The sequence below is a fragment of the Ranitomeya variabilis genome, chromosome 2, assembly GCF_051348905.1.
Source record: "Ranitomeya variabilis isolate aRanVar5 chromosome 2, aRanVar5.hap1, whole genome shotgun sequence".
In the NCBI taxonomy this organism is placed as follows: domain Eukaryota; kingdom Metazoa; phylum Chordata; class Amphibia; order Anura; family Dendrobatidae; genus Ranitomeya; species Ranitomeya variabilis.
Window position 1 is genome coordinate 683386179 of NC_135233.1, and position 288358 is coordinate 683674536.

A 288358-nucleotide genomic window follows, 5' to 3' on the forward strand; every position below is an offset into this window, starting at 1 on the left:
AGCAGCTTCTTTAAAGGGAACCTGTCACCCCCAAAATCGATGGTGAGGTAAGCTCACCGTCATCAGGGGCTTATCTACAGGATTCTGTAATGCTGTAGATAAGCCACCGATGTTACCTGAAAGAGGAGAAAAAGACGTTAGATTATACTCACCCAGGGGCGGTCCTGCTCCGTTGGGCGTCTCAGGTCCGGTACAGCGCCTCCCATCTTCATTCCATGACGTCCTCTTGTGGTCTTCACGCCGCGGCTCCGGCGCAGGCGTACTGTGTCTGCCCTGTTGAGGGAAGAGCAAAGTACTGCAGTGCGCAGACGCCGGAAAGGTCAGAGAGGCCCGATGCCTGCGCACTGCAGTACTTTGCTCTGCCCTCAACAGGGCAGACAAAGTACGCCTGCGCCGGAGCCGCGGCGTGAAGACCAGAAGAGGACATCATGGAATGAAGATAGGAGGCGCCGGAGCGGACCTGAGACGCCCAACGGACCGGACCTCAGCAGGACCGCCCCTGGGTGAGTATAATCTAACCTCTTTTTCTCCTCTTTCAGGTAACATCGGGGGCTTATCTACAGCATTACAGAATGCTGTAGATAAGCCCCTGATGACGGTGAGCTTACCTCACCATCAATTTTGGGGGTGACAGGTTCCCTTTAAAGCTAAGTTCACACTAGGTATTTTTGCTGCGTTTTTTATGCTAATTTTCAGCTGCTTTTTACAGTACCAGCAAAGCCTATGAGATTTCAGAAATTTCATGCACACGCATTGTTTTTTTGGTCATCAGTATTTTGTGCTTTTCATGGATTTTTTGGACATAGAGCATGTCACTTCTTTCAGCATTTTTTCACCCATTGAAAGCAATGGGTGATGAACAAAATGCTGACAAAATGAAAAAGCAAGTACAACAGTATATGAAACTCATTTATTTTTATGATTTCCCAAGTTTACCATCTTGTCTTGGTCACCTGAGATGGCAGTTTGGACTAGTACAGTTTCAATAAATTAGTAATGCGTACAAATTAAACATTGGCCTACAAAGGTGTGAGATTGAACAATGCCTGCGGCTGAACAAAGTGTGAGGGCAGAAGCATATCTGGGGAGGGCACCCAAGGCATGTGCCCTGGGCGCAGCCGGCAAGGGGGTGCAGTCGGGCCGCCTAATGCGGCGGTCCAAAGTGTCTTTCCCAGCAGCTGCATTCTGCATCCCCCCGGACTGCGAGTCGGCAGCTCTCTGAGCCGGCTCCCAGTGTTCAATAGTACTCACATTTAACAGACGTAAGTACAATTGAAGCTCTGACCGCCGGGTCAGAGCAACACCAGCAATGTGATCAGGTCATGTGATCATGCTGCTGACGTCACTCGCTGCCGCTGCAGAGGTGCAGATGGGTGGGAAGTGCTCCATGTTAGTGGAGATGAAGACACCGAAGATGGGGGGTAGTTACTGGGTGGTGTTTCCAGGGGGGTGGTGTATTTAGTGTGTGTGTGGCTGCCGTCACACTAGCAGTATTTGGTCAGTATTTTACATCAGTATTTGTGCAAAAACCAGGAGTGGAGCAATTAGAGGAAAAGTATCATAGAAACATATGCACCACTTCTGCATTTATCACCCACTCCTGGTTTTGGTTTACAAATACTGATGTAAAATACTGACCGAATACTGCTAGTGTGACGGCAGCCTGTGTGTGGTGGGGGGAGTATTTACTCTGTGTGTGTGTCTGTGTGGAGGGGGTATTTACTGTGCATTGTGATGCAGTGACCCCTGTAACAGGTAGGGGGCGCTGCATGGTCTCCCCGGTATGTGCACGGAGTTGTATTGAGGCCGTGAGAATAGACCTGCAGTGATGTCAGGATCATGTGACCAGCCATGTGATCTATTACTGTGGGTGTGGTTACAGGTACATAACGTGACCAGGGTGTGGGTCACATGGTCCCTGGGTGCCTGTGTGGTTCCAGTGAGTGGACCTGAGTGGTGAGGTTACAGGGGGTTCCTGAGCACTGTGTGTGGGCTGTGTATGCCCCTGTGCTGGAAGACCTGGTAGGAGGCTTCCTGGAGAGCACATGCTGGCGTGAGAGGTCCTGGGAGGTGTACCAGGACCCCTGAGCAACACACAGTGGAACTTGGGGAAGCTACAGTCCTTCGGTGGCTCTGGACTGACTGATGTGTGCCGGCCAGGCAAGTTGGTGAACCCCGTTAGGCAGTTTCCCCAGGAGAGCGGACTGACAAGGAGTCAGCAGACGGAGCTGGAGCTCCCATAAGGTAGCTCCACAAGCTGTTGGTGCTTGTAACCTGGACTGTGTGGTAACCCACAGCAACTGGTCAGTGAGGACCAGCATGTTTAGTGTCCCTGAGTCAAACCTGTAGTTAAAGTGTTTGAAGATACAAGTTAATATCACCAGTTGGTGCCTGTGATGTTCTATGAACTGTGCATAACCCGGTTTATGAGGCTTAATAAACCATATGGACTGCTTTGTTTTAAAAACCCGTGCCCGTGTGCTTGAAATATCGCAGCCAAGCGAGTTTCCCCCAATACACTCAGTAAGAAAAGTCTTACATTTGGTGCTCGATGCGGGCAACGATCCAGCAGGCACACGTGGAGTTAATTGCTGTGGCTCGGCGGGGCCACGAAGATTGCGTCTGGCTGTAACTCGGCGGGGTTACGAAGCTGACAAGCGTCTGGCTGTAACTCGGCGGGGTTACGAAGCTGACAAGCGTCTGGCTGTAACTCGGCGGGGTTACGAAGGGGACAAGCGGCGTCCTGTGGATTGGCAGGTCCACGAAGCCGGCAGTAGAGCCTGGTGGAGCGTAGCTGCAGTGGCAGCAAGAGGTTCCCCAGCAGTGGCAGCAGCAGTGGCTTGTGGTTTGCAGCCGGAGGTGCCGGTTGTGTGTGACTGCAGCGGGAGCTGTGGCGGTACCAGCAGGAGCTGGTGAAGTGACATATAGAGAAAATAAAAATATATATTTTTTTCTTTTTGTGCAGACTCTTAAAGGGCCAGTACAAGCCCAGAGACAAAGGGGTGTACTGTGCGAACTGGGGCCTGAGTGCCGTGGGGGAGTCCACGGGGTGTATCCCTAATATTGAGCGGTGGCCCAAACGGGGATGGTTGCCCAAAAGGGGGCGGGGACCCAAAAAGGGGCGGTAACCCGAACAGGGGTAATGGCCCAAAAAGGGGTGGAATCCCGAAGGGGGGCTGAATCCCGAACCGGGGTGGTATCAAAAAGCGGAGCACTTGCCCAGAAAGGGGGCGGAGCCAAAAAGGGGCGGCAATCAGTGAGGTGTCACGACTGTGTCCTTTTTGGCTGGATGGAAAGTGTGTGCGGGGATTGATAGACCCTGGGAGAGAAGCGTCTGTGCTGAGAACCCTTCCAGGAAATTCTGTGTCACCTAGCGACACTGAATATCTCCAGGTAGCCACTATCTACATTGTCGCAGCGGAGGTTTCCACATACCATGAGGTGGCTGTAGACCCGATCTTGCCGTATCCTATGGTAATAGGACAAGATTTGGTAGCACTGTGGGAAAAGGCTGAAGTGTTTGTGGACATAATGTGGATGTCAGTTAGTAATATTGAGAAGGCGCCCCCTAGAGTTGACAGTCCTAAGGTAGGCCTGAACAAGGGAAAAGGTGCGACTGTCCAACTAACTGACCTGACGTCACCTGAAGTGTGCCACAATACGACTGGTAGTGGTCTGCTGGATAAAACACGTGGAGCTGACACCCAGACAGTGAGTGACTCGTGGCGTCATCAGACTGTGGGGTGTGACACAGATTCTGGGGGTGACTGTGACAAGTCATGGCCAGTAACAAGCGCATGTGCGGTGGTGACAGGTGGAGAACGGGGTCCAGGACCTGTGCTGACGGGTGGAGGACGGGGTCCAGGACCTGTGGTGACGGGTGGAGGACGGGGTCCAGGACCTGTGGTGACGGGTGGAGGACGGGGTCCAGGACCTGTGGTGACGGGTGGAGGACGGGGTCCAGGACCTGTGGTGACGGGTGGAGGACGGGGTCCAGGACCTGTGGTAACGGTGGAGGACGGGGTCCAGGACCTGTGGTGACGGGTGAAGGACGGGGTCCAGGACCTGTGGTAACGGGTGGAGGACGGGGTCCAGGACCTGTGGTAACGGGTGGAGGACGGGGTCCAGGATCTGTGGTACCGGGTGGAGGACGGGGTCCAGGACCTGTGGTGACGGATGGTGGTGACTCCCATTCAGACGGTGATACCAGTGGAAAAGAGTGTAAAAAGGTTGACTCAGGCAATTCTTCCTCCCGTCGCCGGAGACGTAAAAGAGCCAAAGGGGCTGAGCCGGTTGTTCTGTGTGAGGAATTGACGGAAGATGCTGAGGACCTGGGGTGTATGAAGTACTCTGAAGTCCCAGGGAAAAGGGACGAACCTAATGATGTCACCGCTGAGACCCAAGAGAGGGCCGACTCTGACAGTGCAGAGTCTGAGGGTGCAGAAGTGGAGGATGCCACCAAGGAGGTGGTGCCTGAAGTAAATACCTCCTCAAGTAATGGATGTTCCACCAGTCCAAAGGATGGGAGGAGCGAGATAGAACTGGTTAAAGAGACGGTGAACGACCATCTCGAACGAGAAAGGGTCCTGAGACAAGCGGCTGAGGGCAGAGTGGATGAGCTGGAGAAGGAAGTCTCTGAGCTCAGAGGTCACCTGTTCAGATGGCAAAATGTGTATCAGACCCTAAAGGAAGACATTGACGTGCTCAGAGAAGCACTGAAAGGCCCTCTATAAGGAAAAGAGGTGGTGGTCGCAGACTTCTCGTGTCAGTACCAGAGTGGTAACGAGGTGAAGCTGCTAATGCCCATCTTGACCCGGGGTCTGGAAGAGGGTAAAGCTGAAGAGGAGTTGGCGCTAAAAGCAGAACAAGATGGTCACCCGGTTGTGACAGGTGTCTTGATGGAAAGGTCCATGGCAAGGCAGGAGCCATCTGTTCTTGAAGGAAGTGAGACTCCGCTCTTCAAGTGCGTGATAGATGTACCCGTAGAGGCGCAAGATGCATGTACCCGTGAGGGTGTGCATGAGGCCTTTAAAAAGGCAGTAGAAGCGTGTAGTGTGCACTGGGCACTGGAGACGAAACAGTTGGTGATACTGTCTTCTAATGAAGTCACAGTGAAGAGGGTGGCTGTCCTGAGGGACATGCACCTACAGTGCCTCCGCACGAAGCAGAGGATCCTGTTGAGGAATGGTGAGGCCACTTGATGTTTGGAGCAAGCCAGGAAAGCTCAAAGTCGTCTGGGCTTGGTAGAGGACACAGTCCAAGTGCCCAGAGCTCTGGTAGCGAAGCTCATTGGCCGATTTGGGAAAGTGATGCAGGAGATGGTGGATGTGTCCGGTGTGAAGAGACTGAGGATTCCGGCTGAAGACGAGGCCCAGGTGGGTGAAGATGGGATGGTGTCATTCCTGATCGTCGGGTCCAAGGAGAGTCTAGGAAATATCCGCATGCTCCTGAGGTATCGCGTGGCATACCTGAGAGAAGTAGAGCAGCTAAGACTGTACAGACGGCAGGTCAACAAACAGCTGCAGAACATGAGGTGGCGGCCGCCTTCTTCCCAAGGAAAAGGGAACAGAAGAGACCCTCCAAATGATGAAATAGCAGGTTGCCGGAGACTTTCAGCAAGGCAAGAACGTCGAGAATCTGCAAGTAGTAGTTCTACTCCCAGTATGAGACTGAGAGACCTGGACAGTAGTTCCTGTCATATACTAAGTGGGTCCGACTCAGACCAGACAGTCGGTTTGACCGTCAGTAGGACTCATGACCGCGCCAACCGTGGGTGCCGGCCGTGGAGAGGAAAGTCGGGTGATGGGGCGTACAGAAAAAATGTGGTGACCAGGGGTCTGTTGACACGAGTAGATGGTGGCTTGAGAGCTAAAACTCAAAATATACACATTGACCGCTGGGGGCGGGAAGACCTTACCAAAGGTATGATTGTATGTGATGCCCAAAACCGACTGAGACGGTTCCCTCGACTGATACGGCAAGGTAACGTGCGTGACATGTCTCGTGACCCCACGTGTATGACAGGTGTTCAACCCCACAAGTTTGAACAGAGGGGGGGGATATGTGATGCAGTGACCCCTGTAACAGGTAGGGGGCGCTGCATGGTCTCCCCGGTATGTGCACGGAGTTGTATTGAGGCCGTGAGAATAGACCTGCAGTGATGTCAGGATCACGTGACCAGCCATGTGATCCATTACTGTGGGTGTGGTTACAGGTACATAACGTGACCAGGGTGTGGGTCACATGGTCCCTGGGTTCCTGTGTGGTTCCAGTGAGTGGACCTGAGTGGTGAGGTTACAGGGGGTTCCTGAGCGCTGTGTGTGGGCTGTGTATGCCCCTGCGCTGGAAGACCTGGTAGGAGGCTTCCTGGAGAGCACATGCTGGCGTGAGAGGTCCTGGGAGGTGTACCAGGACCCCTGAGCAACACACAGTGGAACTTGGGGAAGCTACAGTCCTTCGGTGGCTCTGGACTGACTGATGTGTGCCGGCCAGGCAAGTTGGTGAACCCCGTTAGGCAGTTTCCCCAGGAGAGCGGACTGACAAGGAGTCAGCAGACGGAGCAGGAGCTCCCATAAGGTACCTCCACAAGCTGTTGGTGCTTGTAACCTGGACTGTGTGGTAACCCACGGCAACTGGTCAGTGAGGACCAGCATGTTTAGTGTCCCTGAGTCAAACCTGTAGTTAAAGTGTTTGAAGATGCAAGTTAATATCACCAGTTGGTGCCTGTGATGTTCTATGAACTGTGCATAACCCGGTTTATGAGGCTTAATAAACCATATGGACTGCTTTGTTTTAAAATCCCGTGCCCGTGTGCTTGAAATATCGCAGCCAAGCGAGTTTCCCCCAATACACTCAGTAAGAAAAGTCTTACAGCATGTAGGGGGTATTTCCTGTGTGTGTGAGGGAGGTATTTACTGTGGGAGAGAGGGGTATTTACTGTGTGTGTGTTTATGAGATGGGTATTCATTGCATATATGTGAGAGGGGTATTCAGTGTGTGAGTGTGTGTGTGTGTGTGTGTGTGTGTAGGTATTTACTGTGTGGGGAGATTTACTGTGATCGGGTTTTTTAGTGTAACAGGGCTGGGTGAGATTTCGTGTAACGGTGTATAATTTGAGGATACAAATTTGGGGAGCGGGAGAAAATTGAAGACACAAAAAAGGAGGAAGGTATCAGATGGGGGCATGTATGGGGGAATGGTGCAAACACAGTATGGTGAGTGGTGGTATGGCTGCGGACGCAGTATGAGGAGCAAGGGGAAAATGTATGGGGGGGTGATTGGATGGGTGCGAACACAGTATGGGGAGTCTGAGGCATATATGAGGAGGCAGTATGGAAAGTGACGGTAAATGTATGAGGTGGGAGGGGGAAACATTCAAGGAGACAGTATAGGGGGAAAAGTGTGAGTGGGAACAGAATAGAGACTGAGTAGTTTGGGGGGGGGGGGGTGTAGCATGGGGCAATAATGTAAGGGCACAGCCAGGAGGTGACGGTATATCAACGGGGGTTGTGGGAGGAGGGGGCACAGTTTAGAAACTAGGCCCTATAAGGGGGTCTCAGTGTGAGAGAACAGTGTGAAGAGGGGGCCCAGTATGGAAAGGAGGGAGCAGTGTAGAGAGCATGTACCATAAGAGGGACAGTGTGGGGGTCATATTTAGTGCGGGGAATATAGTGAGGGCCAATTATTTATTCAGGGGCTCAGTGTAGGGCAAACATTTTTATTTAGGAGCATTATAATGGCACTGCTATTTTTAAGGCCGTCATGTGGGGATGTGCTGCACAAGACAGGTGAAGATGGAAGTCTGCAGAAACGGCTGTGGATGAGAAAACGCATCATGGAGTCTGGACAAGATGAAGAAAAGAAATAGAACGACTCCAGAAATGACGTCATCAGGTACCTGAATGTAAATGTTATTTGTGATACTGACTAATTCTCATAGTTTTATTTGTTAGGAGCATTAAAGGGGTTGTCCAAGTTTGTGATGAGTCTGCAGTCATTATATGTGACTGCAGACTTCAATTGCAGACTTCTGAATTCTCGCAGTGCGCACTGTATGCTGTCAGGATTCTCTGGTGCCAGCGATTTACATACATGCGGTCACGTGCTGACTAGACATGTGTTGCCTCACTCAATGAAAATGAATTAAGTGAGGCCGGACACGTCTAGTCGGAATGTGGCCAGAAGTAAACAAATCGCATACTTGTGAAAGAGAGCATTCTAAGGCTATGTGCACACGTAGGAAAAGTGGTGCAGAATTTTCTGCACAAAATCTGCATCTCCTGGCAGAATCTGCAGCCGCGGAGTTGATGCGGATTTTCTGCGGTTTTTGTCACTGCGTATTTCTATCATGGAGGGGTGCAGAAACACTGCAGATCTGCACAAAAGAAGTGACATGCACTTCTTTTAAATCCGCAGCAATTCCGCACTGATTTTTCTGCACAACTTTTTTTTTTTTACATTGATTTACATGGTACTGTAAATCACAGTGCGGGTCTGCAGCGTTTCTGTGCGGAAAAATCCGCTGCGGATCCGCAGCAAATCTGCATCGTGTGCACATAGCCTAAATGTGTGCATTGCATTCAGAAGACACCTACAACCAGGAGCCATATCTGATCCTGATGTCAGAGAGACACAGACATTCCCATAAGCCTCCTGAAGAACTCTATCATGGGAGGGAAACGCGTCGAGGCGAAGCCCGAGTACAGATAAGTTAGACTGACATGAATTGGCATTTTCATTGTGTCGGCTATTGATTTTTCTGGGGCCAGTGCAATAGGTGTTTTTTCTTGTATATACATCTGTTAAAAACCTGAAGGTGAAACATGCATATAGATAAGGTGGACCAACAATGATTGGCATAAATTGTCTTGCTGGTTTTTGAGTAACTGTTTGGGGCACAGTGCAATAGGTGCGGACTTTGTGTCCAGGGCACGATGCAATAGGTGCTTGTACTGCATATACACATATTAAACCCTGAACCACTAACAGTAATAGATATGTTGTAGTTGTTGGGGCATTGAAGACGCTTTATGACATCCGAGATAAAACTTTTTGTATACAAAAACTAATAACAGATGAGTTATGATGCCTTTGGAGAAGGAATATAGAGGATAAACGGTATTATTACTAAATATATTAAAGTACCCCATACTTATACTGAAATGGAATACAAAAAGCATGCTTAGATAACACTGGAAATAAGCCAGCCTTAAATATCCTTTTTCACTGTGTTTCCATACTTTTGAGCTGGAGATCCCTGAGAGTTGTCTCTAACTTTGAATGCAGAAGATTGATGGCTTAATGAGTGCCCAGTTTCTGGTGTATATGTTTTAGTATCTATAACCCAGGAGACTTTTAGGGACACGAGGGAGAGCCGCCGAGGAGCGGGGGCGCCATTTTGCTTCCAAGAGGGTGCCAACCTCCGCTGACAGGCAGGGATTACTCTAGGGACCTGGTAGGCAAGATATCCTTATATCTATATTTATGCTCCCAGAATATCAGATTGGTTTTATTCACTGCACTTTTTTTGGTTGGTTTTGTATATTGCTGTCCTACTCCCCTTATTTTTGGTTATAATCAAGAAAAGTCATTGTGTGCTGTATCCCTGTGTAGTGGCATTTTTCGTGAATCCCCTATTGGTGTATATACAAGGGATTTGCTAGGGAGATAAGGGCAAGCCGCCGAGGAGCGGGGGTGCCACATTGCGTCCAAGAGGGTGCCAACCTCCGCAGACAGGTAGGGTACAAATAGGGATTATTAGGGTGTAACAGGGATACCCATCCCCCATGCCCACCTGCGAGTGTTGTCTAGTATAGTTGATTAATTATTGCTTGGTGTGGTTTGTTTTTAGGTCATTGGTTATATTTTTTTTTAAAAAGCAGTTTAATAAAAATTATTTTTATGGTATTAGTTTTTTTGGTGAGACGTTGTTCACACTAATCCAGCAATATAGGTAATATACTTTTTTTTGCATTGCATTCAGAAGCCTGCAGCCACCTATAGTGACTGCAGATTTTCATCTCAAACCTGGACGAGTCCTTTAATTATAAAATGAAGCTCTGTAGCCAATCCTAACAGCATGTAGTATCCTCACTGTCAGGATTCAGCCCTGCTTGCTGGTCCCAGTAGTCGTCACATCGCCACTTCACTCATATGTGATTTTCATACTTACGCTGTTGCCTGATAACGAGCTCCTCTTCCTGCTTCTCTCAGGTTTTCACTGAACATTGAATTAGGAAAAGCAGCTGGTCAGCACATGACTAAGTGTATGTGTCCACGGTCAGTTAACTCTGCATGTTTGACGCTGCGCAGAGCTGCAGCGTCAAACACGCAGCGTCCAGATGTTCCAGCATAGTGGAGGGGATTTTTTGAAATCCCATGTCCACTATGCGTGGAAACCCGCACGCGGCGGCCCTGCGACTCCGGACATGCTGCGCGTCTGTTCAGATCGCAGCATGTCCGTGTTCCCTGCGGCGACGCTGCGTCGCCGCAAGTAATATCACAGGGCCCTATGCGAGGGTGCGATGATCCCGGATGTGTACAGTTAACACATCCGTCATCATAGCGTCCCAGAAGGGGGCGGGGCTTAGCGCCGAGCGGCTTCGCCGCTCCAACGATACCGCCGGCCATCCTGAACGTGAACACGCACCCTAAGGCCGGAATCACACACAGCGAGATACAGTCGAGTCTCGCAGGTTAAAAAGAAGCTCTGGCACTGGCACTCCGGAGCGGAGCGTGCGGCTGCATAGCTCCGGAGTACCGGTGCCAGAGCTTCTTTTTAACCTGCGAGACTCGGCCGTATCCCGCTGCAGTGTGACTCCGGCCTAAGTGTGCAAATCGCATATGTGCTTGGTGGGGAGGGGGTACCCAGGCTCGGACTGGCCCACAGGGTAACAGGGGAATCCCCCAGTGGGCCCCTGTGCAGATCTGGGCCCCCAACCCCACTGTATGGGCATTATTTGGCATAATTAAAATTGATTCACTCTGTAGATGAAAAAGCAGCATCTCAACATTCATTAACCAAACTACGCAGTTTATTAATATATAGAGATATAGGTACATTTGTGAACGAGGGTAGTATAATATTTTTATGCAGGTGAAAAGTGGGCCACCACAGTCAGTTACTGGTGGGCCCTTAGCACCCCAGTCCGACACTGGGGGCACCAAACTGAATTCTTGCCCTGGGTGCCACAAAACCTAGACACACCTCTGTGCGAGGGTACACTGTGGGTGAGCAAAAACCCGCACCAAAACCTGCGTTTGTGACACTGCTTTTTTCTGCCTAGAGTGCAGGTTTTGCTGCAGAATAAAACGCCTAGTGTGAACATAGCCTAAAGGGAACCTGTCACACTATTCATGATGCCCAAACCCCCGGGAGCAAGAATCAGAGCCCATCTGCATGATTACACCCAGGTATGTCTTTCTCTGAAACCCTCTGGCATTTAAGAGAAGACATACACATCTCAACATTGAATCTGGAACACCAAGAAGGAAAAGCTGCGGATTTATGCAAATCAAAGGAGCAATACATATGTTAATGATATGCTAATAGAAATAAAATTAAAAACAAATCTATTTATAATAGCGAGTATGAGCGCCATCAGTAATGTTAATAATGATTACTTTCTGTGGAATGAGCAAGAAATTAGCATTTAGTTGTAGTTCAAAAACTGGCCAGCAGGAGGCGACAGCAGATAGGTTCCAATATGAGATTGATGCGAATCCAACAAGATGATAACAGAAAACAATAGCTCACACCAGATCCAAAACAAGCGGCAATTTAAGCGTTTCTGCTGTCGAAAAGTGTTCATGTAGCCAATACAAAAATCAGGCATGTACGAGGACACATTAATTTAGTCTGGCAGTATTCCTACAATGCTCTTATGTAACACGGCTGACCCTGTATAACCTGTGAGAAGGTCTAACCTTCAGCTAACACCTGAGAGAAGAACACTGGGTGCTGCCCGGCAGCTGGTGAGTCATGGCTGCCTCCTGAGGCGCAGTCGTGCTCCTACAGCAGCCAGCTCCATGTGACCGGACAGGGGCCGCCCGTCACACGGGAGCTTCTGTCAGGAGCGGCTCCCATGACAGCCTGAGCCTGGAGGAAGAGCCGGCACCGTGCATGGACGAGTACGTGAGGAGGGGACATGGGGGTCTCGGTGCGGCGGGGACACTAGCCTGGCGACAGACAGCACAAGCTCCTGGGGTCTTCTCAGCCCACACAATGAGGGAGATGGGCAGAGGAAAGGAGAATCCCTCACCTGCCTGCAGCCATACATTGTTCTATCATGGCTGTAATGTACAGTGTCCTGGCCCCCAGGAGCCATGGTGGCCCCCAGTGACTGCCTCTCTGGGGGCCACTCTGCAGCTATAGATATTACGTCCCCCTCATTCCCTCTGCTTCTATAGAAGAATAATACACTGGGCAGATCATTAACCCCTTCACCACCTTGGGGGTTTTCCAATTTTGTTTCCGTTTTTCGCTCCCCTTCTTCGCAGAGCGATAACTTTTTAATTTTTCCGTCAATATGGCCAAGCGAGGGCTTGTTTATTGCGGGACGAGTTGTACTTTTGAACGACACCATTGGTCTTACCATATCGTGTACTGGAAAACAAGAAAAAAATTCTAAGCGCGGTGAAATTGCCCAAAAAGTGCAATCCCACAATTGTTTTATTTTATTTTTTTTATATCATATTCACTAAATGCTAAAACTGACCTGCCGATATGATTCTCCAGGCAATTCCGATTTTGTAGATACAAAACATGTATAGGTTCTTATTTGGGTGGTGAAAAAAAATCCATAGTTAATTTAAAAAAAAAAAAAAAAGGTTGCCACTTTGCGGGGCCTGTAGCCTCTCCGTCTTTCTTTATCTGGGGCTGCGTTAGGGCTTATTTTTTGCGTATTGAACTGACTATTTTATTGACATCATTTGGGGTAGATACGACTTTATTGCATTTTAATATGCAATGTTGCAGCGACCACAAAAGTAATTCTGACGTTTTTATTTTTATTCTCGTTACGCCGTTTACTGATCTGATTAATTATATTTATATAGTGATAGATCGGGAGATTCTGAACTTTGTGATACCAAATATGTGGATTTTTTTAAAATTTTATTTTGAATGGGGCGTGATTTAAACTTTTATATTTTTAAAAACTTTTTTTTACCTTTCGCACATGCTTCAATAGTCTCCTTGGGAGACTAGAAGCTGCGATCATTTGATCACTTGTGTTACACATAGCAGGGCTGCAGCTAGCATGGTCATCTGCTGTGAGCGCTGTCCACTGGGCGGCTCATGGCAGATCGACGATGACAACCACAGGGGTCTACAGACGCCGGGTTGTCATGCCAACCCATTGGCAACCTGCAGTCATGTGACATGGGCAGCGCGATAATGCTAAATGCCAGAGACTGACAGCAGCATTTAACCTGTTAACAGCCACGGGTGGATCACGATTCCACCTGGGGCTGTTACTGGCACATATCAGCTAATGAATTCAGCTGACATGTGACGGAAAAGTTACTGGCTCATGGCCAGAGCCCACATCAAACAAGGGGCGGCTATCTTGGACGTTCCTATAAGTCCAGGGCCGTAAAGGGGTTAATGAATGATGGGATGCTGTATTTGTCTGTATATAGTGAATCAAGTGTATAGTGCCAACTACTGCTCATATGGCAAGGTGAGGGGCCACACCTGCATGGGGGTCCACTGGTTTTAGCCCTCTGACTCATTGGCCATATTCACATGTTGCAATTTTTATGTGTTTTTTTTTTTTTTTTTTTCGCAGGCAAAACCTGCTCTCTAGGCCGTAAAGAAGCAACCTAAAAAAGCAGGCTTTGCTTTGCCTCTTTTTTGGTGCTTTTTTCCTGCTTTTTGTCAGGGTACATTTGTCTCTTTTGCATGATGATAACGTTTAGTGCATAAAAAAAAATAATCTGATTCACTTCATCAGGTTTTGTCACTAAAAACGCAGCAAAACCTAATACTTGTGTTTTTGCAGTGCTTTTGCACTACCCATTGCGAAGAGACATTCTGCCTTTTGAAAAAATGCAGCACTTTGACAAAAGTCAGGAAAAACCCCAAGTTGTGTGCATGCGAATTCTAAAATCTCAGACTTTGCTGGTACTGTGAAACGCAGCACAAAATTTGCATTAAAAAAACTCAGCAAAAACGCAACTTGTGAACAAGGTTATGCGAGTTTATGAAAAATGCACAATTGCAAATGTCAAAAAAGTAGGGGCAGTTGAATTGGTTTGGCATGGTTTACTTTACCATGGCCAAAATTGGCCAAAATTTTACTTGGCCAAAATTGCGGATGCACTTCAAATTGTTCTCATTTTTTTTTAAAGTTTTTAGCATACAATCATATAAAGTGTTTATAACAATAATGCCACAAGTAGTCTAAGGTAGATTTGAACACCTCTACATAGAAAAAAGGTTTACGTAATACAAAATATCTCATTACTTCTATAAGAACAGTGGAATGGCCGAATGACAATATCACATTCTAATATGTTAATTTCATGCTGTCCCTATGTGTTTTTACTTTAGTAGCGTGTAGGGTATCCTTTACCATCGATAACAGCTTTGCGTCTACTTGTCATTCAACGAGACTTCTCAGGTTCTCTGTGGTTATAACATGGTACCAGGAACTGATAACAGCTGCATTCAATGCCTGTTTGTTGCTTAGTCGCTTACTGGAAACCAATCGCTTTAATCTTGACCACAGATTTTCGATAGGGTTCAGATCAGGACTGTTTCCTGGCCATGAAAGCACTGAAATGTGTTTGCTTTCAAACCATTTTAGACTTTGCCTTGCAGTGTGACATGGTGCTCCATCCTGTTGAAAAATAATTTCGGTCTGTTCCTTGCCAAGGTCACAAATTGATGGGATGAGCTTTGGTTCAAGGACATCATGAATATATTTCAAAGCATTTAAAGTTCCCTCAAGGAGCTGTATTCTCCCAATTCCATGCCAGGACATACAGCCCCATATCATAAGACTCTCAGGATGTTTCATTGTAGCTGTCATACTCTCTGGAAGACAGTCTTCCTTTGGCCATCTCTGAACATGACGCACTCCGTCACTACCAAAAATTGATATTGTCGTTTCATCGTTCCAGATTACTTTCTTCCAATCTTCAGTTATCCAGCTAAGATGTTCTTTGGCCCAGGAAATTCTCTTCTCTGTTTTAAGATTTAGGAATGGCTTTTTCCTTGGTGTACGCGCTTTCAGACCGGCATCAAGTAATCGTCGACGTACTGTTCTATCTGACAACAAAACTCCATCGTCCAAGAACTGGTTCAGTTCCTTGGCTGATGCTCTTCTGTTTTGCAAGGCTAGCCTAACAGTTCTTCTGTCTTTTTCTGGAGTTGCCTTTTTTCCTTCCACTTCCACTCTTAGTTATGACGCTGCAACTATCAGCAAAATGTGAACACAGCTTTTTCACTCCAGAAGCAGTGACTCCACCACCCATCTTCCTATCAATTTCCCTGAAACTGTATCCCTCCTTCCTCAAAACAAGTCGTCATTCTCTTTTTTGGAAACCAATCAGACCTCTTTGTTGCTGGCATGATTAAAATATAAAAAAAAAATCCAATCATTCAGGAGTTTGTGAGCTCAAAATAGACATTTAGAATTATGCAGTTAAAAAATTAAATTTAAATATTAATAAAATACAAGAAATAAAAATTCTCAATAGTTTGTAAAGAAATTAAAGCCTGTAGGACCTATACTGAAAGGATCAAGTGACGACTGTAGCTTTAACCCCTTTACCCCCAAGGGTGGTTTGCACGTTAATGACCAGGCCAATTTTTACAATTCTGACCACTGTCCATGAGGTTATAACTCTGGAACGCTTCAACGGATCCCGGTGATTCTGACATTGTTTTATCATGACATATTGTACTTCATGATAGTGGTAAAATTTATTTGATATTACCTGCGTTTATTTGTGACAAAAATGGAATTTTGCGAAAATTTGGAAAATTTCACAATTTTCCAACTTTGAATTTTTATGCCCATAAATCACAGAGATATGTCACACAAAATAGTTAATAAGTAACATTCCCCACATGTCTACTGTACATCAGCACAATTTTGGAACCAACATTTTTTTTTGTTAGGGCGTTATAAGGGTTAAAAGTTGACCAGCAATTTCTCATTTTTACAACACTACTTTTTTTTAGGGACCACATCACATTTGAAGTAATTTTTGAGGGGTCTATTTGATAGAAAATAACCAGGTGTGACACCATTCTAAAAACTGCACTCCTCAAGGTGCTCAAAACCACATTCAAGAAGTTTATTAACCCTTCAGGTGTTTCACAGGAATTTTTGAATGTTTAAAATAAAATGAACATTTTACTTTTTTTCACAAAAAATTTACTTCAGCTCCAATTTGTTTTATTTTACCGAGGGTAACCGGAGAAATTGGACCCCAAAAGTCGTTGTACAACTTGACCTGAGTACACCGATACCCCACATGTGGGGTTAAACCACTGTTTGGGTGCATGGCACAGCTCGGAAGGGAAGGAGCGCCATTTGACTTTTCCAGTGCAAAATTGACTGGAATTGAGATGGGACGCCATGCTCCATTTGGAGAGCCCCTGATGTGCCTAAACATTGAAACCCCCCACAAGTGACACCATTTTGGAAACTAGACCCCCTAAGGAACTTATCTAGATGTGTGGTGAACACTTTGACCCACCAAGTGCTTCACAGAAGTTTATAAGGCAGAGCCGTAAAAATAAAAAATCATATTTTTTCACAATAATGATCTTTTTGCCCCCAATTTTTTATTTTCCCAAGGGTAACAGAAGAAATTGGACCCCAAACGTTGTGCAATTTGTCCTGAGTACGCTGATACCCCATATGTGGGGGTAAATCGCTGTTTGGGCGCATGGCAGAGCTCGGAAGGGAAGGAGCGCCATTTGACTTTTCAATGCAAAATTGACTGGAATTGAGATGGGACGCCATGTTGCGTTTGGAGAGCCCTGATGTGCCCAAACAGTGGAAACCCCCAATTCTAACTGAAACCCTAATCCCAACCCTAACCATACCCCTAACTCCAACACACCCCTAACCCTAATCCCAACCATAACCCTAACCACACCCCTAACCCTGACACACCCCTAATCCCAACCGTAAATGTAACCCAAACCCTAACCCTAGCCTCAACCCTAACCCTAATGGGAAAATGGAAATAAATAAATTTCTTTAATTTTTTTTATTTTTCCCTAACTAAGGGGGTGATGAAGTGGGGTTTGATTTACTATTTATAGCGGGTTTTTTAGCGGATTTTTATGATTGGCAGCCGTCACACACTAAAAGACGCTTTTTATTGCAAAAAATATTTTTTGCGTTACCACATTTTGAGAGCTATAATTTTTCCATATTTTGGTCCTCAGAGTCATGTGAGGTCTTGTTTTTTGCGGGACGAGTTGACGTTTTTATTGGTACCATTTTCGGGCACGTGACATTTTTTGATCGCTTTTTATTCCGATTTTTGTGAGGCAGAATGACCAAAAAACAGCTATTCATGAATTTCTTTTGGGGGATGCGTTTATACCGTTCCCTGTTTGGTAAAATGGATAAAGCAGTTTTATTCTTCGGGTCAGTACGATTACAGCGATATCTCATATCATTTTTTTTATGTTTTGGCGCTTTTATACGATAAAATAGATTTTATATAAAAAATAATTATTTTTGCATCGCTTTATTCTGAGGACTATAACTAACTATATTTTTGCTGATGATGCTGTATGGCGGCTCGTTTTTTGTGGGACAAGATGTCGTTTTCAGCGGTATCATGGTTATTTATATCCATCTTTTTGATCGCGTGTTATTCCACTTTTTGTTTGGCGGTACGATAATAAAGCGTTGTTTTTGCCTCGTTGTTTTTTTTTTTTACGTTGTTCACTGAAGGGGTTAACTTGTGGGACCGTTTTATAGGTCGGGCCGTTACGGACGCGGCGATACTAAATATGTGTACTTTTATTGTTTATTTTTTTTCTATTTAGATAAAGAAATGTATTTATGGGAACTAAAATATATATATATATATATATATATATATATATATATATATATATAATATATTTTACAGATCTGAATATATATATATTTTTTTTTACACTATAACATTGGGGGGGTGGGGGGGGTGCATCATGTTATAGTGTAAGATCGCTGATCCGACACTTTGCAGAGCGCTGTGTCAGATCGACGATCTGACGTGCACTGCTCCTGGCTTACCAGCACCTGCTCTGAGCAGGCGCTGGTAAGCCACCTCCCTGCAGGACCCGGATGCAGCCCCGCGGCCATTTTGGATCCGGAGCCTGCAGGGAGGAGACGCTCGGTACAACGCGAGCACATCGCGTTGTATCGAGGGTCTCAGGGAAGCCCGCAGGGAGCCCCCTCTCTGCGTGATGCTTCCCTATGCCCCCGAAACACTGCGATCATATTTGATCGCAGTGTTTCGGGGGTTAATGTGCCGGGGGCGGTCCGTGACCGCTCCTGGCACATACTGCCGGATGTCAGGTGCGATAGTCAGCTGACACTCGGCCGCGCTCCCCCCGTGAGTGCGGCTGATCGCTATGATGTACTATCCCGTCGGTGGGCATACGGGCCCACCCCACCTCGACGGGATAGTACATCACATGTCAGAAAGGGGTTAAAAGCACTATTTTTCATTTAATACGGACATAAAGAAAAGTTAACATATATATAAAAATGTATGAATTTTACTCAGAGAACAAAGTCCAGTATTTCTTGTCAAAATGATCAAAACTACTGACAAAATATCAGAAACAAGTCTCCCGATATCTTTAGTAACAGATTGCGTGCCTGGGCTATAAATATAATTGCGTAATCAAGCAAGTAAGATCGCCGAAAGCTCCAGAAGCCTCGAAAATGATTAAAAACTTCAAGTGCATCCACAATTTTGGCCACTAGTGTATACTTTACTATATCACTAATTTAATTAAACGGCACTAATCCTAACTGCGAGGTTCATGTGAGGACATTATGGTTTATAATCACAAAAACAATTGGGTATCACATCCTGCTGTTCCAGAGATTTGCAGATACTGTAAAAAGCTTTTAGTTTTCCTAAAAAAGCAGCAAAAAAACCTGAACGTGTAAATGCAGCTCAAAGCTTTGTGTCCCCATCATTCCACCTTCTTATGGCATCGTATTATGTAGATACTTCTTCCAGGGCACGAGTCTTTCTCACGGCTGATTGGGTTCATGATGTCTTAAGTGCACAATAATGAAGCACTGAACACCCAGATGATGCCTAAAAGTCATAGGAATATAACCAGATCAAATGTAAATACTATATAAAAATCCTTCATTGAAATGAAGGTTATCCCCCCAACATTAAGAACATGGAAACACCCTAACAACAAAGGCATGGAGAAGTGCTGGTGCAAACACAAAATGTGGACCATATGTCACATAACAGTAATTTAAAGGGAACCTGTCACCTAGAAAAACGCTATTAACCTTCACATATGGGGTTATTATTGTTTCTAACCAGCCTACACTTAAGGTACCTTCACACATAACGATTTCGTTAACGATAACGTTGCAACGTCACGCTTTTGGTGACGTAGCAACGATCCCGCTTAACGATCTCGTTATGTGTGACAGCGACCAACGATCAGGCCCCTGCTGGGAGATCGTTGGTCGTAGGGAATGATCAGGACCTTTTTTTGGTCGCTGATCACCCGCTGTCATCGCTGGATCGGCGTGTGTGATGCCGATCCAGCGATGTGTTCACTTGTAACCAGGGTAAATATCGGGTTACTAAGTGCAGGGCCGCGCTTAGTAACCCGATATTTACCCTGGTTACCATTGTAAAAGTTAAAAAAAAAACAGTACATCCTCACATTCCGATGTCTGTCACGTCCCCCGCAGTCAGCTTCCCTGCACTGACTGTCAGCGCCGGCCGTAAAGCAGAGCACAGCGGTGACGTCACCGCTGTGCTCTGCGTGCTTTACGGCCGGCGATGACAGTCAGTGCAGGGAAGCTGACTGCGGGGGACGTGACAGACATCGGAATGTGAGGATGTGCTGTTTGTTTTTTTTTAACTTTTACAATGGTAACCAGGGTAAATATCGGGTTACTAAGCGCGACCCTGCACTTAGTAACCCGATGTTTACCCTGGTTACCTGGGGACTTCGGCATCGTTGAAGACAGTTTCAACGATGCCGAAGTCGTTCCCCTGATCGTTGGTCGCTGGAGAGAGCTGTCTGTGTGACAGCTCCCCAGCGATCACACAACGACTTACCAACGATCACGGCCAGGTTGTATCGCTGATCGTGATCGTTGGTAAATCGTTTAGTGTAACGGTACCTTTAGCCAAAAGCCGTGGAGAGAAAATTAACTGTATTTCCCCCAGCAGCGTTCTGATTACAATCTTAGGTTCAGGCGCCGCTCTGTATACTTAGAGCAGTGACTGAACCAGCACCTCCGGGGGGAATAAAATTACTTTTCTCCCTGCAGAGTTCAGCTACGTGCAAGCACCAGGAAGGTTAGTATTGCTATTAACCTGCAGACTAAACCCATTTCTGCAGGTGAATAGTGTTTATTCTGGTGACAGGTTCCCTTTAATGCTGCAGTAGTAATGTCAGAGATGTGCATATAAATAATAGATTAAACCTGCAGTAATCAGCTCAGAGATGAGTATATAAATAGAAATGCCACTAGCCAATGAGCAGTGTATACAGTGTTGGACTGGGTAGCCAAGGGCCAACTAGTAAACAACACTACGGGCCCACTTTTCAACTACATGGAAAAGTGTACTCAATGACAAATTTATATAACAACTAGATGGGGGCCCGATGCTATCGCATCAGGAGGGCGGTACTGTCACGATGGGGGCAGGCATGCGGCGCTGTTGTTGCCTAATGGCATCCTGTGATAATCTAATAACTTTTGCATCAGGGTCCTCATGTGCTTGACATACAATACACTTATATGCATTGTTTTTGTTCCAGCGATGATGCTGCTCTTCAAGAGTCTTTGTTGTCTTCGACGTTATGCCTTTGCTGCTTTCCATTCATTGGTGTACTTTTTATGAGGAGCCATGTTGGCGTTGATATTTGCTTTTTAAAGGGGTTTTCCCACCAACAAAAGTTCATTTTAAAAATTGTCTGTGTCTGACTGTGTACAGAGCATACCACAGCTCCTGGGCAGGGGAGGGAGCAAAAGACAATAGTGACATTACAGCAGGGGATAGCAAAGGATACATTTTGTGAGATAACATTGTTTTTAACCCCTTTCTGACATTAGACGTACTATCCCACCGAGGTGGTATGGGCCCGTATGACCACCAACGACATAGTACGTCTAACGCGATCAGCCGCGCTCAGGGGGGGGGGAGCGCGGCCGATCGCGGCTAGGTGTCAGCTGACTATCACAGCTGACATCTGGCACATTAACCCCTGGAACACTGCAATCAAACATGATCGCAGCATAGGGAAGCATCTCGCAGGGAGGGGGCTCCCTGCGTGCTTCCCTGAGACCCTCGGAGCAACGCGATGTGATCGCGTTGCTCCGAGCGTCTCCTCCGTCCTCCTCCCTGCAGGCCCCGGATTCAAGATGGCCGTGGGGCTCCTTCCGGGTCCTGCAGGGAGGTGGCTTGCAAGCGCCTGCTCAGAGCAAGCGCCGGCAAGCCTCCCTGCAGTGCCTGTCAGATCGCTGATCTGACACAGTGCATTGCAAAGTGTCAGATCAGCGATCTGGCACTTTACCATGATGTCCCATACTGGGACAATGTAAAAAAAAAATATATTTACATGTGTAAAAAAAAATAAATAAATAATAAAAAAAATTGTTCCAATAAATACATTTCTTTATGTAAATAATAAAAAAGTACACATATTTAGTATCGCTGCGTCCGTAATGACCTGACCTATAAAACTGTCCCACTAGTTAACCTCTTCAGTGAACACCGTAAAAAAAAAAAAAAATAGGCAAAAAACAATGCTTTATTATCATACCGCCAAACAAAAAGTGGAATAACACGCAATCAAAAAGACGGATATAAATAAACATTGTACCGCCGAAAATGTCATCTTGTCAAAAAACAAGCTGCCATAGATCATCAGCGAAAAAATAAAAAAGTTATAGTCCTCAGAATAAAGCGATGCAAAATTATTTTTTTTTTTCTATAAAATAGTTATTGTATAAAAGCGCCAAAACATAAAAAAAGATTATTCAGTTATCGCTGAAAGAAATTCACAAATTGCTGGCTTTTGTTCATTCTGACTAACAAAAATCAGAATAAAAAACGATCAAACAATGTCATGTGCCCGAAAATGATACCAATAAAAACGTCAACTCGTCCCGCAAAAAACAAGACCTCACATGACTGTGGACCAAAATATGGAAAAATTATAGCTCTCGGAATGTGGTAACGTGAAAAATATTTTTTGCAATAAAAAGCGTCTTTTAATGTGTGACAGCTGCCAATCATAAAAACCGGACATAAAAACCCGCTATAAATAGTAAATCAAACCCCCTATTATCACCGCCTTAGTTAGGGAAAAATAATACATTTTTTTATTTTTTATTTTATTTCCATTTTCCCATTAGGGTTAGGGTTGAGGCTAAAGTTAGGGTTGGGGTTAGGGATTGGATTACGTTTACGGTTGGGTTAGGGGTATGGTTAGGGTTGGGATTACCCCCACATATGGGGTATCAGTGTACTCAGGACAAATTGAACAATAATTTTGGGGGTCCAATTTATCCTGTTACCCATAAGAAAATACAAAACTGGGGGCTAAAAAAAACATTTTTGTGGAAAAAAAAAAAAGATTTTTTATTTTCATGGCTCTGCATTAAAAACTTTAGTGAAACACTTGGGGGTTCAAAGTGATCACCACAATCTAGATAAGTTCCTTGGGGGGGTCTATTTTCCAAAATGGGGTCCCTTGTGGGGGGTTTCAACTGTTTAGGTACATCAGGGGCTCTGCAAACGCAACGTGACGCCCGCAGACCATTCCATCTAAGTCTGCATTCCAAAACGCCACTTCTTCCCTTCTGAGCTCTGCCATGGCGTCCCATCTCAATTCCAGTCAATTTTGCATTGAAAAGTCAAATGGCGCTCCTTCCCTTCCGAGCTCTGCCATGCGCCCAAACATATGGGGTATCGGCGTACTCAGGACAAATTGTACAACATCTTTTGGGGTCCATTTTCTCCTGTTACCCTTGGTAAAATAAAACAAATTGGAGCTGAAGTAAATTTTGTGTGAAAAAAAGTTAAATGTTCATTTTTATTTAAACATTCCAAAAATTCCTGTGAAGCACCTGAAGGGTTAATAAACTTCTTGAATGTGGTTTTGAGCACCTTGAGGGGTGCAGTTTTTAGAATGGTGTCACACTTGGGTATTTTCTATCATATAGACCCCTCAAAATGACTTCAAATGAGATGTGGTCCCTAAAAAAAAAATGGTGTTGTAAAAATTAGAAATTGCTGGTCAAATTTTAACCCTTATAACTCCCTAACAAAAAAAAATTTTGGTTCCAAAATTGTGCTGATATAAAGTAGACATGTGGGAAATGTTACTTATTAAAGGGAACCTGTCACCTGAATTTGGCGGGACCAGTTTTGGTGACAGGTGACAGGTTCCCTTTAAGTATTTTGTGTGACATATCTCTGTGATTTTATTGCATAAAAATTCAAAGTTGGAAAACTGCAAAATTTTCAAAATTTTCGCAAAATTTCCGTTTTTTTCACAAATAAACGCAGGTAATATCAAAGAAATTTTATCACTATCATGAAGTAAATATGTCACGAGAAAACAATGTCAGAATCACCAGGATCCGTTGAAGCGTTCCAGAGTTATAACCTCATAAAGGGACAGTGGTCAGAATTGTAAAAATTGGCCCGGTCATTAACGTGCAAACCACCCTTGGGGGTGAAGGGGTTAATATATATTTATTTGTTATGCAGTTTAAGCTTGTAACTTGAATAAAATTTACTATTTCTTATAACCCTATGCTCCGTTGGTACTCCTTTTCTAACGTTTCTATGTGCATTGTCTCCGCCCCCGACGAACAGCGATTTTACTATGGATCCAGCGCACGACGGATGATATGGAAGGCCATCTGTCACAATCCGTTGCTAATACAAGTCTATGAGGAAAAAACTGATCCAGCAGAAACATTTGCTGGATCCGTTTTTTTTCACAAAACGACGGATTTTGACGAAAGCAAAAAGACAGAAGTGTGAAAGAGACCTTAGGCCCCTTTCACACATCCGTTGTTTAGAATCAATCACAATCCGTCATTTTTAGAAAAAAACGGATCCAGCAAATGTTGCTGCTGGATCCGTTTTTTTCCCATAGACTTGTATTAGCGACTGATTGTGACTGATGGCCTTCCGTTTCATCCGTCAAACGACGGATCCATCGTAAAGTCGTTATCTGTCGGACGGAGACAACGAACATACTAACGTTTTTTGTGTACGTCGAAAAGACGCAGAGCGACGGATCCTGCGTCATCCATCGTTGGCTATAATGGAAGCCTATGGACGCGGGATCTGTCGCTGACCGTCAGAAGACGGATTCCAGTGACGGTTTCCGTTTTTTGCAACCGAGCATGCCCGGAACCCAATTTTCCATTCAGGAAAACTTTCTTCCTTTCTTTCCTTCTTGGCTGCAACAACGTCAACGGATCTGTCCAAAAAAAAACGGATCGAGTGCATAATTTTTTTTTTTTTTTTTTACAATCAGCACAGGACACCATTGGTTTTACCGTGTTGTGTATTAGAAAACAGGAAAAAAATTCCAAGTGTGATGAAATTGCAAAAAAAGTGCAATCCCACACTTGTTTGTTTGTTTTATTTTTTGTTGTTGTTTGTGTTTTGTTTGGCTTTTTTGCCAGGTTTACTAAATGCTAAAACTGACCTGCCACTATGATTCATTTGATTAATATCTATCCTCATTCCTGTATTTTCTTATCCCAAGCTTGTGATCCCATCTTAATTCTTTGTATTTTATTTCTAGATCACAACATGTCTGAGAGCACTGACGTCATGCCGGAAAATAACACCAACAGTAGCCGCAAACTGTCTAGGAATCAAGTCCTAACGATGATTTCTACTGCCTCACTTAACTTTAGCTCCATGATATGTTACTCCATTTTGGGACCCTTCTTTCCTCAGGAGGTACTGTATAAATGTTTGTTTTCTAGTTGGTGGGAGGCAAGGAACACTTGTCCCATGTAGTCTAGGAATGAAAAAAAAATGTTGGTTTGTTTTTTTTAGAAAACTTGAATGGATTCTTTATAAACTGCTGATTAAAATACAATTTAGTCTTTGTTCACTTCTGTTTGGAAGCCCACAGGGTAATGGGTTAAGATTCATTGCATCAGTTATGTAAATGGTAGAGGGAATCCATTGATTGGGCTGGTTTTAAGAAGGAAAAAAAACTGCTTTGAGTGCAGTTTTTTTTTAAAGCAGTCAAACTGCTTATCCAAATAAATGTGAATCTTCTGGAGTATATCCACAAATCATCAAAGCCAAGTGCTGTGGCTGTAAGTTAGCTGGTTAATATTATGCCACAACATGCAGAGTGTGGGAGATATATCAGTAGTCAAAATGGCACAAATTGTGGCAAATTATCAATCTACGTTCCCTACCCTTAGTCTTATACTTACCAGCTGCCGTCTTCATCTTTTATCAGCGCCACTTCGGTCGGTCTTCTGCAGGTTGGAACCTTCCAGATCACGCCGGGTGTCACTACTCAATGTAAGTCTGTGAGAACGAGGTTCTCGTAGGCTTACATTAAGAGCTTGTGACTGTTACCTCTGATTTCCGGTCAGTCGGAAACTGCGCACATAAGAAACTAGTGGTGCCAGGAACTACTGAAGACGAAGACTAGTAATTATAAGACTAGGGTCAGGGAGCTTAGATTAGTGACACAACTCCAGTTCTGAAATAAAAAAACAGGCTGGAGTGGTGCTCTAAGCAGGAATCCCTTTGCTTTTACCAGTACTGAGCTCATGTACGTGTACATCAGTATTTAGGGTACATTTGACATATGTATGACTTTGCCATGCCCGTTTTATTTAAACATCTTTTTCTTGCACGAAAGTTTGTAAAGCACATAATGGCATGCTCCATGTCCTCCATTTTTTGCTACATTTGACTTCAAAGTTTCTCCTATGCTGATTCTATGTATCCAAATCTTATCATGTCCACTTATATACTAAAATATGACCTTATGTGACGGGCTAGATGCTACAGACTTTCTAATCTTAAGTCTACCTTGACTTTTGCAAAAGGCTGGGGCTGCATGGCGATTTTAGCCGTGACACAGGTTGTACAGCTAAAGATCACTATTTGCCGCTGCTTCATCGCAGCATGATGTAGATGAATCACAATGTGACCCCCTAAGGAACCACAACAAGCAAGTCACAAAAAAAAACAAATGGGTTCAACTTTTTAAATAAACAATAGTCCAGAGGGCGCTGCACAAATAACTGAAACCAATTGCAGCAAATATAATGATGAAAACCACTCAGTTCATCCGTAGAATAAACAATATAGAAATAAATATAAAAATATTTGCGCTAAAAATTCCAGTAAAATAAAATGAATAGGGACATAACACCGTATAGAACTTAAAAAAATCCTGCCATAGGTGCATAAAAAGTATGACCTCCGTCTTTAGTGCTGTATATGGGTGATATCTCCTGAATCCTAGAAGGTCCTCCAAAGGGCGTTGGTTTGATCTCACATCACAGTTCAAATGAGTGTCCCAAGGAGGGATGAATAATAAGGTGCTGGGCAACTAGAAAAACTAAAATGGGGGCGCTGTCCCGACCGGTGACAGGCGTACCTCCCCAGCAAAGAGAAAAATCTGCTGTGCACAGGCAATACAGGCTCTGTCCTCAGAGCCGGCAAGGCGCAACCTTTCTAGTTGCCCAGCACCTTATTATTCATCCCTCTTTGGGACACTCATTTGAACTGTGATGTGGGTTCAACTTTTTGTAACTTGCTTGTCACCATACCCTACAGATCGCGATGTGACTCCATTCACCTCCATTACGCTGCTATGTGGTAGCGGCACATAGTGATCTTTGACCGCGTGACGTATATCGCAGACAGAGGATTTCATCCACTGCAAAGAAAAGGGTCAAATCCACCATAAAATCAGCATGTAACATATTTACAGGCTAGTTTCACAGTTCAAAGAATTGTTTGCACTCTTAGGAACTTGGTTATCGTCATCTTTTTGGTTCCTGTCATTTTTACTAAAAACTTAGCAAGATAGTTGCAGAGAGAGGCCACATAATTAGTGTTGAGCATTCCGATACTGCAAATATCGGGTATCGGCCGATATTTGCTGTATCGGAATTTCGATACCGAGTTGCGATATCGGAATCGGAAGTGTGCGGTGCGTATGGTTCCCAGGGTCTGGAGGAGAGGAGACTCTCCTTCAGGCCCTGGGATCCATATTCATGTAAAAAATAAATAATAAAAATAAAAAATATTGATATACTCACCCCTCCGGCGGACCCTGGCTCTTAGCAGTGCCTCCGTTCCTAAGAATGCAGGGAGTGAAGGACCTTCGATGACGTCGCGGCTTGTGACTGGTCACGCGACCAATCACAAGCCGCGACGTCATCGAAGGTCCTTCACTCTGCATTCTTAGGAACGGAGGCAGACGCTTGGACCGGTGAGAACCAGGGCCGTCGGAGGGGTGAGTATATCAATATTTTTTATTCTTTATTTTATACATGAATATGGATCCCAGGGCCTGAAGGAGTTTCTTCTCTTTCAGACCCTGGGAACCATTCCGATATTTTGTGTCCCATTGATATGCATTGGTATCGGGTATCGGCGATATCCGATATTTTTTGGATATCAGCTGATCCAATCCGATACCGATACCTTTGCATATCGGAAGGTATCGCTCAACACTACACATAATGCATTAGTTGTGGATCACATGTATGTGGTCAAAATATTCCTCGCTAAACACATATATAGTAAAGGAAGCATCATTGTGCGATGAGGGGGAAGATGTGACCGGCTGTTTACTTCCCCTTCAGCAACAATAAGATCTAAGGATCATAGTGACCAGTGTCATTAATTATAGTATTTTGGTGTGGCGTCTGGTAAGTCATAACATTGCCAGACTAGTGTAGATATTGTCAGAGTTTGTGCTTGTTCATGTGCTGCGTTTTTGCCACCAAGACAAAATGCAACATTTTACAGCACTAGGAAAGTGAATAAGATTTCTGAAATATCATGCGCACATTGCTTACTTACTACTTGCAGATTTGAACCATAAAAGCATATTTATATAAATTTTTATTATTTTCAAATCTTCAGCATGTCAATTCTTCCTTTGTTTTTGCAGTGTTTTTCTCCTGTTCAAATGGTTAAGGAAAAAAGCAAGTAAAAACAAAATGCTAAAAAAAACATGTCAGTGTTTTTATTGCCAAAGCCAACACCTGGCTTTTTATTGCAAATACTCACCATGTGTGCATACTCTTAGATACGAAATGGGCAGTTGGAATTAAATCCTTTTCTTTTTTCAGTCTAAGCGTTCACACTACGTTTTAAAAGTCCGTTAGACGGACTGCGTTACACTGCGGTGTAACACAATCCATTAACGCTGCCATTAAGCTCTATTTCGGGCACATTGCTAGCGATGTACCGTCATTGAGTGACGGACCCTGGGACGCGGGCTGCAGCGTTTCCGGGTCCGTCACCGCTAGCGCAGATAGAGCATCTGTTAGCTCTATCTGCACTAGCGATATGACATGTCGGCACTTGCGTTTACGCAGCCTGTTTAACCTATGTGTTGAACGGGCTGCTTTAACGCAATGTGAACCTACCTACCTACCCTAAGGGGTAACTTCTCTCCTTATGGAAAGTGACATGCCTGACATTCCAAGGAGACTTATAAGCCGTGTAATGCTCCTTAGGTAAATAAAATATACAAATAGCTTGTTCAGCGATGTAGAGGACTTAACCCCTTCATGACCTTGACGTTTTTTGCAATTCTGACCAGTGTCCCTTTATGAGCTAATAACTCAGGAACGCTTCAACGGATCCTAGCGATTCTGAGATTGTTTTTTCGTGACATATTGGGCTTTGTAACAACTCTGCTGGCATCACGTCATGGCCTCGCATCTCTCACACTATCTTACCCACTGCTCCAGGTCATGATGTGGTTTCTGTTTCTTGCCAGCTCCATGTTCTGTGTCTCTGCTCTCTGCATGCTTCATGGTTCTGTGTATAGAGGGGCGGCGCCTGAACTCTCTGGTTCTTATAGCAATCAGGTGCATCTGTCCAATCTGTTCCTGACCAATAACCAAGAGGCCTCCAGTATATAGTGCAGCTTCACCCAGTGTTCTGGGCCTGTGCAATGTGTTAGCTCAGTTAGTGTCTTGCTTCTGAGTTTGCCTGGCCTTTCTCTGAGTTACTCCCTCTCTGGAGGATTCTCTGTGTTATTTCCTTGGTCTTGTTGTCCGCCCACCAGGAGGCAGTATATCCTGGTCCCAGTGTCTTTGTCCTTGTGTCTTGTTCCATTGCCTTGTTTGTACTTAGTCTTATCTCTGTCTCCTAGTCTTTGGCTTCCTTCCCTGTTGTCTTTCCTTGTATTCTCAGTCTGCTTACACTCCGCACTCTTGCAGCTCTGCCTGCTCTGAACCTTTGTTACTTTACCTCTGCTCCTCACTTCTGCATTTCTGCTCCTTTCTACTCAGCTTTTCTTCTGCTGTTGCAGTTATCCCTTGCTGCAGCTTCTCTCCACATTCCTTGTGGCTCTGCTCAGCTTTGCTGCAGAGACCCCTCCCGCAGCTCCTCTCCGCTCCTTGCGGTTCTACCTGGCTCCGCTCCTTGCGGTTCTACCTGGCTCCGCTCCTTGCGGTTCTACCTGGCTCCGCTCCTTGCGGTTCTACCTGGCTCCGCTCCTTGCGGTTCTACCTGGCTCCGCTCCTTGCGGTTCTACCTGGCTCCGCTCCTTGCGGTTCTACCTGGCTCCGCTCCTTGCGGTTCTACCTGGCTCCGCTCCTTGCGGTTCTACCTGGCTCCGCTCCTTGCGGTTCTACCTGGCTCCGCTCCTTGCGGTTCTACCTGGCTCCGCTCCTTGCGGTTCTACCTGGCTCCGCTCCTTGCGGTTCTACTTCTCCTGCACTTGGCTCCGCCGCCAGCTCTTGGCTCCGCCTCCTGCCTGTCTGCACTTGGCTCCGCCTCCAGCTCTTGGCTCCACCTCCTGCGGTTTTGCACTTGGTTCTGCCTCCAGCTCTTGGCTCCACCTCCTGCGGTTTTGCACTTGGCTCCGCCTCCTGCTCTTGGCTCCGCCTCCTGCATTTCTGTTCTTGGCTCTAGCTCCTGTGCTTTCGCTCTGCATCCGCTCTTGCGGTCTTTATCTACTTATTCCTAGGTCCTCGTGTCTGAACAGGTTCTTACCCGTTCTACATACCTGCCTGCAGACCGGTTCTTCCAGTGTACCAGTCTTGTCCACCAGTCCTGCCAGAGAGCCAGCCGTGCCCACCTGCCTTTCCAGAGAGCCAGCCGTGCCCGCCTGCCTACCAGAGAGCCAGCCGTGCCCGCCTGCCTGACAGTGTTCCTGTTGTACCCGTCTGCCTGCCTATGTGCCAGCCGTGCCCGCTTGCTTGTCTATGTTCCGTTCCCCGGTGGGATCAGCAGCCACAACCAGACTCCACCCTGGAGTGGTACCTGGTAGCTTCCTATTGCACAAGTCTGACCTCACCATCAGAGGCTCCAGCGAACACCTAGGAAGCTACTTAGTTACGCCCCTTCCAGGGAGGTTTGGTCTGTGGTCCAGTGGGGCCACTTCCCCGCACGCCCGCGCCAACCAGTCTGGGCGCGAGCATGACAGTTTGCACAGGCCATGGCCTCCGCTGTATCCCATGTCCTACCGCTCGCAGAGCATGATGAACTTTTTTCCTGCCCGTATGAGCAACCTGAAAAATTTGTTCCACCAAGGGTGGTTCAGATTGAAGAGACCTCTGACCCAATTATTGTCTCTAATGCTCTCTTCAAGCAACTTCAGGCCTATGAGGAGGAGCACTACCCAGCTGACCCACCTAGGTTCTATGGGAATCCTGAAGAATGCCAGGGGTTCCTGAAGAAGTGCTTACGCTACATCCTGCAGAATGCAGCTTGTTTCCCCTCTGACTGGGTCAAGGTGGGTTACATCATGTCCTACCTGGCCGAAGATGCTCTAATATGGATAACTCCCCTCTGGGAAGCAGGGGATCCTATTGTCATGAACCTAGGGGCCTTCCTAGTGGCCTTCCGTAAAGTCTTTGACAAGCCTTGTCCTGCTGCTCCTGTTAAGTCTTCCCCATCTAGATCCGAGAGGCGCTCCAGACGGGCGAAACCCGTGAAGAAACCCCCACGTCAAGCCATGACCGTCTGTGACCCTCCTGTTCCTCTACCCGTTAAAGCTGCAACCTGTGTGAAGCCTAAGAAGGTTGATGAGAGTGGGCTGGCAAAGCAGCAGCCTGAAATCAGCCATAAGAAGGGCATACAATGTCGCTGCTGTTGTGAGGAACACCTGGATGGCCTCTGTCCAGGGGATCTTAAGCTCCAAAACCTCGGGCCAGTTGGAGAGGCTGCCCCTGGCGAGAGTACTTCCTCTCCATCTAAGTTAATGACTGTTTCTCTGCCTTCTGGGAGCTTTGGTGTGTCTAAGCCGCCTGTCATACGGAGTCGGTGTATGGTCTCCGTTCTTCAGCTCCAGAACCCAGTGTGGGCGTTACCTGATAATGGCCGAACCCTGCTAAAGAGCAGTCTAGTCCTGCAAGGACAACTACAGCTCCAAGTTGGAGCCTTATACACGAAGAAGTTTGTTTTCCATATGCTGTCTGTTATGCCCATGGGTCATTCTAAGCCAAGGACTCTACCACCCGCTCTGGTCAAGAGTTGCAGTAAGGTGCTTCGTTTGAACTTACCCAGTCTTGAGAAGTGTCTGGTTCCCATGCGTCAAAGACACTCAGCAGTGACATCTTCTTCTGCTGGTCTGCTAGTCGTCGAGTCAAGCTGTGCTGACGTCACCGAAGATGGGGAAACGGTGACTGTCTCCACACATCTCCAACGACTTTACCTGTATTCCATTCCTAGGAACATCCCCGCCGCTTGGACGATTTCTTCTGGATAACAGGCAGAAGATGGTTCCTATGTTTATACCTTCTGCGTCCTTGTGGCCGGCTGGTGAAGATTTCAAAACAGAAGTTTGTTCACCTCAATTCTTCTCTGACCCGGTGGAGCTGATGCTCTCCACATTCATCTCTAGTGACTTTTCCTGTGTTCAGTACTCTAGAACATCTCTGCTATCTGAAAGTTTGTCTCTGGATATCGGGCAGAAGGTGTATCCTGTCAGTATTCCTTCAGCTTCCATGTGGCCGGCTGGTGAAGATAACAAATCGGTATCTTCCAAGTCCCTGCTTCTTGTCTACCCTGAGGAAATGGTCCAGTCCTTTGAGAAAGCTAACCCTATTGGGTACAATGAGACTTTCCTATCCGAGATTTCTGATGAAGCTAACCCTGCAGAGCACAAAGAGACTTTGTTTTCTGAGATACCTGGTGACTCTCCTGCCGCCTTCTACCCTGAAGATGTCATGTTGGCCTGGACTATGTGTGCTCCCATCCTTCTTCTACAAGTTATTCTGGCGGGCTTGAAGAAGAGAGGCCGTAAAGGGGGGGGTACTGTAACAACTCTGCTGGCATCACGTCATGGCCTCGCATCTCTCACACTATCTTACCCACTGCTCCAGGTCATGATGTGGTTTCTGTTTCTTGCCAGCTCCATGTTCTGTGTCTCTGCTCTCTGCATGCTTCATGGTTCTGTGTATAGAGGGGCGGCGCCTGAACTCTCTGGTTCTTATAGCAATCAGGTGCATCTGTCCAATCTGTTCCTGACCAATAACCAAGAGGCCTCCAGTATATAGTGCAGCTTCACCCAGTGTTCTGGGCCTGTGCAATGTGTTAGCTCAGTTAGTGTCTTGCTTCTGAGTTTGCCTGGCCTTTCTCTGAGTTACTCCCTCTCTGGAGGATTCTCTGTGTTATTTCCTTGGTCTTGTTGTCCGCCCACCAGGAGGCAGTATATCCTGGTCCCAGTGTCTTTGTCCTTGTGTCTTGTTCCATTGCCTTGTTTGTACTTAGTCTTATCTCTGTCTCCTAGTCTTTGGCTTCCTTCCCTGTTGTCTTTCCTTGTATTCTCAGTCTGCTTACACTCCGCACTCTTGCAGCTCTGCCTGCTCTGAACCTTTGTTACTTTACCTCTGCTCCTCACTTCTGCGTTTCTGCTCCTTTCTACTCAGCTTTTCTTCTGCTGTTGCAGTTATCCCTTGCTGCAGCTTCTCTCCACATTCCTTGTGGCTCTGCTCAGCTTTGCTGCAGAGACCCCTCCCGCAGCTCCTCTCCGCTCCTTGCGGTTCTACCTGGCTCCGCTCCTTGCGGTTCTACCTGGCTCCGCTCCTTGCGGTTCTACCTGGCTCCGCTCCTTGCGGTTCTACCTGGCTCCGCTCCTTGCGGTTCTACCTGGCTCCGCTCCTTGCGGTTCTACCTGGCTCCGCTCCTTGCGGTTCTACCTGGCTCCGCTCCTTGCGGTTCTACCTGGCTCCGCTCCTTGCGGTTCTACCTGGCTCCGCTCCTTGCGGTTCTACCTGGCTCCGCTCCTTGCGGTTCTACTTCTCCTGCACTTGGCTCCGCCGCCAGCTCTTGGCTCCGCCTCCTGCCTGTCTGCACTTGGCTCCGCCTCCAGCTCTTGGCTCCACCTCCTGCGGTTTTGCACTTGGTTCTGCCTCCAGCTCTTGGCTCCACCTCCTGCGGTTTTGCACTTGGCTCCGCCTCCTGCTCTTGGCTCCGCCTCCTGCATTTCTGTTCTTGGCTCTAGCTCCTGTGCTTTCGCTCTGCATCCGCTCTTGCGGTCTTTATCTACTTATTCCTAGGTCCTCGTGTCTGAACAGGTTCTTACCCGTTCTACATACCTGCCTGCAGACCGGTTCTTCCAGTGTACCAGTCTTGTCCACCAGTCCTGCCAGAGAGCCAGCCGTGCCCACCTGCCTTTCCAGAGAGCCAGCCGTGCCCGCCTGCCTACCAGAGAGCCAGCCGTGCCCGCCTGCCTGACAGTGTTCCTGTTGTACCCGTCTGCCTGCCTATGTGCCAGCCGTGCCCGCTTGCTTGTCTATGTTCCGTTCCCCGGTGGGATCAGCAGCCACAACCAGACTCCACCCTGGAGTGGTACCTGGTAGCTTCCTATTGCACAAGTCTGACCTCACCATCAGAGGCTCCAGCGAACACCTAGGAAGCTACTTAGTTACGCCCCTTCCAGGGAGGTTTGGTCTGTGGTCCAGTGGGGCCACTTCCCCGCACGCCCGCGCCAACCAGTCTGGGCGCGAGCATGACAGGCTTCATGTTAGTGGTAAATTTAGGTCGATAATTTCTGAGTTTATTTGTGAAAAAAACGGAAATTTGGCAAAAATTTTGAAAATTTCGCAATTTTCACATTTTTAATTTTTATTCTGTTAAACCAGAGAGTTATGTGACACAAAATAGTTAATAAATAACATTTCCCACATGTCTACTTTACATCAGCACAATTTTGGAAACAATTTTTTTTTTTGCTAGGAAGTTATAAGGGTTAAAATTTGACCAGTGATTTCTCATTTTTACAACAAAATTTACAAAACCATTTTTTTTAGGGACCACCTCACATTTGAAGTCAGTTTGAGGGTTCTATATGGCTGAAAATACCCAAAAGTGACACCATTCTAAAAACTGCACCCCTCAAGGTGCTCAAAACCACATTCAAGAAGTTTATTAACCCTTCAGGTGTTTCACAGCAGCAGAAGCAACATGGAAGTAAAAAATGAACATTTAACTTTTTAGTCACAAAAATGATATTTTAACGAAATTTTTTTTATTTTCCCAAGGGTAAAAGGAGAAACTGGACCACGGACGTTGTTGTCCAATTTGTCCTGAGTACGCTGATACCTCATATGTGGGGGTAAACCACTGTTTGGGCGCACGGCAGGGCTCGGAAGGGAAGGAGCGCCATTTGACTTTTTCAATGAAAAATTGGCTCCAATCTTTAGCGGACACCATGTCGCGTTTGGAGAGCCCCCGTGTGCCTAAACATTGGAGCTCCCCCACAAGTGACCCCATTTTGGAAACTAGACCCCCCAAGGAACTTATCTAGAAGCATAATGAGCACTTTAAACCCCCAGGTGCTTCACAAATTGATCCGTAAAAATGAAAAAGTACTTTTTTTTTCACAAAAAAATTATTTTAGCCTCAATTTTTTCATTTTCACATGGGCAACAGGATAAAATGGATCCTAAAATTTGTTGGGCAATTTCTCCTGAGTATGCCGATACCTCATATGTGGGGGTAAACCACTGTTTGGGTGCATGGCAAGGCTCAGAAGGGGAGGCGTGCCATTTGACTTTTTGAATGAAAAATTAGCTCCAATCGTTAGCGGACACCATGTCGCGTTTGGAGAGCCCCTGTGTGCCTAAACATTGGAGCTCCCCTACAAGTGACCCCATTTTGGAAACTAGACCCCCCAAGGAACTTATCTAGATGCATAGTGAGCACTTATAACCCCCAGGTGCTTCACAGAAGTTTATAACGCAGAGCCGTGAAAATAAAAAAATAATTTTTCTTTCCTCAAAAATTATTTTTAGCCCAGAATTTTTTATTTTCCCAAGGGTAATAGGAGAAATTGGACCCCAAATGTTGTTGTCCAGTTTGTCCTGAGTACGATGATACCCCATATGTGGGGGTAAACCACTGTTTGGGCGCACGGCAGGGCTCGGAAGGGAAGGCACGCCATTTGGCTTTTTGAATGGAAAATTAGCTCCAATCATTAGCGGACACCATGTCGCGTTTGGAGAGCCCCTGTGTGCCTAAACATTGGAGCTCCTGCACAAGTGACCCCATTTTGGAAACTAGACCTCCCAAGGAACTAATCTAGATGTGTGGTGAGCACTTTGAACCCCCAAGTGCTTCACAGAAGTTTATAACGCAGAGCCATGAAAATAAAAAATAATTTTTCTTTTCTCAAAAATGATTTTTTAGCCCACAATTTTTTATTTTCCCAAGGGTAATAGGAGAAATTGGACCCCAAAAGTTGTTGTCCAGTTTCTCCTGAGTACGCTGATACCCCATATGTGGGGGTAAACCACTGTTTTGGCACACGTCGGGGTTCGGAAGGGAAGTAGTGACGTTTTGAAATGCAGACTTTGATGGAATGCTCTGCGGGCATCAGGTTGCGTTTGCAGAGCCCCTGATGTGCCTAAACAGTAGGAACTCCCCACAAGTGACTCCATTTTGGAAACTAGACCCCCAAGGGAACTTATCTAGATGTGTGGTGAGCACTTTGAACCCCCAAGTGCTTCACAGAAGTTTATAACGCAGAGCCGTGAAAATAATAAATGTGTTTCCTTTCCTCAAAAATATTTTTTTAGCCCAGAATTTTTTATTTTTGCAAGAGTAACAGGAGAAATTGGACCCCAAAAGTTGTTGTCCAGTTTCTCCTGAGTACGCTGATACCCCATATGTGGGGGTAAACCACTGTTTGGGTACATGCCGGGGCTCGGAAGGGAAGTAGTGACGTTTTGGAATGCAGACTTTGATGGAATGGTCTGCGGGCATCATGTTACGTTTGCAGAGCCCCTGATATGCCTAAACAGTAGAAACCCCCCACAAGTGACCCCATTTTGGAAACTAGACCCCCCAAGGAACTTATCTAGATGTGTGGTGAGCACGTTCAACCCCCAAGTGCTTCACAGAAGTTTACAACGCAGAGCCGTGAAAATAAAAAATCATTTTTCTTTCCTCAAAAAAGATGTTTTAGCAAGCAATTTTTTATTTTTGCAAGGGTAACAGGAGAAATTGGACCCCAACAGTTGTTGCCCAGTTTGTCTTGAGTACGCTGGTACCCCAAATGTGGGGGTAAACCACTGTTTGGGCGCACGTCGGGGCTTGGAAGGGCGGGAGCACCATTTGACTTTTTGAACGCAAGATTGGCTGGAATCAATGGTGGCGCCATGTTGCGTTTGGAGACCCCTGATGTGCCTAAACAGTGGAAACCCCTCAATTCTAACTTCAACACTAACCCCAACACACCCCTAATCCTATTCCCAACTGTAGCCATAAACCTAATCACAACCCTAACCCCAACACACCCCTAACCACAACCCTAACCGCAACACAACCGTAACCCTAATTCCAACCCTAATCCTAACCCTAATCCCAACCGTAACCCTAATCCCAACCCTAACCACAACTGTAACCCCAACACACCCCTAACCCTATCCGTAACCCTAACCACAAGCCTAATCTTAACCCTATTTCAAACCCTAGCCCTAATTCCAACCCTAACTCTAATTCCAACCCTAACCCTAAGGCTATGTGCCCACGTTGCGGATTCTTGTGAGATTTTTCCGCACGATTTTTGAAAAATCTGCAGGTAAAAGGCACTGCGTTTTGCCTGCGGATTTACAGCAGATTTCCAGTGTTTTTTTTGTGCGGATTTCACCTGCGGATTCCTATTGAGGAACAGGTGTAAAACGCTGCGGAATCCGCACAAAGAATTGACATGCTGCGGAAAATACAATGCAGCGTTTCTGCACGGAATTTTCCGCACCATGGGCACAGCGGATTTGGTTTTCCTTAGGTGTACATGGTACTGTAAACCTGATGGAAAACTGCTTCGAATTCGCAGCGGCCAATCCGCTGCGGATCCGCGGCCAATCCGCTGCCAATCCGCTGCGGATCCGCGGCCAATCCGCTGCAGATCCGCGGCCAATCCGCTGCGGATCCGCTGCCGATCCGCGGCCAATCCGCTGCCGATCCGCGGCCAATCCGCTGCGGATCCGCTGCCGATCCGCGGCCAATCCGCTGCAGATCCGCGGCCAATCCGCTGCCGATCCGCGGCCAATCCGCTGCGGATCCGCTGCCGATCCGCTGCGGATCCGCTGCCGATCCGCTGCGGATCCGCGGCCGATCCGCTCTGTGTGCACATGCCATAACCCTACCCCTAACCCTAACCCTACCCGTAACCCTAACCCTACCCCTAACCCTACCCCTAGTTCTAACCCTAGTTCTAACCCTAACCCTAGTGGAAAAAGAAAAAAAAATATTTTCTTTATTTTATTATTGTCCCTACCTATGGGGGTGATAAAGGGGGGGGGTTTATTTATTATTTTTTTATTTTGATCGCTGTGGTAGAACCTACCACAGCGATCAAAATGTACTTGTAACGAATCTGCCAGCCTGCAGATTCGGCGGGCGTACTGAGCATGCGCCCGCCATCTTGGAAGATGGCGGCGCCCAGGGAGAAGACGGACCGACTTCGGGAGGATCGGTAAGTATGAGGGGGTGGTGGGGGGGTGGATCGGAGCACAGGGGGGGGGGATCGGAGGACGGGGGAAGCGGACAGGAGCACGGGGGAGCGGACAGGAGCACGGGGGAGCGAACAGGGGGACGGAGGGGGGTACCGGACAGAACGGAGGACTGGGGAGGAGATCGGGGGCGGTGGGGGGGGCCAGAACATGATTTCCAGCCATGGCAGATGCTATTGCAGCATCGGCCATGGCTGGATTGCAATATTTCACCATTTTCATAGGTGAAATATTGCAAATTGCTCTGATTGGCTGTTGCACTTTCAACAGCCAATCAGAGCGATCGTAGCCACGTGGGGGCAAAGCCACCCCCCCAGGCTGAAGTACAACTCCCCCTCTCCCTGCAGATCGGGTAAAATAGGAATTAACCCTTTCACCCGATCTGCAGGGATGCGATCATTCCATGACGCCGCATAGGCGTCATGGGTCGGGAAGGGGTTAAACTGTATTGCCACTTATTGGAAGTAGCGGCAAAATCGGATAATTTGCTTTGCACTGAGGAGGGGCAACACCCTGAAACGTGTCTGCAAATAGAAATTCTGGTTTGACTTTCATCCTAAGTCATGTGGCAAAGCTCATTAAAGAATCGATATTAGGATTTGATTGCTACTCCCAATAGGTGACACTGGAGTTCTTTTGTAGAGTCAATTTGCATATTTAATTTCCTAGAGGGGCTTTGCATGTTCTAGAAGTCTCCTTACACTGTCATGTCACTCCCTACAAGGAGAGCTGTTACCCCTTAGACACCCAGTGATAGGCCTCTCAGACAGCCAAATCAGATATCTTGCTTTGCACTGATGAGGGGCAACACATTAAAACACATGTTTGCAAATAAACATTCTGGTTTGGCTTCTATCCTAAGTCATGTGGCAAGGCTCGTTAAAGAGTCGCTCATGACTGTTAAGATTGCTACTTCCAATAGGTGACACTAGAGTTTTAGTACCCTTCCTCTACCTAAGAGGCAATTTCCATATTTCTCCTTCGAGGACATTGGTTATGTCCAGGTGTTTTGGACAGTGTCTCAGTCTTTCAATAGAAAGCACATGAACACTCTGCCAAACCATGAATTTACGTACATGTGAAGATCAGGAGATCCAGCTGTCAATCGAATACTGTCTGTCTCCTTTTTGTATAATGTGCACAATGTGTGAGAAACCACTGTCCACAGGAATAGACAACTTGAAAATCGTTGCAGACCAGTCGAGTGAGGGTTTTTTTTTTTTTTTTTATGTAATTGCTTAGATTTCTGAATTTTCATAGTGATTTATATCTAGCCATAAATTGCTTCAACCCTAAAGGGTTCTTTTAATATTAAAATGTGAGACCGTTTCAATACTATGATTTATTCCGTAGTTATGATGTTTCATTTTAGGGTTGTCATGTTATTATTTTGCTTCCTTTATAGTGGACTTTCTGGTCTGCTCTCCACCCAGAGTGCGTCTCCCAACCTGAACTAAGGGCCTAATAAACCTGTATGAAACTGTTTGTGCCGGGAGACCAGCGGTCATGCTAGAAATTGCAACTGTAAAACGGACCACAAAATATGGCAACTATACGGTTATTTAAATAAGCCGTCTCTGTTGGAGGACAGAGCGAAACTAATGTATTAACACACTTTTTCTTTTACAATACTCCTATTTTGTTTCTCCTTTTTCTAGGCGACGAAGAAAGGTGTTAGTAACACAGTGATTGGATTGATATTCGGGTGCTTTGCATTGTTCAATTTTTTAAGCTCATTGATACTAGGGAAGTATGTGAGTATGTCTTTCTTGTCCTTACCTAATGTGTAATTTATTTTTATTTTTTTTGTCAGAGTAACCATAACATAAAGGGGTTTTCTAAACCCAAATAGTTGAGATTATTTCTCTCTCGCTCTCTTTCCCACTCACTCTCTCATTCTGTCGCTTGCTCTTTCTCGCTCTCTCGCTCTCTCATTCTCTCGCTTGCTCTCTCATTCTCTCGCTCTCTCATTCTCTCGCTCGCTCTCTCTCGCTCCTTCTCACTCGCTCTCTCATTCTCTCGCTCTTTCTCATTCTCTCGCTCTTTCTCATTCTCTCGCTCGCTCTCTCATTCTCTCGCTCGCTCTCTCATTCTCTCGCTCGCTCTCTCATTCTCTCGCTCGCTCTCTCATTCTCTCGCTCGCTCTCATTCTCTCGCTCGCTCTCATTCTCTCGCTCGCTCTCATTCTCTCGCTCGCTCTCATTCTCTCGCTCGCTCTCTCATTCTCTCGCTCGCTCTCTCATTCTCTCGCTCGCTCTCTCATTCTCTCGCTCGCTCTCTCATTCTCTCGCTCGCTCTCTCATTCTCTCGCTCGCTCTTTCTCATTCTCTCGCTCGCTCTCTCATTCTCTCGCTCGCTCTCTCATTCGCTCGCTCTCTCATTCTCTCGCTCGCTCTCTCATTCTCTCGCTCGCTCTCTCATTCTCTCGCTCGCTCTCTCATTCTCTCGCTCGCTCTCTCATTCGCTCGCTCTCTCATTCTCTCGCTCTCTCATTCTCTCGCTCTCTCATTCTCTCGCCCTCTCATTCTCTCGCTCGCTCTCTCATTCTCTCGCTCGCTCTCTCATTCTCTCGCTCGCTCTCTCATTCTCTCGCTCGCTCTTTCTCATTCTCTCGCTCGCTCTCTCATTCTCTCGCTCGCTCTCTCATTCTCTCGCTCGCTCTCTCATTCTCTCGCTCGCTCTTTCTCATTCTCTCGCTCGCTCTCTCATTCTCTCGCTCGCTCTTTCTCATTCTCTCGCTCGCTCTTTCTCATTCTCTCGCTCGCTCTTTCTCATTCTCTCGCTCGCTCTCTCATTCTCTCGCTCGCTCTTTCTCATTCTCTCGCTCGCTCTTTCTCATTCTCTCGCTCGCTCTTTCTCATTCTCTCGCTCGCTCTCTCATTCGCTCGCTCTCTCATTCGCTCGCTCTCTCATTCGCTCGCTCTCTCATTCGCTCGCTCTCTCATTCTCTCGCTCTCTCATTCTCTCGCTCTCTCATTCTCTCGCTCGCTCTCTCATTCTCTCGCTCGCTCTCTCATTCTCTCGCTCGCTCTCTCATTCTCTCGCTCGCTCTCTCATTCTCTCGCTCGCTCTCTCATTCTCTCGCTCGCTCTCTCATTCTCTCGCTCGCTCTCTCATTCTCTCGCTCGCTCTCTCATTCTCTCGCTCGCTCTCTCATTCTCTCGCTCGCTCTTTCTCATTCTCTCGCTCGCTCTCTCATTCTCTCGCTCGCTCTTTCTCATTCTCTCGCTCGCTCTCTCATTCTCTCGCTCGCTCTCTCATTCTCTCGCTCGCTCTTTCTCATTCTCTCGCTCGCTCTCTCATTCTCTCGCTCGCTCTTTCTCATTCTCTCGCTCGCTCTCTCATTCTCTCGCTCGCTCTCTCATTCTCTCGCTCGCTCTTTCTCATTCTCTCGCTCGCTCTTTCTCATTCTCTCGCTCGCTCTTTCTCATTCTCTCGCTCGCTCTTTCTCATTCTCTCGCTCGCTCTTTCTCATTCTCTCGCTCGCTCTTTCTCATTCTCTCGCTCGCTCTTTCTCATTCTCTCGCTCGCTCTTTCTCATTCTCTCGCTCGCTCTCTCATTCTCTCGCTCTCTCTCTTTGTTCCCATGAACATTTACATTTTTAAAATTGATTTCACATAATTACCAGTAGGAGTTTTGTTTTTCAATGTGTCCAGATGAAGTGATTCCAATAATTAGCCATGTATGATCAGGTCTGTGCCTGCAGTTATAGCATTTGCACAATAAAAGATAATTTCTAGCTAGCCTACGTCAAGCAATCAAGTAACTGAGATAACAGCATGAAAGACCAGAAATATAAAACAGTAGCTTTGATCTGTTTGTAGACTCAGTTATTTTTGGACCCTAGACACCCCAGTCCAACAATGAACAAATATGTTAATATGTTGATTTGTTAACCAATTAGTTTGTGACGAGAACGCATAGACATCAAAGCGCCTACTATCTTTCTCCAGCAGGCCACTGCCGTGGGAACAGGACTATGTAACAATTTTAAAGTTTTATTATTTTGCCACAAAGGGTTGACACGCTGCATGGATGTCACTATTACTATTGTGGGCTCTTTGGGGAACATGTGTGGGTACTAATAATTTAGAAATTTCTGCCTTGGCACCAATATTTTGGGGCCGATAGGAGCACTTTCCTTAACTCAGTTATTTTTGGGGACTAATACTAGTCACTTGGCACTTTAGTGATGCTCTAGTTAATTACTTTAGGGGACACCATGTGAGAACTTATTAGTAGAGCAAGCTTATAGGCACTACAGAGGCATTCTGATTTGTACAACTAATTCCATTACTTAGTGTTACTACATAAATATAAGCGGAGTCCACTTATTTTTTTACTTTCTACAGTGAGGTGCGCGAGATAAACACAGCTATTTCTGTGGCGAGCTGCATGTGGAAGCCATAACAGTGGTGGACACTGTGCTTACAATTATTTCAGCAGCACCATCAGTGTAGATGTCACTATTATTTCGGCAATAGTGCCTCTGGGGGTACTAAGCGCCACGGTAATAGCTGTAGCAGTAGTTTGTCGGACTTATAGAATAGAGGAACCAGGACAACTTAAGACTAGTGATGAGCAAGTACATTCGTTGCTCGGGTTTTCCCCGAGCATGCTCGGGTGGTCTTTGAGTATTTGTGAGTGCTCGGAGATTTCGTTTTTGTCAATGCAGCTTGAATACATGTGGCATTTCCCGAACAACCAGGCAACCCCCACATGTACTCAAGCTGTCTAGTAGCTGTAAATCATGCAGCTGCATTGACAAAAACTAAATCTCCGAGCACTCACAAATACTCGAAGACCACCCGAGCGTGCTCGGGGAAAACCCGAGCAACGAATGTACTTGCTCATCACTAGTCTTAAGTTGTCCTGGTTCCTCTATTCTATAAGTCCGACAAACTCCCCATCCTGATGCCCTGCTGGTGTAATGCTACTGCTACAGCTATTACCGTGGCGCTTAGTACCCCCAGAGGCACTATTGCCGAAATAATAGTGACATCTACACTGATGGTGCTGCTGAAATAATTGTAAACACAGTGTCCACCACTGTTATGGCTTCCACATGCAGCTCGCCACAGAAATAGCTGTGTTTATCTTGCGCACCTCACTGTAGAAAGTAAAAAAATAAGTAGACTCCGCTTATATTTATGTAGTAACACTAAGGGTACCGTCACACAGTGAAATTTCCATCGCTGCGACGGCACGATTCGTGACGTCGCAGCGTCGTATGAATATCGCTCCAGCGTCGTAGACTGCGGTCACACTTTGCAATCACGGCGCTGGAGCGATGCCGAAGTCCCCGGGTAACCAGGGTAAACATCGGGTTACTAAGCGCAGGGCCGCGCTTAGTAACCCGATGTTTACCCTGGTTACCAGCGTTAACGTAAAAAAAACAAACAGTACATACTTACATTCCGGTGTCTGTCCCCCGGCGTTCTGCTTCTCTCCACTGTGTAAGCGCCATAGCCGGAAAGCACAGCGGTGACGTCAGACGTCACCGCTGTGCTCGCTTTCCGGCCGGCAGGCGCTCACACAGTGGAGAGAAGCTGAGACGCCGGAGGACTGACACCGGAATGTAAGTATGTACTGTTTGTTTTTTTTACGTTTACGCTTGTAACCAGGGTAAACATCGGGTTACTAAGCGCGGCCCTGCGCTTAGTTACCCGATGTTTACCCTGGTTACAAGCGAACACATCGCTGGATCGCTGTCACACACAACGATCCAGCGATGTCAGCGGGTGATCAAGCGATGAAAGAAAGTTCCAAACGATGTGCTACGACATACGATTCTCAGCAGGGTCCCTGATCGCTGCTGCGTGTCAGACACTGCGATATCGTAACGATATCGCTAGAACGTCACGAATCGTACCGTCGTAGCGATGGAAATTTCACACCCTAAGTAATGGAATTAGTTGTACAAATCAGAATGCCTTTGTAGTGCCTATAAGCTTGCCCTACTGATAAGTTCTCACATGGTGTCCCCTAAAGTAATTAACTAGAGCATCACTAAAGTGCCAAGTGACTAGTATTAGTCCCCAAAAATAACTGAGTTAAGGAAAGTGCTGGAGAAAGAAAGTAGGCGCTTTGATGTCTATGCGTTACTAATTAGTTAACAAATCAACATATTAACATGTTTGTTCATTGCTGGACTGGGGTGTCTAGGGCCCAAAAATAACTGAGTCTTGAGGCCTACTGTTCAGCTACATGCAAATATTACATTACCTTTTTCACAAGTTTATCTGTGCTTCTATATAATAATAAACTGGGTAGATTAAGTGAATGATGAGATGCTTCTTTTGTCTGTATTTAGAAAATCACATTTATTGGGCCAAAAGCTGCTCATGTTGGAGAGGAGGGGGGCTAAAATAGCTTGCTTCTGCACAAGGAGCCCACCAGGGGATTGCCCTGTTCTCCTGTGGTCCAGTCCAAGCCTGCACCTATGTAGACTGACATTATTTGCATTATATATACTGTAAATTTTGGTGCTACTAATCCTAGAAATAATATATATTTTTAACTATTCCAGATAGTTCAAATTGGAGCCAAATTTATGTTTGTGGCCGGTTTGTCTCTGTCAGCAGTTGCCACAATTCTTTTCGGGTATGTCACAATGAACTCTGTTTTAATCTTAAATTAATATGCAGGTGCAGAAATACGCTGTGGCTAATATACATACACTGTGCATTAGCACACTGCGATTAATCATTACATGAATTGCAATATTGCTACATATTTAAAAAAATGTAAAGTACTTGGCTAACTTTTTTTAATCAACCACGTCAAGGTGACCTTAGTATGGATGGTCTCTAGCTGTAATGGCTCATGTTCTTATGCGAAAGAGATGGGAACCCATATTATCTCGTAATGAAACCTTCTTGGGAAAGTTTAATGGATAAGACTACACAGCCAGGAAAGGCTTTTCCAAGCACTATAGAATACAGCTTTTAAACACTGTACTCCTTGCCTTGGAAATTTTAGTGAAATCTGCATAATTCCTAATTCTAACATGTAATAAATACTTTAGATCGTTTGCAGTGCAGCTGAGGGGCTAAAGAGAACTTGATCGTGAAAGCCCCGGACAATTGTACTTTTTGACCTCTCTAGGATCCAGTCATCATTTGATTGTTGGCAGCACATATTGTGTATTGTTATGTTATTTGTATTTTATTAGGTTTTACATATGGTTCTTTGTTAATACATCAGTCCCTTATGAATGAGCTACTATAAAAATGTCATGTCCTCCAGGGCATGCATACATTTCTCAAATACCAGTCTTTAATGGTTGTAATGGTTTCTTATTCCAGGTTGCTTGACAAAGCTTCAGAAGGAACAGTATTCATAGCTTTGTGCTTTTTGGTGAGATCTGTGGATGCTGTGGGCTTTGGAGCTTCAATTACATCATCATTTGCCATTCTGGCAAAGGCATTTCCTAACAATATAGCCACTGCAATGGTAAGAGAATTATGTAGAACTGAAATACAAAATGGTAAATGACGATACCACTTGTACTACTTCTTCCTTTTATATATTAATGATGTTTTCAATCATAGTGGTGGATAACAAAATATCTCAAAGAAAAGTAACTAGATAACTTGCACCTTTTCTGATTTACTCAGTACATTCTATAGACCTTAAAGTGCAGCATCCTATCTTACCATTTTTTTGTGTGTTCCTGACTTCTGTAAAATGATTTTTGCTATGTTTATCTCTCTCAATATTACATTAATTTCTTCCCTTTAATGCACAGGGTTCTCTTGAAGTTTTCTCTGGCCTGGGCCTTGTCCTGGGTCCACCCATAGGAGGAGTTCTCTATCAATCGTTTGGATATGAAGTCCCATTTATTGCACTTGGCTGTCTTGTCTTGCTAATGGTACCACTAAATATGTTTCTCTTGCCAAAATACGGTATGTCTTATAACTTTACATATATGTTAAGAGGAATCTGCATATCTATTTTATTGAGTGGGGCTCAGGTCAGAGCCAATAAACTGAAAATGGAGTGAATGCCAATACCATATGGACTTTAGCTGCTAAACTGATAGCATGAGTTTTATATTGTTGGAATAAATGGCTTGGTGCAATAACGTGTATAATGGCTCCATTTTCAGAGCCACGTGACTGCTTGATCAGCAGCTTATCTACTTGATTACTATACTGGTGGTTAGATTTCTGTACTCGGCGTGTGAGCTACATTAGGAATCAATAACTATTTATATACTTATACTTTTAAGCTTCAATTTGACACCCTAGACAACTAGCCTGATAAAATTGAAAACTGAGAATAATATACTATATGCACAATGGCAACACTACATTTCTTCATGTCACAGAAGTTGTCAAAGTCTACCATCTAGTAATATATGCAGCATACACTCTCGTTCACCAACTTATGCATTCTGAAGACATGGATGCAAATAAAAGGGAGCAGTGACATTGAACCTTAAGTGCTTGTAAGATGTTAGAAGCAAATGATAATGTTAAGACAGCTTATACTGATATGATTAACTAGATGGTGGCCCGATTCTAACGCATCGGGTATTCTAGAATATGTATAGTAGTATATAGCACAGCCCACGCAGTATGTAACACAGCCCACGTAGTATATAACACAGCCCACGTAGTATATACCACAGCCCACGTAGTATATACCACAGCCCACGTAGTATATACCACAGCCCACGTAGTATATAACACAGCCCACGTAGTATATTACCCAGCCACGTAGTATATAGCACAGCCACGCAGTATATAGCACAGCCCACGTAGTATATAGCACAGCCCACGTAGTATATAGCACAGCCCACGCAGTATATAGCAATGTGGCCACCATATCCCTGTTAAAAAAAAGAATTAAAATAAAAAATAGTTATATACTCACCTTCCGGCGGCCCCCTTTCCCGCTCCTCGCGACGCTCCGGTCCCAAGAGTGCATTGTTGCAATAACATGTGATGATGTAGTGGTCTCTCGAGACCGCTACGTCATCTCCAGTCATTGCCGCAATGCATTTTTGGGACCAGAGCGTCGCGAGGAGCGGGAAAGGCGCCGGAAGGTGAGAATATAATGATTTTTTATTTTTTTAAATTATTTTTAACATTAGATCTTTTTACTATTGATGCTGCATAGGCAGCATCAATAGTAAAAAGTTGGTCACGCAGTGTTAATAGCAGCTTTAACAGACTGCGTTACACCACGTTATGCCGCGGTGTAACGTAGTCCGTTTAACGGACTGCTAAACCGCTATGGGGGCACTGACTGGGGAGTAGGGAAGGGCAAATTCGCGGCCGGACTGTGGTCACGGGCAGCGGGATTTCCGTTACAGACAGACAAACAGATGGAAGTACCCCTTAGACAATTATATAGATTGATAGCCAATCAACTTGGTAACCATGGAATGTGATTAATTTAGTCAAAAATATATACTGTAAAATTTGGGGCACATTTATCAACAGTAATTCTTAAAATTAGACTGTCTTAGGGTATGTTTCCACCGTCAGTAAACGCTGCAGGTTTGACACGGTGTACATTCGCAGCCACAAACCCGCAGCGTGCAGATGTTACAGCATAGTGGAGGGGATTTCATGAAATCCCATCTCCACTATGCGTTCAGAGACGCAAGCGGCAGGCCTGCGTATCCGGACATGCGGCGCGTCTTTATAGACCACAGCATGTCTATTTACGATGCGGTGACGCTCCGTCCCCGCAGCATAAATTTCCCGTAGACTATCATTCGATGCGGTAAAACCACATCTAATGATTAGTCACATGCGTAATAACTGCGTAGGCGCAGCTTACTACGTATGTCTACTAATTTAAATAAGGTCTTGCCTGTCCCACCGCCTGAAGTCCGCGTCCATTGCAGTTCTCTCGATAGCATAGCTTACCGCGAGAACTGCCGTACACGTGACCGGGGGTTATCTCAGGTCACCCTAGGCTAGTTCTCATGGTCAGTGCTAGAGTGTAGGTGATCGCCAGAGAGTTAACTCCGGTGGTCCTCTACAAGCTCTGCTATGTCTGGATGTCAAGCATCCAGATGTAGCAGAGCTGGACTCGTCATGGGACACTCGTTATTAACCCCTTTCTGACATGGGACATACTATCCCGTCGAGGTGGTATGGGCCCGTATGACCACCGACGGGATTGTACGTCATCACCGATCAGCCGCGCTCACAGGGGGAGCTCGGCCGATCGGGGCCGGGTGTCAGCTGACTATCGCAGCTGACATCCGGCACTATGTGCCAGGAGCAGTCACGGACCGCTCCTGGCACATTAACCCCCGGCACACTGTGAACAAACATGATCGCAGCATTCCGGCGGCATAGGGAAGCATCGCGCAGGGAGGGGGCTCCCTGCGTGCTTCCCTGAGACCCTCAGAGCAACGCTGATCACGATGTGATCGTGTTGCTCCGAGGGTCTCTTACCTCCTCCCTGCAGGCCCGGATCCAAAATGGCCACGGGGGGCCATTTTTAGTATCGCCGCGTCCATAACGACCCGACCTATAAAACTGTCCCCCTAGTTAACCCCTTCAGTGATCATAACGACTCGACCTATAAAACTGTCCCCCTAGTTAACTGTTATGACCCCAGTGGACAGGGTCTCAGAGGAACGTGTAAGTCTGCAAGATACAAAAATCCAGCTCATAGGGCTGTGGTAACTGGGTTGACCAAATAGCTACTCCTAACGCCAACACTAGAAGTAGCCGGGGATCATGCCTACGGTGATCGCTAGATGACTCGCGCCAGCCGGAGAATCTAACTACCCCTAGGAGAAGAAAACAAAGACCTCTCTTGCCTCCAGAGAAAGGGACCCCAAAGCAAGATACAAGCCCCCCACAAATAATAACAACGGTGAGGTAAGAGGAAATGACAAACACAGAAATGAACCAGGTTCAGCAAAGAGAGGCCAGCTTACTAATAGCAGAATATAGCAAGATAACTTATCTGGTCAACAAAAACCCTATAAAAATCCACGCTGGAGATTCAAGAACCCCCGAACCGTCTAACGGTCCGGGGGGAGAACACCAGCCCCCTAGAGCTTCCAGCAAAGGTCAGGATACAGATAGGAACAAGCTGGACAAAAATACCAAACAAAACAAAAGCAAAAAGCAAAGAAGCAGACTTAGCTTGAAAAACAGGAACCAGGATCAGAGGACAAGAGCAAAACAGATTAGCTCTGATTTCAACGATGCCAGGCATTGAACTGAAGGTCCAAGGAGCTTATATAGCAACGCCCCTGAACTAACGGCCCAGGTGAGGATATAGGAAAAGACAGACGCTCCAGAGTCAAATCACTAATGACCACTAGAGGGAGCAAAAAGCAAAATCACAACAGTACCCCCCCCTTAGTGAGGGGTCACCGAACCCTCACCACGACCACCAGGGCGATCAGGATGAGCGGCGTGAAAGGCACGAACTAAATCGGCCGCATGAACATCAGAGGCGACCACCCAGGAATTATCTTCCTGACCATAGCCCTTCCACTTGACCAGGTACTGAAGCCTCCGCCTGGAGAGACGAGAATCCAAGATCTTCTCCACCACGTACTCCAACTCGCCCTCAACCAACACCGGAGCAGGAGGCTCAGCAGAAGGAACCACAGGCACAACGTACCGCCGCAACAAGGACCTATGAAACACGTTGTGGATAGCAAACGACACAGGTAGATCCAGGCGAAAAGATACAGGATTAAGAATTTCCAATATCTTGTAAGGACCAATAAAACGAGGTTTAAATTTGGGAGAGGAAACCTTCATAGGAACAAAGCGGGAAGAAAGCCACACCAAATCCCCAACACGTAGTCGGGGACCCACACCGCGGCGGCGGTTGGCAAAGCGCTGAGCCCTCTCCTGTGACAACTTCAAGTTGTCCACCACAAGATTCCAGATCCGCTGCAACCTATCCACCACAGAATCCACCCCAGGGCAGTCAGAAGGTTCCACATGACCCGAAGAAAAACGAGGGTGGAAACCAGAGTTGCAGAAAAACGGCGAAACCAAGGTGGCGGAACTAGCCCGATTATTAAGGGCAAACTCAGCTAACGGCAAGAAGGTCACCCAATCGTCCTGATCAGCAGAGACAAAACACCTCAAATAAGCCTCCAAAGTCTGATTAGTTCGCTCCGTCTGTCCATTAGTCTGAGGATGGAAAGCAGACGAAAACGACAAGTCAATGCCCATCCTACTACAAAAGGATCGCCAGAATCTGGAAACGAACTGGGATCCTCTGTCTGACACAATATTCTCAGGGATGCCGTGCAAACGAACCACGTTCTGGAAAAACACAGGAACCAGATCGGAAGAGGAAGGCAGTTTAGGCAAAGGAACCAAATGGACCATCTTGGAGAAGCGATCACATATCACCCTGATAACAGACATGCCCTGAGACACCGGAAGATCAGAAATGAAATCCATGGAGATATGTGTCCAAGGTCTCTTAGGGACAGGCAAGGGCAAGAGCAACCCGCTGGCACGAGAACAGCAAGGCTTAGCTCGAGCACAAGTCCCACAGGACTGTACAAATGACCGCACATCCCTAGACAAGGAAGGCCACCAAAAGGATCTGGCCACCAGATCTCTGGTGCCAAAAATTCCTGGGTGACCTGCCAACACCGAGGAATGAACCTCGGAAATGACTCTGCTGGTCCACTTATCAGGCACAAACAGTCTGTCAGGTGGACAAGAATCAGGCCTATCAGCCTGAAATCTCTGCAACACACGTCGCAGATCAGGAGAAATAGCTGACAAGATAATACCATCCTTAAGAATACCAACAGGTTCAGCGACTCCAGGAGCATCAGGCACAAAGCTCCTGGAAAGAGCATCGGCCTTCACATTCTTTGAACCTGGTAAATACGAGACAACAAAGTCAAAATGGGAGAAAAACAATGACCAGCGGGCCTGTCTAGGATTCAGGCGTTTAGCAGACTCGAGATACATCAGATTTTTGTGATCAGTCAAGACCACCACACGATGCTTAGCACCCTCGAGCCAATGACGCCACTCCTCAAATGCCCATTTCATGGCCAACAACTCCCAATTGCCCACATCATAATTTCGCTCCGCAGGCGAAAACTTCCTAGAGAAAAAGGCGCAAGGTCTCATAACAGAGCAACCAGGGCCTCTCTGCGACAAAACGGCCCCTGCTCCAATCTCTGAAGCATCCACCTCAACTTGAAAGGGAAGCGAGACATCAGGCTGGCACAAAACAGGCGCCGAAGTAAACCGACGTTTCAACTCCTGGAAAGCCTCCACGGCAGCAGGAGCCCAATTAACCACATCGGAGCCCTTCTTGGTCATATCCGTCAAAGGTTTCACAATGCTAGAAAAGTTAGCGATAAAACGACGGTAGAAGTTAGCGAAACCCAAGAACTTCTGAAGACTCTTAACTGACGAGGGCTGAGTCCAATCAAGAATAGCTCGGACCTTGACTGGGTCCATCTCCACAACAGAAGGGGAAAAAATGAACCCCAAAAAGGGAACCTTCTGTACACCAAAAAGACACTTTGAGCCCTTGACAAACAAAGAATTTTCACGCAAAATTTTAAAGACCATCCTGACCTGCTCCACATGCGAGTCCCAATTATCAGAAAAAACCAGAATATCATCCAGATAAACGATCAGAAATTTATCCAGATAGTTCCGGAAAATGTCATGCATAAAGGACTGAAAAACTGAAGGGGCATTAGAGAGCCCAAAAGGCATCACCAAGTACTCAAAATGACCTTCGGGCGTATTGAATGCGGTTTTCCATTCATCCCCTTGCTTAATGCGCACAAGGTTGTACGCACCACGAAGGTCTATCTTGGTAAACCACTTGGCACCTTTAATCCAGGCAAACAAGTCAGACAACAGCGGCAAAGGATACTGAAATTTGACAGTGATCTTATTTAAAAGCCGATAGTCAATACAAGGCCTCAAAGATCCGTCCTTTTTAGCCACAAAAAAGAATCCCGCACCAAGAGGGGAAGAAGACGGACGGATGTGTCCTTTCTCCAGAGACTCCTTGATATATGAACATACCGCTATGCGTTCATATATCGACAGATTAAACAGTCTTCCCTTAGGAAATTTACTGCCTGGAATCAAATCTATTGCACAGTCACATTCCCTATGAGGAGGCAATGCACTGGACCTGGACTCGCTAAAGACATCCTGATAATCAGACAAGTACTCCGGAACTTCCGAAGGCGTAGAAGAAGCAATAGACACAGGCAGGGAATCCTCATGAATACCACGACAGCCCCAACTAGACACTGACATAGCCTTCCAGTCAAGGACTGGATTATGGGTCTGTAACCATGGCAGCCCCAAAACAACCAAATCATGCATTTTATGTAGAACGAGAAAACGTATCACCTCGCGGTGTTCAGGAGTCATGCACATGGTAACCTGTGTCCAATACTGCGGTTTATTTTCTGCCAATGGCGTAGCATCAATACCCCTAAGAGGGATAGGATTTTCTAATGGTTCAAGAATAAAACCACAGCGCTTAGCAAATGAGAGATCCATAAGACTCAGGGCAGCACCTGAATCTACAAACGCCATGACAGGATAAGATGACAGTGAGCAAATCAAAGTTACAGACAGAATAAACTTAGGATGCAAATTACCAACGGTGACAGGACTAACAACCTTAGATATACCTTTAGAGCATGCTGAGATAACATGTGTAGAATCACCACAGTAGTAGCACAAGCCATTCCGGCGTCTATGAATTTTCCTCTCATTTCTAGTCAGGATTCTATCACATTGCATCAAATCAGGTGTTCGTTCAGACAACACCATGAGGGAATTTGCGGTTTTGCGCTCCCGCAACCGCCGGTCAATTTGAATAGCCAGGGACATGGAATCATTCAGACCTGTGGGAATGGGAAAACCCACCATAACATTCTTAATGGCCTCAGAAAGGCCATTTCTAAAATTAGCGGCCAGTGCACACTCGTTCCAATGTGTCAGCACGGACCATTTCCGAAATTTTTGGCAATACACCTCAGCCTCGTCCTGGCCCTGAGACATAGCCAGCAAGGCTTTCTCTGCCTGAATCTCAAGATTGGGTTCCTCATAAAGTAAACCGAGCGCCAGAAAAAACGCATCAATATCAGCCAATGCCGGATCTCCTGGCGCCAACGAAAAAGCCCAATCCTGAGGGTCACCCCGTAAGAATGAAATAACAATTTTTACTTGTTGAGCAGAGTCTCCAGACGAACAAGGTTTCAGGGACAAAAATAATTTACAATTATTCCTGAAATTCCTAAACTTAAATCGGTCTCCTGAAAACAGTTCAGGAATCGGAATCTTGGGTTCAGACCTAGGATTTCTGGTAACATAATCTTGTATACCCTGCACACGAGCGGCAAGCTGGTCCACACTTGTAATCAAGGTCTGGACATTCATGTCTGCAGCAAGCTTAAGCCACTCTGAGGTAAAGGGGAAAAGAAAAAAAAAAATGAGAGAGGGAAAAAAAAAACTCAAAATTTTCTTTCTTATAATCCCACTTCTGCAATGCATTAAACATTTAATACGGGCCTGGCATACTGCTATGACCCCAGTGGACAGGGTCTCAGAGGAACGTGTAAGTCTGCAAGATACAAAAATCCAGCTCATAGGGCTGTGGTAACTGGGTTGACCAAATAGCTACTCCTAACGCCAACACTAGAAGTAGCCGGGGATCATGCCTACGGTGATCGCTAGATGACTCGCGCCAGCCGGAGAATCTAACTACCCCTAGGAGAAGAAAACAAAGACCTCTCTTGCCTCCAGAGAAAGGGACCCCAAAGCAAGATACAAGCCCCCCACAAATAATAACAACGGTGAGGTAAGAGGAAATGACAAACACAGAAATGAACCAGGTTCAGCAAAGAGAGGCCAGCTTACTAATAGCAGAATATAGCAAGATAACTTATCTGGTCAACAAAAACCCTATAAAAATCCACGCTGGAGATTCAAGAACCCCCGAACCGTCTAACGGTCCGGGGGGAGAACACCAGCCCCCTAGAGCTTCCAGCAAAGGTCAGGATACAGATAGGAACAAGCTGGACAAAAATACCAAACAAAACAAAAGCAAAAAGCAAAGAAGCAGACTTAGCTTGAAAAACAGGAACCAGGATCAGAGGACAAGAGCAAAACAGATTAGCTCTGATTTCAACGATGCCAGGCATTGAACTGAAGGTCCAGGGAGCTTATATAGCAACGCCCCTGAACTAACGGCCCAGGTGAGGATATAGGAAAAGACAGACGCTCCAGAGTCAAATCACTAATGACCACTAGAGGGAGCAAAAAGCAAAATCACAACAGTTAACCCCTTCAGTGATCACTGTAAAAAAAATGCAAAAAACGACGCTTTATTATCATACCGCCAAGCAAAAAACGGCAAAATAACATGATCAAAAAGGCGGATATAAATAACCATGGTACCGCTGAAAATGCCATCTTGTCCCCCAAAAACGAGCCGCCATACAGCATCATCAATGAAAAAATAAATAAGTGATAGTCCTCAGAATAAAGCGATACAAAAATAATTATTTTATGTATAAAATAGTTCTTATCGTATAAAAGCGCCAAAACATTAAAAAATTATATAAATGAGGTATCGCTGTAATCGTACTGATACGAAGAATAAAACTACTTTATCAATTTTACCAAACGTGGAACGGTATAAGCTCCCCCCCCCAAAAGAAATTCATGAATAGCTGGTTTTTGTTCATTCTACCTCACAAAAATCAGAATAAAAAGCAATCAAAAAATGTCATGTGCCCGAAAATGGTAACAATAAAAACGTCAACTCGTCCCGCAAAAAACAAGACCTCACATAACTCTGTGAACCAAAATATGGAAAAATTATAGCTCTCAAAATGTGGACGCAAAAACTATTTTTTGCAATAAAAAGCGTCTTTTAGTGTGTGACGGCTGCCAATCATAAAAATCCTTAAAAAAAAAAAAACGCTATAAAAGTAAATCAAATCCCCCTTCATCACCCCCTTAGTTAGGGAAAAATAATAAAATTTAAAAAAATGTATTTATTTATTTCCATTTTCCCGTTGGGGCTAAAGTTAGGGTTGGGGCTAAAGTTAGGGTTAAAGTTAGGGTTGGGGCTGGGGCTAAAGTTAGGGTTTGGATTACATTTACGGTTGGGATTAGGGTTAGGGGTGTGGTTAGGGTTATGGTTGGGATTAGGGTTAGGGGTGTGTTTGGGTTAGGGTTTCAGTTAGAATTGGGGGGTTTCCACTATTTAGGCACATCAGGTGTTCTCCAAACGCGACATGGCGTCCGATCTCAATTCCAGCCAATTCTGCGTTGAAAAAGTAAAACAGTGCTCCTTTCCTTCCGAGCTCTCCCGTGCGCCCAAACAGGGGTTTACCCCAACATATGGGGTATCGCCGTACTCAGGACAAATTGGAAAACAACTTTTGGGGTCCAATTTCTCCTGTTACCCTTGGAAAAATACAAAACTGGGGGCTAAAAAATAATTTTTGTGGAAAAAAAAGGATTTTTTATTTTCATGGCTCTGCGTTATAAACTGTAGTGAAACACTTGGGGGTTCAAAATTCTCACAACACATCTAGATAAGTTCCTTGGGGGGTCTAGTATCCAATATGGGGTCACTTGTGCGGGGTTTCTACTGTTTAGGTACATCATGGGCTCTGCAAATGCAACGTGACGCCTGCAGACCAATCCATCTAAGTCTGCATTCCAAACGGCGCGCCTTCCCTTCTGAGCTCTGCCGTGCGCCCAAATGGTGGTTCCCCCCCACATATGGGGTATCATCGTACTCAGGACAAATTGGAAAACAACTTTACGGGTCCAATTTCTCCTGTTACCCTTGGGAAAATACAAAACTGGGGGCTAAAAAAATAATTTTTGTGCAAAAAAAATAATTTTTATTTTCACGGCTCTGCGTCATAAACTGTAGTGAAACACTTGGAGGATCAAAGTTTTCACAATACATCTATATGAGTTCCTTAGGGGGTCTTCTTTCCAAAATGGTGTCACTTGTAGGGTTTCAATGTTTAGGCACATCAGGGGCTCTTCAAAAGCGACATGGCGTCCCATCTCAATTCCAGTCAATTTTGCATTGAAAAGTCAAATGGCGCTCCTTCCCTTCCGAGCTCTGCCATGCTTCCAAACAATGGTTTACCCCCACATATAGGGTATCGGCATACTCAGGACAAATTGTACAAAACTTTTGGGGTCCAATTTCTCCTGTTACCCTTGGTAAAATAAAACAAATTGGAGCTGAAGTAAGTTTTTTGTGAAAAAAAGTTAAATGTTCATTTTTTTTTTTTTTAAACATTCCAAAAATTCCTGTGAAACACCTGAAGGGTTAACAAACTTCTTGAATGTGGTTTTGAGTACCTTGAGATGTGCAGTTTTTAGAATGGTGTCACACTTGGGTATTTTCTATCATATATACCCCTCAAAGTGACTTCAAATGTGATGTGGTCCCTAAAAAAAAAAATGGTGTTGTAAAAATGAGAAATTGCTGGTCAACTTTTAACCCTTATAACTCCCTAACTAAAAAAAATTTTGGTTCCAAAATTGTGCTGATGTAAAGTAGACATGTGGGAAATGTTACTTATAAGTATTTTGTGTGACATATCTCTGTGATTTAAGGGCATAAAAATTCAAAGTTGGAAAATTGCGAAATTTTAAAAATTTTCGCCAAATTTCCGTTTTTTTCACAAGTAAACGCAGGTAACATCAAATAAATTTTACCACTATCATGAGGTACAATATGTCATGAGAAAACTTTGTCACAATCTTTAGGATCCGTTGAAGCGTTCCAGAGTTATAACCTCATAAAGGGACAGTGGTCAGAATTGTAAAAATTTGCCCGCTCATTAACGGGCAAACCACCCTTGGGGGTAAAGGGGTTAAGGACTGCGTCGGAACAGGGAGTATTTGTGTTTGTTATTTTTCTTTATTTTCAGGAGATCGATGGCTTCGCTTGGATTACCAGTGTAATAAAGATGGCAAAAGTGTGTGGTGTTTTATTTAATTAAAATACTTTATTTTGCATGTGTGTGTGTGTGTGTGTGTGTGTGTGTGTGTGTGTGTGTGTGTGTGTGTGTGTGTGTTAATTTAACCGTTTACAAATATTAGGATTAGTAATGGATAGGTGTCTTATTGACGCCTCTCCATTACTAAGAGAGCTTAATGTCACCTTACAACGGTGACATTAACTACTTATTACCCCATATGCCACCACTACAGGGCAGTGGGAAGAGAGAGGCTAAGAGCGGGAATTGGCACACCTTACAGATTTCTGGGGCGGCTGTGAGCTGGTATTTGTAGCCGGGGATGGCCAATATCAATGGCTCCTTCCTAAGCTATGAATATCAGCCCGCAGCTGTCTGCATAGCCTTTCTGGCTATAAATTTTATAGGGGGATCCCACGTCATTTTTCTGTGGGTGGTCCCCCTATTTTAATAGCCAGTAAAGGCTAAGTATACAGCTGCGGGCTGATATTCATAGCCTGGGAAGATCCATGGGTATTACCCGCTTCCCAGGCTATAAACATTGGCCCCAAGTCGCTGCCTTTTCCTGTCTAGTGCAGAAAATTGCGAGGGAGCCCACGCCATTTTTAAAAAAAAAATTAAACAGATACGCATTTAAGGCCGGGATCACACTTGCAAGAAACTCGCACGAGTCTTGCACCTCGGTACCCGGCACTGCCGCCGGCACTCGGAATGGAGCGTTCAGCTTCATAGAAATAGATGCAGCCGCACACTCCGATCCCGAGTGCCGGCGGCAGTGCCGGGTATTGAGGTGTGAGACTCGTGCGAGTTTCTTGCAAGTGTGATCCTGGCCTAAAGCAAATTTTGTGTGTGTCTCTTTATTTAAGGACGGCATCACACAGGTGAAAAACTTGGACGCAGGGCCGGACTGGCCATAGGGCACTTCTGGCAAATGCCAGAAGGGCCGGTGCCAGTGGTGGGCCGCTCAATCCGCCGCCCCCGCCGTCGCATTCAACTATACCGGCGTATAGACGCCGGTACAGTTGAATGCAATGATGGAGGAGAGCGTCTACAGACGCTCCTCTCCCATCATTCCCCGCTCTGCCTCTGACACTGCGGGTGCGCGATGACGTCATATCATCGCGCACCTGCTGTGTCCCGGGCAGACTGCAGCTGCTGAGACAGGAGCAGGAACCAGGAAGCAACGCTGGGCACGAGGAGAGGTGAGGAGAGTTTTTTTTTTTTCTGGACTGTGGGGCCATTCTCGGAGGAGGTGAGGGGAGGAAGAGAAGAGATGTGGGCTGTATATAGTTCTCTGTGGGCTGTGCTCTGTGCTGTATACTGCTGTGGGCTGTATATAGTTCTCTGGGCTGTGCTGTATATAGTTCTCTGTGGGCTGTGCTCTGTGCTGTATACTGCTGTGGGCTGTATATAGTTCTCTGTGGGCTGTGCTCTGTGCTGTATACTGCTGTGGGCTGTATATAGTTCTCTGTGGGCTGTGCTCTGCTGTATACTGCTGTGGGCTGTATATAGTTCTCTGTGGGCTGTGCTCTGTGCTGTATACTGCTGTGGGCTGTATATAGTTCTCTGTGGGCTGTGCTCTGTGCTGTATACTACTGTGGGCTGTATATAGTTCTCTGTGGGCTGTGCTCTGTGCTGTATACTACTGTGGGCTGTATATAGTTATCTGTGGGCTGTGCTCTGTGCTGTATACTGCTGTGGGCTGTGCTCTGTGCTGTATACTGCTGTGGGCTGTATATAGTTATCTGTGGGCTGTGCTCTGTGCTGTATACTGCTGTGGGCTGTATATAGTTCTCTGTGGGCTGTGCTCTGTGCTGTATACTACTGTGGGCTGTATATAGTTCTCTGTGGGCTGTGCTGTATACTACTGTGGGCTGTATATAGTTATCTGTGGGCTGTGCTCTGTGCTGTATACTGCTGTGGGCTGTGCTCTGTGCTGTATACTGCTGTGGGCTGTATATAGTTATCTGTGGGCTGTGCTCTGTGCTGTATGCTACTGTGGGCTGTATATAGTTCTCTGTGGGCTGTGCTCTGTGCTGTATATAGTTCTCTGTGGGCTATGCTCTGTGCTGTATACTACTGTGGGCTGTATATAGTTCTCTGTGGGCTGTGCTCTGTGCTGTATACTACTGTGTGCTGTATATAGTTCTCTGTGGGCTGTGCTGTATATAGTACTCTGTGGGCTGTGCTGTATATAGTACTCTGTGGGCTGTGCTGTATATAGTGCTCTGTGCTGTATATAGTGCTCTGTGGGCTGTGCTGTATATATTGCTCTGTGGGCTGTGCTGTATATAGTACTCTGTGGGCTGTGCTGTGTATAGTACTCTGTGGGCTGTGCTGTATATAGTACTCTGTGGGCTGTGCTGTGTATAGTACTCTGTGGGCTGTGCTGTATATAGTACTCTGTGGGCTGTGCTGTGTATAGTACTCTGTGGGCTGTGCTGTATATAGTACTCTGTGGGCTGTGCTGTGTATAGTACTCTGTGGGCTGTGCTGTATATAGTACTCTGTGGGCTGTGCTGTATATAGTACTCTCTGGGCTGTGCTGTATATAGTACTCTCTGGGCTGTGCTGTATATAGTACTCTCTGGGCTGTGCTTTATATAGTACTCTGGGCTGTGCTGTATATAGTACTCTGGGCTGTGCTTTATATAGTTCTCTGTGGGCTGTGCTGTATATAGTTCTCTGTGGGCTGTGCTGTATATAGTTCTCTGTGGGCTGTGCTGTATATATTACTTTGTGGGCTGTGCTGTATATATTACTTTGTGGGCTGTGCTGTATATATTACTCTGTGGGCTGTGCTGTATACTACTGTGTGGACTGTGCTGTATACTTCTACGTGGGCTGTGCTGTATACTACTGTGTGGTCTGTGCTGTATACTACTGTGTGGTCTGTGCTGAATACTGCTGTGTGGGCTGTGTTATCTACTACGCGAGCTGTGCTATAGTATGCAGGCTGTGCTGTATACTATGCGGTTTGTGCTATATAATATGCGGGCTTTGCTATATACTATGGGGAGTATATTATATTCTATGGGGGAGGCCATGTTATGTACTATGTGGCTTTGTTATATACTATTGTGGGGGTATATTATATTCTATGGGGGAGGCTGCGTTATATACTATGGGGGGCTGCATTATATTCTATGGGGGGGCTACATTATATATTATGGGGAGGTGGGCTGTATTATATTCTATGGGGGTTACATACTCTGGGGTGGCTGCATTATACTCTGTGGGGTGGCTGCATTATACTCTGGGGTGGCTGCATTATACTCTGGGGTGGCTGCATTATACTCTGGGGTGGCTGCATTATACTATATGTGGGCTGCATTATACTGTATCGAGGACTATGGGGAATACGTTATACTATATGAAGAACTATGGGGTGCATTATACTATGGGAAGTGAATTGTACTACATGGATGACTGTGGCGGTGCATTATACTATATGGAGCACTATGAGGATTGTATTATGCTATATGGAGGACTATGAGGATTGTATTATGCTATATGGAGGACTATGAGGAGTGTATTATACTATGTGGAGGACTGAGCAGTGTATTTTAATATATGGAGGACTATAGGGAGTGTATTATACTATATGGAGGACTATGGAGCACATTATAATATATGGAGGACTATGGGGTGTATTTTACTAAACAAGTAAAATGCTGCATATTCGGATTGTTTTTGCTGGAACAAAAAGCCTTGTTGTCAGCAGCACATTGCCAGTGTAAACTGTAGATGTGCTGCTGAAAACATGATACTGTATGGTGATCTATTAGTGATCGTTCTGTCTCATCATTATTCCTCAGCTGGTGGAAAGAGGCCGGGAAACAAGCGTTGAACAACTTCAGTATTGTCGATCAAACTCGTTTAGCGGCCTGAACTCAGCGCACGTAAATACAACAGAAAGGCTTCTGTGTGATGTGCAATATGTTAGCATTTGGGGCCCCATTTTAAACTTTGCCTAGGGCCCCACTTTGCCTAAAACCGGCCCTGCCTACAAGTGTACAAAGATATTATACAGTCACCATGTGACAAGTGGGCCTGTGTAACTTCAAATGCCAGGGCTGAATTTTAGTCCCAGTCCGGCCCTGCTTGGACGAGTCTCACATCTTAATACTCGGCACTGCCGCCGACACTCGGGAGCAGAGCGTGAAACAAAAAAAAGATTAACCTGATCGTTAAACGGCGTAGCGAGAAAAAAAATCAAAACTCCAGAATTGTTTTTTTGGTTGCCGCGACATTGCATTTAAATGCAATAACGCGTGATCAAAAGATTGTATCTGCACAAAAATGATATAATTAAAAACATCAGCTCAGCACGGAAAAAATAAGCCCTCACCCGACCCCAGATCACGAAAAATGGAGACGCTATTTGTCTCTGAAAATGCCCTCACATGGCCATATTGACGGAAAAATAAACAAGTTATGGCTCTGGGAAGAAAGGGAGCAAAAAACGAAAACGCAAAAGCAAAAAAAGCTCCAGTCATGAATGGGTTAAAGTTCTGTCATATGACCCTGTAATCATCTCATTCATAAGCCCCAAAAGTCTTACCTATGGTGACAAAATCACAATGGGCCGATTCATTAGTACTTTAGTACTGATATTGCCAATTTTGATAAAGGGGTCGCTGGTATACTATGTGTTGAATTCATTAAGAGGTGCACGCCCCAAATATTTTTGCACTTGGGTTTCAATAGAAAATGTACAGCATTTGCCTTCTATGGCCCCTGTGTTGCATTATCTATTGTAATACGGGTTTACGGACAAACTCTCAGATTATTTTGCTGGAGTCCTGGATTCAAATCCCACCAAGGACAACATCTGCAAGGAGTTTGTATGTTCTCCCTGTGTTTGCGTTGGTTTCCTCCGGGTTCTCCGGTTTCCTCCCACATTCCAAAGACATACTGATAGGGAATTTAGATTGTGAGTCCCATCAGGGACAGCGATAATAATGTCTGTAAAGCGCTGCAGAATATGTTAGTGGCTTTATAGAAATAAAGGTTGTTATTTGTTATTATTATTATTATTATTACTATTATTATTATTATTATTATTATTATTAGAAAATGCAACACAGACTGTAGAAAGCAAGTAGTGCAAATCTGTAAATGAAACCCAAGTGCAAAATATTTTTTTTAGTCAAAAAATGCATGCTTTAAATAACCCTTTTATTACTTTAGTGTCCTAATATCCAAGAAAAAAAATGATATACTTTAATTCACAATGTTTGTATTTGTTGCAGATTCTTCACCTGGTAAAGACTCCTTTTGGAGTTTGGTCAAGCTACCAAAGGTTATGCTGATGTGTTTTATTATATTTTCATTGAGTTCGTGTTTAGGATTTTTGGATGCAACCATGTCACTTTTTGTTACAGAAACTGTAAGCATTTAGCACTTATTTCTTTCATAAATGTTTGTAAAGTAATAGGAATTCATTAAAGTCAACTAGGTTCTATCTGTGGCTCCCTTCCCTTCTTATTTAAGAATAACATTGGTAAGCCACAGACTATAACTTATTAGCAAGAATTCCCAAAAGACTAAAGGACTTACCGTATATACTCGAGTATAAGGCCTCTTTCACACTTCCGTCTTTTTCCTCCCGTCGAAATCCGTTGATTTTTGAAAAAACAGGATCCTGCAAATTTTTTTGCAGGATCCTGTTTTTTCCCATAGACTTGTATTAGCGACGGATTGTGACGGATGGCCATCCGTTTCATCCGTCGTGCACTGGATCCGTCGGAAAATAGCGGTCCGTCGTGCGGAGAAAATGTTCAGAGGAACGTTTTTTTCTGCACGTCGAAAAATCGGTCAGCGACGGGTCCTGCACTGTCCGTCGTTGGCTATAATGGAAGCCTATGGAGGCAGGATCCTTCGCTGACCGTCAAACAAACTTAATGACTCGAGTATGAGCCTAGAGTGGAAAATGCAGCAGCTACCAGTAAATGTCAAAAATAAAAATAGGTACCAATAAAAGTAAAATTGAGACATCAGTAGGTTGTGTTTTTGAATATCCATATTGAATGAGGAGCCCCATATAATGCTCCATACAGTTCATGATGGGCCCCATAAGATGCTCCATATTAAAATATGCCCATATAATGCTGCACAAATGTTGATTATGGCCCCATAAGATTCTCCATACAGACGTTTGCCCCATATAATGCTGCACAAATGCTGATTATGACCCCATAAGATGCTCCATAGACACATTTGCCCCGTATAATGCTGCACAAATGCTGATTATGGCCCCATAAGATGCTCCATAGAGACATTTGCCCTATATAATGCTGCACAAATGCTGATTATGGCCCCACTAGATGGTGGCCCGATTCTAACGCATCGGGTATTCTAGAATGCACAGCCACGTAGTATATAATACAGCCCACGTAGTATATAGCATAGCCACGTAGTATATTGCACAGGCACGTAGTATATAGCACAGCCTACGTAGTATATAACACAGGCCACGTAGTATATAACACAGGCCACGTAGTTTTAACACAGGCCACGTAGTATATAACAGCCCACGTAGTATGTAGCATAGCCACGTAGTATATAGCACAGGCCACACAGTATATAACGCAGCCCACGCAGTATATAACGCAGCCCACGCAGTATATAACGCAGCCCACGCAGTATATAACGCAGCTCACGCAGTATATAACGCAGCCCACGCAGTATATAACGCAGCCCACGCAGTATATAACGCAGCCCACGCAGTATATAACGCAGCCCACGCAGTATATAACACAGCCCACGCAGTATATAACACAGCCCACGCAGTATATAGCAATGTGGGCACCATATCCCTGTTAACAAAAACAACTAAAATAAAAAATAGTTATATACTCGTCTTCCGTCGGCCCCCAGATCCAGCCGAGGCCTTTACCGATGCTCCTCCGGTCCTAAGAATGCATTGCCGGCCGCGACCAATCAGCGACCCAGGATTTCCGTTACAGAGGTTGCAGACAGACAGACAAACAGACGGAAGTACCCCTTAGGCAACTATATATATATATAGATAAGATGCTCCATGGACACATTTGCCCCATATAATGCTGCACAAATGCTGATTATGGTCCCATAAGATGCTCCATAGAGATATTTGCCCCCATATAATGCTGCACATGGCCCCATAAGATGCTCCATAGAAATATTTGCCCCATGTAACTCTGCACATGGCCCCATAAGATGCTCCATAGAGATATTTGCCCCATATGCTGTTGCTGCGATAAAAAAAAAAAATCACATACTCACCTCTCGTCACTCAGGCCCCCGGCACTTGCTATACTCGCCTTTCCCGTTCCACTGCTGAGCGGTGCTGTGTCTTCCCCATCATCTGCACTGACGTTCAGGCAGAGGGAAGCTCGAACACTAATCGTGTCATTGCGCCCTCTGACCTGAGCGTCACTGTAGAGGACGCGGAAGACACAGCGGCACCGACGGTGGAACGTGGGACAGGTGAATATAGCGCAATGCTCCCGTTATACTCACCTGCTCCCGGCGCGGTCTCTGGATGTCCCTGGTTCTCCGGGCGCTGACAGCTTCTTCCTGTATTGAGCGGTCACCTGTACCGCTCATTACAGTAATGAATAGGCGGCTCCACCCCTATGGGATTGGAGTCGCATCCATATTCATTACTGTAATTAGCGGTACCATGTGACCGCTCAGTACAGGAAGAAGCTGTCAGCGCCCGGAGAACCAGGGACGTGCAGGGACCGCGCCAGGTGCAGGTGAGTATTATTAGACAGCTGCCGCTCCCCCTTCCCCGCTGACCCCTGGGAATGACTCGAGTATAAGCCGAAAGGGGAAATTTCAGCCTAAAAAAATGGGCCAAAATTCTCGGCTTATACTCGAGTATATACGGTAACTTTCTAACAAAAGTCCAAACCAGTCTGATCTTCCAGGATGCAGGATCCTGGCATGCAGAAGGGGATCCCATGGTCTGCCTCACTGTGAAAATGCCAGATCTTGTGAGTTATAGACAAGTGTCGCCATCTGAACTAAATTACCTAATTAGCTGTGCTACATCATTTACAAAGCAGTTACCATTTCCAATGATGATACCGATGGAGAACTGCTTAGGAAATGAGGCTACAGTGTTTTAGTTCAAAGCATGAGATCTGGCGCTTTCACAGTGAGGGGCGGGGAGGGATGTGGGAGCCGCTTCTGCAGGCTGTCATTTCACAGCCCGGAAGGTAGGACTTGACTTTTGTTAGAAAGTCTGGTCTTTTAACTTTACTTTATGGAAACTTCTACAATTTTTGTCTTGTCTATTGTAAAATTGTCTATATGTGGCTGCCCCCACTTTTCTTGAATAAATGAACAGCAACAGACTGGTGATGGGTATTTTTTCAAAGGAGTCTGACAGCACAGAACGTCTGTTCAAACCAAGTACAGGCGCTCCAGGCAACCTTGGTGTGCCCAAATAATTTTGTGCAAATTCCCACCTACTTATTTTCCATCCATCTCTGTCAACCCCCTCTATTCTGATTTGTCAGCTTTGGATTTAAAAATCCATAGAATGGCAGAGATGCATGGAAAACAAGTTGTTTGGCCACACCAAGGGTGCACCGAGCGCCTGTATTTGGTTTAAACAGTCATTCTCTGCTGACGGACTTCCTTTAAATTTTAATGGGAATTTATTAGGAAATTTAGGATCACAAAACTAATTACATTTTTGGCCACAAATAAATATTCCATTACTAAGAAAGTCAAGTGTATTTTGGGCAGGCCAAATTAAGGGTATGTGCATACGATTTCTTTTAGAAGCTGGCAAACCTGTTGAGGAAAATACTGGTGGTGTTTTTTAGCTGAAACGTCGTCTTGGCCATAATTTTGGTCCAACGAAAGCTGCTGGAGAGATCAGCGCAAATAGGGTCTTATCCGATGTACAATAAATCAATTTGATCAGATTATACGCACCAAATGGAGCTATTATTATAGCTTGTAGATATCCACTGCAGCAGATCCACGGGTCAGCAAATGACCATGTTATAAATAAATGAACGGGTTAATGTGGGTATCATCCGCGCTGCTGAATAATTGAAGGTCCAGACGTTTTTCACTTAGAAAATGGTGGTTTATATGGCCTTCACCTTTCAGAGCTTTTATACAGCATTCTATAATGCTGTATATAAGCCCCCAACCCGACCTGGAAGAACTGAAAAATAACTTTTATTATACTCACCTGAAGGGTGTCCCTGGTCTTGGTCCGGCGCCTCCCATCTTCTTATGATCGCCACCCTCCTGCTTGCTTCTTGTGAATGATGCGACCCTGCATCATCCACACCGGCTCCCCAGCATTGTGCTCCTGTGCAGGCGTACTTCTCTGCCCTGTTGAGGGCAGAGCAAAGTACTGCAGTGCGCAGGCGCCAGGGCTCTCTGACCTTTTCCAGCACCTGAAAGCAGCATAATATAGGACTGGAGAGCCTGATTCTAATGGTGTATTACTTATTGGGTTGCTTGGTGTAGTTTAGATAGAATCCCTATTTTATCTGTTGTGGATGTAACAGTGGTCACAATACTCAGCTGTGTATTACAACACCCACACTACTGATTGGCAGTTTTCTGTGTATATTGTCAGTTAGATGCCTATCAGTGGTGGGGGTGGGGTTCAACAGATTATCATGACTGCTATGCACGTGAGACCTGATTGTACAGTATTTAAACTATAACACATAGCCTAACAAGTGACACATCCTTGGAATCGGGCTCCCTTACCCCATATTATGTTCTCAGATTAATAGGAAATACCTGCTGACAGATCACCTTTTAAAACATCACAGTCAGAGGAAACTGCACGTACTTACTGGACTAATATTCCTGCTTATTGGCAGTAATGGCACAGTGCAATATTTGTGGAGCACAATCTTAGAAGAGCAATCTATGTGTACTGCATTTTTATTGGATTGCATTAAATCAAACACTTGTTGTAATCAATCAAGATTTCAGGATGTATAAAAAGATAGATGAAATCCTGTGATCCCAACCTATTGTTACCACTTTATAAATCACTGGTGAGGCCACATTTAGAATATGAGATCCAGTTTAGGGGTCCTCATTTTAAAAAGGATATTCAGAAATTATAGTCAGTTCAAAGGCGGGCAACTAGATTATTACAAGGGATGGAAGGCCTCTCATATGATGAAAGGTTGGAAAAGTTGGGCTTGTTTAGCTTAGAAAAAAGATGGCTTATATCAGTACAGGGGACTCGCACATGACTTATTCCTTCCAAGGACCATACTTAGGACTAGAGGGCACTCATTACAGGTAGAAGAAAGGCAATTTTGTCAGCTAAATAGGAAAGGGTTCTTTACAGTTAGAGCAGTCAGACTGTGGAATGCCCGACCACAAGAGTTAGTAATGGCAGACACTATAACAGCTTCTAAAAAAGAGCTGGATGATTTCCTCAGTGCAAACAATATTGTGGGTTATAGTTAATTTAGTGACAAAATGCACAATTGTTGGAGAAGGTTGAACTTGATGGACCTAGGTCTTTTTTCAACCTATGTAACTATATAATCATACTTTTCTGTGAAATCACAATGCAATATTAATCTATTTCCCATGAAAAAGAAGACTTCAAGGATACTAAAAAAATTCTGAAAATTAAACGCAAACAATAATCTTCAGTGTAGTAGATCCTTTATTTATGTATGCCTTGGTAATGAAATCTCTTAACCTTCTAAATAGTGACTATCGTTCTCTATTTGTGCTTCTAGTTTCATTTGAAAGTCGGTTATGTTGGATTAGTTTTTCTTGGCCTCGGTATATGTTATGCAATAAGTTCACCACTTCTTGGAGTGATAAGTGACAGGTTACCGGTAAGTTATATCAGAATTATACTGGAAAACCTTTAGGCAATATAAGTTATGTAATATGATTAGTAATCTTAACTTTTTTTTATAAATGCAGAAATTGAGAAAGTGGCTTCTTATTGTTGGCAACCTTTGTACCGCAATCTGTTTCTTTATGTTAGGACCTGCACCTATATTCCACATTGACAGGTATGTTAACATCTTGAAAAATATGTATAATGTCCTAGATGTCACTAGGATGAAAACTTGCTCTTCATAGCTGTCTGCTAGACCTAACGCTAATGTACAAAGCTGACAGTTGGGAGCCACACATTAGGGGTCGACAAGCCAAAGGTCTTTAGGTGGGGTTTATTTACTGAATCTTTTTGCTGAGTTTTGTAGCAGAAACAGTGTGCCTTGTCCAAAACCTCCTCAACATGCTCAGTGTGAACATGCTCTAAGGATTCAAAAATAAAGCTTCATCTGCAACTTAAAGCTTAAGTTGCATGTTAATGAAGCATGTACTGTATAACTAGAGCTGCGTGGATTGACCACCTGCAAATTGGCCTTGAGTCAAATTTCCTGAAATCCACCAGTCCCAGTAAATGCAAACAATTTGCAATTTGTTTTGCATGGATTGAAGAAAAAAATGCCCAGTGCCATTTCTCATATTGCTTGAGAGAGAGGGTTCACATGACATTAGGCACAGATGCTCACTGGCTTCCCCATAATGCCTTACAGCTATCACATCACATAGGTTGGCAAAGTCAATATGATGGCAATCAGAGCAGCCAGTCGAAGCATTTCTCAGTGTTAAAGGCACAAAACACTGAAACACTGATGTCCCAGCCTATGATTGGTGCTCCAAGAGCACCGATCATAGGCTGCTGCCTGGCAACGCCAGGCATGGCCTGGACCCACTCTAGGCTGCGGAAGGGATAACATTATCTTAAAGTTCCAGACCGTTGTCACACAGGCGGATGTCAAGGGAGGGTGGATTACTGCGATCGAGGGGGGCTGGTGATAAGACAAACTGTTAGTGAAAGTGCAAGATCTGAGGAACAAATGGAGGAGGAAGAGGTGATGGGCAAGCAACTGTCAGTAGATAAAGAGGATAATCCTCCCCTCTCTGTTGTTTGTGGTTGGCGGGAGGGGACGGAGGAAACAAGCATCAGTGTTACCCAGCCAACAACACACCATGGGGTTAGACCTCATGGAAGAGCCCAACATATGAGTGCCTTCTTGCCGCACTCTATGCAACATGATGCACGTATAGTTATGATTTGAAATAGTGTTGACTACTTGTTTGCCACTCTGTTAGATTCACGTTATAACACAAAATTTTGCCCTATGCTTCCCTCCCTGGAAAGAAACCCGCGAATGCTGGAGTATGGAAATATGCTTTTACGTAACCTTAAGAGAGGTTTTCCCCAAGAGCAGTGTGATACAGTGTGCATCGCAGCTCTAGACTTCCAACCCCCGACACGTCAATTTGTCAACATCAAAACATTAGCCGCAGCAGTAGTGTAAATCAAAGAAGCAATTTCTGTGAGTCCTTTTGACACTTTTTTTTTTTTTAGACCAGCTTGTGCACCAGTACAACAGATTCCAAGTCTCACACGTGGTGAACGAATGGAGAGGATGGTGCGGGAGTATCTAGAACTGAATATCAATACCATCCGGGATGGTTTTGATCCTTTCACATTTTGGTCTTCAAAAGTGTATGAGTAGCCTGAGCTCGTCTCTCACGTCTTGGAGGTTTTATTATGCCCAGCAACCAGCGTTGTCTCAGAACGTGTCTTCAGCTCTGCTGGTGGTGCCCTGACTGATCAGCCCAGCTGGCTGTCCCCTGAAAGTGTAGACCGCTTAACTTTCATCAAGATGAAGAAGTCATGGATCTCCATGGACTTTTGCACCCCAATCGCTGACTGTACAGACTAGATGATATTGATGTTTCGGTGTTCTGAATTGATCTCCCGTAATTGCAGTCTGTGATATCTTTAGTGTGTCTTCTGTACCTGCTGATGAAGATGTTAACACAAATGTGTGGAGATGTGACCAGTCATGGTTGGGTCTCCATCTGCTGGCTTGGCTGTAGTGGAAGACGTGTCGGTCCCTATTATACTATTTCTACTCTCATGAAATTGATGCCACTTTGGTGGTGTCTGCTAACAATTTTTGGAAATGTGTAGACTCCTGGTTCAGTCTCCTTCATGTGTGTTGCCTATAGCAATAGTAGTCTATGAAATTAATATTTGTGTCACCTGAGTGTATTTGAGCATGAAAACAAGTTAAGCTGTTGCATGTGGTGTCAGGTCTCTCAGCACAGACCTATCCCTAATGCACTTTATCTTAATTTGAAGTTCTGTTCAAAGCTGTAAATGCTGGCCCAGACACTGATACCTCATGCATGGCTGATTTGCTGCCGTGCCATTTTAAAGTTGTATTGTGGGTGAATTGAGGCCACTTTCCTGGTGCCTGCCCCTAATTTGATGTTTTGGCAGCTTGGGCACATTTGAAGGTGTTGTGTATGTGTTTGTTTTTGCCTCCCATTCACTTCACTGGAGTTCAGTTATGTTCGGTGAATATTGCAAATTTGGCGATCGTAAACCGAACATTGAAATATTCCCTCAACTCTAGTTAAGTCAAGCACGGAGGTCTTCATCAGACCCCTGGCTTTCATGGTAACCCTTTGGCGCCCTGCAATCCTGTTATGCTGATATGCTCTGGGAATGACACGCACCCCTGCCATCCTGTGTTGAATGCCGCTGTCAGAGATTGACAGCATCATTTAACAGACTTGCCAAAAAAGCAAAAACTCCATGGGAAATAAATAATGATCTTTATTTAGTACAAATACACAGACAATAAAACACATTTAAAAAGGTTAACTGCAGAGACTGATGAAAGTTGTAACTATACAGCTTATTTGTGTGCCCTTCAAATAATGCGCTCAACAGCATATGTAAATATAAAAGAAAAATATGCAGCATTAAGGCCATGTTCACACAATGCGTTTTTTACTGCGGAACCGCCGCGATTTTGCCGCTGCGGGTCCGCAGCTGTTTTCCATGCAGGGTACAGTACAATGTAACCCTATAGAAAACAGGAAACGCTGTGCACATGATGCTGATATTCACTAAAAAAGCCGCGCTGAATAGCTGCGGTAAAAAAGAAGGACCATGTCACTTCTTTGTGCGGAACTGCAGCGGTTCTGCACCCATAGACCTCCATTGTGAGGTCAAACCCGCAGTAAAACCCGCAGATCAAAAATATATCTGCGGATTTTATTGCGGTTATGGGTGGAGAAACCGCTGCAGCAGGAAGTGCGGGGAAGCGGGAGGAAGTGCGTGGGCGGAGTGTGTTCCTGTATCCCGAAGAGACATGGAGGCATACCGTCGCATGGGGATTGATGTCGGCCGTTTGATAGATTTGGTGTGTGTGTGTGTGTGTGTGTGTGTGTGTGTGTGTGTGTGTGTGTGTGTGCGTGTATGTGTATGTGTGTGTGTCCCCATGCGACGCTAGTGCCACCATTGTGCTAAGTCGCCGTATGGGACTACTACTCCCATCCGGTATTAGGATGGGAGAGTTGTCCCTGTGTCCGGCGACTTGGCACAGTTGTAAAGTTACACAAAACACACACAATACACATACATGACACACAGTACATACAACATATAACACAGAGTATATACTCACCAACAGCACACTGGTAGGCGAAGCCCTCGATCCCCTAGAAAAAATCCCAAAATAAAAAATCAAATCCATACTCCCTGTCCGCAGAATCCATAAAACGAGTGTCCCACGCCGATCGGCTGCTCTCCGGCGATACACTGCCAGGAGCGAAGCTCCTAGCAGTGTATCGCGTACTGTTCCGGAGTTCAATGGCGCCGGTGTCTCGGTTAACGGCAGTACAGCTGCGTTGAACTTTCCCACGTAGCACTGCCGTTAAGCGAGAGTGCCGGGGTCAATGACCGCCGGTAAACTCGCTCGCGCATGCGCAGTGACACACCGACAGGAACTATGGCTCCTGTCAGTGTGTTGCTGCAGTTGTGGAGAGCAGACATATCTCTGGATGTGTCTGTTCTCCATGGAAGATCTTCGTGGGACCCTCGATGGATTTCTGCGGACAGGGCCAGGGAGTATGAATTTGTTTTTTTATTTTGCGTCTTTTTCAGGTCGAGGGTCTTCAGGACGGATTGAGCGTACAATAAAATATGGTCAAAAAGTGGGTGTCTTTATTTCATTAAAATATTTTTTTTCTAGTGTTTGTGGGGTTTTTTTTAACCCTTTCATTGGATTAATAATGGATAGGCGTCTTATTGACGCCTCTCCATTATTAACCAGGCTTAATGCCACCTTACAATAGCAAGGTGGCATTAACCCCTCATCACCCCATATCCCACCGCTACAGGGAGTGGGAAGAGAGGGGCTAAGTGCCGGAATTGGCACATCATTTTGATGCGCCTTTTCTGGGGCGGCTGCGGGCTTATATTTGTAGCCAGGGGGGGGCAAATATCCATGGCCCCTTTCCTAGGCTATGAATATAAGCCCACGGCTGTCTGCGTAGCCTTTCTGGCCTAAAAATATAGGGGGACCCCAACACTTTTTTTGGGGGGGCTCTCCCTTTATTTCTGAGCCAGAAAGGCTACGCAGACAGCTGTGGGCTTCATATTCATGGCCTGGGAACAGCCATGGGTATTTTAACCCCTTCCCAGGCCACAAATATTGGCATTGTCATTTTTTTTTTTTTGGGGGGGGTCCCCTTATATTTTTTTTTATCATTTTAATAGCATTAATAATGGATAGGCGTCTTATTGACGCCTCTCCATTATTAACCGGGATTAATGCCACCTTACAATAGCAAAAATACGTGCAACTGAAATACGTGGCACTGAAATACGTGATACGTGGCACTGAAATACGTGATACGTGGCACTGAAATACGTGATACGTGGCACTTAAATACGTGATACGTGGCACTGAAATAAGTGGCACTGAAATACGTGATATGTGGCACTTAAATACGTGGCACTTAAATACGTGATACGTGGCACTGAAATACGTGGCACTGAAATACGTGGCACTGAAATACGTGGCACTGAAATACGTGGCACTGAAATACGTGATACGTGGCACTTAAATACATGGCACTTAAATAAGTGATACGTGGCACTGAAATGCGTGGCACTGAAATGCGTGGCACTGAAATGCGTGGCACTGAAATGCGTGGCACTGAAATACGTGACACTGAAATACGTGACACTGAAATACGTGATACGTGGCACTGAAATACGTGGCACTGAACTACGTGATACGTGGCACTGAAATACGTGGCACTGAAATACGTGACACTTAAATACGTGATACGTGGCACTTAAATACGTGGCACTTAAATAGCTGGATAGAGCTGGATCCGCGGGCTGTGATCTGGCCTACGCTCAGCACTCTGCGGAGCGCTGTCATTCAAAACACGTCCACTCATTTTGGTGTTTAGTCCCAAAATGGAGGATGGAAGAAGAAAAGGGTTGGACAAGGAAATGACATCATTTCTTTTTTTTTTTTTCCCCACTGCAGTTAAAGCTTTATTTGTGTCAAACACAGACAATCTGCAGAGAAAACTGCATAAAAAACCGCACTAAAAACCTCATCAAAAAACGCACCAAAACGCACCAAAAACCACACCTGCGTTTTCTGCCAAGAGCTGCGGTTTTTAGTGCAGAAAAAACAGCAGGGAAATCAGGAACGTGTGAACATGGCCTAAGAGAGATATGGCCCACATGAAGAAATGTATACCAGGTTGCCACCTGGCATAAAAAAATAGCACGAGCTCTGAACCTCTCAGTGAACACTGTTTGAGTCAACATCCAAAAACAATAGTAGTATAACACTGGCCGTCTAGCTGAACTGACATCCGAAGCAAGGAGAACACTAATTAGAGAAGCAGCCAAGAAGCCCATGGTCACTCTGGAGGAGATGCAGAAATCCACAGCTTATGTGGGGGAATCTGTCCACAGGACAACGATTAGTCGTCTACTCCACAAATCTGGCATTAAGAAAGACATTTTTGAAAGCAAGCTATAAGAAGTCCCTTTTTGCAGTTTGCAAAATGCCATTTAGAGGGCACAGCTAGCATGTGGAAGAAGGTGCTCTGGTCAGATAAGACCAATGTAGAATTTTTAGGTTACAGGCAAAACGCTGCCTGTGGTGGAAAACTAATACTGCACATCACCATGATAATACAGTCCCTACTGTCAAACGTAGTGGCAGCATCATGCTGAGGGGATGCTTTTCTTCAGCAAGGGCAGGGAAGCTGGTCAGAATTAATGGAAAGATGGGTGGAGCTGAATATAAGACAATCCTGGAAAAGACTTTAGACTGGGCTGTAGTTTCACCTATCAGCAGGACAACGACCCTAAACATACTGCCAGAGTTACAATGCAATGGTTTATATCAAAGTATATTCATATTTGTGAATGGTCCAGTCACAGTCCAGACCCAAACTCAATTGAGAATTTGTGGAATTGTGGGAAGATTTGAAAAATGCACTTCAGACGCTCTCCATCCAATGTCACTGAGCTAGTATGCAAAGAATGGGTAACAATTTCTGCCTCTAGATGTGCAAAGCTGGTAGAAACATGCCACAAAACACTTGCAGCAATAATTGCAGCAAAAGGTGGTCCTGCAAAGGATTGACTCTGGGAGGCTGTATACAAATGGATGTCACAATATTTTAAAATATTTAGAAAACCATGTCTCATTTCCTTTACACTTCACAAAAGCTGCTCAGTTATGGGAGTCTATGGAATATAGCGAAGGGGGGGCTAGTGGAGCAGAGTGAGAGGCAGAGAAGCAGATTGTGCAGATTCTAGCTAGTTTATCCCAGAGCTAGATTTACATCTACACAGCTCAGTACTGCTGTATATTTTTTTCCATGCTACTGCTGCTTCTGTGTTCAATCAAAAGAAGAAAATACATCAGAAACCCCTCTTTCCGTGTGTTTAGTCTGTGGGAGACATACCGTATATACTCGAGTATAAGCCGACCCCCCTAATTTTGCCACAAAGAACTGGGAAAACTTAATGACTCGAGTATAAGCCTAGGGTGGAAAATGCAGCAGCTACCGGTGAATTTCAAAAATAAAAATAGATGCTCCATACCGTTCATTATGGCCCCATAGATGCTCCATATAAAGCTGTGCCACATATAATGCTCTGCACCGTTCATTATGGCCCGATATATGCTCCACATAAAGCTGTGCCATAAACAATGCTCTGCACCGTTCAGTATGGTCCCATAGATGCTCCACATAAAGCTGTGCCATATAGAATGCTCTGCACCGTTCATTATGGCCCCATAGATGCTCCACATAAAGCTGTGCCATATATAATGCTCTGCACCGTTCAGTATGGCCCCATAGATGCTCCACATAAAGCTGTGCCATATATAATGCTCTGCACCGTTCAGTATGGCCCCATAGATGCTCCACATAAAGCTGTGCCATATGTAATGCTCTGCATCGGTCATTATTGCCCCATAAGATGCTCCATATAAATCTGTGCAATATATAATGCTGCTGCAATAAAAAAAAAGATTACATACTCACCTCTCTTGCTGCCTGCTGCTCCTCAGCGTCCCGTCTCGGCGTCTCTCCGCACTGACTGTTCAGGCAGAGGGCGGCGCGCACACTAGTACGTCATCGCGCCCTCTGACCTGAACAGTCAGAGCAAGAGGATGGGAAGACGGAGTGGCGCCCGGCGTGTGGAACGCGGACAGGTAACTATGACATACTTTGCTCCCGGCGTCCCTGGCTCCTTATCCCGGACAGATGGTCTCCGGGTGCCGCAGCCTCTTCCTCTGTCAGCGGTCACCGTTACCGCTCATTAGAGAAATTAATATGCGGCTCCAAACCTATGGGAGTGGAGTCCATATTCATAACTTTAATGAGCGGTCCCACGTGACCGCTGAAGAGGGGAAGAGCTGCGGCACCGAAGACCGTGGGACGGGCAGGGGGAGCTCCAGGAGCGCCGGGACTAGGTGAGTATGCGACAGTCCTCTCTCCCCCTCACCCGCCGACCCCACCGCCGATCATGACTCGAGTATAAGCCGAGAGGGGCAATTTCAGCCCAAAAATTTGGGCTGAAAATCTCGGGTTATACTCGAGTATATACGGTAATAGTTGCTTGCCTCCTCCCATCTGCTCTGAGTCCATTCTAATTGAGATAAAGGCTTCAGAGGGGAAAACTTTTAAATGTAGGATACTGGTCAGAAAGTGTTATTCTTCATCTACAGAGAGGATGGATTAGTCTTGTGTGGCAAATGCTGTTTTGTTTTGGTTGTGGAAAATTAATTGCATGAGTTAAGTAAGGTGATAATGAATTTTTTTTTCACAGATGTATTCATAAGCAAGAGCTTTGGATGTGGGCTTTATAAGACCTGGAACACTGGGAAAATATATATAAGTGCTTCTCACTAAATTAGAGTATCATCAAAAAGTTAATTTATTTCAGTTCTTCAATACAAAAAGTGAAACTCATATATTTTATATAGAGTCATTACAGAGTGATCTATTTCATGTGTTTATTTCTGTTAATGTTGATGATTATGGCTTACAGCCAATGAAACCCAAGTCATTATCTCCGTAAATTAGAATAATTAAATTAGAATAAAAAACAACCTCAAAGGCTTCCTAAGCGTTTAAAAAGGTCCCTTAGTCTGTTTCAGTAGGCTCCACAATCATGGGGAAGACTGCTGACTTGACAGATGTCCAGAAGGCAGTCATTGACACACTCCACAAGGAGGGTAAGCCACAAAAGGTCATTGCTAAAGAAGCTGGCTGTTCACAGAGTGCTGTATCCAAGCATATTAATGGAATGTTGTGTGGAAGGAAAAAGTGTGGTAGAAAAAGGTGCACAAGCGACCAGGATAACTGCAGCCTTGAAAGGATTGTTAAGAAAAGGCCATTCAAAATTTTTTGGGAGATTCACAAGGACTGAACTGCTGCTGGAGTCATTGCTTCAAGAGCCACCACACACAGACATATCCAGGACATACTGGGCTACAAGTGTCGCATTCCTTGCGTCAAGCCACTCATGACCAATAGACAACGCCAGAAGAGTCTTACCTGGGCCAAGGAGAAAAAGAACTGGACTGTTGCTCAGTGGTCCAAGGTGTTGTTTTGAGATGAAAGTAAATTTTGCATTTAATTTGGAAATCAAGGTCCCAGAGTCTGGAGGAAGAGTGGATAGGCAAACAATCCAAGCTGCTTGAGGTCTAGTGTGAAGTTTCCACAATAAGTGATGGTTTGGGGAGCCATGTCATCTGCTGGTGTAGGTCCACTGTGTTTTATCAAGACCAAAGTCAGCGCAGCTATCTACCAGGAAATTTTAGAGCACTTCTTGCCTCCCTCTGCCGAGAAGCTTTATGGAGATGGAAATTTCATTCTCCAGCAGGACTTGGCACCTGTCCACACTGCCAAAAGTACCAATACCTGGTTTAATAACAACAGTATCACTGTGCTTGATTGGCCAGCAAACTCGCCTGACATTAACCCCATAGAGAATCTATGGGGCATTATCAAGAGGAAGATGAGACACCAGACCCCACAATGCAGACAAGCTGAAGGCTGCTATCAAAGCAACCTGGGCTTCCATAACATCTCAGCAGTGCCACAGGCTGATCACCTCCATGCCACACCGCATTGATGCAGTAATTGATGCAAAAGAAACCCCGACCAAGTATTGAGTGCATTTACTGAACATACATTTCAGTAGGCCAACATTTTGGATTTTAAAATTTATATTATTATTATTATTATTATTATTAATATTCTAATTTACTGAGATGTATATACTGAGCCATAATCCTCAACATAAACAGAAATAAACACTTGAAATAGATCACTCTGTTTGTAATGACTCTATATAATATGAGTTTTACTTTTTGTATTGAAGAACTGATATAAATTTACTTTTTGGTGATATTCTAATTTAGTGAGAAGCACTTGTATATTGTAATATACATTGCAATACAAATTGTTTAGACAGTGAATAATTGCTAATTAAGTTTTACTTTTGACGTTGTTTTCTTCCTGAAGAAAGTTTGCATTTTGGTAAAATATACTACTAGTTTACCATTCTCAACCAGACAATATAGCTAGAACCAGGTAGAATTAAAGGGGATGTCCGCGTCAAGAACATCTTGCTCCCTGTGTGTAGTTTGTTATAAAAAAATAAAAAAAGCTAAAACAAACTACTTTTTTCACCCTCCTTAGGTTCATTGCTGAGTCTCTGGCGCTACTCCTGGTGTCCCGTATTGGCTGCAGAGCTGGCGTGACGTCAACAGTGCGGCAGCCAATTAGTGAACTGAGCTCTGCCTGTGTAGATAGAATGCCCACTTAGAGGTGCTGCACAAACTGATTGGCTTTCAATATGTCATTGGTGCTGCAGCCAATACCAGACACCAGGAGCAGCGCCAAAGACTCAGAGTTGAACCCGGGGATGATGATTATTTCTTTTTATAAATTACAAACTCCACCTAGGAAGCAACATTTTCTGAAAGTGATAATTGCACCCTAGTAATGGTTACATTTCTTGGTGAATTATCTGCATTTCTGCACTGCTGGCACTAGGTGGTGCTGTATCATTTGTAACTAAGGATGGATTCGCCTAACAAGCTATTCTATGACCTTGTGTTTCAAGATATATCGTAATATGTTGTGTAGTGTAATGCTATAAATACTATGGTGTTTTTTTCCTGTCTTTCTCAGTAAACTTTGGCTGTTTATCTTTATACTGGTTTTGGATGGATTTTTCATAGGTCTTTCTGGCATACCAGTTTATCCAGAAATGCTCAGTGCAGCATAGTAAGTAGAACATTTTACTATAATATTCAGTTTGAACCAATGGTGCAGTTTGAAATTGGAAAGTTTCATCTTTTTTTTTTTTTTTTAAGAAATAAATAAAAAAAAAATTTAAGTGTGTTGTCCAGGACTAAGATATTGATGACTACTCATTAATAGAAATAATCAATATGAGATTTTTAGGAGTCCAGCACCCTCACTGATCAGCAGGTTTCATGGCCACTGGAAGTGCATAGTGTATGGAGTACAGAGCTCAGAATACCATGTAGTGTATGACCTTGGGTAATGCACAACAGTAGAAGCTGTATTACGGTGTAGCTGTGGTGTGCAGTTCTGTACACTGTGTCCTGCCAATAACTTCAGGTCCTGATATAATAGCTATTTGGTCGGCTCTCTGGCTGTCAAACCTCCAATGATCCGATATTGACCTATGTGAAGAATTGGTCATCAATATCTCAGTATATCCAAGTTATCTGCTGTTTATGCTGACTTTGGCTGTGCTACACATTTGTGGGTTTGTATTGTGACCCCAAGGCTACTGCTACAGCAACAAGTAATTGGACAAAAAGTCCAACCGTGTTGTCTATTTTGTAACTTGCTTGCCACAATACGCTTGGGGGGCAAAATGTGGCCCCATTCACTAGTATCACAGTGCGATGTAGCAGCGACACATAGCAAACTTGTGTCGCTCTTAAAGTTAGTACATACCCCCAGCATAAAGGTGCACATTATTATTATTATTATTATTTATTTATATAGCACCATTGATTCCATGGTGCTGTACATGAGAAGTGGTTACATACAAATTAAGGATATCACTTACAGTAAACAAACTAACAATGACAGACTGGCAGACTGGTACAAAGGGGAGAGGACCCTGCCCTTGCGGGCTTACATAATACATTAGATGTGTAAGAAATTAGTTTTGAAGCCTTTGCTTACTCCCTTATGTCTTTCATTTCTGGTTTTGACTTTTTTGCTACAAATGGACCATTATGTGATTTTGCGATGTAACTGATTTGAACTATTAACATCTTATTTGCTTCCAGTGAGAATGGCTTTGAAGAAGGCCTCAGCACTTTGGGCTTGATATCTGGACTATTCAACGCAATGTGGTCTACAGGGTATGGGCTTCTTTATCATTAGTCGTTGTATTGATACCACCACTTTTCGTTAATGTGATTATATGATCCTGTTTATCAGTCAAAAGAAAAGCTGTACAACAAACATTTAGTGATCCAACGGCCACATTGTCAGATCCTACAACTCCTAAAATCCACAATAAAACATAAAAAGTTTACAGATTTTAAATCTGAGACACTTTTGGTATACCTAACAAGGAAAGTTATATATTTCTTAAAATATAGACATAGTTTGTTCAGATGCTTTGTTATAAATTTTATATAATAAATGTGCTTACTTACTTAAAAAAATTTTGTGGCTAGTAATCGGGGCCTTCATCCCTTGCAAGTCCTAGAGTCATATCATTTAACCTACCCATGTATTTGCTATTTATTGCTCCATAGGCTGGTGAACTCAGAGGTCAGGTCTCTGAAATCCTGCCCATGCTCTGTTGCTGAACACAGTCAAAATACCTCCAGGCGTTTATTGCGGATGGCGGAGGTATTGCTCGGTCCCAATAGCTGCTGCCAGTTCTGAACTGAAGGCTCTGCTGGACATTTTCCAATTTTAATAGAAAGTAACCTTCATTAGTGATGGGCGAACCCGAACGGTATGTTACAGTTCGGGTTTAGCAACCCGAATAAAATGTGTTGAATGCCAATCGATAAGCTTTTCCGGTTTGGGCACTTCTGGCTCCGTCACTGTGTTTGGCCTGCACAATATGTAAAAAAAATAAAGATGTGGGGTTCCTCTTTATTTTTGATAATAAGCGCTGGCAGCCCTCAGCTGTCTAGTTTATCTTGGCTGGTTATCAAAAATAGACCCCCATGCTGTTTTATTTTTTATTTAATTTTAAAAAAATGGCATGGTGGTCCCTGGAGCGCCCCCACACCGCCGCAGGGCCGAGGGGTACCCGGAGCCGGGCCTCGGGGATCTCAGTCCTGGGGTTGTCACGGTGGCTAGACCCGGTCCGTGGCCCTGTCTGTCAGTGGGGGACGTCCGTTGCAAATAGGTACTGTTAACGGTGGTATAGCGGTGCAGTTGTGGGGTGCAGGTCGCGGTAAATAACGAGGACACCAGGTTGCAGTCTCTTTACCTCTTTACTGGAGATCTCTCGGTCCTCAGTCCAGAATCCGGTCCACCAGGCTGCGCAAGTCCGGCCGGTCCAATGGCACTTCCAGAGTTCTCCTCACAAGTGGAAATCAGTGCCTTCCTTCTTAGCGCTTTGTGTTGTAGTCCTTCCCTGCTGTGCTTACGGAAAGTACCCCACAACTGTTGTGTCTGTTTCTTAAGTTCCCTCACAACTCGATTAACTGATCTTCTGCTAATCTTCCGTACCTTCCTGATGTTACAGTAAGAACGGCACCCGTTTGTCAGGTAGGCCTGGAGTTCTTCCGGGACCCTAGAGACGCCCCTCTCCCGCAATTGCCCCCCAAGACTTCATAGGTGATATGTGGTAGACAGCCCGCCTGAGACTGACTGTCCTGCCGCTGTTTGGAGTATGGCTTAAAGCTGTATCTTATTCCACTCCCTCGGCGTTCCGGCCACCGGTAATGCGCCTCAGCAAGGTGCTGCCTCTTTCAACAAAACCCCTGCTGGTATTCTCCTTCTGCTTGATTTCGTTTCTCACTCAGCACAATCTATCTCGCTTCTAATCCTTTCTTAGGGCACCGCCGCTATTCTGAGCAGGCACGGTCCCGTTACGTTCTTTCAATGCCAAGCCTCTGCCAGGATCCCACCCCTGGCAGAGACCCTACTGTCTCTTCCTCCACAACACCCTCTCTCACTAGGTGTTGCTTCGTTCGATCCAGTCAGCTTTCTCTACTAACTTCCTGCCTGACCCCCAGTTTACCCACTATGGTGGGGAGTGGCCTAATGAATAGCACCCTTAGCTCCCCCCGGAGGCCCAGCTGTGAAACATATTGGTGTCTGTGATACCTGATTGGAGGAACTCCTTCAGTGCCATCGAACGCACCATGGCTCCCCTTAGTGGCGGAGCCACAGTACTGCAACGACCAGGACTCTGGGGCGCTGCACTCCCCCCTGGTTAAACACAGTACTCCGGGACTGGGAAGAAAACAACAATACAGGTTAGCAAAAAGACATACAAATTTGTTGAGTGCAAAACAATAAGCATACTTGAACAGGCTTCCCTTTATGGGAGGTGAGGACACTTGAACGTTACAAAACATAATCAAATATCATAGCAACAGGCTACAATTAACTCTCATTACCCAACCGGGTATTCTACTAAGTGCAAATGCTGGAACAATAAATTAACATTGCCTTTAAGAAACATACACTCTTAGTTTATCAAAGGCCTTCCTATAATCACATTACAGGGCAAGGTAACTTCACATTCTCCTACTTTGAACCTGCAGGACCGCCTGTCCCTATGGCACCAGACCTACTGCCTCTCCTTTCTTTTACAGGACCGCCCCGTTCAGCCAGGGCCTACTGCCTTTCTCTACTATACATAGTATAGACATAACATTCCTTTCCATTTGAGAGCATGGAGCCCACTCTGCTTGGCTCCTATAAGGACTCACTAACCCCTACGGGTCTACTTTCTGTCCTTAGTAACGAACTAACTTTCTATGGGGACGCAGGGTTTACCTTCTATCCTCACCTTCGTTATTACTTCTTTACTTTCAGTTAAACGGAACTCTACATCTACCCCTACGGGCTTTCTACATCTTTCTCTTCAAAGAACATTATCTAGGTTTCACATTTTAAACAAATTATACACACATAACTTTTCCATGAAAAACAGTTACATTTCCTTCAAAGCATTATCTTGACATTACTGTTCTAAAACAGTATCACTTTCAAGTTCAATTCTAACCTCCCCTTTAAGAGGAGATCAAGTCTTTCTGAGGTAGCTCTTCTTCTCAGCCTACCAGTCCATGCAAAGGCTCCGGAATGGTATCTTCGCAAAATGTCTTTAAACAAAACCAGTAGGAAGCACCTTTAAGAAGGTGCAAACTATTTACAAGAAAGTTCAAATCATGCACAGTCCATGATTTCGCAGTTTGTGTAACTTTGTGCAAAAACTTCAAGAAAACAACAATAGTGACCCCGGGTCAACAAAGGGGTCACCTTTTTAAAGTTTACCCTGGACGGGTTTAGCAGCAACTTAAAGAACAAACAGTAACTATTTACATTTTCAGGTTTCCGAGGTTTACTCTTGCTCAGGTGGCTTGGGCTCCTGCCCCCCGGCCACTGTGGTGCCAGTGTCCGCGGTTCGAACGTGCAGATGAACTCGACTGGCCAACTCAGTGGCCGCTACCAGGCGCACTGTCGCGATGGTGACAAGGTCGGGTGCTCCTGGGACCAGGTCCGAGGTGGTAAGGGTCGCGGCTCCAAACATACACCGCCGAACATTCCGTGCATACCACCCGAGCGGGTTCTGGTGGCGGCTGTAGGTCACCTGATCCCCCTTTTGCAATGGTTCTCCACGTCGGCCACAGCAGGGAGCCCTCACGTTACAGTGCGCAACAAAAACGTCAGTATCCAATCCCGGCTCGTGTATGAGGCCCCACCCCCTTCTTGCATGGTAGGCCAACACAGTGCCCCGCCTTATCACGTCTCTGTCATCCCATGCCGGAGGGGATTGTTGTATTTTCGATGGACCCATCGGCTCGGCCTCTTTCCGGCCTTTCCACTGTAGAATCAAGCACTGTCTATATTGTTCCCACGTAAGCACCGCAAGAGTGGACCCGTTCTCCTGGGATCCATCTGTCCCAACCCAGGGGCTGTCCCACCGAAGAACTACTCCATCTAGACTCACATCCACGGGCTCTCCCACTCTAGTCGACAGCGGTGGCACCATCCTCCCCAGGTCACCAGGGGATAACACCATTAACCCTGCCGAGAAGGGTCGACCTTTACTGAGATGGAGGTGGGTCGTGGAAGCGGACTCGTGAGGGGGAGCAGGGGCGTCTTCCATACCTACGCCTGATGTGGTTCCACCGATGTCGATCCGGTCCGCTGACAAGAACGCTGGAGTCGGCTGCTGCTCGGACCGCGGCTCTTCCGATGCGGCCCCCGAACGCTGCTCCGCTCGCTGTGGTTCCTCCTCCACGGACTCCAAGGTCAGGGTTGGTGGACTCAGCTCTGCTATCTGTTCCAGGAGTTTCAGGTCCTCCGGCTGCAGGGGACATAAGTCCGTCTCCGGTGAAGAGGGGCAAGCCGGAGTCGCATCTTCCTCGCTCAGGCACTTGCTGTTCATCATCGCTGCCTGATAGTCGGTGGCAGTGCATGCACCTGACTCCGCCATTTCTCCGAGGTCGGGCTTCTCCATCTCCTGCTTCCCGCCGTTGCAAATCAGGAGGTTGTCTTCTGCTTTGGGGCAGGTCATCTCCTTGCAGCCCGAAGCGCAGAGGGCGGTATCCATTTCTCGCGCCATTCTGGTAGTCTCCTCCCATAGCACGCCCTCCTTCTTCTCCAAAGTAGCAATGGCGGCGGCTTTTGGCGGGAACTTCTATTGGTCAGTGGTAGCACACAGTCTCTCAATAAAGCTACAGTTCATGCACAACAAATCACAGTCTCTAGGCACACATGACCTGATTCTTCAGGCTTAAGTAGATCCTGTTCGTGACGCCAAGATTTGGAGCGCCCCCACACCGCCGCAGGGCCGAGGGGTACCCGGAGCCGGGCATCGGGGATCTCAGTCCTGGGGTTGTCACGGTGGCTAGACCCGGTCCGTGGCCCTGTCTGTCAGTGGGGGACGTCCGTTGCAAATAGGTACTGTTAACGGTGGTATAGCGGTGCAGTTGTGGGGTGCAGGTCGCGGTAAATAACGAGGACACCAGGTTGCAGTCTCTTTACCTCTTTACTGGAGATCTCTCGGTCCTCAGTCCAGAATCCGGTCCACCAGGCTGCGCAAGTCCGGCCGGTCCAATGGCACTTCCAGAGTTCTCCTCACAAGTGGAAATCAGTGCCTTCCTTCTTAGCGCTTTGTGTTGTAGTCCTTCCCTGCTGTGCTTACGGAAAGTACCCCACAACTGTTGTGTCTGTTTCTTAAGTTCCCTCACAACTCGATTAACTGATCTTCTGCTAATCTTCCATCCCTTCCTGATGTTACAGTAAGAACGGCACCCGTTTGTCAGGTAGGCCTGGAGTTCTTCCGGGACCCTAGAGACGCCCCTCTCCCGCAATTGCCCCCCAAGACTTCATAGGTGATATGTGGTAGACAGCCCGCCTGAGACTGACTGTCCTGCCGCTGTTTGGAGTATGGCTTAAAGCTGTATCTTATTCCACTCCCTCGGCGTTCCGGCCACCGGTAATGCGCCTCAGCAAGGTGCTGCCTCTTTCAACAAAACCCCTGCTGGTATTCTCCTTCTGCTTGATTTCGTTTCTCACTCAGCACAATCTATCTCGCTTCTAATCCTTTCTTAGGGCACCGCCGCTATTCTGAGCAGGCACGGTCCCGTTACGTTCTTTCAATGCCAAGCCTCTGCCAGGATCCCACCCCTGGCAGAGACCCTACTGTCTCTTCCTCCACAACACCCTCTCACTAGGTGTTGCTTCGTTCGATCCAGTCAGCTTTCTCTACTAACTTCCTGCCTGACCCCCAGTTTACCCACTATGGTGGGGAGTGGCCTAATGAATAGCACCCTTAGCTCCCCCCGGAGGCCCAGCTGTGAAACATATTGGTGTCTGTGATACCTGATTGGAGGAACTCCTTCAGTGCCATCGAACGCACCATGGCTCCCCTTAGTGGCGGAGCCACAGTACTGCAACGACCAGGACTCTGGGGCGCTGCATCCCCCTATTTGTGATAACAAGCCAAGGTAAAACAGACATCTAGGGGCTGGTATTCTCATGCTTGGAAGGTCCATGGATATTTTCCCCTCCATAGCCTAAAAATGGCAGCCCTCATCCATTCCAGAAAAGGCGCATTCATTCAGTTCTGGATTTTTGCCTGGCTCTTCCCGCTTGCCTTGTGTATTGGTAAGCGGGGTAACATTTTGGGGTTGAAGTGAGCTGTGTAACGTTTGCGGACATCAAACCCAGGGGTTTGTAATGGAGAGGTGTATATATGACACCCCCATTACTAACCCCATAGTCAAAAGTAATAAACACATACACAGATGTCTATCCAATGAATGTGCTATGTCTGTGAGGGGGCCAATATCCATGTTCCCGTCCCATCTCATTAATATCAGCCCACTGCTGTCTTCTTAGCCTTTGCTGGCTATTAAAAATAGAGGGAACCCAGCGTAATTCTTTGGGGGAGTAGCACCTTTTCAATAACCATTAAAGGCTACACTGACAGCTGTAAGCTGATATTAATATCCTGGGTAGGAAGCTTCATGGAATAATAACACCAGAATAATAACACCAGCCCCAGCTGTTTGCTTTCCCTCAGCTGATTAAAAAAAAAATAAGGGGGATTCCACGCTACTTTTTTCGTTTATTTATTAGCTAAATGCATGTACAGAAAGATATACATGCACTGCACTAATTATATTTCTCGCTGGCCTCTTTCTTACCATGCCCAGTCGCTGGCTGGTGAAGACTGTAATCAGTGTCACCTGCTCTCACTGCTATCAGCGAGAGCAGGCAAAGCTGATGAGAGTAGTAGTCATCAGCCAGTGCCTTACTGACGGTAACCTTGTCACCACCGGTCACAGCTGCTGGCTCACACGCTGTCCTCTGCATGGGGGTATGGAACTCCGCAGCAGACCGCGATACCAGTGATGACTTCAGTAAGGTTACCACCTGACAGAGCCGGTGTATATCACGTTGTCCCACAGATAACAGCGTGGTATCTGCCGGATGTTTGGACCCCTCGTTAAGTTGAATGGGGATCGGGTACCGTTCTAGTACTTTTTATTTTCTTTTTAATGGGAGAAAGGGGACTGATTTTAGCTTTTTTTTATTTTTTGAAAACTTTTTTCACTATTTTAGTCCCTTTATAGGACTTGTACCCGCAATCATCTGATCACTTGTACTATATACAGTAATGCTGTATTTTCTGCAGATAGTAAAAGTCACAGTCTCCTTTGAAGCCCAGCCACAGGCTGAGTTTCAAGGGTTCTTCGTAATGACAGTCACAGAGGACTTCAGCCGACCCCTGACTGTCATACCAACTTATTTGTGCTCTTCGTTTGCGTCACGGTTGCGCGGATGGGCACATAGAATGATATGCCCCCATGCCAGGAGTTTAACAGACGTGGTTGAAGCTCTGCTGCCCCCACAGCTGTTAGTCAGGTCGTGACTGTACCACACAGTTGCTGCCTGCCAGATCTGGGGCGAGCTCACCTCATAAGCCTTCTCCATACCCCTGGTACCGACTTAAGCTGTACATGTATGGCGGCTGTCGGTAACGGGTTAAAGATCTCTACAAAACATTGTTTTTCCATTCTATCTGAGATATCAGTAGATGCTCCAATTAGGCCATGTTCCGTATTTGGTCAGTATTTTACCTCAGTATTTGTAAGCCAAAACCAGGAGTGGGTGATAAATACAGAAGTGGTGACGTGTTTCTACTATACTTTTCCTCTGATTGTTTCACTCCTGGTTTTTACACATACTGATGTAAAATACTGAACGTGGCCTTGCAGGAAAAACAGCCCACAAAAGTCGCAAGTTGCTGGCAGAGCTGATCTGGTCTGCCAGATCACAGCAGTCTTGTATGCCGAACAATACCCATTGATCACATGACTGCTGGATACTACATCCACTCTTCTGTCTTCTCTCCAGGGTCCCTGACTGTATTTTGACAGCTGAGGACTGAATCTGAATGAATGTAACTTCTTTCTCCATTCAAAGGGGATGTGTCACCTTGGAAAATGTACCAGCAGACTTGGGGTTAGTCTGCAGATTAATCGTATAATGCCTCCTGGACTTGAAAGTTGATTGCATCCGGAAGTAAAAAAGTTAATGTTCTCACAGTAGCTGCACTTTCAGTAATATGGCTGGGTAGCATTGTAATGCTGTTTAGCTGCAGATTAATGTATGAACATGTAATCCCTTAAAACTGTTTTTATTATTACTAAATATTAAAAAAAAACAACCTAGTGTGACAATCAATCATTAAATTGCATTTAAGAATTGTAGCAATAAATAAGTAATCATAGCATGCATGATAGCATAGACCACAGTAAACTACAAGATACCTAGAGGGTCCCTACAATAATCCTATCTGATTCCGGCCTGTCTGTGGAGGTTGGCACCCGAAAGAGTACGATTTTTTGGCGCCCCCACTCAACGAAGACTTATTCTGTCTACCCTTGATGTCCCTTATACTAGGCAGGCAGGAAAACATATAGATTTAAGATAAGAAATGAAGATATAGGTCAATTTGTGATATTCCTTAGCTAAAATTGATCAACGAACATCCTCCTTCTCAGGAAAGGATGATATATCTCCTGTAGGTATTTTGTAGATAATCATCGAGGTATACTGGATAACAAAAAAATTGCAATAGATGATCCACGCCTATAATAACTCCTAAAGGGTAAATACCTACGGAATAAAGGTTCTATTTGTGAAAAAACTCTTCTCCCCCAGCCTTGTTATGAATAGTAGTAGATGAAGGCTAGGGTGGAATATGAGCCCAGAATGCTAGGTAACATGGGAACAATACAGTCTTAAACAGATACAGAGGCCTCATAAAATCGAGTAAGGAACTTATGGAAGTAAACTGTGCCTCAATGTGTTTCCCTGTCCCCACGGTTCATCAGAAGGCCTGGTGGATAATGGAGATGCCAGAGATGCAGGATGCTATGTTATTGTTAGCATCAATATCATAGCACCCTGTATCGCTGACCTTCTGGGTATATTGTAGTTTACTTTGGTCTAGGCTACCATGCATGCTATGATTCTTTACTTACTTTTATAATTCTTTAATGCAATTTTATAATGGACGGTCACACTGGGTTAGTGTTTTTTTAATATTTAGTAATAATACAAACGGTTTTAAGGGATTACATATTCACACAAAACTATTTATTCCCTAGTCTCTAGACAAACTTTTCATATCGCTGCAGATTAACCCTACATCTGCAGGTAAATAGAAATTTCAGAGGTGACATATTCTCATTAAGAGACACTTTTTCCCCTACTCCCCGCTTTATGAACTCTCGATACATTCTGAAAAAGAAAAAAGGTTCAAATCCAGTAATACTAATAGTATCCTTAAATAGTGCTTGGGTAGCTCTTTCAGAATGTATAATTATGACTACTTTACAAAAGGAAAGAAAGCAAAAGGAGATTTTAATGGTGGCAGTTAAGGGTACTTATTTCTCAGTGCCGCTTTTTAATGGTGCTGAGAAACAAGTGTATAGCGCCCCCCAGTGTCGGAAATTCTCCAGGGTCTTGGCTACCGGGGGTACCTGAGACACCAGAGAACATGATTCGGGTCGGTTTTTACCGACCCCAGTGTCCCTGGACCCTCCTACGTCCCTCGGTCTGTCTGCCGGCGCCTTCTTACTAGAAGAAAATGGCTTGCGCATGCACAGTGCACCTGCTGAGATCTGCTGGCCGCCACCCGGCAACAATAGCACATTTTTCCTATTGGTTCAGTTTGAGCATTGTGATAGACCCTATCACAGTGATCAAAATAAAAAATAGTAAATCAAACCCCCCTTTATCACCCCCTTAGTTAGGTAAAATTAATAAAATAAAAATGTATTTCCATTTTTCCATTAGGGTTAAGGTTGGGGCTAGGGTTAGGGTTGAGTAAGGGTTAGGGTTGGGGCTAGGGTTTGAGTTAGGGTTATGGTTGGGCTAGGTTTAGGGTGGGGCTAGATTTAGAGTTGGGGCTAGAGCTAGGGTTGGCTAGAGCTAGGGTTGGGGCTAGTGCTAGGGTGGGGGCTAGTGCTAGGGTTGGGGCTAGGTTTAGGGTTGGGACTAAGTTTATGGTAGGGGCCAGAGCTAGTGTTGGGGCCAGAGCTAGTGTTGGGGCCAGAGCTAGTGTTGGGGCCAGAGCTAGGGTTGGGGCTAGAGCTAGGTTTAGGGTTGAGATCAGGGTTTGGGTTGAGATCAGGGTTAGGGTTATGGTTAGGGGTGTTTTGGGGTTAGGGTTATTGTTACGGTTGGGATTAGGGTTAGGGGTGTGTTGGTGTTAGGGTTGGAGTTAGAATTGGAGTGTTTCCACTGTTTAGGTACATCAGGGGGTCTCCAAATATGACATGGCGCCCACCATTGATTCCAACCAATTTTGCGTTCAAAAAGTCAAACGGTGCTCTCTCCCTTCTGAGCCCTGCCATGCGCCCAAACAGTGGCTTTCCCCCACATACGGGGTATCAACGTACTCAGGAGAAATTGCACAACACATTTTATGGTTCATTTTCTCCTGATATGCTTGAGAAAAAAAAAAAAATGGTCCAAAGTAATTTTTTTGTGAAAAAAGTATAATGTTCATTTTTTTTCCTTCCACATTGCTTTAGTTCTCGTGAAGCATCTGAAGGGTTAATAAACTTCTTGAATGTGGTTTTGCGCACCTTGAGGGGTGCAGTTTTAGAATGGTGTCACTTTTGGGTATTTTCTGTTAAATTAACCCCCCCAAACTCACTTCAAATGTGAGGTGGTCCCTAAAAAAAATGGTTTTGTACATTTTGTTGGAAAATGAGAAATCGCTGGTCAACTTTTAACCCTTATAACGTCCTAACAAAAAAAAAATGTTTCCAAAATTGTGCTGATGTAAAGTAGACATGTGGGAAATGTTATTTATTAACTATTTTGTGTGACAGCGCGCTCTGATTTAAGGGTACAAAAGTTTGAAAATTGCAAAATTTTCAAAATTTTTGCCAAATTTCAATTTCTTTCATAAATAAATTCAAGTTATATGGAAGAAATTTTACCACTAACATGAATATGTCTTGAAAAAACATTCTCCGAATCAGTGAGATATGTTGAAGCTTTCCAGAGCTGTAACTTCATAAATTAACAGTGGTCAGAATTGTAAAAATTGGCTTGGTCATTAAGTAGCAAATTGGCTCTGTCACTAAGGGGTTAATGATAACAACATGTATTGATGTTTACATTTTTTTTGTTAAGCAAAATTTCCTTTATCTATTTTCAGATCATTTGTAGGCCCAACTCTTGGTGGATTTTTGAATGAAAAGTTCAAATTTCGGTCTGCAGCTGCCTTTCAAGGACTCTTACCTCTACTAGCTGTAAGTTACACATAGTTTTGTATCAGTCATATGAAAGAAATTATGGTTTTAATACTTGCTATTTTATACTTTTGCAGTTTGTACTGTGTTTAATATTTTATACCTGGGAAGCACATAACTCCAGAAAAAGGTAAAATGTCACAGTATAATTAAAGCATTTATTTGAAGAGCAGTGCTCATTGTTTCATCATGAGTTTATTATGTGTGCAGAAAGTGTGGTACATTAAAGGGCCACTGTCACCCCCCTCCAGCCGTTATAAACTAAAAGAGCCACCTTGTGCAGCAGTAATACTGCATTCTAACAAGGTGGCTCTTTTAGTTTTAGGTTCAAGTATACCCCAAAAAACGCGATTTGATACTTAGCCATAATTGGTGTCTCTAGCCACGTAGGCTGGTCCTCCCTCCCCAGCTCGAAACGCTCCTCTGCCGTCACTCACATCTTCTTGGTCTTTTTGCGGCGCCCCCTCAGCGCTGTTTACTTTTTTAAACCGGCGCCTGCGCTGTGTAGTACTGTTCTGCGCAGGCGCAGTAAGCTCTGGCCGTCTGCCGTCCAAGCCAGGCTTTCACACTGCGCCTGCGAAGAACAGTACTACACAGCGCAGGCGCCGGTTTGAAAACGTAAACAGCGCTGAGGGGGCGGCGCAGAAAGACCAAGAAGATGTGAGTGACGGCAGAGGAGCGTTTCGAGCTGGGGAGGGAGGACCAGCCTACGTGGCTAGAGACACCAATTATGGCTAAGTATCAAATCGCTTTTTTTGGGGTATACTTGAACCTAAAACTAAAAGAGCCACCTTGTTAGAATGCAGCATTACTGCTGCACAAGGTGGCTCTTTTAGTTTATAACGGCTGGAGGGGGGTGACAGTGGCCCTTTAAGCTCTTGTTACCAGTTTCCAATAGCTCAATACACATAAGGATAGAAAAATACCTATATCTGTGGTGTACTCCTGCAGTGCCGAAGCAGATTGACAATACCACTTTCATTTTCAATGTGTGGATAATAATCCAACAATTCAAGTGATGGGGAGGTGCTGTACCTGCAGAGTCAGTCACTGTGAATTGTTTGTTCTGTAATATACTACAGTAACAGCACCTTATAACAGCAAGTAGTAGTAGTCGTCATACATTGCAAACAAGGAGGGCCATTTAATAACCCTCTTTACTAAATTTGCTTTTGAATAAAAATCCTGAAAGCAAAGACTGTATGTTGGAGAGAGAAAAAGTGCTTCCTGGCTTGTGAGATGGGGGAAGCTATCATTTTTTTATTTACTATTTAGAAAAACATAAAACAAAAATGTGCTGTGTATAAAAAAAAAAAAAAAAAAAAAAAATCTCATTGGGGGACACAGTGACTGTTTGATAGTCAGCTGACACTATACATGCAACTAATTGAAAATTGGCTGCTCCCCCGCAAACTATACCTTGCCTGCCAGCACCAGGCTCTTCATTTATTCATAGTGTCACTTGTAGGCAACTGAGCTCTGAGTCTCAGACCTATTCTAGGACTTTAAAGACCAGTTTAAGAGTTGCCCTTTTTCTTTTTCCTTTTAAAAGAGGGAAACGTGGTGTAATTGTGCACTTTGTTTCACCCATGAAGTAGCAGAGAGTATAAACTGTATTGTTCAGTGGATATCCTCTTGCGCCTGTACAGCTAAACCATGTACCTTGACACATTCAGTGATCAGGTATCGGGACGTTGGTCTTTTAGTCTTGTGGTCCCTGCCTGCTTTCCCACCATAGCTTTGTTTGCATGGAGCAGAAGATGGAGTCCGGAATTCCCAAATTCTAGCCACAGGATCAAGCGTCATTAAGAGTAGGTCCCTTGCTGCAGCCCGGCGTCATGCTGACTTCACAATGGTCATTGTCCATGATAGCATCTCATTTTGAAGTGTCTTGAGTCCTAGCAGATACTGTATTTCTCCCGATTTAGTCCTGTACACCTCCCGTTGTTTGTTGTCCTGTCCCCTCCTCCGTCCTCCTTCTCTCCCTCAAAAATTCAGGTGCTGGCCCTGTGTACGGGGATATGAGTGAGGAAGGGCTCCTTTCCATGCTGTTTACTGTGCGTCTGGTTGTTGGCGTGTAGATAGAGCTTCTGTATTTTGGTAGAGTGTTTATCACATTAGGTGTTCAATCTTGTAGCCTGTGTATGCTCTAATCATGTGCAGTATGGTTGTAGCCCTTCGCTATTCACTTTGTATATTACTTTTTGTGATCAGTTCGTTAAGCGTTCTCACACCTCTATCCAATGGTCGTGTACAATGGGCCCCGCCCATAGGTCAGTCAGTGTTGTCAGTGTTTGCTCGCCTGATATCCAATTAACAGCACCGTCGGTGTGCACACACCCCTGACCAATCAACGCAGGTGTTGGGTCTCACCCACTGGCCAATCAGAGCTGGCAATTGATCCACATGCCATCAAGCCCGCCCCTTCTTGGCACTGGACCCTGCCCTTTTGGTTAACATGCCAGATTGTAGTCTAAATACTTCACTAGGTGTAGTTCCAATTTGTCCCTGTTTGATCACTTAGGGTACTCTATCCGCTCTCTACCAGAGGGGTTGGAGTATCAGTCAGAGTTCTGTAAGCAGATCTGATATTTAAGGACAGCTGCTAAGTCTCCTTATAGCCACCTTTTTTGTAAGCTAAACATTCCCAGATCCTTTAACCGTGTCTCGTAGGACATACTTTGCAGTCCGCTCACCATCTTGGTATCTCTTCTCTGAACTTGCTCCAGTTTTTCAATGTCTTTTTTAAAATCTGCACAGAACTGGACACAGTATTCCAGAAGAGGCCTGACCAAGAAGGAGTAGAGGGGATAATCACTTTGCTAGACTCTATGCTACTCTTAAAGAGAACCTGTGACAAATAGGTTTTACGTTAAGTAAAAATCCCCATTTTATTCACTTCCTCGTTGCAACAGTCCAACAGTTCATCTGTACATGCCACTCAAATACTTCCGTTACCATCTGTTTTTCTCTTGCCAGAGAGGTTGAAGTCAGTTGGACATTAATGCTGCTGTTTTGTGTATTAAAGAGTTCCAAAGGGGTTCAGTACAGTTCAAGGTGGCCTCAGAGTGTTATACACATAATTTTTGGGTAATTAGTCTTTGCAGTGTTGGGATTTATGGCATAATTATTTGCTGTAAATCAAAGTTTTTCTGGAAATTTGCCAAAGCTGGTCAATTCAAATTTTAAAAGTTCTGCTCATCTCTAGTGTCTGTTTTCTATGACACCCATACATCTTCCTTTAGGTGCCCATTAAATGAATGGTATAAACCTTTTTTTGAAGATGCACATAAATAACAGCGGATTGCACTGATAAATTTATATGTATAGGGTCAACTCAGCTGTTCCCTGACATGTGCTCTTTTACTCATTTGTTTCCCTGGAAGATATATGCAGCTGGCAATGTGAAATTCACATATTCTCCTCCCTCTTTGACCGGAAATATACAAATTGAGAGCAGATAGCCAATGGACAAATTTACTATATATATATTCGGTATATGTATTGTCACCTTAATAACTGCTAATAATATATTGTTTTCTTTTGATAGGTCCAACTCATTGGAAACTAACAGTACAGTCCAAGAAAGGGAGCCTTTGGTACAAAATGAGGAAGCAAACTGAAAATTCAATTTTTTTTTCAACAATTTCAGATAACCTTTTTTTTTTGTCCCAAAGATCCTCGGAATGATAGCATTTGTATTTAATATAGGTCCATAAACCTGTAAAATTCCTGACTTTGTGATATTATTTTACATTGAATTTATTTTACATTGAAACTATAACTCTGATCAAGTCTTCCTGTTAAGCAAAATAGTGGCACATTTCTGGGTAGGGAGTCAATTACTGTACTTACCAGGTTTACCAGGTACTACATGCTAATGCCATAGGAAAGGAAAAGGGAAATCCAGCACCCACAAGAAAAAATTTAAAACATCACATTTATTGTAGAAATATAAAAAATGAAGGAAAAAAAGAAAAAAACATCCGCCATTGTCGCTAATATGCATTTTTTTTTATTCTTTCTTTTTTTTCTTTCTTTTTATAATTCAACAATAAATGTGATGGTTTTTATTTTTTTTCTTGCGGTTGCTGGATTTTACCTTTCCCCTTCCTATGGCTGTCATACTCAGGAAACCAGCCTGAAGTCTTCGTGCACTGCACCTTCATTCCAGGCATTTCTCAATTTAGTGAGCTGATGGTTGTTTTTCTTTCTTCACTTCATGTTAGTGAATGCACCTGCACCACAACCTGATATCTCATGTCATAAAACTAATAATTTATTTTCCCAATTATTATTTTTTAATATCTAAATTACTATTATTTCTGACATTTTACTAATTTAATTACTCAAAGATTTATGAAGTAGGGCTATATTGGGAAAATTACTTTTCTACAACCCCTGGCAAAAATTATGGAATCACCGGCCTTGGAGAATGTTCATTCAGTTGTTTAAGAGGGTAAATCATCACGCAATGTTGTAAAAGATGTTGGTTGTTCACAGTCAGCTGTGTCTAAAATCTGGACCAAATACAAACAACATGGGAAGGTTGTTAAAGACAAACATACTGGTAGACCAAGGAAGACATCAAAGCATCAAGACCGGAAACTTAAAGAAATATGTCTCCAAAACAGGAAATGCACAACAAAACAAATGAGGAACGAATGGGTGGAAAACTGGAGTCAACGTCTGTGACCAAACTGTAAGAAACCGCCTAAAGGAAATGGGATTTACATACAGAAAAGCTAAACGAAAGCCATCATTAACACCTAAACAGAAAAAAACAAGGTTACAATGGGCAAAGGAAAAGCAATCGTGGACTGTGGATGACTGGATGGAAGCCATACTCAGTGATGAATCGTGAATCTGCATTGGGCAAGGTGATGATGCTGGAACTTTTGTTTGGTGCCATTCCAATGAGATTTATAAAGATGACTGCCTGAAGAGAACATGCAAATTTCCACAGTCATTGATGATATGGGGCTGCATGTCGGGTAAAGGCACTGGGGAGATGGCTGTCATTACATCTTCAATAAATGCACAAGTTTATGTTGATATTTTGGACACTTTTCTTATCCCATCAGTTGAAAGGATGTTTGGGGACGATGAAATCATTTTTCAAGATGATAATGTGTCCTGCCATAGAGCAAAAACTGTGCAAACATTCCTTGAAAAAAGACACATAAGGTCAATGTCATGGCCTGCAAATAGTCCAGACCTCAATCCAATTGAAAATCTTTGGTGGAAGTTGAAGAAAATGGTCCATGACAAGGCTCCAACCTGCAAAGCTGATCTGGCAACAGCAATCAGAGAACGTTGGAGCCAGATTGATGAAGAGTACTGTTTGACACTCATTAAGTCCATGCCTCAGAGACTGCAAGCTGTTATAGAAGCCAGAGGTGGTGCAACAAAATACTACTAATGTGTTGGAGTGTTTTTTTTGTTTATTTTTCATGATTCCATAATTTTTTCCTCAGAATTGAGTGACTCCATAATTTTTCCCTATGCTTGGTTAAAAAAAAAGTAACCATTACTGACTACCACATTTTTTGTTCTTGATTTCTTTTAGTGTTTCTTAAAGCCAGAAAGTTGCCATTTGAAATGACTTTAGTTTTGTGCCATGTCTGTGATTTCTACAAAATTAAACAACTGAATGAACATCCTCCAAGGCCGGTGATTCCATAATTTTTGCCAGGGGTTGTAATATTTAGTGCATATTTCACTTGCACACAATATTGGTAGCTTTGTATTTAGATAATTTGCCTATGAAATGGTTCTTTATAAAGAATTTTTTACAAAATCGTATATAAAATAATAGTTAAGGTGGACATCCATGAAATAAAAAAATCTAGAGGCAGCGAGAGTTATAAGGTAAAAAGGAAAGGAAGACTTCTACCCTTGTGCAAATGCTGTGATTTCATGCTGGTCTTAGTTTCCATTTTAGCAGCCATTTTGGCCAGTTTGGTATTTGACTGCTGCAGCTAATCTCAGGCCTGAATAAAAGTAACATTTTGTCTTTGTTTGTTTTAATAGTTATATTACTTTTGAGGGTGCTAAACAGACTTTAAAGATTATAACCTTCATTAACTTCAAAACTGTTTCAGTATGTGTATGTATTAGTATCCAGATAAAGCTGTGTTTTAGAAGGAGCAGCATTTACAACTGTTTGACCTTTTACAGTGGCTTGCTAAAGTATTCACCACCCTTGGCATTTTTGTGTTTTGCTACCTCACAACCTGGAATTGCAAAGTTTTTTTGAGGGCTTGCATCAGTTCATGTAAAGAACATGCCTACAACTGTGAACATTTGGTATTCTTCTTTTATTGTGAAGCAACGAACAAATAGAACAAAATAACTGAAAACTTCAGCCTGCATAATTATTCTAAAGTCCGTACTTTAGAGAGCCTTCTTTTGCTGTAATTACAGCTGAAAGTCGCTCTGCATAGGTCTCTGAGCTTTCCACATCTTGCTACTGGGATTTTTGCCCATTTCTCAAGACAAAACTGCTCCAGCTCCAAGTTCAAGCTTCAACTTAGGCCTTTTTCACACTTCAGTTTTTTGGCATCCGTCGCAATCCGTCGTTTAGGCAAAAAAACGGATCCTGCAAATGTGCCCTCAGGATTCGTTTTTTTGCCATACACTTTTATTGACGACGGATTGCGACAAATGGTTACACGTCGCATCCGTCGTGCAACGGATGCGTCGTGATTTTGCAGCCCGTCGTGATGAAAAAACGTTCAAGGGAACGTTTTTTCGTCCGTCGAATCTGCCATTTCCGCCCCCTCCTCCCCGGAACTCATAATGGGCAGCGGGTGCGTCTGAAAACTGCATCCGCTGCCGGTTGTGCACTATTTGCACAACGTCCGTCGGGCCGACGGTTTGCGACAGCCCCGTACCGACGGAAATGTGAAAGAGGCTTTAGATGGTTTCCTCTGGTGAACAGCAGTCTTAGTCAGACTACAGATTCTCACTTGGATTAAGGTCTGAGCTTTGACTAGGCCACTTCAAAACATTTACACGTTTCCTCTTAAACCACTCGATTGTTGCTTTAGCAGTATGCTTTGGGTCATTGTATTGTTGGATGATGAACCTCCACCCCAGTCTCAAATCACTGACAGGCTGAAACAGGTTTTCCTCAAGAATAACCCTTTATTTTGAACCATCCATTTCCCTGTCCCTGCTGCCAAAAAACATTCCCACAGCATGATACTGTAGTGTTTGTGTTCATGAGGTGATGAGCTGTGTTGGTTTGGCGCTAATCATAGCGTTTATCTTGGTGGCTAAAAATGAAAATTTTTGTCTCATCTGACCACAGCAGCTTTCTCCATACATTTGGGGAGTCTCCCACATGTATTTTGACAAACTCAAAACGAGCCTTACAGGCTTTTGTGTATAAGTAAAGGCTTTTTTCTGCCCTCTCTTCCATAAAGGCCACCTCTATGGAGTGTACGGTTTATTGTCGTCATATGGACAGATACTCCAGTCTCTGCTTGGGAACTGTGCAGCTCCTTCAGGGTTACCTTTGGTCTCTGTGCTGTCCCTTTGTTTAACCCCCTTCAAAACTGAGCCCTTTTTTGTTTTTGCTTTTCTGTTTTTCGCTCTCCTTCTTTTTTTATTTTTCCTTCAATATTGCCATGTCAGGTCTTGTGTTTTGCTGGACAAGTTGTACTTTTGAACCATATCATTGGTTTTACCATATCATGTACTCAAAAATTGGAAAAAAAATTCCAAGTGCGATGAAATTGCAAAAAAAGTGCAATACCATAACGTTTTTCTGGATTTTTTTGGCCATGTTCACCAAATGCTAAAACTGACCTTCTATTATGGTTCTCCAGGTCATTACGAGCTCACAGACACCAAACATGTCTAGGTTCTTTTTTTTTTTTTTTTTTGTGGTGAAAAAAAAATCCAAAATTTTGTTAAAAATAAATAAATGCTTCATTTTCCGAGACCCGTAGCGTCTCCATTTTTTGTGATCTTGTGTTGGGTGAGGGCTTATTTTTTGCTCACCAAGCTGACATTTTTATTGATTCCATTTTGGTGCAGATACGATATTTTGATCACCCGTTATTGCATTTTAATGCAATGGTGCGGCGACCAAAAAAACGTAATTCTGTTGTTTTGATTTTTTTTCTCATTACACCGTTTAGGCTACTTTCACACTAGCGTTGTTTGCCTGACCTTACAATGAACGTCGGGCTTTTTTTTCACAGTATGCGTTGGTACGTCGGGCCGACGCAGTGCGACGGCCACGTACCGATGCTAGTGTGAAAGCAGCCTTAGCAATCAGGTTAATCCTTTTTTTTGTGTGTGTTGATAGATCGGGCGATTCTAAACGTGGCGATACCAAATATGTGTATGTTTGATTTTTTTTTATTATTTTGAATGGGGCGAAAGGGAATTGATTTAAAAAAAATATATATATATATATATATATATATATATTTATTTTTTTTTTCAAATATTTTTAAAAACATTTTTTTTTCACTCTTGGCATGCCTCAATAGTCTCCATGAGACACTAGAAGCTGCCATAACCCGATGGGCTCTGCTGCATACAGGCGATGATCAGATCACCTATATGTAGCATAATTGTTGACTTCAAAACATGACGTGTCGGGAAAGATGTGGGCTCCCCGCTGCACCCCACATCAAAGGAGGAGACACGACATGCGCAATACATGTATGGCGCATGTCGTGAAGGGGTTAATGCCCTCCTTGCACAGGCTGAGAGTTTTGGCTGGTTTACTGTGGTACCATGTTCTTTCCATTTAATGATAATGGATAAGATGGTGCTCCAGGAGGATCATCAGAGATTGGGATTTTTTTTTATAACCCAACCGTGACTTGTACTTCTCAAGATCTTTGTCTGTGACTTGTTTGTAGATCTCCTTGGTCTTCATGGTGTTTGGTTAGTGGTGCCTGTTGCTCAATGGTTACAGCCTCTGTAGCCTTTCAGAAAAGGTGTGTGTATATACTGACAGACCATGTGACACTTAGATTGCACACAGGTGGACTTCCTTTCACTAAGCATGTGACTTATGAAGGCAATTGCTTGCACCTGAATTTTCTAAAGGCTTCGTCACAAAAGGGGTGAATATGTATATACATGCCAGTATTTAGTTATTTGATCCCATAAATGTAATTCATGACTTTATTTTTCTCACTTCACTAACTATTTAGTGCTGATACATCACACACAAAATCTGATTACAAAAATGTTTAAACACAGATTGTAATGGAATAAAATAAGTAAAAAGCCAAGGGGGTGAATACTTTCGCAATCCACTGTATAATTCATCTTATTGCCATGTGCAAAGTGCCTCTGATTTCAGAATATTTTTCATTAACTTTAGCGATCCTGCAATTTCTTTTAAGTTCCTATGATGAGTATTTGGTGAGTTTTTGATCTTGCAGATTTTCTGCAGTATTTGTACATCTATTAGGTAAATTCCGTTTTCAATGTTTTTTTATATGCATTTTTATCAAGTTTTTGGTTCTATAGTTTTTATATTTTGGTGTGTCATGTTTTAAATTAAACTAAGCTGCTTTTTTTTATACTATCTGGTATTTATACACTCATGTGCGGATTAATCGGTGTATCACAAGACAAATGTACATGTTGTGAATTACAAACACTTATCGCAGGTCTGTTTACTTGGCATAAAAAAAGCTCAGTGGGCATGAGATTTCTATAAATCCCTTCCACTTTGCTGGAATTATAAAATGATAGTTTTTTGCATTGAAAAAATACCCAGTGTCAAAATCTCATTGAGGGAACTAAAAGAGGTGTGTCACTAACAAAGTATATTTTAATCAATAGATCTTTGAAAAAAAAATACATTTCACAAATGCATGTGTTTAAAAAAAAAAATATATATCTTATGATGAGATAATCTCGTAAATGTGCTCTTATTATGTAGTATGTAATGGCTGTTTCTGACCGTGTAGAACATTGTCAGCACATAACACAATTGCTGGCCAGAGGAGGAAGAATAAGCGATTACTGTATATACTCGAGTATAAGCTGCCCCCCCCCCCTAATTTTGCCACAAAAAACTGGGAGAACTTAATGACTCGAGTATAAGCCTAAGGTGGAAAATGCAGCAGCTCCTGGTAAATGTCAAAAATAGAAATAGGTACCAATAAAAGTAAAATTAATTGAGACATCAGTAGGTTGTGTTTTTGAATATCCATATTGAATCAGGAGCCCCATATAATGCTGCACAAATGGTGATTATGGCCCCATAAGATGCCCCATAGAGACATTTGCCCCATATAATGCTGCACAAATGCTGATGATGGCCCCATAACATGCTCCATAGACACATTTGCCCTGTATAATGCTGCACAAATGCTGATTATGGCCCCATAAGATGCTCCATAGAGAGATTTGCCCCATATAATGCTGCACATGGCTCCATAAGATGCTTCATAGAAATATTTGCCCCATACAATGCTGCACAAATGCTGATTATGGCCCCATAAGATGCTCCATAGACTATTATGCCCCATATGCTGTTGCTGCGATTAAAAAAAAAAGTCATACTCGCCTCTCGTCGCTCAGGCCCCCGGCACTTGCTATATTCACCTGTCCGCGTTCCACCGTTGGCCGCTGTGTCTTCCACGTCCTCTGCACTGATGTTCAGGCAGAGGGCGGCGCGCACACTAATCACGTTATCGCGCCCTCTGACCTGAGCGTCAGTGCAGAGGATGCAGAAGACACAGCGGTGTCGACGGTGGAACGGGGGACAGGTGAATATCGTGCACTGCCCCCCGTCATACTCACCTGCTCCCGGCCCGGTCCCTGCACGTCCCTGGTTCTCTGGGCATCGGCAGCTTCTTCCTGTATTGAGCGGTCACATGGTACCGCTCATTACAGTAATGAATATGCGGCTCCACCCCTATGGGAGTGGAGTCGGGTCCATATTCATTACTGTAATGAGCGGTACCATGTGACCGCTCAATACAGGAAGAAGCTGTCAGCGCCCGGAGAACCAGGGACGTGCAGGGATCGCGCCTGGAGCAGTTGAGTATTATTAGACAGCTGCCGCTCCCCCTCCCCTGCCGACCCCTGGGAATGACTTGAGTATAAGCCGAGAGGGGCAATTTCAGCCTAAAAAAATGGGCTGAAATTCTCAGCTTATACTCGAGTATATATGGCATATAGACATCATAGCAGTGGCTTGCAGCTGCTCCTTTCTGTGAAGTAAAACATTACTCTGCCTGTTTTATCACATTACCAAGTGTTTGTCGCGTTGCCAGCCCTCTGAGCGCATCATAAATCTAGCCAATAGCTGGAGTTTCTACCTCACTGACTTGATTTATGATGAGCTCAGAGTGCAGGAGATGTGGCAAAACACTTGTTCCTGTGATAAAACAGGCAGGCTAATGTTTTACAGAAAGCAGCAGATGCAAACCACTGCTATGTAGTCTGTATAATCACTTATTCTTCCTCCGCTGACCAATTATTGTGGTATGTACCTACCATGTTCCTGCTTGGTCTGACACACTCATTATGTAGTACATTTTTAAGATTGTCTCAGCATAGGAGCATTTTTTAACACATTTTTTAACACATCCAATTGTGGAATACATTATTATTCCAAGATCTATTCATTTAAAATTTAATTTGTTCATAGGACAACCCCGTTAACCTTATTGTTGAGTAGGTCATATACAACATCTTTTGAAAAGACTGCATTAATGATCCTAATTCTGAAAATTGGTTGAAGCTGTTTGAGTCCTTAAGAAGAAGAAAGAAGAGTATCTGTTTTTCTTTTCCAGACTACATATAGTTTGTACTGTAGTAACTGAATGGAGGAATTGGCAATGCAAATGCCTCTATTGAATCCTGTGATCAGATGATCTTTAGGTGTCTCCTTGTCATTGCTAAGTTATAAGATCCTAGATAGTGATGAGTGAGTATGCTCGTTACTCTAGTTTTCCAAGCATGCTCTGGTATTCTCAGAGTATATTGGGCGTGCTCGTAGATTATGTTTGTGTCTCCACAGCTGCATGATTTGCGGCTGCTAGACAGTCTGAATACATGTGGGGGTTGCCTGTTTGTTAGGGAATCCCCACATGTATTCAGGCTGTCTAGCGGCCACAAATCACGGAGCTGCGGATACACAAACAATCTACTAGCACACCCAAATACTCGGAGAACACCGAGCATGCTCGGTAAACTCGAGTGGCGAGTACACTTGCTCATCGCTAATCCTAGGATATCCAGATCACCTCTCTTTGAGTATCATGGCATGGGGTTGTTTTCTCTTGTAAATGCGACTTCCTTTGATGCCTCACTTAGTCTATATGCACAATAACACTTACAGCTGCAATATTATGTAGCAAATCTTACAGTAAAAGGTAATGCAAATAAGCAGTATTTCTCAAAAATGTGAAATTAATTTAGTATAGAATACATATATTTTATATAAACATTACATTCAACCATTATTGCTTGTTGGTCTTTTGTTTTTAAGAATGAATTGGTTATTTATTGTAAAACATGAATGCCTTCCAAAAATCTCCTACTTATGCATAGCTAAGCTTTTTTCTATTTATTTTATTATAAATACACAGTAAGTTATTTGTACCTCAAAACAATGGTGAAAAATTATACATTGTTTATAGTATCAACAAGGCCTCATACAATGTTATCTTAAAAAGTAACCATTAGACTGCTAAATACAGAAGCAATATACAAAAAAAAAAAATCTAGTGATTCACCACTTCAATCTCGGCCAGTTTTGGCCTTACTGACCAAGCCATACTGTTCAAATCGAACATACGTGCTTCTTATCACAGTGATTTTGAGATCGTTTTTCATTACACATACCTTGGTTGATATGTTAACAGTTCATTTATAAGAAAATATACAACTTACAGAAAATTAGAATTTTCAAGTTTTTTTTATTTTTCTGCATTCAAAACAGATTATCATACCGATGGCATACTATATAAAATAGTAAATAACTTTTACCATGTGTCTTCTTTTTGATGTAATTTTTTAAATGTCTTTTTTATTATTTACAATGTTGGTAGGCTTAAAGGTTCAGCAGTAGGGATGGGCAGATTGACTCACGGGACTATGGTCCATTGGCCAGATCAGCATCTTTGTCCACTGGATGGGAGGCTCAGGAATTCCTCACCTTCTGGGATCTCCGGCACGACTTTTGATCAGCCAGGGCAGGTACAACGCCATCTGTGCATGATTCAACAATTATAAGGTTACGTTAGACATGGATAATCAAAAGCCGTGTCGGTGATCTCGGGAAAATAAGAGATTTACTAACCCCCTGTCCAGAGCCTGTCTCCATTCATGTGCTGTGACTGTGACACAGCCGCGACACATGCAGCTGCGGCACCGATCAGCCGGCGCGCTCCAGGAAGCTGGGTTCCCACTGCAGCTTATTCGGTAAGTGCTATAGCTTGCTGAATAAGAGGGAACTCGAACAAATTTGCTCAACTCTAGTCATTACCTGGACCATCACACGTCAGCTGAGCATAGTTTGTAAGTTTGTACACCAAAGTTGTTTTTCATCTCCAAACTCACATGGGTTTGTTTTTCTCCTGTAGAGTACAAGCTCTTAGTCTGTGGGGTACTATGTCTCCTCTCCTCCTCTCCCCATGTGTATATTCCAAGCAGTTACAGACTTTCCAGTATTGAGATTCGTGCAAATATATTCAGTGCCAATTAAGTTTTAAGGAAAAATTTGGCAAATTTGAATGTTAAAAGATCTGCTAATCTCTATTCAGCAAATATTTTGATATTTTCCAGGAAATTTTGAAAACCTATTTGAGTAGCTGTTGTTGGAATTTTTACTTCACATATCAATAGTACACTTGAAAATGATAGTTTATAATGTAGATTATCAGGGAAATCCGCTTCTTTCTGATCAATCATTTTCAAAATCCTCAATTCACTGGTAAAATTAGTATTCGGTAAACACAGGGTTTCCCATTACTGAGATAGGAGATGGATTGGTGCTTATAGGATTCCATGGAGAGAGCAGGCATGATGAAAAGGAAGCAGCTAGAGGCAGAGGTCCTCACTCCTGCCCCCCCTTCATAAAATGTTATCAGTAGCAACTTTCATCTCCTATCTCAGTAATGGAAAAGTCAGTCATCACTAAATACAGATTTTACCCATGAATTGAGAATTTTGACAATGATCAATCAATCCAGTAGGAAAAAGAAGCAGATTTCCATTAAAATATATTACGAAGTTTCTTATTTTTATTTGTACTATTGACTTATGAAATAAAAATTAGAACAACTGTTACTCTTGAAGCTGAAATTGTCATTTTCACAAGAGGTAAAAGGAAAAAAAGCAGTTGAGTGTAGTAATCCTTTAACGCATTATCCCGTACATATATCTGATTGCAGGGATGATCTTAAAATTAAATAGCTGTCTCTTACAGCTGGGTTTCAGCCTAAGCATTTAACCATTTTAAACGTCGCTGTCAATCTCTGACAGCAGTGTTTAATGGGAACCTGTCATGTCCTTTTTGTGTTTTAAAGGACACACAGGAGACACAGTGACACATAGAGCCCGGGTCGTGATAGAGACCCTGTAAAAAGGCTCGAGTCACCTGTCATACGGGTTTGTGTCCTACTTCAACAATGGACAGAGAGAGCTGAGAGGACCTTGCTAAGAAGCCATACGCAGTAAGGGACTACAATACCACCGCGTTGAGTTAGGCTTTTAACTCCACCTGGTAAAACTGGACTCTGAACTCGCTTCCAAGCCGGCCGGACCCTGCCTGTACCTGTGATCTGGTGCCCTGGACTGTGGCTGCCTGCTACCATCAGTAAACCAGGTAAAAAGACTGCACAACTGCGTCCTTCATTCTTTACTGCACCACTCACCATCTTCCATCTATTCATCGGGAGCCCTGGGGACCTACTTCACCTGTGGGAAGTTATACCATCTTGCTGCCATAACATCACCCCAAAGGACCCCAGCAGCGTTGGTCACCTCTGACCGAATACCACAGGTGGTGTCACAAACTTTCTTTATTTCACAAACCCCTTTAAAGACTATCCCTTCAACATGGGCGCCCAGGGCCACGCACCAGGTCGCCGCCGCCGTGACACATCCCTTTAAGTAACGGACTCGGTACTGAGTACCCCACGGCCCAAGCGGGCATTCCACTAGCACTGATCATGGACATTTAGTACCTCTGATGCCGCTGTCAATAGTGACAGCTACATCAAGGTGCATGTCCTCGATATGTCTGTGGGTGGTGGCTCTTGAAGCAATGACTCCAGCAGCAGTCCACTCCTTGTGAATCTCCCCTAAATTTTTGAATGGCCATTTCGTAACAATCCTTGTAAGGCTTCGGTCATCCTGGTTGCTTGTGCACCTTTTTCTACCACACTTTTTCATTCTTCTCGACTTTCCATTAATATGATTAGATACAGCACTCTGTAAACAGCCAGTTTCTTTAGCAATGACCTTTTGTGGCTTTCCTTCCTTGTGGAGTGTGTCAATGACTGCCTTTTGCAGCAGTCTTCCCCATGATTGTGGACAGTGGTGCTGCTATCGTGAGGCAAGTTGAATACTTTGCCTCAAGCGGCGGAGCATCCCTAAAGACGGGGCGGCAGTCAGAAGTTAGAACACGTGGTGCCGACTCCCTGCAATCCTTGCTCTGATACTTGCTGACAGTGCAGTGTTACAAACAAGCTAATGTGTGGCGTGCCTGGCAGGTGACTGTTACCACCTGGGCTGAGGTGCAGTCAGAGGCGGTACCCTGTCTCCTGACCTGCTGGCTGCTGTGCTGGGAGTCGGACACACACATTGCTGGGACTCGGAGCAGTAACCGGCAGCAGTAAGTAACTATAAAAAACATCATTTGCCACCCGCCCTCCCCCCCCCATCCCCCACATGCTGCTGCTGCACAGCTCTGTCATGGTTCACAGCCTCCCTCCATCAGATTGTCAGACTCAGAAGTAGATAAGCTATGCTATGTGAACCAGCGGGGCTGTTGTGAATTCTGCTCTTGGGCTCCCTTCGGTGGTTATAAGTGGTAGCGCTGCTGTCTTTGGATCGCAGCATTCATCAGGTGTGTCCACTTATTGCAATTCTGACTGGGCTATTTAGTCTTGCTTGACCCTTTAGTTAGTGCCAGTTGTCCATTGTTTCCTGGAGGATTCACTTCCCTGCCTGGTCTCTCTTGCTTGCTGTTCATTTCAAAAAAGATAAGTTCTGGCTTGGTTTTTTGCAGTCCACATGCAGTGGGCCTGATCGTTCAAGTTATTTTCCATGTTTTGTCTTGTCCAGCTTGGTCTGTATAAGGAATTGTTCAGCCAAGCTGGTATCTCTGGAGATGCAGATATACCCTCCATGTCTTTAGTTAGATGTGGAGATTTTGTATTTTCTGTGGTGGATATTTTCTGGTGTTTTAATACTGACCGCATAGTACTCTGTCCTATCCTTTCTATTTAGCTAGAAGTGGCCTCCTTTGCTAAATTCTGATTTCAGTCTGCGTATGTTATTTCCCTCTCCTCTCACAGTCAATATTTGTGGGGGGCTGTCTATCCTTTGGGGATTTTCTCTGAGGCAAGATAGTTTTCCCTTTTCTATCTCTAGGGGTAATTAGTCCTCCGGCTGTGTCGAGATGTCTAGGAAGTGTTAGGTACATTCCACGGCTACTTCTAGTTGCGGTGTTAAGTTCAGGGTCTGCGGTCAGTACAGGTACCACCTTCTCCAGAGTACGTCTCATGCTGCTCCTGGGCCACCAGAACATAACACGGGGCTGTGTGTGGGGGTCTATATGTAGGCAGGCATCATCCGATGGGACTACTAGTCTCATCAGGCTATGCCTGCTACAGAGACAGACAGGTAGCCAGATGATAGGACAGTATAGTCCCTTCATCCGGCTACTGTGTTCAAGTGTATAAAACAGACAAACAGTACATACATCATGCAACATACGGTACATACAACAGTACATACAGCATGAAATACAGTACATACAACAAATGACATACAACATATGACATACAGTACATACAACATATGAATCTGAATTGCTGTTTTTTGTTTATTCTGTCCCAAAAATCGGAATAGAAAGCGATCAAAAATGTCATGAGCCCGAAAATGGTACCAATCAACATGTCAACTCGTCCCACAAAAAAGAAGCTGTCACATAACTCAGTCAGCCGAAATACGGAAAAATTATAGCTGTCTCAATATGTTGATGGTTTTTGCATAAAAGTGATTTTTAGTGTGACAGCAGCTAAACATAAAAAACTGATATAAATCTGATATTGCTGTAATCTCACCGACCCGAAGATTAAAGTCAACATATCATTTATACCACACAAGGACCGGCATAAAAAATAAATAAAAACAATTCTTCACCTGCTGATGATTTGTTCATTCTGCCTCCCAAAGATTGCAGTAAGGCTCAGTTCGAATTTATCCTGCACTCTGCGCTGAGTGCTTCCACCGGGATTTCCGTGTAAGTCTCTGAAATACATGATTCAGATGGAACTTCCGGCGGAAGATTCCTTATAAAGAGGCAGATGCAGGCACTGTGGACACCATAGGACCCATGATCCGGTGGTGTCTGTTTAGGCGAGCGTAAAAGCACTGTCGACTATAGTTTTGTGATGGACAACACTGAACAGAGGCCAGATGGAGTCCAAAGTAGCTCTGCTGCCTTATTATAGTGAATGGATCCCTCTGGGATTTCATCTGTCACATCATTCAGAGATTTAGGTGGAAACCCCAAAGTAAGTGCTTCAACCCAATCCACAAAAAAAAAGTCCTCACTCAGGTCCGTAATCTCTCAATGGAAATATAAGGGGCTTCCATGTTACTGATAGTACAAAGGCTCTGGAAAAAACAATTGGCTCCTCACCCGCCAAAAGAAATTCAGCAAATTCTGCACTAAAAAAAATCCAAATGCCCCCTCCCTTCTGAGTCTGTGTGTCTAAACCACATGTTTGGCATTTCTGTAGTGATGAGAGCCTGCCTAATTTGCGGGTGTATGTCTCCAGAAGCATAAGCTGGGCATAATGTACTTATTTTTTCTTCAGTGCCCAATGGTATAAAATTCTGTGACACACCTGTAGTGTCAATATGATCACTGCGCCCCAAGGTGAATTCATTGAGAGGTTTAGTTTCTAAAATGGGGTCATTTATGGGAGGTTCTGCTGTTCTGCCACTTCAGAGACACGACATGGTGCTCCTTCCCTTTTTTGCACTGTGCCTCGAAAGTAGTTTTCGACCACTTATGGGGTATCGGTGAAGTCAGGAGAAATTGCACATCACATTTTGGGACCCATTTTCTTCTGTTACTCTTGTGAAAATGCAAAATTTGGGGCTAAAAAACATTTTTGTGGGAATTTTTTTTTTCCACAGCTCAACATTATAAACTTCTGTGAAGCACCTGGGGTTTCAAGGTGCTCACCACACATCTAGATAAGTTCCCTCAGGGGTCTAGCTTCTAAAATGGTGTCACTTGGAGGAAATTTCCACTGTTTAGGCACATCAGAGGCTCTCCAAACGCAACATGGCATCCACTAATTATTCCAACAAATTTTACATTCAAAAAGTCAAATGGCGCAAATTCCTTTCCCGAGACCTGCCGTGCGCCCAATCAGTAGTTTTCCTCCACACATTTGGTATCGGCGTACTCTGGAGAAATTGCATAACAAATTGTATGGTGCAATTTCTTCTGTTACCATTATGAAAATTCAAAATTTGGAGCTAAAAAACATTTTTGTGTGAAAAATTTGATTTTTTTTTTTTTTTCTTCACAGATCAACGTTACAAACGTCCGTGAAGCACCTGGGGGTTTGAGGTGTTCAATACACAACTAGATAAATTCCCTGAGGGTTACACAATTATGGGGCTGTAACAAGTGGGTGGGAGTTTTAAGGAATAGCAGAAATCGCCAACAAAGATTAAACTACCCAAATCAATTAAAATAAATATACAATAAAAATACATACAATTAAAAAAAACTGATGTAAAGGGGGTAAGTTTGTGCAGTGAATAAAGTGGCAATTAATCATATGTATACCTCATTAAATATAGCATGATAATCAATATATAGTATCATTGTGTTTCTTATTCCATGGAAAGACACAGTAACAAAAACGAATATGAATTCGAAACACAATTAGTCAAACAACTTTGGTATATGATATAGCATCTCCACCTAGTGGCTACAGCTGCATACAAGGAAAACAAATTACTTAAAGTAGGCTTGAAAAATATTTAGAATTGAGAGTCCTCAGAGGTTGATACCATCTTTTCAGTTAGCCATTAAAAGGTAACAAATTGCAAGCTTTCGAGACTACACAGGTCTCTTCATCAGGCAAAGACTAAAATAAATTCGGAAGAATTACATATTTATGCACAACATAGCACAGAAAAAAACAAACCATGGATAAGACAGGTGACATGAAGCAGAATTACCATGAGTGATAAACAGTTATGTCCATAAATATTGGACCAGTTCTTAGATGAGGAATGTTTCATTGTCCTCTTATTGGGGTCTGGTTCTGTTGTGATGACCCCTCATAGGCCGGCGTATGGAAATACGGTCCGTTTTTTACGGCCGTAATAGGCAGTAATTGTCCCAAAACACTGTTACGTATTCAATGCGAGGATGCGATTTTTACTCACAAATTACTTCCGTACGGCGTTTTTTTCTCGCAGGCTTGCAAAATGGACATATCATGGATCCATCGGCTCAAATATTCGTAAAATCAAAATACAGTATATATATATACACTCACCGGCCACTTTATTAGGTACACCTGTCCAACTTCTTGTTAACACTTAATTTCTAATCAGCCAATCACATGGCGGCAACTCAGTGCATTTAGGCATGTAGACATGGTCAAGACAATCTCCTGCAGTTCAAACCGAGCATCAGTATGGGGAAGAAAGGTGATTTGAGTGCCTTTGAACGTGGCATGGTTGTTGGTGCCAGAAGGGCTGGTCTGAGTATTTCAGAAACTGCTGATCTACTGGGATTTTCACGCACAACCATCTCTAGGGTTTACAGAGAATGGTCCGAAAAAGAAAAAAAATCCAGTGAGCGGCAGTTCTGTGGGCGGAAATGCCTTGTTGATGCCAGAGGTCAGAGGAGAATGGGCAGACTGGTTCGAGCTGATAGAAAGGCAACAGTGACTCAAATCGCCACCCGTTACAACCAAGGTAGGCCTAAGAGCATCTCTGAACGCACAGTGCGTCGAACTTTGAGGCAGATGGGCTACAGCAGCAGAAGACCACACCGGGTACCACTCCTTTCAGCTAAGAACAGGAAACTGAGGCTACAATTTGTACAAGCTCATCGAAATTGGACAATATAAGATTGGAAAAACGTTGCTTGGTCTGATGAGTCTCGATTTCTGCTGCGACATTCGGATGGTAGGGTCAGAATTTGGCGTAAACAACATGAAAGCATGGATCCATCCTGCCTTGTATGGAGCATCTTTGGGATGTGCAGCCGACAAATCTGCGGCAACTGTGTGATGCCATCATGTCAATATGGACCAAAATCTCTGAGGAATGCTTCCAGCACCTTGTTGAATCTATGCCACGAAGAATTGAGGCAGTTCTGAAGGCAAAAGGGGGTCCAACCCGTTACTAGCATGGTGTACCTAATAAAGTGGCCGGTGAGTGTATATATATATATATATATATATATATATATATATATATATATACAGTTAGGTCCATATATATTTGGACAGAGACAACATTTTTCCAATTTTGGTTATAAACATTACCACAATGAATTTTAAACAAAACAATTCAGATGCAGTTGAAGTTCAGACTTTCAGCTTTCATTTGAGGGTATCCACATTAAAATTGGATGAAGAGTTTAGGAGTTTCAACTCCTTAACATGTGCCACCCTGTTTTTAAAGGGACCAAAAGTAATTGGACAGATTCAATAATTTTAATTAAAATGTTCATTTCTAGTACTTGGTTGAAAACCCTCTGTTGGCAATGACTGCCTGAAGTCTTGAACTCATGGACATTACCAGACGCTGTGTTTCCTCCTTTTTGATGCTCTGCCAGGCCTTCACTGCGGTGGTTTTCAGTTGCTGTTTGTTTGTGGGCCTTTCTGTCTGAAGTTTAGTCTTTAACTAGTGAAATGCATGCTCAATTGGGTTGAGATCAGGTGACTGACTTGGCCATTCAAGAATAGTCCACTTCTTTGCTTTAATAAACTCCTGGGTTGCTTTGGCTTTATGTTTTGGGTCATTGTCCATCTGTAGCATGAAATGACGACCAATCAGTTTGGCTGCATTTGGCTGGATCTGAGCACACAGTATGTCTCGGAATACCTCAGAATTCATTCGGCTGCTTCTGTCCTGTGTCACATCATCAATAAACACTAGTGACCCAGTGCCACTTGCAGCCATGCATGCCCAAGCCATCACACTGCCTCCGCCGTGTTTTACAGATGATGCGGTATGCCTTGGATCATGAGCTGTACCACGCCTTTGCCATGCTTTTCTCTTTCCATCATTCTGGTAGAGGTTGATCTTGGTTTCATCTGTCCAAAGAATGTTCTTCCAGAACTGTGCTGGCTTTTTTAGATGTTTTTTAGCAAAGTTCAGTCTAGCCTTTTTATTCTTGATGCTTATGAGTGGCTTGCACCGTGCAGTGAACCCTCTGTATTTACTTTCATGCAGTCTTCTCTTTATTGTAGATTTGGATATTGATACGCCTACCTCCTGGAGGGTGTTGTTCACTTGGTTGGCTGTTGTGAATGGATTTCTCCTCACCATGGAGATTATTCTGCGATCATCCACCACTGTTGTCTTCCGTGGGCACCCAGGTCTTTTTGCATTGATGAGTTCACCAGTGCTTTCTTTCTTTCTCAGGATGTACCAAACTGTAGATTTTGCCACTCCTAATATTGTAGCAATTTCTCGGATGGGTTTTTTCTGTTTTTGCAGCTTAAGGATGGCTTGATTCACCTGCAAGGAGAGCTCCTTTGACCGCATGTTTACTTCACAGCAAAACCTTCCAAATGCAAGCACCACACCTCAAATCAACTCCAGGCCCTTTATCTGCTTAATTGAGAATGACATAACGAAAGGATTGCCCACACCTGCCCATGAAATAGCCTTGGAGTCAATTGTCCAATTACTTTTGGTCCCTTTAAAAACAGGGTGGCACATGTTAAGGAGTTGAAACGCCTAAACCCTTCATCCGATTTTAATGTGGATACCCTCAAATGAAAGCTGAAAGTCTGAACTTCAACTGCATCTGAATTGTTTTGTTTAAAATTCATTGTGGTAATGTCTGTAACCAAAATTAGAAAAATGTTGTCTCTGTCCAAATATATATGGACCTAACTGTATATATTTCAGCGCTAGATGGCAGAAAAGCCGATAATTCAATTGCTGGCTTTTGCTATCTCCTTCACAAACCCGACAGGATATGAGACATGGTTTACATACAGTAAACCATCTCATATCCCTTCTTTTATTACATATTCCTCTTTACTAATGTAAGAAGTGTCTTTGTGTAAAATTTGGGGGCTCTAGCTAGTAAATTAAAGGGTTAAATTCCGGAAAAAATTGGCGTGGGCTCCCGCGCAATTTTCTCCGCCAGAGTGGGAAAGCCAGTGACTGAGGGCAGATATTAATAGCCTAGAGAGGGACCATGGTTATAGGACCCCCCTGGCTAAAAACATCTGCCCCCAGCCACCCCAGAAAAGGCCCGTCTGGAAGATGCGCCTATTCTGGCACTTGGCCACTCTCTTCCCACTCCCGTGTAGCGGTGGGATATGGGGTAATGAAGGGTTAATGTCACCTTGCTATTGTAAGGTGACTTTAAGCCAGGTTAATAATGGAGAGGCGTCAATTATGACACCAATCCATTATTAATCCAATAGTACGAAATGGTTAATAAAACACACACACATTATTAAAAAGTATTTTAATGAAATAAAGACACATGGTGTTTTAATATTTTATTATACTCTTAATCCACCTGAAGACCCTTGTCACCTGAAATAAAGTAAAAAAAAAAACCAACAATATTCCATACCTTCCGTCGTTCAGTCTTGTCCCACGCTGTAAATCCATCTGAAGGGGTTAAATCATTTTACACCCAGGAGCTCTGCTAATGCAGCTGTGCTCCTGTCTGTAAAACTTGGTGAATGAATGGAATGCAGCGGAATGTACTGTAGTTACCTTGAGTCGCGGTGATGCGCCCCTTGCTGGATGAACTCATATGAACTCGAGCCTGGGAACTTTTCAGAATATTAATAGGTATAGTGTATATATACCTATTCTATGTGTACACATTTATTCTACCCATTCTATTCTATTGTGTCAGTGTGATTTTACTGTACACTGCGGTGAATTGCCGGCTTTTCTAGAGAACACCGCTGCGTATTTCTTGCAAGTCACATGCATGGTCCGTATGTAATCCGTATTTTTTGCGCCCCCATAGACTTTCATTGGCGTATTATTTGCGCAATACGCTGACAAACGCAGCATGCTGCGAATTTCTACGGCCGTACAAGACCGTATAATACGGATCCGTAAAATACGGCAGATAGGAGCTGGGCCATAGAGAATCATGGTACCGTATGCAATCCGTGTTTTCTGCGCCTCTCATACGTCTGTAAAACACGCCAGTGTGACGCCGGACATAGTCTGAGGGGCAAGTTCCTTAGTTGATGTAAAAAAGACATAAAGTAGGCTTGTCACAGCAAGTTTTAATCTTAGTTAGTATGGAACCATTGGTATCAGGTATAACAGCTCCACCTGGTGGCTATATATTTAAAAAACAGCACACAAGGAAAAGCAGTTACTCATAGTAAAGGTATGTGCACACGTAGTCTTGAGCTCTGCGAATTTTTCCGCAGCGGATTTGAGAATTCTGCAGGTAAAAGGCACTGCATTTAACCTGCGGATTTACCTCAGATTTTATGCGTATTCCACCTGCAGTTTTACACCTGCGGATTCCTAATATGGAGCAGGTGTAAACCGCTGTGGAATCCGCACAAAGAATTGACATGCTGCGGAATGTAACCCGCGTGTTTTTTTCCGCAGCATGGGCACTGCGGATTGCGTTTTCCATAGGTTTAGATTGTACTGTAAACGCATGGAAAGCTGCTGCGGACCCAGAGCAAAATCCGCAACGTGTGCACATAGCCTAAACCTCTAACAGCCACTTTTAATCATAAAATGCTTAGTATGTGATGTGTTTAACAACCAGTTCACAATAGTATTAGAAACCTATGTAAATCAAAATAGTAATATATAGTAAATAGTATAAAGTGCAAAAAGTGCATGAGTAGAATATACTATGGATAAAGGGCAAATGGCAAAACACCACTAGGCAAGCTTATAAAACCAGATACAGGCTAAATGGAATACCCACACAAAAGTACTGAGTGTACAATGACTAAAAATTACCATAGACCCCTCTTGTGCGCTTTTCGCCAAAGGGTATCGGCGTATTCCTGAGGGGTCTAGTTTCCGAGATGGTGTCACTTGTAGGGGGTTTCCACTGTTTAGACACATCAGGGGCTCTCCAAACATGACATAATGTCTGCTAATTATGCCAGCAAATCTTACATTCCAAAAGTCAAACAGCGCTTCTTCCCTTCCGAGCCCTGTTGTGCTCCCAAACAATAGTTTTTCCCCAAATATTGAGCATCGCAGTACTCGGGAGAAATTGCACAAAAAATTGTATGGTTCATTTTCTCCTGTTACCCTTGCAAAAGTAAAAAAAAAAATGGGTCTAAAGGAAAATTTTTGTGAAAAAAATTAAATGTTTATTTTTTCCTTCCACATTCCATTAATTCATTTGAAGCACCTGAAGGGTTAATAAATTCTTGAATGTGGCTTGAGTGGTGCAGTTCTTAGAATGGTGTCACTTTGGGGTAATTTCGGTCATATAGGCCCCTTAAAGTCACTTCAAATGTGAGATGGTCCCTAAAGAAAAATGGTTTTGCAAATTTTGTTGTAAAACTTAGAAATCGTTGGTCAACTTTTAACCCTTAATTAACCTGTATAAGCCAAGAAAAATGAGTGGTCCAAAATTAAGCAATAATATAAATATGAACCACTAAAGCTGACAAAAATAATTGAGCTATATTTATATAGATAGCAAATAGTGATAAACCTATAAATAAACTACATAGCCATAACGTAATAAAATATTATAAATCTTTATTAAGAAAAATATTTAAAATGTGTGCAAAATACATTTAATAAGGTGAGCAAGCTAAGGTGACAAAACAGCATGGAGGAGATGCCTTAATGTATACAGGGCTGCATAGCAGGCAAATATATAAATACTAGCTGTTTCCAGCCAGCTAACGCTCGGCACGCTCATTGCTATCTAATTAATGCTGCTGGTGATTAAACTAAAGTAAATAATGACAACATTCAATAGCGCTTATGCAGGTGGTAAATTAACTTAAAATGAAGTTAATAATAATAATCATTAAAAATCTGAATAATACTAATAATACATTTTATTCACAGTGTAAAATCAAAAATAAACTGGATTCAGTAAGATGTGCGTTTTTTATTCATTCCAGCATCTAAACAAATTTCTGTGGTGGGGGGGTGGGATTATGTGTGGTGGGGGGTGGGATTATGTGTGGTGATGTGGTGGGGGGCGGGATTATGTGTGGTAATGTGGGGGGGCGGAATTGTGTGGTAATGGTGTGAGGGGCGGGATTGTGTGTGGTGAGGTGGTGGAGGGCCGGGATTATGTGTGGTGGTGGGGGTGGGATTATGTGTGGTAATGGTGTGAGGGGCGGGATTGTGTGTGGTGAGGTGGGGGAGCGGGATTATGTGTGGTGGTGGGGGCGGGATTATGTGTGGTAATGGTGTGGGGGGCGGAATTGTGTGTGGTGATGTGGTGGGGGGCGGGATTGTGTGTGGTGATGTGGTGGGGGACGGGATTGTGTGGTGATGTGGTGGGGGATGGGATTGTGTGTGGTGATGTGGGGGGCGGGATTGTGTGTGGCAATGTGGTGGGGGCAGGGTTTATGTCTGGTAATGTGGTGGGGGCAGGATTATGTGTAGTAATGTGATGGGAGCGGGATTATGTGTAGTAATGTGGTGGGGGGGTGGGATTTGTGTGGTAATTTTTATGTGTGGTGATGTGGGGCGGGATTGTGTGTGGTAATTTTTATGTGTGGTGGGGTGGCAGGATTATATGTGGTAATGTGGTGGGGGGCGGGATTGTGTGTGGTGATGTGGTGGGGGCGGGATTATGTGTGGTGACGTGGTGGGGGCAAGATTGTGTGTGGTAATGTGGTGGGGGGCGGGATTATCTGTGGTAATGTGGTGGGGGCGGGATTATCTGTGGTAATGTGGTGGGGGGGCTGGATTGTGTGTGGTAATGGTGTGGGGGCGGAATTATGTGTGGTTGGGGGGCAGGATTGTGTGTGGCCGTGTGGTTGGGGGGCGGGATTGTGTGTGGCCATGTGGTGGGGGGCAGGATTATGTGTGGTAATGTGGTGGGGGGCGGGATTGTGTGTGGTGATGTGGTGGGGGACGGAATTGTGTGTGGTGATGTGGTGGCGGGCGGGATTGTGTGTGGAAATGTGGTGGGGCCAGGATTGTGTGTGGTGATGTGGTGTGGGGCGGGATTATGTGTGGTAATGTGGTGGGGGGCGGGATTATGTGTAGTAATGTGATGGGGGCAGGATTATGTGTAGTAATGTGGTGGGGGGCAGGATTTGTGTGTGGTAATTTTTATGTGTGGTGATGTGGGGGCGGGATTGTGTGTGGTAATTTCTATGTGTGGTGATGTGGTGGGGTGGCAGGATTATATGTGGTAATGTGGTGGGGGGCGGGATTGTGTGTGGTGATGTGGTGGGGGGCGGGATTATGTGTGGTAATGTTGTGGGGGCAAGATTGTGTGTGGTAATATGTGGGGGGCGGGATTATGTGTGGTAATGTGGTGGGGTGGGATTCTGTGTAGTAATGTGGTGGGGGGCGGGATTATCTGTGGTAATGTGGTGGGGGGGCAGGATTGTGTGTGGTAATGGTGTGGGGGCGGAATTGTGTGATGGTGGGGCGGTATTGTGTGTGGTAATGGTGTGAGTGGCGGGATTGGGTGTGGTGAGGTGGGGGGCGGGATTATGTGTGGTGGTGGGGGGCGGGATCATGTGGTAATGGTGTGGGGGGCGGAATTGTGTGTGGTTATGTGGTGGGGGGCGGGATTGTGTGTGGTGATGTGGTGGGGGATGGGATTGTGTGTGGTGATGTGGTGGGGGACGGAATTGTGTGTGGTGATGTGGTGGGGGGCGGGATTGTGTGTGGAAATGTGGGGCCGGGATTGTGTGTGGTGATGTGGTGTGGGGCGGAATTATGTGTGGTAATGTGGTGGGGGGCAGGATTATGTGTAGTAATGTGATGGGGGCGGGATTATGTGTAGTAATGTGGGGGCGGGATTTGTGTGTGGTAATTTTTATGTGTGGTGATGTGGGGGCGGGATTGTCTGTGGTAATTTTTATGTGTGGTGATGTGGGGTGGCAGGATTATATGTGGTAATGTGGTGGGGGGCGGGATTGTGTGTGGTGATGTGGTGGGGGCGGGATTATGTGTGGTAATGTTGTGGGGGCAAGATTGTGTGTGGTAATATGGTGGGGGGCGGGATTATCTGTGGTAATGTGGTGGGGGGCAGGATTGTGTGTGGTAATGGTGTGGGGGCAGAATTATGTGTGGTGGGGGGGCAGGATTGTGTGTGGTAATGGTGTGGGGGGCGGGATTATGTGTGGTGATATGGTGGGGGCCGGGATTGTGTGTGGTGATGTGGTGGGGGACGGGATTGTGTGTGGTGATGTGGTGGGGGGCGGGATTGTGTGTGGCCATGTGGTGGGGGGCAGGATTATGTGTGGTAATGTGGTGGGGGGCGGGATTATGTGTGGTGATATGGTGGGGGCCGGGATTGTGTGTGGTGATGTGGGGGCCGGGATTGTGTGTGGTGATGTGGTGGGGGGCGGGATTGTGTGTGGTCATGTGTTGGGGGCGGGATTATGTGTCGTAATGTGATGGGGGCGGGATTATGTGTGGTAATGTGATGGGGCGGGATTATGTGTGGTAATGTGGTGGGGGCGGGATTATGTGTGGTAATGTGATGGGGGTGGGATTATGTGTAGTAATGTGGTGGGGGGCGGGATTTGTGTGTGGTAATTTGTGTGGTGGGGGGTGGGATTGCATGTGGTAATGTGGGGTGGCAGGATTGTGTGTGGTAATGTGGGGGCAGGATTGTGTGTGGTGATGTGGTGGGGGGCGGGATTGTGTGTGGTGATGTGGTGGGGGGAGGGATTGTGTGTGGTAATGTGGGGGGCGGGATTGTGTGTGGTAATGTGGTGGGGGGCGGGATTGTGCGTGGTAATGTGGTTGGGGGTGGGATTGTGTGTGGTAGTGTGGTGGGGTGGCGGGATTATATGTGGTAATGTGGTGGGGGGGGCGGGATTGTGTGTGGTGATGTGGTGGGGGCGGGATTGTGTGTGGTAATGTAGTGGGGGGGCGGGATTGTGTGTGGTAATGGGGTGGGCGGCGGGATTATGTGTGGTGATGTAGTGGGGGCGGAACTACTGTGCAGGGGGTGGGATTAGCGAGTAATCACGATGCCTCTTATATATATATAGATACTGGGCTCAAAAATAGGTACCCTAAGATAATCTCAGCCTGACATGCATATATCAAAAGATAAGAGTATAAACACAAATGAATTTAAACAAACATGAGTAAAGATTAGTAAATACCTGTGGCCATCTCCTCCTGCTGTGCTGGCGCCAGATTCCAACATGTGTTTCTGCACGTAGCCTTCGTCAAGTTATTTATACGTTTACCAACTTTTAACTAGTGATGAGCGAGTATACTCGTTGCTCGGTTTTCCCGAGCACGCTCGGGTGACCTCCGAGTATTTGTTATTACTTGGAGATATAGTTTTCATCGCCTCAGTTGCATGATTTACGGCTTCCATATGCGCTGAATACATTTGAGGAATGCCTGTTTAAGGTATTCCCACATGTATTCAGTGTATCTGGAAGCCGTAAATCATGCAACTGAGGCGATGAAAACTATATCTCCGAGCAATAACAAATACTCGGAGGTCACCCGAGCATGCTCGGGAAAACCGAGCAACGAGTATACTCGCTCATCACTAACCCTTATAACTTCCTAACAAAAAAAAATATGTTTCAAAAATTGTGCTGATGTAAAGTAGATATGTGGGAAATGTTATTTAATTATTTTGTGTGACATAACTATTTGATTTAAGGGCACAAAAATAAAAATAAAAAATTGCCAAATTTTCGATTATTTCACAAATATCAAAGAAATTTTACCACTGTCAGGAAGAACAATATGTCCTAGAAAAAAACAATCTCAGAATCAGTGGGATCAATTGAAGCATTCCAGAGTTATTACCATATAAAGTGACAGTGGTCAGAATTTAAAAAATTGGCCTTGTCAGGAAGGTGAAAACAGGCTTCGGGGTGAAGGAGTTTTAATTCCGATTTGCCTCTTTGTTTTCTATATAAGATGAAATAGAAAAAAGTCCTTTCATCGATGACTGCCTTGATGCTGATCAAATTCTCTCATAATAACTGTTGATTAGGGATGAGCAAACCTGACCTGCAAAGTTTGGGGTCCATACCAGATACCTAGTGTTTGCTACCAAACCTTGAACATGGACTTTTAACAGGATGTCCGATTTACATTTCGGGTTTGGATGCCTAATAGTTTGTTGAAAGGCTGCAACTCAGCCAATCAACAAGCTTTTAGGCTGTGGGCACTTCCTTAGCCATCACAGCCATGCCAATAATAATAATATTTTTTTCTATAACAGTTTTTATTGTATAAAAAGCGTCAAAACATAAAAAAATATATAAATGAGGTATAATTGTAATTGTACTGATTCGAAGAATAAAACTGCCTTATCAATTCTACCAGACGCGGAATGGCATAAACCAACACCATAAAATAAATTTCTGAATTGCTGTTTTTTGTTCATTCTGCCTCCCAAAAATTGGAATAGAAAGCGATTAAAAAAGTGACATATGCCTGAAAATGGTACCAATGAAAACGCCAACTAGTCTCAAAAAAAATAAAACCTCACATGACTCTGTTGGCCAAAATATGGACAAATTATAGCTCTCAAAATGTGGTGATGCAAAAGCTATTTTTTGCAATAAAAAGCGTTTTTCGTTGTGTGACAGCAGCCAAACATAAAAACCCAATACAAATCTGGTATCGCTGTAATTTCACCGACCCAAAGAATAAAGTCGCCTAATCACTTATACTGCATGAGGAATGGTGTAAAAAATAAATAAAACCAATTTTTCACATGCTGTTGATGTTTTCATTCTGCCTCCCAAAGATCGCAGTAAGGCTCAGTGCACATTTATCCTGCGTTCTGCGTTGAGCGCTGTAAATTTGAAATACATGATTCAGACGGAACCCCTGGCAGAAGTTTCCTTATAATGAGGCTGATAGAGACACTGAGAAAGCTTTCTAAGGCCATGTTCACACGATCCTTTTTTTGATCCTTTTTTTGATCCTTTTTTTTTTCAGGTCCTGATTTGGAAAACCCGCAGTGCAAAACTGCACTGCTGACTTTCCTGCAGTTTCTTCTGCAGATTCCTCTGCGGGTTTTCAACAGCACTTTCCTATTGGTGCCTGTTGAAAACAGGAGCTGAATCCGCAGAAAGAAGTGACATGGTACTTCTTTTTTTCTGCAGGCAAATCCTCGCGGATTTGCCTGAGAAAAAAAGGATAGTGGGCACAGCGGTTTTTGTTTTCCATAGAGTAACATTGGACTGTACCCTGCATGGAAAAAGGACCTGAAAAAAAAAGGATCAAAAAAAGGACCGTGTGAACATAGCCTAATCTGTGATCCGGCTGTGTCAGTCTTTCTAGAATTGCATGAAAGTGTCGTCGGCCACAGTTTTGTGCACTTAGAAAAGGACACCACTGAACAAAGGCCAGATGGAGTCCAGAGTAACTCTGCTGCATCATTATAGTGAATAGCTCCATCGGGGGTTTCATCTGAATCACATGACTCAGATATTTAGATGGAAACCCCAAAGTAAGTGCCCAGTGTAGAGCGCCGGATAAATGTAATCCCAAAACGTTATGTAAAATGTTCCCATTAAAAGCTTCAACTTAATCCACAAAACAAGCAAGCCCTCACTCAGGTCCGTTATCTCTTAACGGAAATATAGGTGGCTTCCACGTTACCGGTAGCACAAAAGCTCTGGAAAAGTGAAATGGCTCCTCACTAGGGTTGAGCGAAACGGATCGGTAATTTTCATAAGTCGCCGACTTTTGGCAAAGTCGGGTTTCATGAAACCCGACCCGATCCCAGCGTGGGATTGGCCATGCGGTACACGATCTTCGCGCCAAAGTCGCGTTTCATATGACGCTTATGGGGCTTATGGGCTTATGGGGCCTCCATCCCCCTCTGGGACCTTTCCTCAGCAATCCCCCTATACACCCCAGCTGTGCCTAGGGGCACACGATTTTGTGTGTTTGCTACTTTAACAACCCCTTTCTTCAGGGCATATCCATATATTCTCACCATCAGGATATCGACTCTTCAGTGGCCAGACTCTTACCTTGCATTGGGTGACGTATGGTATGGGGTGTTAGTATTAAGGAGGATTGCAGGCATACTATACCATTCATGTGTGTGGATGCACATCTATTTCATGTCTGCTCTATCGTTAGGGATTGCCGGTTGTATTTGGATCTGTGACATTAGGGGTCTGGTCAGCTGGCAGCAAGGGGCATTAAGTATGTTTACTGTTATTGTTTGAACTTGCTGTCTGATCTCATGTCCTCTGTACCATCTGCACATATTGTGTGTATTGTCACATTGATCCTCATTATTATGTCCTGGGGGATGTGGGTTGGTCCGTTTGGTCTTAAATGTTTTTAATTGTTTGTCTTCTTTATTGCCTCTGTTTGTAGCGATATGTTATAATAAAAGTTATTATGTATGGTTGATCCCATTGTGTGCATATGTTTTTCTTTGTTTTCATTCTCATATGACGCTTAAAGCGCCATTTCTCAGCCCAATGAAGGTGCACGCAGAGTGTGGGCAGGTTGATGACACAGGTCCTGGTCCCCACCATCTTAGAGAAGGGCATGGCAGTGATTGGCTTGCTTTCTGCGGCGTCACAGGGGCTATAAAGGGGCGTTCCCGCTGACCGCCATCTTACTGCTGCTGATCTGAGCATAGGGAGAGGTTGCTGCTGCTTCGTCAGAAGCAGGGATAGCGTTAGGCAGGTTAAATTAACCCCCAAACAGCTTGTGCTGTAGCGATTTCCACTGTCCAACACCACCTTTTCTTTGCAGGGACAGTGGAGGCTAGATTTCTGTGCAACAGCTCTGTAGCTTATAAGGCTCCCTGATAGCTGCATTGCTGTTTGTACGCCGCTGTGCAAACCAACTGCTTTTTTAAAAGCAAAAATCCTGTTGCTCCTTCCTTTCTGCACAGCTATCTTGTTTTTGCTGCCTGCCATACTTTTCAGAGATTATTGTAGGGAGATAGTAATTGTAGTACAGTCCCTCTTTTTTTTTTTTTTTTAAATATCTTCCAGCCGCTTTCAGCCCCTGAAACTGTGTAGTGTAAAACAGTGGGCCTGTATTTTTCTGCACTGTCCCACACCTAAGAAAGGAGATTTATATTGCCAATCAGTGCATCTGTGCCAGTGCTGTCTGTGGTATCTGTCAGTCATTTTGTGCCACAGAAACTATACTGTGATATAGTGGGCCTGATTAAATCACTTGTCTCCCATATCACAAAAAAAAAAAATTAAAATAAAGGGAGAATAATATTTTGAAATCTGTGCATCTGTGCCAGTGCTGTCTGTGGTATCTGTCATTCATTTTGTGCCACAGAAAATATACTGTGATATAGTGGGCCTGATTAAATCACTTGTCTCCCATAAAAAATAAATAAATAAATAAATAAATAAAGGGAGAATAATATTGCCAAATCTGTGCCAGTGCTGTCTGTGGTATCTGTCAGTCATTTTGCGCCACAGAAACTATACTGTGATATAGTGGGCCTGATTTTTTCCTGCATTCTCCCACACATAAAGAGGGAGATTTCTATTGCCAGTGTGTGTATCTGCGTGCGTCAGTCCTGTTCGTGGCATATCTGCCAGCCTCTTTCTGCCAATCAAACTGTGTAGTGTAATCCAGTGGGCCTGATTTTTCCCTGCATTCTCCCACACATAAAGAGGGAGATTTCTATTGCCAGTGTGTGCATCTGCGTGCGTCATTCCTGTTAGTGGCATATCTGCCAGCCTCTTTCTGCCAATCAAACTGTGTAGTGTAATCCAGTGGGCCTGATTTTTCCCTACATTCTCCCACACATAAAGAGGGAGATTTCTATTGCCAGTGTGTGCATCTGCGTCATTCCTGTTCATGGCATATCTGCCAGCCTCTTTCTGCGAAACCGTGTAGTGTAATACAGTGGGCCTGATTTTTTTTTTCCTGCATTCTCCCACACATAAAAAAGAGAGATTTAAATTCACAACAAGTTTACGTACACCTTCTACCTGGTTGTACAGGACCACATAACGGTTGTTAGTTTGGTTTCATTTTTCCAAGAATGAGGAAGTCTGGTGGAAGAGGTCGTGGCCGTGGGCGGTCATTGCCAGCTGGTAATGATGGTAGTGGTGGTGGTCGTGGAGCATCAGGTGGTCGTGGGAAAAGCAATATAGACCCTAAGTCTCGAGTTGTTGAGCCAGCGTCATCGTCTGGCTACACAAGGCCTCGAACGCTCCCTTTTCTGGGAGTAGGAAAACCGCTTTTAAAGCCGGGGCAGCAGGAACAAGTTTTGTCTTTCCTTGCTGACTCTGCCTCTAGCTTTTTCGCCTCCTCCTCGGAAAGTGCAAAATGTAAAAGCAGCGCGTCGTCAGTGGATGTTCCCGGTCAGGGACAAGTCGCTTCCTTGTGTTCTTCACCCAGAACAACAGATAAGGATGCGTCAGGCGACACAACAGGTTACTCCATGGAGCTCTTTACACATACCATTCCTGGGTTAGAAAGGGAAATTGTTAACAGGCCATGCCCATTACAAGATGAATCGGACATGGAGTGCACAGATGCACAGCCACAGCCAGATTATTATGCTGTTCCTTTGAATCAGATCAGAACATTGCCCTCGCAGTGTACTGATCCAGAATCTGACCTTGATGAGACTATTAAGCCCCGTCACGAACGCTATGGCACCGGCTTACACGGTGACCCAGAGGAAGGTGCCCAGGACATAGAAGAGGAGGTCATAGATGACACAGTTGTTGACCCCGATCGGCAGCCATTGGGGGAACAGGGTGCAGGCGGCAGAAGCTCTGAAGCGGAGGAGGAACCGCAGCAGGCATCAACATCGCAACAGGTTCCATCTGGCAGGCCTGTATCTGGTCAAAAACGTGTGGCAAAAACAAAACCAGTTGTAGGACAGCGTGGCCATCCGGTTAAAGTAGCTCAGTGTGCAATGCCTGAAAAGGTATCCGATAGTAGGAAGAGTGCAGTCTGGCATTTTTTTAACCAAGATCCAAATGATCAATGCAAAGTCATCTGTAAGAAATGCTCAAGGACCTTCAGCAGAGGTCAGAATGTTAAAAATCGAAATACAAGTTGCATGTGTAGACATTTAACCACCATGCACTTGCGAGCCTGGACTAACTACCAAACGTCCCTTAACGTTGTAGCACCCTCTCACAATGAAGCTAGTCAGCAACGCGACATCCCTTCCCTCACTGTAAGCCCACCATTTACCACACCACCTGCAGTAAATGTGGCGGTTTTGTCTCAAGGCCAAAACAGGCAATCACCAGGTTCGTGGTAGGAAACACTGTATGTAGGGCAACAGCAAGAATCCATCACCAACCCTCTCTGTCTGCCATGTCCACCGGCACCCCCGCTAGTTCCACCCTATGCAGCTCTCCAGTCCAGGTCACCCTACATGAGACTCTCGTTAGGAAAAGGAAGTACTCATCCTCGCATTCGCGTACACAGGGTTTGAACGCCCACATTGCTAGACTAATCTCGTTAGAGATGATGCCCTACCGGTTAGTTGAAACCGAAGCTTTCAAAGCCCTGATGGACTACGCTGTACCACGCTACGAGCTACCCAGTCGACACTTCTTTTCGAGAAAAGCCATCCCAGCCCTCCACCAGCATGTAAAAGACCGCATTTTCCATGCACTCAGGCAATCTGTGAGTAGAAAGGTGCACCTGACAACAGATGCATGGACCAGTAGGCATGGCCAGGGGCGTTACGTCTCCATCACGGCACACTGGGTTAATGTGGTGGATGCAGGGTCCACAGGGGACAGCAATATTGGGACAGTTCTTCCTAGCCCACGGTCTAGGAAACAGTTGGCTGTAGGCATTTGTCCCCCCTCCTCCAGCAGAAGCGAGAGCTCGTCCACAGACCGCAGTTGCACGACCACTCCATCCGCAGCTGGCACTGTTGCACACAAGGTGTCCCATTATGGAACAGCTAGTGGCAAGCGTCAGCAGGCTGTATTGGCAATGAAGTGTTTGGGCGACAACAGACACACCGCGCAAGTTCTGTCCGAGTTCTTGCAGCAAGAAACTCAGTCATGGCTGGGCACTGTACATCTTGAGGCAGGCAAGGTAGTGAGTGATAACGGAAGGAATTTTATGGCTGCCATAGCCCTTTCACAACTGAAACACATTCCTTGCCTGGCTCACACCTTAAACCTGGTGGTGCAGTGCTTTCTGAAAAGTTATCCGGGGTTACACGACCTGCTCCTGAAAGTGCACAGACTTTGCTCGCACATCCGCCGTTCGCCCGTACACTCTAGCCGTATGCAGAACCATCAGCGGTCTTTGAAACTTCCCCAGCATCGCCTAATCATTGACGTTGCAACAAGGTGGAACTTCACACTGCACATGCTTCAGAGACTGTGCGAACAGAGGCGTGCTGTTATGTATTTGTGGGAGGATACACATACACGGGTAAGCAGTTGGATGGCAGACATGGAGTTGTCAGGTGTGCAGTGGTCGAAGCTACAAGACCTGTATCAAGTCCTTCAGTGTTTTGAGGAATGCACACGGCTGGTTAGTGCAGACAACGCCATAATAAGCATGAGCATCCCCCTAATGCGCCTGCTGGTGCAAAGTTTGACGCACATAAAGGAGCAGGCGTCTGCAGCCGAGGACGAGGGAAGCCTAGATGACAGTCAGCCATTGTCTGCTCAGGGAAGTCTACAGGACGAGGTGGGGGGCGAAGAGGAGGATGATGGGGATGAGTATTTTTTGGATGAAGAAGCTTCTCAGGGGGCAATAGAAACTGCTGGCATTGCAAGGCCGGGTTCAGGTTTTTTGAGGGAGAGACAAGTGACGTTGATTTGCCCGAAAGTGCTCCTCAACCCAGCACATGCACTGATTTGACAACTGGAACATTGGCCCACATGGCGGATTATGCCTTGCGTATCCTCAAAAGGGACCAACGCATTATAAAAATGATGACCAATGACGATTACTGGTTGGCCTGCCTCCTTGATCCTCGCTATAAAGGCAAATTGCAAAATATCATGCCACATAAGAACCTCGAACAAATATTGGCAACCAAACAAGCTACTCTTGTAGACCGTTTGATTCAGGCATTCCCAGCACACAGCGCCGGTGATGGTTCTCACACGAGCTGCAGGGGGCAACAGGGCAGAGGTGTTAGAGGTGTACAAATCAGAAGTGGCGTTGGACAGAGGGGTTTTCTGACCAGGTTGTGGAGTGATTTCGCAATGACCGCAGACACGACAGGTACTGCAGCATCAATTCAAAGTGACAGGAGACAACATTTGTCCAGTATGGTTACTAACTATTTTTCCTCCATTATCGATGTTCTCCCTCAACTGTCATTCCCCTTTGATTACTGGGCATCCAAAATAGACACCTGGCCTGAATTGGCCGAATATGCATTGCAGGAGCTTGCTTGCCAGCAGCTAGTGTGCTATCAGAAAGAGTATTCAGTGCTGCTGGTTCAATACTGACCGAAAAAAGGACTCGTCTGGCTACCCAAAATGTTGATGATCTAACCTTCATTAAAATGAACCACTCATGGATTTCTAATTATTTTGCCCCACCTTTCCCGGCTGACACCTAGCTTTCCTGAAAAAAGGTCTTGCTTTGGGACTGGTGTTACTGACTGTTCCAATCTCTCAATTTGCAGCTGCTGTTTGTACAGCATACGACATGTTTACACCTCCCTAAATGGCCTAACTCCCCCCCACGGGGCCGTGGTCTCGCCACTTGGCGCAAGCACCCGTCAGAGTGCCGTTTGTCTGAAGAGGTGGGTGTGCCCACTTTTGGTCGACGGCACTGCCACTGGGTCCCTCGTAGTACAATGAAGTGTCTCTGGTGGTGGTGGCGTGCACCGAACGTCAGACACACCGTTGTAACATGAGGGGCCCTGGGCCTGTACCGCCGGCCACGAGAGAGTGGCCCCCCCCCCAGGTCAAACAGTGCTCTACCACTTTCAAAATTATCTCTCGCTGCTCCACCACTCTTTAGTCTATGCGCTGAAATCCTTCAATGCCTGGCACTGACAATAACAATTTGTTGACATGTATGATGCTATTCAAAATAGGCAGGGGCCCTGTCCTACATTTACACCAGTAAATACTTTACGCCAAATTACAATGTCTGAAAGTCAGCATACGAGCCCACCCCTTTACCTAAGTATGGCACCTTTTTTTTTTTTTGCGAGACATTAACATCTATTTAGTTTTTTGGAGTACTTACTGTCTGCGGTCCCTCCTTCCAATTGTCCTCCACTGAGCACACCAATGCTGCCTGTGTACCCCTGCCACATAATGGAAGCTGCATAGAGCCTATTTTGTTATTTTAGGCCTACTAAGTCTGTCTGTGGTCCCTCCTTCCAATTGTCCACCACTCAGCACACCAATGCTGCCTGTGTACCCCTGCCACATAATGGAAGCTGCATAGTGCCTATTTTGTTATTTTAGGCCTACTAAGTCTGTCTGCGGTCCCTCCTTCCAATTGTCCTCCACTGAGCACACCAATGCTGCCTGTGTACCCCTGCCACATAATGGAAGCTGCATAGAGCCTATTTTGTTATTTTAGGCCTACTAAGTCTGTCTGCGGTCCCTCCTTCCAATTGTCCTCCACTCAGCACACCAATGCTGCCTGTGTACCCCTGCCACATAATGGAAGCTGCATAGAGCCTATTTTGTTATTTTAGGCCTACTAAGTCTGTCTGCGGTCCCTCCTTCCAATTGTCCTCCGCTGAGCACACCAATGCTGCCTGTGTACCCCTGTAGCCTAATTTTAACCTCATCGAGCCTGCTTTATTATTTTATGCCTAGGAAGTCTGTCTGCGGTCCCTCCTTGAAATCGTCCTCCGCTGACCACAACAATGCTGCCTGTGTACCCCTGTAGCCTACTTTAAACTGCATAGAGCCTACTTTCTATTGTAGGCCTACTACCTGTGTCTGTCTCGGCCAGTCCACTCCTTGCAGTTGTCCTCCACTGAACAAAGCTATGCCGCCTGTGTACTCCTGTGACCAATTGTGAACTGCATTTATCCTACTTATTTATTTGTGCCTAGTAACTGTGTAAGCCTGTCATAACAGTTGTCCTCCACCACAGAACCCAGCTATGCCACTTGTGTACTCCTTTTACCAATTTTGAACTTAATATAGCCTTCATTTTTATTTTAGGCCTACTTCCTGTGTCAGAACCACTAATTACACATGCCCTCCTCCGCTGAACCACGCTATGCTGCAAGTGTACTCCACTTACCAATTTTGAACTGCATTTTGCCTAATTACTTATTTAGGCCTATTTATTGTGTCTGTCTCCCATTACAGTTCTCCTCCACTGTACAAAGCTGAGCTTCAATCTTCAGGCTCTCATTAAGTAGTTGTTGTTAATATGTGGGGTTGGGGCCTACAAACGGTGTCTGCCACTCCCTGTTGTTGTCCTCCACTGTACAGAGCTGAGCTTCAATCTTCAGGCTCTCATTAAGTAGTTGTTGTTAAGATAACAGTGCAGTTGGCCTACTATTTCGGTTGGGGCCTACTAACGGTGTCTGCCGCTCCCTGGTGTTGTCCTCCACTGTACAAAGCTGAGCTTCAATCTTCAGGCTCTCATTAAGTAGTTGTTGTTAATATGTGTGGTTGGGGCCTACTAACGGTGTCTGCCGCTCCCTGTTGTTGTCCTCCACTGTACAGAGCTGAGCTTCAATCTTCAGGCTCTCATTAAGTAGTTGTTGTTAAGATAACAGTGCAGTTGGCCTACTATTTTGGTTGGGGCCTACTAACGGTGTCTGCCGCTCCCTTGTGTTGTCCTTCACTGTACAAAGCTGAGCTTCAATCTTCAGGCTCTCATTAAGTAGTTGTTTTTAATATGTGTGGTTGGGGTCTACTAACGGTGTCTGCCACTCCCTTGTGTTGTCCTTCACTGTACAAAGCTGAGCTTCAATCTTCAGGCTCTCATTAAGTAGTTGTTGTTAATATAAGTGGTTGGGGCCTACTAACGGTGTCTGCCGCTCCCTGTTGTTGTCCTCCACTGTACAGAGCTGAGCTTCAATCTTCAGGCTCTCATTAAGTAGTTGTTGTTAATATGTGTGGTTGGGGCCTACTAACGGTGTCTGCCGCTCCCTGTTGTTGTCCTCCACTGTACAGAGCTGAGCTTCAATCTTCAGGCTCTCATTAAGTAGTTGTTGTTAAGATAACTGTGCAGTTGGCCTACTAATTTGGTTGGGACCTACTAACGGTGTCTGCCGCTCCCTTGTGTTGTCCTTCACTGTACAAAGCTGAGCTTTAATCTTCAGGCTCTCATTAAGTAGTTGTTGTTAATATGTGTGGTTGGGGCCTACTAACTGTGTCTGCCGCTCCCTGGTGTTGTCCTCCATTGTACAAAGCTGAGCTTCAATCTTCAGGCTCTCATTAAGTAGTTGTTGTTAATATGTGTGGTTGGGGCCTACAAACGTTGCCTGCCGCTCCCTGTTGTTGTCCTCCACTGTACAGAGCTGAGCTTCAATCTTCAGGCTCTCATTAAGTAGTTGTTAAGATAACCGTGCAGTTGGCCTACTATATTGGTTGGGGCCTACTAACGGTGTCTGCCGCTCCCTTGTGTTGTCCTTCACTGTACAAAGCTTCATTCTTTAGTCTCTCATTAAATAGTTGTTGTTAATATGTGTGGTTGGGGCCTACTAATGGTGTCTGCCGCTCCCTGTTGTGGTCCTCCACTGTACAGAGCTGAGCTTCAATCTTCAGGCTCTCATTAAGTAGTTGTTGTTAAGATAACTGTGCAGTTGGCCTACTATTTTGTTTGGGGCCTACTAAGGGTGTCTGCCGCTCCCTTGTGTTGTCCTTCACTGTACAAAGCTGAGCTTCAATCTTCAGGCTCTCATTAAGTAGTCATTGTTAATATGTGTGGTTGGGGCCTACTAACAGTGTCTGCCGCTCCCTGTTGTGGTCCTCCACTGTACAGAGCTGAGCTTCAATCTTCAGGCTCTCATTAAGTAGTTGTTGCTAAGATAACTGTGCAGTTGGCCTACTAATTTGGTTGGGGCCTACTAACGGTGTCTGCCGCTCCCTTGTGTTGTCCTTCACTGTACAAAGCTGAGCTTCAATCTTCAGGCTCTCATTAAGTAGTTGTTGTTAATATGTGTGGTTGGGGCCTACTAACGGTGTCTGCTGTTTCCCTGTTGTTGTCCTCCACTGTACAAAGCTGAGCATCAATCTTCAGGCTCTCATTAAGTAGTTGTTGTTAATATGTGTGGTTCGAGCCAACTAACGGTGTCTGCCACTCCCTGTTGTTGTCCTCCACTGTACAGAGCTGAGCTTCAATCTTCAGGCTCTCATTAAGTAGTTGTAGTTAAGATAACAGTGCAGTTGGCCTACTATTTTGGTTGGGGCCTACTAACGGTGTCTGCTGCTCCAAGGTGTTCTCCAGGTTTACTTGCCTGAACTTCAATCTTCAGGCTCTCATTAAGTAGTTGTTGTTAATATAACACTGCAGTTGGCCTACTAGTGTGGTTGGTGCCTACTAACGGTGTCTGCCGCTGCTTTCTGTTCTCCACTGAACAGAGCTGAGGTTCAATCTTCAGGCTCTCATTAAGTTGTTGTTTATATAACACTGCAGTTGGCCTACTATTTTGGTTGGGCCTAGTAACGGTGTCTGCCGCTCCTGGGTTTTCTACTCCACTGAACAAACCAATGCCGCCTGGTTAGTCCTGTTACCATATTTGAACTGCATTTAGCCCACCTTATTATTTGGGCTTATATCTGTGTTTCCTCCTCATCCTGCCCATTGCCCAGCCAGTGCTTGATGAGTCTTGTGGTACATTGACCCAGACCACTACATTCCCCTTGCACGCTACACAGCCACAATCTGACCCTGCTGAAAGTCAGGTTCCCCTTCCCGCATACTATACCACCTTACACAGGGACAAAGAGGAAGGTGCAGATGAAAGTGCAGGTTCCTTCATCAGGTGAGGGGGCATACTCTTTGGCGACGTCACAGGCACAGGGCCCCTTAGAGTACGCAGAAGTGTCGCTGCCGGTGGGAGGTGCCCCTGCCGTGCAAACACACCGCCGTACTTTGAGGGGCCCTGTGCCAGTGCCAATGCCAACGAGTGGGCCCCCCCTGCTTGCTCAGGATCACAGCACTTGCAAAGTTGAAATACTTACCTCTCGCTGCTCCACCGCCGTGACGTAGTCCACGTTTCCTGGGCCCACTAAAAACTTGAACCAGCCCTACCCCCCACAACTTTAGCTAAATGACCCCCAATTTCCAATGCCCAACTATTATTATAAAGTTAATTAAGATTGACAAGCTTCAGAAACAAGAATGGATGTTTTTGCCATTAAAATGGGCACTGTAGGTGTTTTCCGGGCCCCCACTCACTGCCGACTATGCTTCCCCATTGACTTGCATTGGGTTTCGTGTTTCGGTCGATCCCCGACTTTTCGCGATAATCGGCCGATTGCACTCGTCTCGACTTTTGCGATAGTCGGGTTTCGCAAAACCCGACTCGACCCCCAAAAAGTAAAAGTCGCTCAACCCTACTCCTCACCAGCCAAAAGAAATTCAGCAAATTCTGCTCTCCCAAATCCAAATGCCCCCTCCCTTCTAAGCCCCACAGTGCACCTAAACCACATATTGCGTCCACGTTTGGCATTTCTGAAGTGGTGAAAGCCTGCCTAACTTACAGGTGCATGTCTCCAGAAGCACAGGTTGGACATAACATGCTGATGACTGCAACGTATTGGTCACTACAGCGTACTGTTCACTACAACAGCAGTTTGCAATTTTCACTCGGCAACATTCATTGCTGCTTGCTTCTGGAAAATACCCATGGAGTCAAAATCATCACCATACCTGTAGATAAATTCCCCAAGGGGTATAGTGTAATAGAGTGCAGGGTAGAGTATGTCACCACGGAACAGACAGACCAACTGTTGAGGGGAATTTATTAACAGGAGTAAGATTCTCCTCGCAGGGAGTAAACAGGGGGTTAATAGAGATTAAGTAAACAGTTAAGCAGAATCGAAATGGTTAACGAGTGTTCTTGTAACTTATCAGTCCAAGGAGGTCCTTACTGGAGGGTTCTTATTCCAACGTGGGTACAGTCACCAGCAGCGCTTGAGATCCTGAAGTCTCTCCTCTATCTCCTGGGAACTGGAGACTCCGGGGTTAAGTCTTTGCAGTCTTTCCTCCCAGTGCAGCTGGAAGCAGGAATAAACAGCCACTCTGCTGCGAGTCTCTGTATATCAGGCTGGCAGCCTCTCTCTGCAGCAGCAATGCTACACACACACTGAGCAGTTTACTTTGTCACAGTCAAGGGTCCTGGCTTGTCAGTGCGGTCACCGGGGCTGCGCGCTCAGGTCACTGTAAGGGGATACGTCTTCTCTGATTACGGAGGCTTCCAAGTCCACACTCTCACATCCAGCCTCCACTACGGCTGGTATCTCAGCCTCAGTGCCCTCATGGGGAGCACTCTCTTTTGGGGACCGCGGAGCTGCGGCCTGCTCGCTCTCTGGTGCGCAGGCCCCTCTGTCTCGTGCGCTCTGCTCTCCTGCTCTTTCCTGACTACACCCCTCGCTCTTCCTCTCTGCCCCCATCAGTCACATGGTCCCTTCTGTTCAGGGCAGAAAGTCTTCCCCCCAACAACCCAGCTGTCTGACTAAGTGGTTCCGGGTAAGGAGCAGGGAAAGCAACTGTCAGGGCTCTGAACTTTTTTTACCTTTTGTGCATTACTGCCCTTTTCCAAGATGGCATCTTTGGTCTCATGTGCACTGTGTCTTCCTGCTATAAAACTCCACCCCAGCCTTCAGTCTTATAAATAGTTCTCTGACATCTGTGACAAGAAGAATGCAGATCAGCTTCCTCCACACAGGCATTATGACTGTCCCATTGAGCTGCTTCCCGGGGCAGCCATTCCTTTTGGTAACGTATACCCTTTGGCGGCACCTGAGCTTCAAGCCTTAAAAGAGTATATTGATGAAAATCTGGCCAAAGGCTTCATACGTCCTTCTTCCTCACCAGCAGGGGCACCTATCTTTTTTGTAAAGAAGAAGGACGGGACCCTGAGACCCTGTGTTGACTATCGAGAACTCAATAAGGTAACCGTACGAAACCGTTACCCTTTGCCTCTGATTCCCGAATTACTGGAAAGAGTCCGCCATGGGGACTTCGTGGGGCTTATAATTTGGTGCGTATTCGTCCAGGGGATGAGTGGAAGACAGCATTCAGATGCCGGTATGGACATTTTGAATCTCTTGTGATGCCCTTCAGGCTTTGTGATGCCCCTGCAACATTTCAACACCTTGCTAATGACATATTAAGAGATTTGTTGGACAAGTTTGCAGTGATCTATTTGGACGATATACTAATCTTTTCTGACTCTCTACAGGAACATGAAGAACATGTCAAAACTGTTTTAAGACGTCTGAAAGAGAACCATCTGTATATTAAGCCAGAGAAATGCGAGTTCCATCGTTCTGAGATACAGTTCTTAGGGTATATCATCTCTCCCCAGGGGCTGAACATGGAATCTGGTAAGATTCAGGCTATCCTTGACTGGCCGGTACCCAAGAAGGTTAAGGAGGTCCAACGTTTTATTGGTTTTTCCAAATTTCTACAGACGCTTCATTCGAAATTTTTCTGATATTGTCCGTCCCATTACTTCCTTGACAAAGAAGGAAAAACCCTTTAAGTGGTCTTCACAGGCTCAAGAAGCTTTTGATCGGCTGAATATCTGTTTCACATCAGCACCGCTGTTGATACACCCAGATCCAACACTTCCTTTCATTGTGGAGGTGGACGCTTCTGATAATGCTTTGGGGGCTATTCTCTCCCAAAGAACTGGAGACTAGGGTCTGCTACATCGTTCTGCTTTCTTTTCCCGTAGACTAACCTCAGCAGAGAAGAATTAAGACGTGGGAGACAAGGAATTGCTGGCTATTATTGCGGCTTTCAAAGAATGGAGGCATCATCTGCAAGGAGCTGCACAACAGATCATAGTGCTTACTGACCATTGCAATCTAGAGTTCCTTAGATCCGCTAGATGTCTTTCTCCTCGTCAGGCTCGTTGGAACTTATTTTTAAATCAATTTAACTTTGTTATCTCGTACCGTCCAGGTTCTCGTAATGGGAAGGCTGATGCTTTATGCCGAGTCCATGCTGCGGATTCCGTACCTGGAGCCCTGTCCAAGACCATTCTATCTGATGCCAATTTTATCAGAGTTATCCATGATCAGGACTTGTGGAAGGAGTGCAGGGAGGCCTATGAAGGTGATGTATTTCTGGCCAACCCACCTGTGGATATTAATCTTGTCTTTAAGGGTGGTATGTGGTTCAGAGATCGACGTATCTACGTCCCTGAGGTCGTCCGTCTGCAGATCCTCAAGTTGGTACATGACTCCAAGTTGGCTGGTCACAGGGGGGTACAGAAGACAGAGTTCCTGAGCCGATTCTTCTGGTGGCCAACTTGCCTGAAGGATACCAAGGACTATGTTCTCTCTTGCGAGGTATGTGCCCGTTACAAGATTCCATGTGGCACCTACGGGTCTTCAACAACCATTACCTGTTTTGTCCCGCCCTTGGGGGTCTATATCAATGGACTTTATTGTGGAGCTGCCTACATCGGGGGGCATGAATACAATCATGGTGGTAGTTGATCGCCTGACTAAAGCTGCTCATTTTGTTCCATGCACCGGCCTCCCCTCAGCTAAAGATACAGTGAACTTGGTTATACAGAATGTCTTTCGGTTGCACGGGGTTCCGGATGAGATCATCTCTGACCGTGGAGTACTGTTCACTTCAAGATTCTGGAAGGGGTTTTGCTCTGCACTCAATATTAATGTCTGTCTCTCTTCTGCTTACCATCCCCAGACAAATGGTCAGACTGAGCATACCAACCAGACGCTGGAACAATATCTAAGATGCTATGTCAGCCATCTCCAGGATGATTGGTTGGAGTTGTTGCCGTTAGCCGAATTTTCATATAATAATTCTCAGAGCGCCTCCACTAAATTTACACCTTTCTTTGCCTATCTGGGTTATCATTCGTGTATTTTACCTAGGTCTCCAATTAATTCTCCGGTTCCAGGAGGAAAGGCTGACTGCGATGAGACAAAATCTGGAGGTTCTAAAGGAATCCCTGACCACAGCTGAAGAACGTTATAAGAGATCGGCTGATAGATTCCGTAAACCTGCACCCATGTTCAAGGTAGGAGATTCCATGTGGTTAGCAACTAAGAATCTGAAGTTAAACGTTCCTTCACAAAAACTTGGACAGAAATTCATTGGCCCTTTCAAGATCAACGGTATTGTGAGCTCTGTGGCCTGCCGGCTGAAACCGCCTAGGACAATGAAGGTACACCGAGTTTTTCATGTATCTTTAATAAAGCCTGTATCTCCTAATACCTTCCAGGGAAGTGTTGTGCCACCTCCGCAGCCTGTGGTGATTGATGGGCAAGAACAATTTGTGGTGGAGGAAATTATTGATTCCAGGATTCGCAGGAATCGGCTCCAATATCTGATAAGATGGCAGGGATACCCCCCTGAGGAAGACTCTTGGGAACCTGTGGAAAACATCAATGCCCAACAGAAGATTTCTCGTTTTCATCAGAGATTCCCTGAGAAACCAGGTCCAGGATCATCCTGAGGCCGCTTCTAAGGAGGGAGTAATGTCAGGACTCTGAACATTTTTTACCTTTTGTGCATTACTGCCCTTTTCCAAGATCCTCTCTCTTCCTCTCTGCCCCCATCAGTCACATGGTCCCTTCTGTTCAGGGCAGAAAGTCTTCCCCCCCAACAACCCAGCTGTCTGACTAAGTGGTTCCAGGTAAGGAGCAGGGAAAGCAACTGTCAGGACTCTGAACATTTTTTACCTTTTGTGCATTACTGCCCTTTTCCAAGATGGCGTCTTTGGTCTCATGTGCACTGTGTCTTCCTGCTATAAAACTCCACCCCAGCCTTCAGTCAGTGCTAGAGTATTCTGCCTTGCATCCAGCTCCTGACCTCTGATTACTCCCTGGCTATACACCTGCTCCTGTGTATCTGTGTGGTGATCCTGCTACTCTGCTCTGAGTTCTTGCTGCATACACAAGTTTCCAGTAATCCTCCTTCATCTGCTGCTCATGTTTATTTCATGTGCATTTGCTGGACATGTAAGCTGCTGCTGCAATAACCTGAGACTATTAACCAGGCCTCCCTGATTGAACTAAGATATGATTTGAACTGCCTTATAAGCATATCTATCTGTGTCTGGACTAAGTCAAGGATTTATTCGTGTCAAGTATCCTCAAGAATAACTGTGCTTCATAGACTTTCTGCTCGATTGCATTTTTCTCTGAAGTTTCCTATAGACTGCTAAGCTGCGTTGATTATTTGCACCAAGTGTTGTGGCCTTGAGTTTCTCTCTGCACCTGCTTGAATCACCGTGTGATAATATAGACTTTACCACTTATAAAACTGTGTCCTGTAGTTGTCTTGTTCCACGCAAAGAGTCTCCTGAGTTATCCCGTATAATTATTACAGCAACCTCCTTACATTCCCCCTCTCTTGAAGCGCGCCATTCCACGGGCGAGGACTCTTCGTGCTTCTCTTTGTTCTTTTGAGGGGAGTCAGATACCTGCAATTCTCGCATCTCCTTCTGCCTTTCTTCTTTCACATACTGCCAAACTAAATGGTCTAGGAGTTGTTCATCAGTCAGGTTGAGATATTCTTCCTTTACCTCGTCATTAGCCATAGAAGAAAATTCCTCAGACGAATTTTGTGTTGTCACATTAGATTTTCCAACGGCATCCACTGTCCTCTTCTTCTTTTTGGCTTTGCCGCTAGCAGATGCTTGCATAGATGATTCGTCCTTTTCCTTGTCGTTATCGGAAACTTTAGGGACTTCTTGCCCGGGCTCCTCAGTCTGGGGGTTTAGTACAAGTAATTCTTCTCCATAGCTCCCCCTCTCTTTGACAGGAGCATTCTCGTCGAAACTAGAACCAAATGAATTAAGACCATGCAGGCCGGACTCTTCGTCATCTGCCCCTGGCTCTGCGGGCATCACTTCCCAGGGCTTCTCAGCCACACGCCCTGGCTCAGACAGCTGTTCCATTTCCTCTGTCCGATCAGGATCTTGTGAGCTGACAGCCAGCACACTCTTCACCTAAGGGGGCAACATCAGTGGTTCCTCCTTCTCATCGACTAGGGCCTTGAAAACAAGCGTCGCAGGAACACTTGGCACTTTTTCCCCTTCTCCTGGGCATCCAACATTGTGGTACTGTCTTGCGCTAGGTGGGGCTCTTCTCTTCCTGCCATACCACTTTCTCCAGGGGCGACGTTCCCTCCAGTTAGCAGGACCCTCATAGGGGTGAGCGGATCTCTGCCACCGCTTCTCTTGGGTAGGGCAATTTCTGGATTTCTGGATTCCACCCTTCTGCATGACCAGCACTCACGTCTGCGTCTGTCTGGAGGGCGCTTTAGTCTGGATCGTTGACCTCGGCGGGAGACATCTCTCATCTGCGGTTGCTCTTCACCCCAGGATACAGAGTTACACTCTGAGGCTACCACTGAAGCCTTCTTCTGCTACGCACCTCTCCGCTATCTCTTTCTGGCTGCTTCCACACGTTACCTCGGGGTATGCCGCTGGTCCCCAAAATGGCAGTCAGGGCTTTCCTCAGACTCTCAATCTCCTCCCAGATTCTGCTTATCTTCAGCTGGGAATCTCGGGTCCACATCGCGTCCTCTTCATTTTGTCTGGGTGCTCCACAATTGTAGCATGTAGGCAGTCTAACTCGCCGAGCGGCACTAGTCTCACTTTGGGGGCCGGTCTCTCTATCTCACACTGGAGGGGTGTACTCTGCAGCAGGGGTCTTCTTATATTCAGCCACTTCCTCACGGACTCGCTTAACCTCCTTCTTCAAGTCTACTCTCTCTGGTCTCTGCTCTCCTGCTCTTTTCTGACCACACCCCTCTCTTTTCCTCTCTGCCCCCAGCAGTCACATGGTCCCTTCTGTCCAGGGCAGAAAGTCTTCCCCCCCAGCAACCCAGCTGTCTGACTAAGTGGTTCCAGGAAAGGAGCAGGGAAAGCAACCTCCTTACAATAGTTTCCCAAATAGGGTCACTTGAGGGGGGCTTCTACTCTTCTAGCAATTAGGGGCTCTGTATATGGAGTCCGCAAACTGTTCTAGGAAAATCTGCACTGCAGGAGGCAAATAGCGCTCTGTCCCTCCCGAGTCTCTCCGCATGGCTAAGTTGTACTGTACAGCCACATATGGGGTATTACCACGTTCAGTAGAAATTGTGGGACAAATTTTTCACCATTTTTACCCACTTCTTGTGTGAACATGTAAAACCTGGGGCTAAAACAAAATTTTGGTGGTAAAAATGTAGTTATTTTGTCTTCACTACCCAATGGTATAAAATTCTGTGACACGCCCATGGTGTCAATATGATCACTGTACCCCTAGATGAATTCATTGAGAGATGTAGTTTGTAAAATGGGGTCACTTATGGGGGTTTCTGCTGTTCTGGCACCTCATGGGCTCTCCCAGTGGGTCATGGCACCTGCAAACCATAACAGCAAAATCTGGTGCTCCCTGCCTTCTAAGCTTTGTACTGAAAAAATATTTCCTGATTTACATGTAAGGTATTGGCGCACTCAGGAAAAAATGGACCTCAGTTTGTTGTAAAAAAAAAAAATAATAATAATTCCTATTAGCCCTTACACAAATTAAAAACTTGGGCCTAAAACAACATTTTAGTGGTAAAAATTAGGGTTGAGCGAAACGGGTCGGCAATTTTCAGAAGTCGCCGACTTTTGGCAAAGTCAGGTTTCATGAAACCCGACCCGACCCCTGTGTGGGGTCGGCCATGAAGTCGGCGATCTTCTGAATCTGGAATGGGAATTCCGATACCGATTCCCGATATGTTTAAGATATCGGGAATTGGTATCGGAATTCAGATTTAAGTGTAAAATAAAGAATTAAAATAAAAAATATCGCCATACTTACCATCTGATGCGCCCTGGTACTAAGCGGGATCCTTCCTTCCTTAGAATCAGCCTTCCAGGACCTAGCGGTGACGTCGCGGCTTGTGATTGGTCGCGTGGCCGCCCATGTGACCGCTCGCGCGACCAATCACAAGCCGCGACGTCACCGTGACGTCACCGAAGGTCCTGGAAGGGCTGATTAGGAAGGAAGGCTGCCGGAAAGAAGCAGGGCGCGTCCGAGGGTGAGTATATACCTAATAGGAATATACTCACCCTCGGCTTCTTTCCGGCAGCCTTCCTTCCAAAATGGTGTCACTTGCACCTAAACAGTGAAAAAACCCTACATCAGGGGCTCTCCAAATGTGACATGGCGTCCACCAATTGATCCAGCAAATTTTACATTCAAAAAGTCAAATGGCGCTCCTTCCCTTCCACGCTCTGCTGTGCGCCCGAACAGTGGTTTTCTCTCTCATATTAGATATCGGCGTGCTCAGGAGAAATTACACAACAAATTTTGGAGTCCAATTTTTTCCTATTACCCTTGTCAAAATAAACAATTTTGGATGTGAAGTCAATTCTTGTGAAAAAAAAGTTAAATTTTCATTTTATTTTCCACATTCCAAAGCTTCCTGTGACGCACCAGAAGGGTTAATAAACTTCTTGAATGTGGTTTTGAGCACCTTGAGGGGTGCAGTTTTTTGAATTTATCACTTTTGGGTATCTTCTATCATATAGACCCCTCAAAGTGACTTCAAATGTGATGTGGTCCCTAAAAAAAAGGTGTTGTAAAAATGAGAAATTGCTGGTCAACTTTTAACCTTTATAATTTCCAAACAAAAAAAACTTTGGTTCCAAAATTGTGCTGGTGTAAATTAGATGTGTGAAAAATGTTACTTATGGGGACATAAACGGAGAAGCAAGATAATTACCTGGGAGATCCTTGGTTCAAGTGCGGCGCACTGCCCGACACGCATTTTGGAGCATGTCTTTCATCAGGGGGTGTTGTCCATCATGAACCAGAGGGTTCAAAAAGAGGGAGACAGTGGCACTAGGAGGAGACCGGAAAGGGGTTGGCGCATGAGCTGGTAGTAGGACCCTGAAGTCACCGGCACCTGCTTCATATGACCAGTGATGCTGAGTCACGTGACCATGACTCGGCGCTCTGGAAACATAGAGAGGCAGAAGGCGAGGACCACCCGGGGCACAGACTGACCAGGCCAGGGCTTACACTGGAGTTTCCATGTAAATCTGTGAAATACGTGATTGAGACAGAACCCCCAGCAGAAGATTAGCTATAATGAGGCAGATTTTTGCTTTGTAATATTGGCGATTGTCAGTAAGGGTATATGTGCCGCATACAATATTTGTGTCTTGCAGAGGGCGCGTTGGGATGCAACTGAGAGATAAATTGGTCAGCAAGGTTGAATTTAAAGTACTGGAAGTGCATAGGCGATCTAAAGATAATAGATACATTTGGCAAATATATAGAGGAGACAATTTTGATTAGAAATGTCATGTCAGAAGGACAGTAGATAAGGTTGGAGGGGTACAAGGAATGATAAAAAGAGAAAATAGCTATGGGGATGATGGAAATAATAGAAATATGGCATAATAAAAGTTATAGCGTTCATGGACTAAATGAGGTGTCATAAAGAGGGGATTAGATCTTTGTTGCTCAATAAAAAAAAGCGTACAACAGAGCGAGACACATTACGCATCATGAGGCACTGAATTCCTCTACACCGCCTACTCTCAATAGATCTGTCAGGTTTATCACGCAACATCAACAAACACATCTGATGCCGCAGTACTTGGAAAAATCTTGGCCGATTCTACGTGCAGAACCCATTTTATCTCATTATATTGGGTCAAACCTGACATCACATTCAGGAGAAGGTGACAGCTTGGTTAAAAGCCATTATACTGATGAACCCAGCTCTTTTCTTTTAGGCACACTGGGGCTCATAAGGGAGAGGGACATTTTGAATTAGAGAGCACAAATTTGCTGCATTTTTCTGGGAGGCGAGAAGCCATAGCACTTTTCCAGAGTCTTTGTGCTTCCAGTTATATTGAAACCTCCTATATTTCCAATGACAGATTACAGACTTGATTGTGGACTTGCTTTTTTTGTGGATGGAATTGAAGCTTTTATTGGGAATATTTTACATCATAACATTTTGGATCACATTTATACTGTACTCTAAGCTGAGCCTTATAGGGTTTCCATCAAAATATCCAAATGATGTGATTCAGATGAAATCCCAACAGATCCATTCACTATAATGAGGCTGCAAAGTTACTATGGACTCCTTCTGGCCTCTGTCCAGTGGTGTCCTTCTTTTAGGAGATCCACAAATCTGTGGCCAACCACACTTTAATGCACGCTTAAAAAGTGTGACACCACACTGTCTCCATCCTGGTTTCCATCTTGTAATAAAGTACCGTACCCATTTCTTAGTACTGTGCCCGTCCTTGTGCCCATCTTGCAGCGCTGTCCCCATCCTGGTTAGCATCTTGTTGTAGTAATGTCCCCATCCTGGTCCCCATCTTGTAGTAATGTCTCATCATGGTCCCACTCTTGTAGTAATGTTCTCATTCTGATCAGCATCTTGTAATAATATCCCAAATTCTGCCACGCTTTACATGCACAATAAGTTAAAAACCCCTACTCTTTCAAAAGCAAACAGCTTAATCTTCTCCTTTGCAGACTGGGACGTCACACATTGCCCACCGTTAGCTGCCGGCCTCTGAATGAATGGTGGCTCCGTTTGGTATTGTAGCGAAGAGAACTGGTGTCTGCACCGCAAAACATTTTAAATGAATGTGCGTCCAAGGAATATGTAAATTCTTCAGAATATGTGATTCTTCAGAATTTGTATTAGTCTATAACTGATGAAGAGGCCTGAGTAGTCTCGAAAGCCTGCAATTTGTTACCATCTTTTCAGTTAGCCATTAAAAGGTATCAACCACTGAGGACTCTCCATTATAAATATTTGTCCGTCCAAGGAAGCACATTCCAACTAAAAAGAATTGTTGATGTCGGCGGCCCCCAGGACCGAGCCTCGATCATCACTGGAACTCCTGTGCCTGCAGATCATATTCAGCCCATAGCCCTGTGTTTGACACCGCTGTATTAGATCTTGTATTTTTTAGCTATATACAGTATCTACTGTACTTAACCCCTTCATGACCTTGGGATTTGCCGTTTTTCTGTGTTCGTTTTTCACTCCCCTCCTTTCCAGAGCCATAACCTTTTTACTTTTCCGTCAATTTGGCCATGTGAGGGCTTATTTTTTGCGGGACGAGTTGTACTTTTGAACGACATCATTGGTTTTACCATGTCGTGTACTAGAAAACGGGAAGAAAATTCCAAGTACGGTGAAATTGCAAAAAAAGTGCAATCCCACACTGGTTTTGTGTTTGGCTTTTTTGCTAGGTTCGCTAAATGCTAAAACTGACCTGCCATTATGATTCTCCAGGTCAGTACGAGTTCATAGACACCTAACATGACTAGGTTATTTTTTACCTAAGTGGTGAAAAAAATTCCAAACTTTGCTAAAAAAAAAAAAAAAAAAAAAAAATTGTGCCATTTTCCGATACTCGTAGCGTCTCTATTTTTCATGATCCGAGGTCGGTTGAGGGCTTATTTTTTGCGTGCTGAGCTGGCGTTTTTAATGATACTATTTCGGTGCAGATATGTTCTTTTCATCGCCCGTTATTGCATTTTAATGCAATGTCGCGGCGACCAAAAAAACATAATTCTGGCGTTTCTAATTTTTTTCTCGCTACGCCGTTTAGCGATCAGGTTAAAGCTTTTTTTTATTGATAGATCGGGCGATTCTGAACGCGGCGATACCAAATACACTGTGTTCCAAATTATTATGCAAATAATATTTCCTCATATTTTCTCTAAATTACCTATCTGAATTGCAGTCATTGTTATTTTCCAGTCATCTACTATTCTAGTATAATTGCAATGTTTTGGAACAAACTGCCTATGGAAACAGTATCTTTTTAAAAAAAATAAACACTCAAAATGCATGTTCCAAATTATTATGCACAGCAGAGTTTTCAACCTTTTTTTTTATTTTGAACAAAAAAATGGTCAATTGTGAAGTTATAAGCATTATCAGCTTATTACAAAATGAAATCAAACAGTTTTCAAGTGAAAACTTTATTCTAGGTGATGTTACATTTGCACATAGGACCCCTTGTTCGAAAGAAGCTTCTGAACTCTCTCGTCCATTGAATTTGTCAGTTTTTGGATGGTTTCTGCTTCAGTTGTTTTGCATGTGGACAGAATCCCCTCCCAGAGCTGTTGCTTAGATGTGAACTGCCTCCCGCCATCATAGACACTCCTTTTGATGATGCTCCAGAGGTTCTCAATGGGGTTGAGGTCAGGGGAAGATGGTGGCCACACCATAAGTTTGTCCTCTTTTATGCCCATAGCAGCCAGAGATGCAGATGTGTTTTTTGCAGCATGAGACGGTGCATTATCATGCATGAAAATGATCTGGCCATGGAAAGCACGGTTCTTCCTCTTGAACCATGGCAGGAAGTGTTGTTTTAGAAACTCCACATAGATTATGGAGTTCATCTTTACCCCTTCAGGGATCATAAAGGGGCCGACAATCTCTCTCCCCATGATTCCAGCCCAAAACATTACTCCACCTCCTCCTTGTTGGCGCCTTAGCCGTGTTTTCATGAGGTGTCCATCAACCAGCCATCCTCCACTCCATCCATCTGGACCATCGAGCATTGCACGGCACTCATCGGTGAACAAAACAGTTTGGAAGTCAGTCTTCATGTATCATTTGGCCCACTGGAGCCGTTTCTGCTTGTGTGCAGTGGATAGAGGTGGTCGACAGGATGGCTTACACACAGCTGCAAACCTCTGAAGGACCCTGCATCTTGTTGTTCTGGGGACGTTGGAGGCACCAGCAGCTTCAAAAACTTGTCTGCTGCTATGACAAGGCATTTTTGCAGCTGCTCTTTTAACCTTATGCAATTGCCTGTTGGAAAGAGTCCTCAATTTTTCCTTATCAGCACGCACACGTGTGTGCTGGGAATCAGCTACATACTTCTTGATTGTGCGATGATCACGATGAAGTGTCTTGGCAATGTTGATTGTAGTCATGCCTTGACTTAAATACTCCACAATTTGTTGCTTCTCAGCAGCCGACACATCCTTTTTCTTTCCCATTTTGGCAAAAAATGTAGGCTGCTTAATAATGTGGAACAGCCTTCTTAAGTAGTCTTGCCTTTATTTGGACACACCTGCCAAACTAATATGCACAGGTATTTGCAATTACTTTCAGTGATATAAAGAGCCCTGACACACATCACCATCAATGAGTTTAAATCACAAACAAAAAAATTCTAACCTTATCACTCCTAAACTCTTTGTGCATAATAATTTGGAACACAGTGTATGTGTAGGTTTGATTTTTTTTTTTATTGATTTATTTTGATTGGGGCGAAAGGGGGGGATTTAAACTTTTATGTTTTTTATTTTTTTCACATTTTTTTTTTACTTTTTTTTTTTTTACTTTTGCCATGCTTCAATAGCCTCCATGGGAGGCTAGAAGCTGGCACCACTCGATCGGCTCTGCTACATAGCAGCGATCTGATGTTCGCTGCTATGTAGCAGAAATGCAGGTGTGCTGTGAGCGCTGACCACAGGGTGGCGATCACAGCTACCGTGGATCAGTAACCATAGAGGTCTCAAGGACCTCTATTGTTACAATGCTGAAGCATCGCCGACCTCCGATCATGTGACGGGGGTCGGCGATGCGCTCATTTCCGGCCGCCCAGTCAGAAGCGGTAGTTAAATGCTGCTGTCTGCGTTTGACAGCGGCATTTAACTAGTTAATAGGCGCGGGCAGATCGCGATTCTGCCCGCGCCTATTACGGGCACATGTCAGCTGTTCAAAACAGCTGACATGTCCCGGCTTTGATGCGGGCTCACCGCCGGAGCCCGCATCAAAGCAGGGCTTCTGACCTCGGACGTATTATCCCATCCGAGGTTAGAAAGGGGTTAATGATTTCTGCACATTTAGATGTCCATACAAATCTGTCCAAGATCGGACCACAATGAATGGACAGGTCACAGATCTTCCGACTTGAGTGTGTCAGCTATATACGCTGCTCAAAAAAATAAAGGGAACACTCAAATAACACATCCTGGATCTGAATTAATTAAATATTCTCATTGAATACTTTGTTCTGTACAAAGTTGAATGTGCTGACAACAAAATCACACAAAAATCATCAACGGAAATCAAATTTATTAACCAATGGAGGCCTGGATTTGGAACGATGCTCAAAATCAAAGTGGAAAATCAAATTACAGTCTGATCCAACTTCAGTGGAAATGCCTCAAAACAAGGAAATGATGCTCAGTAGTGTGTGTGTGTGTGTGTGGCCTCCACGTGCCTCTATGACCTCCCTACAACACCTGGGCATACTCCTGATGTGGCGGCGGATGATTTCCTGAGAGCTCTCTTCCCAGACCTGGACTAAAGCATCCTCCAACTCCTAGACAGTCTGTGGTGCAACATGACGTTGGTGAACATGATATCCCAGATGTGTTCAATGGGATTCAGATCTGGGTAATGGGCGGGCCAGTCCATAGCTTCAGTGCCTTCATCTTGCAGGAACTGCTGACACACTCCAGCCACATGAGGTCTGGCATTGTCTTGCATTAGGAGGAACCCAGGGCCAACCGCGCCAGCATATGGTCTCACAAGGGGTCTGAGGATCTCATCTTGGTACCTAATGGCAGTCAGGCTACCTCTGGCAAGCACATGGAGGGCTGTGTGGCCCTCCAAAGAAATGCCACCCACACCATTACTGACCCACTGCCAAACTGGTCATGCTGAAGGTGTTGCAGGCAGCAGATCGCTCTCCATGGTGTCTCCAGACTCTGTCACGTCTGTCACATGTGCTCAGTGTGAACCTGCTTTCATCTGTGAAGAACACAGGGCGCCAGTGGTGAATTTGTCCATTCTGGTGTTCTGTGGTAAATGCCAAGCAAGGTGTTGGGCTGTGAGCACAACCTCCATCCATGGACGTCGGGCACTCAGACAATCCTCATGGAGTCGGTTTCTTACCGTTTGTGCAGAAATGCACATTTGTGGCCTGTGGGCTTGCTCCTCCTGTTCCTCCTTGCACAAAGGCTGAGGTAGCGGTCCTGCTGCTGGGTTGTTGCTCTCCTACGGCCCCTCCACATCTCCTGGTGTACTGGCCTGTCTCCTGGTAGCACCTCCAGCCTCTGGACACTATGCTGACAGACACAGCAAACCTTCTTGCCACAGCTTGCACTGATGTGCCATCCTGGATGAGCTGCACTACCTGACCCACTTGTGTGGGTTGTAGAGTCCGTCTCATGCTACCACGAGTGTGAAAGCAAAACCAACATTCAAATGTGACCAAAACATCAGCCAGAAAGCATTGGTACTGAGATGTGGTCTGTGGTCCCCACATGCAGAACCGCTCCTTTATAGGGGGTTTCTTCATAATTTTTCAAGTATATAATGGTCAGCGCCAAAAGGCAGATGCTGAAAGCAGGTGGATTTTCAACCTGGACACTTTGAGGCCGATGGGCTTAAACAGTGATGTTGAATTGTTTGCATTTACTTAATTAAGCTTGCTTGATTTGAAGTGGACACAGAAATCGTATATATGAAAGCCTTTGCTGACAGTGGACAATCCCTGACAAAGAAGACCGCGATCTTCGAAACGCGTAGGAACTGATCCACACAGCGTTCCTTACTTTGGATGGTCACGTAACTACCTACTTCACGCAAGGTCCTGTTCAGCATCTGCAGCACCACAGGCTCCAAGCGTGTACCGGCTTCTGTTGCGCTCCACTAGTGTGCACGTTTAGGGGGTGTATGTCACCGGCCGGGACTACACTCCTGAAGAGATATTTCTTCTACCTCGGACTCCATCCGGATAGCATCTGGGACTGTACCTCTGCTTCTGAGACTGATATCATCGTCTGATGAGGTACTTGCTAGCGCTATGCACTTTATCATACTGAACTGCCAATGAACTTACGGCACTTGAAATAACTGGTATATAGTTTGAGTAGGACTAGTGGATTGTTTTATATATATAGTCATTTATATCTTTATATTTTTGTGCTGATTCTATTCTATGAGGGCGATTTTTTATTTGTTGCATGGTATTTATATATAAAAAAGCAGTAGGCTCCATAGAAAATAGGAAGTTGTGTTATCATAAGGTGGAGATTATATGCATAGCGCAAAACAAACCTAAAGTTTCTTGATAATTGCCAATAATTTCCATCTGTTGTCTATTCCATTTGCACAACAGCATGTGAAATTGATTGTCAATCAGTGTTGCTTCCTAAGTGGACAGTTTGATTTCACAGAAGTTTGATTTACTTGGAGTTATATTCTGTTGTTTTAGTGTTCTCTTTATTTTTTTGAGCAGTGTATGTTTCTATGAAGCTGTCATGCTCAAGTCAGGCCTGAATGTGCCCTTAGAAAAAGAAAGCAATAACACTTCTCCCATCAAAAGTTGTTCAGGACACCCAATAAGCTTTAGTCCCCTAAGTGTAAGTTGATTCTGCCAGTGGTTGCCTGCCAGCTCTAAATTGGCAACCACGAACAGGCTTGGTGCAAGCTAGTCCATTTTCCAGAGCCCTGGGATTGCCCTGTTCATAATTTTTTCATGCCTATAGAGGGATGTGGAATTACACAGGGGTCCATAGGTAAGGGCCACAGAGAGCTGCTGTTTGGTGGCACAAGCTGGATAGTCAGGTATCTGGGTCTAAGCCAAGAGGACAGCAAAGGTACAAGATCATCAGGTAGGAAATTCATCAATAAACAACCCAAGGTTAAACAGGAAAGCACAAATTCAACACAGGTGCAGAAACCACAGACCTAAATCAGGGAAACACCAAACTATATCTATCAAATTCCAACAGTGAGCTTACAGCTGTTCTCCAATTGGCTGAAGCTAGGAGCTGATAACTCTATCTCCATAGAACATACACATCCATATTACCAGACTGAATGGCACTGCTTGTCACAGCTATGCAAATATAAGTGGCTGGACAGAACATGTGCCATCCAGAGATTCTGGTTCCAACTCTTTTCTATCACCTCTGCCACCCTTAGAAACAGACAATGCAGCAGTAGGTCCTGGTGGAGATGTGACACTAAGTAAATATAAGGAAGATAGCCGTAGGCACTACTATTAGGAGTGGTGCGCAAGTAGGTGCCCAAACCATATTCCGTTATAGATCAAATTGGCACACACGTGATGAAATGCAAGTGAAATTTAATTCAGGAGAGTACATACAATGTAGACGTTTCGGTCATAGACCTTCATCAATGTACTAAACAAAAGAAATAATAACAAAATAAATAAAGTATTTACAGTAGAATAATACAATTATTGGTCTAATACATGTTTTAGTGGCTAGGAAAATAACATCCGGATGTACCGTATTAGGAATATAGCGGTCTGTTGTAAGGTACCATATCATAAACATCCTAATAGTCATGCACTAGTGGTGTTTCAATATAGTGAGAAGGAGACTATTTATTAGTGACCGTTGGGGTGAGAAATGGTTAATGCACTAGGCATTAGAGTATGAGTGGGAAAGGAAAACATACCCTCTCTCAGAGAGATAACTTGTAAGTGGATTTTAGGAGATTAACCTGGAAAATATACGTTAAATACCCCGGAGTTAGGGCTTGTCCTTATGGTGTATGATTTCACATAAGTAAGAGGAATAAGGATTCACATACCCCGTTTGGTCATCTGATGCAATTAAGTAAAATATGAACGCCAAATGTGGCACTGTAGGGATAAAGGCAGGACTAATATAAGAATACTGGTGATACGGACAGTTTTCTAAAAGTGCTCAGTGAGCAGAGAGGTGCCTTGCTTACCTACAGATCTGGTGTCTGGACGCGGTGTCCACCGCTAGTCCTGAGTGTGGTAAAACCGTGGTGGAGGTGGCGTTATATGGGCGCGCTGAATGTTGTGAGACGCGCTCCCGGAAGTGCTAGACCCGGAAGTGACCATGCGATAGGGGTTTGGCTATGGTGCGTTCCACTTGTGCTGAAGTGGGTGGGACAATGCGTTCCACTTTGGGCATGCGCTGTGAGTGATGCCATAAGGTTCTAAGATGCGTGATCCGCTTGTTTTCCAGAGTGGTGGGAGGTTACTCTGACCGTGAAGTGTGGTGACGAGTGATCGTTCAAGGTGACCGATATCTGTGGGACAGTAGAGGTGATGTGGGTCCCAGACAACGTTAATAAAGCCGGTTCTGTAAAAAGAGATATGAATATTAGAATAAAATACAGAGAATGACATTATAAACCTCTTTTAGAGGGTCATATAACAATCATAGTATAATGTGGCAATTGTCCCAATGGTTAAAAAATTATTATAACACCAGTTAGGATAGGAAGGACTGGATATCGTAGTCTCTGTTTAAGCCCCTTGGGGCTAGAGTCTGTAGTTCATGTATCCAGTACGCCTCCCTCTTTTTCAGGAGGCTTATCTTGTCACCCCCTCTGCGTAATGGTGTCACCTGCTCAATCACTTGAAATCTTAATTGGGCAATGGTATGGCCCTGGGTGATAAAGTGGTAAGGAATGGGTAATAAGGTGTTTTTACATCTTATCGTAGATTTATGTTTTGAGATCCTCTGTTTGGTGGGTTGTGTTGTTTCTCCAACATAGTATAGTCTGCAAGGGCACTTAATTATATAGATAACATATGCCGAATCACATGTGAAAAAACCTTTAATGGGATACTCCTTTCCATTGTGTGGATGGTAGAGGGTCGTGCCTCTTTGTATGTTGTTACACTGTATACACTGTAGGCATGGAAATGTGCCTGTCTTTGGATTGGTAAGGAAACACTGTCTGGATGTAGGTTGTGTGCTACCTATATCCGCCCTAACTAGTTTGTCACGTAAATTGCGTGGTCTGCGGAAGCAAGGAAGGAAGGGTTCATTGAATTCCTTAATTCCTGGATGTGCTGATCCAAGGATGTGCCAATGGTGTCGTATGGACTTGTGGAGTAGGTATGCCAGGGGATGGTAATTGTGAACGAAAGGGATGCGTTCTTTTGTATCTACCCTCCTGTTGGGGGAAGGAATCATTTTGGTAACCTCAAGGGTATGGGGGGGATAACCCCTCTCGAGAAATTTTGTCCGCATCTCATCTAACCGCTTCTCTTGTAGTTTCTCATCAGAGACTATTTTGTGGACCCTTTTAAACTGAGATTTTGGGATTGAATCTTTCATTTTTGTGGGGTGGAAACTGTCATAGTGGACAAGGCTATTCCGATCTGTGGGTTTGATGAATAAATCTGTGGAAAGTTTGCCTTGTTCATTTTTAAGGATTATGGTGTCTAGGAAGTTTACCTTGCTCTGATCATAGGTTATTGTAAAATCCAGGCCTGGCCAGGAGGTCTTGAGGAATTCAAAGAAGGTTTCCAATGTTACCTGTGGGCCGTTCCAAATGCAGAATATATCGTCAATGTACCTTTTCCACACCATGGCGTGTGTGCGGAAAAGGTCATTGACGTAAATGGTACTGTCCTCGTAGTCCGCCATATACGAATTTGCATACGGTGGCGCAGCGTTACTACCCATCGCGGTGCCTCTCGTTTGTAAGTAAAATTTGTCCTCAAAAAGAAAATAATTTTTCGTGAGTACTATAGAGAGTAGCTCACAACAAAGATTGACCTGTTCTGGGTCTAAAGCCCCCGTCACACATAGCGAGATTGCTAGCGAGATCGCTGCTGAGTCACAAGTTTTGTGACGCAATAGCGACCTCAGTAGCGATCTCGCTATGTGTGACACGTACCAGCGATCAGGCCCCTGCTGCGAGATCGCTGGTCGTGTCGGAATGGCCTGGACCTTTTTTTGGTCATTGAGGTCCCGCTGACATCGCTGAATCGGTGTGTGTGACACCGATCCAGCGATGTCTTCACTGGTAACCAGGGTAAACATCAGGTTACTAAGCACAGGGCCGCGCTTAGTAACCCGATGTTTACCCTGGTTACCATCGTAAATGTAAAAAAAAAAAAACAGTACATACTCACCATCTGATGTCCGTCAGGTCCCTTGCCGTCTGCTTCCCACACTGACTGAGCGCCGCAAAGTGAAAGTGAAAGTACAGCACAGCGGTGACGTCACCGCTGCGCTCTGCTCTCACTGTACGGCGGCACTCAGTCAGAGCAGGAAGCAGACGGCAAGGGACCTGACGGACATCAGATGGTGAGTATGTACTGTTTGTTTTTTTGGTAACCAGGGTAAACATCGGGTTACTAAGCGCGGCCCTGCGTTTATTAACCCGATGTTTACCCTGGTTACCCGGGTGCTGCAGGGGGACTTCGGCATCGTTGAAGACAGTTTCAACGATGCCGAAGTCGTTACCCTGATCGTTGGTCACTGGAGAGAGCTGTCTGTGTGACAGCTCCCCAGCGACCACACAGCGACTTACCAACGATCACGGCCAGGTCGTATCGCTGGTCGTGATCGTTGGTAAATCGCTATGTGTGCCGGGGCCTTGAGTCAGAGGTCAAAAGTAACTTTCTGACTGATCTGATGCCTTCTATATGTGGTATGGACGTGTATAAGTCCTTTACGTCAAACGTAACTAGAAAGGCTTCTTTTGGAATGATTTTAAGCTCATTTATGAGTTTCAGAAAGGCTCCCGTATCCAGTAGGAAGGAGGGAGTTTGTTTGATTAGAGGTGTGAGGATTTTCTCTAAGTATTTTGAAATGGGTGATAGGATTGATTCTGTTGAAGCCACTATGGGTCTTCCTGGTGGATTTTCTAGGCTCTTATGAATTTTTGGCAGTACATAAAAAACTGGCGTGATGGGGTTTTGTTTGGTGAGAAATTCACATGTTTTCTGATCCAGTATTTTTAGTTCACTGTATTTGGTAAGCGTATTTTGAATGTGTTCTCTAATGCTATTTGTTGGGTCCCTTTCAAGGGGTGTGTATATGGAACTGTCATTTAGTTGGCGGTAGACTCCTTGTCTGTATGTGGACTTATCTAGTACAACTATCGCTCCCCCCTTGTCCGCTGGTTTGATTATTATGTCCTTGTCAGTTTGTAGGGAATTGAGTGCTTGTTGATCAAGGGCAGTAAGATTAGATGGGGCATATAATCTGCCTCCCTCAAAATCATCTCTCAATTTGTGAAAAGAATCATTCACAAACGAGATGAATGCCTCAAGTGCCGGGGAACCCGTTGGAGGTCTATAATTGCTTTTGTTCCTCAGGCCTAGGCTCCTTGAGGTAAGGAGTCGTCCCTCTGTGATATTTGGAGGTGGATAATTCATATTAGAATCTGCAAAATGTAACTTAAGTCTGAGTGATCGATAGAATCTCTGTAGATCCATCTCTAAAGTGCTTAGCCTATAGCTTGGACAGAAGGATAAGCCCTTTTGTAAGACCTGGTGTTCTGCGATGCTTAATGACTTGGAGGAAATGTTAATTACAAGGGGGTTCGTACCTGAGAGCGGGTTATGCGTTTGAAGTGCATATTTCTTTGACTGTCTCTTTCCTCTACGGGTCCTCTTCTTCTTGTTTGTTTCCTCCCTCATCCTAAAAAACGACCGGCTGATGGTCTCTCGCGTCGCTCTTGGTCCGATCCTGACGTCGAGATGTCTGTCGTAGATCTGTAGTTGGAGCATGAGGAGAAGGTCCCGGAGTTCGAGTTGTCTCGCCATTTGTAGACTTTGTTTTGTTCGTAATCCTCCGCGTCCCTGATGAATTTTGACCTTTTCCTTGCTTCCGTGTCCTGTCTATGTTGGTCGATTGTGGTATTGATTCGGGTTTTGAGATCCTGGAGTTCTTCCGTTGTGGAGGATGCAGTCAGCTGTTGTTCGATGTTGGCGATGCGTTCTTTACTCTGGGCGATCCCTTGATGTAGATGTTCTAACGTGAGAGTCATGAGATCGAAAGAACATTTGTTTAGAATTTTTTCAAAGCGAGAACAAAAATCAGGGGAGTCACTAAAGAGGGTAGGGCGGAGGGGGACCCGTAGTCCCCTCGGAATCCTCTGAACTTTGAGGTACTCCGTAAGAGTTGCACAATGCAATTCCAGGTTAGTACTCCGTCTCAGTTCCCTCTCTAGATCTCGTCCCCTTGTTTCCTTGGGAGGAACTCTAAGGAACTCAGTGGATGTTGTGGACTGTGCAATGATATTGGACGTTTCTTCTGCGTTGTACGAAAATGTAAGTGATGACATGACCAGATAATAGTGTGCTCTTACGTAAGGGTTATAGTCTATGGAAGATAGCCGTAGGCACTACTATTAGGAGTGGTGCGCAAGTAGGTGCCCAAACCATATACCGTTATAGATCAACTTGGCACACACGTGATGAAATGCAAGTGAAATTTAATTCAGGAGAGTACATACAATGTAGACGTTTCGGTCATAGACCTTCATCAATGTACTAAATAAAAGAAATAATAACAAAATAAATAAAGTATTTACAGTAGAATAATACAATTATTGGTCTAATACATGTTTTAGTGGCTAGGAAAATAACATCCGGATGTACCGTATTAGGAATATAGCGGTCTGTTGTAAGGTACCATATCATAAACGTCCTAATAGTCATGCACTAGTGGTGTTTCAATATAGTGAGAAGGAGACTATTTATTAGTGACCGTTGGGGTGAGAAATGGTTAATGCACTAGGCATTAGAGTATGAGTGGGAAAGGAAAACATACCCTCTCTCAGAGAGATAACTTGTAAGTGGATTTTAGGAGATTAACCTGGAAAATATGCGTTAAATACCCCGGAGTTAGGGCTTGTCCTTATGGTGTATGATTTCACATAAGTAAGAGGAATAAGGATTCACATACCCCGTTTGGTCATCTGATGCAATTAAGTAAAATATGAACGCCAAATGTGGCACTGTAGGGATAAAGGCAGGACTAATATAAGAATACTGGTGATACGGACAGTTTTCTAAAAGTGCTCAGTGAGCAGAGAGGTGCCTTGCTTACCTACAGATCTGGTGTCTGGACGCGGTGTCCACCGCTAGTCCTGAGTGTGGTAAAACCGTGGTGGAGGTGGCGTTATATGGGCGCGCTGAATGTTGTGAGACGCGCTCCCGGAAGTGCTAGACCCGGAAGTGACCATGCGATAGGGGTTTGGCTATGGTGCGTTCCACTTGTGCTGAAGTGGGTGGGACTATGCGTTCCACTATGGGCATGCACTGTGAGTGATGCCATAAGGTTCTAAGATGCGTGATCCGCTTGTTTTCCAGAGTGGTGGGAGGTTACTCTGACCGTGAAGTGTGGTGACGAGTGATCGTCCAAGGTGACCGATATCTGTGGGACAGTAGAGGTGATGTGGGTCCCAGACAACGTTAATAAAGCCGGTTCTGTAAAAAGAGATATGAATATTAGAATCAAATACAGAGAATGACATTATAAACATCTTTTAGAGGGTCATATAACAATCATAGTATAATGTGGCAATTGTCCCAATGGTTAAAAAATTATTATAACACCAGTTAGGATAGGAAGGACTGGATATCGTAGTCTCTGTTTAAGCCCCTTGGGGCTAGAGTCTGTAGTTCATGTATCCAGTACGCCTCCCTCTTTTTCAGGAGGCTTATCCTGTCGCCCCCTCTGCGTAATGGTGTCACCTGCTCAATCACTTGAAATCTTAATTGGGCAATGGTATGGCCCTGGGTGATAAAGTGGTAAGGAATGGGTAATAAGTAGTGTTGAGCATTCCGATACCGCAAGTATCGGGTATCGGCCGATATTTGCTGTATCGGAATTCCGATACCGAGATCCGATATTTTTGTGGTATCGGGTATCGGTATCGAAACAACATTAATGTGTAAAATAAAGAATTAAAATAAAAAATATTGCTATACTCACCTCTCCGACGCAGCCTGGACCTCACCGAGGGAACCGGCAGCGTTGTTTGCTTAAAATTCGCGCGTTTCCTTCCTTACGTGAAGTCCCGGCTTGTGATTGGTCGCGTGCCGCCCATGTGACCGCGACGCGACCAATCACAAAGCCGGAACGTAATTTTAAAATCCTGAAGGACCTGAATTACGTCACGGCTTGCTGTGATTGGTCGCGTCGCGGCCACATGGGCGGCACGCGACCAATCACAAGCCGGGACTTCACGTAAGGAAGGAAACGTGCGAATTTTAAGCAAACAACGCTGCCGGTTCCCTCGGTAAGCTCCAGGCTGCGTCGGAGAGGTGAGTATAGCAATATTTTTTATTTTAATTCTTTCTTTTACACATTAATATGGATCCCAGGGCCTGAAGGAGAGTTTCCTCTCCTTCAGACCCTGGGAACCATGAGGGATACCGTCCAATACTTGAGTCCCATTGACTTGTATTGGTATCGGGTATCGGTATCGGATTGGATCCGATACTTTGCCGGTATCGGCCGATACTTTCCGATACCAATACTTTCAAGTATCGGACGGTATCGCTCAACACTAGTAATAAGGTGTTTTTACATCTTATCGTAGATTTATGTTTTGAGATCCTCTGTTTGATGGGTTGTGTTGTTTCTCCAACATAGTATAGTCTGCAAGGGCACTTAATTATATAGATAACATATGCCGAATCACATGTGAAAAAACCTTTAATGGGATACTCCTTTCCATTGTGTGGATGGTAGAGGGTCATGCCTCTTTGTATGTTGTTACACTGTATACACTGTAGGCATGGAAATGTGCCTGTCTTTGGATTGGTAAGGAAACGCTGTCTGGATGTAGGTTGTGTGCTACCTATATCCGCCCTAACTAGTTTGTCACGTAAATTGCGTGGTCTGCGGAAGCAAGGAAGGAAGGGTTCATTGAATTCCTTAATTCCTGGATGTGCTGATCCAAGGATGTGCCAATGGCGTCGTATGGACTTGTGGAGTAGGTATGCCAGGGGATGGTAATTGTGAACGAAAAGGATGCGTTCTTTTGTATCTACCCTCCTGTTGGGGGAAGGAATCATTTTGGTAACCTCAAGGGTATGGGGGGGATAACCCCTCTCAAGAAATTATTTTCTTTTTGAGGACAAATTTTACTTACAAACGAGATGCACCGCGATGGGTAGTAACGCTGCGCCACCGTATGCAAATTCGTTTATGGCGGACTACGAGGACAGTACCATTTACGTCAATGACCTTTTCCGCACACACGCCATGGTGTGGAAAAGGTACATTGACGATATATTCTGCATTTGGAATGGCCCACAGGTAACATTGGAAACCTTCTTTGAATTCCTCAAGACCTCCTGGCCAGGCCTGGATTTTACAATAACCTATGATCAGAGCAAGGTAAACTTCCTAGACACCATAATCCTTAAAAATGAACAAGGCAAACTTTCCACAGATTTATTCATCAAACCCACAGATCGGAATAGCCTTCTCCACTATGACAGTTTCCACCCCACAAAAATGAAAGATTAAATCCCAAAATCTCAGTTTAAAAGGGTCCACAAAATAGTCTCTGATGAGAAACTACAAGAGAAGCGGTTAGATGAGATGCGGACAAAATTTCTTGAGAGGGGTTATCCCCCCCCCATACCCTTGAGGTTACCAAAATGATTCCTTCCCCCAACACGAGGGTAGATACAAAAGAACGCATCCCTTTCGTTCACAATTACCATCCCCTGGCATACCTACTCCACAAGTCCATACGACGCCATTGGCACATCCTTGGATCAGCACATCCAGGAATTAAGGAATTCAATGAACCCTTCCTTCCTTGCTTCCGCAGACCACGCAATTTACGTGACAAACTAGTTAGGGCGGATATAGGTAGCACACAACCTACATCCAGACAGCGTTTCCTTACCAATCCAAAGACAGGCACATTTCCATGCCTACAGTGTATACAGTGTAACAACATACAAAGAGGCACGACCCTCTACCATCCACACAATGGAAAGGAGTATCCCATTAAAGGTTTTTTCACATGTGATTCGGCATATGTTATCTATATAATTAAGTGCCCTTGCGGACTATACTATGTTGGAGAAACAACACAACCCATCGAACAGAGGATCTCAAAACATAAATCTACGATAAGATGTAAAAACACCTTATTACCCATTCCTTACCACTTTATCACCCAGGGCCATACCATTGCCCAATTAAGATTTCAAGTGATTGAGCAGGTGACACCATTACGCAGAGGGGGCGACAGGATAAGCTTCCTGAAAAAGAGGGAGGCGTACTGGATACATGAACTACAGACTCTAGCCCCAAGGGGCTTAAACAGAGACTACGATATCCAGTCCTTCCTATCCTAACTGGTGTTATAATAATTTTTTAACCATTGGGACAATTGCCACATTATACTATGATTCTTATATGACCCTCTAAAAGATGTTTATAATGTCATTCTCTGTATTTGATTCTAATACTCATATCTCTTTTTACAGAACCGGCTTTATTAACGTTGTCTGGGACCCACATCACCTCTACTGTCCCACAGATATCGGTCACCTTGGACGATCACTCGTCACCACACTTCACGGTCAGAGTAACCTCCCACCACTCTGGAAAACAAGCGGATCACGCATCTTAGAACCTTATGGCATCACTCACAGTGCATGCCCATAGTGGAACGCATAGTCCCACCCACTTCAGCACAAGTGGAACGCACCATAGCCAAACCCCTATTGCACGGTCACTTCCGGGTCTAGCACTTCCGGGAGCGCGTCTCACAACATTCAGCGCGCCCATATAACGCCACCTCCACCACGGTTTTACCACACTCAGGACTAGCGGTGGACACCGCGTCCAGACACCAGATCTGTAGGTAAGCAAGGCACCTCTCTGCTCACTGAGCACTTTTAGAAAACTGTCCGTATCACCAGTATTCTTATATTAGTCCTGCCTTTATCCCTACAGTGCCACATTTGGCGTTCATATTTTACTTAATTGCATCAGATGACCAAACGGGGTATGTGAATCCTTATTCCTCTTACTTATGTGAAATCATACACCATAAGGACAAGCCCTAACTCCGGGGTATTTAACGTATATTTTCCAGGTTAATCTCCTAAAATCCACTTACAAGTTATCTCTCTGAGAGAGGGTATGTTTTCCTTTCCCACTCATACTCTAATGCCTAGTGCATTAACCATTTCTCACCCCAACGGTCACTAATAAATAGTCTCCTTCTCACTATATTGAAACACCACTAGTGCATGACTATTAGGACGTTTATGATATGGTACCTTACAACAGACCGCTATATTCCTAATACGGTACATCCGGATGTTATTTTCCTAGCCACTAAAACATGTATTAGACCAATAATTGTATTATTCTACTGTAAATACTTTATTTATTTTGTTATTATTTCTTTTGTTTAGTACATTGATGAAGGTCTATGACCGAAACGTCTACATTGTATGTACTCTCCTGAATTAAATTTCACTTGCATTTCATCACCTGTGTGCCAAGTTGATCTATAACTAAGTAAATATAAGTCACAGTGAAAGAGTATACGATGATAAAACATCTATAGATACAGCTCTGGCAAAAATTATGACAGCACCACATCAAAACCCTGTCATGAGCAGCCCAATCTCCAGACCTGAACCCCATTGAAAACCTCTGGGATGTAATCAAGAGGATGATGGCTTGTCACAAGCCATCAAACAAAGAAGAACTGCTTACATTTTTGTGCCAGGAGCAGTGTGAAAGACTGGTGGAAAGCATGCCAAGACACATGAAAGCTGGGATTAAAAATCATGGTTATTCCACAAAATATTGATTTCTGAACTCTTCCTGAGCTAAAACATTAGTATTGTTGTTTCTAAATGATTATGAACTTGTTTTATTTGCATTATTTGAGGTCTGAAAGCACTGTTTTGTTTTTTAGGGAATTTTGACCATTTCTCATTTTCAGAGAAAAAATACAAAATGTGTTGCTTGGAAATTCAGAGACATGATGTCAGAAGTTTATAGACTAAAATAACAATATACATTTTCCTCAAAAATATACCTATAAAGAGAAAAATCTGAAAAAATGAACATTTTGCAGTGGTTTCTTAATTTTTGCCAGAGCTGTATATTCACCAGGGCCCATTCAGGGCCGGCGTTAGGGGCAGGCAGCTGCCTAGGTCCCCGTTCCCCCAGGGGCCCTCAGCTAGCGGCACATCACACAGCTGATATCGTGCCTCTGAGGCAGGGGGGCCCACCTGTCGCCAGCGCCAACTCCCCCGCCACCGCATTGAACTATACCGGCGTCTGCCAATAAAGTTCAAAGCAAATGATTGAGAAGAGAGCGTCACCTGACGCTCCCTCTCCCATCATTCCCCACTCTGCCTCTGACACTGCCGCTGCGGGTGCGTGATGACGTCATCGTGCACTCGCTGTGTGCCAGGCAGTGCAGCGGCAGCCACCGAGACCGGAGCAGGGAGCAGCGCGGGCACGTTGAGAGGTGAGGAGTGTTTTTTTTTGTAACTGTAACAGTGAGTACTGGACTATGGGGCCATTCTTGGGGGGAGGGGGGCTGTGCTGTATACTACATGTCTGTGCTATATACTACATGGCTGTGTTATATACTACGTGGGCTGTGCTATATACTATATGGGCTGTTATATACTATATGGGCTGTTATATGCTACGTGGGCTGTACTATATACTACATGGCTGTTCTATGTACTACGAGGGCCGTGTTATATACTTCGTGGGCTGTGCTATATACTACATGGCTGTGTTATATACTACGTGGGCTGTGCTATATACTACATGGCTGTTCTATATACAACGTGGGCCATGTTATATACTATGTGGCTGTGCTATATACTATATGGGCTGTTATATGCTACGTGGGCTGTGCTACATACTACATGGCTGTGCTATATACTACATGGCTGTTCTATATACTACGTGGGCCGTGTTATATACTACGTGGGCTGTTATATGCAACGTGGGCTCTTCTATATACAACATGGGCCGTGTTATATACTACATGGGCTGTGTTATATAATATGTGGCTGTGCTGTATACTATATGGGCTGTTATATGCTACGTGGGCTGTGCTATATACTACGTGGCTGTGTTATATGCTATGTGGGCTGTTATATACTACATGGCTGTGTTATATACTAAAAACAATATCCTCAAAAACCTGGAGCCGGCCCTGATATTCACAGTCAGTGATCAAGGGTGTACCATCCATAGCGGCAGACCATGTGGCAGCTGTGAGGATCATCAGCTGAAGAACGCCAGTGCCAACCATCACCACAACGTTCAGCCTTTAGATTTCATCCTGAAGATACAGTTGATTTTAGTGGCAGAACAGAGAGCACTCAGCTCTCTTTTCCACCATTAAGCCTCTGCCTCTGAGTCTCAGTGCATTAGGCATGATGAATTCACTAGGTGGAGCCTCAGTTCCCACACAGCACAAACCAAAGCAGTATATTGGGCAAACAGGGCGAGGTTTTTATAATTTTTATTGTCTTGAAGCACTGTTGGGGAAGCATAGTGTGTGGCTGACACTGTGGGCATTATAATGTTTGGGGTGACCGTAGGAGAATGTTCTGTGAAAGGAATACTATGTGTGTGAGACACTGGAGACATAATTTGTGTGGGCAAATGTCAAGGGTATCAAGCTGTGTGTATGGAGACTCCGGGGGCTCCATACAGTGTGTGGTGGAATCTACTGTGGGAACATAATACTGTGGGGACATTATGCGGTGTGTGTGGGGGACAGTGGGGGCATCTTATTGTGAGGAGGGCTGTGGATTAACTTATATCACATCATACTGTATGGAGGAGACTCGAGACATCATGCTGCTCGTGAGGAAACTGTGTACACCTACAAAATTCAGCAGCACCACCTATTCAGGTAGACAAAGATATCTTTATTGATTTTGAAAGCAAATACATGATGAAGTAATTACCCTTTGCATAAAGGTTTAGCAGATGCACAGGGCATGTTTGTTTTAGGGTGATAATCTTAGCTGGTATTACTTTACACTGGTTGACTAATGACTGGTTACTTTAGGATTACAGAGCCCTTTCTTTACATTTATGCATTACCCTTGATGCTTACCAACAGATTTATGTATCCTTATCTATGTATTAGTACCTCTTCTATATTATTAGGAACCACTGTGTCATATTAGTTCCCTACTGTACATTATATATGAGGTCACCTTTTAACTATTACCTTCCCAGAGTTCTGCTGTATGTTTGTATACACATCCATTTTTTAATTATTGAATATCACTTTTTCTTATTGATGAGTAAAGTGCAATACTTTGTACAAGATTTTGTTGCGACGGTGATTTTTGTCGATTTATATTAAGGTGTAGCTAAAGAAGACATTGATCAATAAAGAAAAAAGAAGTAGTAGGACAAATGTAAATACAAATTATATTAATCTTTATTATAAAATATAATTAAAAACAAAAAGGGATAGAGAAATGAATATCCAACACAGAAAATGCAGATGCGGGAGGTACTACGATGTAAAATTAAGTGAAATAGTGCATGGGCAGGAAATATATGTGTCTGATTGACTAACCAAACTAAATACGTTAAACTGTAAAGCGCTGCGGAATATGTTGGTGCTATATAAATAAAGATTATTATTATTATTATTATTATAAATATGTAAATCCAAGGTAAAAATAACAGGTAGGTATCAGATCTCATAAAACAGATGATAAAGAATTATTATGGTGCCAACACTATTGCAAATGGTCCCATCTAATATATAATTGCCTAGAATACTACTTCCTGCAATTTGTGCCAACTTCCGTGGCTTTGTCCGGAGCTATTGTCCGGAGCTATTGTCCGGAGCTATTGTCTGGAGCTAATGTCCGTAGCTAATGTCCGGAGATAAGTGACGTCACCAGTGTCCTACACCCAGGCAGAGCACAGTGGCCCCAGGCAGAGCACAGGGGCCCCAGGCAGAACATGGGGCCCCAGGCAGAGCACAGGGGCCCCAGGCAGCATATGGGGCCCCAGGCAGAGCACAGGGGCCCCAGGCAGCATATGGGGCCCCAGGCAGAGCACAGTGGCCCCAGGCAGAGCACACACCAAATTGGAGGCCGAGGGGCCCCGCCAACCAAATCGGAGGCCGAGGAGCCCCGCCCACCAAATCGAAGGCCGAGCGGCCCCGCCCACCAAAGCGGAGGCCGAGGGGCCTGGCCCCGCCCACCAAAGTGGAGGCCAAGGGGCCCCGCCCACCACATCGGAGGCCGATGGGCCCCGCCCACCAAAGCGGAGGCCGAGGGGCCCCGCCCACCAAAGCGGAGGCCGAGGGTCCCCGACCACCAAATCGGAGGCCGAGGGTCCCCGCCCACCAAATCGGAGGCCGAGGGTCCCCGCCCACCAAATCGGAGGCCGAGAGTCCCCGCCCACCAAATCGGAGGCCGAGGGGCCCCGCCAACCAAATCGGAGGCCGAGGGGCTTCACCAACCAAATCGGAGGCCGAGGAGCCCCGCCCACCAAATCGAAGGCCGAGCGGCCCCGCCCACCACATCGGAGGCCTAGGGGCCCCGCCCACCACATCGGAGGCCTAGGGGCCCCGCCCACCACATCGGAGGCCGAGGGTCCCCGCCCACCAAATCGGAGGCCGAGGGTCCCCGCCTACCAAATCGGAGGCCGAGGGTCCCCGCCCACCAAATCGGAGGCCGAGGGTCCCCGCCCACCAAATCGGAGGCCGAGGGTCCCCGCCCACCAAATCGGAGGCCGAGGGTCCCCGCCCACCAAATCGGAGGCCGAGGGTCCCCGCCCACCAAATCGGAGGCCGAGGGTCCCCGCCCACCAAATCGGAGGCCGAGGGTCCCCGCCCACCAAATCGGAGGCCGAGGGTCCCCGCCCACCAAATCGGAGGCCGGTCCCCGCCCACCAAATCGGAGGCCGAGGGTCCCCGCCCACCAAATCGGAGGCCGTGGGGCCCCGCCAACCAAAGCGGAGGCCGAGGGTCCCCGCCCACCAAATCGGAGGCAGAGGGACCCCGCCCACCAAATCGGAGGCCGAGGGGCCCCGCCCACCAAAGCGGAGGCCGAGGGTCCCCACCCACCAAATCGGAGGCCGAGGGTCCCCGCCCACCAAATCGGAGGCCGGTCCCCGCCCACCAAATCGGAGGTCGAGGGTCCCCACCCACCAAATCGGAGGACGAGGGGCCCCACCAACCAAATCGGAGGCCGAGGAGCCCCGCCCACCAAAAGTAAGTGCGGCCCCAAAAGTAAGTGCGCCCCCGGGTGCAAAAGTAAGTGCGCCCCCGGGTGCAAAAGTAAGTGCGCCCCCGGGTGCAAAAGTAAGTGCGCCCCCAGGTGCAAAAGTAAGTGCTCCCCCGGGTGCAAAAGTAAGTGCTCCCCCGGGTGCAAAAGTAAGTGCGCCCCCGGGTGCAAAAGTAAGTGCGCCTCCGGGTGCAAAAGTAAGTGCGCCCCCGGGTGCAAAAGTAAGCGCGCCCCCGGCCCCGGGTGCAAAAGTAAGCGCGCCCCCCAGTCCCGTGTGTGAAAAGTGCTGCTGTAAAGCTGGTAACGCTGTTCAAGCACCATGTATTTCCTTCAGGAAATGCCCATCTAATATATAATTGCCTAGAATACTACTTCCTGCAATTTGTGCCAACTTCCGTGGCTTTGTCCGGAGCTAATGTCCGGAGATAATGTCCAGAGCTAATGTCCGGAGATAATGTCCGGAGCTAATGTCCGGAGATAAGTGACGTCACCAGTGTCCTACACCCAGGCAGAGCACAGGGGCCCCAGGCAGCATATGGGGCCCCAGGCAGAGCACAGTGGCCCCAGGCAGAGCACAGGGGCCCCAGGCAGCATATGGGGCCCCAGGCAGAGCACAGTGGTCCCAGGCAGAGCACAGAGGCCCCAGGCAGCCTATGGGGCCCCAGGCAGAGCACAGTGGCCCCAGGCAGAGCACAGGGGCCCCAGGCAGCATATGGGGCCCCAGGCAGAGCACAGGCGCCCCAGGCAGAGCACAGTGGCCCCAGGCAGAGCACAGGGGCCCCAGGCAGCATATGGGGCCCCAGGCAGAGCACAGGGGCCCCAGGCAGAGCACAGGGGCCCCAGGCAGCATATGGGGCCCCAGGCAGAGCACAGGGGCCCCAGGCAGAGCACAGTGGCCCCAGGCAGAACATGGGGCCCCAGGCAGAGCACAGGGGCCCCAGGCAGAGCACAGGGGCCCTAGGCAGCATATGAGGCCCCAGGCAGAGCACAGTGGTCCCAGGTAGAGCACAGGGGCCCCAGGCAGCCTATGGGGCCCCAGGCAGAGCACAGTGGCCCCAGGCAGCATATGGGGCCCCAGGCAGAGCACAGGGGCCCCAGGCAGCATATGGGGCCCCAGGCAGAGCACAGTGGCCCCAGGCAGAGCACAGGGGCCCCAGGCAGAACACGGGGCCCCAGGCAGAGCACAGGGGCCCCAGGCAGAGCACAGGGGCCCCAGGCAGCATATGGGGCCCCAGGCAGAGCACAGGGGCCCCAGGCAGCATATGGGGCCCCAGGCAGAGCACAGCGATATTTTGGACCACTGTGCGGTGTTTCAGACCCCCTGTGTGATGTCTGGGGCCCTGTTCTTAAGTATATTAAAGATTAAAGTAACGTATATTAAAGTATATTATAGATCAAATTTGACACGTTTATGAGCACCATTGAGTGATATACTCAAGAATGACATAATTTTTCAACATTTTATGGTTTCAAACTGTAAACACTCAGAGTTTTTTTTACTTCAACCAGAAAACCTTAACGGTTCATAAAAAACTTGACTGTTCAGGATATGATAAAAGTCATAGTATTCTGAATCTTTAACTTATAAAGATACCTTTACATGGGGTGATTATTGGTTCCAGAGAGGCTTTCGGCCGATAATCGTACACATGGCTGGTGACAGGACAATACAATATAAACTTTCAAAGGTAAACACTGATAACATTAAAATCTAATATATAATTGCCTAGAATACTACTTCCGGCAATTTGTGCCAACTTCCGTGGCTTTGTCCGGAGATAATGTCCGGAGATAAGTGACGTCACCAGCGTCCTACACCCGCTCAGGGTGGACAAAGATATATGCCTTCGTGGTGCGCGGCACTTTTCTGATTGGTTGCCGCCTGCCGCGAGCGACCAATCAGAAATGTGCTGTACTGTCAAGAATTGTCAAGAGCTGGTGAGTGCAGCCATTTTTTGTTCTTTCTTACTATTATTTATTAATTGTATTATTCTTACATTTGAATAAATAAAGTATATATGAATTCTAGACTCCCGATTCTTTAGAATCGGGCTGCCATCTAGTAAATAATAATATGATACATATAATACAAAAGTGTATACTGTATAAATAACAAGACAGACAAAAGAATATATACACATGCTCACCTACCGACCACCTGACAAAGCATCAGTGAAACGCTCGTCGGGTCACTGGTGGGTGAGCGTGTGTATATATTCTTTCATTTGTGCTGTTATTTCTATGTACTTTTGTATTTTATGTATCACATTATTATTTAAGGCAGTGATTTTCAACCTTTTTTGAGCCGCGGCACACTTTTTATACTTAAAAAATCCCGGGGCACACCACCAACCAAAATGGCACAAAATGACACTAAAACAGTACATATTCTACATATAGTTAATAATATAGATTCTAAATGTATTTATACTCACTCAGTGTGAAACCTGGGCCTGTTTCGATAAACACAAAAGGGATATCCTGGCAGGAATGGTGGAAAGACACACACGAAGCTCTTCCTCAACAGTTCTCAGTCTCTCCCTGTTTTTAGTTTTTATCGCAGTCAAGCTTGAGAAGCCCAGCTCACATAGATATGTGGTCGAAAATGGGAGCAATGTCAAAATAGCTTTGTTGGCCAGAATGGGGAACTCCTTGGCAACAGATAACCAAAAACTGTCCAAAGGAAGATCAGCAAACTTTAGCTTTAAACCGCGATCTTGCTTCAGTTCAATGAGTTCCTCTTGCTCCTTTAAAGTCATGTCCTTTCCAGCAACGGATAATGAGCTGTATGGGTCCCTAACCCAGTCAAGGCATTCTGTGAAGGTTGAAGAGAAATAAAACAATAACTTCTCCTCAAGAGTTTTCAAATGTCTGCCAATCACCTCGCACATTGCAGCAGTGTTGTCATCATGCAGTTTCTCGGTGAGCGGGAACATCTGAAGGTTGCCACCCTGCATATGTTGCTGCCAGAGCTGCAACTTTAAACGGAATCCGTTCATTTTATCAGTGCTTGTAAGCAGGTTTTCATTTCGGCCTTGCATCCGTGTGTTTAGTTCATTCAGATATTGAAATATATCAGCCAGGTATGCCAGCTTTGCACACCACTGATCACTTGCAAGCAGCTTTGAATAATCGGACCTCTCGTTTGTCAGAAATATTTTAAGTTCCTCTCGCAACTCATACACACGGGCCAGCACTTTGCCGCGTGACAGCCACCTGACCTCCGTGTGGAGCAATAAGATTTTATGTTCCGCTCCCATTTCTGTACACAAAGACGCAAATAAGCGACATCTCAAAGGTCGCGTCTTCACAAAGTTCACTATGCGCACAACATCATCCAACACAGGAGCTAGATCTGCTGGTAAGGTCTTTGCAACGAGGGCCTCACGGTGCAAGAAACAGTGGGTAACAAGAACATCTGGGTTTCTTTCTTTAACCCTACTTACAAAGCCTTTGATGCGCCCGACCATGGCTGCGGCTCCATCAGTGCAGACACCTGTGCAGTTTTCCCACGTAAGCCCACTTTTATCAAGATATTCCGATGTGACCTGGAATATTACCTCTCCTGTTGATTTTTCTGGCAGTGCCTTGCAAAATAGGAAGTTTTCTGTAATGGCTTCTCCATCCACAAAACGCACATTGGCCAACAGCTGACAATGTCCACTGATATCCGTCGACTCATCAAGTTGCAAGGCAAATTTCTTACTGATGCGCACTTTTTCCAAAACAACTGTTTCAATGTCCGCAGACATGTCATCAATCCGTCTGGCAATTGTGTTATCAGAGAGAGGCACTTTAGCTATCTCTTTGGCTGCGTCAGGGCCAAGCATCTCATTTACAATAGCTTTACAAGCTGGCAGTATTAATGTTTCTGCCACAGTGTGGGACTGTTTTGATTTAGCCATGAGTTCAGCAACAATGTAGCTAGCTTTGAGGGCTCTCTCATTTACCTTTGTGCTTTTTCTCAAAAAAGTTGCCCCTTTCTCATTGTTTGTACGTAAGCATATAAAATACTCCATTGGCTTGTTTTGAACGGAAGGGTGTTTCGTTTGGAGATGGCGTTTAAGCTTGCTTGGCACCATGGCGCTATTGGATGGCTTCTCACCACACACCAAGCACAGTGGTGTTGGTGCTGTCGCATCCCCAGTGAAAGTAAATCCAAATGAAAGATAGCTTTCACTGTATTGCCTTGAGCTCACCGTCTTGTCTTTTTTCTTTTGTCGACCTCTCTTACTAGGGCCTTCATCTGGGATAGAATTGTGTCCAGGGTCCTGTTCGGCATTTGCCTTTTCCATTGTCAAATACTTCTCCATCACTGCTGAGATAGTGTGCGCAGCCACACACTAAAATAGAAGAGTATTACATTATATCTGGCACACTTAAAAGACCTCTGCCAGGCATATTTCACTCTTGAGGGCTTAAAAAGCAGCTCTTGTGGTGATAAGAAGCTGATTTAAACCCCCCAAAAGTGAACTCCGTGAGAGCTGTATGTGTGGAATAATAAATTATATTACTACGGTCTGCATTTACTGCTTGAATTGACACTAGTGACATAGCACTCAGCTTTCTCTATAAGTAGAATAGAGCCGGCTGCAAAGTGCTACGCCACTAGAGTCACTTCAAGCAGGACATGACTGCTGAAGACCGGCAAAATATAATTTATTATTCCACACATACAGCTCTCACGGAGTTCACTCTTGGGGGTTTTAAATCCGCTTCTTATCACCACCAGAGCTGCTTTTTAAGCCCTCAAGAGTGAAATATGCCTGGCAGAGGTCCTTTCAATAAATTATTTATTTTAACAAAAGGGAAATAATAAGGATAACCCCCTCATATATTCAATCCCATGTAACCTCATACATACAGTCCCATGTATTCCTATATATATATATACACTCACCGGCCACTTTATTAGGTACACCATGCTAGTAACGGGTTGGACCCCCTTTTGCCTTCAGAACTGCCTCAATTCTTCGTGGCATAGATTCAACAAGGTGCTGGAAGCATTCCTCAGAGATTTTGGTCCATATTGACATGATGGCATCACACAGTTGCCGCAGATTTGTCGGCTGCACATCCCAAAGATGCTCCATACAAGGCAGGATGGATCCATGCTTTCATGTTGTTTACGCCAAATTCTGACCCTACCATCCGAATGTCGCAGCAGAAATCGAGACTCATCAGACCAAGCAACGTTTTTCCAATCTTCTACTGTCCAATTTCGATGAGCTTGTACAAATTGTAGCCTCAGTTTCCTGTTCTTAGCTGAAAGGAGTGGTACCCGGTGTGGTCTTCTGCTGCTGTAGCGCATCTGCCTCAAAGTTCGACGCACTGTGCATTCAGAGATGCTCTTAGGCCTACCTTGGTTGTAACGGGTGGCGATTTGAGTCACTGTTGCCTTTCTATCAGCTCGAACCAGTCTGCCCATTCTCCTCTGACCTCTGGCATCAACAAGGCATTTCCGCTCACAGAACTGCCGCTCACTGGATTTTTTTTCTTTTTCGGACCATTCTCTGTAAACCCTAGAGATGGTTGTGCGTGAAAATCCCAGTAGATCAGCAGTTTCTGAAATACTCAGACCAGCCCTTCTGGCACCAACAACCATGCCACGTTCAAAGGCACTCAAATCACCTTTCTTCCCCATACTGATGCTCGGTTTGAACTGCAGGAGATTGTCTTGACCATGTCTACATGCCTAAATGCACTGAGTTGCCGCCATGTGATTGGCTGATTAGAAATTAAGTGTTAACAAGAAGTTGGACAGGTGCACCTAATAAAGTGGCCGGTGAGTGTATGTATATATATATATACGGTCCCATGTAAACTCATACATACAGTCCCACGTATATGAGCACATAATTATCAGCACCATATACTGTGGTGATATGCACTGTACAGCGCCACAATATATGGTGCTGATAATTATGTGGCTCATATACTGCAATATAAAGGGGTACAATGAGAAATACTATGGCCATGAGGCCAGAGTACAAGTGCCAGCTCATATACTCAGCATATGAGCTGGTACTTGTAGTACTCCAGCCTCATGACCATAGTATTTCTCATTGTACATTTCTCATTGTTATATGCATGTCCAGATTTGTGCCCCCATACTGTCCAGATCTGTGCCCCAATAGGGGGCACAAATCTGGATAGTATGGGGGCACAAATCTGGATAGTATGGGGGCACAAATCTGGACAGAATGGGGCCACAGATCTGGACATATGGGGGCACAAATCTGGACAGAATGGGGGCACAAGTCTGGACAGTATGGGGCCACAAATCTGGACAGTATGGGGGCACAAATCTGGACATATAAGGGCACAAATCTGGACATTATGTTATGGGGGCACAGATCGGTGCCCCCATAATGTCCAGATTTGTGCCCCCATATGTCCAGATTTGTGCCCCCATATGTCCAGATTTGTGCCCCCATACTATATATATATATATATATGTCAGTTTTGCTGTTGGCTGTTGCCCCTGCCCTGGCCGCTGCTCCCTCCCCCATCATGTATGGCTGTATGCAAACTCTCCACCCGGTCCCCGTGGACCCTTTAAGACTGAATTACTACCGTCTGACGTGTCCAACCACACACGCCACCCGAACTGAGTCACCGGCACTACGAGCGGCGGCGGCAGCATGTCACACGCTCAGAGCCAGACTGTGACGTCAGCCGCTGCTGGCGCTTCCCTGATGCGGAAGTGCCAGCGGCGGTCAGACCGCTGAAGGAAGGGACTCAGGCAAGGGGGCACCATAGTTTGGGGAACGTTCCCCGCGGCACACCCGACCATGTGTAGCGGCACACTAGTGTGCCGCGGCACACTGGTTGAAAAACACTGATTTAAGGGACTATGTTCTGTGTTGGCACAGTAAAAAATTTTCATGAGCTCTGATACCTGTTTTTTTTTTTTTTTTAACCTTGGAGGTGAGTAAAGGAGCAGAAGATTGCAAGCATCACATTCTGAACTGATTTGCTTTATGACATAATGTTCTATTTCTCAGGTTTTTGTACGATATACTGTTATTACATGACATCTATATGTACCATATAAGTATGGTGACTTTATGGTTAATGCTCTGGTGAAAATGCAAGATGCAAGTTATATTATTGCCAAATATAGCATTATGCTTTATGTGTATACACAACTTATTCAGAAAAGTTACTTGAAAGTTCAGTTACTCTTTGAAACCAAAAATTGGCTTAAAAGGCGGTCCTCATCTACAAGATCATATCCCAGTATGTAATAGGTGTAATATCAGTAATATTAGCAAATACCTGCAATTAAAAGTGTAGTTTAGGTTTTCTGATTCATCTTTCTTCATGTGCAGGCATTGCAGGACCTTAGTTATCCATGGTGCGACCACTGCATTTAGGGAGCTAGTTGTAAGGTGGTTGTAACCATGGATACCTAAGGTCCTGCAATGATTGCACATAAGTAAAGACATAGAAAAACTATACTGCATTTCAAATTGGAGGTATTTGCTAATATTATTATTATTACACCTACTACATATTGAGGTAGGATCTTGGAGATGAGAATACCCCTTAAAGGGAACCTGCAGATATTGTGGTAAAATGGACATTGGAGTGACTTGTCTCACCATATACACGCACGTAGGGAGAGACCTATCACTCCCCTATAGGGCAGAAGCTACCGACGACCTCGCTGTCTGACCTAGTATCCCATGCTGCTCAGTCCTGGATCCTGGTGGCTTTTAAACTATGTCTTTCTCTCAAACGACACAGCATTTCAGAATGAAACATATATGGATGAAATTATGCAGTCAGTGTCTTGTATAGGCTGCCCTTGGATTGGGCAGCATGTATGAGCTGTCAGGTTCCCTTTTTAAAATATTTTGCTGGCTTACTGAAAGCAGGGCTACATGGGGAAAATAAAGTTATATTCTCTCTGCTTCTACTTGATTCCAGTTTTTGGGGTAGTGCAGTGAGCTGTAACAGTGTCACGCTGGGTGAGGGAAAAGTAAGTGCACAACAAAACAACAACTGAGAGAGGGAGGGGGGAAGCCCAAACACTAGGGAAGGGGGAAGTGGAGACCCCAAGGCAGATCTAACAACACCCTGTTTGTCCTAAGTGTACCTAAATAGGTTCTGCACCTATCACTGAGCAGGTAGCTAATCTCTGCCTGACCCTGGTGATAGGCCCTGGCTAGGAAGGGGACGGGGTCAGTGCTAGTCAGTCCCCACTACAACTAAAGAGAGAGAGGGTGGACGAATGAGGGAATACACTTAGCTTGAGAATACCACCGAGATGTCATGCCAGCAATCCTCCAAGAGTCCTCTACAAAGGCACTAACCAACTGCTAGTACTTCCAACCAGACAGGCAAAATAGAACTAATACTACCATCATGTTGCAGCATTTAAATGTATTTAAACCTTCAGCACAGGTGTGTAATTAGCAGCAGAAATTGGAGGTAACTGTTGGGTCCTAGAGGGAGAAGGATATTGCTCCATAACAGAGAAGCAAAAATCAAGCTAATCGCAAAGACCTTCTACAACTGGATGCAGGATGACAGTCACACCTGACACACCTGTGACAAACAGTTGTTATACTACACAGTGGCCTTGGTGAGGTGGTATGCTAGAGTCAGACGCTCCTGATTCCTGAACCATTAAGTTTATCTTGGTCTCATCAGACCACAGTACATTGTTCCAGTAAGCAAACTCCTTAATTTGCTTGTCTTCAGCAAAGTGGTTGTGGGCATTCTTGTACATCATCTTTAGAAGAGGCTTCCTTCTGGCATGACAGCTATGCAGACCAATTTGATGCAGTGTGTGGCAGATGATCTGAGCACTGATAGGCTGACTCTGCCCCAGCCTTTTAACCTCTGTTTCAATTCTGTCAGCACTCATACGCCTTTTTTGAAAAGACCTTGCAGATCCTCTCCAGTTCCGTCAGGTTGGATGGTTAACGTTGGTGGACAGCCATTTTCAGGTGTTTAGGGTGTTTAGGTCAGGGCTCTGGCTGGGCCAGTCAAGAATGGTCACAGAGTTGTTCTGAAGCCACTCCTTTGTTATTTTAGCTGTGTGCTTAGGGTCATTGCCTTGTTGGAAGGTGAACTTTTGGCCAAGTCTGACGTCCAGAGCACTCTGGAAGAGGTTTTCATCCAGGATATCTCTGTGCTTGGGTGCATTCATGTTTCCTTCAATGACAACCAGGCGTCCTGTCCTAGCAGCTGAAAAACACCCCCATAGCATGATGCTGCCACAACCATGTTGCACTGTTGGCATTGTATTGGGCAGGTGATGAGCAGTGCCTGGTTTTCTCCTCACCTTAGAATTATCACCAAAAAGGTCTGTCTTCATCTCATCAGACCAGAGAATCTTATTTCTCATAGTCTAGGAGTCCTTCATGTGTTTTTTAGCAAACTCTATGCGGGTTTTCATATGTCTTGCACTGAGGACAGTCTTCCGTCGAGCCACTCTGCTATAAAGGTCCAACTGGTGGAGAGCTGCAGTGAGAGTTGACTTTGTGGAACTTTCTCCCATCTCCCTATTGCATCTCTGGAGCTCATCCACAGTGATCTTGTGGTTCTTCTTTACCTCTCTCAACAAGGCTCTTCTCCCACGATTGCTCAGTTTGGCTGGACACCCAGGTCTAGGAAGAGTTCTGGTGGTCCCAAACTTCTTCCATTTAAGGATTATGGAGGCCACTGTGCTCTTAGGAACCTTGAGTACTGCAGAAAATTCTTTTGTAACCTTGGCCAGATCTGTGCCTTGCCACAATTCTGTCTCTGAGCTCCTTGGCCACTTCCTTTGACCTCATGATTCTCATTTGGTCTGACATGCACTGTGATCTGTGAGGTCTTATATAGACAGGTGTGTGCCTTTCCAAATCAAGTCCCACCAGTTTAACTAAACACAGCTGGACTCCAATGAAGGAGTAGAATCGTCTCAAGGAGGATCACAAGGAAATGGACAGCATGTGACTAAAATATGAGTGTCTGAGCAAAGGGTCTGAATACTTATGACCATGTGATATTTCAGTTTTTCTTTTTTAAATTTCAGTCAAGATGGGGTGCCGAGTGTACATTAAGGAGAAAAAAATGAACTCTTTTGAATTTATCAAATGGCTGCAATGAAACTGAGTAAAAAATGTAAAGGGGTCTGAATACTTTCCATACCCACTGTAACTTCATTTTCTCCCTGCAACCCCTGCTCCAGTAAAAGCCAACTAAAATATTATTTACCTACAGCTAACACTATATCTCCAGGTAAATAGCGTTTTGGTGGTTACAGGTTCCCTTTAAGGTGTTAACATATTTATTTTCAATACCTGGAATATTAATTAACACACACCCTTACATTATTTTGAATACACAAATAAATCCCTGATACCTATTCCACCTCTCTCTCTCTCTCACGCACTGATATTCTCGAATGAAGCATCATCAAAAAAAAAGTTGGAAAAAAAAGAAAAGCTGTTAGTGTAGTGAGGGAACGGGTGGGGGGGGAATTTTTTAACCCAAGTATATTAGAAAATAGCATACATTATGAGTCTAAATAGATAGGAAGTTAGGAGACATTTTAATTGGAGAGAGAGACTCTGATTAAAAGGGTGGAACAGGTGTCAGGGATACATAATAATAAAAATATAAGGGTGTGTGATAATTACCTCTTTAAATTCACCATTAGAGTTATTTATTCTTAGATGGCCTTGTCCAACACTGACGTGAGATTGTGTGACAACCTCTCACCTAGTTAGTCGCTTGCTCATTGCTTAATGCAGACTATGTTGTGTAATAAGCTAAATATGGATGTGTGTAATTTATTACCATGCAGATAACAGAGGTCTAAAATTCGCACATTGAACACTTCAGGATTTCTTGTATATGCTTCAGGTTCAGGCTAATTCTTCCACCATGGTGACTGCGTGCTTTCTGCTTTCTGTCTTACTCTCCGCTTCAAGCTGCCAAGCGTTGGAGAAATTCATTGGTGCAGTCTATGAACATGCGGTAATACTCCCCGATGAGACAGCTACACCTATGTCAGCACAGGAAGCCCTGGATTTAATGAATAAAAATATGGACATTCTTGAAGAAGCAGTGAAGACAGCGGCATGGCAGGTAGTTTGATTTGTATTTGACCGGAAATAAGTGTAAGTTATTGTAATTCTGGAAATGGACGCCTGACTACAGGTGTTAGTTACTGCGAGTTGTATCATCATCTAAGGGTGCAGACAGACGGCCATATTTCTCATGCGAGGATTGCATTGCAATCCTCGGACTGACCGTCAGCTCTCCTGACCAGAGCGTGACATGCTCAGGTCAGGAGAGGTGCCGGGCCAGTCCGTGCATTGCAATGTGACCATCGCACGACAAATACGTCTGTCTGTCTGCCTCCTAACTATAAGACTAAAGCCTGTTTAGGGTTATCTACCAATAAAAATATTTTTTTCTTTAGTTTATTTGGGGCTAAAAATAATTTTTGCAATTTGGTTTCATTAAAAATTTTGCACCGTTTGGCTTTTACAGGCTCTTTGTTTCCATGCACATTCAGCTTCGATGCGGTCAGAGGTCATCAAAGAGTTAGAAATGTTCCTATTAGACTGTCAGAAGGAGTTCAATGTCATATTCTGTTAACCCTTTCTGCAGCCAATAATAGATATTGATAACGATATTTCCGTCAGTCCCATAGATTTCTAGTTGAATTACAGTGAACTTGCTCGACCACCATCCATTTAAAAGAAAGAGCACTGAGTGATGACACATGCAACCTTTCAAAAGTATATTCATTTTAATACAATACTTATATATGGTATTATTAATTTTATTCAGTTATCTAACATGTTTGTGTTGGTCGGACATATATTTTCTCATTAGGAGAATATGAATTGCATTCTATGATGCAATAATTCTAGTAATCCATGATATTGAGGGATTATTTTTCAAATATAATATTGTATGATTTCATACATTTTCTGTGATACATGCAGATACATCAGAGTGGCCCAGTGGTTAGCAATGATTTGCAGCGCTGGAGTCCTGGGTTCAAATCCCATCAAGGACAACATCTGTCTTCTCCCAGTGTTTGCGTGGGTTTCCCCCCAAAGACATAATGATGGGGAATTTAGATTGTGATCCCCAATGGGGACAGTGATGGCAAAGGCCATAAGTGTGCAATAAGCTACAATCACTTCAGACTATCACACACAGAAAAGCAGGTCCGTGAAGTGCGATAATTTCCGATAGGACATACATGAGTACTATCATATACAGGTGCTTTGCTTCTCACAAAATTAGAATATCATCAAAAAGTTAATTTATTTCAGTTCTTCAATACAAAAAGTGAAACTCATATTTTATAGAGTCATTGCAAACACAGTGATCCATTTCCAGTGTTTATTTCTGTTAATGTTGATGATCATGGCTTACAGTCAACGAAAACCCAAACGTCATTATCTCAGTAAATTAGAATACTTTATAACACCAGCTTGAAAATGATTTTAAAATCTGAAATGTTGTCCTACTGAAATGTATGTTCAGTAAATGCACTCATTACTTGGTCGGGGCTCCTTTGGCATCAATTACTGCATCAATGCGGCGTGTCATGGATGCGATGAGCCTGTGGAGCTGCTGAGGTGTTATGGAAGCCCAGGTTGCTTTGATAGCAGCCTTCAGCTCATCTGCATTGTTGGGTCTGGTGTCTCTCATCTTCCTCTTAACAATACCCCATAGATTCTCTATGGGCTTAAGGTCAGGCGAGTTTGCTGGCCAATCAAGCATAGTGATACTATTGTTTTTAAACCAGGTATTGGTACATTTGGCAGTGTGGACAGGTGCCAAGTCCTGCTGGAGAATTAAATTTCGATCTCCAAAAAGTTTGTCAGCAGAAGGAAGCATGACACGGTAATGATCAGTTGGTAACTTTTACTGAAGTTCTGCAAACAGTTTCAGAAGTTTCCATACAATTCACACACATGGTTTTGGTCAGGCCTGCATGGTGAGAGTTCAGTTTCTATGCTGTGACGTAGTGTAGCCTTCCAGCTGCTAATTATACCTCTGGTAAATGATTCCTTGCATCCCCAGGGGTCCAAATTAAACAGTTAGGCTATATGCACACCATGCGTTTGGTATGAGTTTTTGCGGCTTTTTTTCCACTTTGAATTGGGCCAAAAACGCTATGGAATCCTTATGCAAGCTTATTCAATGACAATCCTGAAGTGATGTGCTTCTGGTCAGTAAACTTCCATGCGTATTTGCACCACTTGTTTTTCTGCAGTCAATTCTTTGCGTTTCTGCAGCGTTTCAACACCCATTGACTTCAATTGAGTCAGTCAAATCTGCAGCAAAAACGCAGGTATAAAAATGTTTGCGGATTTGCTGAGTTTTTATTTTGCATTTTACCGGCTTCCTAGTTTGTTTCCCGTGATTTCATCTGTGTTACAGCGTGGGAAACATCAGCGCCGTAGTTCTTATCAGCAGTAAAGCTACCGCCAGTAAGATCGTTGGTCAGAGTGCTGCAGAATCATGCTGGCAGATGTCAGCGTGTCCCCGCAGCTGTGACTGCCACCAGGGCCGGACTGGAACTAAAATTCAGCCCTGGCATTTAAAGTCACACAGGCCCACTTGTCACATGGTGACTGTATAATATCTTTGTACACTTGTAGGCTACAAGAAGTGAGGGGAGTGTAACACGACTATATAACATAATTACAGCTGTATCCAGCATTACAGCTCAGTCCCCATAGACTGTAATACAGCACAACCCCCATAGACTATAATACAGCACAGCCCCATAGAATGTAATACAGCACAGCCCCCATAGAATGTAATACAACACAGCCCCCATAGAATGTAATACAACACAGCCCCCATAGAATGTAATGCAGCACAGCCCCCATAGAATGTAATGCAGCACAGCCCCCATAGAATGTAATACAGCACAGCCCCCATAGAATGTAATGCAGCACAGGCCCATAGAATGTAATACAGCACAGCCCCATAGAATGTAATGCAGCCAGCCCCATAGAATTTAATGCAGCACAGCTCCCATAGAATGTAATGCAGCACAGCCCCATAGAATGTAATGCAGCACAGCCCCATAGAATGTAATGCAGCACAGCCCCATAGAATGTAATGCAGCACAGCCCCCATAGAATGTAATACAGCCAGCCCCCATAGAATGTAATGCTGCACAACCCCCATAGAATGTAATGCAGCACAGCCCCCATAGAATGTAATGCAGCACAGCCCCCATAGAATGTAATACAGCCAGCCCCCATAGAATGATAGAATGTAATGCAGCACAGGCCCATGGAATGGAATGCAGCCAGCCCCATAGAATATAATGCAGCACAGGCCCATAGAATGGAATGCAGCCAGCCCCATAGAATATAATGCAGCACAGGCCCATGGAATGGAATGCAGCCAGCCCCATAGAATATAATGCAGCACAGGCCCATGTAATGGAATGCAGCCGACCCCCCCCCCAATACCTCCACAATCCAGTCATCACTCATTGATAAAAAAAAAAAACCCACTCTACTCACCTCTCTCCTCGTGCCCCGCGCTGCTCCGGTCTCAGCAGATGCAGTCTGCCCGCCCGGTCACACTGCAGGTGCGCGATGATATGACGTCATCGCACACCCGCAGTGTCAGCGGCAGGCAGAGCGGGGAATGATGGGAGAGGGGGCGTCAGCAGACGCTCTCTCCTCCATCATTGCATTCAACTGTACCGGTGTCTATGACGCCGGTATAGTTGAATGCGGGGCGGGGAGTGTGCCGAGAGCGGCACACTCGAGCGGCCCACTACTGCCATCGGCCCTTCTGGCATTTGCCAGAACTGCCCGATGGCCAGTCCGGCCCTGACTGCCACACACGGTAACACTACCTCAGACTGTCAGTCACAGCGCTGCAGGATCATGCTGGCAGATGTCAGCATGACCCTGGAGCTGTGACTGCGACCCGCAGGCGTGGGCCAATGAGACTACTGCTCCCATTGGGCTATGTCTGCTGTCACTGATAACAGTGACAGCAGGTGCCGCTGATGGGAGACGTAGTCTCATCTGCCGGCGCCGGTGCTCACAGTTAAAAAAAAAAAACATTCTCAGCAAGAACACAAAGTGGTACAAGTGACAGAATCTCACGTTTCTGCTGTGCCTTCTGGGCTTCCAGGACCAAATATCTGTGCCAGCAGCAGTAATACTCTTGTGGGTACTGATAGCAGTGATGGCTCCTCTAGATCACACTGCTGCTGGTTCTGCATGTGCTGCTGTTTTTGGGCTGGTGGCAGGAGTAAGGCAGAATCAGTGAGAGATGAGAGCACACTATATCTATCTATTGCTGATAATGACAGACTGCTACAAACCACAGATCTTCATCATTTTTGCAGTTTTGCACTAGGTCAGCTGTAAATCACAAGTTGATCACATATCATGTGAACATCCTCACCTTGCACCTTAAATATCATAGATCTGAAACTTTTGTGATGCTGTAATTGTCAATTTTCCGTGTGGGGAATTTTCCGTGTGGGGAATTTTCCATGTGGGGAATTTTCCGTGTGGGGAATTTTCCTTGTGGGCATTTTTCCTGTGTACATTTTTCATGTGGGCAATTTTCCTGTGGGCAATTTTCCTGTGGGCATTTTTCAGGGAATCGTTTTAGAGCTAGCATATGACTCTAACAACAGTGACCAAAGTTGAAAACAAAAATAATGAAATGCCATAATTGTCCTCTCTTGATCGCTGAATTTCCCGCAGAAAATGCAATTAAATTATATGTGGCCTGAAAATTACTTCTATAAAAACTAAAGATTAGCATGCAAAAAGCAAGCTCTCATACATCTCTATCATTGGAAAAATAAAAATGTATGGGTCTCAAAATAAGTTGTCTTGCAGTATGCAAAAAGCTTTCATGTGATCACAGGTTCAAGTAAAAAGGTTAAAAAAAAGTTAGAGAAAATATATAAGAAAAAAAATTGGAATCACCCCTTTTCTCCCCCATTAAAAAATAAAGATACTAAAAAAATCAAATATTAAAGATATTCAGTATTGCCCCATCTGTACAACTCCGACATATATATAAAATAATTAAACTGTTCAATAAATAAAGTAAAGCTAAAAATAGTCAAAATTCCAGTAATTCTTGTTTTTTTTAAAATGGTCATATTTATCTCTAAATGGTATAAATATAAACATTAGCTCGTCATGCAAAAAACTGCCTTAAAAAAATAAAATAAAAAAGTGTCTTAGGAAATGGTGACATAAACCAATTTTTTTTAAATACATTTCTGAAATAAAAAAAAGATTCTATTGTATATATGTTTAGAAAACTATAAAGGGTATGACTCTTGGAATAAGGGGAAAAATAAAATGAAATCACCAAACGAAAATTGACTGGAGCAGGAAGAGGTTAATCTGCGACTATAAACAAATATTTGTACATATCTTTGCTTCATCTTTTTTATGTTTTTCATTCTAGGTTTATTTTGTATTATTTATATAGTTTGCTTTGGATACTGTGCTCTAGTCTTCAATTTCGCAAAAACACTTTACACTGAAAGGTTTTTTTCTAGGGTGCTCATTTGATTGTTACCCCAGAAGATGGTATATATGGTTGGAGATTTACAAGACAAACAATTTACCCTTTCCTGGAAGATATTCCTGACCCCAGTGTCAACTGGATACCATGTTCTCACCCTGAAAGGTAAACAGTCTGCCTAAATTTTTATTTTTTTTTCAAAATAAAGAAAAAGTTATTAGCCAATGTCTGTCTTTTCGAAGTTGAAAAAGTTGAACTGAATTAAAAAAAAAAAAAAGTGGTTTTCTTACAAAACAGTCTGACAGCATTCCACAGTCTGATCATCGCCTGTATGTAGCAGAGCGGACCAGACAACTGCAGCTTCTTGTCTCCCATGGAGACTATTGAAACATGCAAAAAGTAAAAAAAAAACTTTCATAAAATATTAAAAAAATAAAAAAATATAAAATTTCAAATCACCCCCCCAATTCGCCCCATTCAAAATAAAACAGTAAAAAAAATCAAACATGCACATATTTGGTATCACCACATTCAGAATCTATCAATATAAAAGAAAAAAATTAACCTGATCGCTAAACGGTGTGATGAGAAAAAAAGTAAAAATGCCAGAATTACCTTTTTTCAGTCGCCACTACATTGCAATAAAATACAACAAGGACGAGCGATTAAAAGATCATATCTACACCAAAATGGTGTCAATAAAAACATCAGCTTGGCATGCAAAAAATAAGTCCTCACCCAGCCCCAAATTACGAAAAATTGAGACGCTACAGGTTTTGGAAAAAGGCTCAATTTTTTATTTTCTACCAATGTTTGGATTTTTTTTATCACTAACCTAGACATGTTTGGTGTCTATGAACCCGTAATGACCTGGAGAATCATAATGGCAGGTCAGTTTTAGCATTTAGTGAACATGGTAAACAAAAAAAAACTATGGAATTGCACTTTTTTTGCAATTTCACCACACTTGGACTTGCAGAAAGTAATGTTGGTTCACTGTGGTGCCCTGAGGAACAAATTCAATAGGAACGACTCTTTAGATGTTGAAAAAACAAACCGTCATGGACTTTCAAATTTGATTTAACTTGCTGTGCTTTTTTTTGGTCTGGGTCATGAAGCTGTCTTCGACTGCTGTTTTGTTTCAGGATCATTAGCGTAAGGCCGGCGTCACACTTGTGAGTGCAATGCAAGAAACACACACGAGTTTCTCGCGTCAATACCCGGCACTGCCGCCGGTAGTTCGGACCGGAGTGTTCAGCTGCATAGAAATACATGCAGCCGCACACTCCAGTCCGGCCGGCGGCAGTGCCGGGTATTGATGCGAGAAACTCGTGCGAGTTTCTTGCATTGCACTCACAAGTGTGACCCCGGCCTAACACCAAGATTCATCTCTTGTGATGACTTTTGACAAAAAAAAATCGGTGTTACCCACCTTACTCTCCCGCCCCTGCGACTTATTCCCAAGAATGTATTAAATGTTATTATTATGTATAACCCTCCTCACTTGTAAAGCGCCATGGAATAAATGGCGCTATAACAATAAATAATAATAATAATTATAATAATAATAATAAACACATGGAGGACACATCGGATATCAGGGTCAAATAAATAAATAAGTGGTCAACCCCAAAAACATGTCAATATGTAAACCTGAATCCAGAAAAAGAGGCATGTCATGAAAAAGAAGGGGGACCATCACATATAAGACTATATATTTAAATAGAACAAACTTTTATTACTATAGGTGTACAAAAAAAACCCACACAATAAAAACATTTAAAAACAATGTTTACAAAGAAACAACAACATGTTTTCCACACATAGCTCAACTGGCTAGATAAATATGATGTCTTCCAAATAATGCACAATACCTAAATTCATAAAGTATACATGAATGGTCCTGAGCTCCTCATATAAATGGGTTAACACTTGATCACAATGATGGGACTAATAAAGATGTATACCTGCACCAATTCATTCTATGAAATATAATCCCTGCAGCATGTAGGAAAGGCCCCTGCAGTTGGGTCCAACAGGGAGCCAGACACTCCAAGCATATATTCTCAATAATATTTAGAAGTGAGATAATAACTAGAATCCGTGATTGAAAAACAAAGAAATGGTTGGTAGCCGCCAAGCTTTGTTAAGCACAGCACATACCCACACGGAATGCTCATAGCTCAAGACCAGTTCACCTCGTATTACATCAGAGAGCCTGTAGTGGAGACCCGACGCGTGTCGCCACTGCCGTGGCTTCCTCAGAGGTCAGTAGCATTCTTCCCAAGAATGAAGAAAAACCTAAAAGGAAAGCATTTTCAGGACATAGAAGAGGTTAAGAAAAAAATAGCTGAAGGAAACAGTGGAAAAAACATTGGGATAAGTGCATATCATCTAATGGACAGTATTTTTGAAGAGGAATAATGTTTTCAAGACGCTATTTTGAATTAAAAAAATTTAAATAAGTAATTCTCATTTTTTGGGTACCTTTTTGTATGTCTGTGGAGACACAATCTTACAAATATGAACCAAGAAATGAGTGAATATATTTACATTAATCCTATGAATCAAAATACCGTACATCTAAAAATTACATCAAAAGCAGCTATTTTATTACAGTTGTACATTGCAGGGTCTTTTTTTTATGAGAGAGCTTCTATTCTGACATTGTATTATCTTTGAATTGTGCAGGTTTGGTCCAGCTCCTGTTCAGACAAGACTGAGTTGTATGGCAAAGGATAATTCCATTTATGTGGTTGCAAATATGGGTGATAAAAAATTGTGCAACATGTCTGATGCTGGATGCCCAGATGATGGCCAATACAACTATAACACTGCTGTAGTATATGACTCTAATGGGAAGTTAGTAGCACGCTACCACAAGGTATGTCTTCATGGTTTTGATTTATATGCCAAGCAAGTATTTTCTTAAAAGGAATGTCTCCTCAGTTTTTTGCTGCCAAAACTATGGGTCATATGGTATCCTGCCTATATCCCTCACAGTATAGGTGGACAGGCTCTGTAACCTACCTGAAAAAGCTTTTAATAAATGTAAAAAAGGATGAACTTATGGACTGTAATATAGTAACAACTTGCTGTTCCAAATGTTCAGTCTTTTCAACTTCTTTTACCTGGTTCAGCTTTCTAAAGACGTGAAGCAGTTAAAAGAAGTGACCTGACAATTCTTCAGGTGGCATTTGAGGAAGGCGGCAAAGCTTCTGCAAAAATTACTGCTAAAATTTTGCCGGTCTCACAACATTTTTACCAGTTCTAACAAAGTGGGTAGAGCTTAGGTGGGACGAGGTCGTGGTGACCACTGCTCGTCAAATTCATGAATTTTTGCTGTGCCGCAAATTTTTCTTCAGCAAGGACCGACGCAAGATTTGTGGCGAGGCGCACAAGGAGGAGCACACAACTTGTCAGATGCTCTTCATTCATGAAGAGGTGTGTGCCTCTTTGATTCAGAAGGGTCTCTACATCAAGACAGGTGTGAACAACGCTGGTCTTTATCGGGCCCTAGTGTTGAAAATTGCCCAGCAGGGGACAAATGTGCCGCTATCTTCTGGTATCGCCCTCCTGGTTCATCTTTATTGTTAGGCCTCTCTTTATGTGTTTAATTAGCTCATCTATATTTATCTTAGGAGAAACTTTTTCATGTCAGTTCTAAATTGATCAAGTTGATTCTGAAGGGGGGTAGATTTAACACATTTCTATGATGGGTCAGCCAGTCCATTTGTAGATTTCTGAATGATTAAAAACTCTTATTTTTTTAGATCTGTTGTTTATCTATTTCTATTTTTTCTAGTTTTAATATATATATTACAACATATATATTGCAATACTTTTTTATTTCTGTTAATGGAGACTTATACAGCTTATATCAACATAATTGTATGGTTTGTCTAATGGTACCTCTCTCTTACAGTATAACTTGTTTCTTGGAGAGGTCCAATTTAATGTTCCCAAAGAACCTGAGATTGTGACCTTTGACACTCCATTTGGAAAATTTGGGATTTTTATTTGCTTTGACATACTATTTTATGACCCAGCTGTTGCACTGGTAGTGGAGCACAATGTGGACACTATTGTTTTTCCTACTGCATGGATGAATCTTCTTCCTCACCTGACTGCTATAGAATTCCACTCAGCATGGGCGATGGGAATGGGTGTAAATTTGCTTTCAGCCAACACCCATAATACAAGCAACAGGATGACAGGTAATACTAAATGCAATCTCTCAGATATATAGTTTAAAGGGTTTTTTCACTTTTAGAAAAGTGGTCCCTAAATGATCTGATCCTATTAAACCCACAAACTCAGATATTACTCATCCTCCTCATGTCCAGTGCCGGATTACACTGCTGATCTTATCTCTGTTTTGGCTGCAGCAGTGACGTCATGTCGAAAGTGCACATCTATATCGGCAGTGCTAAGTGATTGGCTACAGAGGTTATCTGCACTGTCAACAAGATGGCACAACTGCATCCGAACGTTCTCTGTTCGGTCAGAGTAGATTTCTTCTCTTACGGAAAATTAAAATTAAACTACTATTATAACTATTATTAAAATTACTATTATCGCTTTTAAAACAATCAGTTTTCTGCTGTTTTTTTATTAATAGGAAGTGGAATCTTTTCCCCAAATAAAGTTGTGCCGTATTACTATAACATGATGAATGAGTCAGGACACCTCCTAATCTCCGAACTCAGTTCCCATCCTCGGAATTCCTCATCATACTATCCTATTACTTGGAACCTATATGCTTCCCAAATTAAGAACTCTCCTTCAGGAAGCAACATATTTAATGGGTACCTTTTTGCTGATGAATATACTTTCACTGAACTTGAAGAGCTACATGGAGAGTATTCCATATGTCAAAATGGCTTTTGTTGTCACCTAAATTACACCATGGCTGAGAAGTACAGTGATGAAGTGTATGTATTTGGTGTTTTTGACGGTCTGCACATCGTTGAAGGAGAATACTATCTGCAGGTATTTAACCTTTTTACTTTGAAACTAGTTAAAAAACATACAGTTATGGCTGCAAGATGATGCACAGTACATTAAAAGTGCAGACATTATATGTAGCAAGTAGAGATTTTATTAAAAGTTTTCACTAAAGGAAAATCCTTTATATGGGTGAGAGAACTAATTTAAAGTCAATGTGTCCTTAGAAAATGACCTATTGTTTATTAAATCATGTTTTTCTATTAGATTTTTTTTTTTTTTTTTAAATGCTGTCAATGTTTTTTTTTTTTTATTTCATATCTTCTGATGATGATACATCTCTCTTAAATTATGAAATGGTGAAAAGCTAAGATAGGTTGTAGAAAGCGCTATGTAATTTCTAGGATCAATGTTGAGTTTTGTTAAATTTCTTTATTTTTATTGCATTAGGATCTGTTTTGTCCTCAAAACTCAAAGGCTCAGAATCATCAAGACCGGTGTTGTTCACACTAGTCTTGATAAGGGCGCCTGGTAGAGTCAGAGACACCTGATACATTAAGGGGCACATGCTTTTTAATGAATCAAGTGCGTCTTCAAAGTGGTGTGTGTCTCTGTGAGTAATGTCCTCCATAGCTGGTCATGATTTAGATAAAAATATACCACTACCCTCCATTCTGCCATGTCCTGCTCCAGCTCCATCCATGTTGCTACAGCTGGCCGAAACTGGCATGAAAATGTCGAAAAAATGTTTGTGCAACCTTGCACTGTACAAGAAAAAATAGTGACTTTTCAAAATGTACTATACTAGATTTCTTGCATAAGCACCTTGATGAATCGTGGCCTAAGCCTTTTACATAGTCATATGGTTAAAGGGGTTGTCCAGGATTTCTTCAACCCCTTGCGATTTTCCACAAACCACCGTACATGTGAGGCACTGCACATTCCAGTCACCAGGCTGTGCGGCGACCGACCAAAAATGGCTGCAATCTTTGACAGCAGACCATCCCTGCACGTTACCATGGGACACTGTACCACCTGCCCACATTGACGATTGCTGTGATTGGCCAGTGAATTCTGACCAGCCAATCACAGCATGTTAGCAGTAAACTGAAAAAACAAATTGAATATGGCAAGTCTGAGACCACACCAATCACAGCAGTGAAAATGAATGGGGTGATTTCAGCATCAACTCTGTCACCCTTTTGGTGCCGATTGGTGGAGCAATAGTTACTGACTAATTGGTGCAAATAGGGTTAATTGCGAATGGTGATTGCCGCTCTGCATGTCATTTTTTCCCTCAGATCTGATGTGCAGAATGGTTGTATAGATCATCTGTGAACCCGTGAGAGAGATAATTGGTTGCCAGTGACTGCGATTCTCCTACGATCCAGAGTGTCCAATCGTCTCCTCTTTGCTCCTGCGCTGTGCTGTCTGCTGTGCTCTGCTCTGTGTGACTGATTTGTGTTCATGGCAGCAGCAGCAGCACCTGGTCCCTGTTCCAGCTCTCACCATCCCCCAACCCCCATCATCCCAATGCCAATTGCATTTTTATCATATATATTTTTTGGTGTCTTTTATGCGTGCACATATCCCACTATCACCCCCCAATTGCATTCTGCGCTAAGCATGTGTTCAATTTTTGGCAGACTTTTTTTTGCCACACTAACGTGTGCGCTTCCCATGGTCACAGTGCTCTGCTCAGTATTACCAATCACAGTCTGTGCCAAGGAACAGAAATTTGTACAGACTGAGAAATTGCGGTTGTCGCAGAGTTAGTGACGCCCGAATTTCTTGCCGAAAGAAAAAAAAATGATGAGTATTACTTAGTAACAAGAAGCTTTATATGTAGGGCATTAGAAGAGTGGATGTTGAAGTGTTAGTGACGTCTATTTTTCTTTTACAGAAGAAAATTAATAGTTAGTACCAAGTAGCTTAATAGGTAGGGCATTATGCGGAGCGGACGTCAGAGTGATATTGATGTCCGTTTTTATTTTGCAGAAAAAAATAGTTTGTGCCAACAGCTTTATTGATAGGTCATTAGTGTAGTGAATGTAAGCAACGTTTTCTTTAGTACTACTAATTTTTCTTTATATTTTTTCGTCTTAATTTTTCTTCATGTTTTTCTTCTAAATTTTTCCTTTTTGCTGTTCGTTTTTCTTTTTTCTCCACGTTTTTTATTTATTTTTTTCTCCAATTTTTATAGTAAATTTAATAGTAAATAGTACTCTTTATATACACCCCACACAATACACGTCTAAATGCACCACTTACACTCAAATCCCCACCATTTAGAAGAATAAAATAATAATGGTCCATTTATCAAGAAGACACTATTCAAGGCCGGTTTCACACGTCAGTGGCTCCGGTACGTGAGGTGACAGTTTCCTCACGTACCGGAGACACTGACACACGTAGACCCATAAAAATCAATGCATCTGTTCAGATGTCATTGATTTTTTGCAGACCGTGTCTCCGTGTGCCAAACACGGAGACATGTCAGTGTTCGTGGGAGCGCACGTATTACACGGACCCAATAGAATCAATGGGTCCGTGTAAAACACGGACCTCACACGGACATTCTCCGTCTGGGGTCCGTGTGCGTGCAGGAGACAGCGCTACAGTAAGCGCTGTCCCCCCCACATGGTGCTGAAGCCGCGATTCATATGTTCCCTGCAGCAGCGTTTGCTGCAGAGAAAATATGAATAATAGTGTTTAAAATAAAGATCTATGTGTCCGCCGCCCTCCTACCCCCTGTGCGCCCCCCCGCTGGTCAGAAAATACTTACCCGGGTCCCCCGTCGGCTGTCACTCCTTCCTTGTCTGGCCGCGGCTTACTGTATGCGGTCACGTGGGGCCGCTCATTTACAATCATGAATAGTCGGCTCCGCCCCTATTGGAGGTGGAGCCACATATTCATGAGTGTAATCGACCGCATACAGTAGAGAAACCGCGGCCAGACCAGGAAGGAGCGACAGCCGACGGAGGAACCGGGTAAGTATTTTCTGACCAGCGGGGGGGCGCACAGGGGGTGGGAGGGCGGCGGACACATAGATCTTTATTTTAAACACTATTATTCATATTTTCTCTGCAGCAAACGCTGCTGCAGGGAACATATGAATCGCGGCTTCAGCACGATGCAGAGTGGGTACCACACGCTCCTTGTGGTACCCACTCGCCATACGGGCGGCACACGTGTGCCGCACGTATGGCCTACGTGAGTTCCCAGGCACACGGACACGGATAACTCTGGTACCGATTTATTCCGGTACCGGAATTATCTGGACGTGTGGGACAGCCCCAACAGAGGATGCATACACTTTCCTTGCTTCTGATACAGATTCAGGCAGAGAGGAAGATTCTACATTCCTCTTTTTTTCTTCCTCATGTAGGTAGTGAAGAAGGATCCCAGCATGCACCCTAGCATCCCCTTCAGATCCAAAATGGATCCCAACCCTTGAAAATTTGCCTGTTATTCTGGATTTTATGGGCATTTCAGTAATACAATTTAACATTAGGCATTCCGAAAACCTGGCTTGATGAGAGCCATGACTGGGTAACAAATGTAGAGAGTTACACAACATTTAGGAAGGACATGAAAGATAAAAAGGTGGAGGAGTGTGCATCTTTGAAGACATTGGGGGATATATAGCAATGTCGAGTCACTATGGGTAAATGTACATGGGGATGGCAATAATGGAAAGCTGCTAAAAATAATATTTATTTTTATATAGCTCAGCACTTTACAGACATTATCATCTTTGTCCCTGATGGGGCTCACAATCTAAATTCCCTATCAGTATATCTTTGGAATGTGTGAGGAAACCCACGCAAACATGGGGAGAACATACAAACTCCTTGCAAATGTTGTCCAAGGTGGGATTAGAACCCAGGACTCCAGCGCTGCAAGGCTGCAATGCTAACCACTGAGCCACCGTGCTGCCTTAGGCTGGTTTCACACGTCAGTGGCTCCGGTACGTGAGGTGACAGTTTCCTCATGTACCGGAGACACTGACACACGTAGACACATTGAAATCAATGCATCTGTGCAGATGTCATTGATTTTTTGCGGACCGTGTCTCCGTGTGCCAAACACGGAGACATGTCAGTGTTCGTGGGAGCGCACGTATTACACGGACCCATTAAAGTCAATGGGTCCGTGTAAAACATGTAACGCACACGGATGTTTTCCGTGTGCAGTCCGTGTGCCGTGCTGGAGACAGCGCTTACAGTAAGCGCTGTCCCCCCAGCATGGTGCTGAAGCCGCCATTCATCCGTTCTCTCCAGCGCTCGCTGGGGAGAAGGGATGAAAAATCTTTTTTGTTTTTGTTTTTATGTGTTTAAAATAAGCTTTCGGGCATCCTCCTCCCTCCCACCCCCTGTGCGCCCGGCCGCCGGCATTAAAATACTCACCCGCCTCCCTCGACGCTTGCTCTCCGCCTCGCTGCTTCTCCTGTATGAGCGGTCACGTGGTGCCGCCCATTACAGTGATGAATATGCGGCTCCACCCCTATGGGAGGTGTAGCCGCATATTCATCAACTGTAATGGGCGGCACCACGTGACCGCTCAGTGCAGGAGAAGCAGCGGGGCGGAGAGCAAGCGTTGAGGGAGGCGGGTGAGTATTTTAATGCCGGCGGCCGGGCGCACAGGGGGTGGGAGGGGGGAGGATGCCCGAAAGCTTATTTTAAACACTTAAAAACAAAAACAAAAAAGATTTTTCATCCCTTCTCCCCAGCGAGCGCTGGAGAGAACGGATGACTGGCGGCTTCAGCACCATGCTGGGGGAACAGCGCTTAATGTAGCGCTGTCTCTCCTGCACGGTCCGTGTGGTACCCAGGCGGCACACGGCTGCCGCACGTGTGCCACACGGATGGCCTACGTGAGCTCACGGACACACGGACACAGATAACTCTGGTACCGATTTTTTCCGGTACCAGAATTATCTGGACGTGTGAGACTGCCCTTAAATGTAGTTTGCTTCCTTCAAGCCTCCTAATATAGCTGAACAGGTAGAAGATGAAATGCTGCAGTAAATTAAAAAGGCAGCAAACAGTAATAGTTTTCTTATAGTGGGGAATTTTAACTATCCAGACATTCAATGGGATATAAAATCTTCTAGTTGTACTAAAAGCTACAATTTCTTATCCACAGTTCAGGACAATTACCTCTCTCAGATGGTTGATTAACCAACTAGGGGAGATAATCTGCTGCTTCTGGTTCTGTCAAATAGACCACATACAATTTCAGATTCAGATCTACAGGTCAGGGAGCATTTGGGAAGTATTGACAATAACATGGTAAGTTTCAATTTAATTTTCAATCAAATATTCAAAAGGAGAAATGCCAAAACCTGGAACTTTAACCCTTTCGCGACATGCGCCGTACATGTACTGCGCATGTCGGGTCCCCTGCTTTGATGTGCGCTCCGGCGGTGAGCGCACATCAAAGTCGCGACATGTCAGCTGTTTTGTACAGCTGACATGTGCGCGCAATAGCGGCAGGTGAAATTGCTATTCACCCGCCGCTATTAACCTGTTAAATGCCGCTGTCAAATGCAGACAGCGGCATTTAACTACCGCATCCGGCCGGGCAGCCGGAAATGACGTCATCGCTGACCCCCGTCACATGATCGGGGGTCGGCGATGCATCAGGAAGGTAACCATAGAGGTCCTTGAGACCTCTATGGTTACTGATCGCCGGTAGCTGTGAGGGCCCCCCTGTGGTCGGCGCTCACAGCACACCTGCATTTCTGCTGCATAGCAGCGATCTGATGATCGCTGTTATGTAGCAGAGCCGATCGGGCTGTGCCTGCTTCTAGCCTCCCTTGGAGGCTATTGAAGCATGGCAAAAGTGAAAAAAAAAAGTTTTTAAAAATGTGAAAAAAATATAAAAAATATAAAAGTTTAAATCACCCCCCCTTTCGCCCCATCCTAAATAAAACAATAAAAAAAAAACAAACCTACACATATTTGGTATCGCCGCATTCAGAATCACCCGATCTATCAATTAAAAAAAAGCATTAACCTGATCGCTAAACAGCGTAGCGAGAAAAAAATCCGAAACGCCAGAATTACGTTTTTTTGGTCGCCGTGACATTGCGTTAAAATTCAATAACGGGCGATCAAAAGAACGCATCTGTGCCGAAATGGTATCATTAAAAACATCAGCTCGGCATGCAAAAAATAAGCCCTCACCCGACCCCAGATCACGAAAATTGGAGACGCTACGGGTATCAGAAAATGGCACTTTTTTTTTTTTTTTTTTTTTTTTTTAAAGCAAAGTTTGGAATTTTTTTCTTTCACCACTTGGATAAAAAATAACCTAGACATGTTAGGTGTCTATGAACTCGTAATGACCTAGAGAATCATAATGGCAGGTTAGTTTTAGCATTTAGTGAACCTAGCAAAAAAGCCAAACAAAAAACAAGTGTGGGATTGCACTTTTTTTGCAATTTCACCGCACATGGAATTTTTTTCCCGTTTTCTAGTACACAACATGGTAAAACCAATGATGTCTTTCAAAAGTACAACTCATCCCGCAAAAAATAAGCCTTCACATGGCCATATTGACGGAAAAATAAAAAAGTTATGGCTCTGGGAAGGAGGGGAGCGAAAAACGAAAACACAAAAATGAAAATCAAACCAGGGATTCAAGCTTGAGGAGGATAATTTGCATATTCCAGGTGCCTTCTGGGAAAAGCAAAGAGTCTCCCTCAGCAAGAAGATCGTTGGGTACAGCCGGGACCAGCTGCTTGGAAAGCATCACCAAACCAGGGATTCAAGCTTGAGGAGGATAATTTGCATATTTCAGGTGCCTTCTGGGAAAAGCAAAGAGTCTCCCTCAGCAAGAAGATCGTTGGGTACAGCCGGGACCAGCTGCTTGGAAAGCATCACCAAACCAGGGATTCAAGCTTGAGGAGGATAATTTGCATATTCCAGGTGCCTTCTGGGAAAAGCAAAGAGTCTCCCTCAGCAAGAAGATCGTTGGGTACAGCCGGGACCAGCTGCTTGGAAAGCATCACCAAACCACCAAACATTTTTGCCTGTAGGACATTATTGCAAGAAAGCTTGGCTGAGTAGATTACACAAGAAGGAAAACACACAGCAAGTCAGCAGGATCTAGGAGCAACATGGCAGATGTGACAACCTACATGGTGAGCTGCAGCATGTGCTACATGTTCACAGATCGACCAGAAGAAGAATCCAATTTCACCTGTCAGAAGTGTAGACTAGTGGCCCTTTTAGAAGAAAAGGTGCGAGGTCTGGAAGAAAGAATAGCAACTTTGAAACTCATCAAAGAGAATGAAGACTTCCTAGACAGAACAGAAGCATCTCTACTGGTCACAGAAGGTGAAAAAAGTGTCAGAGAACCTCCAAAAGCAGATGAGTGGAAGCATGTGACCAAAAGAAGCAAGAAGACCATGGAAAAATCACCAACCACACAACTGAAGAACCGATATCAAATCTTTGTAGAGGATGAAGATGGCACACCTAAGGATGAAGCAATACCAGCAAGCAAAAAAGAAAAGGGCACACAGCAACAAGTGACAGCAAAAAGTACAGCCAAGAAGCAAAGAAGAGTGGTGGTGGTGGGAGACTCACTACTGAGAGGCACAGAAGCAGCCATCTGCAGACCGGACATAACCGCAAGAGAAGTATGCTGCCTTCCAGGTGCGATGATCAAGGATGTGACCGATAGGATACCAAAGCTCTTCAGCTCCAAGGACGTCCACCCATTTCTGCTGATACATGTTGGCACCAATGACATGGCAAGGAAGGACCTACCGACAATCTGCAAGGACTTTGAAGAGTTGGGGAAGAAAGTAAAGGAACTGGATGCACAGGTAGTTTTTTCTTCTATCCTTCCAGTAGACGGGCATGGCACCAGGAGATGGAACAGGATCATTGATGCGAACAACTGGCTAAGACGATGGTGCAGACAACAAGGATTCGGATTCCTGGACCACGGTGTGAATTACTTGTACGATGGACTCCTCGCCAGAGACGGACTACACCTCAACAAACCTGGGAAACACACATTCTCCAGAAGACTTGCTACACTCATCAGGAGGGCGTTAAACTAGAAGTAGAGGGGACGGGAAGAAAAACATTAGACTCGAACAAAGAAGACCCAGGAAAACATACTCAGAAGGGAGGTAAGAACATTTCTAAAACAATCCACAGCGAGGAGATTGGAACAAAACAAAATCCTCTAAACTGCATGCTCGCAAACGCCAGAAGCCTGACAAACAAGATGGAAGAACTAGAAGCAGAAATATCTACAGGTAACTTTGACATAGTGGGAATAACTGAGACATGGTTATATGAAAGCTATGACTGGGCAGTTAACTTACAGGGTTACAGTCTGTTTAGAAAGGATCGTAAAAATCGGAGAGGAGGAGGGGTTTGTCTCTATGTAAAGTCTTGTCTAAAGTCCACTTTAAGGGAGGATATTAGCGAAGGGAATGAGGATGTCGAGTCCATATGGGTCGAAATTCATGGAGGGAAAAATGGTAACAAAATTCTCATTGGGGTCTGTTACAAACCCCCAAATATAACAGAAATCATGGAAAGTCTACTTCTAAAGCAGATAGATGAAGCTGCAACCCATAATGAGGTCCTGGTTATGGGGGACTTTAACTACCCGGATATTAACTGGGAAACAGAAACCTGTGAAACCCATAAAGGCAACAGGTTTCTGCTAATAACCAAGAAAAATTATCTTTCACAATTGGTGCAGAATCCAACCAGAGGAGCAGCACTTTTAGACCTAATACTATCTAATAGACCTGACAGAATAACAAATCTGCAGGTGGTCATGCATCTAGGAAATAGAGACCACAATATTGTACAGTTTCACCTGTCTTTCACTAGGGGGACTTGTCAGGGAGTCACAAAAACACTGAACTTTAGGAAGGCAAAGTTTGACCAGCTTAGAGATGCCCTTAATCTGGTAGACTGGGACAATATCCTCAGAAATAAGAACACAGATAATACATGGAAAATGTTTAAGAACATCCTAAATAGGCACTGTAAGCGGTTTATACCTTGTGGGAATAAAAGGACTAGAAATAGGAAAAACCCAATGTGGCTAAACAAAGAAGTAAGACAGGCAATTAACAGTAAAAGGAAAGCATTTGCACTACTAAAGCAGGATGGTACCATTGAAGCTCTAAAAAACTATAGGGAGAAAAATACTTAATCTAAAAACTAACTAAAGCTGCCAAAAAGGAAACAGAGAAGCACATTGCTAAGGAGAGTAAAACTAATCCCAAACTGTTCTTCAACTATATCAATAGTAAAAGAATAAAAACTGAAAATGTAGGCCCCTTAAAAAATAGTGAGGAAAGAATGGTTGTAGATGACGAGGAAAAAGCTAACATATTAAACACCTTCTTCTCCACGGTATTCACGGTGGAAAATGAAATGCTAGGTGAAATCCCAAGAAACAATGAAAACCCTATATTAAGGGTCACCAATCTAACCCAAGAAGAGGTGCGAAACCGGCTAAATAAGATTAAAATAGATAAATCTCCGGGTCCGGATGGCATACACCCACGAGTACTAAGAGAACTAAGTAATGTAATAGATAAACCATTATTTCTTATTTTTAGGGACTCTATAGCGACGAGGTCTGTTCCGCAGGACTGGCGCATAGCAAATGTGGTGCCAATATTCAAAAAGGGCTCAAAAAGTGAACCTGGAAATTATAGGCCAGTAAGTCTAACCTCTACTGTTGGTAAAATATTTGAAGGGTTTCTGAAGGATGTTATTCTGGATTATCTCAATGAGAATAACTGTTTAACTCCATATCAGCATGGGTTTATGAGAAATCGCTCCTGTCAAACCAATCTAATCAGTTTTTATGAAGGGGTAAGCTATAGGCTGGACCACGGTGAGCCATTGGACGTGGTATATCTCGATTTTTCCAAAGCATTTGATACCGTGCCGCACAAGAGGTTGGTACACAAAATGAGAATGCTTGGTCTGGGGGAAAATGTGTGTAAATGGGTTAGTAACTGGCTTAGTGATAGAAAGCAGAGGGTGGTTATAAATGGTATAGTCTCTAACTGGGTCGCTGTGACCAGTGGGGTACCGCAGGGGTCGGTATTGGGACCTGTTCTCTTCAACATATTCATTAATGATCTGGTAGAAGGTTTACACAGTAAAATATTGATATTTGCAGATGATACAAAACTATGTAAAGCAGTTAAAACAAGAGAAGATAGTATTCTGCTACAGATGGATCTGGATAAGTTGGAAACTTGGGCTGAAAGGTGGCAGATGAGGTTTAACAATGATAAATGTAAGGTTATACACATGGGAAGAAGGAATCAATATCACCATTACACACTGAATGGGAAACCACTGGGTAAATCTGACATGGAGAAGGACTTGGGGATCCTAGTTAATGATAAACTTACCTGGAGCAGCCAGTGCCAGGCAGCAGCTGCCAAGGCAAACAGGATCATGGGGTGCATTAAAAGAGGTCTGGATACACATGATGAGAGCATTATACTGCCTCTGTACAAATCCCTAGTTAGGCCGCGCATGGAGTACTGTGTCCAGTTTTGGGCACCGGTGCTCAAGAAGGATATAATGGAACTAGAGAGAGTACAAAGGAGGGCAACAAAATTAATAAAGGGGATGGGAGAATACAATACCCAGATAGATTAGCGAAATTAGGATTATTTAGTCTAGAAAAAAGACGACTGAGGGGCGATCTAATAACCATGTATAAGTATATAAGGGGACAATACAAATATCTCGCTGAGGATCTGTTTATACCAAGGAAGGTGACGGGCACAAGGGGGCATTCTTTGCGTCTGGAGGAGAGAAGGTTTTTCCACCAAAATAGAAGAGGATTCTTTACTGTTAGGGCAGTGAGAATCTGGAATTGCTTGCCTGAGGAGGTGGTGATGGCGAACTCAGTTGAGGGGTTCAAGAGAGGCCTGGATGTCTTCCTGGAGCAGAACAATATTGTATCATACAATTATTAGGTTCTGTAGAAGGACTTAGATCTGGGGATTTATTATGATGGAATATAGGCTGAACTGGATGGACAAATGTCTTTTTTCGGCCTTACTAACTATGTAACTATGTAACTATGTAACTATGAAAAAGGGCCGCGGCATGAAGGGGTTAAGAAAGCTGATTTCAACAAATTAAGGGAAGAGCTTAATTGTATAGACTGGGATAACATCATAGTAACTGGAGATACCAAACATAAATGGGGCATTGCTAAGGAAATACTACTAGAATCACGCAGAAAACTTATGCCATCTGGTAACAAAATGTCAAGGAATAAAAATAAATCATTATGAATGAATAAGACAGTACAAAGTTTAATAAGACAAAAACAAAGGGCATTCAAAATCTTGAAAGCAGAGAATACTGAAATAACATTTCAGGAGTATAAAAAACTAAGTAAGGAATGTAAAAAAGAAATCAAGCTGGCAAAATAATCTACAGAGAAAAAAATCGCCAAGAACATTAAAATAAATCCCCAAATTTTTTATAAATACATCAATGCCAAAAAGAAAAAAATAGACGGTATCGGCCTATTAAAAGATGATAATAACAAGATAATCACAGAGCATAAAGAAAAGGCTGAGATATTAAACAGGCACTTTTCATCTGTGTTCACCAATGAACTGTCCATTACAGAGATCATTCAACAAGGCAAAAATCAAAATTCACAACCTGATATAACTAGTTTAACACAAAAAGAAGTACATCTAAGTCTGAGCAATTTAAACATTGACAAATCACCCAGCCCAGATGTCATTCATCCATGAATACTGAGGGAATTGAGCTCAGTAATTGACAGACCACTGTATCTCATATTCTTAGACTCTCTTGTAACAAGCGTGGTGCCACAGGATTGGAGGATGGCTCACATGGTACCAATATTTAAGAAAGGTAAGAAGGTGGATCAAGGCAACTACCATCCAGTAAACCTGACATCAGTAGTGTGCAAAATTTTTCAGGGCATTATAAAAGATGACTTGCAGAAATATATTGTAGATAATAATATGATAACTGACAACAAGCATGGATTCATGAAGAATAAGTCATGCCTAACTAACATGTTGGGTTTCTATAAGGAGGTAAGTGCAAATCTGGATGTAGGTAATCGGGCTAATGTGATTTATCTGGACTTTGCAAAGGCATTTCATACAGTTCCACATAACAGCCTTATACTGAAGCTCCATATGCAGGGACTGGGGGAAACTATGCTGATGGTTAAGTAATTGGCTAAATGACAGGAAACAAAGAGTTGTTATAAATGGTACGTTCTCTCAATGGGATATAGTCTGCAGTGGGGTACCGCAGGGATCTGTGCTTGGACTGACTCTTTTTATCCTCTTTATTAATGACCTTGTGGATGGGATTGAGAGTAAAGTGGCAGTCTTTGCTGACGACACCAAACTATGTTGGATATTAAAATCTGACATTGACATTACAATATTGCAAAACGATCTGAATAAGATGACCAAATGGGCAAACACTTGGCAAATGAGATTTATTGTAAAGTAAAGTACCGTATATACTCGAGTATAAGCCGACCCGAGTATAAGCCGACCCCCCTAATTTTGCCACAAAAAACTGGGAAAACTTATTGACTCGAGTGTAAGCCTAGGGTGGAAAATGCAGCAGGTGTTTTCAAAATTAAAAATAGATACTCCATACCGTTCATTATGGCCCCATAGATGCTCCACATAAAGCTGTGCCACATATAATGCTCTGCACCGTTCATTATGGCCCCATAGATGCTCCACATAAAGCTGTGCCATATATAATGCTCTGCACCGTTGCCCCATAGATAGCTGTGCCATATATATAATGCTCTGCACCATTGCCCCATAGCTGTGCCATATATATAGTGCTCTGCACCGTTGCCCCATAGCTGTGCCATATATATAGTGCTCTGCACCGTTGCCCCATAGCTGTGCCATATAGTGCTCTGCACCGCTGCCCCATAGCTGTGCCATATAGTGCTCTGCGCCGTTGCCCCATAGCTGTGCCATATAGTGCTCTGCACCGTTGCCCCAAAGCTGTGCCATATAGTGCTCTGCACCGCTGCCCCATACCTGTGCCATATATATAGTGCTCTGCACCATTGCCCCATAGCTGTGCCACATAGTGCTCTGCACCGTTGCCCCATACCTGTGCCATATATATAGTGCTCTGCACCATTGCCCCATAGCTGTGCCATATAGTGCTCTGCACCATTGCCCCATAGCTGTGCCATATAGTGCTCTGCATCGTTACACCATAGCTGTGCCATATAGTGCTCTGCACCGTTGCCCCATAGCTGTGCCATATAGTGCTCTGCACCGTTGCCCCATAGATACTCCACATAAAGCTGTGCTGCTGCTGCTGCAATAAAAAAAAAACAACACATACTCACCTCTCTTGCCTGCAGCTCCTCAGCGTCCCGTCCCGTCCCGGCGTCTCTCTGCACTGACTGATCAGGCAGAGGGCGGCGCGCACACTATATGCGTCATCGCGCCCTCTGACCTGCACAGTCAGTGCGGAGAGAGAGGGAAGACAGAGCGGCGCCCGGCGTGTGGAACGCGGACAGGTGAATATGACATACTTACCTGCTCTTCGGTGCCGCAGCCTCTTCCTCTATCAGCAGTCACCGGCACCGTCATTAGAGAAATGAATAGGCGGCTCCGCCCCTATGGGAGTGGAGTCAATATTCATTTCTCTAATGAGCGGTCCCACGTGACCGCTCAGGGGAAGAGCTGCGGCACCCGGAGACCGTGGGACGGGCAGGGGGAGCGCCAGGAGCCCCGGAACTAGGTAAGTATATGACAGTCCTCACCCGCCGACCCCACCACCGATCATGACTCGAGTATAAGCCGAGAGGGGCACTTTCAGCCCAAAAATTTGGGCTGAAAATCTCGGCTTATACTCGAGTATATACGGTAATCCTATTGCTGCATATACATTAATGGGAGTATATTCGGGACTACAGAACAGGGTATTCTCCTTACAAGTAAGCTGAGCAGCAGTACTCAATGTCAATGAGCAGAAGCAAAAGCAAATAAGATTTTAGGATGTATAAAAGCAGAGATAAAATCTGGAAGAAAGGCGATTTCGGCAGCTAAATAGGAAAGGTTTTTTTTTCAGTTCGAGCAGTCAGACCGTGGAATGCCCTACCACAAGAGGTATTAATGGCAGACACTATAACAGCTTTTAAAAAAAGGGCTGCACAATTTTCCTGACACAAATACTGTAACATTGCAGGTTATAGTTAAATTAGTGAAGAAATGTACAATTGTTGGAAAAAGGTTGAACTTGATGAACCTTGGTCTTTTTTTCAACCTACGTAATTATGTAACTACAGGTCTCATTGAAATTGACTTTTTTAAATTCTTCTTCAGTGAGGATGTAATAAATTTTATTGTGGCCGAGTCAAATTTATATGCTCATACATTTTTCACCCAAAATTCCATGTCATCATTGGCCACATGGACCCCTTTAAATGCAGCAGAAACTATGACATTTTGGGGCATTGTTCTGCATAGTTAAAAAACAGAGCTTTGGCAATACTGCAGTACTGATATATTATACAGCACACCATGATTCTGTATTCATGACAAGATTTGAAGCAGCCCAAACATTTTTGCTTTATGATGATAATGGGCAGTGTTCTCACCGAGACAATCTCAAATTTTGAAAGTCTATACAAAATTCATCACTTCAGCAGAAAATTTGTTGAGGTGTACATCCCCCAAAGGGACCTCCATATATATGAATCTCTAGTTTATTTCAAAGGGAGTCTAAAATTCCAAAACTATTTGCCCAGGAAGAGGGCAAGATAAGGAATTAAACTGTACAAGCGGTGCGAGAGTATACCTGGGTCCACCCACAGATTTAGGGTTTACGAATGAAGGGACACCCAGATTGACCACCCTGAATGCTCCCCTGTCCTGAGAGTGAGTGGGAAAATTGTGTGCGAATTGGTCAACCCACTGCTGGATAAGGGTTATCACCTCTATGTAGATAACTTCTACACCGGCATCCCACGCTTTAAGTCCCTCTCTGCCAGAGATACTGTTGCATGCGGCACTGTGCAGAAAAATCAGAGCGGCCTCCTTAAGCTGCTAACGGGGCAACTGCTGAGAAAGGGCAAGAGCAGAGCCCAATGCAGTGATAACATGCTGGTGGTCAAGTATAAGGATAAGAGGGATGTCCTTATCTTGACCACTAAAACACCATGACAACAGCTCCCGTCAATGTCCGAGGTACCACAACAGACGTCCTGAAGCCATATTGTATCCTGGGTTCTAATAAATTAAAGGGAGCTGTAGATGTCTCAAATCAGGTCCTCAAACCATACAGTGCCATGTGAAAAGCAAGTTTGGTTCAAAAAATTGACTGTGCACATTGAAAAGATGGTGCTATACAATGCTTTTGTGCTGTTTCAATGGCAATCAATACGGGGACCTTCCCTTAGTTTCTGGAATTAGTTATCAAGTCCCTAATGTTTGGCAATCAAGAAGGTGAGGGTCCCAGTACTTCTAAGGCTAAGTGCACACGTTGCAGAATTGCCACGGAAATTTCCATACACATCACGCACACCACACACACATTCACCACACACAATATATACACCGTACGCACCACACACACACACACACACACACACAAACGCACACTGTATATGCCGTACGCACCACACACACACACACTGTATACGCCGTATTCAGCCTCTTGCGCGGTACCACCAGCAGAACACCATCGCGAACACGCCGCCAGAAAGGACAGCAGATGGGAGAGAGAGACAGCGCACAGGGGTGAGAGAGAGAGCACAGGGGGAGACAGCTCAAACGGGACAGCAGATGAGGAGAGAACACAGGAAGGAGAAAGACAGCACACAAGGGGGATAGCACAGATGGGAGAAGTCAGCACATGGCATGGGGAAGAGAGTGGATAGGTGGGTGAGCACATGGGGGAGAGAATCTCAACGCTGCAAAGCCTGCCCCCATCATGACATTACCGCCCTCCCGATGCGATAGCTTCGGGCCTCCATCTAGTGTGATAACATAAAAAAATAACTTTTATTCATTTGTGAACTACCCCACTAGTTCTAAAAATTTACAGAGAAAAATGAAAAAGAAACAAACAAAAATATTTCAATGCTGATTCCATCTTTTTTCAGGTATGCACAATGCTGAAATGTCAAAGTTTGGATTTTAAGTCATGTGGGGAATCTGTAGAGAAAGCCTCAACTAAATTTGACTCATTTTCCATAAGTGGGAATTTTTCAACTTCCTTTGTATTCCCAGAAGTTTTGCTGACTGACATTCATTTGGCACCTGACATGTTCCAGGTAAGTAATGCTTTTAATTTATAGTGTAAATTAGTAGATACAGTCACGTAGAGGGGGATAAAACTAAGTATTATGATTAATTCAGTTTTGTCAACATTGAGTTTTAGGAAGTGAGAGAAGAAGCAGTATATGGTTCATAGGTTTATCAGCTGGGATTCTGAACAGCAGAGAGTTGACGTCTGGGCCAGAGAGGTAGATCTGAATGTCATCAGTGTAAATGTGGTAAAGTAATCCAAGGGATTTTATAAGCTGTCCCATGCACATCTTTAAATGTGACCTGGAACAACAGAACCTACCTTATTATACTAGTATTTAGTTACTGGTATAGTGCCTAATAGAATTTCCAGAGAAGATTACCATTTACTATTAGGATCAATCAACAAGTAAAGTTGGTAGGAGAAATAAATTTAAGGAAATTACTTATTGTTTTTGTATTACATTTATTTAAAAAAAAATCATATTTTCTGAGCTATTGGACTGCAAAGGACCCACATACTGTTCTTGCACAGGGCTCTTTCCTGTCTGTGTCTGCCAGTGGGATGCATGGTCTATAGAATGGGACTAGGCTAGAAAGACCACAAAGCTCAGCCTGTTCCTGATGACAATTTCCAAAAGAAGGAAAAGCATATCCCACACATACAGTATACTGATGAGAAAAAGGGCAACAATGTTTTGAACTTTTTACTTACAGGCTCCATATTTCACCATCCACTACAGCTTTAAATGCAAGACTACTGTGATTTTATAGACAATCATCTTGGCTATCTCATACATACATTTGAGTTGCAACTATTTAACATATGATTAGTTATGCAGATATTGTCATGTCACTGCATTGTTACTGTTTTGCCCCTAATGGTGGAAAAATCTTTTCCTTCCTGTTTGCTTCAAATTACAATCAGTTTTCACATTTCCTAACAGCTCAGTATGTTATTAGGTTGATTCCCAAGCACATCCCGCTCATTGATAGTGGTTTCTCAACCAAGAAAGTTGCCAAAATGCTGCATGTGAGCGCCATGACAGTTGGAAGAATACAAAATGAAGTCCATGCATCCATTCAAAAGTCAAGAGGTGGATGTAAAGGTAATATATCATAGTCAACAAGTCAGCTCATCGCAAGGTCTATCAGTTCTGGTGCGGCAAACATTGCCATGGAGGTGGCTCGTATTACTGTATTTGTAATAGTGAGATCACAGCCATCCATGTAAGTCCGAAATGGTGACCCGAACAAAAGGTGAAGCCTCGACTTCATTATCATCATAAAAAGCACCGGCTCAAGTTTGCAGAAAAGTGGACAATAGAAGATTGGAAACTGGTGATTTGGAGTGAATTGTCTATGCAAATGGGTGTGGAAGAAACCAATGAAAAAGATGCTAACGGATCAAGAAATTGAAGGAACTGTCAAGATCAGTGGAGGAAGCTTGATATTGGGATGTTTCAAAGGAATTGGATACTTGACCAAGATCGATCATAGTCGCAATGGTGAGCTCAAGGCCAGCTCCAGGTTTTCGTGGGCCCCGGGCAAAAGAGTCGCAGTGGTCTCCTTTAACACATACCACAATTCATGATGCACAGATACTGCAGTGAAATATAGGTATAGTACAATGCCAAAGATTTCACTTCTTACCTTACGTGAGTGATATCTATTGTAAATTCTACAGTGGGTCAGAAATTGGACAGTATAGTCCTCCATACAGTATTATGGGCACCGCATAGTGCTCCATACAGAATAATGGGCCCCATATATTGCTCCATACAATAATATTGGCACCACATAGTGCTCCATACAGAATAATGAGCCCCATATACTGTTCCATACAGAATAATGGACCCCATATAATGCTCAATGCAGTATAATGAGCCACATATAATGCTCCATACAGTACAATGAGCACATGTAATGCTCCATACAGTATAATGAGCCACATATATTTCTCCATACAGTATTATGGGCACCATATGTTGCTCCATACAGAATAATTGGCCCATATAATGTTCCATACAGAATAATGAGCCCTATATGTTACTCTATACAGAACAATGAGCAATATATATTGCTCCATACAGAATAATGAGCCCCATATATTGCTCTAATAGGCCCCATGTATTGTTCCATAAAGAATAATGAGCTCCAGTGGATAATAGGCCCCATAAATGATGCTCCAGTGTATGATGGGCCCATATATGCTCCATATATAATGGGCCCTATATATGATTCTCCAGTGTATGATGTGCCCATATACGATGCTCCAGTGTATAATGGGCCCCATATATGATGTTCCACTATATGATCGTCCTTACGTGTAATGCTCCAAACATTAAAAAATAATATGAAATATTCACCTTTCCTTGCTGCTTTGCTCCAGACTCCTCATCGTCACCGTCTTCCTGCTCTCTGCACTGTTACTGTTCAGGCAGAGGGCACACAGACATGACGTCATCGCGTCCTCTGACCTGAATATCACAGTCAAAAGACGCTGCAGTGGTGGAGCGGGGTGACGTAAATATCTCAAGTGCTGGTGCCCTGAACAAGCGGGGGGGGGGCGGGGCAATCATGGGCACTGGCAGTGGCACAGACACCAGGCCAACATAGCATGCCAGTGTCCCCGACGGTGAGTGGGCCTCCCAGCCTGCTCAGGGCCCCAGCACTTGCCCAAGTGTGCCGGTTGCTTTCGCCGCCCCTGGTGAGTATTCTACAAGAAGAGTTACTTCATACACTTGAGTGCAATGGGTGCAAAAAGGATGATGTAGTGTTCCAGCAGGACAATGACCCAAAGCATATGTCGAGATTGGGAAAGAAATGGTTCAATGACAATGAAGTAGAGGTGTTGGATTGGCCCCCATAGTCCCAACACCTCAACCCAATCTAACACGTGTGGATAGAGTTGAAGAAAGAACTGCATACACATCCAAGGAGATAGCCATGATGATTTTCTATAAAATGGTGAAAGAATCTGGCAGTCATCGAAGGCCAGAAAAATAAAATCAGATTTATTAGCAAACCAATGCAAAAACAGTGACATTTTGGTCAAAAGTTGCAGTCAAATAGGTTGCGGTCACTAGGGAGCGCAGAGAAAGCAGACTAGCTGGGCTAGTTAGGCAAGCAGAAGGTCCACCGCAGCTCCAGCCATCTGCCTCCAACGGAGGATGGGTGCAGTAGTAGAGTATAAAGAATGGTCAATGGAGCGCTAGGAACTGCAGCTGATGAAGATGGGGTTAACATCGAAACACGTTGTGGACCTATCAAATCTACCCGTGTCCTGCAGTTCCTAGAGCTCTGTTTGACCGTTCTTTATACTCTACTATTTTGGTCAAAAGGGCCTTCTTCAGACTACAGGGATAAAACAGAAAAAGTTACTATCTTGCAAATCCGATTATATGTTTCAGTGAAATTTACAGTAAAATATACAATTAAATTTACAATGAGATTTACAGTAATATATAAATTTGTATACGAAAATCGTTGAGGCTACCTTTGTATGAAAGGAAAAACAGCATGTAGGAAAACTTGCTTTTCTGAGTATATGGAGTGATATCCTATCTTGTCACCGTATTTTTATACAGAGTGATGTACATCATATCTATAAAATGATGGTAGTCTCACTTTCAAAGCTGTAGAAGTTGGTGAGATATGGAACCTGAATGTCAAAAGTTCAAAACATTGCTACCCTTTTGATCATCAGTGTAAAACTCAGCAGTGACCATTAGATAGCCAAGATAGTTTTGTGTATGCGAGCGAATGAGAGAATTTAGCAGGTTCCACTTTCTGCAGCAATTGAGAGGACATTATTGAACCATGTAGTTGAATAAAAGTGCAAAAGATAAAAAAATGTTTAGACTCAGGACTTACCTTATATACTTGAGTATAAGCCGACCTGAGTATAAGCCGAGGTACCTAATTTTACCTCAAAAACCGGGAAAACGTATTGACTCGAGTATAAGCCTAAGGTGGGAAATGCAGCAGCTACTGGGTCTGCGAGTCTCCCCTCTCCCCACGAGTCTACTCTCTCCCCGAGAGTCTCCCCGAAAGTCTCCCCTCTCCCCGTCGGTCCGTGAGTCTCCCAAGGGGGGGTTTCTTACCCACTTCTTCACAGCAGCGGCGGCAGTGGAGCAGCGCCATCCTGTCATGTATGGAGTCTCGGAGGTAGCGGCGTCCTGATAACATATGGGCAGCAGTAGTGCAGCGCCCCAGAGTCCTGGTCGTTGCAGTAATGTCGCTCTGCCACTAAGGGGAGTGATGTTACGTCTGATTGCACTAAAGGAGTTTCTCTGACCAGGTAACACTCACACTACACTTCACACTCCGGCCACCAGGGGGGGTGGTTCTATCTAGTAGGCCACTCCTCACACTCTGGTAAAACTGGGGGTTGGACAGGAAGACAGGGAGAGAAGTAACTGGGAAGAGCTAGTGAGAGGACCTGTCAGGGATGGGATCCTGGCAGACTCCTAAGAGCAGAACTAACCAGTGAACAACGGGAATACAGTAAAGAGGAATTAGGACCAGAAGGAGTCGTGCTGTTAGACCGAGGCAACATCCTTCTGAGGCGCAAACAGTCGGTGGCCGGAACGCCGAGCAAGTAAGAGACTCTAAGTACTACTGCAAACCACGGCAGGGCAGCCAATTATAGGTTGGCTGTCTCACACAAATCACCTAAGCAGACAACGGAGGCAGCTGTGGGAGAGGGGCGACTCTAGGGTCCCGGAAGAACTCCAGGCCTACCCCGTCATACGGGTGCGTCCTACCATATCACCTGGGGGACGGAGAGAACGAACATCAGAGACAGGCAGAATCAGTTGTGAGTACTATCCCGGGAGCTCAGCAGGGAAGAACTACAACACCCAGCGCTAGAAGGTAGACACTGATTCCCACCTGAAAAGGGAACTCCTGATGTGCCTTTGGACCGGCCGGTCTCTGACAGCCCTGTTGACAGCACTCTGGACTGAGGACTCTAAAACCTTCAGTAAAGAGGTAAAGAGACTGCAACCTGGTGTCCTCGTTATTTACTACGGCCTACACTGCACTGCAACATTACCATCGCATCTATCATTGTGCGCCCCTCAGCAGGGTCACGGACCGGGTCTAGCCACCGTGACCACCCCAGAGCAGAGACTCAGAGGCCCGGTACCGGGTACCCCTCGGCCCTGTGGCAGTGGGGGCGCTACAACTTGGCGTCACGAACAGGATCTACTTAAGCCTGAAGAATCAGGTCATGTGTGCCTTGGAACTGTGATTTATTGTGCTTGGACTGTGTATTGCCATTTACCGCCAAAATTCGCCATTGCCGCGCACGGAGGGAGGAGCCTTAGCTTCGTGGGCGGAACCGGCCAAAAGAAGCGCGGAACGGAAAGCGCGGTAAGGCGCCAATCCCGGAAGAGGAACTCCGACCTCCAGCAGGTTAGTGGGAGGAAGGGACAGCCATGTCCGAGTCGGGAGGAGAGGAGGTGGCGGCCGCAGCCGCGGACGCAGGGGCAGCTCCGGTCCCCGCAGCGGGCGAAGCCGCGGCCCTAATACCACCACCGGTTGCCGCAGAACCCGCTGTTCCCCTCAGCCACTCGGACACTGCCGCTAACACAAAAGCCATAATGCCCTTCTCTATGCCGTACCTGCCCGGAGAGGCCTGGCTCCCACGATACTCTGGGGAGTCGCATACATTCACTGACTTTAAGGAAGGGCTCTGCAGCCTGCTCGAGTTCTATCCCCTGACAGAGCCTCAGAAGGTTCATATGATAACCGGCCAACTCTTTGGGGCGGCTCTGAGAGAATTGAAGTCCTGGCCCGCCGAGGATAAGGGAACTGCACAGCAGATTTTTGCAAAGCTTAAAGCCACCTTCGATACTCGCACTGCTACAGAAATTAAACTGACTTTCTATGGATGCAAACAGAGACCGCAGGATAGCTTACGGGACTATGCCCTTAATCTCCAGGAGGCGATGCGGGCCATTAAGCAGAGTGACCCCGGCAGCATGCAGGATGAGGATAAACTCCTGAAGGAGCGGTTCATTGAGGGGCTCCTGTGCAGTCACCAGCGGGGCCAATTGCACTTCCTGGCCATGCAAAATCCAGACTTGACTTTTGCGCAATTCAAAGATAAAGCTATCCAGGCATTGCAGGAGCGACAGCCCAGCCGCGCAATACCACCCAGGCGCCCCGCTCTCACATACCACCAGGAGGTGGCATCGGATACCCCAGTTGCCACGGAGGCTGACGCCCAGAGCTTCGAGGACGACTCCCCTGCAGGACTCCGTCTTCAGATGCAGGAGCTGACCAAGAGCGTTGCTGCCCTAGCCCGGACGGTGCAGTCCCTACAGGAGGCCCCCAAGGAAAAGATCCAGCTGGCCTCCAGACCAGAAGATGTCCCCTGGACGCGACAGAAGAGGACCCCACCGACCAGAGGCCGGGACAGCGATCGCTTCCATCAGGACGGACGACCCATCTGCCGCCGCTGTCACCAGGTGGGCCACCTTGCAAGGTACTGTCCTTTAAACGAGCAACCCCTGGGGCAAAGGGCCAACCCCCAGGAGTAGGACGTTCAGGCCCGCAGCATTGGAGAACCAAGTATATTGGAGGACGACCAGTTCTCCCTGTAGTGGTTGATGGAATCCCCTTGAACGCTTTGCGGTTCTCAGGTGACGACTATACCTTACGTGCTTTATAAACGGTATTGGGAGAACACTGATATTACTCGTGGCCCTGACGATGATTTCACCATAATAGCCAGTAATGGTCAGCCGTTGCCACAAGTGGGGTATAAGGAGGTCACCATCAAGGTGGGGCGGGTGGAATTGAAAGCCCAAGGGATTGTGATTGTTGATATTGATCGTCGAGAATGTAATCCCATGATGACTCTTGGTACTAATGTTATAGAAAATTGTCTTGCAGAAGTTATTGTTTTGTTGCAACAGGTGGCAGAAACCGCCGGCCACAGTGAGCAACGTGCCCTGCAGAAGGAAATCAGAGCTCTGATGCAGAGACAGCAGGTAGAGCTGACTGGTGGTGAGATTGGTCGTGTCACTGTGAGTGATTCAAACCCCATTGCGATACCCCCCAGGAGTGAAATGTTAATATGGTGTCGGGCAGCCATAGGCCTCAGGGGAAAGGACTACCAGGCCTTGGTAGAACCCGTATATTCAGACAATAGGCCTACTATTCTGACAGCCGGGGGGGTGGTCGACGTTCGCCAGGGGAGAGTGCCCGTACGTGTCCTCAATTGTGGGGAGGAAGAGGTTCACCTCACCAAGTATGCCACGCTCGCCAAATTGTTCACTGTTAATAATAGTGTGATACAGACACCTGAACCCTTGGTCCCGTCAAACGTGGCGGAGGACAACGGTTCTGCAGAGCACTCGAAAGACTGGTGTCGGGAATTGCATGTGGGCACTGACTCTACCCCATCCCATCAAAAACAGGGGGCCTACAGGGTGGTACACGAGTATGAGCAGGTATTCAGCAAACACCCCTTAGATTTTGGGCAGGTGAAAGGGATCCAACATCATATCCCCACGGGAGATCACCGACCCATAAAAGAGAGATATCGCCCTGTACCCCCAGCTCATTACCAGTGTGCCAAGGACATGTTGCGGGAAATGAAGGAGGCTGGGGTGGTGAGAGACAGCTGTAGCCCCTGGGCAGCTCCGTTAGTCCTTGTTAAAAAGAAAGATGGTACAATGAGGATGTGTGTTTATTACAGGCAGTTGAATCGCATTACACATAAGGACGCATACCCACTGCCCAGGATAGAGGAGTCTCTGGCTGCCTTAAAATCTGCTAACTACTTCTCTACCTTAGATCTCACCAGTGGGTACTGGCAGGTTCCTGTAGCGGAGGCGGACAAAGAGAAGACGGCCTTCACGACGCCAATGGGTCTCTGCGAATTCAATTACATGCCATTCGGATTGTGCAATGCTCCCGGGACGTTCCAGAGGATGATGGAGTGCTGCCTGGGGCACATGAACTTCGAAACCGTGCTGCTGTATTTGGATGATGTCATTGTCTTCTCTAAGACCTACGAAGACCATCTGAAGCACCTGGCCGAGGTGTTTGAAGCCCTGTCCAACTTTGGCTTAAAGGTGAAACCGTCCAAGTGTCATCTGCTGAAACCTAAAGTGCAATACCTGGGCCATGTGGTGAGCGCTGAAGGAGTGGCCCCAGACCCCGACAAAGTCACGGTGATCAAGGACTGGCCAAAGCCCAGTGACCTCCACGAAGTCCGGCAGTTCCTCGGGCTGGTAGGCTATTACCGGAGGTTCATTAAGGACTTCACCAGGAAGGCCGCACCCTTGCAAAACTTGTTAGTAGGCCAACCAAAGAAGACCAAGGGGAAGAACACCCCCTTTGATTGGAACGAGGAGCTGGAGGCATCCTTCACTTGTTTGAAGTCGGCACTGACGGGAGAAGAGGTACTGGCTTACCCCGAATACGACCAACCGTTTGTGCTGTACACAGATGCCAGCAATGTGGGATTAGGAGCCGTGCTGTCCCAGGTCCAGAAAGGCAAAGAAAGGGTGATCGCTTACGCCAGCAGGAAACTCCGTCCCACGGAAAGGAACCCTGACAACTACAGTTCCTTTAAGCTGGAATTCCTTGCCATCGTCTGGGCAGTGACAGAGAGGTTCAAACACTACCTGGCCTCCGCAAAATTCACCGTCTTCACGGATAACAATCCGCTAACGCATCTGGATACTGCCAAACTCGGGGCCTTGGAACAGCGGTGGATGGCCCGGCTGTCCAACTAAGATTTCACCATCAAGTACCGGGCAGGACACAAGAATGCCAATGCAGATGCCTTGTCCCGAATGCCCAATTTGCCAGAAACGGGAGAAGACCCGGAGGCACTTGAAGAGGTGGAGCTGCCTGCGTTCCATCGCCCCAAAGCCACTCAGAACTCTCATCATGTGAAGAACAGGCACAGGAACCAACCGGATGCCACGCTGAATCCCCTGCCCCATCATGGGTGGGCGGAGACCCAGGATGGTGACCCCCGCGGTCCGTCGGGTGAAAGAGCTCTTGACGCAGGCAGGGTTGCATCCCGGCCCAGATGATCCACAGGAAACCCAACAGCTGTGGAAGGGGAGAAGCAAACTGTTTATCCATGATGGCAAGCTGTGCAGGAGGAGCATCGACCCACGTACTCATGAATTGGTGTGGCAGATAGTGGTGCCACTGCCAAGGCGAGATGCGCCCATGGTTCTGGGAGCCTACCATGATGGAGCCGGACACTTCGGATGGAGGAAGCTAGAGAGGCTACTCTGAGGGAGGTTCTATTGGATTGGCATGAAGAGAGCCATTGAGAAGTGGTGCCGGGAGTGCGTCCATGTAGCCTACGCAGGAAGGACCGTGGCAGCCAACGGGCTCCCCTGCAGCCTATCATCACCAAACGGCCGCTCGAATTGGTCGCGCTGGATCATGTGAAGTTGACACCTAGCCGGTCAGGCTATATCTACGCTCTTACCATCGTAGATCACTACTCCAGATTTTTGGTGGTTGTACCTGTCAAGGATCTAATGGCCAGGACTGCCGCCAAGGCCTTCCAGCAGTACTTTTGTAGGCCCCATGGCTACCCGGAGAAGGTACTGACCGATCAGGGACCAGCATTCGAAGCCGAAGTGTTCCAAGAGTTCTGCCAACTGTACGGGTGTAAGAAGATCCGAACCACGCCGTACCATCCTCAAACCAATGGGATGTGCGAAAAGATGAACCAGGTGGTGATCGACTTATTGAAGACCTTGCCCATAGAGGAACGGAACCTGTGGCCGACGAAGTTGCCTGATTTGGTGGATATCTACAATCACATCCCAGTAAATTCCACCAACTGTACTCCAGCGTACCTAATGAGGGGAAGGCCTAGCCAGTTACCCGTTGATCTGGATATGGGGGTCCTAGTCCCCGAAGATACCTCACCGGATGCGGATTGGGATGCAGAAAGGCAGCGAAGGTACCGCAAAGTACAAGAGTGCGTGGAAAGAAGTCTCGCTCAGGCTAGGCAAAAACAAGAAAGGGACTACAACCAGCACGCTCCTGCGATTCCCCTATCACCTGGTGAGCAAGTACTTAAACGAAAGAGGAGACTACACAAGCTCGATGACCAATGGGAAGCGGAACCGTATACCATCCTGCCATCCGATTTTGACAACACGAAGGTCTGTCTCATCAGCAAGGACAGAGGGGAGACCTCGACAGCGGTATCCAGGGATCACCTTAAGGTCTGCCCCGATAAGTTGAGAGAGAGGGACACGGTCCCAGGAATCTCCCCGCCGGTGGAAAAGGAGAAGATGATCCATACCGTCCTTGGTGACTTTCCCCAGTCCTGGACTCAGATAAATCAGGCCATCGTGGTACCTGTTCTAACGTTTCAACAGCTGGACCCACCAGAAGCAATGGTGGTACCAGATCATCCGGCCCCGCAACCTCAACAAGCCCTACCTGAAGATGCCATGCCAACCGTTGAACCGGCAAATCCTCCCTCTGCTATCGGTGAATCTGCTGTACCCACTGTTGATAGCAGCAGCTCTGAGAGCCCCAACCTGCCAGTGCTACCCAGACTCACTAGAATTGTAGCTAGAAGACAGCGCACTACACCAGCGGTAGCAAGCATAGCGGGCCCTGTTAGGCCAGTAGCAACCCCTGCGCTGCGAAGGTCCACACGCAGCACTCAGAACCAAACTCCCCTCCGTTACAAAACTTGGAGGTATTAGTGAGGGCTGCTATTTAGTTGAAAATGTTTGTGTGCATATCTTTTGTTACAGGTTTTAAAATGGACAATAGAGTAATGGACGGTGAATTGCTCAAAAACTTTCAAAAGGGGGACCCCTTTGTTTACCCGGGGTCCCCGCTGTTTCAACCATTGAACTGAGAGTCATAAACTGTGCATGACCTAACTTTTGCAACGTTCAAGAGTCCTCACCTCCCATAAAGGGAAGCATTGTTATGTTTAATTGTTTATGCTATTTCAAAATTGTGTGTGTTTTCTGTTAACATGTATCGTTGTTCTTGTTTTCCCAGTCCGGGAGTACTGGATTTAACCGGGGGGGAGTGCAGCACCCCAGAGTCCTGGTCGTTGCAGTAATGTCGCTCTGCCACTAAGGGGAGTGATGTTACGTCTGATTGCACTAAAGGAGTTTCTCTGACCAGGTAACACTCACACTGCACTTCACACTCCGGCCACCAGGGGGGGTGGTTCTATCTAGTAGGCCACTCCTCACACTCTGGTAAAACTGGGGGTTGGACAGGAAGACAGGGAGAGAAGTAACTGGGAAGAGCTAGTGAGAGGACCTGTCAGGGATGGGATCCTGGCAGACTCCTAAGAGCAGAACTAACCAGTGAACAACGGGAATACAGTAAAGAGGAATTAGGACCAGAAGGAGTCGTGCTGTTAGACCGAGGCAACATCCTTCTGAGGCGCAAACAGTCGGTGCCCGGAACGCCGAGCAAGTAAGAGACTCTAAGTACTACTGCAAACCACGGCAGGGCAGCCAATTATAGGTTGGCTGTCTCACACAAATCACCTAAGCAGACAACGGAGGCAGCTGTGGGAGAGGGGCGACTCTAGGGTCCCGGAAGAACTCCAGGCCTACCCCGTCATACGGGTGCGTCCTACCATATCACCTGGGGGACGGAGAGAACGAACATCAGAGACAGGCAGAATCAGTTGTGAGTACTATCCCGGGAGCTCAGCAGGGAAGAACTACAACACCCAGCGCTAGAAGGTAGACACTGATTCCCACCTGAAAAGGGAACTCCTGATGTGCCTTTGGACCGGCCGGTCTCTGACAGCCCTGTTGACAGCACTCTGGACTGAGGACTCTAAAACCTTCAGTAAAGAGGTAAAGAGACTGCAACCTGGTGTCCTCGTTATTTACTACGGCCTACACTGCACCGCAACATTACCATCGCATCTATCATTGTGCGCCCCTCAGCAGGGTCACGGACCGGGTCTAGCCACCGTGACCACCCCAGAGCAGAGACTCAGAGGCCCGGTACCGGGTACCCCTCGGCCCTGCGGCAGTGGGGGCGCTACAGTAGCAGTCATGGAGGCAAGCAGTAGCTGTACGGCAGGTGAAGGTTGCGGGCGGCCTGTATTTTCGCTGCGCACACTTCACTTCTGGTCCCGCTCATTAGGGCTTATAAATATTCGTGAAGTCACCGGAAGTGAAGCATACGGCACTGAAAATCCAGGCCGCCCGCAACCTCCACCTTGCGTACGGCTACCGCTTACCTCCATGACTGCTACTGCTGCTCCATACGTTACCGGCATGCTGCTACTTCCAGAACTCAATACATGCCAGGATCGCGCTGCACCGCCACCACTACTGCTGAAAGAGGGGGTAAGAAACACCCCCGGGGAAGAGAGATGGACCGGGGAGAGGGGAAACAAACCAGAGGGGGTAACTCGAGTATAAGCCGAGAAGGGCACTGTCAGCCTAAAGAAATGGGCTGAAAATCTCAGCTTATACTTAAGCATATACAGTACTTAAATGTTACCCTCTCCAAGATTAGATGTCAGGAATGACAGCAGTATGAGGAGGCTTGCATAGCTCTGGACCAGTGGTCACAGATTAATAACATTGCTGCTAGACCAGGGTTCTGTGAAACTTTTTCTCATTTAGCCTTAGCATCTGATGCTTCCATCCCTTAAGTGAACTTTTCATTATGATTGTTTTTTTCCAGGTGCTAAAAGATGGACAGCTTACAAGTAAATCTGCAATTTCTTCATATCCACTGTTAAGTGCAACTCTGTTTGGAAGATGTTATCAAAAAGACCCAGCTTCAAGCTGATGTACATATTCATCTGATGCTGGAAGAAATATTCGGTGGCAAATATCTATGAGTTCCAGTGGTATTTCATATATATGAAATTTGGCATTTTTTTTGTAGAATTCCATATTTTCTGTTATTTTTGCCAATTTTGCATCAATAAATTCTTTTTGTTTCCACAAAATAATATATGAATTATCTTCAGAATTTATGTTCAATAAACTTCATTTCACTGTCTATAAAATGTAATTTCAGTCATGTTACAACAACCTTTACTTGCATGCCTTTGCATTTCTTCTTTTTCCAGACATATTTTATCTTTAGGACTGTAGGAACACTTTACCATAAGACGCACCCTAGATCTTGATAGAAAAAACATGGAAGTGGAAGGGTTATTATCCCTAATTTTAATGCACTAAGGTAGAGTACGTAGGTAATAAATCTTTTGTTTGTGTCTCTTTGCAGTGAATATAATACACATACAGCTCAGCACATATACACACAGCTATGCTCTCCTATATGCACATACAGTATAGACACACACAGCACTGTTACATGCACATTTATACCCACATTGTACATTACCATATTTTGCAGTTCGGAGGCTGCACGAGTGGGCAGCTAAAGAACCTTCCATCTGATTAACTCAAGGACATTTCAGGTCATCACCTGCTGTACAGGTATGTTTGGCTTCCTCTCCTACTCTGCAACAATCATATAGATCAGTGTGGGGCAGGAGGAGAGAGAACAGTTCTCTCAGTGATAAGGAAGGACGCAGTGCCAGCATTCTCCTCCATCACATTTAGCTGCCTCTGGACTATAATACGCACACACTTTTTGGCAACAATTTTTAATCCGAAAAATTTAGTATCTGAAGGGGCCATGACAGCGATGCCTTATCTGTTTTTAAGGCTATGTGCACACGTTGCGGATTTCCTGCGGATCCGCAGCGTTTTTTACAGTGCCGAAATGCTGCAGATCCGCAAGTGATTTACAGTACAATGTAAATCAATGAAAAAAAAAATGCTGTGCTAATGTTGCAGAAAATTCCACGTGGAAAAGCTGAAGATTAGGAATTTTCATGTTTTTTCCCCGTTTTTTCGCTATAAAAATGCAGCGCCCCAGAGTCCTGGTCGTTGCAGTACTGTGGCTCCGCCGCTAAGGGGGGCTATGGTACGTCTGATGGCACTGAAGGAGTTCATCTGACCAGGTATCACAGACACCAATACATTTCACAGTCGGGCCTCCAGGGGGAGCTAAGGGTGCTATTTATTAGGCCACTCCTCACAGTCTGGTAAAACTGGGGGTCAGGCAGGAAGTTAGGAAGAAAGCTGACTGGGTTGGAACCAGACAATACCTGGTGGCAGAGGGTGTTGTAGGGGAAGATTCGGTAGGGTCCCTGTCAGGTTTGGGACCCTGACAGAGGCCTGGCAACGAGAAAGAACGTCACGGGACCGTGCCTGCTCAGCATAGCGGCAGTGCCCTAAGAAAGGATCAGAAGCGAGATATATTGTGCTGAGTGAGAAACGAGATCAAAGCAAGAAGGAGAATCCCAGTAGGAGTCGTGCTGTAAGACCGAGGCAACATCCTACTGAGGCGCACAGCCGGTGGCCGGAACGCCGAGGAAGTATTTCTATATATAGCCTCAGGCAATACTTCAAACCAACGGCAGGACAGTCAGTCATAGGCGGGCTGTCTCACCTAAATCACCTAAGAAGACACAGGGGGCAACCTGTGGAGAGGGGCGACTCTAGGGTCCCGGAAGAGCTCCGAGCCTACCCGTCATACGGGTGCGTCCCAACCATAACACCGGGAGGGACGGATTAGCAGAACATCATCTAATCGAGTTGTGAGGGAACACGAGAAACAGACACAACAGTTGTGGGGACTATCCCGTAAGCACAGCAGGGGAGGACCACAACACATAGCGCTAGCAGGAAGGCACAGATTTCCACCTGCAAAGGGAACTCTGGAGGTGCCATCAGACCGGCCGGACTTGCGCAGCCTGGTTAACCGTATTCCGGATTGAGGACTCAGAGATCTTCAGTAAAGAGGTAAAGAGACTGCACCCTGGTGTCCTCGTTATTAACTGCGACCTGCACCACACCGCAACCTCACTACCACACTTTCACTGGACGCCCCTCAGCAGGGTCATGGACTGGGTCTAGCCACTGTGACCACCCCCCAGAACAGAGACTCAGAGGCCCGGTACCGGGTACCCCTCGGCCCTGCAGAAGTGGGGGCGCTCCAAAAACACGATAAAACCAGCAAAAAAATGCATACATTAAGCATCCTATTATTAGAATGCAATCTGTATTTTTTGTGCACATACTGCGTTTTTTTCCGTGGCGGAATCGCATTTCGGAAAAAAATGCAGCATGTTCATTAAAGGAATGCATTGATCCGCTTACTTCCCATTTGTGGCTATGCCCACCATGCGGGATGTAAGCAGATTATGTATGGTTGGTACCCAGGGTGGAGGAGAGGAGACTCTCCTCCAGGTCCTGGGTACCATATCATTGTTAAAAAAAAAAAAAAAAAAAAATAGTGATATTCTCACCTTCCAGCATTCCCCGGCAGGCTTCCAGCTCCTCGCGATGCTCCCATTCCCACTGATGCTTTATGAAAAAGACCCGTGATGACGTGCGGTCTCGGGAGACCGCTACGTCATCTGGGGTCATGCCGCAAAAGTTGGTCACACTTGTCAAACACTAGGTTTGACAAGTGTGACCAACCTGTCAATCAGTTTTCCAAGCGATGCTACAGATCGCCTGGAAAACACTAGCATTCTGCAAGCTAATTACGATTGCAAAACGCTAGTGTTTAGCGGGAATATGCATGCCAGTTCCGCATGCGATATACCCGCGACAGGAGTTGTGGAATTGCTGAGGAAATTTCCGCGGCAATTCTGCAACTTGTGCACTTAGCCTAAAAGAAGTAGCATGTCACTTCTTGTGTACGGATCTGCAGCGTTTTTGTACCCATTCCATTATAGAAATCCACAGGGGTAAAAACGCAAGAAATCTGCACAAAATCCGCAGCAAATCCGCACAAAATCCGCAATAAAAAACACATCAAATCCGCACCTGCGATTTCTGCAAGAGATGCAGAATCCGCACAAAAAATTCCAGAGGCTAATCTGCAACGTGTGCACATAGCCTAAAGAGGTGCCAGCACATTCTAGGACACTCTATTGTTTTTATTGCTTTATGCTGAGGTTCTGGTAAAACTAGCATAGCAGAATGGCTAAACTTTAATACAAAGACAGAATTCCCTACAGACTAGTGTTGAGCATTCCGATACCGCAAGTATTGGGTATCGGCCGATATTTGCTGTATCGGAATTCCGATACTGAGTTCCGATATTTTTGTGATATCGGAAATCGGAATCGGAAGTTCCCAGTGTATGGTTCCCAGGGTCTGGAGGAGAGGAGACTCTCCTTCAGGCCCTGGGATCCATATTCATGTAAAAAATAAAGAATTAAAATAAAAAATATGGATATACTCACCCCTCCGGCGGCCCCTGGACCTTAGCGATGTAACCGGCAGCCTCCGTTACTAAGAACGCAGTGCGTTTAGGACCTGCGATGACGTCGCGGCTTGTGATTGGTCGCGTGAGCGGTCACATGAGCGGTCACGCGACCAATCACAAGCCGCGACGTCATCGAAGGTCCTTCACTCTGCATTCTTAGGAACGGAGGCTGCCGGTTACATCGCTAAGGTCCAGGAGCCGCCGGAGGGGTGAGTATATCCATATTTTTTATTTGAATTATTTATTTTTTACATGAATATGGATCCCAGGGCCTGAAGGAGAGTTTCCTCTCCTTCAGACCCTGGGAGCCATCCAGGATACCTTCCGATATTTGTGTCCCATTGACTTGTATTGGTATCGGGTATCGGTATCGGCGAGATCCAATATTTTGCCGGTATCGGCCGATCCAATCCGATACCGATACTTTCGAATATCGGAAGGTATCGCTCAACACGACTACAGACCCCATTAATGCCAGTTTGTGTCATTTTACATAAGCAGTCATTTATTAATGTATAGTCACTTCATCATGACTGCTTTTTAGATCAGCCTCATTTCAATGCAAATGCATTGATTTAATGCATTAATCAGGGACTCCAGTTTTCATACAATTCCTGCAGTAAATCTGAATTAATTGGAAATATACATTTGTCTCTTCTCCATGAGTTACTAGGTCTGCATCTGCCATAAAGCAAAATGAGCATCTAATCTCTAGCAGTGATCCACAGATTCTCTGAGGGAGCAGCCCTTTAGGAAGTCAGTCAGCAGTAGTAGTGAGCAACATCTATCGCTGAACAGGTGCCTCTCTTTCATTACTGTCTACTGTCAGGCAGAGGCTGAAGGCATCACTGTTTCCCACAAATCAGTCATGTACTGATGGGCAGATTGTAGATAGGCTGCAACTCTGGACAACATAGTGGGGTGCTCTGTCCCTCCTATGTCAAACTGCCAAATTAACATCTGTCAGAGTTAGAGTTGAGACAGTATCTCTCAACTAGAAGTGAAAAAATATCCCTTTTTTTGCGGTGTTCAATTGGTAGGCTAATCACAAAATCAATCGGCAATTGCAAAGACTTTTTAGCAAGCCATCCAAAAACTATCTCCCTTTTTCTGCAGTCAAAACAATTTGTATTGTTTAGAAAGTGAAAAAGTTGTGGCTTCTCAACCTGTAGTGAAAAGTGTTTTAGGGTTTGCAACTAGTTTGCTAGTCACCAATTGATTAGGCAATTACAAAAGCTTTTTATCAAGCTTTCTAAAAATTATCCGCTTTTTTCTGGAAACATTTAAAATAGGAGAACTCTTTTGAATATGAATGTGGAGAAGTCATGGCTTGTGGTCACCAAGCCTTTTTAAAAATTAGCTCAATTATGAAAGCTGTTTCTTGAGGTGACAGAAACATGAGCATGTATTTCACAGCATCAGTAGTACTGTCAGTCTCATGATGGATATAGAGAGTAGATACCTAGCAGAGTGTGGTTCTTTGGCCCTGGTGCCAGCTTAGAGGTATAGACAAAAATCAATGGACAGGTAGGTAGAATGACTGATGTAATCATTGGCATAAGTCCTTGGTGCATGAACATCTACACTGAACCATGGCTAATTCATTTTGACAAATGTTAGGTTTTCCACGCTTGTGGAAAGCAGATAACCTGCTTTGCAATGGTGTGACAAAACCACCTGCCACACTGAATATCCTCTCTGACGCAACAGTAAATTCTTCCTCAGTGTGGCTTTTCTCCCCCAGGTTTTCAAACTGATTAACTGTTTGGAAGAGCTTTGCATGAGTGAAAAGAATGAGAGTTCTGCGAGGAATCTATGATGTGCCCTTACATAGTAAAATAGTTTTTAAGATTGAAGGAAGACTTTAAGTCCATCTAGTTCAACCCATATCCTAACCTAACATGCCCTAACATGTTGATCCAGAGGCTTGTTGGGGATGAGATCATGTCAGTTGAGCATGATCCGTTGTAGGAGGAGACAGAATAACGTCACCGGGTGGAGGAAAAAGGCATGGCTCCTAGTTACAAAGGCCTCACCGCTAGGGATGAGCGAGTACTAAAATGCTTGGATGCTTCTTATGCTTCAAAGCTCGTTTTGAGTAACGAGCACTGAATGGAAGAAGAACAGCATGGGGATGACCCTTGGAAGCATCTCTGACTCCCAGATCTCTGCTGAGAACAATGGTGTCATACTTTTACTCCACTTTAAAGACTGACAATAAAACTTTCAAAATCCAAGAGAAATTACAGGAAAAAAATGTTAAGAAACATTCTTTCCTGTATAATGACTTGCATATAAGACAACATTTTAAACGGATTTTGAAAAAATAATAATTTAAGTAAACCAAAATTTAAATTTTTATTAAAAAAAATTGGAAATTTCAGTGTAATTTATGAAGGAAGCAAGAACTTCCAAAAATTTGATGGAAAAGGGACTCAGATACACCGTGTATTAGACAAAGGATGGCTTCATATACATTTTGTTCAAATTGTCATGTAGTAGTACTCTTAGACTCATAAAGCCTATGCACTAAGTGCAAAGCCTGCCACAAATTACAAGCCGGGTCATCCATACACCCTTTAAGGCATCAACTGTAGTACCTCATTCAAATATTGTGAACAAAGTGTAGTTGTGGTACTTCTACACTCATAAAAGCTCTGCACACAGTGCAAAGTCTGCCAGAAAGTAAAAGCAGGGTCATCCATACACTATTGAAGGCACCAATTGTAATACCTCATTCAAATGCTTGCCCTCTTCTGCTAGCATTGTCTGATGGGAATTTTTTCAACATATTTTCCACAATGGCCTTCTAGTATAGCACCATTTTGGTAGATATCTCTGCCTCAGGAAGGAGCGATGCAAGGTTCTCCTTGTAGTGTGGGTCTAGCAGGGTGAACAACATGTACTCTACTTTGGCCAAGATGAATATAACGTGAGGGTAATGGGAAAGGCAGTGGTACATAAAGTCGGCCATATGTGCCAAGCTCCCTACAGCCACCACTTCCCGATATACACCATGATGATGATGATTCTCCATCTCCTCCTCCTCCATCTCTTCCTCCTCATTCCCCTCCTCAACCCATCCACTTAGGAAAGACAGAATGAAGCTTGTGTGGGTATTTGCCTGTGTTGTGCTAGCAACCAGCTCCTGTTCCTCCTTGTCAGCTTCCACCTTGTTACCGAATCTGCACTGAGCAGATGAGATGAGGCTTGGTAGCATCTCCCTGTCTCATGACTTCCTCCCTCTCCTCTTGGTCTGCATGGAAAGCTTCATGTTTAATTCTCAGCAATGACTGTCTAAGTAGGCACAGAAATGGGATTATTGCGCTGATTATGGCCTTATTGCCACTCACCATCTTTGTGAAATCCTCAAAGTCTTGGAGAACCACATAAGAGTGTAAGAGGTGGTGGAAATTTTGATAGAAGTAGGGCCGGCAATACTCGGTGCCAGCAGCATATGTGCAATGCCAGGGAGGGAGGAGGAACTCAGTTCCGGCCTCCACAATATTCAGCCAGTGTAGCTTTCCAGGCCACAGGTGCTTGTCCACGTGTTGGTCAGTAAGTAGACAATCCCCATAAGTGCGTTGTTAAGGGCATGGGTGATGTTTCTGGGCATGTGCTGGTACAAGGCACGGATGCCACTCCAGAAGAAATAGTGGTGGATGGGGACCGAGTACCGAGGGACAGCTGCCGCCATGAGTGGGCGGAGATCCTCTGTATCCAAAAAGCCTACATGCAAGCAGTCTGGAAATGTGCCCATTTAGTGTTTAGGCCTGTTGAAGGGTTGCTGGGTTCTTTTCATTCCCAGGCCTGAGGTAGGGGCAGCTAAACGCCGTGCTGAGACAAGGATTTGGAAATGCCTGATATTGCCTCTGAATATGCAAGGACAGGTGAAGGGCAAGAGGAATCTGTGCCAGTGTCACGGGCAGGGGATTGGAAAGCAATTAGGACAAGGGAAGAGGCCGTGGTGTTACCCTCTGGCATCAATTGTGGATGACCAAAAACACATGGCTAATAAATGCTATTGCTAATGGCTATCTACACCACCTAGAGCCATGCAAATATAAGGTAGGTCCTTATCAAGTCCATCATCATATAACATGACAGCAAGAAAAAGAGAACAGAAATGATGCTGTGGTCTAGAATTATAAATAATTACTCAATTTATTAGTTGTATAATTACAAATAGGGTATAAGGGAGCAAAAAAAGGGAAAGAATGCACATGTCACAGACATAAATTCACGAGTGTCAGTGCTCTGTGGAGCAGTTTCCCACCTCCCTGGGGTCACCTCACTGCCTCTTGTCTGTTTTGGTGATGCGGATCCCTAACCCTCAGTGCTGCTGGACTTGCTCTGCATGCTAGCTACCCAGGTTTGGTCAGTGACTTCTTCATCCACCACCTCGTCTTCCACTGCCGCACCCTGAAGAAAGGGAAATTATCACCCACTCAAAGCCTAGCAATAGTCACAGATAAACACACCAAACGCCTTTCTCCAATAACTACTAACAACAACCTCCAGCCATGCAGAAAAAGCTATCTCTGAGAAGGAGTGCAAACCAGGACTCAGTTTATATAGGAGATGGGAGTGGCTAACACTGCACAGCTGAGAGCCTTAACTCCAGGAGTTCTCAACAGAGCAAATGAACATCTGCACTGCCCAAAGAAATTTACATCATTTAATAAAAAGTTTGAAGTGCTTCTAATCTGTGCAGGAGTAGGGGAAATCAGATGCTGTGTTCTTCTGGCTCCTCTCTGTCGCGGTAAACCCATGACACTGGTCCTCCTGACTTGGTTACTTAACAACCTAATTTGTCAGCAACTGTGTCTCATCATCATCTACCTCCTTAGACAAAATTTGCTGTTCTCGATCGTCATCTTCCTATGACCGTGGCTGCTATAAGTTTTTACATCACAGAACCACATGTCCTCTAGTCCTTCTTGAAACATTCAGGGTGAGAGGCCACAATCAAGGGATGATGATGTAAATAGCTCCTCTGTGTGTCCTAGTGTGGGATCACTGGTCTTCTGTGACTCGACATGATGGGACAAAGGAGGATCTTTGTGAGGATTAAGTAATCCAGACTGTTGGGTTGTGAGACCTGACCATGTGGAAGACTGGGTGGTGCAGGTAAGCATGCTGGAAGCGTAATGTGCTATGCAACCTTCCACCTGTGTGCACTGGTGTGGCTTCAGAAGTGGTGTCCTGTGCCTCCCTGCAAAGTGGGACAGGAAGCTATGTGTCGTGTATGGGCATGTAGCTTGTGCTCCAGCAATAGGTGCAGTTGCACCTGCCCCATGTCCTCGGCATCTGCATGCACGATCATCAGCGCTTCCACTTCTCTGTCCCTTACAGTAAGCCTACGCATTTTCTAATTGCTTGGTCTCTGGAGACCAAGTTTCCTTGATTAATTGAAACAAAATGTTTTTAAGAAAAAAAAATTTGGCCACCTGTAGCAAGCCAAACAGTTTTTAAAAGTTTCAAACCACTGTAATTTCATACAAAGCACGTTAAACTCTATGGATGACAATAGTAAATTTCTGGAACAAAAAAAAATTGATCAACTGTAGGAGGCCTAGCGGTTTTTAAAAATTTCAAAGCACCAGAATTTACACAGGGCACATTAAACTGTGTGATTAACAATAGTCAATTTTTGGAACACAAAAATGTGGTCACCTGTAGCAGGCCAAGCAAATTTAAAAAATGTCAAAACAATAAATTTTACACAAAGCACATTAAACTGTATGGATGAGAATTGCCAACTTTTGGAACAAAAAAAATAGTATTCCTGTAGCAGGCCAAGCAGTTTTTAAAAATTTTAAACCACCGTTACCAAAATTTTTAAACCATCGTACATAAAGCTGGTTAAACTGTATGGATGATAATATAGTTGACTTTTTCACCTACAAAAAAGTGGTCCATCTGCAACAGCGATATATTTAGCAATGGAATGCAAAGTGATAAGTAGGGTTGAGCGAAACGGGTCGGCAATTTTCAGAAGTCGCCGACTTTTGGCAAAGTCGGGTTTCATGAAACCCGACCCGACCCCTGTGTGGGGTCGGCCATGAAGTCGGCGATCTTCTGAATCTGGAATCGGAATTCCGATACCGATTCCCGATATGTTTAAGATATCGGGAATTGGTATCGGAATTCAGATTTAAGTGTAAAATAAAGAATTAAAATAAAAAATATCGCTATACTTACCATCTGATGCGCCCTGGTACTAAGCGGGAACCTTCCTTCCTTAGAATCAGCCTTCCAGGACCTTGCGGTGACGTCGCAGTGACGTCGCGGCTTGTGATTGGTCGCGCGGCCGCCCATGTGACCGCTCGCGCGACCAATCACAAGCCGCGACGTCACCGTGACGTCACCGAGGGTCCTGGAAGGGCTGATTCTTAGGAAGGAAGGCTGCCGGAAAGAAGCAGGGCGCGTCCGAGGGTGAGTATATACCTAATAGGAATATACTCACCCTCGGCTTCTTTCCGGCAGCCTTCCTTCCTAAGAATCAGCCCTTCCAGGACCTTCGGTGACGTCACGGTGACATCGCGGCTTGTGATTGGTCGCGCGAGCGGTAACATGGGTGGCCGCGCGACCAATCACAAGCCGCGACGTCACCGCAAGGTCCTGGAAGGCTGATTCTAAGGAAGGAAGGTTCCCGCTTAGTACCAGGGCGCATCAGATGGTAAGTATGGCGATATTTTTTATTTTAATTCTTTATTTTACACTTAAATATGGATCCCAGGGCCTGAAGGAGAGTTTCCGCTCCTTCAGACCCTGGGAACCATTGGAAACCCAATGCACTGCATTGGGTTTCGAGTTTCGGCCGACCCCGACCCTGACTTTTTTATAGGATCGGCCGATTTCACTCGACCCGACTTTTGAAAAAGTCGCGTTTCGTGAAACCCGACCTGATCCTATAAATGTAAGGGTCGCTCAACCCTAGTGATAAGCACTGCCTAGAGGCTGTATCAGCCATTCTGCCTGCTCCAGCTGTCCAAGGCTAAATACAGAATGTATCTCATAGAAACAGCTAAGCACAAGATTAGCCCCAAGAAGGACTTTTAGTATGATGGTTGAGCAAAGTATCACCACTAGAGGACCCTCATTCCTAAAACTGTGCACACTGGCCTGGACAACTACTCTTTCCCTCCAATAAGAACTGTCCTGGAACTGTGCAATGGCATCATTGAGCCGAGTGTGGAGGCGCCAGTCATTCTATAATCTCTGATGAGGTAATGCAGCCGGCCAGCCAATTACAGTAATGCCAGTACCAGATGGCTATGGCATTACAGTAACTGGTAGGTAATCCCCAAATGTTTATTGACTGTTTATCAGGTACCAAACATGCGGGGAAGGGATTCTAGCATTCAATCCAATCACCAGCGAATGCTCGATGAGTGCCGACCATATCCGTTGACCCACATACTTTAGTGATATCCGAGTGTCACCAAACACAATCGCTCATCACTAGCAGAGATCAGTGGATCAATCTGCTGCAGATAGACTTTGAGTTGAATTTCCTGAAATTCAAATTCAATTTGATTTGATTCATAAGATCACAAAATTAAAAATACCTGGTGACATATCACACATTACTGAAGATTGCATTAGAGAGCACAGCTGTGAGATCTTCTGTATAATTCATTTTAGCTTTGACATCATGTGTTCTAAGGCTAGGTCCACAATGCGTTAGGGCAATCTATTTAACGGATTCGTGAAATGGATGCGCTAAAAATGAGTTCAAGTTGTCTTGTATTTTTGCCATCGCGTTAACGCCTGTGTTAACACATGTGGCTGCGCATCTGCCTGCATTTGCACTAGAGTTCTATGTAGAACGAACACTTCATTTCACAGTGCGTTCACCGTGCCGGACCCGAAAACGCGGTAGGAAGGTGCGTCACAAACTAATGGACCGATCCTAACACATGCCAATTTTGACATGCCTTAGGATCCGTTACACTAATGCAAGTCTATGGGTGCGTTAACGTGTCCGTTACATTGCGCTAGTGCTGCTTACAAACGGATCCATTAAACGGATTGCCTTAACACAGTCAATCAAAGGGAACATCACAGCTTCTAAGGCCGGCGTCACACTTGGCGTAAGACAATACGCCACGTATTATACGTCCGTACTACGGCCGTAATACGGAGAAATGTTCCGAAAATAGTGATCCGTAGTCAGGGTGTTTCAGCGTATTTTGCGCATGGCATCCTCCGTATGTAATCCGTATGGCATCCGTACTGCGAGATTTTCGCGCAGGCTTGCAAAACCGACATCTAATGGATTTATGTGCTCAAATGTTCGGGAAAACATATATACAGTATATATATATATACATATATATATATATATATATATATATATATATATATGTCATTGTGACACATATATATGTATTCTGTATTTTAGATTTCAATCAGCGCGATATCTGTGAACAGCCGGTAATTCAATTGCCGGCTTTGCATTTCTCCTGCACAAACCCGACAGGATATGAGACATGGTTTACATACAGTAAACCATCTCATATCCCCCTTTTTTTGCATATTCCACACTACTAATGTTAGTAGTGTGTATGTGCAAAATTTCAGCGCTGTAGCTGCTAAAATAAAGGGTTAAATGGCGGAAAAAATTGGCGTGGGCTCCCGCGCAATTTTCTCCGCCAGAGCGGTAAAGCCAGTGACTGAGGGCAGATATTAATAGCCAGGAGAGGGTCCATGGTTATTGGCCCCCCCGTGGCTAAAAACATCTGCCCCCAGCCACCCCAGAAAAGGCACATCTGGAAGATGCGCCTATTCTGGCACTTGGCCACTCTCTTCCCACTCCCTGTAGCGGTGGGCTATGGGGTAATGAAGGGTTAATGCCACCTTGCTATTGGAAGGTGACATTAAGCCAGATTAATGATGGAGAGGCGTCAATTATGACACCTATCCATTATTAATCCAATTGTAGGAAAGGGTTAAAAAACACACACACACATGATTGAAAAGTATTTTAATGAAATAAACAGCGGTTGTTGTAATAATTTATTGTTCTCTCAAATCCATTTGCAGTCCCTCGCTTGGCAACATAATAAACGCACAAGATACATACCTTCTGATGTACTGTCAGGTCCAACGATGTAATCCATCTGAAGGGGTTAACTAATATTACAGGCAGGAGCCCTGCTATAATGCAGCTGTGCTCCGTGCTTGTAATTCCCCTGCGAATGAATGAAATCTAGGTCATTGACCTACATTTCATTCATTCGCGGTGAGGCGCCCTCTGGTGGATGTTCTCATGAACTGCAGCCTGGGAACTTTTTCCCACGCTCCAGGTCATATGAGGACATCCACCAGGGGGCGCATCACCGCGACTGAAGGAAATGTAGGTCAATGACCTAGATTTCATTCATTCGCAGGGGAATTACAAGCACGGAGCACAGCTGCATTATAGCAGGGCTCCTGCCTGTAATATTAGTTAACCCCTTCAGATGGATTACATCGTTGGACCTGACAGTACATCAGAAGGTATGTATCTTGTGCGTTTATTATGTTGCCAAGCGAGGGACTGCAAATGGATTTGAGAGAACAATAAATTATTACAACAACCGCTGTGTTTATTTCATTAAAATACTTTTCAATCATGTGTGTGTGTGTTTTTTAACCCTTTCCTACAATTGGATTAATAATGGATAGGTGTCATAATTGACGCCTCTCCATCATTAATCTGGCTTAATGTCACCTTCCAATAGCAAGGTGGCATTAACCCTTCATTACCCCATAGCCCACCGCTACAGGGAGTGGGAAGAGAGTGGCCAAGTGCCAGAATAGGCGCATCTTCCAGATGTGCCTTTTCTGGGGTGGCTGGGGGCAGATGTTTTTAGCCACGGGGGGGCCAATAACCATGGACCCTCTCCTGGCTATTAATATCTGCCCTCAGTCACTGGCTTTACCGCTCTGGCGGAGAAAATTGCGCGGGAGCCCACGCCAATTTTTTCCGCCATTTAACCCTTTATTTTAGCAGCTACAGCGCTGAAATTTTGCACATACACACTACTAACATTAGTAGTGTGGAATATGCAAAAAAAGGGGGATATGAGATGGTTTACTGTATGTAAACCATGTCTCATATCCTGTCGGGTTTGTGCAGGAGAAATGAAAAGCCGGCAATTGAATTACCGACTTTTCACTAACACCGCTGCGTATTTCTCGCAAGTCACACTGCTGGTCCGTGTGGAATCCGTATTTTTCTCGCCCCCATAGACTTTCATTGGCGATTTTTTGGCGCAGTACGCTGACAAACGCAGCATGCTGCGATTTTGTACGGCCGTAGAAAGCCGTATAATACTGAACCGTAATATACGGCTAATAGGAGCAGCCCCATTGAGAATAATTGTGCCGTATGTTATGCGAGTTTTACGGACGTAGTTTCTGCGCTCTTACGTCCGTAAAACTCGCCAGTGTGACGCCGGCCTAAAAGGAATGAGGACCAGCAAAGTCACTTCACTTCAGGATTTTATGGCCTAGGAATAGGAAGTCAGAGTGCACAGCTCATTAAACATAGCGATAGAAAAAGGCCTAAATTTAACTGTGGTGTACTTAGGTAGTGCTGAAAAACACTAAAAATGGGAGTGGTAGTCTCAATCTGTGAATAAAAAGTTAAAAGAAGGTTCTTTAGCTGAATAATCAGTGTGATTGTGAAGTGATTGATCTGTCACATTCTACAGCAACAAACTGAATAACATCTTTTTTTTTTCTTTTTTAACACGCTGCAAAAAAGGAGGGTTACCGTATTTTTCAGACTACAAGACACACTTTTTCCCCCCCAAAAAAGGGGGGAAAATAGGGGGTGCGTCTAATAGTCGTAATGCAGGCTTACCGCGGCGGCAGAGGTGCGGTGGCAGAGGTGCGGCGGCAGAGGTGCGGGGATGAGGAGGCGCAGTGAGCGGGGACCCTTTCACCGGGTGAATCCTGTTGTTATCGGTGGTGGCGGCCATCTTCCTGAGGTCGCGCGTGCGCAGATGGAGTGCTCTGCTTCCCAGGGCTTCAGGAAAATGGCCGCGGGTGGCCGCGCGTGCGCAGATGGAGATCGCGGTGGCCATTTTCCTGAAGCCGAGTTCGCAGATTTAGATCTTGGCTTCAGGAAAATGGCTGCCGCGATCTCCATCTGCGCACGCGCGGCCTCCCGCGGCCATTTTCCTGAAGCCCCGGGAAGCAGAGCACTTCATCTGTGCATGCGCGGCCTCAGGAAGATGGCTGCCACCACCAATAACAACAGGTTTCACCCGGCTCTGCTGCTTACCGGGCTGCTGCATCACCTCACCGGTGAAAGGGACCCCTCTCACGCCGTACCTCTCACTGCGCCTCTTCATCCCTGCACCTCTGCCGGTAACCACTGCTGCAACCCTGCCATGGACACCAGGCCGCGGCGTCGCCCACCTAAGCAGGAAGGGACCCTGCTCAGGTGCACGCCGTACCGCATCACCCCACCTCTGCCGACACCATGCCTCCTGTGATCCTGCTCTGCCACCGCCAGCCCTCAGGTAAGATTCTGTAAATTCGGACAATAAGACGGACCCCCATCTTATAAAAAAAATCTTTTTTTCTGCATTTTGCACCCCAAATTTGGGGTGCATCTTATAGTCTGAAAAATACGGTATATATCTCTCTGTTCTAATTTTACTGCTAAAAAATCCTGAAACTAAGGCTTGTGTGTCACAGATAGTGTTATTTCTGGGTTATGACATGGGCATGCCATCATTTGTTTTAAAAAAAACAGAAATTTAAATATCTTTCACCAGTTTTGGCATGTTAAGCTGGCTACATCATGGAACAGTGTCTGTAAAGCTAATTAATACGTAGTATTTTTTTAATTTATCCTCTGTGTTGTGGAGATATTTGCTTATAAAGTTTAGGTTATAATGCCTGCTTCATGGACAGTAGATTGGGAAGGCTGTAACACAGGGGAAGGGGCAGTGGTTTCACCCTCAGACACAGATTTGGTACCCAAGCGTTCCGCCCACCTACTGGGGTGCTTGGCTGCCATATGCTTTTGCATGCTGGTGGTGCTCAGGTTGGCAGTGTTCTTGACTCTTCTTAGCTTGGTTTGGCAGATGATGCAAATTACAGTTGTTTTGTCTGAAGGAATTTGAGAAAAAAACTGCCATACACAACAATGCACCCTTGGCCTGTTATTAGGCGGAGTTCGGGGGGCTCTGTGGAATGTAAGCCCTCAAAGACAGGGTCCTCTCCCCTCTGTATAAGTCTGTCATTATTTGTTTGTTTACTGTAAGTGATATCTGTGATTTGTATGTAACCCCGTCTCATGTACAGCACCATGGAATCAATGGTGCTTTATAAATAAATAATAATAATAACAGTTGACTGAGTTCTCCCTCTGGTCAAACCACTACCTCTTCTTACCTGTTTTTGGGCTACAGAGCAATCCCTGTCTGCACTGCTGTGCTTGCTTGGTGTGCCATCGTGCCAGGTTGGATCAGTGGCCTCACCATCGACCACGTCATTTTCCAGTTCCTCAATCTGATCCTCCTTCTCAGTTGCGATTTTAGGCTGACCTGATGACAACTGTGCGTCATGATTATCATCCACCTCTTCAGACATGAATTGACCTTCCCCAACGTGGCTTTCTCCTGACCGTGGGTGCTCAAATACTTGGACATTAGTGCACTACACCTCCTCATGGCCCTCTTTAATGGTGCATGTTGAGAGGCCTGAAAAATTAAAAGGGAATGTAAATAGTTCTTCAGAGTGGCCAGCATTGTGGTCATATGTCTCCTGGGACTCTTGATGGTGGGAGAAAGGAGGACCAAGTTGAGTATTCAGATGCCTAACCTCTTGGCTACTGAGAATGTGAGCACACTGGAGCCTTTGTCTGCCATCCAACCCACAACATCCTGGCAATTGTCTGGTTTTGTCAGTGGTTTACCGTGCTGACCACATTTTGACAGGAAGCTAGACCAAGATACAGTCACCTCCTGATCTGTAACACAGCCTTGGCAAGCACATCACATTCACATCCATTAACGTCACCCTTTCTCATACTGAATGCTTTATGTTTATGAAAAAAACATTTCCTGGCTTTATTTTTTTATTTTTATTTTTTTAAATGATGCAGGTCAATTTATTACTTCCGTCCATGGTTATGCAACAAATCCACGTTGATGGCCAAAATACAATGTCCTCAGTCCACAAGATCCCAATCTGCCACTTTCCCCGTACCAGGCGATGCCCACTTTCTCCCAACTCCCAGAGCAAAGTGCTCTCAGCTCCTCCTTCTTGACCCTCTTGTAGATGGAGTCTGCCTTCTCTTCTCCCAAGTCACCGCTCAGTAGGTATGCTGTCCAGAGATAGATGACCCCACCAGCTGCCACCACTTGTGAAAACGTGAGGTTGTGGGTTGCAATAAACACCTAGCCATGTTATCGAAGCAGTTCAATTTATTACTTCCGCCCACAGTTATGCAACAAATCCACATTGATGGCCAAAATACAATGTCCTCAGTCCACAAGTTCCCAATCTGAGTTCCACTTTCCCCGTACCAGGCGATGCCCACTGTCTCCCAACTTTTGGTTGGCCCACAGCTTTTGGTATCTCCAGCCAATATAGTGTGCAGTCACAGCCTATGTTCCTCCAGAAGATGGATATCATGAACATAGCTCATGGATACCCCTCCAGCCAACAATTAATCTCCAAAACTCCATAGATCATCCATCCATCCCAGCTTGGATACTCTTCCATCGAAGTTCCTCCAAAAACTGCCTGATTCAACACGTGTCTTTTTTCTCTCTCCCCCTTCAACAATTTTCTTTAGTTCATAGAACAAAACACATTCCATTACAAGGGGCTGTAGGTGAGACCCCTGTGGTGATGGCTCCCCTGGGTCTGCTATTTCCTTCCACACAAAGGGCCTAGGTTGGTAGAGCAATGGACTGATATAATGATTGCGTTACATGTACCTTTAGGCTAAGTGCACACGTAGGTTCGGGTCCCTGCGGGTTCTCCCACAGTGGATTTGATAAATCTTCAGGGCAAAACTGCTGCGGTTATCCCTGCAGATTTATCACGTTTTGTCTTGCGGTTTCCGCTGCGGGCTTTGGTTTTACTATTGATGCTGCATATGCAGCATCAATAGTAATGTTAAAAATAAAAAAAAAATGGTTATACTCACCCCCTCTGACGTCCCGATCTCCTCGGCGCTGCACGCGGCGGTCCGTTTCCAAAGATGCTGTGCGAGAAGGACCTTCGTGACGTCACGGTCATGTGACCGCGGCGTCATCACGGTCATGTGACCACGACGTCACCGCAGGTCCTGCTCGCACAGCAAACCTGAGACCAGACTGCCGCGTGCAGCGCTGAGAGGTGAGTATAGCATTATTTTTTATTTTAATTCTTTTTTTTACCACAAATATGGTTACCAGGGCCTGGAGGAGAGTTTCCTCTCCTCCACCCTGGGTAGCAACTGCACATTATCCGCTTACTTCCCGCATCGTGGGCACAGCCCCATGTGGGAAGTAAGCGGATCAATGCATTTCTATGTGTGCAGAATCGCTGCGATTCTGCCCAAAGAAGTGACATGCTGCGGGTTGTAAACCGCTGTGTTTCTGCGTGGTTTTTCCTGCAGCATGTGCACAACGGTTTGCGGTTTCGATAGGGTTTACATGTAAATGTAAACGCTATGGAAACTGCTGCGGACCCGCAGCATCAAAATCGCCGCGGATCCGCGGTAAAACCCGCAAAGTGTGAACATGGCCTTAACAGTCTACTGTCTGGCCTTAGGTTTACATAAGATCTAGCCTGCTCATCTTCCTCTGCTTGCTGTCACTGAATGGAAACATTGATTCCTGAGGATGAACTGACGAGCAAGCAAATCACTAATAAAACACATCAAGAAAATATATAATAAAACAATATTGACACAACCGGTGCTCCCTGTTGGAAAAAATCTCTATCTCGTAGATGTGTGGACTCTGCTCTACGTCCATTTGTCCTATAGTTTTTAGTAAGAGGCCATATCCTCACATTCCCCCCTCTTTTTTCAGTATGACACAAATGTAAGAGGTTTCACCTTCATGAGAATGAAATTTTGCATCATCCAGTTTCCTCAAGGCATATTCCATGTTGTTCTTGCGAATAAACTCCACAGTCCCCATTCCACCCTGGTGTACATATGGATAGTAAACTCCCCAGCTTGTCTCATATGACCTTTCTGATCCTTCCAACTCCCCAATGGGGGAAGCCCTGAGTCAAGGACTCTGTATTTAGTTAGCTGGGACAGGGTTCTGTTTCTCCCGTGGGATCCTCCATATCCTTCCCCTGATCGGTGGATGGACCTGATGAGAATTGAACTTGTATCCATTGCGTCAAGCCCCAGAGTGCTGACCCCCAGCTATGGGGATGGTCACTTGGTGGCTTGGTAAATAATGTTCTGGGGGGACAGTATTTGGGCTGACCAGGGTGATGGTAGACACAGTGACCCGAAGTCCCTTTCCCCCTCCCTCATGTCACATTCCTTCATGGCAACAGTCATTACATTTTGTGCATTACTCACCACTGGCAGGGGAGTAGTCGGCATGTTGAGATTACTTTGTTCCCTCTAGGCTGATGCAGTGTGAACCGATCCTTGGATTTGAGTTACGACATTGGCCCAATGGCACACCAACCTTGCTCCTAGGTTGTTTCTCAGCAACACATCTACTGGTAGGTGTCACATTACTCCTACATCCATCATTCCATGACTGTGACCCCAGTCTAAATGTAGTCGGGTCCTCCGAATGTTCAAAGATTCTCCTTCGGCTACATTGACTAACATCTGGCTGCCTGGAACAATACACTGGTCCAGTACTAGATGTATTTGATCAATATAACAGCGTCTCCTGAGTCATGGAGCCCTGCAGCCTCCACGCCTTCTACGGCTGCAGATGCTGGTTCATGGTTGCTGAGTTGTCCCATCTAGTCCAGGACACTTGTTCTTGTACCACATATGCCTCTTCCTCTTCCAGTCGGGGTGGTGGGATCCTCTCTCTTTCAGCTTTCCAGCCACATTGTAGCACAGTATTTACCGGTTGGAGCCATGGATGATGTGGGCTAGAAAGTTCTCGGCATTCCCTGGCAAAGTGTCCCATGTGTTAAGGCAGCTTAACCCTCCTCGCCCCGACGTGGGCCACACTGGGGCTTTTGGGAACCCTCCCCCTCTTTGTGAAGTCCAAAATCCCCTCCTTTCCTCCTCTTGCCAGTCCATGGCTCTTGCTGGCCTTCATGTAAGCACCAGTTTGCGACTCGATGGGACTGTACTTCCAAGTAGCCCGGGTCGATTAGTAGACCAATCATCAGCCAATCTTGCAGCCTCATCCAGGCTGAGTGGTTTTCTATCTGCCACCCATTCTCTTAAGTCACCTGGTAGCTTGGACATAAATTGTTCCAGCATGAATATATTTAAGACATGTTCTGCTTCCCAAGCCCCCAGTTCTTCTATCCCCTGAGTGCATGTCGTATGTAGTGTAACAGCAACCTCCCAATGCATGTGTGCATCGGGCTTGTCAGACTCCTGAAACTTCCTGCGGTAGGTTTCAGGCGTGACGGCATACCTCACTAGTAATGCGCTGCGTATGGTAGAGTAACACCTCTGATCCCCAGAAGATAAGTTATTAAAATAGTCATGTTCTCAACTGTAAAATATCCCTTTTTTTCTCTGGGGGCTGGCTTAGCACCTCAATTTTTGAAAGTGTATTTTGCAAAGGTATTCCCAGATACCATGTGTGAGACAGAAAGACATGCAGGCATCTTCTCCATGCTGTTCCCATTTAGTTTTAGCTCTTTCCCATCCATTTCAGCTCTTTTCTCATGCCTCAGACCTGTTTGTTGGGTCCAGCAGAAAAATATTCGGCTTTACCATTGACTTGCATTGGATTCGTTATTCAGTATGAGTACACGGATATTAGAAGTTATTCATGCCGATTTTCCTGAATCTATATTTCATTATTCGATCATCATTAATTTTCACACATCTGAATTTTAAAGAGATGACAGCAAATATTTTTATTATATATTTTTTTTCTTTCTTTTTACTATTTTTTTCTATGTTTTTACTTTTATTTTACTATTTACCAGCTACAGGCTAACAAAGCTGCTGCATTTTTCATGCTATCTCCCATGCTCATGTCCTGTACTATTCATGTAGTAAAGCATTCGCTGTTTGGTGGTTTCAAAAACCTCTAAGGTAATTGGCTCAGTTCAAGAATGAGGCAGCGCTTCCATTTAATTGAAAAGTGAATTTGATTTTTTATCCACCCATAAAGGACAACATTTACTTTTCACTTATATGTAGTGTTGAGCGATACTGTCCGATACTTGAAAGTATCGGTACCGGATAGTATCGGCCGATACCCGAAAAGTATCGGATATCGCCGATACCGATACCCGATACCAATACAAGTCAATGGGACACCAAGTATCGGAAGGTATCCTGTATGGTTCCCAGGGTCTGAAGGAGAGGAAACTCTCCTTCAGGCCCTGGGATCCATATTAATGTGTAAAATAAAGAATAAAAAAAAAAAAATATTGATATACTCACCTCTCCGACGCAGCCTGGACCTTACCGATGTAACCGACAGCTTCCGTTCCTAAGAATGAGCGCTTAAAAGACCTTAGATGACGTCGCGGCTTGTGATTGGTCGCGTGGCGGTCACGTGACCGCTCACGCGACCAATCACAGGCCGCGACGTCATCTAAGGTCTTTCAAGCGCTCATTCTTAGGAACGGAAGCTGTCGGTTACATCGGTAAGGTCCAGGCTGCGTCGGAGAGGTGAGTATATCAATATTTTTTATTTTTATTCTTTATTTTACACATTAATATCGATCCCGATACCGATTCCCGATATCACAAAAGTATCGGATCTCGGTATCGGAATTCCAATACAGCAAATATCGGCCGATACCCGATACTTGCGGTATCGGAATGCTCAACACTACTTATATGTTGAAAATTATTATTCTAAATTGCATTTAGACCACACTTAAAAATTCAGATTTGCCTAATATAACCATTTAGCAATATAATTAAGTGCTCTTCAAAATATTGCCATAAGTAGAAAAGTGAATTGTGAAAACATAATTGTTTTGTGTGTTATCATGGAGGGACACCTAGTTCTTATTATTTTTTCTTAGCCATGAATGATTTGTGTATTAATTCACCTCCATAGCAACAATGCTCTATTGTAAATGAAGAATAGTACTGTAATTTGCAGAGCCTGAGGCGTGACGGCATACCTCTCTAGTAATGCGCTGCTAATGGTAGAGTAACACCACTGATCCCCAGAATATAAGTTATTAAAAGCTTCTCTTGCTTTTCCCGTCAGGCCAACGCTCAAAAATCTGGGCCATTTACTGACTGACACCTCATGCTGCAGGCAGAGTTTCTCAAATAACCGGAAATGTTCATCAATATCCGAGGTGATCTCACTGAACTGTGGTATATCCCAGTACCTTAAAGATGGGGCCCATCTCTCCTGTAATCCATTGTCTTCTGCGCTGGGGTGGGTGGGGGTACTGTTACATGTAAACCCAGGTATCTGCTTTACACTGCCGCCCACTCTATCTCCGTGGCCCTCTCTCCTAGCATGTTCAGCATCTGTTTCAGCTCAGTTGGTTGATCCTCTGCTATCTGGATGTCGGCCCTAAGCTGTGGTCCCTCCTCATGTGGAGGAACTTCGATAGAAGAGGATCCAAGCTGGGATGGATGGATGATCTATGGAGTTTTGGAGATTAATTGTTGGCTGGAGGGGTTTCCTGTCATGGTTCCCAATGGCAGGGACTCAGGCAAAAACGGACTAGCTCTAGGAATGATGGAATCTCAGATGACCGCGACGCTGAACCTAACACGCAACTAATAGTAGCCAGGGGGTGTGCCTACGATTATCCCTAGACACCTCGCACCAGCCGGAGATCTAGTTACCCCCTAGTAGAGGAATACACAGACCTGGCTTGCCTCCAGGGAAACCCCAAAAGTGATAGTAGCCCCCCACATATAATAACGGTTAGGTAAGAGGAAAACACATACGCAGTATGAATATAGATTCAGCAAAGAGAGGCCCTCTGACTAGATAGCAGAAAATACAAAAGAGGACTTCGCGGTCACCTCAAAACCCTAAACAGCCATCCTGAAATTACTTTAACTCCGTTATCAACTCATGACACCGGAGTAGTAATTTCAGATCACTAGAGCTTCCAGCAGCAAGAGAAATATAAATGCATGCTGGACAAACAAACACAAAAAATGCCAAAGATCCAACTTAGCTGAATTGCAGACTTGGAGCAGGTAGCAAGCAACAGAGGTGCTCTGGTAACATTGATTGCCGGCACTAGAATGACTGAGAAGCCAGACTAAATAGGAAACTCCCAGTTTCCTGATGGGAACAGGTGCAAGACAAAAGTCAGCCAGTACCACCAGTAACCACCAGAGGGAGCCCAAAAACAGAATTCACAACAGTACCCCCCCCTTAAGGAGGGGGCACCGAACCCTCATGAGAACCACCAGGGCGATCTGGATGCGCCCTATGAAAGGCGCGAACCAAATCAGAGGCATGAACATCGGAGGCAGTCACCCAAGAATTATCCTCCTGACCGTATCCCTTCCATTTAACCAAATATTGAAGTCTCCATCTGGAAACGCGAGAGTCCAAAATCTTCTCCACAACATACTCCAATTCACCCTCCACCAGCACAGGAGCAGGAGGCTCAACAGAAGGAACAACCGGTACCTCGTACCTCCGCAACAACGACCGATGGAAGACATTATGAATGGTGAAAGATGCTGGTAGGTCCAAACGAAAAGATACAGGATTAAGAATCTCCAAAATCTTATAAGGACCTATGAACCGAGGTTTAAACTTAGGAGAAGAGACCTTCATAGGGACAAAACGAGAAGATAACCACACCAAGTCCCCAACGCGGAGATGATGACCCACACGACGATGACGATTAGCAAACTGCTGAGTCTTCTCCTGAGACAACTTCAAATTGTCCACCACATGACTCCAAATCCGGTGCAGTCTATCCACCACCGTGTCCACTCCAGGGCAATCCGAAGATTCCACCTGGCCAGATGAAAAATGAGGGTGAAACCCTGAATTGCAAAAGAAAGGAGAAACCAGAGTGGCAGAACTGGCCCGATTATTGAGGGCAAACTCTGCCAACGGCAAAAAGGTGACCCAATCATCCTGATCAGCAGACACAAAACACCTCAAATAAGTCTCCAAGGTCTGATTAGTTCGCTCCGTCTGGCCATTAGTCTGAGGATGGAATGCAGACGAAAAAGACAAATCAATGCCCATCCTGGCACAGAACGCTCGCCAGAACCTAGACACAAATTGAGACCCCCTGTCAGAAACGATGTTTTCCGGGATACCATGTAAACGAACCACATTCTGAAAAAATAAAGGAACCAACTCAGATGAAGAAGGCAATTTGGGCAAGGGTACCAAATGAACCATCTTAGAAAAACGGTCACACACCACCCAAATGACGGACATTTTCTGAGAAACCGGGAGGTCCGAGATAAAGTCCATAGAGATGTGCGTCCACGGCCTCTTCGGAATAGGCAAGGACAACAACAATCCACTAGCCTGAGAACAGCAAGGCTTGGCCCGAGCACAAACATCACAAGACTGTACAAAGGCACGCATATCCCGAGACAGGGAAGGCCACCAGAAGGACCTGGCCACCAAATCTCTGGTACCAAAAATTCCAGGGTGACCTGCCAACACAGAAGAATGAACCTCCGAGATGACTCTACTGGTCCATTCATCTGGAACAAACAGTCTCCCAGGCGGACAACGATCAGGCCTATCAGTCTGAAACTCCTGCAAAGCACGTCGCAAGTCTGGGGAGACAGCAGACAAAATCACCCCATCCTTAAGGATACCCGTAGGCTCAGAATCACCAGAGGAGTCAGGCTCAAAACTCCTAGAAAGGGCATCTGCCTTCACATTTTTTGAACCCGGCAAGTATGAAACCACAAAATTAAACCGGGAGAAAAACAACGACCAGTGCGCCTGTCTAGGATTCAGACGCCTGGCCAACTCAAGGTAAATCAGATTCTTGTGATCAGTCAAGACCACCACCTGATGTCTAGCACCCTCAAGCCAATGACGCCACTCCTCAAATGCCCACTTCATAGCCAAGAGCTCCCGATTACCGACATCATAATTTCGCTCGGCGGGCGAAAACTTTCGAGAGCAGAATGCACATGGTCTCATCACTGAGCAATCGGGACTTCTCTGCGACAAAACCGCCCCCGCTCCAATCTCGGAAGCATCAACCTCGACCTGAAAAGGGAGCGAAACATCAGGCTGGCGCAACACAGAGGCGGAAGAAAAGCGGCGCTTAAGCTCCCGAAAGGCCTCCACAGCCGCAGAGGACCAATTGGCAACATCAGCACCCTTCTTAGTCAAATCAGTCAGAGGTTTAGCAACACTTGAAAACCCAGTTATAAATCGACGATAGAAATTAGCAAAGCCCAAGAACTTCTGAAGACTCTTCAGGGAAGTAGGCTGCGTCCAATCACAAATAGCCCGAACCTTGACAGGATCCATCTCAACAGAAGAAGGGGAAAAAATATACCCCAAAAAGGAGATCTTCTGAACCCCAAAAATACACTTTGAACCCTTTACAAACAAAGAATTGGCCCGCAAAACCTGAAAAACCTTCCTAACCTGTTGAACATGCGACTCCCAGTCATCCGAAAAAATCAAAATATCATCCAAATACACAATCATAAATTTATCCAGGTATTTACGGAAAATATCGTGCATAAAGGACTGAAAGACTGAAGGAGCATTAGAAAGACCAAAAAGCATTACCAAATACTCAAAATGGCCCTCGGGCGTATTAAATGCAGTTTTCCACTCATCTCCCTGCTTAATCCGCACCAAATTATACGCACCCCGAAGATCAACCTTAGAGAACCACTTTGCCCCTTTAATACGAGCAAATAAATCAGTGAATAGTGGCAAAGGATACTGGTATTTGACTGTAATCTTATTCAACAGGCGATAATCAATACAGGGCCTCAGGGAGCCATCTTTTTTACCCATGAAAAAAAAACCTGCTCCTAAAGGGGATGAGGATGGACGGATATGTCCCTTTTCTAAGGACTCCTTAATATACTCCCGCATAGCAGCATGCTCAGGCACAGACAGATTAAACAAACGACCCTTGGGAAACTTGCTGCCCGGAATCAAGTCTATAGCACAATCACAATCCCTGTGAGGGGGGAGAGAACTAAGTTTGGGCTCCTCAAAAACATCACAATAGTCAGACAAAAATGCCGGAATTTCAGAGGGAGTAGATGAAGCAATGGAAACCAAAGGTACTTCCCCATGAGCCCCCTGACATCCCCAGCTTAACACAGACATTGTTTTCCAGTCAAGGACTGGATTATGAGTTTGCAACCATGGCAATCCAAGCACTAAGACATCATGCAAGTTATGCAACACAAGGAAGCGAATCACCTCCCGATGGTCAGGAGTCATACACATAGTCACTTGTGTCCAGTATTGTGGTTTATTCCTAGCCAATGGTGTGGAGTCGATACCCTTCAGAGGGATAGGAACTTCCAAAGGCTCTAGGCTAAACCCACAGCGTCTGGCAAAGGACAAATCCATAAGACTCAAGGAAGCGCCAGAATCCACATAGGCATCCACAGTAATAGATGATAATGAACAGATCAAAGTTACAGACAAAATAAACTTAGACTGTAAAGTGCCAATTGCAAAAGACTTATCAACCTTTTTTGTGCGTTTAGAGCATGCTGATATAACATGAGCAGAATCACCACAGTAGAAGCACAACCCATTTTTACGCCTATAATTCTGCCGTTCACTTCTGGACAGAATTCTATCACATTGCATAATCTCCGGTGTCTGCTCAGAAGACACCGCCAAATGGTGCACAGGTTTGCGCTCCCGTAAACGCCGATCAATCTGAATAGCCATAGTCATGGATTCATTCAGACCTGTGGGCGTAGGAAACCCCACCATGACATCTTTAACGGTGTCAGAGAGACCTTCTCTGAAATTCGCCGCCAGGGCGCACTCATTCCACTGAGTAAGCACAGACCATTTTCGAAATTTTTGACAATATATTTCAGCTTCATCATGCCCTTGAGAGAGGGCTATCAAGGCCTTTTCAGCCTGAATCTCCAAATTAGGTTCCTCATAGAGCAACCCCAGTGCCAGAAAAAACGCATCCACATTGAGCAGCGCAGGATCCCCTGGTGCCAATGCAAATGCCCAATTCTGGGGGTCACCCCGCAACAAGGAAATCACAATTTTAACCTGCTGAGCGGAGTCTCCAGCGGAGCGAGATCTCAGAGAAAGATACAATTTACAATTGTGCTTAAAATTCAAAAAACGAGATCTATCTCCAGAAAAGAACTCAGGTATAGGAATCTTGGGTTCTGACATAGGAGCATGTATAACATAGTCTTGGATATTTTGAACCTTAGAAGCGAGAGCACTCAGGCCTGTAGCTAAACTCTGGATATCCATTTCTCAACAGCTGAGATCTGAGCCATTCAGGGGTTAAGAGGAGAGAAAAAAGCAGCAGATTGCAATTATGGCTAGACAGAACTTCTGAGAAAAAAAAAAAAGTGTCAGAAACTTCTTCTTTTCTCTCTTTCTTCAGCCAATACCTTTAATACATTTGCGGCCGGCAATACTGTCATGGTTCCCAATGGCAGGGACTCAGGCAAAAACGGACTAGCTCTAGGAATGATGGAATCTCAGATGACCGCGACGCTGAACCTAACACGCAACTAATAGTAGCCAGGGGGTGTGCCTACGATTATCCCTAGACACCTCGCACCAGCCGGAGATCTAGTTACCCCCTAGTAGAGGAATACACAGACCTGGCTTGCCTCCAGGGAAACCCCAAAAGTGATAGTAGCCCCCCACATATAATAACGGTTAGGTAAGAGGAAAACACGTACGCAGTATGAATATAGATTCAGCAAAGAGAGGCCCTCTGACTAGATAGCAGAAAATACAAAAGAGGACTTCGCGGTCACCTCAAAACCCTAAACAGCCATCCTGAAATTACTTTAACTCCGTTATCAACTCATGACACCGGAGTAGTAATTTCAGATCACTAGAGCTTCCAGCAGCAAGAGAAATATAAATGCATGCTGGACAAACAAACACAAAAAATGCCAAAGATCCAACTTAGCTGAATTGCAGACTTGGAGCAGGTAGCAAGCAACAGAGGTGCTCTGGTAACATTGATTGCCGGCACTAGAATGACTGAGAAGCCAGACTAAATAGGAAACTCCCAGTTTCCTGATGGGAACAGGTGCAAGACAAAAGTCAGCCAGTACCACCAGTAACCACCAGAGGGAGCCCAAAAACAGAATTCACAACAGTTTCCATGAGCTATGGTCATGATATCCATCATCTGGAGGAACATAGGCTGTGAATGCACACTATACCGGCTAAAGATACCAAAAGCTGTGGGCCAGCCAAAAGTTGGGAGATAGTGGGCATTGCCTGGTACGGGGGCAGTGGAACTCAGATTGGGAACTTGTGGACTGATGACATTGTATTTTGGCCATGAACGTGGATTTGTGGCATAACTGTGGACGGAAGTAATGAATTGAACTGCATTGATAACATGGCTAGGTGTTTAATGCAACCCACAACCTCACATTTTCACAAGTGGTGGCAGCTGGTGGGGTCACCTATCTCTGGACAGCATACCAGGGAAAGTTACTGAGCTGTGACTTGGGAGAAGAGATGGCAGACTCCATCCACAAGAGGCTCAAGAAGGAGGAGCTGAGAGTACTTTGCTCTGAGAGAGAACCACATTGGTTGCCAGAGGACACGCAGGCAACCCTAATACAATGCTTGGTCGACTGGGACCGTGAACAACCACAACCTGGCTTTATTTTTTATAAGTAATTTTTTTTAAGATATCAGCTTTATTACACACGGCAACAGCAGTCTCACGAAAATTAGAGATAAATAGTATATTTTCCGTATCTCTGCAGTCTTTGCACCAGTCATACAACTGCTAGATAAAGATGTTTATTGAACCAATAGAAAATGCGTAGACTTGTGCAGATTGGTCAATGGCACTCCTGTCTCTTTCTCTTGAGGAGACTATGTCCAAGTAAAATGAGGCTTGTACATGTTCAAGACATGGGTTTCAGGCCTGAAAGACTGACCACAATACAGACCCTCGCTTGCATACACTGTATTCAGAATTTAATTCTAATGCTTTTGGTGTCTGGTAGAATGCAATTTACTTACAATGATCATACAGCTCCCCCCAACTCCTGTATTATATTCACCTTACAGCGGCTTCACCCACTATGACAGTTGTTCCATTGGGATCTGGTGGCAAAAATGAACTGTGGAGTTTACAAAATGCAGGATTCACAGCACCTGCTGGCCCTCTGCTGATTTTTAGTGAGGGCCACATAATGTCATGGTGGTGGACATGGTGGTAGTGGTGGGCGAAGCCCAAAATTCAAATGGGGATGTGTTGTGAATTTGGATTCTGGGCTCCCCCGGTGGCTACTGGTGGAATTGAACTGGTGTCTTCATCTTCTTTGTTCACCTGTTCCCATCAAGATGTGGGAGTCGCTATATAACCTTGCTGCTCTGTTAGTTGCTTGCCGGTCAACAATGTTATCAGAAGCCTCTCTGTGCTTGTTCCTGCTCCTAGACAACTACTAGATAAGTTGGACTCTTGTCCATGTTTGTTTTTGCATTTTTGTTCCAGTTCACAGCTGTAGTTTCGTTACTGTGTCTGGAAAGCTCTTGTGAACAGGAATTGCCACTCTGGTGTTATGAGTTAATGCCAGAGTTTTAAAGTAATTCCTGGATGGTGTTTTTGATAGGGTTTTCAGCTGACCATGAAAGTGTCCTTTCTGTCTTCTGCTATGTAGTAAGTGGACCTCAAATTTGCTAAACCTATTTTCATACTACGTTTGTTATTTCATCTCAACTCACCGCCAATACATGTGGGGGGCCTCTGTCTCCTTTCGGGGTATTTCTCTAGAGGTGAGCTAGGACTAATATTTTCCTCTGCTAGCTTTATTTAGTCCTCCGGCTGGTGCTGGGCATCTAGAATCAACGTAGGCATGCTACCCGGCCACTGCTAGTTGTGCGTTAGGTTTAGTTCATGGTCAGCTCAGTTCCCATCTTCCAAGAGCTAGTTCCTATATATGCTTATGCTATGTTCTCTTGCCATTGAGATCATGACAGTTTGACCGGCCCTCAAAGTGTTAATTGTTTGGGCTGAAGCAGGAGAAAAAGAAGTGTTGAAGGGAATTTTTTTTTTTTTTTTTCCCCTCAGAGTTTTGCTGCCTAGCCCTTAATTGCTGTCTAGCTGCTTCTTACCTCCTCTTAACCCTTGAATGGCTCTGTGTCCACCTGTTTGTAATGGATCTTCAGAGTGTAACTGCAGGTTTGAATAATCTCGCCACGAAGGTGCAGAATTTGCAGGATTTTGTTTGTCATGCACCTGTATCTGAGCCGAGAATTCCTTTGCCGGAATTTTTCTCGGGGAACAGATCCGGGTTTCAGAATTTTCGAAATAATTGCAAATTATTTTTGTCCCTGAAATCTCGCTCTGCCGGAGACCCTGCACAGCAGGTCAGGATTGTGATTTCCTTGCTCCGGGGCGACCCTCAAGACTGGGCTTTTTCATTGACACCAGGGGATCCTGCGTTGCTCAATGTGGATGCGTTTTTTCTGGCCTTGGGGTTGCTTTATGACGAACCTCATTTGGAGCTTCAGGCAGAAAAAACTTTGATGTCCCTATCTCAGGGGCAAGATGAAGCGGAAATTTACTGCCAAGGATTCCGTAAATGGTCTGTGCTTACTCAGTGGAATGAGTGCGCCCTGGCGGCGACTTTCAGAGAGGGTCTCTCTGATGCCATTAAGGATGTTATGGTGGGGTTCCCTGTGCCTGCGGGTCTGAATGAGTCCATGACAATGGCTATTCAGATCGATAGGCGTTTGCGGGAGCGCAAACCAGTGCACCATCTGGCGGTGTCCACTGAGAAGTCGCCAGAGAGTATGCAGTGTGATAGAATTCTGTCCCGAAGCGAGCGGCAGAATTTTAGACGGAAAAATGGGTTGTGTTTCTATTGTGGTGATTCTACTCATGTTATATCAGCATGCTCTAAGCGCACTAAAAAGCTTGGTAAATCTGTTTCCATTTGCACCTTACCGTCTAAATTTATTCTATCTGTGACCCTGATTTGCTCTTTGTCATCTATTACCACGGACGCCTATGTAGACTCTGGCGCCGCTTTGAGTCTTATGGATTGGTCCTTTGCCAAACGCTGTGGGTATGATTTAGAGCCTTTGGAGACTCCTATTCCTCTGAAGGGGATTGACTCCACCCCATTGGCTAATAATAAACCACAATACTGGACACAAGTAACTATGCGTATTAATCCGGATCACCAGGAGATTATTCGCTTTCTGGTGCTGTATAATCTATATGATGATTTGGTGCTAGGATTGCCTTGGCTGCAATCTCACAACCCAGTCCTCGACTGGAGAGCTATGTCTGTGTTGAGCTGGGGATGTAAGGGGGCTCATGGGGATGTACCTGTGGTTTCCATTTCATCATCCATTCCCTCTGAAATTCCTGAGTTCCTGTCTGACTATCGTGACGTCTTTGAAGAATCCAAGCTTGGTTCGTTACCTCCGCACCGAGAGTGCGATTGTGCCATAGATTTTATTCCGGGTAGTAAATACCCAAAGGGTCGTTTATTTAATCTGTCTGTGCCTGAACACGCTGCTATGCGAGAATATATAAAGGAGTCCTTGGAAAAGGGACATATTCGTCCATCGTCATCTCCCTTAGGAGCCGGTTTTTTCTTTGTGTCAAAAAAAGACGGCTCTTTGAGACCATGTATTGATTATCGGCTTTTGAATAAAATCACTGTTAAATATCAATACCCATTGCCGTTGCTGACTGATTTGTTTGCTCGCATAAAGGGGGCCAAGTGGTTCTCTAAGATTGACCTTCGTGGGGCGTATAATTTGGTGCGAATCAGGCAGGGGGATGAGTGGAAAACCGCATTTAATACGCCCGAGGGCCACTTTGAGTATTTAGTGATGCCTTTTGGTCTTTCTAATGCTCCGTCAGTTTTCCAGTCCTTTATGCATGATATTTTTCGCGATTATTTGGATAAATTTATGATTGTGTATCTGGATGATATTCTGATTTTTTCGGATGACTGGGACTCTCATGTCCAGCAAGTCAGGAGGGTTTTCCAGGTTTTGCGGTCTAATTCTTTGTGTGTGAAGGGTTCTAAGTGTGTTTTTGGGGTACAGAGTATTTCCTTTTTGGGATATATTTTTTCCCCCTCTTCCATTGAAATGGATCCTGTCAAGGTTCAAGCTATTTGTGATTGGACGCAGCCCTCTTCTCTTAAGAGTCTTCAGAAATTTTTGGGCTTTGCTAACTTTTATCGTCGATTTATTGCTGGTTTTTCGGATATTGCTAAGCCATTGACCGATTTGACTAAGAAGGGTGCTGATGTTGCTGATTGGTCCCCTGATGCTGTGGAGGCCTTTCGGGAGCTTAAGCGCCGTTTTTCCTCTGCCCCTGTGTTGCGTCAGCCTGATGTTGCTCTACCTTTTCAGGTTGAGGTCGACGCTTCTGAGATCGGAGCTGGGGCAGTGTTGTCGCAGAAAAGTTCTGACTGCTCCGTGATGAGGCCTTGTGCCTTCTTTTCCCGTAAATTTTCGCCCGCTGAGCGGAATTATGATGTTGGGAATCGGGAGCTTTTGGCCATGAAGTGGGCTTTTGAGGAGTGGCGCCATTGGCTTGAGGGGGCCAGACATCAGGTGGTGGTATTGACTGACCACAAAAATTTGATTTATCTTGAGACCGCCAGGCGCCTGAATCCTAGACAGGCGCGCTGGTCATTATTTTTCTCTCGGTTTAATTTTGTGGTGTCGTACCTACCGGGTTCTAAGAATGTTAAGGCGGATGCCCTTTCTAGGAGTTTTGAGCCTGACTCGCCTGGTAACTCTGAGCCCACAGGTATCCTTAAGGATGGAGTGGTATTGTCAGCCGTTTCTCCAGACCTGCGGCGGGCCTTGCAGGAGTTTCAGGCGGATAGACCTGATCGTTGCCCACCTGATAAACTGTTTGTTCCTGATGATTGGACCAGTAGAGTCATCTCTGAGGTTCATTCTTCTGCGTTGGCAGGTCATCCTGGCATTTTTGGTACCAGGGATTTGGTGGCAAGGTCCTTCTGGTGGCCTTCCCTGTCACGAGATGTGCGAGGCTTTGTGCAGTCTTGTGACGTTTGTGCTCGGGCCAAGCCTTGTTGTTCTCGGGCTAGTGGATTATTGTTGCCCTTGCCTATTCCTAAGAGGCCTTGGACGCACATCTCGATGGATTTTATTTCAGATCTGCCTGTTTCTCAGAAGATGTCTGTCATCTGGGTGGTGTGTGACCGTTTTTCTAAGATGGTCCATTTGGTTCCTCTGCCCAAGTTACCTTCTTCTTCCGAGTTGGTTCCTCTGTTTTTTCAAAATGTTGTTCGTTTGCATGGTATTCCTGAGAATATCGTTTCTGACAGAGGGACCCAATTCGTGTCTAGATTTTGGCGGGCATTCTGTGCTAGGATGGGCATAGATTTATCTTTTTCGTCCGCTTTCCATCCTCAGACGAATGGCCAGACCGAGCGGATTAATCAGACCCTGGAGACATATCTGAGGTGTTTTGTGTCTGCTGACCAGGATGATTGGGTTGCTTTTTTGCCATTGGCGGAGTTCGCTCTCAATAATCGGGCCAGCTCTGCCACTTTGGTGTCCCCGTTTTTCTGTAATTCGGGGTTTCATCCTCGATTTTCCTCTGGTCAGGTGGAATCTTCGGATTGTCCTGGAGTGGATGCTGTGGTGGAGAGATTGCATCAGATCTGGGGGCAGGTGGTGGACAATTTGAGGTTGTCCCAGGAGAAGACTCAGCTTTTTGCCAACCGCCACCGTCGTGTTGGTCCTCGGCTTTCTGTTGGGGATTTGGTGTGGTTGTCTTCTCGTTTTGTCCCTATGAGGGTCTCTTCTCCTAAGTTTAAGCCTCGGTTTATCGGCCCGTATAAGATATTGGAGATTCTTAACCCTGTTTCCTTCCGTTTGGACCTCCCTGCATCCTTTTCTATTCATAACGTTTTTCATCGGTCATTATTGCGCAGGTATGAGGTACCGGTTGTGCCTTCCGTTGAGCCTCCTGCTCCGGTGTTGGTTGAGGGTGAGTTGGAGTACGTTGTGGAGAAAATCTTAGACTCTCGTGTTTCCAGACGGAGACTCCAGTATCTGGTCAAGTGGAAGGGATACGGCCAGGAGGATAATTCTTGGGTGAATGCATCTGATGTTCATGCCTCCGATCTGGTTCGTGCCTTTCATAGGGCCCATCCTGATCGCCCTGGTGGTTCTGGTGAGGGTTCGGTGCCCCCTCCTTGAGGGGGGGGTACTGTTGTGAATTTGGATTCTGGGCTCCCCCGGTGGCTACTGGTGGAATTGAACTGGTGTCTTCATCTTCTTTGTTCACCTGTTCCCATCAAGATGTGGGAGTCGCTATATAACCTTGCTGCTCTGTTAGTTGCTTGCCGGTCAACAATGTTATCAGAAGCCTCTCTGTGCTTGTTCCTGCTCCTAGACAACTACTAGATAAGTTGGACTCTTGTCCATGTTTGTTTTTGCATTTTTGTTCCAGTTCACAGCTGTAGTTTCGTTACTGTGTCTGGAAAGCTCTTGTGAACAGGAATTGCCACTCTGGTGTTATGAGTTAATGCCAGAGTTTTAAAGTAATTCCTGGATGGTGTTTTTGATAGGGTTTTCAGCTGACCATGAAAGTGTCCTTTCTGTCTTCTGCTATGTAGTAAGTGGACCTCAAATTTGCTAAACCTATTTTCATACTACGTTTGTTATTTCATCTCAACTCACCGCCAATACATGTGGGGGGCCTCTGTCTCCTTTCGGGGTATTTCTCTAGAGGTGAGCTAGGACTAATATTTTCCTCTGCTAGCTTTATTTAGTCCTCCGGCTGGTGCTGGGCATCTAGAATCAACGTAGGCATGCTACCCGGCCACTGCTAGTTGTGCGTTAGGTTTAGTTCATGGTCAGCTCAGTTCCCATCTTCCAAGAGCTAGTTCCTATATATGCTTATGCTATGTTCTCTTGCCATTGAGATCATGACAGGGATGTTTGAAATGGTATTGTAAAGGGATGGGGAATATGTTTTCCACTATTTTGCTAACTATTTGGTATGAGGGAGGGACATCCCGAATGTAGGAGTGAGAGCTCTCCTAAATGTATGATGCAGGGCCACCTAAGGGCCCTTACCAAACTCAGGTTTCACAGCACCTGCTGGCACTCTGCTAATCATCAGCGTCATCAGCGAGGGCCGCATAATGACATGGCAGTGGATATGTGTTGGTGGCGGGCGAAGCCCAAAATTCAAATAGGCATGTTTTAGCTGGCATTGTAAAGTGATGGGGATTATGTATTCCACTATCTGGCTAACTATTTTTCGTAAGGGAGGGTCCTCCCAAATGTAGGAGTCAGAGACCTCACAAATGTTAAAGTAAAAAATAAAGCCAAAACACTCTTTGTGAGCATATGCTAAAGGGGAGGTATATATTTTTATTTTATTTTGCGCTATATACATAAAAGTATTAAGGAAATAATGTTTCTTAGCATTTTTCCCTTTAAAAAAAGATTGGTTTGTTTTGGTAGGTCTTTTTAAAAATCTGTATAACCACAAAAATAGTCATGTGCTTAACTATAAAATATCCCTTTTTTTCTCAGGGGGCAGGCTTAGCACCTCAATTTTTGAAAGTGTACTTTGCAAAATTATTCCCAGATATCATATGTGAGACAGAAAGGCATGCAGGCATCTTCTCCATACTGTTCCCATTTAGTTTTAGCTCTTTCCCATCCATTTCAGCTTTTTTCTCATGCCCCCAGACCTGTTTGTTGGGTCCAGCAGAAAAATATTCGGCTTTACCATTGACTTGCATTGGATTCGTTATTCAGTATGAATACACGGATATTAGAAGTTATTCATGACGATTTTCCCGAATCCGAATATTTCACTATTCGATCAACACTAATTTTGACACATCTGAATTTTAAAGAGATGACAGCAAATATTTTTATTATTATATACATTTTTTCTTTCTTTTTACTATTTTTTTCTGTTTTTACTTTTATTTTACTATTTGCCAGCAACAGGCTGACAAAGCTGCAGCATTTTTCATGCTATCTCCCATGCTCATCTCCTGTACTATTCATGTATTAAAGCATTTGCTGTTTGATGGTTTCAAAAACCTCTAAGGTAATTGGCTCAGTTCAAGAATGAGGCAGCGCTTCCATTTAATTGAAAGTGAATTTGATCTTTTATCCACCCATAAAGGGCAACATTTACTTTTCACTTATATGTTGAAAATTATGATTCTAAATTGGATTTAGCCCACACTTAAAAATTCAGATTTGCCTAATATAACCATTTAGCAATATAATTAAGTGCTCTTCAAAATATTACCATAAATATAAAAGTGAATTGTGAAAACAGAATTGTTCTGTGTGTTATCATGGAAGGACACTTTATCATTTTCATTTTTCCTTACCCATGAGTGATTTGTGCATTAATTCACCTCCATAGAAACAGTGTTCTATTGTAAATGAAGAATAGTACTGTAATTTGCAGAGCCTGAGGTGTGATTAATTAGGTGTTTAGCTTTCTTTGTCCCCAGTGGTAGACATATGTTTTTTAGAGTTGATATAGCCATACAAAAAGCCCCACAATGTGTCAACAAACAGACTAATTGAGGAAGTACCTACTCTCCTCTAAAACAAAAACAGCCACATGTTACTGTTTACCATATTCATGCTATTTTGTAACCTTTATCTGTCTTCGGGATAGCACTAGGTGTCCTAGAAAGTGTTTTATGGCACGCTTTGTTTAATTCACAAATTACAACATCTGATATGAAGATTCTATTATTTCTTTATCATGTCTGTTTTTATGGACTCGTAATATTAATCTCCTAACTAATGCAACAAAAAGATGGAGACAGTCTTGGGCTGAGATCCAAAAGATAGCTATAGAACACCCTCCAACCATGTTCAATTATTTATTTTTCAATTAAATATTAACACTCTTTTTTTTCATAAATCAATAATACACTTGAAAATAAGAAACTTTGCAGTGTATTATATTATAAAAATCTGCAAACATTTCCTCTTGAATTGACCATTATTCTCAAAATTATCAAATCAAAATTAAAATCTGTCTTCAATGAATACAGACTTTCCAACTGATGATATAGTATATAGTAGTTGGTTCACATAAAGTTCTGTGGAGAACTGTGTCATTCTAGATGAGCTTGCAGTTAAACGTCTTTCCCTTCCTCTAGCTCCTCCATTCTTAATAGAATTTTAAAAGCACCAGCTGTCATCTATCTGTCACAGGCATACCACGACAGAGTGGGGTCGGACAATTGAAGAGTCTGGTGACACGTACACCTGCGGTATTTAGAGTGGCTTCACCATCCTATGAGCAGTTCTGGCTTTCTTTGCTCTTGTGCGGTAAGGGTTAAAATGCTTAGTTGACCTCCTGGATTTCTCTGTCTTAGGTTCTATCAGCTATTCTGAGTTAGTTACTCCCAGCAGGTATAAAAACCTTCCTACTTGCTTCTAGCCTTGCCAGTGATAGTTACCACTACCTGGTTTGGAGTTGAAGGAGAGATTTCAGTGTTTGGAGTAGTCGGTTGGAGAGTTATCCAAGAGACTGTTGCGTCGAGTTGGTTTTCATGTTTATCCTTATCCTCTCCCATTTGATTTCTTCTTACATATTCCTCCCTATTTTCCACTCTGCTGTTTTGTAAGTGTATTTATATGATTGTAGTTTTCTTTTATCCCTGTCTGTTTACCTCTGTCTGTCAGGTTAGTGTTTTCCTATACACCTCAGCCTCATAACTCCCTTGATGGGGGAGGGAACAGATAAAGGTAAGATGAGAGCATAGAAAGGTACGAGACTCCGGCATCTCCACCATATGAGGTAATTCGGGGGACAGGGATAGACCATGGCGCTCCTAGATAGAGGGACTGCGTAGGTGTCTACAGTCCCTTGTCACTATGTGACACTATCTTAGAAATGTTCAAATTTGTCTTCACTGAATCAATATGTTACTAATAGTGATGAGCGAGTATACTCGTTGCTTGGGTCTCCTCGAGCATGCTCGAGTGATCTCTCAGTATTTGGATGTGCTCAGAGAATTAGTTTTCATTGCCTCAGCTGCATGATTTACAGCTGCCAGTCAGGCTGAATACATGTGAGGAATGCCTGTTTGTTAGGGAATTCCCACATGTTTTCAGGCTGTCCATAAGCCGTAAATCATGCAGCTGAGGCGATGAAAACTAAGTCTCCGAGCACATCAAAATACTCAGAGATCACCCGAGCATGCTCAGGGAGACCCGAGCAACAATGCTACTCGCTTATCACTAGTTACTAATTTTACCCATGAATTGAGAATAAATGATCAGTTCCGAAGGAGATAGAAACAGATTTTTCTGATAAGATCTATTACAAAGCTACTTATTTTCATGTGTACTAATGATTTATGTAATAAAAATTAAAACAATGGTCATTCTTTAAAGGTTTGAAAGTTAAGATAAGCAAAGTTATTGAGTGGAGTTGAATTTGGCTCACTAAAGGATATAAATAAAAAAAAAACTAAAAAGAAACAGCCTTACAAACACCAAGTCAGATTACAAATGCACTAGAAAAATACAGCAGACCTGCATGATAAAGGCAGCGCAGCACAGGTGCAGAATACTGATGGAAACAGCCACTCACAAACCTATCAATTCGTGGAGGGGGAGGCTATCTAGTAAAAAATGCACACAAATGAGTCTTGCATAGGACGCCAGTCACACATGTGATGCACAGTGTCTGGCTAACAATCTGTTAATGACACCCATACTATTAGATCAGGCTAGCTGTTCAGCACTATATGAGTGCATCCCAAATTTACAGTTGCCCCAGTTGAACTGCTGTTCTGCTGCATCTTGCTGATGCATTTGTAATCTGACTTGGTGTTGGTAAGGTTGTTTCCGTTTCTAGTATGTTTTCTTGAATCTATATCCTCTAGCGAGCTGTTTTTTATTTTCGTGTTAGGACTCGCAAGGGTGAGGACCCTTGACATGGATTGCGAGTTTGTGTATTTTGGCCAACATATAGACTCATATCTCATGTAATGTAGCAATTGTATACACTATTTTTAATTTTTTGTTGCACATTTTTCCATTGGTTTTGCAGGCTCTAGCCAGGCCCTTTCGTGTTGGTTTGGTGAACTGGGGCATCTGTCCTTGTGGGGAGCACTCATATAGTGCTAGACAGCCCGCATACAACAGTATGGATGTCATTAATAGGTTGTAAGTTAGACACTGTGAAATACACAGCAATCATCTGGGTGAGCCAACTCCATACACCCGCTTCTGCCGTTCATGTACAGTGAATGTTGTGAAGGGCTTAAGGGAGTTGTCTAAAGATTTGAAGTTATCCCATATACATAGGATAGGGAATAACTTCCCAATTGCTGGGGGTCTCTTAAAGCATGAACCTCAACGATCCCTAGTGTGAATGGAATGAATTTCCACATGATCGAAACACTGCTCCAGTCAAATTCCACAGGTATCGGGATCGGTAGGGTTTCCCAGTGATCAGACACCCAGTGATTGCGAAATTATCCACTATTTATAACTTCCAAACTTGAGATAGCCCTTTAAACAGTTTATCCACAATTAATATTTATTTGCCGATAGGCTTTCAGACATAAAAAATAATAAACCCACCCATACTGAGGTATTAGTAGTGTACATTCATGCTGTATATACATCACATTGAAAACTCTGAGACTGCTGTACAGTATATATATTTCGCATATGGGACACTGAGACTGCTGTATATACATCACATAGGAGAAACTGAGACTCTGTCATGTATATACAGTATAAAGAAAAAGTTTGGACACACCTTCCCATTTAAAGAGTTTTCTGTATTTTCATAATTGACTATGACAATTGGAAATTCACACTGCAGGCATCAAAACTGTGAATTAACACATGCGGAATTATATACTTAACAAAAAAATGTGAAACAACTGAAAATATGTCTTATATTCTAGGTTCTTCAAAGTAGCCACCTTTTGCCTTGATGACTGCTTTGCACACTCTTGGCATTCTCTTGATGAGCTTCAAGAGGTAGTCACCGGGAATGGTTTTCACTTCACAGGTGTGCCCTGTCAGGTTTAATAAGTGGGATTTCTTGCCTTATAAATGGGGTTGGGATGATCAGTTGTGTTGTGCAGAAGTCTGGTGGATACACAGCTGATAGTCCTACTGAATAGACTGTAAGAATTTATATTATGGCAAGAAAAAAGCAGCTAAATAAAGAAAAACGAGTGGCCATCATTACTTTAAGAAATGAAGGTCAGTCAGTCTGAAAAAATTGGGAAAACTTTGAAAGTGTCCCCAAGTGCAGTAGCAAAAACCATCAAGCGCTACAAAGAAACTGGCTCACATGAGGACCACCCCAGGAAAGGAAGACCAAGAGTCACCTCTGCTTCTGAAGATAAGTTTATCCGAGTCACCAGCCTCAGAAATCGCAAGTTAACAGCAGCTCAGATTAGAGACCAGGTCAATGCCACACAGAGTTCTAGCAGCATACACATCTCTACAACAACTGTTAAGAGAAGAGACTTGTTTGGGCTAAAGAACACAAGGAATGGACATTAGAGCAGTGGAAATCTGTGCTTTGGTGTGATGAGTCCAAATTTGAGATCTTTGGTTCCAACCACCATGTCTTTGTACGACACAGAAAAGGTGAACGGATGGACTCTACATGCCTGGTTCCCACTGTGAAGCATGGAGGAGGAGGTGTGATGGTGTGGGGGTGCTTTGCTGGTGACACTGTTGGGGATTTATTCAAAATTGAAGGCATACTGAACCAGCATGGCTACCACAGCATCTTGCAGCAGCATGCTATTCCATCCGGTTTGTGTTTAGTTGGACCATCATTTATTTTTCAACAGGACAATGACCCCAAACACACCTCCAGGCTGTGTAAGGGCTATTTGACCAAGAAGGAGAGTGATGGGGTGCTACGCCAGATGACCTGGCCTCCACAGTCACCATACCTGAACCCAATCGAGATGGTTTGGGGTGAGCTGGACCGCAGAGTGAAGGCAATCAAGTGCTAAGCATCTCTGGGAACTCCTTCAAGATTGTTGGAAGACCATTTCCGGTGACTACCTCTTGAAGCTCATCAAGAGAATGGCAGGAGTGTGCAAAGCAGTCATCAAAGCAAAAGGTGGCTACTTTGAAGAACCTAGAATATAAGACATATTTTCAGTTGTTTCACACTTTTTTGTTAAGTATATAATTCCACATGTGTTAATTCATAGTTTTGATACATTCAGTGTGAATTTACAATTTTCATAGTCATGAAAATACAGAAAAATCTTTAAATGAGAAGGTGTGCAAACGTTTGGTCTGTACTGTATATATATATATCCTTAAATACAAAGGAATAAAGGAAATGTTTCATCTTTAACTTTAGGCCTTTTAGAGATAATTTCATCTTCAATTGCTTAACTGTTCACATTAACAGTAACTTTGACCAGGGGTGCCCAAACCTTTACATGCCACTGTAGAGTCAGGAAGTATTTTGCTCTGTACTGTATATATCACATATGAGACACTAAAGGTACCGTCACATTAAGCGACGCTGCAGCGATAGCGACAACGATGCCGATCGCTGCAGCGTCGCTGTTTGATCGCTGGAGAGCTGTCACACAGACCGCTCTCCAGCGACCAACGATGCCGAGGTCCCCGGGTAACCAGGGTAAACATCGGGTTGCTAAGTGCAGGGCCGCGCTTAGTAACCCGATGTTTACCCTGGTTACCAGCGTAAAAGTAAAAAAAACAAACAGTACATGCTCACCTGCGCGTCCCCCAGCATCTGCTTCCTGACACTGACTGAGCTCCGGCCCTAACAGCAGAGCGGTGACGTCACCGCTGTGCTTTCACTTTCACTTTAGGGCCGGATCTCAGTCAGAGCAGGAAGCAGACGCTCGGGGACGTGCAGGTGAGTATGTACTGTTTGTTTTTTTTACTTTTACGCTGGTAACCAGGGTAAACATCGGGTTACTAAGCGCGGCCCTGCGCTTAGTAACCCGATGTTTACCCTGGTTACCAGTGTAAAACATCGCTGGTATCGTTGCTTTTGGTGTCAAACACAACGATACACGGCGATCGGACGACCAAATAAAGTTCTGGACTTTATTCAGCGACCAGCGACATCACAGCAGGATCCTGATCGCTGCTGCGTGTCAAACTAAACGATATCGCTAGCGAGGATGCTGCAACGTCACGGATCGCTAGCGATATCGTTTAGTGTGACGGTACCTTAAGACTGCTGTGTATATCACATAGGATGCCCTGAGGCTGCTGTATATATGTAACATAGGAGACACTGAGATTCTACTGTATATTGTACATCATAGGAAACAATAAGACTGCGGTGTATATACTCATCCTCACACAGACCCAGGGCATGAAAATCTTTGGAGCTACAGAGTTTCAATGTTGAGACGGGGACAAAAGGACAGACTATGAGCTAACTTCATCCACAAAGAACATACTGATATTGGCGCTAGCCAGTGTCAGACTTAACCAAATCTTCTGTGTGCAGCAGCTGAAAGAAACTGGGCTGGTTGCCACTGTGCTTGGAAATCTGTTTTGGGCTATGTTAACAGCCACCCGGGGCTGCATGTGGCTTGGGGTCCATGGGTTGCAGGTGCCTATTATAAATGCACATTAAGCATGCTCCATGACTAGCCAAGGTAAGTTATTGTATTTCATTATGTTTACCATTTCACAATGTAGTTCGGCTGGAACATGTGAAAGGCCAATGTGTCTTACTGTTTACTTTGAGTAGGATTGTTTGTTATGTGTATTGACATTGGTGGACATCTGCCCAACTCCTGTTAATGAATACTGGCATTAACATCTATTGTTAGATACTTGACAGCTGATAACTGTTTGTAAGTACCAACCTAACTAGTGTACATTGTGCAGAAAAAAGGAGGTAATTTTGGCAACTAGAGTCAAATAGAATTTTACATTACAAATTGAACATCTTACTACATTTTACTTTCATAGTAGGTTAACAGTATAATTACCTAGTTTGTTAGTATAAGCGAGAATTGTTGATTTAATGCTATTTTTTATTGGCCTTTCGGGAAGTTATTGAGCCATACTGGTATAAGACAACTCGTTAAATCAGTGAAACTATTCAAATTCACATCCTTGCGGTGGCATTTGATGCATCCTGAAAGTCAATACACAAGAATTAGACTCAGTTGTTCAAATATGGATGACTCTGAGGGTAAGTTTCCATGTTAAAGAGAACCTGTCACCCCCAAAATGGAAGTTGAGCTAAGCCTACCGGCATCAGGGGCTTATCTAAAGCATTCTGGAATGCTGTAGACAAGCCCCCGATGTAACCTGAAAGATGAGAAAAAGAGGTTAGATTATGCTCACCTGGGCAGGCGGTCCGATCCGATGGGCATCGCGGTCCGGTCCGGGGTCTCCCATCCTCTTACGATCACATCCTCTTTTTGTCTTCATGCTGCAGCTCCGGCGCAGGCGTACTTTGTCTGCCCTGTTGAGGGCAGAGCAAAGTACTGCAGTGCGCAGGCGCCGGGAAAGGTCGGAGAGGCCCAGCGCCTGTGCACTGCAGTACTTTGCTCTCAACAGGGCAGACAAAGTACACCTGCGCCAGAGCCGCAGCATAAAGACAAGAAGAGGGTGTCATCTTATGAAGATGGGAGGCCCCGGACCGCGACGCCCATTGGACCGGCCCACAGCGGGAACGCCCTTGGGTGAGTATAATATAACGTCTTTTTCTCATCTTTCAGGATACATCGGGGGCTTATCTACAGCATTACAGAATGCTGTAGATAAGCCCCTGATGCCGGTGGGCTTAGCTCAACTTCCATTTTGGGGGTGACAGGTTCCCTTTAAGGATTCATTCAGGATATGCTGTGGATTGGACGCTGCGTACAGCCACAGAGTCCAATCTGCAGTGTCCAGATGTTACAGCATAGTGGAGGGGATTTTATGAAATCCCGTCTCCACTATGTGTGTAGGGCCACATCAGGCAGCCCTGCATAATCGGACATGCCTATTTATCTTGCGAAGAGGCTCCGTCTCCACAAGATAAATAACTCAGTCTATGAATACAATGCGGTGATTCCGGATGTGTTCAATGAAGACATATGGAATCACTGTACGTACAACAGGGGGTGGCGCTTTGAGCGGAGCGGGGTGTCCGCTGCATCCAAAGCGCAGAGATTATGCCCCGTGGAAACATACCCTAACAGTGATGCAGATTATTTGAGGCAACAGTTCCTTGATCCTTGAAAAGGGATACCAAATGTAACTATTGAAACAAGCAAAATGTGATGTGGGAGCTATACCTAGAAGCATATTGGTACATAAGGCAAAACCTAATAACTTAAAGATTCCGAGTCTCCAAGAACAGATTCATAGATTGCCAATCATCACACAATTCCATGTGGGCATAAACAATTTGTGAATATTATTGATAGACACTGGTCTAGTCTGCAAAAAGACAAACTGATAGGGGAACTTCTGTCTGTCCATCCCAAATTTGTATTATTGAAATCCACCGCACTCCCTGTGTGGAATATCTTAGAAACAAAAGGATTTTTTGAAATTTGCTAATTTATTCAAGTGAAAAACAGAAAATCAAATGTGACAGATCAAATAGTAGGCAGTATAAGCGACTGAGTGATTGACGTTTCGACCCTCCCGGGTCTTACTCTAAAGTCGCACTTAATCCAGGATTTATGAGTGGCTCTTATGGTAATGAGGATGTTATCCCTGTAGTGTCAAGGGGCAGGTACAGTCTTTTTGATACCAAGTATGGCCTGATACTTGATTTTTCTCTGAGTATGACCTTGCTGAGGAATAGCAGCGGTGCATCAGCGTCTTGCTGCTGTTTGCATATGCGATTCAAATAGAAAGTTGGTATGTCACTGGAGACAACCTTTTTTGCAGGTGCCAATGTATCAGCCTTAAATTGCTGGTAAGTTGTATGTGGTTTAATGGATTTGCCAGTTCTGGATAAAGCCTTGTAGAGGGGAAACAGCGGCGCATCTGCGTCTTGCTGGTGGACATGTAGGCTTAGTACCCTTAGTGGATGGGGGATAGCGCTCCTGCGTCCTGTGGGATGCCTTCCCACAGGACGTAGGAGCGCTATCCCCCATCCACTAAGGGTACTAAGCCTACATGTCCACCAGCAAGACGCAGATTTGCCGCTGTTACCCCTCTACAAGGCTTTATCCAGAACTGGCAAATCCATTAAACCACATACAACTTACCAGCAATTTAAGGCTGATACATTGGCACTTGCAAAAAAGGTTGTCTCCAGTGACATACCAACTTTCTATTTGAATCGCATATGCAAACAGCAGCAAGACGCTGATGCACCGCTGCTATTCCTCAGCAAGGTCATACTCAGAGAAAAATCAAGTATCAGGCCATACTTGGTATCAAAAAGACTGTACCTGCCCCTTGACACTACAGGGATAACATCCTCATTACCATAAGAGCCACTCATAAATCCTGGATTAAGTGCGACTTTAGAGTAAGACCCGGGAGGGTCGAAACGTCAATCACTCAGTCGCTTATACTGCCTACTATTTGATCTGTCACATTTGATTTTCTGTTTTTCACTTGAATAAATTAGCAAATTTCAAAAAATCCTTTTGTTTCTAAGATATTCCACACAGGGAGTGCGGTGGATTTAAATAATACTGATACTAGACCTTACGGTCTGTCTCACCAGCACCCCGATCTAAATTTAGAGTGCAGGCCAAATTATATTTACATCCCAAATTTGTATACAGAAAGGCAAAAACGTTAGGCAACCTCATAGCCCCCACAATTAAAATGGCCATTAAGAAGCAAATGCGCCATATCTCCTATCCAACCATTCACGGGTTTAACACCATGTGGTGGATGCTACTGTTGTTTGAATACATCTTTTAAAAAAATCCGCCAGCTAACATTTATTGACTCCAATGCTGCCAAAGAGTTTAATATTAAAGATAACACTTCTTGTTTCTCTACTGGAGTCATTAACTTAAATGCCCGTGTAACAAATTAAATGCAGGCCACACAAAAGTGACTTATGGTGCGTATAAAAGAACATCTAACTAACATCTCAAAAGGTTTCATTGGGCACCCCCTCTCACGCCATTTTAGGGATGAGCACAATAAATTCTTTAAAGGGGTCCACTTTTGCGGCATTCAAGCTGTCCGTCGAAATCCAGAGGGGGGGGGGGGGGGGGCACTTCTTAATGCAAATTTCAAGAGCTGAGTCCCAATGGATATTCTCCTTGGATTGTTTGGTGTCATGATCTCCATGGCCAGAGAACTAGCATAAGCCTATATAGGAACAAGCTCTTGGAAGATGGTAACTGTACTGACCATGAACTAAACCTTACCGCACAACTAGAAGTAGCCAGGTAGCATGTCCTACTTTTTATCCCTATATGCCCAGCGCCGGCCGGAGAACTAAATAATGCTAGCAGAGGGAAATATAAGACCTGACTCACCTCTAGAGAAATGCCCAAAAAGGAGACAGAGGCCCCCCACATATATTGGCGGTGATTTTAGATGAAATAACAAACGCAGCAGGAAAATAGTTTTAGCAAATTTGAGGTCCGCTTTCTAGATAGCAGAAGACAGAAAGCACACTTTCATGGTCAGTAGAAAACCCTAACAAAACACCATCCAGAAATTACTTTAGGACTCTGGCATTAACTCATAATACCAGAGTGGCAATTCCTGATCAACAAGAGCTTTCCAGACACAGTAACGAAACTGCAGCTGTGAACTGGAACCAAAAAACAAAAACAAACAAGGACGAAAGTCCAACTTATCTAGTAGATGTCTGGGAGCAGGAACAAGCACAGAGAGGCTTCTGATAACATTGTTGACCGGCAAGCAACTAACAGAGAAGCCAGGTTATATAGCGACACCCAGATCTGATGAGAACAGGTGAACAGGAAAGATGATGACACAAGTTCAATTCCACCAGTAGCCACCGGGGGAGCCCAGAATCCAAATTCACAACAGTACCCCCCCCTCAAGGAGGGGGCACCGAACTCTCACCAGAACCACCAGGGCGATCAGGATGGGCCCTATGAAAGGCACGAACCAGATCGGAGGCATGAACATCAGATGCAGTGACCCAAGAATTATCCTCCTGGCCGTATCCCTTCCACTTGACCAGATACTGGAGTCTCCGTCTGGAAACACGGGAGTCTAGGATTTTCTCCACAACGTATTCCAACTCACCCTCAACCAACACCGGAGCAGGAGGCTCAACGGAAGGCACAACCGGTGCCTCATACCTGCGCAATAACGACCGATGAAAAACGTTATGAATAGAAAAGGATGCAGGGAGGTCTAAACGGAAGGAAACAGGGTTAAGAATCTCCAATATTTTATACGGACCGATGAACCGAGGCTTAAACTTAGGAGATGAGACCCTCATAGGGACAAAACGAGAAGACAACCACACCAAATCTCCAACACAAAGCCGAGGACCAACACGACGGTGACGGTTGGCAAAAAGCTGAGTCTTCTCCTGGGACAACTTCAAATTGTCCATCACCTGCCCCCAGATATGATGCAATCTCTCCATCACCGCATCCACTCCAGGACAATCCGAGGATTCCACCTGACCGGAGGAAAATCGAGGATGGAACCCCGAATTACAGAAAAACGGGGACACCAAGGTGGCAGAGCTGGCCCGATTATTGAGGGCGAACTCCGCCAATGGCAAAAAAGCAACCCAATCATCCTGGTCAGCAGACACAAAACACCTCAGATATGTCTCCAGGGTCTGATTAGTCCGCTCGGTCTGGCCATTAGTCTGAGGGTGAAAAGCAGACGAAAAAGACAAATCTATGCCCATCCTAGCACAGAATGCCCGCCAAAATCTAGACACAAATTGGGTTCCTCTGTCAGAAACGATATTCTCAGGAATACCATGCAAACGAACAACATTTTGAAAAAACAGGGGAACCAACTCGGAAGAAGAAGGCAATTTGGGCAGGGGAACCAAATGGACCATCTTAGAAAAACGGTCACACACCACCCAGATGACTGACATCTTCTGGGAAACAGGCAGATCTGAAATAAAATCCATTGAGATGTGCGTCCAAGGCCTCTTAGGAATAGGCAAGGGCAACAATAATCCACTAGCCCGAGAACAACAAGGCTTGGCCCGAGCACAAACGTCACAAGACTGCACAAAGCCTCGCACATCTCGTGACAGGGAAGGCCACCAGAAGGATCTTGCCACCAAATCCCTGGTACCAAAAATTCCAGGATGACCTGCCAATGCAGAAGAATGCACCTCAGAGATGACTCTACTGGTCCAATCATCAGGAACAAACAGCCTATCAGGCGGACAACGATCCGGTCTATCCGCCTGAAACTCCTGCAAGGCCCGCCGCAGGTCTGGAGAAACGGCTGACAAAATAACTCCATCCTTAAGGATACCTGTGGGCTCAGAGTTGCCGGGTGAATCAGGCTCAAAACTCCTAGAAAGGGCATCCGCCTTAACATTCTTAGAACCCGGTAGGTATGACACCACAAAATTAAACCGAGAAAAAAATAATGACCAGCGCGCCTGTCTAGGATTCAGGCGCCTGGCGGTCTCAAGATAAATCAAATTTTTGTGGTCAGTCAATACCACCACCTGATGTCTGGCCCCCTCAAGCCAATGGCGCCACTCCTCAAACGCCCACTTCATGGCCAAAAGCTCCCGATTCCCAACATCATAATTCCGCTCAGCGGGCGAAAATTTACGGGAAAAGAAGGCACAAGGCCTCATCACGGAGCAGTCAGAACTTTTCTGCGACAACACTGCCCCAGCTCCGATCTCAGAAGCGTCGACCTCAACCTGAAAAGGAAGAGCCACATCAGGCTGACGCAACACAGGGGCAGAAGAAAAACGGCGCTTAAGCTCCTGAAAGGCCTCCACAGCATCAGGGGACCAATTAGCAACATCAGCACCCTGTCTAGTCAAATCGGTCAATGGCTTAACGACATCCGAAAAACCAGAAATAAATCGACGATAAAAGTTGGCAAAGCCCAAAAATTTCTGAAGACTTTTAAGAGAAGAGGGCTGCGTCCAATCACAAATAGCTTGAACCTTGACAGGATCCATCTCAATGGAAGAGGGAGAAAAAATATATCCCAAAAAGGAAATTCTCTGAACCCCAAATACGAACTTAGAACCCTTGACACACAGAGAATTAGACCGCAAAACCTGAAAAACCCTCTTAACTTGCTGGACATGAGAGTCCCAGTCATCCGAAAAAATCAGAATATCATCCAGATACACTATCATAAATTTATCCAAAAAATCGCGGAAAATATCATGCATAAAGGACTGGAAGACTGAAGGGGCATTAGAAAGACCAAAAGGCATCACCAAATACTCAAAGTGGCCCTCGGGCGTATTAAATGCGGTTTTCCACTCATCCCCCTGCCTGATCCGCACCAAATTATACGCCCCACGGAGATCAATCTTAGAGAACCACTTGGCCCCCTTTATGCGAGCAAACAAATCAGTCAGCAACGGCAATGGGTATTGATATTTAACCGTGATTTTATTCAAAAGCCGATAATCAATACATGGTCTCAAAGAGCCGTCTTTTTTTGACACAAAGAAAAAACCGGCTCCTAAGGGAGATGACGATGGACGAATATGTCCCTTTTCCAAGGACTCCTTTATATATTCTCGCATAGCAGCATGTTCAGGCACAGACAGATTAAATAAACGACCCTTTGGGTATTTACTACCCGGAATTAAATCTATAGCACAATCGCACTCACGGTGCGGAGGTAGTGAACCCAGCTTGGGTTCTTCAAAGACGTCACGATAATCAGACAGGAACTCAGGGATTTCAGAGGGAATAGATGATGAAATGGAAACCAAAGGTACGTCCCCATGAGTCCCCCTACATCCCCAGCTCAACACAGACATAGCTCTCCAGTCAAGGACTGGGTTGTGAGACTGCAGCCATGGCAATCCTAGCACCAAATCATCATGTAGATTATACAGCACCAGAAAACGAATAGTCTCCTGGTGATCCGGATTAATACGCATAGTTACTTGTGTCCAGTATTGTGGTTTATTATTAGCCAATGGGGTGGAGTCAATCCCCTTCAGAGGAATAAGAGTCTCCAAAGGCTCTAAATCATATCCACAACGATTGGCAAAGGACCAATCCATAAGACTCAAAGCGGCGCCAGAGTCGATATAGGCGTCCGTGGTAATAGATGACAAAGAGCAAATCAGGGTCACAGACAAAATAAATTTAGACTGTAAAGTGCCAATGGAAACGGATTTATCAAGCTTTTTAGTACGCTTAGAGCATGCTGATATAACATGAGTAGAATCCCCACAATAGAAACACAACCCATTTTTCCGTCTAAAATTCTGCCGCTCGCTTCTGGACAGAATTCTATCACACTGCATGCTTTCTGGCGTCTTCTCAGTGGACACCGCCAGATGGTGCACTGGTCTGCGCTCCCGCAAACGCCTATCGATCTGAATGGCCATTGTCATGGACTCATTCAGACCCGCAGGCACAGGGAACCCCACCATAACATCCTTAATGGCATCAGAGAGACCCTCTCTGAAAGTAGCCGCCAAGGCACACTCATTCCACTGAGTAAGCACAGACCATTTACGGAATCTTTGGCAGTAAATTTCAGCTTCATCTTGCCCCTGCGATAGGGACATCAAAGTTTTTTCTGCCTGAAGTTCCAAATGAGGTTCCTCATAGAGCAACCCCAAGGCCAGAAAAAACGCATCCACATTGCGCAACGCAGGATCCCCTGGTGCCAATGAAAAAGCCCAGTCTTGAGGGTCGCCGCGGAGCAAGGAAATCACAATCCCAACCTGCTGTGCAGGGTCTCCAGCAGAACGAGATTTCAGGGACAAAAATAACTTGCAATTATTTCTAAAATTCTGAAAGCCAGATCTATTCCCTGAGAAGAATTCCGGCAAAGGAATTCTCGGCTCTGATACCGGAGCATGAACAACAAAATCTTGCAAACTTTGTACTTTCGTGGCGAGATTATTCAAACCTGCAGTTACACTCTGAAGATCCATTATAGACAGGTGCACACAGAGCCATTCAAAGATTAGAAGGAGAGAGAAAAAAAAGAAAGACTGCAGCATAGACAGACTGGCAAGTGATCCAATTAAGAGCACAAAAAAAAAAAAAAAAAAAAAAACTCTCAGCAGACTTCTTATTTCTCTCCTTTCTCAGCCAAGGATTTTAACCCTTTAGTGGCCGGTCAAACTGTCATGATCTCCATGGCCAGAGAACTAGCATAAGCCTATATAGGAACAAGCTCTTGGAAGATGGTAACTGTACTGACCATGAACTAAACCTTACCGCACAACTAGAAGTAGCCAGGTAGCATGTCCTACTTTTTATCCCTATATGCCCAGCGCCGGCCGGAGAACTAAATAATGCTAGCAGAGGGAAATATAAGACCTGACTCACCTCTAGAGAAATGCCCAAAAAGGAGACAGAGGCCCCCCACATATATTGGCGGTGATTTTAGATGAAATAACAAACGCAGCAGGAAAATAGTTTTAGCAAATTTGAGGTCCGCTTTCTAGATAGCAGAAGACAGAAAGCACACTTTCATGGTCAGTAGAAAACCCTAACAAAACACCATCCAGAAATTACTTTAGGACTCTGGCATTAACTCATAATACCAGAGTGGCAATTCCTGATCAACAAGAGCTTTCCAGACACAGTAACGAAACTGCAGCTGTGAACTGGAACCAAAAAACAAAAACAAACAAGGACGAAAGTCCAACTTATCTAGTAGATGTCTGGGAGCAGGAACAAGCACAGAGAGGCTTCTGATAACATTGTTGACCGGCAAGCAACTAACAGAGAAGCCAGGTTATATAGCGACACCCAGATCTGATGAGAACAGGTGAACAGGAAAGATGATGACACAAGTTCAATTCCACCAGTAGCCACCGGGGGAGCCCAGAATCCAAATTCACAACAGTTTGGCCCCTAAGGGCCTTAATCATGAGCTGGAGTTGTACGCTTTTAAATCTGGTCAGGGTTAGCACACTATATACTATTTACTCTGTCCATAGTTGTTCTTATCTGATGTCCCAGATTAAAGGTATCGCCACTAGTGAACACACATTTATCTTAAGTATACCTTAATGTGATGTTTTTTTCTTTATATAATTTTTTTTTATTGGGGTTTTTTTATGCTTGTACTAGTGCAACCCACCTAGAGACTTTCATCGTTGCACAAGATTTTAGGTGGTTTTAAACATATGCACATCACCACACTTTAAGTTAGTTAAGAAAACGTTTTTCTTTTTAAACATACTCTCATTTTTAATTCCTCTTTTACATACATGGTCCTATTGAGTACCTATCGAGTACCCCTGGCCTGATCTTGGATGCGTAACACCAAGTATAAATGTATTTGCCCTTTAATTACTGATATTGTGATAAACACAACTGTTTATCATATTTAACCTGATTAATAGAGATACTTTACCATCTCCTTTATCCCGCAGCTTAGCACATCCTATAGATAGGGAAATCATATATATGGGTGTGCATTTGAACCTTAATAGGCAACCATCTACTCTTATGGGTACACATGAACACCAGTCACAGGGGTTGGGAAATGTGTGCAGGCAGTGCATATACACCATGTTCCAAATTATTATGCAAATTGGATTTAAGTGTCATAAAGATTTAATTGTTTTCTTTTTCAAATAAACTCGTGGATGGTATTGTGTCTCAGGACTCAATGGATCACTGAAATCAATCTTAAACACATGTGATAATTAGTTTTCCAGGTGATTCTAATTAAAGGAAAAATACTTAAAAATGATGTTCCACATTATTAAGCAGGCCACAGGTTTCAGGCAGTATGTGAAATAAAAAGGATCTCTCTGCTGCTGAAAAGCATTAAATAATGCAATGCCTTGGACAAGGTATGAAAACATTAGATATTTCATGAAAACTTAAGAGTGATCATCATACAGTGAAGAGATTTGTGACTGAAATAGAGCACAGACACAGTTCATGCAGATAAAGGCATAATGAGGAAGGTTTCTGACAGACAAATTAATTGGATTAAGAGAGCAGCTGCCAAAATACCATTACAAAGCAGCAAACAGTTATTTGAAGCTGCTGGTACCTCTGTTGTCCCTCAAACCTCAAGGTGTAAGATCCTTCAAAGGCTTGCTGTGGTGCATAAACCTACTATTTGGCCACCCCTAAACAGTGTTCACAAGCAGAAATGGTTGCAGTAGGCCAAAACATACATGAAGACTTATTTTCAAGCAGTCTTGTTTACTGATGCGTGTCGAGCAACCATGGATGGTCCAGATGGATGGTTGGTGGATGGCCACCATGTCCCAACAAGTGTTGTGAATTCTGTTTTTGGGCTCCCTCTGGTGGTTACTGGTGGTACTGGTTGACTGGTGTCTTGTTTTTTCCAGTGCACCTGTTTTCATTAGGAAATTGGGAGTCTCCTATTTAGTCTGGCTTCCCAGTCATTGCAGTGCCGGCAATCAATGTTATCAGAGCACCTTGTTACTTGCTTCCTGCTCCAAGTCTGCAAGTCAGCTAAGTTGAATCTTTGGCTTTTGTGTTTGTTTTGTCCAGCATGCATTTTCATATCTTGTGCGGCTGGAAGCTCTAGTGATCTGGAATTGCTACTCCGGTGTCATGAGTTGACAACGGAGTTAAGGTAATTCCAGGATGGCTGTTCAGGGTTTTGAGGTGACCGCGAAGTCCTCTTTGGTATATTCCGCTATCTAGTCAGAGGGCCTCACTTTGCTGAATCTATATTCATACTGCGTTTGTGTTTTCCTCTTACCTAACCGTTATTATATGTGGGGGGCTACTATAACCTTTGGGGTTTCCCTGGAGGCAAGTCAGGTCTGTGTATTCCTCTATTAGGGGTAGTTAGTTCTCCGGCTGGCGCGAGGTGTCTAGAGACAACGTAGGCACACCCCCTGGCTATTTTTAGTTGCGTGTTAGGTTCAGTATCGCGGTTACCTAAGATACCATCCTTCCTAGAGCTTGTCCGTTTTTTGCCTAAGTCCCTGCCATTGGGAATCATGACAGTATTGCCGGACGTAATGTATTAAGAGTATTGGCTGAAGAAAGAGAGTTAAAAGAAGTTTCTGACACTTTTTTTTTTTGCTCAGAAGTTCTCCTAGCCATAATTGCAGTCTGCTGTTTTTTTTTTTTTTTTTTTTCTCTCCTCTTAACCCCTGAATGGCTCAGATCTCTGCTGTTGAAAAATGGTTATCCAGAGTTTAGCTTCAAACCTAAATGCTCTCGCTTCTAAGGTTCAAAATATCCAAGACTATGTTATGCATGCTCCTGTGTCTGAACCCAAGATCCCTATACCCGAGTTCTTTTCTGGAAATAGATCTCGTTTTTTGAATTTTAAGCACAATTGTAAATTGTATCTTTCTCTGAGATCTCGCTCCGCTGGAGATTCCGCTCAGCAGGTTAAAATTGTTATTTCCTTGTTGCGGGGTGACCCCCAGAATTGGGCATTTGTATTGGCACTAGGGGATCCTGCGCTGCTCAGTGTGGATGCGTTTTTTCTGGCACTGGGGTTGCTCTATGAGGAACCTAATTTGGAGATTCAGGCTGAAAAGGCCTTAATAGCCCTCTCTCAGGGGCATGATGAAGCTGAGGTATATTGTCAAAAATTTCGAAAATGGTCTGTGCTTACTCAGTGGAATGAGTGCGCCCTGGCGGCGAATTTCAGAGAAGGTCTCTCTGACGCCATTAAAGATGTCATGGTGGGGTTTCCTACGCCCACAGGTCTGAATGAATCCATGACTATGGCTATTCAGATTGATCGGCGTTTACGGGAGCGCAAACCTGTGCACCATTTGGCGGTGTCTTCTGAGCAGGCACCAGAGATTATGCAATGTGATAGAATTCTGTCCAGAGGTGAACGGCAGAATTATAGGCGCAAAAATGGGTTGTGCTTCTACTGTGGTGATTCTGTTCATGTTATATCAGCATGCTCTAAACGCACAAAAAAGGTTGATAAGTCTTTTTCAATTGGCACCTAAGTTTATTTTGTCTGTAACTTTGATTTGTTCATTGTCATCTATCACTGTGGATGCCTATGTGGATTCTGGCGCTTCCTTGAGTCTTAAGGATTGGTCCTTTGCCAGACGTTGTGGGTTTAGCCTAGAGCCTTTGGAAGTTCCTATCCCTCTGAAGGGTATCGACTCCACACCTTTGGCTAGGAATAAACCGCAATTCTGGACACAAGTGACTATGTGTATGACTCCTGACCATCGGGAGGTGATTCGCTTCCTTGTGTTGCATAACTTGCATGATGTCTTAGTGCTTGGATTGCCATGGTTGCAAACTCATAATCCAGTCCTCGACTGGAAAACAATGTCTGTGTTAAGCTGGGGATGTTGGGGGGCTCATGGGGAAGTACCTTTGGTTTCCATTGCTTCATCTACTCCCTCTGAAATCCCGGTATTTTTGTCTGATTTTTGTGATGTTTTTGAGGAGCCTAAACTTGGTTCTCTTCCCCCTCACCGGGATTGTGATTGCGCTATAGAATTGATTCCTGGCAGCAACTTTCCCAAGGGTCGTTTGTTCAATCTGTCTGTGCCTGAGCATGCTGCTATGTGAGAGTATATTAAGGAGTCCTTGGAAAAGGGACATATCCGTCCATCCTCATCCCCTTTAGGAGCAGGTTTTTTTTTCGTGGGTAAGAAAGATGGCTCCCTGAGGCCCTGTATTGATTATCGCTTGCTGAATAAGATTACAGTCAAATATCAGTATCCTTTGCTACTATTGACTGATTTATTTGCTCATATTAAAGGGGCAAAGTGGTTCTCTAAGGTTGATCTTCGGGGTGCGTATAATTTGGTGCGGATTAAGCAGGGAGATGAGTGGAAAACTGCATTTAATACGCCCGAGGGCCATTTTGAGTATTTGGTAATGCCTTTTGGTCTTTCTAATGCTCCTTCAGTCTTTCAGTCCTTTATGCACGATATTTTCCGTAAATACCTGGATAAATTTATGATTGTGTATTTGGATGATATTTTGATTTTTTCGGATGACTGGGAGTCGCATGTGCAACAGGTTAGGAAGGTTTTTCAGGTTTTGCGGTCCAATTGTTTGTTTGTAAAGGGTTCAAAGTGCATTTTTGGGGTTCAGAAGATCTCCTTTTTGGGGTATATTTTTTCCCCTTCTTCTGTTGAGATGGATCCTCTCAAGGTTCGGGCTATTTGTGATTGGACGCAGCCTACTTCCCTGAAGAGTCTTCAGAAGTTCTTGGGCTTTGCTAATTTCTATCGTCGATTTATAACTGGGTTTTCAAGTGTGGTTAGACCTCTGACTGATTTGACTAAGAAGGGTGCTGATGTTGCCAATTGGTCCTCTGCGGCTGTGGAGGCCTTTCGGGAGCTTAAGCGCCGCTTTTCTTCTGCCCCTATGTTGCGTCAGCCTGATGTTTCGCTCCCTTTTCAGGTTGAGGTTGATGCTTCCGAGATTGGAGCAGGGGCGGTTTTGTCGCAGAAAGGTCCCGATTGCTCAGTGATGAGACCATGTGCATTCTTCTCTCGAAAATTTTCGCCCGCCGAGCGAAATTATGATGTCGGTAATTGGGAGCTCTTGGCTATGAAGTGGGCATTTGAGGAGTGGCATCATTGGCTTGAGGGTGCTAGACATCAGGTGGTGGTCTTGACTGATCACAAGAATCTGATTTACCTTGAGTCTGCCAGGCGTCTGAATCCTAGACAGGCGCGCTGGTCTTTGTTTTTCTCCCGGTTTAATTTTGTGGTTTCATACTTGCCGGGCTCGAAAAATGTGAAGGCAGATGCTCTTTCTAGGAGTTTTGAGCCTGACTACTCTGGTGATTCTGAGCCTACGGGTATCCTTAAGGATGGAGTGATTTTGTCTGCTGTCTCCCCAGACTTGCGGCGTGCTTTGCAGGAGTTTCAGACTGATAGGCCTGATCGTTGTCCGCCTGGGAGATTGTTCATTCCAGATGAGTGGACCAGTAGAGTCATCTCAGAGGTTCATTCTTCTGTGTTGGCAGGCCACCCTGGAATTTTTGGTACCAGAGATTTGGTGGCCAGATCCTTCTGGTGGCCTTCCTTGTCTCGGGATGTGCGTACCTTTGTGCAGTCTTGTGATGTTTGTGCTCGGGCCAAGCCTTGCTGTTCTCGGGCTAGTGGATTGTTGTTGTCCTTGCCTATTCCGAAGAGGCCGTGGACGCACATCTCTATGGACTTTATCTCGGATCTCCCGGTTTCTCAGAAAATGTCTGTTATTTGGGTGGTGTGTGACCGTTTTTCTAAGATGGTTCATTTGGTACCCTTGCCCAAATTGCCTTCTTCATCGGAGTTGGTTCCTTTGTTTTTTCAGAATGTGGTTCGTTTACATGGTATCCCGGAAAACATCGTTTCTGACAGGGGATCTCAATTTGTGTCCAGGTTCTGGCGAGCGTTCTGTGCCAGGATGGGCATTGATTTGTCTTTTTCGTCTGCGTTCCATCCCCAGACTAATGGCCAGACAGAGCGAACTAATCAGACCTTGGAGACTTATTTGAGGTGTTTTGTGTCTGCTGATCAGGATGATTGGGTCGCCTTTTTGCCGTTGGCAGAGTTTGCCCTCAATAATCGGGCCAGTTCTGCCACTCTGGTTTCTCCTTTCTTTTGCAATTCAGGGTTTCACCCTCGTTTTTCATCTGGCCAGGTGGAATCTTCGGATTGTCCTGGAGTGGACACTGTGGTGGATAGACTGCACCAGATTTGGAGTCATGTGGTGGACAATTTGAAGCTGTCTCAGGAGAAGACTCAGCAGTTTGCTAATCGTCATCGTCGTGTGGGTCATCATCTCCGTGTTGGGGACTTGGTGTGGTTGTCTTCTCGTTTTGTCCCTATGAAGGTCTCCTCTCCTAAGTTTAAGCCTCGGTTTATAGGTCCTTATAAGATTTTGGAGATTCTTAATCCTGTATCTTTTCGTTTGGATTTACCTGCATCTTTCACCATTCATAATGTCTTCCATCGGTCGTTGTTGCGGAGGTACGAGGTACCGGTTGTTCCTTCTGTTGAGCCTCCTGCTCCTGTGCTGGTGGAGGGTGAATTGGAGTATGTTGTGGAGAAGATTTTGGACTCTCGCATTTCCAGATGGAGACTTCAGTATTTGGTTAAATGGAAGGGATACGGTCAGGAGGATAATTCTTGGGTGACTGCCTCTGATGTTCATGCTTCGGATTTGGTTCGCGCCTTTCATAGGGCGCATCCAGATCGCCCTGGTGGTTCTCATGAGGGTTCGGTGCCCCCTCCTTAAGGGGGGGGTACTGTTGTGAATTCTGTTTTTGGGCTCCCTTTGGTGGTTACTGGTGGTACTGGTTGACTGGTGTCTTGTTTTTTCCAGTGCACCTGTTTCCATTAGGAAATTGGGAGTCTCCTATTTAGTCTGGCTTCCCAGTCATTGCAGTGCCGGCAATCAATGTTATCAGAGCACCTTGTTGCTTGCTTCCTGCTCCAAGTCTGCAAGTCAGCTAAGTTGAATCTTTGGCTTTTGTGTTTGTTTTGTCCAGCATGCATTTTCATATCTTGTGCGGCTGGAAGCTCTAGTGATCTGGAATTGCTACTCCGGTGTCATGAGTTGACAACGGAGTTAAGGTAATTCCAGGATGGCTGTTCAGGGTTTTGAGGTGACCGCAAAGTCCTCTTTGGTATATTCCGCTATCTAGTCAGAGGGCCTCGCTTTGCTGAATCTATATTCATACTGCGTTTGTGTTTTCCTCTTACCTAACCGTTATTATATGTGGGGGGCCACTATAACCTTTGGGGTTTCCCTGGAGGCAAGTCAGGTCTGTGTATTCCTCTATTAGGGGTAGTTAGTTCTCCGGCTGGCGCGAGGTGTCTAGAGACAACATAGGCACACCCCCTGGCTATTTTTAGTTACGTGTTAGGTTCAGTATCGCGGTTACCTAAGATACCATCCTTCCTAGAGCTTGTCCGTTTTTTGCCTAAGTCCCTGCCATTGGGAATCATGACAACAAGGCTGCGAAGTCAACAAGGAGGTGGAGGAGTCATGTTTTGGGCCGGAATCATGGGGAAACAGCTGGTAGGGCCCTTTAAGGTTCCTGAAGGTGTTAAAATGACCTCTGCAAAGTATACAGAGTATCTGAGTGACAACTTTCTTCCATGGTATAAAAAGCAGAAATGTGCCTTCAGGAGCAAAATCATCTTCATGCATGACAATGCACCATCTCATGCTACAAATAATTATTCTGAGTCATTGGCTGCTATGGGCATAAAATGAGATAAACTCATGGTGTGGCCACCATCTTCCCCTGACCTCAACCCTATAGAGAACCTTTGGAGTATCATCAAGCAAAAGGTCTATGAGAGTGGGAGGCTGTTCACATCAAAACAACAGCTCTGGGAGGCTATTCTGACTTCATGCAAAGAAATACAAGCAGAAACTCTCCAAAAACTCACAAGTTCAATGGATGCAAGAATTGTGAAGGTGATATCAAAGAAGGGTTCCTATGTTAACATGTAACTTGGCCTGTTAGGACGTTTTGGAGTTAAATAGCTTTTTTGTTCAGCGAATGTGACCTCCTAATGCTGCAAATTCCACAAATGAGCATTTTCACTTCTTTAAAACATGTCAAATGTTTAGAAATTCTACTGCCTAATGCCAGCTTTTCCTTCTGCCAGTAACCAGGGATGCCACTGGCCGGGGTGCCCATAGCTCTGCGCGACTTCCTCGGACTTTCCCACCACTACGGACCACAGTGGAACACTCCACTGAGCCACCCCTACCCACTCGGACGTATCTGATCCCCCAACCCACAACAGAGGTGAACAGGAAGCGGGGTAAGCAACAAGCCGCATGGGCTGTCTCAGACTTCATGCTGTGGATATACTGATTAAGTAATTGAGTTTGGGACCCTTCATAAGTCATGATTGGCACACCTTAAGTGGCTTATCTGGAGGGATTCAACAAGTGGCAGGGGTGTATTTAAAGGGACTGCATGTTTCGCATGTTCATATTTGTGAATCAGTGTATGCACTATCACACCGCCTATAACTACATACAGAGACATATCTAAAAGTGTGTTCCTACTAAGATTGAGGTTTGGTCTCTATGCACATTCTGAACGGGGGTCTACCCGCTCACTGAACAAAAAAAATGGTTGATCATATACACTAGAGCGCGGTATCTTTTTTGATCAATTTGATTTTTATGCTTTGTGAGAGAATTGACTCAGAATCTGTCTAGTTATTAGCTGCTGTGGGTACTGTACATCGGTGAGTGCCAGTGTGTTCCTTTTTCAATTTCGTTAGATTATTTTTAAAAGGGATTCTTAGGGAAATAATTAATAGTAAAACATAATTAAATACACTATTACTGTATAAAAAATACAATACTCTAGAAAAAAATCAAAGCAAAGCTAAACAAAAATGAGCATATACCATACAACAAGTAAATGGAATGGTAATAGTATATATAAATAACACTAGATGGTGGCCCGATTCTAACGCATCGGGTATTCTAGTGTATGTATGTATGTACACTATGTTCCAAATTATTATGCAAATTACATTTTTCTTGGATTTTCCTAAATGGTCAGTGCAAATGACAGTCAGTCTAATAAAAGTCATCGTATACATCGAATTTTATTGAAGAAACCTCCCAATGATAACAGTATAATCTCCAAAATGAATAAAAACTCAAAATGCACTGTTCCAAATTATTACGCACAGTAGTATTTCTAAACATTTGATATGTTTTAAAGAACTGAAAATGCTCATTTGTGGAATTTGCAGCATTAGGAGGTCACATTCACTGAACAAAAAAGCTATTTAACTCCAAAACATCCTAACAGGCCAAGTTACATGTTAACATAGGAACCCTTCATTGATATCACCTTCACAATTCTTGCATCCATTGAACTTGTGAGTTTTTGGAAGATGGTGGCCACACCATGAGTTTATCTCCTTTTATGCCCACAGCAGCCAATTACTCAGAGGTATTCATTGTCATGCATGAAGATGATTTTGTTCCTGAAGGCACGTTTCTGCTTTTTAGACCATGGAAGAAAGTTGACAGTCAGAAACTCTATTTACGGTACTTTGCTGAGGTCATTTTCACACCTTCAGGAACCTTAAGGGCTACCAGCTGGTTCCCATGATTCCGGCCCAAAACATGACTCCTCCACCTCCTTGCTGACGTCGCAGCCTTGTTGGGACATGGTGGCCATCCACCAACCATCCACTACTCCATCCATCTGGACCATCCAGAGTTGCTCGACACTCATCAGTAAACAAGACTTTGAAAATTAGTCTTCATGTATGTCTGAGCCCACTGCAACCATTTCTGCTTGTGAACACTGTTTAGGAGTGGCCGAATAGTAGGTTTATACACCACAGCAAGCCTTTGAAGGATCCTACACCTTGAGGTTCGAGGGACTCCAGACACACCAGCAGCTTCAAATAACTGTTTGCTGCTTTGTAATGGTATTTTGGCAGCTGCTCTCTTAATCCAATGAATTTGTCTGCCAGAAAACTTCCTCATTATGCCTTTATTTGCATGAACTCTGTCTGTGCTCTGTTTCAGTCACAAATCTCATCAGAGTATGATGATCACTTTTAAGTTTTCGTGAAATATCTAATTTTTTCATACCTTGTCCAAGGCATTGCACTATTTCACGCTTTTCAGCAGCAGAGAGATCCTTGTTATTTCCCATATTGCTTGAAATCTGTGACCTGCATAATAATGTGGAACATCATTTTTGAGTAGTTTTCCTTTAATTAGAATCACCTGAAAAACTAATTATCACATGTGTTTAAGATTGATTTCAGTGATTCATTGAGCCCTGAGACACAATACCATCCACGAGTTTATTTGAAAAACAAAACAATTAAATCTTTAAGACACTTAAATCCAATTTGCATAATAATTTGGAACACAGTGTATATAGCAGCCACATAGTATATAGCACAGGCCACGTAGTATATAGGAGCCATGTAGTATATAGCAGACACGCAGTCTATAACACAGCCACGTAGTATATAACACAGCCCACTAAATATATAATACAGCCCACGCAGTCTATAACACAGCCCACGCAGTATATAACAGAGCCCAAGCAGTATATAACAGAGCCCACGCAGGATATAACACAGCCCACGCAGTATATAACATAGCCCAAGCAGTATATCACAGAGCCCACGTAGTATATAACAGAGCCCACGCAGTATATAAAACAGCCCATGCAGTATAAAACACAGCCCACGCAGTATATAACACAGCCCACGCATTATATAACACAGCCTACACAGTATATAACAGAGCCCATGCAGTATATGGCACAGCCCGCGCAGTATATAACACAGCCCACGTAGTATATAGCAGCCACGCAGTATGTAACACAGCCCACGTAGTATATAGCAGTGTGGGCACTATATCCCTATTAAAAAAATAATTAAAATAAAAAATCATTATATACTCACCCGCCGTTGTCCAGCGAAGCTGTACCTATGCGCGCGCTGCTCCCGCCAGCTTCCATTCCCAGAGATGCATTGCGAAATTACCCAGATGACTTAGCGGCCTCGCAAGACCGCTATGTCTTCTGGGTAATTTCGCAATGCATCTCTGGGATCGGAAGCTGGTGGCAGCTGCGTGCGCATCGGCGGACGACGGAAGGTGAGAATGGCAGGTTTTTTGCTTTTTTATTATTTTTAACATAAGATCTTTTTACTATTGATGTTACATAGGCAACATCAATAGTAAAAAGTTGGTCAAACAGGGTTAATAGCAGCGTTAACGGAGTGCATTACCCGCGGCATAACGCGGTCCGTTAACGCTGCCATTAACCCTGTGTCAGCGCTGACTGGAGGGGTGTATGGAGGGGGCACTGATGGCAGGGGAGTATGGAGCGGGCACTGGGCACTGACTGGATGGAAGTAGGGAGGGACTAATTCTCGGCCGGACTGTGCCCCTTGCTGATCAGTCACGGCCTGGCGGCCGCTACCAATCAGTGATGCGGGATTTCTGGGACAGAAAGACAGACAGACGGAAGTACCCCTTAGACAATTATATAGTAGATACTGTACTTATTTAACCCTAATTTGATTGTTTGACACATGCTAAGGTTTTAATACTAGAGACAGATTTGGACCGCCCCGATTAGTACGCCTTGACATTAGTGGGGTGGCTTTTATGCTTTATTGATCAAAATAGCATTAAACCCTTAAGGACCAAGCCACTTTGTAGGTTAATGACCAGGCCTTAAGTTTGAAATCTTACCACTGTCACTTTAAGTGGTTATAACTCGGGAACGCTTCAACGGATCCCACTCATTTTTTTGTGACATAATGTACTTTATGATAGTGGTAAAATCTCTTTAAAATTACTTGTGTTTATTTGTGAAAAAAATTTAAATTTGGCAATAATTTTGAAAATTTCACAATTTTCAAACTTTTAATTTTTATGCCCCTAAATCAGAGAGTTATGTTACACAAAATAGTTAATATCTAACATTTCCCACATGTCTGCTTTACATCAGCACAATTTTGGAAACATCATTTTTTTGTTAGGAAGTTATGAGGATTAAAAGTTCACCAGTAAGGTGTCCAAAACCACATTCAAGAAGTTTATTAACCCTTCTGGTGCTTCACAAGAGCTGAAGCATTGTGTAAGGAAAAAAATGAAAAATTAACTTTTTTTCACCAAAATTTTAATTTGGACACAATTTTTTAAACATTTTTCAAGAGTATCAGGAGAAAATGAACAACAGTATTTACTGTGCAATTTCTCCTGAGTATGCCAATATCTCATGTGTGGAAGAAGACTACTCTTTAGGCGCATGGCAGGGCTCGGAAGGGAAGGAGCACCACTTGAGGTTTTGAACATAAAATTGGTTGGAATCGAGAACAAATGCTGCTGAATATAGAATTACCCCATATGTGGCTGTACAGTACTGCTTAGCCATACAGAGAGTCTCAGTATGGATGGAGCACTCTTTGCCTCCTGGAGCGCAGATTTTCCTAGAATAGTTTGCGGACTCCATACACAGAGACCCCAAGTGACCCCATTTTGGAAATTATACCCCTGCCAAATCTGAACGCTAAAGGTGGTTTTTCCACACTGGGGCTCAGAAGGAAGAGGGGCATTTGGATTTGAAATTCTTTAGGGGGGCAAGGAGCCATTTTGCTTTTCCAGAGCCTTTGTACTACCAGTAAAGTAGAAGCCCCCTATATTTCTGTTAACAGATGACACACCTGAATGAAGGCTTGCTTTTTTTGTGGATTGAGTTGAAGCTTTTATTGAGAACATTTTACTACACATAGGCAGAGGAAGCCCTGGCCGGTGGCGTCTCTGGATGCGAGCGTGGAGGAAAGATGACGAAGAAGGACGCGGTTCCTTTGAAACGCGTTGGTACACTTTTGGTTCCAGTGCTGCTCCGTAGCCCCTGTGATGTCACACGCTAGGCACCTCTGTCAGCCATCTTTCCTCCATGCTCGCATCCAGAGACTCCAATGGCCGGGGCTTCCTCTGGCTCTGCGTAGCTTTCCCTCAGTACACAGCTGCGGCCGTTCTATTCTTACCTCCCCGCGCTCCCATCCGGTACCCATACGCCAGATGCCCCTCCACAGCACCGAATGAGCAAATCCACCTCTGCTAGCGCCACACCTGCCTCCTGGTGAGTCTGTGCCTATGTATTAGCTATTTGGTGCACACACGCCATATACTGTTTTATGGGGACACTTTGTTGACTCTGTCTTACAGTCACGCCTTTGCAGCCTGCAGGAGCCCACATACCAGGTCAGCCTTTATCCACTGCGGGCCTTGCACACCACCAGCTACGTTGCTTGGCAGTTATCTTGTATGGTTCACAGTTTTCAACAGGCACGTTTCTTTGTCTTACAGTCACGCTTGTGCAGCCTGCAGGAGCCTACACACTAGGTCAGCATTTATTCATTGCGGGCCTTGCACACTACCAGCTACATTGCTTTGATTATAATTTTGTATTATTCACAGGTTGCAACAGGCACGTTACCATTTACCCAATGTGGGCTCTCTAGTCTATCATCTATTCCCCCCTTTTCAGGTATATACTGTATTGCTTGGGGATTCTCCCACTAGATCTCTATAGGGTGATCCCCATTATATGTACATGTTTTTTTGTGCACACTTGTTCTGGAGCTTCCATTCCCTCAAGTGCGGTTTCAATTTTTTTCTTGTTACTGGCATTTCCTACGACAGTTTTAGCACCTACCTGTCTCGATCCCAGACGCTGAGGGCCACTCCTGTAGTGTAGCGCTGGTGTGTTTCCTCATACACTTAATTTTTTTTTTTACCCTGTTCTGTGTGTGGTAAAATTGATAAGGCAGCTTTATTCGTCGAGTCAATACAATTACAGCAATGCCACATTTATATAGTTTTTTTATGTTTTGGAGCTTTTAGACAATAAAAACTTTTATAGAAAAAATAATTATTTTTGCATCGCTTTATTCTGAGAGCTGTAACGTTTTAATTTTTCCGCTGATGGAAATGTATGGCAGCTTGTTTTTTGCGGGATAAGATGGCAATTTCACTGATACTATTTTTATTTACATTTGCCTTTTTGATCACGTTTTATTCCACTTTTTCCAAGCGGTATGATGATAAAGCATAGTTTGCTGCTTTTTAATTTATTTATTTTTTACGGCGTTCACTGAATGGGTTATCTATAGTGTTGAGCGATACTTTCCGATATCGGAAAGTATCGGTATCGGAAAGTATCGGCCGATACCGTCAAAATATCGGATCCAATCCGATACCGATACCCGATCCCAATGCAAGTCAATGGGACGAAAATATCGGAATTAAAATAAACCCTTTATAAACTTGTAGGTTCATTCTACATGAAGGAAAACAACTAAGAATAATGTAGGATGTATTGGGGGACGTGGCGGAGATATTAAAGGGACAGAGGTTTAGCCCAATGTAATAGAATAGCAGGATTTTTAATTTTTTTTTATGAAGTTCGGCGTTAGAAAGAATTTGACTATGTTATTTTTTTTTTTTTTTATGTCAGATATTGATGTTTCACTACTTCCACGCCCTTCACCTTCTTTTTTACTTCTCCCACGCTTTCTTCTTAATTATCCTCATCATCAGCTTCTTTGACATCAACTTCTTCACCTTATTCATCTTCTTCTTCATCTTCTACCTATTATTTTTTGGGTTACATTGTTCATATTCTTTTTATTTTACTATTATCTTCATCATATTCAACTTCTTCATCATATTCTTATTTGTGACAGGCATTCCCGTAGTTGTTATCTATAAAAGTTTGAAGATTACACCTTCCGTTCTGCCTGTCACAAACCAGTTACATTTGTCCGCGTTCAGTTTGGCCTGCAGCATCAGGCTTTATCCAGGGGCACCACGAGGAGGAACGGACTCACCCCCATACACTGCTTAGTCTTCTTCTGCTTATAATTTACATAATATTTTTTTGCTCTGATATTTTGTGTTATGCTTAATGTCCTTCTGCTCTTTGTTCTGCAGCCTCTTGTTCTTCTGCTTCTCGGTCTTCCAGGTCGTCGTCGTCTCCAGGGTCGTCGTCTCCGGGGTCGTCGTCATCGGGGTGGTCTCCGGGGTCGTCGTCATCGGGGTGGTCTTCAGGGTCATCGTCTCCAGGGTCGTCGTCATCACGGTGGTTGTCGTCTCTGGTGTCGTCGTCATCTTAGGGGTGTTCTTCCGGGTCATCGTGTTTAGTCTCTTGAACTTGGAAATGTAGCAGAAGGTACAAGAAGGCTGAGAAAATGCCGAGAACCAGCTGATGGAACTGGAACTCGGATGGCTACCCGAAGGTCCAAGAGCCAATGGAACTACCGAGGACCAGCTGACGTTACTGGAACCCGGTTACTAAGCAGGAGGTACCCGTGCCTGAAAGCACTACCAAGGACCACCTGACGTTGGTGGAACTCGGATACCCAGAGGGAGGCACCTAAGCCAAAGGCTCTGCCCGGAACCAGCTGACGGTACTGGAACCAGGATGGGGAGCAGAAGGTACAAGAGCAAAAGACACTGCCGAGAACCAGCTGACGGTGCTGGAACCCGGATGGGTAGCCGAAGGTCCAAGAGCCAATGGAACTACCGAGGACCAGCTGACGTTACTGGAACCCGGTTACTAAGCAGGAGGTACCCGTGCCTGAAAGCACTACCAAGGACCACCTGACGTTGGTGGAACTCGGATACCCAGAGGGAGGCACCTAAGCCAAAGGCTCTGCCCGGAACCAGCTGACGGTACTGGAACCAGGATGTGGAGCAGAAGGTACAAGAGCAAGTGTCTGCGTGGCTTTTGCAGGACACGTTGCCGGCTGCACAGCAGGGGAACAGCTGGCGGTGCTGGACCCCACTGACACATTGGCGAGGTGTTTGGCTCTGTGCAGCCAGCACTTCCGGACAGCAACGAGCGGTGTTGTAGCCCGGGCTCTGCAGGGGGAGCAGAGTGTAGGCCGAAGCCTACTTGAACCAATTTCAAAGGTAACCTTTAACCCCCCCTCAGGGGTTAGAAAGTAGAAGAGCCACAGCTTATGCAGCAGTAGTGCTGCACAAGTCAAAGGTTGCTCTTTTAATTTCGCTCCTTGCACACGCTGAATGAAACACGTATAACATTTAGCCCTTTATACAGTCAAACTGTGTTGGAGGCGCGAGTTCCCTTTGTAATGAGACGCAGCACAGGTGTCAAGAATCCCACCTTGGTGCTGGGTGCAGCCTCCCGAGCGTTGTTATTTGCTGTACAGGAGTCTGCGCTGTCGTGTTATCCCCTGGCCTAGCGCCGTTAGCGCTGCCCATCTTCTGGCATCATGTAATGTCGGCCGGTGCGGTTCGCGATGCCCATGAATCCCAGCCCCGCAGTGTCTTAACATTGTTAAAACACTGCGGGGCTGGGATTCAGGGCCTGGCGCAGCACATATGTTCGCCTCTCACACTCGGGTCCTTACACCCGCTTCAGACTGTGCGGCGTCATCTGATCCCTTATCGCATGCCACGGCCATGAAGCCGCACAGTCCGAAGAAGGCGGAAGGAGAGGAGGGACAGGCGAACTGATGCACTGATCCTGCCCATCAATCACACCCTCGCAGTCCCAATAAATAAGACACCGAGGGGCGTTGTGTGGGTCAGGGCGGCCGCAGAGGCGCAGGCAGCCAAACAATGATGCCAGAAGACGGGCAGCGCTACCAAGGGGGTTGCAGCGTGTCATTACAAAGGAAAGTCACACCACCGGGACGGTTAAATGGTCACACAGAGGACACATTGCAGACGTGTTTTCAGTTCCACATGTGCGAGGAGAATACGTTTCTGAGCCACCTTGCACACATGCAGCATTACCGCTGTACAAGGTGGCTGGATAACGTAAAAACGCCTGGGGGAGGGGGGACAGGTTCCCTTCAATTTCAGTTCTTGTGTCTGCGTGGCTTTTGCAGGACACGTTGCCGGCTGCACAGCAGGGGAACAGCTGGCGGTGCTGGACCCCACTGACACATTGGCTGGTGTTTTTCTCTGTGCAGCTAGCACATCTGGGCAAAAACTGGCGGTGTGTTAGAGCCCAGGGACAGCAGGAGGAGGAGCAGGAGGAGGAGGAGCAGGGGGAGGGGAGTGTAGGCCGAAGCCTGCACAGGCGGCAGCTTTGGGTGTGTTGTGTCTGCGTGGCTTTTGCAGGACACGTTGCCGGCTACACAGCAGGGGAACAGCTGGCGGTGCTGGACCCCACTGACACATTGGCGAGGTGTTTGGCTCTGTGCAGCCAGCACTTCCGGACAGCAACTAGCGTTGTTGGAGCCCGGGCTCTGCAGGTGGAGCAGAGTGTAGGCCGAAGCCTAATTGAACCGATTTCAAAAGTCACCTTTAACCCCCCCTCAGGGGTTACAAAGTAGAAGAGCCACAGCTTATGCAGCAGCAGTGCTGCGCAAGTCAAAGGTTGCTCTTGTAATTTTTCTCCTTGCACACGCTGAATGGAACACGTATAACATTTAGCCCTTTAGACAGTCAAACTGTGTAATGGAGGCGAGAGTTCCCTTTGTAATGAGACGCAGCACAGGTGTCAAGAATCCCACCTTGGTGCTGGGTGCAGCCTCCCGAGCGTTGTTATTTGCTGTACAGGAGTCTGCGCTGTCGTGTTATCCCCTGGCCTAGCGCCGTTAGCGCTGCCCATCTTCTGGCATCATGTAATGTCGGCCGGTGCGGTTCGCGATGCCCATGAATCCCAGCCCCGCAGTGTCTTAACATTGTTAAAACACTGCGGGGCTGGGATTCAGGGCCTGGCGCAGCACATATGTTCGCCTCTCACACTCGGGTCCTTACACCCGCTTCAGACTGTGCGGCGTCATCTGATCCCTTATCGCATGCCACGGCCATGAAGCCGCACAGTCCGAAGAAGGCGGAAGGAGAGGAGGGACAGGCGAACTGATGCACTGATCCTGCCCATCAATCACACCCTCGCAGTCCCAATAAATAAGACACCGAGGGGCGTTGTGTGGGTCAGGGCGGCCGCAGAGGCGCAGGCAGCCAAACAATGATGCCAGAAGACGGGCAGCGCTACCAAGGGGGTTGCAGCGTGTCATTACAAAGGAAAGTCACACCACCGGGACGGTTAAATGGTCACACAGAGGACACATTGCAGACGTGTTTTCAGTTCCACATGTGCGAGGAGAATACGTTTCTGAGCCACCTTGCACACATGCAGCATTACCGCTGTACAAGGTGGCTGGATAACGTAAAAACGCCTGGGGGAGGGGGGACAGGTTCCCTTCAATTTCAGTTCTTGTGTCTGCGTGGCTTTTGCAGGACACGTTGCCGGCTGCACAGCAGGGGAACAGCTGGCGGTGCTGGACCCCACTGACACATTGGCTGGTGTTTTTCTCTGTGCAGCTAGCACATCTGGGCAAAAACTGGCGGTGTGTTAGAGCCCAGGGACAGCAGGAGGAGGAGCAGGAGGAGGAGGAGCAGGGGGAGGGGAGTGTAGGCCGAAGCCTGCACAGGCGGCAGCTTTGGGTGTGTTGTGTCTGCGTGGCTTTTGCAGGACACGTTGCCGGCTACACAGCAGGGGAACAGCTGGCGGTGCTGGACCCCACTGACACATTGGCGAGGTGTTTGGCTCTGTGCAGCCAGCACTTCCGGACAGCAACTAGCGTTGTTGGAGCCCGGGCTCTGCAGGTGGAGCAGAGTGTAGGCCGAAGCCTAATTGAACCGATTTCAAAAGTCACCTTTAACCCCCCCTCAGGGGTTACAAAGTAGAAGAGCCACAGCTTATGCAGCAGCAGTGCTGCGCAAGTCAAAGGTTGCTCTTGTAATTTTTCTCCTTGCACACGCTGAATGGAACACGTATAACATTTAGCCCTTTAGACAGTCAAACTGTGTAATGGAGGCGAGAGTTCCCTTTGTAATGAGACGCAGCACAGGTGTCAAGAATCCCACCTTGGTGCTGGGTGCAGCCTCCCGAGCGTTGTTATTTGCTGTACAGGAGTCTGCGCTGTCGTGTTATCCCCTGGCCTAGCGCCGTTAGCGCTGCCCATCTTCTGGCATCATGTAATGTCGGCCGGTGCGGTTCGCGATGCCCATGAATCCCAGCCCCGCAGTGTCTTAACATTGTTAAAACACTGCGGGGCTGGGATTCAGGGCCTGGCGCAGCACATATGTTCGCCTCTCACACTCGGGTCCTTACACCCGCTTCAGACTGTGCGGCGTCATCTGATCCCTTATCGCATGCCACGGCCATGAAGCCGCACAGTCCGAAGAAGGCGGAAGGAGAGGAGGGACAGGCGAACTGATGCACTGATCCTGCCCATCAATCACACCCTCGCAGTCCCAATAAATAAGACACCGAGGGGCGTTGTGTGGGTCAGGGCGGCCGCAGAGGCGCAGGCAGCCAAACAATGATGCCAGAAGACGGGCAGCGCTACCAAGGGGGTTGCAGCGTGTCATTACAAAGGAAAGTCACACCACCGGGACGGTTAAATGGTCACACAGAGGACACATTGCAGACGTGTTTTCAGTTCCACATGTGCGAGGAGAATACGTTTCTGAGCCACCTTGCACACATGCAGCATTACCGCTGTACAAGGTGGCTGGATAACGTAAAAACGCCTGGGGGAGGGGGGACAGGTTCCCTTCAATTTCAGTTCTTGTGTCTGCGTGGCTTTTGCAGGACACGTTGCCGGCTGCACAGCAGGGGAACAGCTGGCGGTGCTGGACCCCACTGACACATTGGCTGGTGTTTTTCTCTGTGCAGCTAGCACATCTGGGCAAAAACTGGCGGTGTTAGAGCCCAGGGTCAGCAGGAGGAGCAGGGGGAGCGGAGTGTAGGCCGAAGCCTGCACTCGAGCAAGTTGAAAGGAAACCTTTAACCCCCCCCCCCCCCAGGCGTTTGTAGCTGAAAGAGCCATTGTGTACAGCACTAATGCTGGAAAAGGTAAACTTAGCTCTTTTAATTATGGTCCTTGTACATGCGGAACCTAACATTTATGAAATGTGTCCCCACACAGCGTTAAACCGTCCGGTAGGTGGAACTTTCCTTTGTCGTGTGACGCAGCACAGCCATCATTTTTACCCCCTTGTCGCCGTTCGCCCCCTCCTCAGCGTTGTTTGAATCTGTCCCGGAGCCTGCGCTGTTAGGTTAGCCCATGGCCATGCACACATGTTGCGCTGCCCGTCTTCTGACCTCATTTGGTGTCAGGCTGGCTGCGCCTGTGCGGGTGCGCTGGCCGAGATCACGCCTCGCAGTGTCGTCTAATGTAATCCCACCGCGGGCCTGTGATCCGTGCCCGTGCGCAGTGCATATCCTCTCCTCTCACTCCCCTCCCTACGGCTTCTTCAGACTGTGCGGTGTCACGGCCGTGGCATGCTATTAGGGACCAGCTGACATCGCACAGTCTGAAGAAGCCGTAGGGAGGGGAGTGAGAGGAGAGGATATGCACTGCGCACGGGCACGGATCACAGGCCCGCGGTGGGATTACATTAGACGACACTGCGAGGCGGGATCTCGGCCAGCGCACCCGCACAGGCGCAGCCAGCCTGACACCAAATGAGGTCAGAAGACGGGCAGCGCAACATGTGTGCATGGCCATGGGCTAACCTAACAGCGCAGGCTCCGGGACAGATTCAAACAACGCTGAGGAGGGGGCAAACGGCGACAAGGGGGTAAAAATGATGGCTGTGCTGCGTCACACGACAAAGGAAAGTTCCACCTACCGGACGGTTTAACGCTGTGTGGGGACACATTTCATAAGTGTTTGGTTCAGCATGTGCAAGGAGCATCACGAAAAGAGGCACTTTTTCCCTTTGCATCATTACTGCTGCACAAGGTGGCTCCTTCAGTAACAAACGCCTGGGGGGGGGGGGGGGTCAGGTTCCCTTACATTTAACTTGTTGTGCCTGCGTGGCGGTCGCAGTACACGTTGCCGTATACACAGCAGGGGAACAGCTGGCGGTGCTGAACCCCACTAACACATTGGCGAGGTGTTTGGCTCTGTGCGTACAGCACTTCTGGACAGCAACTAGCGGTGTTGGAGCCCAGGGACAGGAGGAGGAGGAGGAGGTGGAGGAGATAGGAGGGATTGCCACACACACAGCAGGGGAACAGCTGACGTTACTGAACCCCAATAACAGAGGAGGGACTGTTGACTGTGCGTACAGCACTTCTGGACGGCAACTGGCGGTGTTGGAGCCCAGGGGCAGGTGGAGGAGGAGGAGGTTGGAGGAGGTAGGAGGAGGTAGGAGGGATTGCCACACACACAGCAGGGGAACAGCTGACGTTACTGAACCCCAATAACAGAGGAGGGACTGTTGACTGTGCGTACAGCACTTCTGGACGGCAACTGGCGGTGTTGGAGCCCAGGGACAGGTGGAGGAGGTGGAGGAGGAGGAGGTTGGAGGAGGTAGGAGGGATTGCCACACACACAGCAGGGGAACAGCTGACGTTACTGAACCCCAATAACAGAGGAGGGACTGTTGACTGTGCGTACAGCACTTCTGGACGGCAACTGGCGGTGTT

The 288358-nt window shown here is 44.9% G+C and overlaps 1 protein-coding gene across 3 annotated transcripts; it reads left to right on the top strand.

The window, feature by feature from the left end:
• Positions 1–6508: 6508 nt before the first annotated feature.
• On the top strand, positions 6509–215733 carry LOC143807610 (pantetheinase-like). 3 transcript variants are annotated; one of them, XM_077289345.1, is made up of 20 exons: positions 6509–6576; positions 25019–25179; positions 40067–40162; positions 44939–45012; positions 45717–45864; positions 46160–46316; positions 62638–62774; positions 68119–68220; positions 68312–68403; positions 78962–79057; positions 80104–80178; positions 91212–91305; positions 91383–91435; positions 175933–176089; positions 181539–181669; positions 184196–184388; positions 185430–185721; positions 186126–186496; positions 202625–202795; positions 215460–215733. In XM_077289345.1, the coding sequence occupies exons 2-20, from the start codon at positions 25027–25029 to the stop codon at positions 215565–215567; spliced, it is 2700 nt and encodes an 899-aa protein (XP_077145460.1). In that variant the 5' UTR covers positions 6509–6576; positions 25019–25026; the 3' UTR covers positions 215568–215733. The 3 variants fall into 3 exon arrangements, with proteins under 3 accessions (XP_077145460.1, XP_077145459.1, XP_077145461.1); XM_077289344.1 differs by lacking the exon at positions 6509–6576 and adding an exon at positions 11930–12129; XM_077289346.1 differs by lacking the exons at positions 6509–6576; positions 25019–25179; positions 44939–45012 and having other exon boundaries at positions 40079–40162.
• Positions 215734–288358: the final 72625 nt, after the last annotated feature.

What these genes read in the sequence shown, in the direction of transcription:
- LOC143807610 (XM_077289345.1), top strand. Translation starts at nt 25,027, where the DNA reads ATGTCTGAGAGCACTGACGTCATGCCGGAAAATAACACCAACAGTAGC. An exon ending in CATTGATACTAGGGAAGTAT is followed by an intron (nt 40,163 to 44,938) that starts GTGAGTATGTCT and finishes TAACTATTCCAG; the next exon opens with ATAGTTCAAATTGGAGCCAA. An exon ending in GTTGCCACAATTCTTTTCGG is followed by an intron (nt 45,013 to 45,716) that starts GTATGTCACAAT and finishes TTCTTATTCCAG; the next exon opens with GTTGCTTGACAAAGCTTCAG.